At 49.9% G+C, this 233,174-nt stretch overlaps 1 protein-coding gene and 2 pseudogenes across 12 annotated transcripts; 1 reads left to right on the plus strand and 2 right to left on the minus strand.

Annotated features, from left to right (window-relative positions):
* Positions 1-853: 853 nt before the first annotated feature.
* MTSS1 (MTSS I-BAR domain containing 1) lies at positions 854-169,901 on the minus strand. Of its 12 annotated transcripts, XM_089336471.1 has the most exons (17): positions 169,154-169,733; positions 145,409-145,470; positions 141,397-141,470; positions 56,199-56,266; positions 38,155-38,239; positions 36,960-37,051; positions 34,446-34,520; positions 30,458-30,469; positions 16,408-16,565; positions 15,191-15,298; positions 13,853-13,950; positions 10,398-10,608; positions 8,107-8,226; positions 7,085-7,279; positions 5,945-6,118; positions 5,484-5,646; positions 854-3,729 (listed from the first exon to the last, which is right to left on the minus strand). In XM_089336471.1, the coding sequence occupies exons 5-17, from the start codon at positions 38,202-38,204 to the stop codon at positions 3,029-3,031; spliced, it is 2,157 nt and encodes a 718-aa protein (XP_089192597.1). In that variant the 5' UTR covers positions 38,205-38,239; positions 56,199-56,266; positions 141,397-141,470; positions 145,409-145,470; positions 169,154-169,733; the 3' UTR covers positions 854-3,028. The 12 variants fall into 12 exon arrangements, with proteins under 12 accessions (XP_089192597.1, XP_008254109.1, XP_089192600.1 ...); XM_008255887.5 differs by lacking the exon at positions 56,199-56,266 and having other exon boundaries at positions 169,154-169,792; XM_089336474.1 differs by lacking the exon at positions 30,458-30,469.
* LOC127490894 (U2 spliceosomal RNA) lies at positions 35,841-35,942 on the plus strand (annotated as a pseudogene).
* Positions 169,902-196,371: 26,470 nt separating the features above from the next.
* On the minus strand, positions 196,372-196,876 carry LOC138850100 (ADP-ribosylation factor-like protein 1 pseudogene; annotated as a pseudogene).
* Positions 196,877-233,174: the final 36,298 nt, after the last annotated feature.

Raw genomic sequence — 233,174 nt, forward strand, 5'->3', positions numbered from 1 at the left:
GGGCCTCCCATGTGGGCTCCGATTTGAGTACCGGCTGCTCCCCTTCCCATCCAGCTCCCTGCTGATGGCCTGGGAAAGCAGTAGAGAATGGCCCATGTCCTTGGGCCCCAGCACCCGTGTGGGAGACGAGGTAGAAGCTCCTGGCTTCAGCCTGGCCCAGCCCCAGCTGTTGTGGCCATTTGGGGAGTGAACCAGCAGATGGAAGCTCGCTTGCTCTCCTATCTCTGCCTTTCAATAAATAAATAGATACATACATACATACATAAACTACAACAGAACCAGATTCAAGATTCACTCTGAACATGGAGCTGAACACTCTTGGGTTCAAGGCTTTGTTAGCTGTAGTGGCTGGAAGGAGTATACAGAGCCAAGAAGAGAAATACTGAGAACTTAAGATAGCACTTTGATTTTTATAAAGGTTCCACCAGTGGAACTTTCGTGTTTATTAAAAGGACAACTCCCGAGGCAGCACAGAGTGAGCAAATAAACACTGGGGGTTATGGAGTTCTCTGGGGTTGAAGAGTCCAGTGTGGGGATGACACCTACAGCTCTGCTCCCCTCTAAGCTTGGATTGTTTCCAGACTCAAAAGTAAGATTATAGTGGAACTCTTGGTATGCTTCAAGTTGTCCTTTTAAAGGGGAAAGCAGTTTTTGAAATTCAGCCCAAATGGCTGTTCGTTCTTCCTAACTCATCAGAATTGTGTTCAACTCAGTTCAATCAAGTAGCGTTCTTAGGGCTCCGAAGTAGCCGTGACGGACGCCGTTAGACAGTTCCCAAATAAGTCTCCAGCTTCTGAGTTTTGACTAAGACCTCAAACTACTGAATTCTAATGAGACTTGAAATACAGGGCACTTTCTTTTTCTAGTGGTTCTTTATTTATGTAGGCTGAAGCAATTGTTACAATGTAGAAGGGAGACACAGTACACAATCGTTATTTATACAAGTTCAGAACAAAAAACTGCACAGGGAGAGGTCAACTCTCAGTACAAACTAGCAACTAAACCACAATAATTTACCTTTAGAAAGGATCTCTTTATTTTCAGCTGTGACACTGCTTTTACAATATGCAAAAACACAAACAGAACTACCCAAGGTGTTTCGTCACATTCTTTCTACATTGAATTTGGCAACATTTTATATTAAATTTATTCAGATTATACTAACGTTTAAAAACTAAACAAGTGAGAAGCTGTACCAAGGTACAGTTACATCCATTTATTCCAAAGGTTTAAAATACCACTTTTACCGATTGTAATTACCTTGCGGCGATTTCTGCTTCTGCAGAAACCACCTCCAGCATCATATGCACAATGCATCAGCTACTTTCAGTCATCAAGATTGGCGGGCTACACCACAGGCACTACTGTTGCTTATAGTCTGTAAAGGAGCTTGTTTTTCAAAGAAAAAAACGCTTAAATAGTTCCTAATAATCATGCCTTTGCTTTAAAGCCGGAACAGAAAATGCCCTTGAGCAATCACAGCAGGTTAAGCGTTACTATACAGAACGACGGCTGTACAGGTGCGTGCCTCTCGCGTCCAGTGAGTGATGTGGAAAGCACAAGATGATGTCAGTGACAATCAGAGCCAACAGAAACCGGCAGGGGGCATGCTCGCTTTCCAAACTCTCAGCTGCTCCACGCAGGGCCCCTTTAAACCTACAGATCTCTGTTGACTTGGGGATGGGCATTATAACAGATTTCCACTTAAAGAAGAAAAGACAACTCCATTCCAAAAAAAAAAAAAAATTACCTAGAGTACAGCAACAACAACCAAAACAACCCAGACGGGATCATGGGTGGATTCCCAGTGATGATAAATCAATCCTGTCTTCAGTGTGTAGTATGAAGCCAACTAACTGCCATCCCTTCAGAGGAAGGTACGAAAAACAAGCCCCCAGGTTCGTAAGCACACTGGCCAGTGGCCGGACTCCACGCTGGCTACCCTTGTTAAATCCGCTTGAGTTCTTTGTTCTTTTTTTTTCTTTTCTTTTTTTTTTTTTTTTTTTAATATTTGGGCTTTTCAATGCACCCAGCCTGCTGGGCACAGCTAAGTAAAGGCATTTACTCTATCTAAGAATTCCCTGCTCTCGTTTGTGTAAGTGTCTTCGTGGTTTTAAACTGCCTTACCCTTTTGGATGTGTGATTCCGTGAAAGTGAGTACAGCAGAGGAGGAACTGAAGTGGGGGGCGGGGGACTACGTGTACCCGGCGGCGCGGCATGCTGGGGACGAGGTGGGTGCTGTGTGCGGGGTGGGAGGAAGCGTGGCGGAACAGAGTCCTTAAACACCCTACAGAAACAAACACGGCAATCCAGTATGGCTTATTTGGATGCATTTACCATGAAAGCTACTAGAAAGTCAAGCTACGAGGCTACGGTTTAAATGGAACGGGATCGGCTATGTTGACAGTGTGCCCCTCCCACGGCCCTCCCCCCAATCCCAACAGGCTACCTTTTCCAGATTTGCTCCTGTCTGTGCTGCTCGTCATCGCTCCTCCTGCTCTTGCCATCCAGAACGGCGCATGGTAGGTGGGGACGCGTCCCCTTAGCCATTTTGTTTGTACATTAAAATAACTCGAGTTTGCTTCTAAGCTAGACTATTACAATGCATCTACAAAAGCTTACAGGGAAAAGAAAAAGAAGAAAGAGCCGAGTATATTAATCCTTTTCTGAAATTAACTACTTATTGGTTCCCCTGCCCCAACCACCCCTCCCCCGTATGCATTTAAAATTTTACAAAGACTTGTAAAAAAGTTAAATGGAATTTGGCACCTTCAGAAAAATCAAAAGGGAAACTAAGATTAAAATGTGCAGAAAGAAAACTGTCAATATTTACAAATTAAAAGATCAAGATTATGTCAGTTACATATGTTGCTTTTAATTCTTATCTAAAGATGTCGGGTACTTTCAAAAGAGCTGTATTCTGAGTTGCCTACAAAATATCTTGTTTGATTATAGATTGGAATGGATCAAGACAAATTAGGCTTGTATTCATGAAAGAGTTCACCCCTCCCTGCGAGCCTAAGAGCGCCTACGAGAAGCGGGGGGCCGAGCGATCGTTCGTCGTCGTCTTCTTCAGCTTCACGCCCCTGCGGATGGCGTTCAGCATATCTTCTCCTTGCGGAGTCTCTCTCGGGCTCAGCTCTGCAGGGTCACTCTCTGCGCCCTGGCCTGGGGAGACCGTGGCACTTGGGGGATCCCTCTCCTGGTCTTCGGCCTCGCTTTCCGGAATCGCCGGTCTGTGCTCCTCGGGGATACTGGGCTTTGGGCCTGGAAGTGGAGGGTTGACCGAGGCCTGGCCGCTCCACATGGAGGTGGGCGCATTGGGGCCACCCTGGGGGCCCTCGCCCGCGGATGGTGACTCGGGGCTGTGCTCCCCGCGCTCCTCCAGCCCATCTGGGGGTGCTGGCAGCACCCCCGGCAGGTCTGGGACAGTGGGGGTTTTGACAGGAATCACTGGTGTCTTGATGGGGATGGGCCCAGCTCCAATGGTGCCCCGGCGGACAGAAGGCTTGGTGGAAGGCGTCCGTCGGATGGTGGCTACCCCTGGGGTGACCATGGCAGGTCCGAGAGTGGTAGGGAGGCCGGCAGTGGAGGCGGGGCGCTTGGCTTGGAACATGCGTCGGTAGGACTGGCTGATGTCACTGTTTCTCGGAATCGTGGAGGATTTGTCGAACTCCTGCTGCTCAGCCTCCTGGTCGCCACTTCCGGAGAAATAATCGTAATCTGAAACTGATGGCAGGGCGGTCAGACACATCCAGGCACGGGCTTAGCTTTCTGATGCCTCGGTGGGAGAGGGGAGGGCACAACACACACACGCTCCTCCCCGGCCGCCCCAGCCCTCCGTGCTGTCCCCTCTCTGCTTTCCTTGTGAACGTGCCCTGAGCACCACCATGGAGTGAGGAAGGCTGTGGAAGTGCCAGACCTCCCAGTGGCTCTGGGCACAGAGGATGGCAGAGGACAGAGATTCTACAAACCTTCCAGTCCAGAGCTCAACGTGGAGAAAAATCCAGTCCCACGAGCACGGGCCCCATCATCTCCCTGATATGTAATTGAGGGCCAGAAAGGAATGGAGCAGGGGCCGACACTGTGGTGCGGCGGAGAGGGCTGCCTGAGATGCCAGCATCCCATGTGGGCAATGGTTCAGGTCCTGGCTGCCCGACTTCCCCAGCACCTCCCTGCTATGGCCTGGGAAAGCAGTGGAAGACGGCCCAAGTGCCTGGGCTCCTGCACTCACGCTGGGAAACCAGGATGAAGCTCCTGGCTTCAGCCTGGCCCAGCCCTGGCCATTGAGGCCATCTGGGGGGGGGGGGTGAGCCAGCAGATGGAAGTGTGCTCGCTCTCTCACTCTCTCTAACTCTGACTTTCAAGTATGTAAATAAATCTAAAACAAAAGAAAACAAAACCCAGAGCTACTGGCAGAGAATCCCTGAAGACAAGGGAGAAGGATGGGTTCCATCCGGGACCTGTGCTCATTTACTCCCAAGAAAATGGCCAAGCACTCATCTCCAGGTGACCCGGGGTGGGGGAAGCGCACATCAAACATTGTATTATGGTGTTGCTTCTCAACTGCAGAACTCTGGTGACCCTCTGCGGGGGGCGCTGGGGGCTGTCCTGGGCCTCACAGGGTGCCCGCTGGTGTCCTTGGCCTCCACCTTCCATGTGCAGCCCCTCCAGTCCTCCACATGTCACCAAGCAGCCCCCAGAGAACAAGGTCACCCTCTAGGGCGACTCACTGTCTTAAGAGCCTGTGGGGTAGACTCTAACAAACCTTAGGATCCGACTCCACCTCTAACTGACAAACTCCTGAGCGCCAATGTCCGTAGCTGTAAATGGGATGAACAAACTTATTCCCAGAGGCCAGCACTGTGGCACAGTGGGTTAAGCTGCTTCCTGCGATGCTGGCACACTGTGTCCTAGCTGCTCTGCTTCCGAGCCAGCTTCCTGCTATTGTGCCTGGGAAGGCAGTGGGGAAGGGCCAAGTGCCTGGGCCCCTGCCACCCACGTGGTACACCAGGATGGAGTTCTTGGCACCTGGTTTTGGCCTGGCCCAGACCTGGATGTGTGGCCATTTGGGGAGTGAACCAACGGACTAAAGATCTGTCAGTCTCTCTCCCTATGCCTCTCCTTGTCTTTCAGATAAAAAAAAAAATGTCCCATAAGGGTTGAGAAAGTTCAATGGGAAAGTACTTAGCACAAAGTGATGAGAAACAAAAATGGAGTCACTGCTGTCAACAGCCTACTTCCCAGTTCCAGCTGGTGGCCACCATATCACCCTGATGGTGACAAATGAGAGCAGCAGCGGAAGTCCATGCCCCTCTCTCCCACGACAGCTACCAGAAACCTCCAGGTCCGCTCTCCAGGTCCAGGTTCCCTGATGGTTCTGAAGCCCACCTGGGCTAAGCAGTCCCAACGCACAGGCTTTCCTGCCTCCTCACCGGGCACTGCCGGGAAAGCCTGGCCGCGAGCCCCAGGCCGCCTCGTACCTTGGGAGGGGATGGTGTCCTCGGAGCAGCACGGCGTGGTCGTCTGGGTGCTGTAGCCGCTGGAGCACTGCAGGGAGTCCCGGCTGCTCCTCTGGGTGTCCAGCTGGAGGCCGCGCGACAGGGCGAGGGCCAGCTCCTCGCAAGCTTCCATCTCCTCACCAGGCTGCGGTTACAGGAAGGGACACAGAGGAGCCCCCAGCCGTGAGACCCCTGGTGTGAGACTCCCGGAACCATCCGCCAACAGCCCTACCCTGCCCCCGGGAGCACCACGGGTCAATAGCCCAGGGTGCTCCTGCCTTGCTTGGGCCTGACCCAAAGTTCTAGAAAGTTCTACATGTCTGATTCCCCATTTAAGGCTTTCCCCAAGGGTCTTCTACAGGCTGTAGAGCAGAAAATGGACGAACGGCACCTAGGTCCCTGCAGCTGCCCCGGCCCCCCACCAGCAACAGAGAACACGTCACCCTGCTGGCAGCCGACACGGTCATGCGGCGCGGTCTCTGGGCCTCGTCCGCAGCCGCCGGCGGGCCGCCCGCACCGGCGGGCCCTCCTCCATTGGAGTCTGGCTCACGCTTCTCCTTGCGGCGCTGCAGCGTGTTCACCAGGGGCTGGTCGTAGGGGCCTGGCTTGGCCCAGTCCTGAGCAGAACAAGACGGTCAGCAGCCAGGGCCTCGGCCGCCCATGTCAGGGCGGCTTCTCGGAGGGATGCTCTCTCTGCGCGCGCTCACCCAGCTCCAAAGGCAGGAGGTGGAAGAACCCTTGGGGGCCCCCGGGGGACTTTTCCTCACTGCTGCCTGAAGATTAAGAGCCCTCAATAACCAGGCAGGCAGCAGGAGACTCCTAGTCACCAGCACCTCACACGGGCTGTGGCACCAGGCACAGGTCCTAGAGACCGGCTCCACCCTTCTGTCTAAGGAACCACAGGCCCCAGAGCCGGCTAAGGGATTCCCGTTACAGGAGTGGCCACCAGGGGGCACTAGAGCAATGTCAGCCACCCTCCCTGCGTTGAACCTCCACTCAGGGGAGTGGCCTTAAGGCCTCTGAAGAGGTGCACCAACAGAACCCGCCAGAAGATCGTTTTAAAACTGTCTATCAAAGTAAGTGCATTTTAATGCAAACAATCAAAACTGCAAGTCTGCATGCATAAAACAGGGTCTTCCAAGACCCATTTGGGGTTCCGGTTCTGCTACCGTGACCTGCTAACAGAAGTTTGTAGAACACGGTGGCAGAGGGCAGTACAGGTTCTCTGATGATGCGACCCCCTCGAGCGGCCCCCGGACTTCATCTCGCTGCAGAACCGGGCCTTTGAACTTGGACCCGACGCCCTTTGCAGTGCACACTGGGCCTGCTGCCTATCAGGGTTGACCAGAGCTCCCCACAGGAAGACTTCCCCCGTCCCACACTCCGTGGGCAACAGGTTCTGGAGCTGCTGGCTGCTGTTTGGTTGTCCCCAGTGGGAATTTATGGAGGGAGAGGCGTTATGGGGAAGAAGGCAGAGTGTGAGAGGTAGGGGGCGGGAGGGAGGGCTGGGGGAGGGCGGGGGAACAGAAGAGGGAGGAGCACAGGCTGTGAGGGGAGAGGTGGGAGGGAGGAGAGACACAAACCTTCCAGCTAGGGATCTGAGATGACGGGAACATGCCGGGCCCAATGGTGTGATAATGAGCGTAGTCTGGAAGGTGGACAGAGGTGACCCGGGGCAGCAGCCGGGAGGCGGGCAGGCAGGGAGGGAAAAGGCCTGCGCCCACGGGCCCCACATGGGACTCACTGGACAAACTACAGTGAGAAAACCCGTTAGACAACTGGAAACAAAACAAAATGAGGGAAGAAAAGGGAAAAAAAAATTAATACAACAGGATGAGTGCGGAGATATAAGATGGCGTTGACATTCGAGGGAGGGGAACCCTGAATATTTATACGTGGAACAAAGGTGCTCGGGGATGGGCTGGAATGCGAGAGGGGGAGCCAGGGTGCAGGGCAGGCGGGCACGGGGGTGCCGAGGAAATCCTTGATTGGAATTTTAGAGCGGTTTGGAAATTGCTCTGTGGCTCTCTTAGGGAGAGCCAACTTCAAAGCGTTCAGGAAAGTGGAATGAAAACAAAAAGTTTCTTTGGGCACCAAGCCCAGTGCATACATTTGTCATCATACTCATTTTCCACCAACATTCTTAAGACTCCTTGCTATTAAACGAACAAAAGCAATCGATTTGCTCATCTCGTGAGGCAAATTCAAAAATCCGGAAGCATCTTCAAATCAATCTGTTCATTCTAGGTTTCCAAAAATCAAGGAGATTGTTCGGGAACAGATTCGCAATCAAGGGTGGGCATGGGGGGGGGGGGTGCGATCTAAAAGGCAGAGGAGCGCACAGCCCGACACGGTGAGACGCCACAGCCGGTGGGCTGGCTGAGGTAGGGCAGCAGGTGGATGAGCACACAACGCCTGATCTGGGGGGGAGCCTTCACACCTCCAAGTTCCCCATACCCCTCCTCTCCCTCAGGAGGATGCACGGCCAGCGCTCCCCAGCCCTCCGTCCTGGCCCGCCCCCGCCCCCCAGTCCCCAGAAGGGCCCACGCTGGCTGCAGGTGCTGAGTGTCGGGAGCGGGGCCGCCCCGCGTGCGCGCGCGGTCACCTTCTCGGTGGACGCCCAGGCCCCCATGGTGGAGCCCGAGCTGACCGAGGTCGGGGAGCTGCACTCGCTCACTGACTGGCAGGTTTCCGAGGCTTCTGAGGAGGCCGAGCTGGACGAGTTCTGCAGTGGGGCAGGGGGCCGCACGGGCGCACCGGGAACAGAAGCCGAAGCACACACAGGGGAGGAAACAGACAGGCGCGGGGCGGGGCGGGGCAGGCAGAGAGAAAGACACCGACACGGGAGAGGGAAGATGAGAGAAGCAGAGTGTTAGGGTTATTGTCCCCCCGAGTCGCAGCCACACAGACGCTGTCAAGCCCTGGAGCAGCAGCGAGGACCCAGCCCGCGGGCGACACCACTGGGTCTGGCCCTGCCAGGGCAACCTCAGGCCAGCCGCAAAAATTCCGTAGATCCCGAGCGGGCTCGTTTTTAAGGTGCTCATTTTATATGGTCCCGTGAGTGATGTTAGCCATGTCCACGTGGCCCCGTGAGCGTGGGGACTCCCCAAGGAACAGATCCGTGCACGACTGTTGTCACCAAGCCTGGCCTGTGGCGGCCCTCGCGCACCTGCACGGGCTGGCCCTGGGCGTGGGCTCAAATTCTTGGACAGTCTGAAGGCTGGGTGCAAGTCCCGTGTCTGCTGCTTCCTGGGGAGGCACTGCACACGTCACGCTTGCTAAATCTCAGTGTTTTCTTCGTGTTTAGGATGGTTTCAGTGGGGATCAATGGGAGGGCACTAAAGCTCACTAAGTGGTGAATATGTGTTGTGTGGAGCTAACCTGACTATACATTGTTACAGTCGCCCCCCAGCACTGGTGATTTCCGTTCCTCTAACCTGAGAAGTTGGACTGGAAAGGAGGAGCAGGAGCCCGGCCTGCAGGTGCACAGCTTTTGGGCTTCTGCTCAGTGTTCCTACGGAGCCTGAGAGAACGGCTCTCAGGAAAGCCAGGACTTGAAGAGAGTAGACGGGAGCAGCTGAAACAAATTCCATCCCTTGGCCGCCGCTGAGCCGGGTGAGGGGGGAGGTGAGGGGGCCTGGCGCTCCCTTCCTCCACCCTTAAAATAGAGGGGATGTCACTGCCCCTCTCCTTTATAATTACAAGCAGCTATAGTGCTTTCTTTAAAAATCAATCAATAAATAAATGCATTCTCCACTCAGTTCTGCAGCATCCCCAGGCTTCTGGAAAACACCCTGGAGTCGCCAGCCCGGGCTCTCTTGGGCATGGACTTCTGGGATTTCAGGAAATCCCAGCAGGTCCCCTTCTGCTTCCCTGGGGATCACTAAGGCGGTCTGGCCACTGTCTTTGGGAGGAAGGGGTGCGGCGCACAATGTTAATTTGTCAAACCCAGACGTGGCCGCGCGTTAGAACAGGCTTTGAGGAACAGCAGGTTCCTGCTCTGCCGACCACTCCGCTCCGCTTGCGAGCTGCAGCAGGGAAGGTTTAGTGAGGTTTAGTGAAGCACACAGCAAGGCGGGCGGCGGGGTAGGGTCGCTTGAGACACCGTCAAAGCACCAGCTGGGACAAGCACGTGAAAACCAGGGAGTGTCGCCCGGCTCGAGGGCTTCCACGTGAAAGTGAGTCTCTAGCCAAGGAAGAGGCTGATGCCACAGTCCACCCAGGATGCCGAAAAATGCCAGAAGGAGCTCTGAGCCAGGAGATAACATGACGCCTTGGCTTTGCTTCCCCAGCAGGTGGCGCTGTGGGGCACAGTTCTTTACTTTCTCTATGTGGTGCTGCTTAATGGTTAAGCCCCAGGCCAACAACTCACAGTCCTAAGGGAGGACAGAGTGGTGTCACAGACACACCAGGAGGCATGACAGGTGCTTCGATGCCGGGCCCAGCTCCCGCTTTCTGCTACAGCTGGGAGTACGGGCGGGGCTGGACCTAGCACCATCCAACTCCACACCGCAAACTGCCACCAAACAGGGTCTGGTGATTTGGGTTCAGGCTCAACATGAATTGAGAGAGGGAAGCTGAGAGTATGAACCACTATGCAACGCTGGGACCCCAGCCGCTCGGGGAGATCCCGAGATGGGGGAGAGGGGACATCCCCACTGCGCCATTTCCCGTGAATGAGCGCCTAAGCCTGGCAGGGACGGGGCCACACCGGCCTCACTTGCGTGGGAGCTCCCCCATCAGCGCAGTCACAGCCACTACCACCACAGGGATGCACTGCAAACCCGACTTGCAGCACGGCCCTCTTTGGGGAAGAACACATTACACCTGAGGTTGTCTCAAGTTAGGAGACACGGGGCTGTCCAGGCCACAGTCCTTCGGCCAGGGCACACTTACCTGGTTGGGGGCCTCCGGCGGCATGGGGGATGGCGACTTGGACTGGAAGGCGTCCTGGGATATGAACCCTGAGTCATGGGAGGACACGCTGGACAGCCTCACGGGGGCCTGCTGCGCCAGGTTGGAGCTGCGGTAGCGGTAATGCGAGCTGGGCGAGTGCGAGTGGGAGCCGCTGGACCGGCTGTCGCTACTGTTGACACTGTTGAGGCTGCTGTGGGCGCCAAGCAGAGGGGCACCAGGGGAAAGACAGGAGGACAGTGGTGAGAAGGAGTGGACCGGACAATAGAGGGTGAAGGAGGAGGAACAATGCAGTCAGCTCTCGGCCTCAGAGAAGCAGCACAGACCAGAAAACACTGCATTTTCGGGCTAGTGAACCACAGGTTTGTTCGGATGAGCAAGAGAGAGCTGGAACTCAGGTCCCTGACGGTGCGGTGCGGCACCCTCAGGACTGCAGGTGGGATTGGAAAAAGTCAAGGGCTGCCCACTCTGCCATTTGCACCCACCGCTGAAGCAGGGGAGCAGCTGTCCGTGACATGAAGACAGATGGCACGGACCTGTCTGCTCATCTGCTTGCAAAACCATGACCCTGGAGCAAAACCCACCAAAGCTGGTCAGGGTGTCCCCCGATGGACGGAGTGGGTGCAATGACCGAGGTCAGCAAAGCCAACCACAGGGATGACCTCCCAAGGCGGCCATGCCCTGGGCGAGCCTGGCCAAGGCCACTGTAAAGAATCAGCCAATCCGCTCAGTGCGTCTCTGGGCGCCTGTTGGATCCGATGCCTCTGTGGCTTTACCATGACCCCAGGTGTTTCTCTGCTAAAACGTGGGCCTGGCACTAGGCACACCTGGTAAGGGGCCGGCAGCTTTGGGGCAACCAAAGGCAATCCACGGGAAGCTGTTTGCTTCCAGACAAGAGGAACCGTAGCAGGCTGTCGAAAAACAACTCGCACCCCGCCCCCGCCCCCGCCCCCCGGCTGTTCTGCCCGCACTCCAGCTCCACTTGTAAGACATGTGCTCCACACTCTGTATATAACTCGGCTTATGAAAACCAGAAAACTGAACAGAGTCCCAGAGCAGCAGCCGAAAGGAGAAATAAACAACCCAGTCTGGGACTGAAAGTTTGTGGTTTCTGCTTCTAACCCTTTGGGCATTGTGTTTTTGCAAATCGTGGCAGTTATAACATAGCCAAGGGCTGTGTGTCTGTTCTACATTACAACAACTTGCTGCACGTGTTCAAACGCACGGGAGGAAATCACTAACCGCCCCTCCCCCCCCATTCCGGGACAATCATCCTGATTTTTGCTTTTTCCCCCAAGTGGCCGGAAGAGGGCATCTGGGGACCGACAGTCGCTCCCAGCAACTCCACTCCAGCCAGCTCATAGCTGACACTAACGGGGCAACAGGGTTTTCTACTCAAACTAAGGCTATAAAGAAGAAAAAAACACCCCTGCTAGTAAGAGCAATTTTGGGGGCTACAAGGGGAAAAAAAAAAAGATTTGTCATCTACACCCAACACACATTAAGTCCATGAAAGGTGACGAGAAACTAACCCTCATCTTCAAGGCACAGGACATCAAACCATCTTCTTTTAAGGCAGAGTGACAGAGAGAGGGGGATAGAAAGGTCTTCCATCGGCTGGGTCACTCCCCAGATGGCCACAATGGCCGGGGCTGGGCCGGGCTGAACCAGCGCTCCAATATGGGATTTCACCAGCGTGGCAGCGCCAGCACCAAGAGGTAGCACCTGAAGGATCCTGCTCAGTATCTACTGCACAAGCCGGAGTGCGAGAGGAAACGTGCACTCTGTGTACAGACACCGCCATAAACAGACCTGGCGGCACCTCCCGCTCCTCCTCTCAGCGCCAATTCACAGGAAGCTTGTATTCATTAGGCTTCCAAAGGTCAAAGACAAATATTAGCAGGAATAGTATTCCAAGAAAGATGATACACGATGCTGTTTCCATCTATCAAGAAAGGGAGCTGTTGTGGGGGGGGGGTGTTAGGCTGTGCCGCTTTGCGCCCTGGTTGCTCTATTTCCAATCCATCTTCCTGTTAATATGCCAGGGCAGGCAGCGGAAGATGCCCAAGGACTTCAGCCCTGCCACCTACGTGGGAGCCCCAGATGAGTTGCAGGCTCCTAGCTTAAGCCTGGCCCAGCCCTGGCCATTGTGGCCATCTGGGAAGTAAACCAGCTGATGAAAGACCTCTTTCTCTCTTTCCGGGCTGGCACTGTGGCACAGCAAGTAAAAGCCCCGGCCATATGTGTGCCGGTTTGAGTCCCGGCTGCTCCACTTCTGATCCAGCTCCCCGCTAACGTGCCTGGGAAAGCAGCAGAGGGTGGCCTGAGTCCTTGGGACACTGTACCTCCATGGGAGACCCAGAAGAAGCTCCTGGCTCCTGGCTTCAGACTGGCTCAGCTCTGGCCATTGTGGCCATTTGGGGAGTGAACCAATGGATGGAAGACCATTCTCTCTCTCTCTCTGCCTCTACCTCTCTCTGTAAAGCTTTCAAATAAATAAAATAAATCTTAAAAAAAAAAAAAAGATGTATGTGTGTGTGTGGCTGTCACTCTGACTTTCAAATAAATAAATCTTAAAAAAAAAACTTTCCCAGTCAGCAAGCCAAGAATGTCTTTCTGAAAGAAAACTGCTAGACAGCAATTTTGCATTTGGTAGAAATATTCCAAATAATTCTGCCTGTGCTTTAGCAGGGAATAGGATTAGTTAACAGTGGTGGTGGCGGTCGTGGTAACGGTGGCTGACAAAGCAAGAACTTCATTTACTTTATGAAACGCAAGACAAAATTGGGGGGAAATGAGGACAATTGTTTTGGCAACAGTGAGATCAGCTCAGATAAGAACCCCCGTGTGCACCCTATATTAGTTCTTTCAGTTTTCACTGCTGAGCAGAAAAATCAAATGAGATCTTATAAAATGACAAAACCCCTAACAGTGCAACTGAGAGCAAGCAAGCTACATCCACCAGTTTATGGGCTAATGGGTTCTGTTTAGATTTACATATTTTATTTGAGAGGAGAGAGACACCTGCCATGCTCTGGTTCACTCCCCAAATGCCCAAAACAGTTGGGGTTGGGCCAGCTGGAAGCCAGGAGCCTTGAACTCAATCAAGTGCTTGAGCCATCACAGACTGCTCCTAGGGTGCCCACCAGGAAGCTGGATCAGAAGTGAAGACAGGACTTGAATCCAGACACCAGGATACGGGATGTGGGCATCCCAAGGAGCATCAGGACCACTGCACTGCTCCTAATGTAGGTTTCTTTCTGATCCAAAATTCATGCAGAAACCAAAGAATGGGATTGAGATGACCATGGCGTTCTTTGAGCTATCGATCATCTCACCATTTCCTGCTTAAAAGGAGCCATTCTAGGGGACAGAGATTGGCTCCGCGGCTCACAGCAGCATGGGAAAATCGCGCAGCAGAGCCTGGCTTCACTCACCTGCACACGCTGGACTTCCTGGACATGGTGGTGCTGGGCGAAGAGGGCGGCGTCTGATACGACCAGCTGTAATCGGAACCCTTCAAGTCCAAAATCACCTGCAGGGACAGAGCCAGCTGGGTGAGTGAGGTGCTGAGAGGGAAACAGGACTCCTGAAATCGTACCATAAAATATTCCAGAATATTCCAAATAATTCGAGTGCCCACCGTACCATCAAAAGGCTGCCACCGTGGTGGGCGGGAATCAAAGCAAAACTGCCAAGTTTTAAAAAAAATACTTTTTCAAATCTAAGAACCACACTCCCAATCTTTCAATGTCATAATCCCTTTATCCAAGACAAGTAAAACTCCTGATTTGCTGCGGGGGCGGGGAAGGAAAGGAAAACCATGAAATATCAGTTAAAAAGAGAGAGAGATGATCACAGTGGCTGATTAACAACTCAGAGGAACCATCACGCCCAAGGCCATAAGACTTCCGTCCTGTGGCAGCACAGGGGTGATGGTGGTTTCTGGGCCAGGGGATCTTGCATTTAACCACTGGAGACTCACTGGTCACTGTGCCCTGTCCAACAGGACTAGAACCCTGAAAACCCCACAGGATCAAGAGCAAGGCAGTCTGTTCACCAGGATTGCCGTGTCTGTCTGCCCGGCTTGACCAAGGGCCAGCTCCCGCTCACATACGGGCACTCAGGCATGCCTGTTTACCCCATGGATGCACGACACTCTGGCCTGGTAAGAGCAGCTCCACAGAACAGGAACGACAGGCTCCAAATATACCTTCTTCCCAAATGGAGGCGGCCAGAGTTGCACACAAGGGGCTAAAGCCAGCATGGGATTCGTCAACTGTCCCCCCAGATACGTCCCTTCCCTCTTGATGTCGTGGTAACATCACACAAAGCAAGTGAATAGAGCACTCTAAAAGTCATCTTTTCGTAAGACAAGAGAGATCCTCACGTGTTAGTTCACCGGAAGGGGAGAAATGGAGAAGCTGACGGTGCCAGCCAGAGCACACAGGCTCATGGTCCCATGAGGGTCTATTTCTAGAAGGCAGGGGGCTCTGGACCTTGATGGCTTGGTTCACACCCCAGCTGCACCACTCACTACCTAGATGAACCTGGTTGGGCGACTTCACCTCAGTGCCCCAGCATCCTCCTTATGTAAACGGTCCATAATATAATAGGGGAGATGGGGCTACGTAGAGGGCTTAGAAAAGTACCCAACACGCAGGGTACTGGCTGAGATGCTCACCGTATGCTGCAAAAGGTGAGGGGAAACATCGGGGCCTTGCCCATCTACCTGTGATTCGCTCCCCACTGAGTGCGTACCCCAGGACTCCTACCTGTTCGCTGGAGGACGGCAGTTTGTGGGGGTCCATGGTCAGGCTCTTGAGGTCTTCCGAAATAGTCTGAAGGTGGGTGATTTCCCCTAGCATTGAGATTTCTTCTTCCTGAAGGCAAGGAATTCAGAACATGTTATTATCACGACTGATTCACCTCGCTCTCTTGCCCCAGCCGGTTTTATTAGGCTCACTGTATAACCCCTTTAACTTTTCACAAAAGGCACCCAGCGGGTCTCTGCTGAAGGTACTAGAAAAATGGTTTTTTTGGAAAATAAAAATAAGCCAATCTCCCATCCCAGTGGCGTGATCTGTGCATGGGAGACAGTGGTGAGTGCACACATGGGCCTCGTGGTGGTGCCCACACTACCACTGCACACAGTGGTCTAACCGAACAGCCCCGTCCACGTGCTGACCCCACTCCGCAGTGGCTCGGCTTCAGTGGCTGACACGAGATGTTCTGTCCCGATCTCTGCACCAGTACTCACGCATGTGTGCTCCACAGGGGCTAACCAGCCCCCTTCTTGTTTTTTTTTTTTTTTTTTTTTTTTTTTTTTTTGCCACCAAGTGGCAAGTAAGACAGGGCAGGGAACTATGGAAGAAACCTTCCATTCACTCAGCAAAGGCCTGAGCTGGGACCATGGGCCTAGGCAAGCACGACCCAGGGAAAAAGTCTACACTCGGGGGAACAACTCGAAGGCAGGCCCCAGTCAGGGCAGTGAGCTGGGGCCTCCTAGCAGCTGCCGAAAGCTTGTGTTAGAAGCTGCATTGCAGTGTGCAAATAACTGAAGCTGCTCCCGCTCCCCGACACTCCTCCAGTGTTCGCCTCCCAGTCATGCCACGGTGCTCGGCTCCTCTAGCCAGTCTCAAAACCCCGCAGAGGGCACCGGGTCTCCACCCGAGTTCTGGATTTCACGGGTCTGGGTTAGGCTCGAGCACCTGCATCTCTAACGAGTTTCCAGGCCTGGGGACCCCACTTTGAGAACCGCTGCACTAGGCCTCGGTGACTTGGGGAGAAAAAGCCAAGTGGAACAGGTGCGCTAGGAACCATGAACAAGGAGCCGGCAGCACAGCCATCAGCTGCTTGGAGAATCCCGGGCCCAGCATCACGGTTCCCGGTGCACAGCGGACACTCGGTGTCTCCGTGTGGATAGGTCAGGCTGGAGGGGAAGCCTCCTCCACACGGCGGCTTAAGCCATCGGGAACCTTCCACCACTTACGATCACGGGCCGCAGCATGGAGATGAAGGTGCAGAAGCGGCCGCGCTCCTCGATCAAAGCTTTTCGCACCGCCTGCTTCTCCGTTTCTTCCAACAAGAGGTACTTGTCGTTGACGTCCTGGAGCGCGCTGTCCAGCTGGGGCTGGATATCACCCCTCCCTGCAAACACGACAGAGCCCAGGTGCGGCCGCTGAGCTGCCAGTCTGCACAACTGCCCGCGCTGCCCAGGTCCTGGCTGGAGCCAAAACCCCATTTCCAGGACTTAAAATGATTTATTGATACCCAAATAGGACTTCAGGTGGATGTTATTCTAGGACCAGACATTTCCAACTTCCAGTACCCAGAGGGCACACGGCTGGTTTATTCCTGACAAGGAACATTTCCTGGGCTGACTTCTTGCCTTGTGCAACCCCAAGGGCCTTCTGCCAACAGAGCAAAGCCCGAGAGCCACATCCAGACAGTATTCTTTCCGCCTGGAACACTCCAGAGGCTCAGGGACGGAGGAACAAGGTGAGGCCCTTAGGGACATTTCCAAAAATGGGCACAGCTGGCTTTGCTGGAGTCAACCTCAATCAAAGAGCCTCTGTGTGGGCAGAAGTTCCTGTCCCTGCAGACAAAGGGGCCCTGGAAATCCTTGGCAGCTGATAACTCCCTAGAGGAGGATCTGAGTGCTCCTCCTGGGGGGAGGGGAGGCCCAGTAACAACAGGACCCACAGTCAGATCTCTGCAGGTGCAGACCTGAGTCTGGCCACGCCCACAGACCCTGCATATGTGGGGCAACCATTCTAGAAGAGAAGACAGAGTGTTAACCCATTAACAACTGCAGAACAGTGTCCACAAATGGTGTTTGTAAATAAAGTTTTATGAGGACACAGCCATGTCCATTCATCGACACCCTGTCTACACCTGCTCTTGCTACATCAGCGGAGTAGAGTACGTATGACACAGACTCCACAGCTCCAAAACCAAGGCGATCTGGCCCTTTGTAGAAGCAGGCCCTGCGTTGGAGGGAGCAGCTACTGCTAATCTGACCCGTGGGTGGGGACAACAGGGTGACTGCAGGGGACCCCAGCTCTAGACACCTCCACACTGGGCTCCCCACGCCGTCACTGAGACCAGATACAGAATTTCTAAACTCCTGCAGGGCAGGGTTTTCCCAGCACCCCCTTCCACACAATGTCTTGTGCGTATACAGCAAATGCTTCGTAACTGTCTTTGATGGTTCTAAACACAGAATGTGGAGTCTGGAAAGGGGCCTAGGAGTTAGGCACTCCAAGCTGTGCTTGTTTCAGCAGAGGTCAGGCCATGGAGAAGTCGAGAAACTTCAAGGTCACAGAGGGAACGTATGGAACGGAACAGAGGCCACACAGCCCAATTGCCTTGACCATGAACTTCTTGTGCCCCTGCCCCGCTGTCTCCAGCTGATGGTGACTTCCTCCTCCTCCGAGGATGGGGCCTGAGCAGGTGCCCCCTAGCCCCCTGAAGAACAGAGGACATGAACTGCCACGCACTGTGTGGTGTGAAGAAAGAAAGGGTCGGGGGCAGTGCCCGGGGTGTGGGCGTGAGCGAGTATTCTCCGCTTCCTCCCACGAGCAGATGAGAACACTATCTGGGGCAAGTCGGCTGGTCGGGCTTGAAGAACATCGCAGTGGAAAAGGCAGACAGATTTTAGTAAGGAAGAGCCACTGTCTAGGCAGGGAACAAGCTCTAAGATAACACCTAAGAGGGAAATCATACACAAAGAACACTCTAGAAAATGCCTTGGACAGCCAGGGAATAGGGTGCACGCACCTCTGTGTCCGTGACTCCTCCAGTATAGACAAATGGCATGGATAACAACGGTATAGTCCATGCCGGCGTTTTACCCAGCAGTGACATTCTATGTACAATTTGAGCCGTTTCAGCGCATTTTCAAGGTGGCCTGCTCACCCAGTCTCCCCTCTAGTCGCCATCCACCTCCCAGGATTACTCTCTCCCATTTCTTCAATTTCTTCGCAAGGATGTAGAGAGAGCCGCCTCCCACCCCTGACCCCAGCATTAACTGTGCCACCTGAGCCACGGGTCTCACAAGTTTTTAGTGAACAGAACAGCTACAAAAGGACTCTCCCATTTCTTGGGGGACTTGCCAGGGGCAAATGACACCTGTCTCCTGAGGCCACGAGCTCACCGGGTGGAGGCTGGGCAACATTGTGGGGTTTTCTCTTTTTCTATTTTAAAACCCTGGCTGGGAGAACTGAAGGTGCGCATGCTGAATGTGTGCACGACGCAAAGCCGTGGGGAGCAGGGCTCTGGGACTGTGTGAACACCACTCCTTTGATGCCACCCACAGAACGGCGCGGCCACGTGGCCCTCAGCTGCTCTCCCACTTGCCTGCTTGATGGTCTAATAAAAAAACACTGGCGGCTGCAGACCCAATCAGCATGTTCCTAACTCTGGATTAAAGCAAGATTAAAACTCTTGCTTACCTGAACCTGCTTGGATATGCTCCAATTAGGATAGTAGTGGTTTTTCTTATAACATTTTAATTGTAAGAAATCATAAGTTTGTGTTTTTACTTCCTTATACAAATTATAAGGTACATGTCCCACCTGTCATTAATAACACTTTTTTTAATTTTAATTTTATTTTATTTTTTGACAGGCAGAGTTAGACAGTGAGAGAGAGAGAGGCAGAGAGAAAGGTCTTCCTTTTTCTGTTGGTTCACCCCCCAAGTGGCCTCTATGGCTGGCGCATTGTAGCCAGTGCGCTGCGCTGATCTGAAGCCAGGAACCAGGCGCTTCCTCCTGGTCTCCCATGCAGGTGCAGGGCCCAAGGACTTGGGCCATCCTCCACTGCCCTCCCGGGCCACAGCAGAGAGCTGGCCTGGAAAAGGGGCAACTGGGACAGAATCCAGCACCCCGACCGGGACTAGAACCCAGTGTGCCAGCGCCGCAGGCAGAGGATTAGCCTATTGAGCCGTGGCACCAGCCAACACTTTTTTTTTTTTAAGATTTATTTATTTGAGAGGCAGAGGCAGAGGCAGAGAGAGAGAGAGAGAGAGAGAGAAAGAGAAAAAGAGAGAAAGTCTCCCATCTGCTGGTTCACTCCCCAGATGGCAACAATGGCTGGAGCTGAGTGGATCCAAAGTCAGGAGTCAGGAGCCCCTTCCAGGTCTCCCACATGGGTACAGGGGACCAAGGACTTTCCCAGGCCATAGCAGAGAGCTGGATTGGAAGTGGAGCAGCTGGGACTCGAACTGGCACCCATATGGGATGCCGGCACTGCAGGCGGCGGCTTTACCCGGCGGCTTTACTTTATGCCACAGTGCCAGACCCGTAACACTGACTTTTAAAAATATATCTACATAGAAAAGCAAAATAAATGGAACTGAGTGTTATCTAATTTGATAAACACAAATTTAAGTCATTCTGTGATTCGAGCAAAATTATTTTAAATACATATGTTACATTAAAAATGTTCCAATTGCAGTATGCTAAAATAAGTATAAACTGTAATGATTACCATAATTATAGTAAAAAAATTTCCATTCAGGATATATCATAACCTGAAAATACAATGTTTATTTTTTAAATGCACTAACACAATATATAATTATATTTAAATAAGCAACTGGAAGAAATTGTTCCATGTCCCAGATAGATATAATGGTTTTAAGACATAGTAATCTTGAGTTCTCTATACATTTAGGGTTGTACTGGCACTGTTTTAGCACAGCCATCCCTAGCTACTCACTGGGGAGAGGGGTTGGTCCCAAGACCCCTGCAGATACCAAAATCCTTGGATGCTCCGGTCAATTAAAAAAATGATATTACATTTGCATATTATCTACACACATTCTCCTGTATACTTTAATACCTAACAAAATGTCAGTGTAGTTGTCTACTGAACAATGACAAGAAAAAATGTCCACATTCAGTACACACAGTTTGGCACCACAGTTAAGATGCCTCTTGGGAGCCCTGCCTTCCACCTGGGAATGCCTCGTCCAAGTCCCACCTCTGCTTCCAATTCCAGCTTCCCACAGATGCACACTCTGGGCAGCAGGTGATGGCTCAAGTCCTTGGGTCCCTGCCACCCCTGTGGGAGACCCAGATTGAGTTCCAGGCTCCTGGCTTCAGCCTGGCCCAGCTCTAGATGTTGTGAGCACTTGAGGCGTGAAACAGTGGATGAAAGAGATCTTGTTCTCTCTCTCCCTTTAAAATAAATAAGCAAAAGTTCAGACAAGTTTTTTTCAAGTGTTCCCAAGCCTTGGTTCGTTGAATCTGCTGATATGGAACCCAAGGATACAGAGAGCCGACGTACAAGACCCATCTGTTTTACTCCCGTCAGCTGTGTTAAGAGGGCCTTGTTCCCACACAGACTTAAGGCCGACCGTGCTGGTAGGTTCACCTCTGATACCCCCACACCCACTGAGGACTATGGTTTGGCCTTGGCTCCCCAAGGCTTCAATCTATTGAGATTTAATCCCCATTTTGAGATACAAAGAAGGCAGAAACTTAATCCAACTCTGGAATTTAGCGCTGGGCCCTCTGGGAGATGAGACTGGTTAGGGAGGGTTGTCAGGATGAAGCTCCCATTGGATCCTGGTGGTTGTAAATGGGGGCTCCACCTGAGGGGCTTCCTGTCTCTTGCCCAGTGATCCTCTGTACCACGCAGAGGCTCTGCCAGACGAGGGCCCCAGACCTTGCCTCTCCAGAACCATCAGCCAAAGTAAACCTCTTTCCTTCATCAATTTCACCCCACTCCCTCCTCCTCTCCTCCCTCCCTTTCCTCCTCCGGGGCCTGCACAGATGCATTCCTGCCTCCCCACCTGCCTGTCCACCCTACAGGCTCGGCTGGCTCTGCCCGAGTCAGGGAAGCCTTCCTCCACTCCCCTCTGATTTGATTTCAGAAACTCCTTATCCATAACCTTCCTAGCCCTCCCACAATTCCATCTCTGTGTCTCTAGTTACTGGACTGATGTCCGTCTCCCCTACGAGGCAGGAAGCAGACACCACGTACATTTTTTGCTCAGGACAGCATTTTCTTTTTTTTTCTTTCTTTTTTTTTTTGGACAGGCAGAGTGGACAGTGTGAGAGAGAGATAGAGAGAAAGGTCTTCCTTGTGCTGTTGGTTCACCCTCCAATGGCCACTGCGGCCGGCACACTGCGCTGATCCGATGGCAGGAGCCAGGTACTTATCCTGGTCTCCCATGGGGTGGAGGGCCCAAGCACTTGGGCCAGCCTCCACTGCACTCCCTGGCCACAGCAGAGAGCTGGCCTGGAAGAGGGGCAACCGGGACAGAATCCAGCGCCCCGACTAGGACTCGAACCCGGTGTGCCGGCGCTGCAAGGCGGAGGATTAGCCTAGTGAGCCACGGCGCCGGCTGAGGACAGCATTTCCTGACACCTGCCTAGAGATAGCAGGAACTCAAATATCTGCGAGTCAACGAGGCACTGAATTTGCTCGCTGGCCTCAATCTTCATGCCCTTAAACAGCCTAGAGCTTCAGAACCAGCAAATTCCAGCACCACCAAGCAGCCAAAGAAGGGAGGACTTGGATGCCTCAGATGAGCTTTCCAGACAAAATTCCTGGGCAAAAAAATTGCTTTTGGCATGGTCTGTGAAATCTAAATCATCCCTGGTCTTGAGAATCTTTTTTTTCCAGGTCTCCATTGTATTCACGCTGGGGACTTCTGATGCCAGGAGTCCCCCGGGGGAAATCTTAGGATGATTCTCTTTGCAGAAAATGCTCCGGAGGCCAAGCCCGGTGAATGGCCCCAGACAGCATCCTCAAAGAGGAAGGAATGCTCTTCTTAATTAAGCAGCGAGAACTGGCAGAGATTTCTGGAGTGAAATGAAGATCCCATATCAACTTCCCCAAAGTTACACTCCCCTTAATATTGGCATAAAGATTCAAGGCAGGAATCAATAACCCCAACGACAGGTGGGGAAACTGAGGCTCAGGAAGATGAAAACTGGCGCACGCAGGGCTGGGCTAGCTGGCGAAGGCGGCCACAGCCACCTCAATTCTTCTCGTTCTGAAGCCCATGTTCTGTGTGGTTCCTGCTCACAGGGAACACACAAATGGTGCAAACAAGCTGCCAGGAGCCCGATCCAAAAGGCCAGTCAGTGGGATGAGCATTCCCTGGCCCCCTCAGGCTCTGGACACACACGCCACAGCCCGCACAGGGCGCTCCCACGGCTGATGTGAGCGCAATGAGTTCATTCAGAGGAAGCACCTGGAACAGCGTCGCGCACGTGCTGTGTACCCAGGAAGCCTCAGGCGCCACCAGGCGCAGCCGCAGCCACTCTGGAGCCGGGGAAGCTATGCAGAGTGGGGTGGGCAGTTTGTTAGTTTAATCAGACTTTTAGGTCAAAGTCCACTTTGATGTAAGGAACAGAGGGACTGCAAAAGATCCCCTAACTCTCTCCCTAAAGCTGGGGGTCTGCACCATCCAGAGTTTTCCCTGGCCCCTGGGTGCGAGGGTTTGGATGTGTCCAGTCTGAGCCACGGAAAGCGGCCGCAGCGCTAGGCCAGGAGTGGGGAGCCGTTTCTCTCCAAGGGCCATTTGGGTATTTATAACATCATTGCTGGGCCATACACAAGTGCCAGTTTAAAAGGAGCCTGCCACAGATTCAGTGAGCTTTGAGTCCTGTCTGTGACTGCCTTGGCAGGGCCACGCCAAATGACTTTGCAGGCCTTATACGGCCCACGGGCCAGGCACTCCCCACCCTGCCCCAGACAACAAGCGCAGGTTAAGAAGAGATAACTCAGGGAGAGAACACTGTCGCCCGTTGAGCCAGGCTCAGCACCTGGAGTGTCCGAGAAGCCCCCATCTCCAGGGCGCTCCCTCCTCTTTGGTGAAAGCCACACTCCACGCCCTGCCGCCCAGTGCCTGCTTCAGGAATCTCAATACTCCTTCACCCCCTCCGTCTTTCACTCAGGTTCCTCCTCAATGGTTCTTGAATCCACCCACCTCCGTCCATCCTAAGCCTGACTACTGCCATCTCGTTTCCGGACAACAGCTTCTTGCTAACTGGGTCTTCAGCTACGGACACGGTCAACCCCAATTATGCACTGTCAGGGCAGAATCTTCTAGAAGCCAGTAAGTGTTCAAGGGCATCACCAGAGTCCCTCAATAGGGCAAACAAGGCCACGATCTGGTCTCCACTCCTCTCTGTTCCTGGGGGAAGAAGGACGAGCCACTCACGCAGTGGCCTTGGAATTAGCACGCGCTTCCCTCTTCCAGCGGCGTGGGAAAAGCCCTGCTTCTAGCCCGAGTTGACATCCTCGGCCGTAGCACTGGACACTTCACCTCCATCCTCCCCCAGAGAACTCCTCAAACCCCAAGGCAGTTGCCCGAATGTCTGTAGCTGTTGCTAAGCTCAGAAAATAGCCACACCTTGGCACGTAGAGTACTTGAACCAAAGTGCACTGGACATGCTCAGAGCCACGGCCTCACTGACCTTTTCCTGCCCTCGCCCCTCTTTCTCCCCCAGAGCCAGTCCGAGAAGCCCCATTCCTCTTCCCCAAGGCCAGCCATAAAGCTTACAGGGATCACCCGGCTCTTGCCCCACCCTTCTGTCTTGGAGCTGCCCTTCAGAAGTTCCTTGCCCTGACAGTCAGACACTCATTCTACAAGGGCCTCCCCCGAACCTGGCAGGAAGGAATGCGATGCTGTCAAGAGACCCCCTGAGGAATTTAACCCGACAAGCTTTGCAAGGTCGCCCCATTCCGGCTGTTAGCATCAGATCCTGCCCTCCCTGTCTGAGCACACTTCTGCACCCAGCTGGCCTTGCTCGTGGAACCTACAACTGACACCCTACAGACCTGAACCTACAGAGACACCCTCCCTTGTGCCTCTGAATCTTCATTTCCGAAGGCTCCCGTGTCACCGACGGACAGCGTTCCCTCGTTACCCTGCCTCTCGCCAGGTGTGGCCCTTACGAGGGAGAGGAAAGGTATCGTCCCTTTCTGTCCCTGCACCGGCCTCATCTGCACACCCCAGGAGAGCATGACTGTGCACTATGCATCCCCATAAGCGTCTAGCACCTGATAGGACGTCCACAGGCTCCGATCGCTGTTCAATCAATGACCCAGCAATGAATGCCAACTCCAGCCGCCAGCCACTCTGATTCTCTTTGTGCCTTCACACACACTCCCTCCTCCTGGAACCCACTGTCACCTCTCATTCCACCCACCCCATCTCTGATTTCAACTTTTAGGAGTGCGTGCAAACACAGCCGTCTCCTGGATCCCTCGGTCTCCTCCTTCTCTATACAGACACAGCGTTGTCTTCACAACGAAACAGACGCTTCTGTTGTCTTGTCACAGCTGTCTGTAAGCGGGCAGAATGCTGTGGAATAATAAAAATCCACAGACATCTGGTCCTGCCCCAGTCCCCACACAGAGCTTCAAAGACCCCTGGAATCTCTTGGAAGACAGGGGCCTCTTTAGTGGGAGAGGGGCCAGGTTAGATAGCTTCAGGATGGCTTAAGTACAGGGTTGCAAGTTTCAGCCTCAAGCCCTCACCTTCAGGGTGGAGAGAGGGGCTGCAGACCGAATTCAAGCCCCACCGGCAAAGGATCTCGTGCATCATTGCCTGCGCAGTGTCACAGGCACGAAAACTCTTCTTCACCAAGCTTCCCCGAGCGTCCTAGGGGGTGAATCTAGGCCGTGTGGGGTGGGTGGTGTGGCTGGGGAGGGTGTGAACTCTGCACCCACCCTCCACCCACCTTGCTATTCTGTCCATCTCTCCCCTGAGCTGCTGGTGCACAAGAAACCTGTAGTCCTAAGTACCAGTGGAGCTGTTCTAGGGAATCACCGAATTGGGGTCGGGGTGGGGTCATAGGAAATCCTGAATTTGAAGTTCAGGGGGCCTGGGGGCCCCATGGTAGCTCACGACTGAAGCTGGAGCAGGCTCATGGAACTGAGCCCTCACCCTGCAGGGTCGGCGCTAACTGGAAGTTAGGGTCAGAAAGGAATCGAATGGCAGAACACCCAACTGGTGTCGGAGAACCCATCTGAGAACATCAGTGCCTTTGCCGGCCTGGCAGAGACGAACTTGGCCTCCATAGCAGCGAGCAGAGTCTACACAGAGGAGGTCCCTCTCACCTGCCTCCTCAATGAATGTCTGAACACATGGACTAGTGAATGAAGGCTGGCATTGGCGGTAGCCAAGGAGAATGCTGACAAATGAGTCAAAGACCGGCACCAGATATGGATTAATTAGCCCTGCTATACCACGGATGCTTGTGGTTTTAACAGGAGAGAAGCAGAGACCGCCAGGCTGCCCTGTCGGTTGGTCACACCCAGCACCAGCCATTCACTTTTTCTGGAGACAGACACCATGGCATGCAAGGAATCGGTGTTCCACGCCAGTTGTCCTTTTCATTCTGTTTTGTTTTGGTTTTGGTCAAAATCAACACTGAGAAAAGCTTGGGTCCCGCAGTACCCGCCCTCCGTGGTAAACACCTCTCCCCTGGCCCCTGAATGCGGCCACTGGGAAGCCAGGTGGCCAGCACTCAAACAGGCATGCTGGGTCCATCCGCCGCAGCTCCTGGGACCAGCAGTGCCAGCAAGGCACGCAGCAAGCCCTGTCCCAGGGACCACCTCTGCCCTGGAGGAGAGGTCAGAGCTCCGGGCTTGTGCGGGTCTGTCGGTTTTTGCCTGGGATCCGCAGCTGGCAAGTAGAGCTAAGGAAGACACCAGCCTCTGAGGACTGCGAACTTGCGTCTGGAATGCAAGAGCCCTGTGCAGGAGACCTGGGGCTTAAACCACTCGGGGCAAGGAAGCTTCCTGACTGTCACAGCAGGTCAAAAACTCCCCCACTGGTGCTTGCCGCTCCCCGTTCTGTACTTACCCAGCAGCCCTTGCAGCCCCGAAGGATGCACCCTCCCTGTTCTTCACTCAACTGCCCTACCTCTGGGGGAGAGGGCCCCTAGGACTATCCCTCTCCAAAAACCACAGAGCGGCTTCTGTTCCTTGTGGTCCTGTGGGTGTGTCCCATGCTGGGTGTGGCCAGGGAATGCTCATGGTGGAAAAGATTCAACATCGAGCAGACTTTCCCAAAGGAAGGAAGGGGGGTGGGCAGTGTTGTGGTATCAATGCCGGCTGCTCCATCAGGGAGCCAGTTCATGTCCCCAGTGCTCCATTTTGATCCAGCTCCCTGCTAAGGTGCCTCGGAAGGCAGTGGAGGACGGCCCAAGTGCCTGAGCACCTGCCACCCGTGTGGGAGACCTGGATGGAGTTCCAGAGTCCTGGCCTTGGCCTGGCCCAGCCCTGGCCCAGCCCTTGGCCATTGTGGCCGTCTGCGGAGTGAAGCAGCAGATGGAAGAGCTCCCTGCCGCCTGCTGTCACTCTGTCTTTCAAATAAGTACACAAATCTTCACTTGTTAAAATTTTTAAAGATTTATTTGAAAGTCAGAGGGACAGGGACAGAGAGAGAGAGAGAGAGAAGAGGGAGAGAGAGAGAGAGAGACCTTTAGCAGACAGTCAGATAGGAAGTGGAGCAGCCGGGGCTTGAACCAGTACCCATATGGGATACCAGTGTTGCAGGCAGATTTACCTACTGGGCTACAATGCTGGTCCCAGCACATAATTTTTTTTTTTTTTTTTTTTTTTTTTGACAGGCAGAGCTAGACAGTGCGAGAGACAGAGAGAAAGGTCTTCCTTTTTCCGTTGGTTCACCCCCCAAGTGGCTGCTACGGCTAGTGCATTTGTGGCCGGCGCACTGCGCTGATCCGAAGCCAGGAGCCAGGTGCTTCTCCTGGTCTCCCATGCGGGTGAAGGGCCCAAGGACCTGCACCATCCTCCACTGCACTCCTGGGCCACAGCAGAGAGCTGGCCTGGAAGAGGGGCAACCGGGACAGAATCCGGCGCCCCGACCGGGACTAGAACCCTGTGTGCCGGCGCCGCAAGGCGGAGGATTAGCCTAGTGAACCACGGGCGCTGGTCTGCCAGTACATAAATCTTAAAGGAGGCCCAGAACCACTGGGAAGCAGGCAAGGTGGGCGGTACTAGGCGGAGTGGTGGGGTGTCACCGCAGTTCTCAGATGAGTGTCGTCCCCCCTTGGAAGGCAGACGCCAGGGCATCACATCAACTCCGCCCCAGGGCGCCCCCTGTGCCGGGCTACCTTTCACAGCTATTTCTAAATAATGATGGCATTTGACCCATCTTGGTGTGCGCTGTTCCCTGTGCCCCGAATACCACCTCCCTGTACACCAGCCGACCCTTGTCCTCCTCACTCTCAGGAGACCCCCTGAAAGGAGCCAAGAGCCACCATAAAAAAAATGGGGCTCCTGAAGACAAACCGTTCCAGAGACGGCCTTGGGAAATGGGGAGTAAACCGGTTCACAGAGAAAGCAGTCAGCTACTGACCAGAGATACACAGAACACCTGCCTTGTAGATAAGCCCCTTCCCTACACTTGCTCAAGGTTAACAAAGAAAGCTGCAAGGCATGTAGCAACCTATTCCTCTCTCCTAGAGACCCCCTCCCCTAATGTATCCCTTTGACCTAGTACTTTTCCACCGACATTACCACTTCAGACTGCCATACAAGGCCCGCTACTGAAAATTATCCAATGAACTTACGCCAGCCTATAATATGTTAATTTTGTGGTTTTGCCCTTTAAAAGCTGTGTGAGATAGCTGCTCGGGGCTCCTCTCACTTGCTTGCTGCTTGCAGCAGTAGGGGGCCCATTTGTACAAATGAAATAAAATTACCTCCTGTTCTATTGCATCGTCTGGTCCGGAGTCTGTGTTTCTGGGGTCATCACAAGAGGACACCGCTTTTGGGGTCCTACACCCCCACCCCCCAAGCTCAGCGAGGGCCCTTCCTCGCTGCCCTGCTCCACCGTGCGCTGCGTGCATCACAGGGCCGAGCACACCAGAGCGAAGTAGCTGCCAAGTCTAAGTTCCTCGGATGCAGCAATCCTCCTCCCAGGCTCCACACGTTTACCCTGGGCAGTGAATCCCTGCCCCCGGCCCCAGGCAGGCAGGGACCGCGGTTCAAGGTAAATCATGCTAACTCGCTCAAGGGAGAAAAAGGAGTGTACTTCAAAAAGTTTACGGAAAAGTGGAATTTCAAGACATGCTTATGTTGAAGAAAAACAATTTTGAAATCCATGCATAGTTTCTTCTTAACATACATTTTCCAAGAACTTTCTGAAAACCCCTGGTGCGTATGCACACATACACGTGTGTGTGTATATTTTTTCTTATTAAACCAAAATATTTTAACTATCATGAAACTTTGTTGAGATACAGATTTCCAAGCTTAAAAATTATTTAAAGCTTATTAAAAATATTAGCGAGGGCTTCAAACCATTCGGCTCTCCTTCTGCCTCTACACCTGTATTCACTGCCGTGGACATTCAAGGGAACTTCAAAACGACTGTGGAAACACAGAACTAAAAGAGCCAGACATAGAGGGTTCTTCAAAAAGCTCACGGAAATGTGGAGTGGCGAAAAATTATGCATGGTTTCGATTTTTTTTTTTTTTTTTTGCACCCAAATACACTTACCTTTGCATTCTCTTTTCCCTGAACTTTTGGAAGTCCCCTCTTGTCACTCACTGGGACTTGGCGCTACACACCAGCCCTGGTGAGTGAAAAAGTTAAAGGGGCTACAGTGATTCCTCTTGGGCGAAGGGGAGCAGACTCTCTGGAAGTTCCAAGGCCCAGAGTTTGTGGTTTCTTCATAGGTTCCGAACCTACCTCCCCTCATTTTAAACCAAGCGAATGCTCCATTTGCTCCGCTGGCTGACTTGTGCCAAGCTCTCATTGAGCTCAAGCATCAAGAGACCCTTCTAAGAGAGTCGTATTCTGTATGAGTCCATCCCTATGAAACGTCCACAGTAGGCAAATCCGGACAACAGACAGCAGATGGGGGGGCCGCCAGGGGCCAGCGGCTGGGGGATGACTGCTGCACGGGCATGGGCTGTCTTTGTAGGGTGATGAAAACGTGGTCAAGTGAGACAAGGGTGATGGCCGCGTAATGCTGTGAACGCACCAACAGCCACGGACACACACAGCTCCCATTAAAATGATGCATGCTCTTATGTGACTTTTATTGCAATAAGCAAAAAGTGCCTATGTGTTATCTTCCTTCCAAAAGTTTGCTAAAAACCGTTCCAAGTCACAGTGTTGGGAGCTGCAAAGCATCACTGTTCCGAAGGCAGGGGACAAGCGGGCCACCATCACCATGAGGGGACAGGAGGCCGGCCCGCATGCCCCGAGACCGTGAGCTCACCTGACCCCAACCCGACAGAGGAGGCCTGTGCGGACTGAATCGGATTCAGAAACCTCTCTGGAACCGTTCAGTAGACCCCACAGAGAAGAGCTGGGCACACTCAAGCGAGATAAACCACGCGGACACCTCATGGGCAGGCCTTCCCCAGACACAGCGACAGCAGCAAGACCGCGAAGCCGCGTGAAGCCGAGCAGCGTGATCACTCAACACTCGCTCAGGAGGAATCATCTGAGGACTGGAGATCGGACACTTTCGGAGGGAAACATTTCACAAACTCTGCTGCAATAAGTAATACTTCCGATTTTTTTTTAAAGGAATTTCCGATTTTGGAAAGAACGATATGATCATGGGTGGACACAGTTAAAGCTATTTTGCAAGCTTAAGATGACCAAATCTGATTTGGGTATTATTTTGAGGCATTATGTAGACTACACCTTGATATGACTTCTGTGGTATAAGAACACACATGCATACATGAATGCACTCATATCTATGTATGTAGTCATTTCCTGCACAAAGGAGGGCTTTGATCACTCTGTATTTCTTTTTCCCATGAGTCTAAGACTGAATCACGATGACCCAAAGGCTCATAGAATGTTGTGCTCACACTTTTAATGGCCAAACATCCAAGAAGGGCAATGATTAAAACACACACACACGATTTGTTTTAAAGGGATGCAAAATTAAACAGGCACAAGTGATTGATCTGAGCTGGTAGGAAAACCTGGGCAGCCAGCAAGGGGTCGGACAACCATGGAAAGCCCACGCAGGCCCACACCGTGACCAGCCACCAGAGACTCAGCACGGAAGACTTACCGAGAGCATCCACTGGCGGGGGCGCACGGTGAGAAAGGCAGGATACACAATTGACACAAAAAGGAAAACAGTCATGTCAAGCTGGTATTCGGGCAGCGGCAGTCCCACCTTCCCTTCACGGGTTAAGCGGTCCGTGGCTTGCCACCAGACTGTATGTGAAGGCCACTGTATCCACATCACCGAGAGCCGGCCTCCAAGGTCCACTCTCCCGCCTTCCTAACGGTCTTTCCTTCTTACCCATGCAGCCCTCTCCTACACAGCGATCATCCGCCCTTAGAGAATAGGGCAAGGATTTGTAAACGGAGGCAGGGACTACACACACAGAGCAGACCAGCTCAGACGCTAAAGCGATTTATCCTAACTCGGAAAATATCTAGGGAAAAGGCACAAGGAGGAAAACAATGTACAAAGTCCTCCATTTCTGGGTCTGTCTTATGTCCGGGTTGCGGGAACTCCAACTCCCAACATCTGGCTGAGCAGCAGGAGGGGGCGTAGGAGACACCGTCAGGACCTACATCATCTCCACAGCTTCCCGCTACCTTCGCTCTCCGGACCAGGTGACAGGGCTGCCACAGCCCTGCGCCGTGGACCAGACTCCTCTAAAGGCAGGGACCATGTCACCTCCCTGCCTCAGGTGTATTCCTAAGAGGCATCTAATGAGCCTGTCTCTAAGAAAAATACATGCACCCACTGCAGGAACATATCCCAGACTGCTTTCAAATGACCTTCAGATATATCCTAAGAACAGATAAAACATTTACAGTTGTTCCTTAGGGAATATTTCAGTACCTTCAGATGACAAACTAACCCCTTCTGTTACAAAAGAAGAGTCCAGTGAAGACGGAGACATAGGTGCTGTGTGCAGAGGGAGAAGTCAGGGAAATGAGCCACTCGCAAAAATCACCTCCCATCAAGGATAGTGCCAGAACCACGCCTACAGGTGCAAAGGCACCAGAGATTTGCAGAGACAGAAGAAGCTCGTAGATTCAACACCACAGTGTTTGTAAAAGGCCTGGCAGGAAACTGCTGCTCGGGAGTCTCCCACAGACGTGGGAAGAAGGAAGTGCTTATCTGGCTGAAAAATAACTCATTGAAAGCCTCTGTCCAACCTAAAACCTGATGTAAGGGCTGCCGGCACCTGTGAATGAGTGCATGTGCTAAGAGGCCAAGAACCACCACGGGAAGGAGATCCAACAGATGACTTAGGAGTTTTCTAGCATCAAGGAAAACTTCCGCTAACCAGACCCCTAAACACCGGAAAGCCTCAAGGAACCAGATTTCTCCCAGGCCCTGAGCTGTGGCGTTGCCATTCCACTCTCAGGTGGGAGAGCTCTCTACAACAAGAGTCAGAATGGTGGCTCTGGTATCTCCTAGAAGGCTATATTCACCCCAGAAATAGGCACATACGAGCTCTTCATCAGAAAATGCACTTAGACATTTTGGAAAGAAATTCTTTTATAAAAGAGATACAAAGTGTCTTCTGGTTCTACCTTGAAGTAAGGAGAAAAATCATCCACCACATTCTAAGTTCCTGATCTGACTGCTCTTGTAGACATTAGCACACCATCTAGAAAGCACATGGAGGGGCTGGTGTCAAGGTGCAGTGAATTAAGCCTTGACACTGGCATCCCATTTGAGTCCTAGCTGCTCCACTTCAGATCTAGCTCCCTGCTAACGCACCTGGGAAAGTTGCAGAAGATGGCTCAAGTATTTGGGATCTTGCCACCCAAGTGGGAGACCCGGAGGGAGCTCCAGGCCTATGGCCTGGCCATTTGGGGAGTGAACCAGTAGACAGAAGATATCTCTGACTCTCTCTGTCATTCTCTGTGTCACTCTGCCTTTCAAATAAATAAATCTTGAAAAAGAAAAGGGGTGGGGGACTTGATGCTGGAGGCTGCTGGGTCTGTGGCTATGGCTATGGCTAGTAGTCACTTTAGGACTCCATCCCCCAGGCTTCCAGCCCAAATATCTCAAAAAACCTCACAACCCAATGCCAATGACTCCCAAGTCCCAGGGCCACAGGTGGCATCTCTTCCCATTGGGCGCAGCCCAGCATCCTCTGTGTCCCCAACCCTTGTCCCCGGCACCTTGATGGGAGCTCATTATCCCCTGGCAGCCTGAGCCAGTGCTGAGCAGGCTCCATTGCCAGGGGACACTGCAATCAACCTACCAGGCTTCACCCAGAAGTGCACATTCTGCTAACTGGACGGTGCCACTGACTTTAGAAAGAGAGCTCTTCAAGAGCTCAGGGAAAAGAGCTGCTGTTGCCTTTCCACTCCAATCCTGTTCCAAGCCCAGGCGTCTCCCGGGACCACTTCCCCAGACCCTGCTGTCTCCCAGCAGCCAATCCGCCAGCCGCGGGGAGCTTAGCTCCCAGTCCTGCCCAGCACGCTTCCCGGATTTGCTGCAATATGGTGGCAATCGTATTCATAAACCTTCACCTCTAGATTCACTAACATGGCCTAGTACTTGTCAAACAGGTACTGCCAGCTGTCCTAATTAGACAGAATGCAAATCCGAGAAGCACCTGGCCAGAAAACTACACCCAAAACAAAGTCCAGGAGCCAATACGGATGGAAACCCTTGTGGTGCGCCAAAGTTCTTATCTTGCAATTTTTTTTTAAGCTTTGTGAGAATTGGCAGGCGGGGCAGCAGGGCCATTTTTTATTAATGTCAAAGATTAAAACCTGTCTTGGGGCCGGCATTGTGGTGCAGCAGGTTAAGCCGCCACCTGGGACGCCAGCCTCCCATACTGGAGCTCTGGGGCCAGTCCTGGCTGCTCTGCGTCTGATCCAGCTTCCTGCTAATGCACCTGAGAAGGCAGTGGAAGATGGCCCAAGTGCCTGAGCCCCTGCCACTCATGTAGGAGACCAGGACGGAGCGCAAGGCTCCTGGCTTTGACCTGGCCCAGACCCGACTGTTGCCAGATGAACCATTAGAAGGAAGATCTTTCTTACTGTGTCTGTCAGTCTCTCTCTCCCTCCATCCCCTTCTCTCTCTTTGCTGCTGCTGCTCTTTCAAATAAGTGAATAAATCTTTGAAAAAGAATACTTAAATAACTTTGCCCTGCCACCTTCTCCCTACCACTCTCCACCATTCTCTCTCCAAATGTATTTTCTTTCAATTCCAAATACAAGCAGCCTGTTTAGGAAAGGGAGAATCTGGCTTGGGGTGAGGGAATTCTCTCTCTGAAAAGGAAGTTGTTCCCAATTCACGCTACACATCACCCCCAGAGCATCCTGGCCAGAGGCCCACCTTAGCCATCGTGATGCAACAGAGTAGCAACCTGGTAGCAAGAAGGACAGTCTGGACGGAAGGTCACTTTCTCTGACAGTGTCCCTACATCTGAGGTCACAGTAAAATGTAACATGCCTGCCAACTGGATGTGACCCGACGCTTCTCTTCCAACTCCCAGCCCACTGTAGAGGATGCGACAATGCATTGATCTGCAAGGGATGACAACGAGGCGGGCAGGTGCAGGGTCATCCTGCAACCCTCCTCGGTGGTGCCTCACCAAGCTCCACCCGATGAGTCTGGCTCCCACTGCAGCCCTTTCCAACACTCGCACACACTTTAGTGAAGGGTTGTGGAGACTAGAGGCTGTGATCGCAGGAGGAGCAAATGGCATGACTTCCGGAATTATCACTGCCGAATATCTGCACAGAGGCTTTGCTGCATGGCCCCAAAGCGTCCAGGAAAGTTAGAGGTTTCATTCCTAAGCACGTTGGGCACGGAGACCATCAGAGTTTGAGGACAAGGGTAGGACGAGGAGTAGGCCAAGTGCTACTGTGGAAGGCCTCTGAGCTCCTATGTATTCTGCACTTGGCAAACCCTGATCCAGATCAATTCTCTGGCTCCCATCTGCTCTCCAGGGCCACCACACCCACGGAAGTATATGAACTCAACACTGCCTGCTTCAAAGACAGATCAAGCCACCTGCTCACTTTTTCTCAAGGTTCAATGTCAGGGGCAGGATTCTGGGAGTTACCTTTTTTCGCTTTCTTCTGCAGTTTCAGCGTATCTGAGGACTTCTTTTTTATCTCTTGGCGAGCTTTCTTATATTCTAAGAGAAAGCAGAATATTGAATAATTTTACCAGTGTGTTCAACGGAAAGTATTTTAGGGGCAACCATTATCACAGGAAGCATCAAGTAGGACATGCAGTAAACAGCTTTATCGGAATATGATATGCCCAAAAAAATCTCACGAGGACATTTCACCCACAAAGGGGCTATTAAAATGAAAAACAACAAATTGTGCTATGTTCTTTCCCTACAGTGCCAGCTTTGAGGAAAGACAGCATTTGGGAATGTGTTCATCAAAAGGAAACAAGTCAATTTCTCAGCTCAAGTGTTGGGAAGGATTTCCAGTGTTATCTAACTTTTCCAAGGTCCAAATCCATAGCACTTTGATTTAAGGGGAAAAAAAAGATGAGCCAGGCGGGGAAGATCTGGCTGGGCTAAGAGTTCCTCAGACTATGGCTGCAGAAAGCACAACACACGGGAGAAAACCGGGCAACCCAGCAGCCTCACGTTTACCATGAACCCTGTGGCAGACGCTGGGGACACGGAGGAGGGGAGGCCCATGTACACACACACACACACACACACACACACGCTGACCACTTCCTCCGTCCCCACCAGCCCGCTCCCGGAATTCCCCATCTCGGTTGCAGGCACTGTCACCTCTGACACCTCTTGGCTGTCCTCAGAGCTCACTAACTGCCAGCCCGAACCAGTTCCCCTGCTGCCATCCCTCAGGTCTCCCTCCCACCGTCCCTGAGCCCACGTACAGGCTCCAGCAAGGCCCTGTGGGCTCACCCTTTCTCTCTCCAGATCACGGCCCGCCTTCTCTTCACACCCTCCCTGCACGTTGTGGGATCCTCGGATCCACCTTTCTCTCTGCATCCTCACCCGCTGTACCCCCACGCTTAGGCACCAAATATAAGTGCGAGGTCCCAGGTGGGCCAGAAATTAGATATTTAAAAAGAACGTTTAAAAATACCTTTAAACAAAATACATGATTTAGGATGCCATTTTTTCTGTTAAAGATGAATTTATCATTTTAAAAATTTGAGGTAGTGGGTATAAAAGATTTTATATTAACTTTTTTTTTTTTTTTTTTTTTTTTGACAGGCAGAGTGGACAGTGAGAGAGAGAGACAGAGAGAGAAAGGTCTTCCTTTGCCGTTGGTTCACCCTCCAATGGCCGCCGCTGCAGCCGGCGCACCGCGCTGATCCTGGCAGGAGCCAGGAGCCAGGTGCTTTTTCCTGGTCTCCCATGGGGTGCAGGGCCCAAGCACCTGGGCCATCCTCCACTGCACTCCCTGGCCATAGCAGAGAGCTGGCCTGGAAGAGGGGCAACCGGGTATATTAACTTTTTTACATCGCTTCTCGGCCTTTTGGCTAAGATCAAGTGTAGTATCTGTGATCAATTTAATATTAACTTTTTTACATAACAGCTAAATAACTGGCTATTATACCCACATTTCCGAATCTCACTGTCAACAAGCCATCTTCATTTCTTGTTCTTTCATCATAATGGTTTGCTGAAGTTCTGCCCAAGACTGATTTCCAATGACAATGAAGACTTGACTATGGGCGCCTACAGTCTATGATTAACAAATGTTAAAGAATATGCACCAAAAACTGACATCCGCTTGTTCCTTTTCTGGCCCCGGTGTCTGCAGAGGCACGGGACACGGCAGGGGCTCAACAGCTGCAGGTGCAGGAGTGCAGGCAGGGACGGATGATTGCAGGGAACGTAGTACAACTTCCCAGCGGCTACCGACAGCTTCCGGAATGCGGCTGGACCAACCCCAGTTCCAGAACACTGTCTTTCTTGAAGCCTTTATTTCACTTTGCCCTCGAATAAGGTCACTGTGTCACTGTTGGTAGACACCGCACTCGTCTTTCTGTAGCTCTTACAATGTCTTGCATATGAAAATACCAGCATGACCTGAACACGGGATGGGAACCCAGCACGCAGCAGTCTTCCGGGCTTGTGCAAGGGGAACACGAAACGCTCCCACTGGATACAGCAGCCCTGTGATCTCCTCTGCTGGTGACCCCGATCTCATATAGTCAGGGTCCCCCACGACTAACTAAACCAGTTCACAGACAACACACAAGGAGAAGGGCCAGCTCCAAGTAGGCCACCCAGGGTGAGCTTATGTCACTGGATGTGTGGTTATCAAAATGTGCTCAAGTGCCTTCCGTGAGCACGTGGCATTTACACCTGCCATTGGCTTTCCCCTCGCATTCAAATGAACACAGTTACCGCGGCCAAGCAATCAGCCGCTTCATGCCACACACACAGCTCTCAGTCCTGCAAAGTTGCTTTGGACTCCTCATCCCCTGACTCTGACAGGCCTACACGAGAAGCAGGGACACGACAGGCCTTTAGCTGTTTCGGTGACACCAATAAACCCAGCAGAGGCAGCAGCCAGCGGCATCCACAGCTCTTCTTGGAGCACTATAAGGCGCCCGACCTCGGCCCCTGTACCTTTTGCATGGTCTTTATCCAGCTGGTTGGCCACTTTCTTCCATTCTTCCATCTGTTCTTGAAGTGGGTTTATCAGACAATCAATTAAAGCACTTTCGCCGAAAGAGAAAGAAAAGGAGAAATTAAACAGATACATTCCATTGTCAAGATGTACATTTGGTTGTCACAACAGACCTAAATCACAATCGCCCAAGCCAACACAGGCAGCATAATAAGAGGATGTTCATATCGAAAGCCCTTAGCCTTCTTCTCAGAACACTTTGCAATGAAATTAAGAAGTTACCAACGTGACTGGCTGGAGCGAGCCGGCTTCCCACGTCCCAGGATTTCCCAGCTATTGCATTCACAAGCCAAGGTGTGGGACCTCCGACCTCAACCCCCTGGCTGCACAGCAGGCAAAGACATTAGGCCTAATAGAGACCATGAGGCTCTGACAGGCACCCAGAACTTTAAGTCATGAACACACTAATTGGAGCCCGGAGAAAGGGAAGAATGAATAGGCCAGAAAGTTCTCCGGCCGCACTGTCTGCTTCTGGGTCGGAGAGGGGTGAAGGCCCCTCTGGGCGCAGCCCCCAGTTGGTGCAGCCTCCCTGTAGGGGCTGTGTGACCCTGCTGGAATGATGCTGATCACCTTGAAAGCGAGGTCCGCTTCCATCCAAACACTGGCGACTGCAAGTCCCCAGCCAGCCACTGCCACTTCTCCCCACCCTGAAGGCCTGGAAGCCAGGCCCGAAGCTGGCGGTGTGGAAGGCTCTGTGACCACCACTGCCTCCTCAGTAGGTCTGGGGGAAGCACACAGGCCTGGGGGCCAGCACAGCCTGGCGTATCTCACTCTGGGCACTCCCACAGGGTGGACGGGGCCCAGGAGTCCCAGCAGGATGCGCCAGCTGCTCAACTGCCCAAGGCAGAGAGACCCACACAGGGAGTACAGGGTGATCAGAGGGGAGTGGCAGGCTCGTTGAGGGCAGGGACCTGGCCGTCCCACTCTTGTTGCCTCTCTAGAGCCCACAGCAGCTTCCAGCACCCAGCAGGTGCCCAACAAGTGCTTATTCAGTGAATGAGCAGAGACGAGCAAAAGACGGGCCGTAGGGAGACAGGGGCTGGCCCACACGAGGTAGGTATGTCCTGTACACTGACTGCTTCCTTCATCTGGAATCAGCAAGGGTGTCGGGGATGGGGTGCAACAGGCTCTCACCTGGAAAACTGCCTCAGCTTGGCTTCTATGCTCCTGTGCCTCATGCACATCCTGGTGAGCGCAGACCCGATCTCCCTGGTTCCACCTAGGACAGTAACAGAGGCCGTGGTGAGGGAGGAGGAGCGAGCAGGGCTCCCTGAGATTTCTACAAGCAAGCCAGATTTCAGCCCGCTGTCCACCTAAGCCAGAGCCTTTCAAACATCTCATCGTGAACATGCACTCACACATATGCATACACACATGTACGGCGACATAGCTGTCTACACCAAAGCTAAGGTGACTCTTAACTGTGTGTCATACTCCAATAGTTTCTGTTTGGGGTGCTTTAGCAGTGCTGGTTGTGATCTGGAAATCAACCCGACAATCCATGGATAAGTCTTTTTTTTTTATTATTTTGACAGGTAGAGTTACAGACAGTGAGAGGGAGAGACAGAGAGAAAGGTCTTCCTTTCATTGGTTCACTCCCCAAATGACCTCTACGGCCGGCGCTGTGCCAATCTGAAGCCAGGAGCCAGGAGCTTCTTCCTGGTCTCCCATGCGGGTGCAGGGCCCAAGCACTTGGGCCATCCTCCACTACCCTCCCAGGCCACAGCAGAGAAGAGGAGCAACCGGGACCAGAACCCGGCGCCCATATGGGATGCCGGTGCCACAGGCAGAGGATTAACCAAGTGAGCCACGGCGCCGGCCCCAGGATGAGTCTTGACTTATACACAGTTTGAAAAATACTTCTCATGGAAGAGGATCAAAGAGGTGTCTGATATTTGGCGAAAAGCTGTCACTCCTGCCCACCTTTTCTGGAAAAACAATCTTGTTGCCATGATTTGCAGCAGCTAATTATCTCAAGATACATGTTCCAGAACACAGGCTGTTCGGAGAAAAGCAAGGCTACAGCAAAATGAAACGGCGTATTTTCCAAGGGGCCAGGGGACACGAGGGAGAGACAGGTCTTGGAGCTCAGCAGATACATGGGAAGTTGCGGCAGTTCGCTTCTTCTGAAATTCTTGTCATGCTTTTCCCAGCAGGCACACCCTTCTCTGAGATGATTTCTTGCAAGTTCGTCTCTTCCTCCCCCTCCCAGAGATGATGCTTTTACGGGAGGGTGGGGTGGGGTGGGGAATGAGAAGCACAGATGGTCACGTGGCGTGCAACTCTGGAAGCACCACTATGCAAACGAGCAAAACCCGGGTGCTTGTGAAATTGGGGGCACGCGGCAAACGAAGCACGCTCTCTAACAGATGAGGGAAAACCCGGAGGAATGTCTGGCAGGTCTGGCCAAGCCACGGTACCAAACTCCACTGCCTCTCAGGTTGTTCATATCTGTGGGCTCAGTCTTCCTCTGCTTGCCCTTCCAGAAATGCCAACTCGGTGTTTCGGTCCCACGTGTTTTCCATTTTATTCGGCAAAACAGGTTTCTACAACCAGATAACACTAAGAGCGACAGATAGTGCCTATTAGTATTTCTTCGTTTTATTTCAGTGTAAGCAGAGGAGTTTCAGGCAAAATGTTTCCATTCCCCACAACAGGGTCTCTCAGTTTGACTACTATGGGGATACTTCCAGAAGTTCATGGGAAGCTGGAATTCAAAGATGAGTGCATTTTGTTGCAAAAAGTCTTGAAATCTATGCAGTTTTTTCACAGTGCACACTTCCACGGACTTTTTGCACATGCGCACATACACACATTCAGTTCTGGACCAAACGACTGTTTGCTGTAGGGCTGTCCTGTGCATTGTGACATGCTTAGCTGCACCCTTGACCTCTACTCACTAAAGGCAGAAGCGGGGCTCCCTACTCCATCCCGCTTCCGGAACTGACACCCCAAGGTGTCTCCAGATATTAACCTGGCGGGCAAATCCCGTCTGCCTGCTGAGAACAAAACCTGAGCAGGAACTAAATGTTATCCAAGGCAGGTTTTGTCAGTGACCAGACATGTTTTGAAAGCGTCCTTGACCCCCTGGCTCCTGCCCACAACAGGACCACCTTCCTGTTTCCAGCGGCAGTGATTCACACTGCTGTACCACGGAGAGCCAGTAGGGGGCGCGATGCTGACATGCTCTACCGGCACACTCTGGCCTCTCCCTGGGTTTTTATTGCTAAGGTTTTATTGCTTCTAAGCAAGGATGAGGAACACTTTCTCCCTAAGGAAATATCTCCTATTTTTCCTGGGCCTTCATTTGATTAAAAGTTAATAACTTAGCCACCTAAGAAAATTGGCGTGCTCTCTCGCTGCTGTTGGGAATGTAAACTAGTACTTTCCTGGAGGAAAATTTGGTAAGCATTTTGCAAGAGAAGTCTTATTACAAATATGCGTGCTCTGTGACTCAGCAACTCTAATCCTAGAAATTTAACCTGAGAAAATAATAATGGATGGAAGAAAATCCCCATCGGTGAGGGCAGTCCTAAAACACTGTTTTACAACAGTGAAAAACTGGAGGTAAAATCCCATGATAGGGGCTTAGTTGAGTAAACCAAGAACACTGCCATGCAGTGGAATAACACGCAGTCACATAAAATGCTGGCAAACCATGTTTAAAGAACGACAAGGGGGTGGCGACATGGCGCAGCGGGGTTAAAGCAACAGCCTGGGACACCAGCATCCCATTTGGGAGTGCCAGCTCTAGTCCTGCCTGCTCTACTTCCAGTTCAGCTTCCTGCTAATGCACCTGAAAAGACAGCATTAGATGGCCCAAATCCCTGGGCCCCCACCACCCACGTGGGAGACCCGGATGGAATTCCAGGCTCCCGGCTTTGGCCTGGCCCAGCCTTGGCTTTTGTGGCCATTTGGGATGTGAGTCAGCAGATGGAAGATCTATTTCTTTCTCTCCACTTCTCTCTGTCATTCTACCTTTCAAATAAGTAATATTAAAATAAAAAAAAATAAGCCCTTGCTTGGAGCTCATGATATACCAGGTATCGGCACAAGTTCCCTGCACACATTAACTCATCCAGTCCTCCCGATATGCCCAGCTGTGTTGATATCATCATCCCCCTCAATTCATACCTTAAGTAATCTGTCCACATTCCACCACTAGTAAGTAGAACTGGAACCCTGGCTGAATATCCAGCATCTATGCATTTGTCCACTCAGCTACAGGGCACTCATTACAGACCAAGAGCTGGGAAGGAGCAGAGACAAGCCTAGAGCAAACACTACACCTAACTCCCTTCTCTACACATCCAATGAGTGTTAGGGTTTACAGCTGGTTTGCAAATTTTGGTTCTTAGCTTAGAACTAACTGGTACCATGGGGATGGAGCTGCACACCCTACTGACCTAGCACCAGTACTGAGAGCCCAGGGCAGCTCCATGGATCAGCCATGCTTCACTGGAGCTAAGAGGCTGCAGAACTGAAGGTCAGTTCCCCAGCTCCACGACTTCTGTTCCCTTCCCAGATCTTTTCCATAGATGGCATCCATCCCCAGGAAAGCCCAAAGCTCCCAGATGTCGTGACACGCGACACCACCGTGCCTCTGCAGGAAGCTCTACAGAGGAGAAGAAAAAGAGAACCACAGAGAAAAACGCCCCAACAGCAGTGTCTTGGTGCCCCGGTGGCGAGGGCGGGAGGCAGATGACATCCTGTGGATCCCAGGACTCTGCTGGAACCACTGCTGCACCCTGGGACACAGGCACCTAAAAATAGGTCAAACTGTAGAAGCGCTTAATCATATCTGAGGTTCTCTCCAACCCTTGCTAGAACTTAAAAAAAAAAAAAATCAGCAAGTTTGAACAGGAAACTAGTCTTCAGAAGAAACCAGCTTTAGCCACAGACAGGAAAGACATCTGCGAGAGCTCTGGTGTGATAGAACATCCACGGAATCCAGTGGCTGGCTCAGGCACTCGGCCACACGTGAGTGAGGACAAGATCCTACTCATTTCTGAACTTGCAGCACCCACAAAGAACTGCTGAATGAAGGAACCCACCGCTAGCATTTGGAGAGCAAATCACCACGTCTGTCCCATCCAAAGGCAAGAACAGGGTCTCGGTTTATCTTTTGCCTAATTCGTATATATGTATCTTCTGTGTACATCACAAAAAATTCCCAATAAACATGAGGTGCTTAGTCTTAGAAAAGGCCTATATGGAGTCAGGTCAGCGGGGACCAACAGTGACGCCTTCGCTTCCTATTGTTGCCATGATAAACGACTGCAGCACAGAGGCTTAAGGCAGTACAAATGTACTACCCTACAGTTCTGGAAAGCAGAATTCCACAACGGGACGCGCTGGGCTGCAATCAGGGCACGGGCAGGGCTGTGCTCTGTCTGGGGACTCCAGTGGAGGACCCGTGTCCTGGCCTCCTCCAGCTTCCAGGGGCTGCCTGCTTTCCTCGCCAGGCCCAGGGGCCCTTCCTCACACCTTCAAAGCCACAGACACACACACCTCTCTCTGCTGACCTCTGCTTCTGTGCAGACATCTTCTCTCTCTGGCTTCGGCTCTCCCACCTCCCTCTTATAAGAACCCTTGTGATGGGGCCGGCGCTGTGGTGCAGTGGGTTATAACGCCCAGAACTAAAGCATTGGCATCCAAAATGGGCGCTGGTTTGAGACCTGGCTGCTCCACTTCCCATCCAGCTCTCTGCTATGGCCCAGGAAAACAGCAGAAGATGGTCCAAGTCCTTGGGCCCCTGTACCAAGTGGGAGACCTGGAAGAAGCTCCAGGTTCCCGGCTTCGGATCGGTGCAGCTCTGGCCGTTGCAGCCAATTGGGGAGTGAACCAGCAAAAGGAAGACCTCACTCTCTCTCTCTCTGGCTCTCCTCTCTCTGTGTAACTCTTTCAAATAAATAAATAAATCTTTAAAAAAAAAAAAAAAAGAGCCCTTGTGATTCTGCTAGACCCACCCGGATCCTCCAGGATGATCTCTCTGTCTCGGATCCTTCTCCCAGATACCTCTGCAGAACCCCTTCCCTTTCAATAGTCGCAGGTTCTGGGGATATGAACGTGCACACGGCTGTGGTGCCCTTCTCTGCCCACCAAAGCTGAGGAGGAAGGCCGTGAACTTGGAGAGAGTGGAGAGGCCCTGGGTTGACGCTCCAGTATCCAGTTATGCACAGATTCAGTCTAACGATGCTAACTCCCACTGAGCAATAGCAGTTTAGGGATGGGACGAAGACATGGAAAGAAGGCTGATGGGGGTGATTCTGGGGGATTTCCTAATCTAAGAGAAACACACCAGAGAAACCCCACAGGACCCAGGCAGTCAGCCATGGATATGGTCAGAGGGCCAGCCACTTTTAAGATGAGGCTCCAGGGCTGGCGTTGTGGCTCGGCGGGTTAAGCAGCCGCTTGCGACACTGGCGTCCCATATCAGAGGGTCAGTTTCAGCCCCTAATGCATCTGGGAAAGCAGCAGAAGATGGCTCTAGTGTCATCGTGACAACCACATGGGAGACCCAGATGAAGCTCCTGGCTTCAGGCCCGACAGCCCTGACTGTTGTGGCCACCTCGGGAAGGAACCAGCAGGTGGAAGATGGCTTTCTGTCTCTCCTTCCCTCCGTCACTCTTTCAAATAAATAAAAACAAATTTTAAAAACAGATGAGGGGCTGGTGTTGTAACATAGCAGGTGAATCTACAACACTAGCATCCCATATGGGTGCCAGTTCACGTCCTGACTGCTCTACCTCTAATCTGGCTCCCTGCTTATGCCCTGGGAAAAGCAGCGGAAGATGGCCCAAATATTTGGGCCCCTGCCACCCACGGGGGGCAGGGAGGGCCTGGAAGAAGCTCCTGGCTCTTAGCTTCGGCCTGGCCCAGTGCTGGCCATTGGAGCCATCTGGGGAGTGAGCCAGTGGATGGAAGATCTTTCTCTCTCTCTCCGTCTCTTCTTTTTTAACTCTGACTTTCAAAACAAATTAATTAATTAAAAAAGAGAGAGAGAGAGAGAGAGAGAGAGGAGTTTCAGAAGACAGGAAGGGCTCCTGGTGACCTCTCTTACTGCCACCATAACCCTGCACTCCTTCCAGGCCTGGGCTCCTATTTTGCAAGAGCGAATATTTATTTTTAAAGCCACTTTGATTTGGTCTCTCGGCAGCTGAAAGAAGAGGAAAAGGAGCAATGGCCTCCCCTGCCTTCTCCCAGAACCAGGAACCAAGCCGCTGCTGAAAGCAATGTGCCTCAGCTACTCCAGGCTGCAGCTCAGAAAAGGACACATGTAGGCCCTCTTCCTTAACGAGCAGAGGCACTTACAATACAATCGCACAAAAATAGCACGATGATCTGAAAAGGAGACAATCAGAGAGAAACAGGCAGTAAAAAGATCCAGGGCCAAAGTACGCACACGAGGCCTTCTGCACACGCAGACACTGGGCCAATCCCTCCCGTGTTTCCTGAGTTGTGTATCGGCTTCCTGGCACCACCCTCACAAGGTCGCTCGAAGCAGCTGGCTCACAGCAGCCCAAACGTATTCCATAAGTCTGAATTCACGTCATCAGCAGAGTCAGGTGCCCCTGCCTCCTCCTGGCGTCTGACGGCTCTGAAGCCACACCCTCCAATCTCTGCCTCGGTGGCCACGGGGCCACTCCTGCGACACAGACAAAGGCATTCTCCCCTCTATGTGTACCTGGGCCCAAGCTCCCCCTCTTCACAGTGGAATGGGGGCCCCCCAGTCACGATCTACTGCTACCTTGACCGCGTCTGCAAAGACCATGGGCAGACAGTCCCATGCACAGGTGCCAAGGACTGGGAACTCAGCCTTCTACCTACCACAGGCACCTGCCATGCAGCTGGACAAGCAGGATTCGCACGCTGAGGAGGACGTGGCTCAGACCCCGAGGGGCTCACAGACGGGTAGGGGTGATATTTATACAACAGCACAGGGTGCACAGCTTTACTGCAACCTTATGAGGAAGGGGTGAGCGATCCCTCTTTATACAAAACAAAAACAGAAGCTCAGGAGGGTCCCCGGACTTGCTGGTGACCCACACAGGCAAGGTCCCAACCCTGCTTTTAACTAACACCAAGAGGATCCTCCCCACGATGGCAAGCAGGAGACATTCCCAACTGAGGACAAAGAGACAATTAAAGTCCCAAACAGAATATAAATTGTCCAATGTGTATCGGGGCGGGGTGGGGGGAGAGGGGACGAGGAAATCAGGAGAGCAAAGGCCACGGAGCCACTGCTCCGTCCCCCTAAACCTCACATTGCCGCTTGTGGAGAAAAAGCGGGATGGTGGCGGCCATCAGGTGGCATCACCCCGCCCCTCCCAGGGGCCTCATCTGCAGGGGCCTCCATCTCCCCTCGCAGCAGGGGACTAATAGGCAGTGTCCGGTCCGATCTCCAGGAAGGGCAGGTGGCAAGCGGGTACTGCAAGGGCCGGAGGAAGCGAGATTTAAGAACTGTTTGGTGGACGCTCACGGGGACAGTAAGTCACTGTGCCACTGAGCTGTCTCTTGGAGTGCTAACGCCGTGGGAAGGCTCATCAGGAGCCAGTCAGATGAGAACGCTCCCTGCAGGAGCGGCGAGGCGAGCCGGGTGGGGCTGCTCGTCCAGGGCTGGGGCTCTCCACTCAGCTCTGCTGGCATTCCAGGCAGGATCATGCTCGGCTGTGTGTCCCACGCACTGCAGATGTCTGCAGCAGCCCTGGCATCTACCCTCTAGGCGCCAGAGACACCCTCCAAGTCATGGCAGCCAGAAATGCCTCCAGACGCGCCCAAGGACCCCCCCGCTGGGAAGCGCCTGTCGGAGGAACACGTGTCCTTCTCCTACAAGGAGTTGCCAGTGTTGGGGCCGGGCCTGGGGGAGCCACATGGACACACTCAGCTGGAATGGCTGCTGCCCCACACTCAGAGAAGCCATGGAAAGCTATTAGGTTGTGCCTGCCCCCAGCTCACAAAGCACAGAGGTAACAGGCAGCTTCGTGTTCTCATAATGAAAAACGATTCCACTTGCCATTAAAGAAACATTAATTGAAAAACACACAACTGACATTTCCCCACTGTCAACAGCACCGGCTCCCTCCCGTACAGCTTCGGGGACATAGCAACTCAACTAAAGGCAGCTTATCTTCCAGTCCTAAATATTAGGATGATCCATGAAAGGGAGCCCGAGGGGCCCACACTAGGCAGGGTAGAAGGCAGCAAAGACCCAGCCTCTGCAGCTGACAAGCGCTCCTGCACGAGACCCATTAAGAACTCAGTGGGCGGGGGGGGGGGGGATAAGAAAGCAACCAGAGGGGCAGGCATTTGGCACAGTGGTTCAGACATCCCAAGGGTGTCTACGTCCATAACACGGGCTCTGGTTCTGATTCCAGCTTCCTGCTAAGATGCACCCTGGGAGACAGCTGGCGATGGCCTGGGTCCCCGCCTCCACATGGGAGATCTGAATGGAGTTCCTGGGTCCTGACCTTGGCCTGGTCCAGCCCTGGCTATTATAGGCTCTCGGTCTCTGAGCCTTTCAAATAAATATAAACAAAAAATTTAAAACAGAGCAACCCGTAACCTCTCAGTGGCCTAGGACTTCTCTTAGCACTGGCCAGTGAGGAACTGCCTGCCAGCCCCCAAAGTGTCTTGAGAATCTGTGAAGCCAGACACAAACAGGAACCGTGCAGCCCCAACCCCAGGGGGAGCCCTCTCCCCCTCACCCCCTCTCCCCAGGAGGAGGGACCCCTGACATACAGCTTGTTACACAGGTCAAACTGCTGACTGCACTCACCTGGTCACAAGTGTAAAAGATCAGAGAGAGACATAAATACACGGTTCCCAGGCTCTTAACTACCACGTACACCAAATATGAGAGGAGTCTTCCCTCCCCTCCTCCCCATGCCACACCGTGCTGGGAATCTCTTGCCAAAGCTGATCTGTTTCGGCCCCACTTCCCTCTCCCCGACGCCGACCTCCAAGAGTTCTGGGGCCTTCGGAGGTGTACCCCCATCTCTCGCCCTCCTTTCATACAGTTGGGTGGCTGCAGACCCCGAATGACCCGTGAGCCCCAGCATTCTCACCACAGCTAATCCGTGTCTGGGCACACACTCTTGCCACCCCACGAGTCAGCCGGAGGATGAGCAGCAGAACCAAAGGGTGAAGGGCTCAGCTCTGAAAAAAGTGGCTTCAAAGCCCAGCTCCCTCATTTGCTGGCCGTGTGGCCTTTGCTTAGACTCCAATGCTGATGGTTGAAAATAGGTATGCCAACTGCTGGTTGTTGTGTTTTTGTTTTTGTTTTCCATCTTTGTCACATAAATCACAACCAAACTACATCATCTAGGAATTCCAGTTTGGGCTACTTGTGAAATTTTTGTCTCCAACCTTACTACTGACTCATTCATACTTAATCTGTTGACAATCTGTGTGTGTGTGTGTGTGTGTGTGTGTGTATGAGAGAGAGAGAAGGAGAGAGAGAGCAATTTACATTTATCATCTCTAAGCATTCCACTTATTTTGAAAACAATTTTTTTTTTTTAAATTATGCTTTAGAAAGGCAGAATGACAGAGAAGAAACGGAGAAAGAGATCCTCCATCCGCTGGTTCACTCCCCAAATTGCCTCAATGGCTGGGGCTGGGCCGGGCTGAAACCAGGAGCCCGGAACTCTGTCCAGGTCTGTCACACGGATGGCAGGGGTCCAAGTACCTGGGCCATCACCTGCTGCTTTCCCAAACGTATTAGCAGGGAGCTGGATCTGAAGCAGAGTAGCCAGCAGCTTGATACTGGCTGCCAGCATTGCAAGTGGCAGATTAGGGGCCAGCACTGTGGCGCGGCAGGTGAAGCCCTCATCTATGCTGTTGGCGTCCCTTATGGGTACCAGTTCATGTCCCAGCTGCTCCACTTCTGATCTGGCTGCCTGCTGATGGCATGAGAAAAGCAGCAGAAAGTGGCCCAAGAGTTTGGGTCTCTGCCACTCACATGGAGACCTGTAAGAAGCTCTTGGCTCCTGGCTTTAGCCTGGCCCAGCGCTGGCCATTGCATCCATCTGGAGAGTCAGATGGAAGACTGCTCTCTGGCTGATTCTCTCTCTCTTTCAAAATAAATAAGTTTTTTTTTTTTTTAAGTGGCAGAATATCCCATTGCACCACAACGGCAGCACCAAAACAACAAATCTTGGTTTTCATACCCCTATTCCAAAGGTTTACGAACCTCGTGATTAAGTTAATTCATGACTGTAACTGAATACACAGCCCTGGGCCAGCGCACACAACCGAGTGTTGGTTAAGCCTACAACTCAGGTAGGAGAAGTGTGTGCACATAGCTGGGTCTTCAAAGAGCTTACAGGAATGTGTACGATGAAAACAAACTGTGCATGGATTTCAAAATGTTTTGCAGCAAAATAAACTTACCGTCTCGTTCTATTTTTCCACAAACCTTCAGCCATGCCCTTGAACTAGAGAGAAACTCCCCAGCTGTGAGCTTACTAAAGGCAGGTGTTGATATATTTTATAGAGAAAATAAGAACACTGCTTGTATCAGTGGGCCAATTAAGCAGAGCTTTTATGTAGCAATAACCAGCCAGGAACAACACGAAGGCAGAGGCCAGGGTAATTAATTCTGGCCAGGCCAAAGCGCCCCTCCATACGATGCCTCAGCCACTGAATAATAACCCTCAGCCCTCCCACGTCTAATATCGCCTTCTCCTCGGAGCCAGCGCATCAGTACACAGAAAGCAAATTAACAGCGCAGAAGGCCGGAAGTACTGCTTCTGCCTGAGCAACTCAGAAGACCAAAGGCCCAGAGGAGGGCTGGGGGACCTGCTGCTGGCAAGCTCCCACGTCCACAGAGTGGATTTGATGGAACTCCAAGCTGTGGTGCCCAGAGGCTCAGGGAAAGCCAACTCCAGACAGCCTCCACCCCTTTGTCCTTACCCCTTCCAAACAACCCAGCAGCTGCCCTTGGGTAATCAGCTTTCAAAGGTGTTCCTGGCCCTACACCTCCCTTGGCTGCTGGCTCTTGTATATTGCAAAGCTCAAAACAGCTGCTTCCCCAACTTCCTTCCAGCCAAGAACAAAAAAGGAAAACTCCTTAGGCCTGGAGCCAGCGCTCGGGCACTCAGGATCACTTCAGCAATGGTCAGTGGCAGGCCGTCACAGTTCAGTTTCAGCCTATGAGAAAGCAGCCTCTCTCTCGTCTTCCTCAAGCCCCCATTCTCACTGAGCCCGCAAGTCTTAAAATCTCAGGTGTCTTCACCTTCACGCTGGCTGGAGGACTGCTTGCGCCCTGCATCGCAGAAGTCGCCTCAGCGTGATCAGCTGCCACGCTGGCTGGGCTGGGCTGGCAGGGGCTGGCATCGCCATCTGCCGCCCTCGGGGATGCCTGGAGGCGGCACTCGCCACGCAGCACACAGCTCTGCACACACGTGAGAGCACAGGCGAGCGAGCAAGCGAGTGTCAGACTGGACCAGCACGCCGAGCGCCCTCCTTCTGCAGTCTCGCTGGCACATTTGGGACGGTCCAGCATCTTTGAAAGCGAGAGTAAACGTGTTTTAAAATGGTATGTGAGTGTGGGCCTGAATCGTAATAAAGAAAGGAGGGAGCACGATTCTTAGGCCTGGAGAAACGCACCAGAGATGCTCTAGCTCAGACAGACCCGGCTTTACCCACAGCTTCAGTCCAGCGGGCAAAGCTCTGGAGGCCGTTAGCTGGACAACTATCACCAGACCAACAAGCAATGAGCAGTAAGGAGCCCTCAGGTGCCAGACCTCAGCTGGGGGTGGGCACACCTGCCAGAAGTGCTCTAGACCCCCAGGGGGTCCCCACATTGGATGAGAGACAGGATAGCACTTCTGTACTCAAAGATCTGGGAAATGCTACCTTGGTCTCACTGCTATGTCACGTCGTAACACGGCCCCCTGGTGGAATGTCCATCTCATCTCACATTGAAAATGACAGGTGCTTGGGCCTGCGCCATGGTGCAGTAGGTTAATCCTCCGCCTGTGGTGCCGGCATCCCATAGGGGTGCCGGTTCTAGTCCCGGCTGCTCCTCTTCTAGTCCAGCTCTCTGCTGTGGCCTGGAAAAGTAGTGGAAGATGGCCCAGGTGTTTGAGTCCCTGCACCCGCATGGGAGACCCAGAGGAAGCTCCTGGCTCCTGGCTTTGGATCGGCGCAGCACTGGCCGTAGTGGCCATTTGGGGAGTGAACCAATGGAAGCAAGACCTTTCTCTCTGTCTCTCCCTCTCACTGTCTGTAGCTCTACTTCTCAAATACATAAAATCTTTAAAAAAAAAAAAAAATGGCAGGTGCTCACAGCAACCTTGGAGCTAAAAGTCCCGTAGAAAACACAGGGAGCCACAAGGCAGCAGTTCCTTGCTGTCTGGCGTCGCAGCCTGGCCTCGGTGAGCAGGTGAGCTGCTCGGGACTCCAGGCTCACTGTTGTTTCTCTTGTTCAGGGAACTCATCCGTGTTCATCAGCTGTGCCTTGGTGAGACAGCTGGTTCCTATCGGGGACTATCGCCTGCACTGAAGGTCAAAGTGGGCTCTCAGGATTTTTTTTTTTTTTTTTTTGACAGGCAGAGTGGACAGTGAGAGAGAGAGACAGAGAGAAAGGTCTTCCTTTGCCGTTGGTTCACCCTCCAATGGCCGCCGTGGCCGGCGCACTGCAGCCGGCGCACCGCGCTGATCCGATGGCAGGAGCCAGGAGCCAGGTGCTTTTCCTGGTCTCCCATGGGGTGCAGGGCCCAAGCACCTGGGCCATCCTCCACTGCACTCCCGGGCCACAGCAGAGAGCTGGCCTGGAAGAGGGGCAGCCGGGACAGAATCTGGCGCCCCAACCAGGACTAGAACCTGGTGTGCCGGCGCCGCTAGGCGGAGGATTAGCCTAGTGAGCCGCGGCGCCGGCAAGCTCTCAGAATATTAAGAACGTCAAACACACACTCAATGCTTCTTCCGGCTCCATCAGCACTTTATTTTTACCCTTAGGCATGGACAGAGGGACAACCAGGCGAAGGTGGCATTATCTGATGCCCTCTATTTGTTCAACTACAGAGAGGGGAAGGAGAAGTAACAGCTCCCGGTATTACAAGGTGCACAGAGATCGCAGGCCATCCTGTCTCTGTTCACTATACCCTGCTCACCCTGAAGTCACTGAACATCTTCCTGTTTCCCACATTAGCTCTGAAAACAACTTCAAACCCTCTGCAACGTTTGTGTGTGTGCCATAGAGATCACGAAATATCCTTACAAGAAACACAATCAGATTTCAAGGAAACAGACAAGAAATACGCATGCTGCTTCCACTCACAGAGATTCCATAGAACAAAAGTCAAACCCTTGTAAGAGATTTTCAAAAATAAACCCCGAGAGCCCCCAACAAGGGAAGCGCAACTTGCCTTCTACAACAAGGGCAATCCTGACACCCAGGGCCATCTTCAAGGAAGAGAAACGTGTGTGGGATTAACTGCTCCAAAAGAACTGTTCTAGGCAGCTGTTGTGCATGGCTGGGTAGCTACTGGACAGGCTGGCTGGTGTTTATGTGCAGCTAAGACTGGGCTTTCGGCAAATGTGGGGCAGGGTCGGCCGCGCGCTGCAGGACGGTGCCATCGGCCCCACGCTCGGGGTGGAAGCTACTGCACACTGTTCCCAGACGACAATCTTGCAGCCAATCTCCCACTTCTCTGTCTCTCCCGCTTCACAACTTTTCAAACAGCAGAGGAAACAAAACCACACACAATCCTACCACCATCTGGTGCCTTCCAACCAGCAAGCACGGGAGATGTTGGCGTGCGCAGCACTGGCAGCCATAGAGACCAATATTCCACTTTCTTTGTTGCTGTTTTAAAAGCAAAGCGAGAATAGTAATAGGGAAACACAGAAACATGGACACACTCCCACGGGGGGGAAAACCATGTCAGGAGCAAACATATTGCAATAGGATGTTTTCCTGCCTTCATTCCTGAAGGGAACGGGGCCTGGTTGCAAAGCCCTGGGGAGTAACACCCAGGAAATGCCGACTGGCTCGCCGACATCTGCCACCGTGAATTCCCACTGCGATGGTCTGCCTCTGCCACATGGGTACAGGAAGAGGCTCCCGTTGGAGCTGAGCTTGACTTGGGGCTGCCGACTCATGCCAGCAAAGCAGATGTGGCCTGATGCTTAAGCCGTGTGTGTTTCCTTCTTTCTCAGAATGTAACTGACACACAGTAGCCAAGTAGGGGCCGGCAGACAATTCAGAAGGTGGCCGGATGGGTATTTTGACCAGAATACAGAGTCAAGTGTTTGGGTGACCAGAGTAAAGAGCCGCCATACCCATTGCCCCCAAAAGTATGCCGCTACACTGGGACCCCACAGTGCGAGCCAGTGTGTGGCCTCGAGCCGGCCTCTTGCTCTGCTTCCACTGGTGACCAGATCTCCTGTGACACACGGCAACCCTTCCAGCTTCTCACCCCTAGACTCAGCTTGCACTCGTGTGTTACTGGCCCACTTTAAGCGGTTTCTGTACATCTCTGAACTACGCCATAGTATGCTGAGTTTATCATCGTTCAAGAAGCAATCTTGCTGTTTTCCAAGGTAGCAGGAATTGCTATCAGTGCTTGCAATGGGACAGACCCTTGCAGGATAAATCTCAAGCATTCCACATATAGCTATCCTAAAGTAGAGATCGTCATCCTCGTCCTACAGACTTGCCCAAGATCACACAGAATTCAAGAGTTGAATCCAGGGCTGATCCACGGTTAGGCCTGTCACTCCGTTCTTGGGGACATGTCACTGGTGCCAATACCTACCACTGAGAGAAATTGGTGGCATATGGGTAGTTATCAATTTTCTTCCTCCACCCCCATCCTTTAACGAAGGGAAAATAATAGCTTTCCACTCGGTTTTCTGTGTTCATCAGTCAGATCCAAACCTCATCTTGGCTACTTGCTTGCTAGACTATGTATGGACTGGCTAGTCTGCATTCAAGGCCCTGGGGCAAGGATGAACAGGCCAGGCTTCTGCATCGGTCACCCCCGCCTGCTTCCTGTGGTGGGGGCCACTGCTAATCACACAGACGACCCTTCCCCAAATCACCTTTCCAGCCACTCACTCCTCTGCAGCCCACCCCAGCAGGGAGCATCTGTGGTAGAGCCCCAGGGACAGCCTCACATCCAGCTTAGCTGAACCCAGGATGCCTTCGTTTTCTAGAAGCATGGACCCAAGCAGGCTTGGACACATCCGGTCCTGTTGTCACTAACAACAGGGTCGCTGGGTGACTTCATCATTGTGCACACATCACAAAGTGCACTCACACAAACGAGGCCATTAACCCTTAGGGGGCTGTGGACATACACACGGCTTGTTGTTGACCAATACGTCACTACGTGGCACACAGCTGTACTCTCTTCTCTTCCTCCTCCATTTCTATCTCAAAAGCCAAATGGTTTATTTGTTTTGTAAGATTTATTTTTCTTTTATTTGAAAGGCAGAGTTACAGTGGCAGGGGCGGGAGGCAGGAAGAGATATCTTTCATGCACTGGTTCACTCCCCAAATGGCTGAGGCTGGGCCAGGCCAAAGGCAGGAGCTGAAAGCTTCTTTCGGGTCTCCCACATGAGTGCAGAGGCCCAAGAACCTGGGCCATCCTCTGCTGCTTTCACAGGTGCAGTAGCAGGGAGTTGAATTGGGAGTGGAGCAGTTGGGTCTTGAACTGGCACTCATATATGGGATACTGGTGTCAAAGGCGGAGGCTTAACCTGCTACACCACAACGCCAGCTCCGCCAAATGGGTTTCTGAATGAAAGTCTGGATGGCTTCTGCACCAAGCAGAGGTAAAAGAACAACTCAATCTCTGACCTTGAAGCAGTAGAGAAAAGGCTGGCTTTCATGAACAAACAGAGCAGGGAGAAGGCTCCAGCAGGTTCACACAGCAGCACCAGGACTCAGCCAGAGTCCCTGAATCCCTACAAGCAAGGCAAGCCCAGTCCTCTAGCTGCTCTGTGTAAAACAAGGGCATAACCAGCTTTGGTTTCTAGCTCCCAAACTGAGCTTCAAGTCAAGCAGTAATAATATGCACATTTTTAAAACAGATTATTTATTTACTTGAAAGGTGAACTTATAAGAGGGTGAGACAGAAAGAGAGGTATTCCATCCACTGGTTCACTCCCCAGATGGTTGTAATGGCCAGGCCTTGGCCAGGCTGAAGCCAGGAAGAAGGAGCTTCATCCGGGTCTCCTGCAGGGATGGCAGGGGCCCAAACATGCGGGCCATCTTCTGCTGCTTTTCCCTATCAGCAGGGAACTAGATCAAAGTGGAGCAGCTGGTGCATGAACCAGTGCCCATATGGAATGTCGGCATCACATGCAGCGGCTTTACCTGCTTTGCCACAATGCGCCCCAGTAACATAGATTTTAAAACTACTCTCAGGCTGGGTGTTGAGGTACAGCAGTCAAGACAACCCTTAGGATGCCCGCATGCCTTGTGGGCATGCCTGGTTCAAGTCCTAACTCCTCTAATCCAGCTTCCTTAAAAATGTGAACCCTGGGAAGCAGCAGGTAATGGCTCAAACACATGGATCTCTGCCACCTATGTAGGAGAAGTGGGTTCCAGCCACCCACATGGGAGACCCAGATGGAGTTTGGGCTCCCAGCTTTGACCTGGCCCAGCCTTAGCTGTTGTGGGTATCTGAGAAATGAACCAGCAGATAGAAGATCTCTATTTCTCTGTCACTCTACCTTTCAAATACATAAAAATCCATACATTAAGCTTAGAAAAGAAAACCCGACTGTTCTTGGTCTTTCTATAAGCCTCATTACTACTCAGGCTGACTTAACCATTCAGAGTCCTTTGCTTTCAATGACAATTATATCAAGTCTGGTAAAACCGATCCCAGGTTAACAGTTACATTATTCATTTCTAGAGAAATGGGGTATAATTACTATTTTACAAAGAAATTTTTTCATTAAATAAGACCTTACAAAACTTGGTTGGGAAAATACAGAGTCCCAGGTGATCAGAAGCCACCGCTATGAGTGGCAGAGAAAATATGCAGCTTTTAAATTCTCCCAGCTTTGAGTTTCCATGAAAATGGGACACAATTCCCACCACCAGATGACCCCTTGAGGTTAAACTAAACTGGATCCCCCTAAGAGCTGGTCACACAATAGGATGCAAACTGTTTACTGGATGGTCTGGGTTACCCTTCCTCCTGCATCCTGTTCCTCCTCACACCCATTATAGCAACTGTTCTTCTCAAAGAATGCAAAAAAGGAATGCAAAAAAGGAAACCAGCCAGGAACAAATGGTTTAATCCTGACTGCTGGCTCTGTCATCAAAGGGGACAATGGGATTGCAAGACCAAGGGGTTGGCGATGGGTCCCATGGGTATGCAGGACCCAGCATAGCATGATGGCCCTCCTTGTTCTATTCAAAGTTACCGTCCAGCCTCTGAGGACAAACTGGGCCAGATGTGTTGCCACTGTGCTTAGGTAGGAGTTGCCGATGGCTGTTCATTCCGTGGGCCTGGTGTTCTTCCCTCTGCCCTGGGAAATGATGAGTGTCCTAGTCTCATCCCTCAAGGGTCAGTGCGAAACACGGTCTCCAGGTGAGTTCTTCACAGACACAGGGAAGCAAGCGGGTTTGCCTGCCGGTTTCATTGTGATCAGGTGATAACGGATGCCTAGAGGACTACACTGTGGGTGCTGTGGCGGTTCTGCTTTGATGGAAGACCCGTGGTGGTTCTGCTTTGATGGAAGACCCAAGACCTACATCTGCTAGCACTGTCTGCCACGAAGGCAGGAGGGCAGGATGCACCCCCTGTATTTGCAACCCTGAGTCCAACATCTCAAAAGCAAAAAAGACGCAACCGCTCAAATCGTAACGTGCATGAGGATCACCAGAGAGCTGTGCTCACACGCTGATTCTAACCGAGGAGGCCCGGTAGGGCCGGAGATTTGGCCCCTCAGGATGCCGACCTGAGTGGAAGGGGCTAGAGTATTTCAGCAGCCAGTATGCCTTCCCCACCTGCCCGAGGACACCACCACCACAGAGACTCCCTGCCAGGTGAAATCCAGGTGGACCAGATGTCCTGGACTTGGAGGCGCGATGTGGGAGAGCTGTGGGCCTGCTTGTCCTGCTGCAGCCCCACAGACCACCAAGCTTCCCTGCCCTCCCGTCAGTCTCCCCTCCAAAACCAGGCTCGGTTGACCAGGTGGCCTCCTACCACTGAGCGAAACTGCAGCTCTGATCCACCACAGAAAAGAGCATTAGGCAACAGATGTGGCAGAGTAGCTCAAAAAAAAAAAAAAAAAAAAAAAAAAAAAAAAAAAAAAAAAAGAGTGAGGGTCAGACAGAATCCCTTGGTTCCCACTGGCCCTCTCCATGCCTGGAATGGTTAAGGAGCCTTAGAGCGACTCAGCAGGAAAGATGGGCGCTGATGAAGCTTCTCTCCTCTGGAAGCAGCACAGAGGCCTGCGAGATGCAAATCAGGATGGGAGAAGGGCGGGAGGGAAGCAAGGAGAGCCTGAGGGGGCCGGGTGCCACCGGCTCATGGCCTGCTTCCCACTGCTCATACATGTGCCACACGTGGTGTACTGGGCTTACTGCTTCGAGGGCCTATGTCCTCCACTCGCTGGCGACCTTGCAGGCAGCGACTATGTCCGAGCCATTCATGCATTTTCAGTGTCTGGCAAAGATGCATGACCCAGAAAAAGGCTGAATAGGTATTTGCAGATAAAGAGATGGGGAAAAGCAAAAAAAGAAAGAAAGAAAGAAACAAGAAAGAAAAAATTGGACAGTATCCTATATGGAGAGCAGACAGATCCTTCTAACATTCTGGCTGCAGAGCTAAATCTGAGGTCCCCAGAGAGGGCGATGAGAGCGTCTTCAAACGTACTGGGCTCAGCGTGGATGCCCTCCGCCTGGTGGTGTGAAGACAAAGACAGGAGTTTTTTTGCACAGGAGTTGCAGCCCCTAAAGCTGGGAGCTCCAGGAGGCCGGCTGGGTTTGAGCTTCAAGGTCACCTATAGAAAGAGCACACCCAACTCCTCAATCTAATTAAAGATATCTCAATCAATGCTTGGTTATCCTGCCTGCCTTTCAAATAAAAATTAAACATTTAAGCATCATTACCAGTAGAATAACGGTTCTTCCACATAAGAATATGCACAAAAATAAGTCAAACAAAAAAAAATCAAGTCTTTTAAGATATGGGGCTGAAAGAGACCTCAAACTTCCTCATAAGGATGGAACAGGACCATTCGAATGTTCCCAATATTAACATATTTTTTTAGAAGATAATTACTAAGAATCTCAGGAAGCTTCGGGTCTCCTTCTATGCTATTAGAAAAGCCTTTGCAAGCAAATCTGTTGCCATGACGACAGTCACTTGGCAGAATGTAAAGAAGGACAAGGGACCCACCAAATGGCATTCTCAACACTAAGCCCTGCGATTCCTTAAAGCCACTTTCCAAAGAACCTTCAGCTTCGAGCAGTTACAGAATCTAAAAGTTGCCTGGGACCTGAGGCGCAGCCCTGTTTATGAGCATGGCCTCGGAACTTCTCTATCTGCCGTGTCCAGCGGTCATCGGGGCTCAGCCAAACATCCACAGGGCCGGAGAACGTGCTCACCTGCAGCCTGAGGAAGACGGCAGCCCTGCTCAGAACCCTTGGGGTGCTGCGAGCAGAGGTCCAGGAAGGAAAGGCGTTCTTACTGGAAGAGCCTGTCTCGTTCCAAGCACAAAGTCGAGGCTTGGGCAATGCCTGCCATGTATCCAATGAAGCTAAACAAAATGAAAACAAGTCTTAAATAGAGAGCTGGTTTCTAATTCCAGCCATTCACTGCCACCTGGAAATTCATGACTGTCACTGCTACTCCAAATAGAAACAGCACCAGGGACTCTGGTGCTATTCAGTGAGACAAGTGGAAGGCTGCAGAGGGAAAAATATATATAATCTTATGCCTTGCATCTACATGCTATATAAATAACACACGTGCACGTGTGCACCCACACGGAAACCCACGGGGCAGCCCTCCAGCACGTGACTCTTACCAACTCCCTCTGCAGATCAACACTAAACATGACTTCACCCAAGGCCCTGCCCATCCAGTGCTTTTTTATTTGTTATGATTATTACTATATTTGACAAAGAGAGAGAGAAAACACATACTTCCATCCACTGGCTCATTTTCCAAATGCCCAAAATTGGTGGGACTGGCCCAGGGCTAAAGCTGGGAGCCCGGAACTCAATGCAGGTCTCACATGAGGGGCAGGAACTCAATTCCTTGAGCTGTTAACCGCTGCCTCCCAGGGAGGGAGTTACTGGCAGCGAAGCTGGAGCCAGGAGCCAGGAGCCAGAGCTAGGCATGGAATCCAGGTATTCTAACATAAAATGTAGGCATCTTAATAGCAGGCTAAATGCCCATCCCTCAGTTGTCTTCTGAGACAGACGCCAGCGGATCTGTAACTCACAGGGGAATATATGGAGATGGAGATTTGGAGAGGAGGAAAGAGGTGAGCTGGAGGGATTGCTGGCTGAGTACTTTGCATCCCCAAAGTGGGCAGAAGTGCAAAGGAACCCCACACCCGGGTGCTCAGGTGTGCTGCTGTGAGGCGCCTCCCATTTCCAGCTGTGCTGAACACACTCCTCCACTGTCCACGGACAGCTCCACCACGGTGAGGGGTGAGGTTCCTTTATGACAGGTGCACGTGCTGACCTCCACTGTTGTCCGTGAGAGAATACCCCAGAGCCCTTGGCTCCCTCCAATTCACCATACCCCTCAGCTTGTCACCCACTTTGCCATTTCCCAGATGGCCTTGGGCCATCATTGGCACCCTTCAATAGTCACCATGGGCTGATGCAGCACTACCTGGGACCCCCACCCAGAAGTAAGTTCAAAGGCTCATCTTCCAAGGGCCATAACTATTTAAAGAAATAACCTGTTTTTTCAGATTCTACTCTACTCAGTAACTTCTAAATACTTTCTATCATCCCAAAAGACGACTTTGGAGAAGTAAAAGGATCCACACGAACTACAGGGCTCTCCTGGACATGAGCAAGGCCAGCGGCTCACGTGTGCAGAAAGACCTGACTGCTCACAGGTGCCCCCCAGAACACAGTGCACACATACACCAGGAAGGCTCCCACTGCCCACCGGGCTCCTGGAGCGCTACAATGCAGCCTGCGCTGTCCCACCACGGGCCGTCAGGAACCCAGCACTCATTTAGGTAAGAACACAGCAAAAGCATCTTAACAGTACTTAATCAGCAAATGTAATAGTGTGTGAGGCAGGAATCTGCCCCTGGAGGAATTAGTATCGATTTGGAAAGCTTCCTACAGAGGTGATGTTTTCCCAATTCAAACCAACAGTGACAATGGAGGAAGAGAGAAAGCACGAAGAACAGGTTCTGACTACAAGGCAGAAGACAAAGGGTTTGGGGCCGGGGATCAGGAATAAACACGACTCCATTATAGAGAATGGGGCTGGGGCGCCGCACCCCCCACCAACCATGAGACTGGTAGCAGCTATTCCAGATGACCGCACACACAGGAAATGGCACGGGCAGGGGGGGGTCATTAGGCGAGAAGAGCTTTGCATTCATGTAAGTGGAGAGACAGTCTGCAGCCCGGGAGGTGCTGGTTTATTTCAAGAGACGATTACACGTTATTACAAAGCTGAAGCGGATCTTTCATCTACAAATCTTGACATCAAGGATATTCAAACAAGAACACAGGAAAAGCCATGGTATTTTAATAACTTCAAGTTTAAAGAGAGACAGAGACAGAGCAGACAGATGGACGGACAGTTGGACAGGAGTAAACCGAAGAACAGTAGCAGGTTTCATCTCCAGGAACTATGAGGCCACCTGACGCACACTGAACTGTATTCAGCCTACAAACAAGCATGCAAAGGCAGATGAAGAACTGTTATGTTGAAAACAAAATGGAACAAACTCAATTTTCCTACTTTTTAAGTGTCCAAGCCTGAGCCCCATCATAAACAGGGTAACCATCACCCCACCATAAATGTTCTAAAAGACAGGCAGGCAAATCTACGCAGGCTGGGAATTGCTGTTCTCACAAAGCAGGGCTTGGTGCTATTACAAGACGCGAACTCCAGGGGGCGCTTCTCAGCTCCGATTCCTGACCACCCTGAAGCTTTGCTTGTGTACTTAGACCCAAGCCCCTGGCTACACCATGACTCCGGGCAGCCCCACAAGGACCATCCAGCAGATGAGGAGCTAGACTCAGAGAGCAAAGGAAGCTGGGAGCAGCAGAGGTGAAGATGGGCCACCTGGAGCTGCGAAGCCTTAGCTACCGCTCCGGTTCTCCCTCCAGCCAATGGTATACTGACGCTTTGGGGGACACCTGCTCTGCATCTCCACTTCCTCACCCAACAGCACCTGCTTCCTCATGCCAGGAGCACTGAATGGGTCGATCCAGGAGGAATGTGAGTCCCAGGCCCCGTGTGCGGGGAGCCGTATGATCACGCAGTTAACATTAAATCCACAGACCCTGCCGCTGTCTTCATGTACACCGCTCCACACAACACAAGACTCTCGGCTGGTCTGGTTCTAGACAAACCTCCCACCTCGCAGCAAAATACACCTGCATTTTTTTCAAACACCAGAACTGCAGCAGAAATGTAAGGACTGGGAGGAGTCAAGCCCCTCAGGACTGCCATGTGCAGCTCCACGAGTTGTTCACCGCACACTTCCAGGGGAGAGCCATTCTCAGACAACTCCTAGGCACCCCAAGCCGAGCTCTCTACCCCACCAAATCCAGGATGAGATCGGAGTGGAACTAGCGGCTTGGCCACTCCCACCTCCTTGCTTCCCTCTGTTGGCAAACTATAAAATGTACTACTCCACTCTCGGCAAAGAGACGCTTCCTGCCCCAGACAGTTGCAGCAAAGAATGGGGGCGACGGCCAAATGCTGCTGAAACCCAGTTCAAATGGAGAGCAGGTGCCGTCACCAATGGCCCAGCACAGCCATAAAACATCACACACTGTACTCTCGGGTGGTCCAGATCTGAGGAGGATACTGTGGCACCATTTTCCTCTCCTTTCTGGGTGGATGGGATGGGTGCACTTCCTTTTCTGATGCAGACAGGGGGCATTTATCTTTGTCCCTGCTATGGGCGGGGGAACCCATCTCTGATTTCCAAGCCAACAGCGCGGCCACAGCTGACCTCAGCTTACCAAACAGGTGCATGTTCCAGGAGGCTACTGATACCTCAGTTGCTTGGGAAATGGGTGACTTTTGGCTTTGCTTTGTTTATCCCCAAAGAAAACAATGGCATGAGCAGTAGTTAAGTTCTCACACTAGGCTACACCTTAACCCACTTAGAAATGGTTCAGACGATATATGTTACACTATGTGTTTCATCACTATTACAAATCAGAATTTTTTTAGACAAAACTTAATGATCTCATCACAGCTTTGGTTCCTGCCCTGAGGATGGTTCTGGAGGAGATCCAGAATGAGCCTCCTCCTTCAGCCAGATCAGCCTGGAGGTCTGAGAACTGGCCACTCAGAACCACAGCAGGAACAGCTGAGGTCAATGCCCTTTTCCTGGTCAGCACCCACATGCTAAGGCAGCCTGGGCTCTGGACATCAATCTTCAATCTTCGTCTCTCCCATCCCCCACCCTCTCCTTTGCTGCCCTCAGAGGTCCTCATGGCTCAGGGCCACATCTGCCTTGCCCTGAACCAACCATGAAATCTCACCAGCCAAGCATCAGCACATCTGATTTGCATAGGCCATGACCTGCTGTGGCATCGGAGTGGGCTTCGGCACTAACATGGAAGCCTGCCCTGCCACCAGGTGCCCAGCAGAGCCTACGCTGGTCTGCGTGCCACGTGCTGGGAACCTGCCGGACGTCAGGGCACCGGCCTGGGCATCTGCACGTTTCCTGCACACGCTTGCGGCTGCTGCTCCTGCTGTGTCTGTCCTGTGTGCCTGTTTTAGGCAGGAAAACACCTCGCCGGCTTTGCTTTACAGCTGAAGCGCAGCCCACCAATATGCTTCAGTACACTCTGACGTCCTGCCATACGTCAGTGCCGGGGACGGGGGATACAAACACAGACACCACTGGCGGTGCAGCCCTCCAAGTCCCAGGTCTCAGGGGAGATCAGGTGCTTAAGAAACATGCATTCTGTGTGCCGTGGGTATGATGGACAGGGGTCACAAATGTAAACGCAGGGTGGGATCCTCTGGGACCCCTAATGTCCTCTAATCACTTCCCCTCTGACTCTGAAGTGACTTCTGCTGCAGGCAGGGAGTTAGACGGGATCCAACCAGCTGCAGTTTCCGCCAGGCCTGCATTGCAGCTCTGTCCCCTTACCTGTCAATCACCTCCTTGCCCAGGATACACCTGTGTCTCGTCCCAGCCCAGGAAGGAGGAGACGCCATGATGGCCACGTGGAAGTTAAAACTCCACACGGAGGTGCCGTGAAACCCCATGAAGCCTCCCGCATGCTCAGCTGCACCCCACGTGTATATTCACTTAGGGCACCGCACCCTATCTCGTCGAGGACTGGCAGCGTGGGCGGGGCCCTCCTTTGGCTCTTGGCCAGGCTTGGGGATCCTTCTCGGGCCTCTTCCCCTCTCTCTCCTCAGGAGCAACTCTCCGGCCCACGCGTGGTGGGTGTCTCTCCATGTGGGGTGGCCCACGCTCACATGTGAATGTCTATTCACTCTCTCTTTTAAATAAATCCTGCTCTCACTTGTATTTAGGCCTCTGCTCTGAACTCTTATCTCTGTGGGGGCCAGAACCTGGAATATAGCTTAAGATACACAGGCCTATGACACAACTTAGAACCCTGTCGGACAGAATCGGGGTGGAGCTAAGCCTTTCACTGCTTGAGAAGAAGGCCCTCGGCTGTGCACCTCTTGATCGCTTTTTCAAAATTTCCAGCTCCTTTAGAAAAACAGAGTGATTAGGAAACCATCAGACGCAATCCATACCTAAGGACTGGCATCTCATCTGAGGACTGGCATCTCATCCGACCCCTGGCCTGCCACAAAGCCTCGTGTTTTTCCAGTCGGGGTTATGTAACAAGAAGCAACCCAGCAGCTGGAAGCACTCTTGGGTCACAGACTGGGGGGGGGGGGGGGGTCCACCTTTGCCACACAGGAGCGTGTCACACTTCAACTCCACGCCTAATGTTCTTCCCAGAACCCATTCCCAGAAAACTGATGGCAAGAAAATGGTTTTCAGGGAGGCCAAAAGTCTTTTTTTTTTAATCCAAAAGCCACGAGCTCCTTCCAAGGTTGGGCAGGGTCCCTGTCTCATTTCCATTCCCCGGAGATAAAGCACCCACAAAGGAGCTGATGGAGCCAGCTGGGTCTCCGGGTTTCCTGTTCAGGCCCAAAGGCCACTGACTTCTCCCACTTACCTTGGCCAATCGATCATAAAAGTTCTAAAATCCAATTATTCTTTTTTTAAGACTTATTTATTCAAAAGGCAGAGTGACAGAGAGAAGGAGAGACAGAGACCTCCCTTCCTCTGGTTCACTCCTCAGATGAGATGTCTACAACAGCCAAGACTAGGCCAGGCTGAAACTGGGAGCCTTGAGCTCCAGCAGGGTCTCATCCGCGGGTGGTAGGGACCCAAGTACCTGGGCCCCCTCCCCGCCTCCCAGGCGCATCAGCAGGAAGATGGACTGGCAACGTGGCGTAGGCAGGACGCAAAGCAGGCCCTCTGGTATGGGACGTGAGTGCCCCAAACGGCGGCTCGACCTGCTGCGCCACAGTGCCTGACCCTGCTTCTTCTACTGCTGAGAAGAGAACTGGGGGAGCTGGGAGAGTTCGAGAAAAACCACCTGGTACTTCACTCGGGCTCTCATCCAAGCTAGAAATCTTCAAAAGTGCCACATTTTAAGCAGCAAAACCCTATTTTGATTGGAGGTGTTTCAGGGAAACAAAAGGGAGACAGGAGGGCTGGGGGCAGACTGTGGCTCCCCAGCCCCCGGCCCAGGCCCTAGGGTACCCCCAAGGGCTCACCTGGCTGACCACACCACTCAATCAGCACGGGCCCACAGTACAGCGACTACAACTTCAGAGACCCAAGAAAGGTCCCTTGGCAAAATCTGCTGTCACGTGTCCTCCTCCTCCCTTGGAGCAGCAGCCTGTACTGGGCAGTGCATACCCTGTGCTGCTGCTATCGCGTGCTGGGCACGATGACTGCTCCCAGCAGAGGCAGGGCCACCAGGCACTGGCACTGTGCTCCTTCCAACCTGCTGGCCTGGCCCTGTAGCCCTCCTCCCGTCCTGATTCCTTACGTGGCTTACACAGGTTTTCTCAGTCTTGGGTAACACTTTCTGTAACAAAATTCTCAAACTGCCTTTGTCACAGAGAGGGTAAGCAACCTGACCCGGGTCACACAGCAAGCTGATGAAATTGCTGAATTTCAGACAGGGTCGTGTGCCTTTAGAGCCCCTGTGCCTTCCATCGGACCCCACTGCTTCTCTAAGCTCAATCCCCAAGGCTGCTGGCCAGGCCTCAGTGGAAGCCAAGAACTGGACACCGACCTCCACGTGCCCAGTCTTCACAAGCAAACGGCCACGCTGCCAAAACACATTCTTCTGTTTCATGACATCCTGGCCTCCGTCCATGGCAGCGAGAGCAGCTGCTGCATGGTTCCATCTTATCACCAGACGGATGTCCAGTGATGACGTCAACGGGGTGTCTGTGCACCAACCGTCTGCAATCCGCAATGGGCAAGACAGATGTTGGGGCAGCTGCAGGAGCAGACCAGGTGGGCCTCGGAAGCCAAGGCTGAAGACAGCCAGGAGGAACAGGAGCCCGAGGCCGTCCGTTCCATCCCAAAGGGACAGCAAGGATGGGGCTCCCGCCTGCGCCTTCCAGACCAGGACCCTGTGGGCAGCACGAGAAACACGGGGCAAGACGGGCCTCTCCCAGACATAGGGGCAGAGACAGGGAGAGAGAATGAATGCAGAAGCGCCCACTCGGAGGCAGGCGGCCACGGCGTGAATGCCTTTCGCTCACCCTCCGCCTCCGTGCCCGAACGCAGTGCGACTCCGGACACGACGGCAGGAAGATCTAAGCCTGAAGCGCTTTGCTCCGTAGGACGGGGACAGATGTTTACCAGCTCCGCCCTCCTAACGTTGTCTCGCGTTCAGTTAACGGGAGGTGAGCAATATTCACGCAGGGAGGATGTCGTTCGAACTTACAGGGTTAACAGTCTAGCAGAGTTAACAGACAGGCAGGCAGGACAGCCGTGTTCTTGTACAGCCGAGAGTCTCCACGCCAGAGTCCTCAGAAACCGCCCACTCCCGTGGTCTGGGTGACGGGCATCCTGGGAACTCCCAAATGCCCCTTCTCTCCTTTGCTTGCCACGTGGCTTCCGTGCACGCCGTTCCCGCCACGGCGGCGGTGTCACACTTCTCGCTGACTTCCGTGAACCTGCGAGACCTTCTGGTCTCACCCGGAATGCACAGCATTCCCCGAACTCTGTCCCCATCCCCACCGTCACAACATGCTGCCCTGGTCTCTCTACTCTGTCCCCTTCTCCAAGAGTAAGCTTCTGGCCAGCAGGGGCCCCTGCCCCTCGCCCAGCGCCTGGCATGAGGCAGCACTCAGAAAATCTGGAACACGGGCAGTTACCAGGGGAGAACGCATGTGACTGCACAAAACAGATCTGCTTGATCCTTTCAGACTTGTGAAGGAAAATAAGGGTTTTTTTTTGAGCTCGCTAGCTGGCTAGACAGCATGGAATTCACACTCCTGGAACTCAAGACCTGCAAGGTCACACGGCCGGACAGCTGCTTAATGCAGGAAACACGTGTCTGGGGCTGCTGTCACCCTGCAGGCGCTCGCCATGGAGGGTCACCGGCCACCGACTGTTCTGCAGCCGAAGGACAACCGGGCGCACACACACACACACACACACACACACACACACGACAGCGGGCTTTGTCCCTCCCACTGCTTTAACTTTCTTCAGCTCCTCATTGCCGAGTTAGGGCTTCAGGCTGGGCAGTTTTGTCCTTGCAAAGTGGAACGCAGCAGTCTTCTAAAAGGAAGAGTTTTTTAGAACTCTCTAGAAAGCCAGCGGCATCTGTGGAGGGCATCTGACCGACTCTGAACTCCCAAGGGTGCCTAAGCCAGGCCACGCCAGGCAGCAGCGGACTCACAATGCATTTCACAGCAGGCCTCTTACCAACACAAACCCAGTGTCCACCACACGCCTTGGCTTCCCAGGGCTCCAAGTCCTCCCTTCCCAAAGTCCCGTCAAGGGAAGAGCACAGGCCAGAGCCACCTAAAAAGCCATTAAGCCAACTGATTTCATTACTAGAGTAATAAAGCTAGCACACACATACACACACACGCAATCTGAGGATGGACGTCACAGCCCACTTGTTAATACAGCAATGACGCTCCAGGGAGGAAAAGCCAAAAAACCAAAAAACAGGAGAATTTTAAAACACTCTTTCTTCTTCCTGCATGAAAAATTAAACTAAACCGCAGCACGATGGAATTTCAATGCCTCCCGGCCTCTGACGGAGCCGACGAAACAGTATCCTAACGTTGCAGTGCAATTCCTTCCACTGTACAAGACGGTCTTCGCTCACAGGCCAGCCTCGCCCTCATTCCAGCCCCTTCCTGGCATCCCTCTGCCAAATCAAGAGCACAGAAGGCCAGAAAAACAGCCCAGTGTCGCCGAACACCTGGGATCCCTCGCTCCCCGCAAAGGCGACCTCTACCACTGCTGCCTTCCCACAGGTCCCTGTCTTCCCCAGTCCCCAACCCCAAGCCACACGGGGACGAAATCAACAGGGCCACTGAAATCCCCGTGACTCTGACCTTTAAATGTTTAACCAGGGATCTATTTTTTAAGGGCCAGCTAGAAAGGCAGGTGATTAGCTTTCAACATGAGTCACAATATTCCGCAGTGAAATATTTCAATTAAATATTTAATGGCCTCAGGTTTTGTTTGAGACACTGCTAATGACAGTGGCCTTGTAAGCCCCAGCTGGGGTCTCAGGCGTGAAGCAGGGGTCAGCCCCCCAGAAGGGCGAGTGACCCAGGGGGCAGGTGGTCTGGCAGCAAACACGGGGCCCTGTCTCTACACCCGCCAGGGGCAAGGCCCCGATTCCGTCAGCTTTCCAGAGGGCACCCTAGTAATCCTCAGGGAGTTGTAAACAGCCTCCAGTGGGGTCTGAGCTTTTGAAGTGGATGTGTTGGTTTGGGCTTGGTTTTGTTTCTCGTGGGTGATGTGTGTGTTACCATGAGCTGGTCTCACTGTCTCAGTTAGGAGGCCCCTGGCTGGCGAGGGGATAAAGGAATTGTGATATGTGTGTGCGCCTGCACACATATACACACACGAGGATACTAGCCAGCCCTGGAACACAGAGAAGGGCAGGCATTTGGCCTAGCAGTTGAGACGCTGCTTGGGACACCCGCACCTTATACTGAAATACTTGGATTGGAGGCCTGGTTCTGCTCCCAATTCCAGCTTCCTGCTAATGCAGACCCTGGGAGGCAGCAGCTGATGGCTCAAGTCACTGGGCCCCTGCCACTCATGTGGGAGACCTGGATTGAATCCCCGGCTCCCAGCTTTGGCCTGGCTGTTGCAGGCGTTTGGGAGTGGGGGGTGAACCAGCGGATGGGAGATTTCTTCCTCCCTCTCTCTTTCTCAACTAAAATAAATTTTTAAAAAGTGATCCTACCAAAAAAAAAAAAAAAAAAAAAAAAAAAGAAGAAAGAAAGAAATTATCAATTCCCAACTTGACTCTCACTGGGATTAAACATGACAATAGGTCTGATCTGATTTCATCATCATTTAAAAAAAATCATCTATTATTTTTCACTTTATGTTTCTGTGTGGGAGCAAACTGTTGAAATACTTACTTAAGGTATACTAAGCTGATCTTCTGTATATTAAGATAATCGAAAATGAATCTTGATGTGAATGGAAGGGGAGAGGGAGTGGGAAAGGGGAGGGTTGTGGGTGGGAGGGACGGCATGGGGGGGGAAGCCATTGTAACACATGAGTCGTACTTTGGAAATTTATATTCATTAAATAAAAGATAAAAAAAAAAAAAGTGATCCTACCATTTGCCATAACATGGATAAGCCTGGAGGACATCATGCTAAGAGGAAGAGGCCAGATGTGGAAAGAAAAAATACCACATGGCCTCATTTACATGCGGGGAATTTTAAGAATTAAAAAATATATATATACCAAGTACACAGCAGTAGTTTGGGGCAGGGGGCAGGGGTAGGAGAAGGAAACAAGGAGACACAGGCCAAAGATACAAAGCTGCAGACACACAAGATGCATCCATCTCATCGGTCTTGATCCACAACATGAGGGTGCAAAGTTAACACTCTTGTACTGTACCCAGCATTTCTGCTACAAGAGTAGATCTGAGATATCCCTATTACCCAAAATTACTCTCCCTCCAAAAAAAAAAAAAAAAAAAAAGACATTTGTGAGATGATGGATATTCTGGATTAGAGTAACCATTTCACTGTGTAGATCAAAATTCATGTCCACCTTAAATACTTACAATAATAATAAGAATAATAATACATATGTTAAAGTTGAAGTCCCCAGGGGTGGGAGGCTAAGGAAGGTCAGAGAGCAGACAATCCCACCCCTGTGTGAGTACAGACAATTCCACCCCCTTGCCTCCCAGGAAGGCGGGATGAAGCATCTAAGTGCTATCTAATCCCCAGAACCACTGCCCTTTTGTAGAGTCCAATAATTACACATTGCCTCCCTGCCCTGACTTGGCCATTGCACCCTATTGACAATGTTTCATGTCACCTTTTCACAGATGCATCTATTAAAATCGCCAGGCTGCCCTGGACATCTTCCCTGAAGGTTGACCAACCACCTGTGTGAGCAGTAACACGGAGAGACTTAAACCCGTGGGGAACGCGGCTGGACTCAATCCTGTCAGTGCCACATTTTCTTTTCTCCCAAGCATAATAAACTATTTGGCGCCCTGACCCTCCCCTGAAACAACTCGTGTGCATAACGAACGTTTACTGAGTTTACAAATTGGCCTGCAAGAGTGAAATTTATAAAACTGACCAGGTAGTTTAAGCATTTGGCTTTAAAAAAAAAAAAAAGTCCCTACAATACTGAAGTCCCTTCTCAAATAGGCGGTCACCTTGTTCTTCCCTGAGAAGACAGGAGAACTGATGCTGTCTTGTCAGTTCCTCAGAGCTCTCGACCACTGCTTCCAGAGCGTGGACTGCCATGTGCGAGGGAGAGGAGAGGTTTGCTTGCTATCTAACCAGCTCGTTAGCACACGGGCACAGAGCGGGAAGGCTGGCCACTGTACAGGACAAAGACCCGTACAGGACAAAAGAATGCACGAGCCATGCAATGGACAAGAAAGGAACACACACACACACACACACACACACGTGTCCTATTTTACACAGAGAACGAGCTCTAACCCGATGCCACCTGTTAGGATGGCGGGAGGGTGCTGTCTTTCTGAACAGGGCAGGGAGGTTTTCACTAGATTCTTGGCCCAGGCTGTGGAAGGAGGAAGAGTGGGAGGCATGGACCAGATGTTCAAAGACCAGGTGTGCAAAAGCAGTCTGGACTGTGGCGATGATGTCACAGAGAAAAAGGAAAGGAAGGGGTGGGATAGGAGGCCCCCAGGGAGCAGTCGCCCATTCAGCTTGACGGCACCAGAGCGATGAGAGGCAGAGCCACGCTAAGCAAATCTGACCCTGTAAGCCCAGGTCAGCTCTACCTGGGAGTCCCATTAATAGATATGGAAACCAGAAGGAGGCAATTTGGCTTGACCGAGTCTTATGGGCCGAGGGGACAGCCAAACACGCCCGTGCTGGGCCAGCCACGCTGATGGCACTGAAATAAACGTCTGTTCAGATGAATGGAAAGCTACAGCAGCAGGTTGGAAACTGAAGCCTGAAGCTAACTCAAAGCGGTGGGTTTGCCCAGAGCGAGGAGATGTGGGCACGGGAATGACGCGGCGTACACACAGAGCTGTTTGCTACACTCCACGTTAAAATGGCAGATGTCTGGCAAGTGCCTGCAAGTTTCCTGACACTCATTGTGCTTGCTTCGCAGACAAATGCTCTAGACGACCTGCCCACGTCTCCCCAGCTATAGATCTCAGCAGGCAGCTGTAACGGCAGCACGTGGCCCCAGATCCGTCTGGGTCCGGGTGCATAGATTTCTGATCCAAAAATGCAAATCTTTCCTTTCAGGCAAATGATTTTCTGGGCAGAGCTCTGGGTTGGGGAGCCAGAAGGGAGAGTGAATGAGAGGGCATTGTATAAACGCTTGTCATCCTTGTCTATCAGTGACAAACTCGTGTCCTGGCGCTACCTCTCGCTAGTTTGATGACCCAGGAGGCTCATCTGTAAAGTGGAAATCCTTCTGTGATTTGTAGGGGTCTGGAAAGGAGCATCTGAAAGAAAAAACCATAGGAGCACACACCATAAAACATAAAGCCCAGTGCAAGAGCAAGGGTTTCCTGGCAAGCAGCCGAACCTTCCCGATGTGCGCACGGATCCTGTGGGAATCGTCCTGGCTCACTCCTGCAGGCCCAGTTCCAGTGCAGAGAAACAGTGCATGGACGGGGACTCGAGCCTCACATGAGCTGACACTTCAGACAGACCAGCGCTTTCAGTTCTCCAATACAGGCGGCTTCCATGGCAGAGCTCAGCTGGGACAGTCCATCTGCCGGCGAGCCAACGCGACCCACAGAAGCAGCCCGGCCCCGGCTCTGGGAGAGACGGTCGGTGCAGGCAGCCACCCCCCCAACCCCCCCGACACAAACTGCAGCTTTGAGAATGCTTGTAAAAGAGGCTTAAATGCCCCAGCCGCAAGGGTGGCCACGCTGCCTTCTTTAGATGCATCTAGTTCCTTTTATTTCCTGACGAACAGACTTCTAGGCACTGGGGCAAAACGGGAGGGCCACACATCCATTTTCATGAGCAAGGTTTCCATCCGAGAAATCCTGACTTGGGGATTCTCTCCACGCAACGTCCCCATTGTCTCCCGCCTCACCTCCCAGAGTTGGCTCCAGAGTTGGTTTTCCACTGTCTGTGAATTTAGCTTAAGCAGAATGAGCACCTACCAAACGCAGCACGAAACTCTAGAGTCTAATGAAAACAGAAAGGAAGAGGCTACGATCCCATCCCAACTGGGACTCCATGGTCATGTCTTTCAACCACAGCACCACACTGAAAAGGATGGTGACGATAATGATCTTGAATGCAGGCACAAGACAAAATTGAGGCCACAGAGACTGCAGGGCTACGGGCCAGGAAGCTGCAGGTGTCTGGATGTAGGAATAGAATTATTTCTCACCACAATGAGGCACTCTAATGTTTCATGGGTTCTTCCCTTAGGAATGTTCTACACGCACAGAGCTGGGTTGGTCCAGCTCACTGACAGTTCTTTAGCCAGGACACCTGAGCTAACGAAACAATCCCATAATCAGTGTGGCCCCGGCAAAACGACCCTGAAAGGCAGGAAGTCTCCCAATTAGCAATCTCAGCCACAGCGCTGGGTGGCAGGGGGCAGGGTGGGACCCAGTGGGATACACTCAATGGAGCAGTCTGTTGTGAGGAGGTGGTGAAGTGAGAGAAAGGATCAAGACGCAGCAAAGAGCAGAGGGCCCCTGCCACTTTCATCTGGGACTCCTGGCCTCGGGTTTTCTCCTCTGGGCACCACCCCAGCCTCTGCTGCAGCAGCCAGGAGGGAAATGCAGGTTGTCCTCTCCACGCTGACGGTCAGAGTCTGATGCACGCCCACCCAGAGCTCAGAAATGGCTCCCAAGCAGCTCCCGGCACGGCAGCTGATGACTCAGCTCTTTGCTCCCGGGCCCTGCCCAGCCTGTGCATGACTGTTGGACTTGGGCCTGTCATGCAACATTGCTTCATTCCTACAGTCCCTTGCACACTCCCATTTACCAGGAAGCAGCAGTGTGGCTCATGCCAAAGTTTGCACAGAGAAAACCTCCCAGGGACTCAAAAGGTTGCCACCCAGATCCCTAAAGAGACAGTGAGGAGCCAGTGTTGTGGGGTACCAAGTAAAGCTGCCGCCTGTGACACCACCATCCTTACGGGTGTCAGTTCAAGACCCGGCTGCTCCACCTCCAATCCAGCTCCCTGCTAATATGCCTGGGAAAGCAGCAGAAGATGGCCCAAGTGTTTGGGTCCCTGCACCCATGTGGGAGACCCAGACGAAGCTCCTGGCTTCGACCTAGCGCAGCACTGGCCATTGTGGCCATCTGGGGAGTGAACCAGCAGATGAAGATTCTCTCACTCTGTCTCTCTGTGTAACTCTGTCTTTCAAATAAATAACTACATCTATAGGAGAGAGAAAGAGGGAGGGAGGGAGAGAGAGAGGCCATGCTTACCCTTTGGTAGAAACTGGCACCTCAGGCCTCTGACCCCAGGGTCTCCATGGCCTTATGAAGACCTGGAATCATACTAAACTGGTTCAGTTGTTATTTACAACAGGTGCAATTGTTACTCAGCTGGCACTCCAAGGATGAGGGTTGGCTACGAGAACCTGGGGTGTAATTGTTATATGGGCGCACTCTGGCTGAGTGTCACTGCATGCATTCAGCACTTGACATTTCACCTTGCCTACAGACCTGCGCGGCTGGCATCTGTACTTCTAAAAGCCACGGATTCAAGATTACAGAAGAAGAATGTATTTGGTGCCAGGATTCAAACCGGGACTGCCCAATCCCACATCCCTTGCTCTCAACTCCACCTCCATAACACAGAGCCATAGCCAAGCAAGAAGAGATGGCAAGAGACCAGGAATGTGGAACAGGACACCGGGAAGAATTCATGGAGAGGCCAGGATGGGATCAGAGACCGGGCAGTCCCGTGACATGGGGAGAAAGGTGTCCCCGGGGACCATCGAGCAGGGGTGACACGAGGAGGGGAAGCTCAGGGCAGGAGGGTGAAAGGTCTCGGGTGCCAGCCTGAGGTGTCTGATTTTCCATAACAGGAACTCGGGAAAGGCGCACAGGGAAGCAACATGAGCCGGGCTTTACAAAGAAAGCAGTGACATCGCCATTTCCTCTAAGGATTTCCTGCCGTTAGAAAAGCAGCCATGATGCAAATAAAAAAAGCACAGAGCAAGTCACTAATAGGACCAGAAGCTACAGGCATGGCATGGCGGGGAAGGGCACTTCCTGTCCCAGACCGCGAGCCTGAGCTCCCAACCTCAGCACCCTGGTCTTCTCGCTCCCAGCTCAACCCTCCCCCGGAATATGTCCCAATTAGCTCTTCTAAGGAAGCCACCGCCACAGGATGCTAAATCCAGTGACACAAACCAGCAGCAGGAGGCTTTCCTGGCCCGGAGCTGGCATTTATGACCCTTATTAGCAGGAAAGCGCCATCTCCTGCTTCCCACAGCCCACCTGTGGAACCTGGAGCCCCCACGTCTGTCCCTACAGAGGCCACAGCAGGAAGACAACAGGAAATCAGGGCCTGCTCACCTTCGAGGTCACCACCCTGGGGGTGGGAGCTTTGGGGACAAAGTCAACAGTGCCAACCCCACAGGGGGACTTCCTGGCCAGTGACACTTTCCCTGACACCTCAGCTCATCCAGAGCTTCTACTCCCTGAACGCCCACCACAGGCCAGAAACCGCAAGAAACTGTAAGAAGTACTTAATCCAAGTCCTTCTCCTCCTCCTCCTCACAACCACGCTCTGAGGCCGTTCTTTGGTTACCTGCACCCCTCTCTCTTTTAAAGACGGGGAAGCTGAGGCTATGGGAAGTCTGCCTTAGGCGGGTAGACGTGGGATTCAAACCGAGTGGCGTCTGCTCTATGACCTGTCCTTTCTCCGCTGCACCACCGCACACCCAGGAAGTAGCTCGCGCGGGTTTGACACAGCCCTGATCTGTCTACAGGCTATACCGGTCCCCCTTCACACCTGTGGTCGAACACAGTCCAAAATTATCACCACAGTCCCATAAGGAATTAAGAGATTCTGAGACACAGAGGTAGAGAGAGAGAGAGAGAGAGAGAGAGAGACACCACGTTCTCCTTATCTTTCTTACAATGTGTTGTTCTAACCAAGTACATTTTACTGTTACTTACTGTTCATTTCTTATTGTGCCTAACTTCTAAGTTAAACTGTAAGATATAATTTATAAAGTAAACTTTATCATAGGCATCGAATCATAATACACAACGGGTTCAGTACTCTGGTTTTCGGCAGCCACTGGAGGTCCTACAGATGAAGAGGGGAGAGGGGGGACCACTGTGGTTTTATTCACCACCAGGGGCCACGGGGCTCGGAGGGAAAAGTGCTAAGCTCACGTACAGGGTCACCCACCATGTATTGAGGCCTTGGGCACTAACAGACCACATATACAGCAGTGGTACCCTAGAGTATTTGCCTAGTGATGTGGCCACGTTCGCTTGTGTAAGTGCACTGTGACGTTCACACAGCGACGAGGCCCCTCAACAACACATTTCTCAGAAGGTGACCCCATCGTTCAGTGATGTGGGCCAGTACGGAGTATCCACAATGTACACACATTCGTTCATGTCACGCTTCCAACACCCTTGTGAGTGAGTAGGTACTAACGTCATTCCCACTGTACAGGTGAGACAACTGAGGCTCCAGGAGACAGAGGCACTTCAGGTTACACACTGGAGAGAGTCTAGGGCTAGGTGCCTACTTCAAGACGTGCCTGACTCTGTAGTCCACAATCTGGCCACTCAACAATGCCACAGCTGCATTTTGTCTAAGTACTTCCCTAAAACAGACCCCACACTCAAGTTCCTACATTCCCAGTAATGGCCCCTGTCCTTGGGGAGGGGTTGGGTAACTAGTGTTTCCTTCCCAACACATGAGGCCCACAGCCCTGACCTCAGCTCGCCTGAGCCAAGGTCTCTTCTGCCAGACACCACCCAAAACAAGGCCACTCCTGCCTCCGGGCAGAGCGAGGGGTCCGCAGAAATGAATCACCTGAATAACTGATTTCATCCTTTTCGACGCAAACTTGGACGAGCAAGTTACACACAGACGCCTCCCTCGGCAGCGCCTACCGCCCAGTGGCTTGTTGAGTCAGCATGCAGAGCGCCGACTCGGCGAGGACAGATGTGGGAAGAAGGCCAAGCTCGCTGCATCAGGCCCTGCTTGCTCCGTCCTGCCCCAGGCTTCCTGGAAACCCGGCCTCGTCTCCACAGAATACCACTCCTCTCCCGATATTGCTCAAAACTGCTCTCTCCAAGGCATTTAATAAGCATCCCAGGAATGATGACCAGGGAAAGGCCACCCTTCACTACCTACCCCCCCCCCCCCGGAAGCTGTCAGCCTCAGAAGTGACCTATTTACCAGAGAGGAGGCAGAATGCAAGGCCCCCACCCGAAACCCACCTGGAACACTTGGGTTAAATGGGGGTCACCATCAGACAGCTGGGCCGTGGCTATACAGGTGACTGTCCCCCAACAGGGCTAAAAGGGGATGGGTTGGAGCAGGTGCAGGGGGAACAGAGGAAGAGAAGGCCACTGTATGTAGCTCATTACTTCGATGGACAAAGCTTTCACATCTAACACCTCAGTTCTGAGAGCCGAGGGGATAAGAAATGACTGGCCATGGTTTGGAAACAGGGACAGTGAGATTCAGAGGAAGGAGTCATCTATCAGATGGTGGAGACACGTGAGAGTCAGCGTGGCCCAGGGGCCAGCAGCCAAGACCTGGGAGCCCTCCAGACCCTACTGTGTCCTGGCCCACACGTCCCCCAGGCCCAGGCCATCCACAGGCCTGCAGAGTTTGAGAAGGTCCGGGCCAGGGCACAGGCTCTGGAATCAGGAAAGTCTGGAGTTTGGTCCCAGCCACACAACCTCCTGCACCAAGTCACGTGGCCCCAGCCTGCCTGGACTGCTGATCTGTGAAGCAGTCCCTACAACAAGGCGGCTGCAAGAGTAGACCAAGTAATGCACACACAGCACGCACTGACGCAAATCTCTCTCACACACACACCACTCACTCACTCGCTGAGCAGCTGGTTCTGCTACCGACATTAAAAGCTTGCACCCAAATTGGCAAATTCTGCCTCTCATTCTATTTCATCATTCTGGAAACCTTGGGCCCTGGTGTTCCAGAAACTGCTGGGTATGTTGTAACATTCTGCCACCTACCAGTGTGTTCTTAAACACACATTATCACACCATATCATCATGGAGATAAAGCTACCAGAGATGGAGCCAGAGATGGACTGTGCTTTTTTCAAAAAAAAAAAAAAAAAAAAAAAAGACTAATGGTGGCAGGTGAACATTTCACGGGCCACCAAGGCTGAGTCCCCCCATACACACACACACACACACACACACACACACACACACACATCAAGTGCAAGGAACAAGCTGCTGTGGGAAGCCAGGGGATGGAGACAGCTTGGGTCTTCAGGAGTCTGATTCCAGGCAAGCAGCCATGGCTGGGAGGTCCTGAGGACAGCACAGACCAAAGGCCATTACCTTGACCCATCAGTCTCTCCAGTGACACAAAATGCCCTATGTTCCAGACACAGCAAACGCAGCAAGCTGATTTCACAACAGGGAAGCTGAAGGCCAGGTACTCACAGGAAGTAAAGAGAAGGTCTCTGCACAGGCCAGATCTGCCCTGGCCAGTGTGCCATGGCCCTCCTCGTCACCCTGCTGTCAGTCTACGTGCCACGCATGGCTGGTGGTCTCAGGTCCTGGGCAGCTTCCTCTTCAGACCAAGCTTGGCACGTTTGTCAAAAAGATGCCTTGAGCCCTGACTGCCCAGCTCACTCCCCAAGCCACCATTCAGGTTCTTGTCTTGTGAAGAGAGCCTGCTGGCTTCTCTCTACAGCTCAAGCCATTTCCAACGCCACTGTCCCATCCCACTGTGCCCCAGGTGGCTCCACAGCAAGCCAAGGCTTCCACAAAGGCCTGGCCCCTGCCCCCAGGGACATCTTCCGTTGCAGCCACCGAGGTCTGGGGCAGCTGGTGGCCGCGGTGGTCTGGTCTTGTCTTCAACAGAAAGCAAACAGGATGGGCTGAAAAAAGTAAGGAGCAAGTCTCCCCATCTTGCCTTTGACTGACACACACAGAACCACAAACGGTGCTTCAAAGTCAGGTGGATTTTGCTACAAATAGGAGTTTCTTCAACCAGGTAGCTGTTGTCATCTTAGGCATCAATGCCTGGATAACCCAAAAAATTCCGGGAAGGTGTGGCAAACAGCATTGTGACTGACATTTCTAAGTAACCCAAGAAGAACAGCCCCTACTCCTCCGTCAGTCAGACTCTCCTCTGACCACTGGCTGAACTGCATGGTACTGTCACTCACCTGGGTCTGACTCCAAGTCTTAAAGGAGAAACTAGGTCCACTCTCAATGGAAAAATCTGCCACAGCAAATGGTTTTCTAAATGTCTACTAATTCAATAATGCCTACTTTTTTAAAATCTGTATTTATTTATTATGAAAGAGTTATATAGAAAGAGGGAGAGACACAGAGAGAGAGAGACCCTCCATCCACTGGTTCACTCCCCAGATGGCCACGATGGCCAGGCCAAAGCCATGATTAGGAGTTTCATCGGGGTCTCCCTTGGAAAGCAGGGGCCCAAGCACTTGGGCCAAGTTCCACTGCTTTTCCCAGGCCATTAGCAGGGAGCTGGATTGGAAGTGGAGTAACCAGAACACCAACAGGCATCCACACGGGATGCTGGCGTAGCAGGTGGTGGTGTGATCAGCTATCCCGCAACGTCAGCCCTTAATACTGCCTACATTTCTGAGGCCGGTTCTAGAACAGGTTGTCAAAGGCCATTCTGATGGCATCGGTGGAGTCAGCCTCCAAAGGGAACTAAGACCATCACTTCTCTCCCTGTGATCCAGACCCAAATGTATGTGTGCGAAATGACAAAGCGGCAATGACCTTCTCTGGGGAGCTTCCTCTGAGATAAGAAGGGTAAAACACAGACCAGTCCTTAGTAAAATAAGAGACGAAAAAGCCCCAATTCCCCTTACGTTTGTTCACACTTCCCATCCTTATCCTCGCAAACCGCACCATATAAATATTTATGAAGTGTGGAGGTCTGGATCCTTCACCAAGGACACTGCCTTCTCTAAGGGGTTACGACAACTTGGAAATAAAAGGCACAGGTCTGAGTTTTGTGATCAGCAAATCTTCAGATTTTCTTGATCTAAATCCTTTTCCCTCCTGTTGCTGTAAAACAAACAACCAACAACATATGGTCTATGCCCTGGCATCAAACGTGTGCTGTTACAACAGCAGCATCACCTGGAAGTGGACAGAGACGCAGCAGCAGGGCCCACCCCAGCCTGCCTGCCCTCCCCAGGGGCCCAGGCCACTCCTAATCACACGAGCCTGAGAAGTGCTGTTCTGTAACACCACTTAGACAGTAAGTGGGGCCAGCACCATGGCGTAGCAGGTAAAGCTGCATCCTGCAGTGCTGGCATCTCATATGGGCACTGCTTTGAGTCCCGGCAACTCTACTTCCGATCCAGCTCTCCGCTATGGCCTGGGAAAGCAACAGAAGATGGCCCACGTCCTTGGGGCCCTGCACCCGCGTGGGAGACCTGGAAAAAGCTCTTGGCTCCTGGCTTCGGATGGGCTCAGCTCTGGCCACTGCAACCATCTGGGGAGTGAACCAGCAGATGGAAGACCTCTCTCTCTCTCTGTCTCTCTATAACTGCCTTTCAAATAAATAAATAAATCTTTTAAAAAATTTAAGACAGCAAGTAGATTTAAAAAAAAAAAAAACACACAAGTCCTAATATACTTTTTGTTTTGTGCTACACAAGGAACCATCTGCTGACTTTTTCCTCACCTACAAACAGGGCTTTTGGTAGAGTTCACATTAGAGCCCAGTTCAAAGCCTTGCAGCATCAAAGGTGCTCAGAGGTCCATTTATTTACCCTCCAACATCACTTCCTTCCTCTCCCTTTGTTCCCACAATTAAACCTCACTTTGGAATTGGAAAAAAAGAGAGGGAGAGAAGACTAACGAATAGCATTTGAGAGAAAAAGACAACACAGAGGAAACTCAAATTTCCCTTGGAAAACCAACAGCTAAAGTGAGCAGTGGGGCACGGGGAGGCCGCTTGCTGGCCACAGCCCAGCTCTCAGACACAAGTTCCACACGGAGTTCTGGAAATGTGGCCATCCGGGTTTTACAAGACTTGGGACTTCTTTGCTACAACACTCAGCTGCACATTTGTGAACTGAACTGCTTCGGACTTGACATCCTGCAATCTAACGTCCGAACACCTGTGTTCCTACCAAATCTCCCATGCCTGTCCATCCTGAGCAAGGGAAGTCCTTACGGCGATCTGGCCTCTGCCATCTGCCACCAAGTGGCTCAGGAGACCAGCTTAATCATCTATACATTTCTTCGTGGCATTGTAAGATCTGGTAGACAGCAGGTGCTCAATCACCACGGTTGCACGGATGTCCTGAGCTATTACCGTCTCTGACGCAACTCCCTACTTCAAGACAGAAGATCACGGCTCTCTGACTTCTAACTTATGAGGAGGCCATCAGGCTTTCCACCTGGTTGCTAAACAAAACAACGAGAAAGGCTGCCTCGTCTCAGTAGCCCCCCCTAGGCCCTGTTAGAGACACCACGCAAGTGGATGAGCCCGAGGAAGGTCCCGAACGCTGAGCTCCCTAAGGTTCAAAGACAAACAGGCAGGAAAGATGGGTAGGTTAGGAGCACGAAGTCCATGGCCTTGAGCCTCAGGCACAGGGTCCTGGGGTCCGTCCTCTCTGTTTTCCAAACATGGTTTGAGAATCTAAATTCTGGGAAATGAAATCACCGAGGGAGCTTATCTCAAAGAGCGTCCCGAGGGGGCAGGGAACATGACATGATCGTCATGACAACTGTGACAGGCGAAGCCTGGTTTGCCAGAGAGCCTCCGCTCCTTTAGCTCTGGTCACTGAGCCTCGTGGTCCTCCCGAGGAAGTGCCCCCAGCTGTCCACCGCAGATCAAGGCTCGTAAATCTTCCTGCACAGTGATCAGAAAGCGCCTGCCCCCACCATGGCCACTCGGGGTTGGCAGCTTAACCTTTGGGCACGAGGAGGTCTTTGCCCCACTGTGACCTTGCACAACGACCTTGGAGCCTTTGCAGAAGAACCAGCAGGGGCTGTGGCAGGCAGCCAGCAGCGACTCCCTCTGCCAATGTCATCATCCTTCAGGCCTGCCTTTCATCACTTGAAATTCAAAAGTGTAGAACTCCAAAGGAAGAGGGGGCCTTTCCTCTGGCATCTGTGGACCTGGCTAAGGGAGGAATTAATTTTCTACCTTTTGCTGTATGCGCTATACCTTACAGGTTCCCTTATTCGTTATCACAACAGACCAGGGAGTCAGCAAACCGCAGCCCTGCTCATGAAGGCCACAGAAGTAACCAGAAGCACCAGGCCCCAAGACTCTCACAACCACAGTAACCACATCTGCTCACACATTCCTCAAGAGCCAGCCAGTTCCTCCAAGCAAAGAGTTCACATTAAGATGGCCAGATTGGGGGCCGGCGCTGTGGCACAGCGGGTTAATGCCCTGGCCTGAAGCACCAGCATCCCACCCGGGCACTGGTTCTAGTCCCGGCTGCTCCTCTTCTGATCCAGCTCTCTGCTATGGCCTGGGAAAGCAGAAGATGGCCCAAGTCCTTGTGTCCCTGCACCCATGTGGGAGACTTAGAAGAAGTTCCTGGCTCCTAGCTTCAGATCAGCACAGCTCCGGTTGTTGCGGCCATCTAGGGAGTGAACCAGTGGATGGACAATCTCTCTCTGTTTCTACTTCTCTCTGTAACTCTTTCAAATAAATAAAATAAACCTTAAAAAAAAAAAAAAAGATGGCCAGATTGTTTCTTAATGGCTGCACACTTACATGTTGTACTTTATTTACTATTTATGTTCGTGAAGTCCTTTGCTTTTGTTTTTGATTTAAAATAATAATTTTTTTTATTTGAAAGGCAGAGTCACAGAGAAGGAGGGAGAGACACAAAGATCTTCCATCTGTTTGTTTACTCCCCAAACAGCCACAAGGCTGGGATTGGGTCAGGCCAAAGCCAGGAGCCTGGAACTCCATCTGGGTCTCCCACATGAGTACAGGGGCTCAAGCTCTTGGGGCCACCTTCTGCTGCTATCCCAGACACATTAACAGGGAGCTGGATAGGAAGTGGAGCAGCCGGGACTCAAACTGGCACCCATGGGGGGATGTCAGTGTCACAGATGGAGGCTTAATCTGTTGCACCATGACACTGTCCCCAAGATGGTCAGATTTTTAAATAATTTTATTAAGTCAAGGCTACTCTGTGAAAGGGAGTGAGGAGACAGGGATGAAGGAGGTGGCTGATGACACTGTGTATGGTCAAGGCCACAGAACACGTGGGATCAGGGGTGCGTCCCTGAGAAGGCCATCTCCCCCACAGGAAGCTGGAGGCACCGCACAGGGCTCAGGCGGGGGAGGGCTGCTGGTAGGCTCCGTTTCAGCTATGAGCAAGATGAACACTGAATGTTTGCAGAAATGCATGAGGGAGGGGGTTGGATCCCTTGGACGTGGTCCTGCTGCTGTTTCAAGTTGGAACCTGCAGGAAACAGGTGGTCACGTCCATGCACACCCTGGACAGGACGGGCATCTGGGTCTCAGATGTTTCACCCAAAGCCCCGTGTCTCTCAGCGTGAGGGTGCTCTGCCCCCAAAAGCTACAGGACTGCTTTTCATAGCTCTGTTGTGGATGTCTACACTTGCTCATTCCCTCGTTTTGTGCAAATGTTTAATGAACCCAGGTATGAAAGTTGCAATGGAAACATGAAAATAAATCGGGCTGAACTTGGCCTCTAAGAACACATCTGCTCAGAGAAGGCTTGCATACAGACCAGGAGATTAAAGAGGTTTGAGGTTTGACAGTTTGGGGTAGGAGGGTTAATTCTACCTGGGAGTAGGTCCAATGGCCCAAACGTCAAGGTATGTAAGAATCACCTGGGATATTTTCCTATGGGGTCTGGACTTTCATTCTGGGGACAGAAGACCCTGATTTCACTGATGGTATTGTCCTTTAAGTCACAGAATGTCATCATTCACCATAAATCTAATAACGATGGCGATCATAACTATTTTACCTTACGATGGAGCTCCAAGGAGATTTCAAATACCCGAGGTACCAGGAGTAGAGTTAGGATCTTGCCCTCCACTATCAAGGGCCCCTCTCTAACGGGCAGAGAGGACTCAGGGCAGACAGCACATTCAATGCTTGTAATCACATCTACTACCCTGAACTGGCCCCACTTAGAATTTATATGCTCCGGAGTGGGGCTTCAAAGGAACCCAAATCATCCAAAAATAAGCTTGGCACGAGAAGAGTCCCATCTGAAACAGGAAGGGGATCCCACTCAGACATTCCATTTCCAAATTTCCTTCCCCTCTAGGGCACTGACAGGAACCCGCAGGGCCTGTGATGGGATAAGCAGACACCTGCTCTCGCCATATTCACAGGGCCATGCTGTTCTCCCGGGAGCTCCAGGAGCACAGAATCGGGTCACAGAGCTAATCAGCACCAGTCAAGCATGAAGCTGAAATGCCTCCAAGGCGCTTCCCCTTTGGTAACCTAGCAGTCTTTAGAGTAACATCCATCACACACCTATTTCCTGCCACGAAGCCTGCGACACAGACCCTGAGACCAAACAGGTAGGCATTAGCACCACAATGTCACAAAGCAAACAATGAAAAACATCATTTTGAAAATATATAAGCCGTCCCCCACAAAGAATTTTAATTAACTGGGGAGGCAAATTGGAGTTCATCAAAATGCTGAAGTGGCAAGTACTTAAAATAAATCTTTTAAAAAAAATGTGTTATTTGAGGGGCAGAGTTAGACAGAGAGAGGGAGAGACAGAGAAAGCTCTTCCACCTGACGGTTCACTCCCCAAACGGCCACAATGGCTGGAGCTGGATGGAACCAGAGCCAGGAGCTTCTTCCAGGTTTCCCATGTGGGTGCAGGCACCCAAGCACTTGGGCCATCTTCTGCTGCTTTGCCAGGCCACTAGGAGAGAGCTGGATCAGACGTGGAGCAGCCAGGACTTGAACCAGGGCCCAGATGGGGTGCCGGCGCCGCAGCCAGAGGCTTAACCTACTACGCACAGCCAGTCCCTACATAACACATTTTAACAAGCAAAAAAAAAAAAAAAAGCACCTCTATGCTTCAAATGCATACGAGCTAGGTTAAAAAGGTGTTTGCAGGCCGAAGTCCTAGAACCTGCTCTAATGGAGACGTTAAAATTACATGAGGGAAGTGTCAACAGGTTCCTGGGAAGTGCAGCGAGAACGGCTTGTGTGAGATGTACAGTCTTCCTGAGAGCTTAGGTTTACTTATCGTGTGGTGCCGTGGCGGTTGTGATCATAAACTTGGAATCCGGGAAGCTAACCTACTCCGTGAAGGATGCCTGCTCACCGGCTGCTTCCTCGCTGACCAAATCCAACAGCAGTGCTGCGCAGGAGCCGCCACTCCCCTTTTACTGCTGCCCCCCCCCACCCGCCCAGGACTCCCAGCTGGTGGGGGGGGGGGGGGGGACAGCAAGTAGAGGGACCCAGCTGTCTTGACTTCCTGCGGCTGCTCTCTCCCGCTCCTGTCAATTTCGAGCCAAATGGGCAAGGTGAAGCCAAGACAGGTAGCGACTCTAGTTCAATAGGAAACCTACCATCTCTGATGTGATCCTTGTTTGATTATTTTAAGAAACCAGAGCGGAAAGGCCTCCAAAATGACGTGTACACACCCCTTAAACAATTTACTTTTAAGTTACAGTCACTCCTTTCCAACCTGGTGACCGGGGGCCATGGAAAAAAACCACACCCAACCACATCCACCAATAGGTCCACTTCCAGGCTCCTTCAAGGCCAGTTTCCCCACCTACCAAGTGGAGAATCCCCCATTTTAACCTCCACCGCCCCCGCCGCCCCCAGCTATGCTGAGGTGTCTCAGCCACACCTAAAACAACAGGAATGTTTTTAATAAGCTGTTTTCAAATCTTTCCAAAACACCTCAGGCTCTCAGCAAAACAACTCCTGGTTTCACTCTCAAATTTCATCAGTTTATGTAATATTTTATTTGATTACAAAGTTACAAATGCAAGTACAAGTGGCAAAAACAAGTCAGAGGGAAAAACACAACTCACCAATGAGCAATGAACTCATCTTGGGGAGCAGACATGGGACGGGATGGGGAAAGGGGTGCCTCAGACCAGCAGGCCAGTTGGGAGAACTCGTCTGTCTGTCTGTCTGTCTCTCTCCAGCAGGCCAGTTAGGAGAGCTTGTCTGTCTGTCTGTCTGTCTCTCTCTCTCTCTCACACACACACACACACACACACACACACACTCCCATGGGAAAAACAGCATGCATTTCGCTCCTGGCTTCAGCCTGGCCCAGCCCTGGTCATCTGGGGAGTGAACCAGCAAATGGCAGATCTCTCTTTCTCTCTGTAATTCTTTCAAATAAGTAAACACATCCTAAAAAAAAAAAAAAAAAGATAAAGGGTGATGATTGTGGTGAAGCTACCACTTGGGGCACCCCCTTCCCATATCAGGGTGTGAGTTCGAGTCCCAGCTACTCCACACTTCCCATCCAGCTTCCTGCTAATGAGCCTAGGAAAGCAGCAGATGATGGCTCAAGTACTTGGTTCAGGCAACTGGCCCAGCCTCAGCTATTTGGGGAGTGAACCAGCGGATGGAAGATATCTCTTTCTATCTCCGTCTCTGTCTCTCCTTGTCATTCTGCCTTTCAAATAAATAAATAAATCTTTTTAAAAAGAAAGACTGATGATACGTGACAAACAGGGGTTCAAAGAATGTGACTTTTTGGGTCACACGATGTGAACTTCAGTTCCTTTGTATATAATGTAATTATATAACATAATGTTAAAATGGTATTTCTTGGAAAGCTGCTGCAAGAATTAAACATACAGGCTGATACACAGTATCCCTGATTCAAAAATACAGACCATAAAACGTTCTGAAATCTGAAATTTGAGCACCGACATGCCACTCAAATTTTGAGGTTTTGAGATTTCAGAGAATGTAGGATTTTGGCTGCTCAACCAGTAAAGTCTAGGCAAATATTTGAAAATTCTGAAATCTGAAACACTTCTGTTCCCAAGCAGTTCAGATAAGGGACACACAAACTATCCAATAAGTGTGTGTTCTCGGCCTTATTCATCGTGGGCACACACCTCTCTGCCTCAGTGCCTAGAAACGTGTTTGAAAGTAAAAAGTGCTAAGGATGCGTGCGTGGTGGGTGTGTGGACGAACAGATGGATGGGAGAGACAGATGGCAAATGACACAATGGTGGAACCATGCACGCACTTTAGCTCAGTAACTTGCTGGGCTCAAGATGGACACATCCTAATTGTCCCAGTGAGAACGGAGAGACCAGAGCAGGGGTAACGGAGAGGAGCAAGCAGAAGAGAACGAAGGAACTGGCTCCCCGGGACACCCCTCCCTTCCTCACCACCCCCCCCCCCCCAGTTACTGAGAATAACACTACATTAGAAGGAGTGTGACTTTTTTTTTCAAGGCACAGAAAAATTTCCCAATAGCTAACTCCAGCAAAAATCTAAATTACCTTTAGTTTTCAATAAACAGCAAATCTCCAAGAGTTAGAAAAGGGAAATGATTCCAGAAAGACAACCGTGCGGTTTGGGTTTCATGCACTTAGCATTTCCTAAAATGCAGAGCTAACGGGAAAGATATTTTCAGTCTGAAAGAGGCAGGCGCAGACACGTTTCCAGTGGTGGAAGGGCAGGAAGGAGAAGCAGGCAGAGAAGGAGGCCCTGAGCTCAGCACATCGTCAGTGTTTTTTGATTTTTTTTTTAAATAAATCAATCACCAGAGAGAGCTTTCACTTACTGTACATTTTACAGAAGTTCAAAGTGCTAAGAAAGTACACCCAAAATCCAGGCAGGAGACACCAAACTACAGGAAGACAAACAGCTCCACTCCGAGTCACCTGCTCTCCAGCCCATTCCCACCTTCCTTCCAGCAACCCACGTTCATCCCCACAAGCCTTACACCGTGACGGCTCCAGACATCTCTGCAGCAACCTGCTCACTGACCTACCCAACTGGGAAGATAAATCTCCTGCGACTGACCTTTGTTTTTCTAAGCCTTGGTTTCCTTTTCTGTGAGATGGGGTGGAGGATAGTGTGCGATTGTTGCAGACAGTTGTGAAAAATAAATAAATATATGTGATATGCATGACAGACACAGCACAACCTACAAACAGGAACTCTTCTTCTCCACTATATCTTTAAGGAAAAAAAAAAGACTAAGAATCTTTAAAATTTATTTATTTACTTGAAAGGCAGAGTTACAGAGAGAGAGAGAGAATCTTCCATTCACTGGTTCACTCCTCAAATGATTGCAATGGCCGGAGCTAAACTGAACTAATTCCAGGAGTTTCTCCGGGTCTTCCCAGGCATTAGCAGGAGCTGGATCAGAAGTGGAACAACCGGGGCTCGAACCAGCACCCATATGGGATGTCAGCACTTTACCTGCTGCACCAACAGAGCTGGCCCAAATCTAACCATCTCTCTCTGATCAATAAAAACGGCAGAGTGGGAAAGAAACATGACCCTGGTAATACCTGGTGATAACAAAACACCCTCCCCTCTTATCGGGATGATTACCGGCCAGCACCTTCCACAAAGAACCATTTCTACACGCTGAGCAACAGCCTGAAAAATGCTGTGGCTCTCAGTATCTCCACCTGAGGACTCCATCCTATAGAAATAAGAAATGCAAACACACACACATACATACACACACACACACACACACACGGCAATGCTTAAAGTAGCATCATCATAAAACCAGGACACTAGAAAGCAACAGTGAAGAAAATGGCCAAATAAACAGTTTGGAGTCTGCAGCCATACAAAAAATGATTACAATCATTGAAAAATAAAAATTGGTATCTAAAACCTTGGAATTCCATGTTATAAATGTATTTAAGATAGAACATATTCACACAGTTAAATTATATACATATAAATGTGTGTGTGTACAGACTGAGTATCCCTAATCCAGAAATCCACAATGTTTTGAGCAACACCATAGTGCAAGTGTAAAATTCCACATCTGACATCATGATAGGGCACCGTCAGAACACAGGTGCACTGAACATATCATAGGAGACTTCCTTAAGGTTATGTGCGCAGTGTCTATCTGAAACATACTGGGGCTGGCACTGTGGTGCAGCAGGTTAATGCCCTGGCCTGAAGCGCCAGCATCCCATATGGGTGTCGGTTCAAGACCTGGCTGCTCCACTTCCCATCCAGCTCTCTGCTATGGCCTGGGAAAACAGTAGAAGATGGCCCAAGTCCTTGGGTCCCTGCACCCACATGGGAGACCCGGAAGAAGCTCCTGGCTTCAGATCAGCGCAGTTCTGGCCATTGCAGCCAATTGGGGAGTAAACCAGCAGATGGAAGACCTCTCTGTCTCTGCCTCTCCTCTCTATGTAATTCCGACTTTCAAATAAATAAATAAATCTTTAAAAAAAAAAAAAAAAAAGAAAGAAAGAAACATACCTGAATTTTGTCCTTAGACGAGATCTCTCATTCTGTATATGTTAACATTCCAAAATCCAGAATCTGAAACACTTGTGACCGCACGCTATTTCAGGTCAGGGAAACTCAATCTGTGGATATACTGACGCTAGAAGTCTAACAAAGTATGATGTTTGCTATCTCCAGATGGTGAAATTACAGAGCATTTTGTACATCGTAAGAGGATGGCTGCTCTGTGGTTTTGAAAGTCTGTATACAGAACTGACGTATATTTCAAAGCAGAAAACAAGTATTAAAGTGTTTGTGGAGAGTGTGCGTGAGAGGGAGAAGGTGGCACACGAAAGCTCCCCCATGTGCCCTGAGAACCACCGGGAAGCACACCTGGATGCGGAGACTGGAACACAGGGAGAAGGGGGCAGGGTCCCCAAGGCCAGCAGTTTGAGCTGTGTTAAGCCCATGCTCATTCCTGCAAGACCTGAGCATGTGAGCATTGCTCATGTTCATCATTTGCACACACACACACACACACACACACACCCAAAACCTCAAGGCAGGAGCAATGCCTGACTCCGCAGCATTTCCGTTTCCTTGGCAACCTTATCTCTTATCTTCTTTGATCTCCACTGCCGATAAGAAAGTCTCCCAGGTCTCTGAGATCCACAGGCAGTGAGACAGTAGCGGACCACAGCAGGGCACTCACTCGCTGTCATTCTAACTGATGAATTTGTTCCCAGAAACCTCACCCCACCACAGCTTCACAGACCAGACTCCGGAGAGGTTCACCATCTGAGCTCCGAATCGTGTGATTTTCACTTCACCAAAATTTAATTTTAGCTTCACATAAACATAATTAATCTTCTTCACTGAGCAAAAGGAAAAGGGAAATGATAAGATTCCAATTTTGCTAAATAGGATGAATGTCTAAATATTTACCTGCTCTTTCCACCTCGGGGCCCTTGAACCGCAGCAAGCAGGGGATTTTCCAGACCTAACTCTAGCAGGCTGGGGAGCAGCACTCCAGGGGCTGTCAGCAGAGCCTGACACCCTAGCACTGTAGGCACGGTACCACGTCAGGGGGAAGGGGGACCTCGGCTAGCTGCGTATCACTCAGCAGCTGTAGGAGGAATGGAAGCATCGTGGGCAATTTGTGTCCACCCCTTAGCTTATTTTTCTAAGAAAATACCAGGCTAGATAAATTAGATGAAGTCGGGTGTGGTGTGTACAGATTTATTCAACCATAAACCGTTACTGAGGGTCTATCATGAACTTGGCATTGGTATGTCTCTGGGCCCACGAGTGGGAAAGGCACACTTGATCCACAGACCCTCAAGTTAGTGGATCAAAATAGTTTTTTAGCATATAGAGCAAAATAGGCCAACACACACACACACACACACACACACACACACACAGTGGCTAGTCCCGTCTTCACAATAGCTGTCAACAAAAGTCTTTGAACTGAAATTGTTCCTCCTAAAAGAACACAAATGATCTGAGAACACTTGCAATAATAATAATGTGCTTTCACTGTATCACAAGCTTAGCACACACCTGTTTACCAATAGTTTTGTTTGTTTGTTTAGTACTTTTCCAGAATCTCATTATCTCGGCAAGGTTTTCAATTTGTAGGACAGAGCCCAATTTCCTGGTGATACATTATCTTGGAAGGATGTGGGGCCTGTGTACCAAAGCTGATGGGTGCACAGTGATATTTGCCAAGTAACACCTACCAGTCACCTGCACCCTCATCTCAGGCTTGGGATACAGGGAGCAAAAGCCAGTCTTGCCTCAAACAGCAGCCACCCTTAGCTACTGACCAGGGGCTGTTCCAACACCAGGTACAGAGTGGCGCCCCAAGGCCACAGGGGCTGCCATGGAGTGTGCAACACAAGGCTGAGCCATACCACAAAGCAACGCAGCATGTTTACCTCCCACCACGGGACCCAGCTCCGCAGCCCTCAAGTACTATGGGGTGCACACAGGGCCACTCTCAAGAAGCTTCTGGGGCCGGTGGCATGGCTCACTTGGTTAATCCTCCTGCGGCGCTGGCATCCCATATGGGTGCCGGGTTCTAGTCCCGGTTGCTCCTCTTCCAGGCCAGCTCTCTGCTGTGGCCTGGGAAGGCAGTGGAGGATGGCCCAAGTGCTTGGGCCCTGCACCCCATGGGAGACCAGGAGGAAGCACCTGGTTCCAGCCTTCGGATTGGCGCAGCGCCGGCCGTAGCAGCCATTTGGGGGGTGAACCAACAGAAGGAAGACCTTTCTCTCTGTCTCTCTCTCTCTCTAAGTCTGTCAAATAAAAAAAATAAAAAAATAAAAAAAAATAAATAAAAAGAATCTTCTCCAGCACTCAATCTCCCTGAGAAGGCCCTCAGGCCAGAACGCAACATGATTTAGTCAGGAATTGGCACACTGCAGCTAGCAGGCCAAATCTGGCCCACTGCCTGTTTCTCTAAATAAAGTTTTATTGAAATACAGTCAGGGGCCGGCGCCGCAGCTCACTAGGCTAATCCTCCACCTAGCGGCGCCGGCACACCGGGTTCTAGTCCTGGTCGGGGCGCTGGATTCTGTCCCGGTTGCCTCTCTTCCAGGCCAGCTCTCTGCTGTGGCCAGGGAGTGCAGTGGAGGATGGCCCAAGTCCTTGGGCCCTGCACCCCATGGGAGACCAGGATAAGTACCTGGCTCCTGCGTGGTGCACCGGCCGCAGCGCGCTGGCCACGTCAGCCATTGGAGGGTGAACCAACGGTAAAGGAAGACCTTTCTTTCTGTCTCACTGTCCACTCTCCCTGTCAAAATATATATATATATATATATATATACACACACACACACACAGTCAGGGGCCCCTCTATGTACCCTTTATCTATGGCTTCTTGTGTTTTACAACAGCAATGATGAACAGTCGCAAAAAAGAGAGCAGAGACACTTGAGGCACGTAACCCCCTCAGCACAGGAGGAAGCTGCTGGCACTAACGGCCCCCAGTGAGGAGCTGTGTTCAGGGCCTCTCCGCAGGGAGTTATCGTGAGAATCAGACAACCACGGGGAGCCTCAGCACCTGTGGCTGAGCAATCAGAGCGTGCACACCTGTTTCACAGGTTGTCGGGAGCAGCGCACAGGACAGCATCTGCAGAGAGCCCCGGCACGAGGCCTGGATGGCTCCAGGTGCTTAAGGCGGCAGCACTGTGCGAGTCACTGCAGTCCCCCTCTTTGGCCATGAAGGCCCCTGTCACCACGACCTGGGGAGAATCGTGGGGGCAGTGCTCCGTGAGGTTGCAATGTCTCTGTGTTGAGTCATAGAGGTGAAGTGTTGGGATTTGGTGTCCTTGTGCTTGGAGAAAAGCACTGAACTATTTCAGGTTGCAATCTGTTTTTTAAAAAGATGTATTTGTTTATTTATTTATTTGAGAAGCAGAGTTACGACAGAGAGAGGGAAAGACAGACAGAGACATCTGTTTGCTGGTTTACTTCCTAAATGGCCGCAACGGCCAGGGCTGCACTGATTCAAAGCCGGGAGCTTCCTCCAGGTCTCCCACATGGGTGCAGGGGCCCAAAGACTTGGGCCATCTTCTACTGCTTTCCCAGGCCATAGCAGAGAGCTGGATGGGAAGTGGAGCAGCCAGGACTCGAACCAGCGCCCATAAGGGATGCTGGTGCTGTCGGTGGAGGCAGAGGCTTAACCTACTACAGCACAGCGCCGGGCCCCTGGAATCTTTCAATAGTGTATTTAACAAAGCCTCCAGGATACGGAAAAGACCCAGAGCGCAGCCGCCCCCAATCTGTCTCCAAACATCGCGTGTTTAATCCTCGACACAGATTGGCACAGGGAATCCCCGGACAGTGGCAGAACCACACACAGACCAGCTAGTGCTCTGGAGAGCTCACGCTTTAAGGGGCTGTGAACTCTCGCCCCTATGGCTTCACGCTGATGGGACACCCATGCACGGGAGGTACGATGCCAGTGGGAACACACAGCTGTCTCAGCAAGAAATGGATTGTCGGAACCTGGGGCAGGGCAGGAGCCCAACCCAACCAAACCCTGAAGGTGTGCTAGGCCAGGGGCAGCCCGTGTATCTGTCCTCTCCCCGCATCTTCCCACTCTAGCTATGCAACTGCTTTGACATTTGCAACCTCAAGTCATGCACAGCCTTCCATCACCCAGATGTTAACACTACTATTCCAGGAGAGCCAAGGCAGCTATTGCTAAAAAACAAATCCCAGGATGTAGGCAGGAGAGAGTCTGAGTGCCTGTTTTACAGCTGGGTAAACTGAGGCCCGGAAAGGCATTTTGGCCCAGCAGCAAGGGCCAGAGCCATCTGACTTATCCGCCTCCCCAGAGCCATTCCTGTGGCTCGGTCATTAACACAGGTGCTCAGCTAACAGCTGTGTGTGGCTGAATTCAAATTCCAGGCCTGCCATCTCATTTCTGATAACAGCTAACCTCTCTGGATGCAAGATCATTCATCCGTGAAATGGAAACAAAAAACTCACCTCATAAGGCTGTGGGAGGTTCCACTGGGTTGTGTATTCAAAGCCCATGGAGCAGTGACTGGCACAAACCCACTGTCCATTAAATGTTGGCTTCTATTATTCACTGAATCAAATATACTTGACTTGCACCCAAATCTTTGGAGCATGTTTTGCCTTCTTGTCATTCACATAGCCATTCCCTGAACATGCACTATAGCAATTTTTAAAATTATGACCTAAGAAAGGCCACTTCCCAGGGTGTCAGTGTTAAAGTTCCAGGCAACAGCTTTTCTCAAAAAGACATCTGGCCTCAGCTGATAACATGCCACCAAGTAAGCCGACAGCACTGACAGTCACAAGGAGAAGTCTAAAAGGAGAACTCGAGCATGGATACACCCATAGGGAGAGCTTTTTTTTTTTTTTTTTTTAAGATTTTATTTATTTCATTTGAAAGGCAGATTTACAGGGCAGGGTTGGGGGAGTCTTCCACTGCTGGTTCACTCTCCAAATGGCCACAATGGCTGGGGCTGGGCCAGGCTGAAGCCAGGAGCTTCTTCTGGGTCTCCCATGTGAGTGCAGGACCCCAAGGACTTGGGCCATCTTCCACTGCCTTCTCAGGCACATTAGCAGGGAGCTAGACTGGAAGTGGAGCAGCCAGGACTCAACCGGTGCCCACATGGGATGCCGGCACTGCAGGGAGGTTTAACCCGCTGTACCACAGCGCCAGGCCCAAGGGTACTTCTTTAACACACAGCACAACCACGCTAACTGGAGTGGGCTGCTCTGCCTACCTCTAGCTACCAAATACTACAGTCCACATGGCCACTGTTGGCCACAGATTACAGACATGTTTGTCACATGATGTATTTCCCAGCTGTAGTAGAGTTTTGCCCTCTAAATAAAGGCTGGGAATGGCTCTCAGCTGTCAAGAACCCTACCCTGAAGCTACAGAGCAAATAAAGAATGGGAAAGGCGTCACAAGAACAGCAGGGGTTCCATCCGGGTCTCCAGCATGGACGCAGAGGCCCAAGCACTTGGGCCAACTTCCACTGCTTTCCCAGGAGCATTGTCAGGGAACTGGACTGGAAGAGAACACGTGGGGCTCGAACCAGCACTCCTCGCTCCAGAGTGGCCGGCCCCAACCGTTGCAGCCGTTTGGGAGTGAGTCAGCAGATGGAATATCTCTCTCTCTCCCTTCCTCCTCTGTCACTCTGTCTTTTAATAAATAAATAATTTTTTTAGTAAAAGGAGGAGGAAGAGAACAAGCAGGAGAACAGGGAGTTCAGCTGTCCCTAACCTGACCCAGCAGGAACTTGCTAAGTCATTGGAGGAACCCAGAGACAGGAAAATGCACTGAGCCTGGGTCACCCCAAGCCAGGATTAACCCGTGACTTCCTGCTTCTGGGTTAACCCTTTCTTAGCTCAGAGCTCTCACCCACGCTCTCCAGGAGGGAGAGCTCCCTCTGTGGTCCTCTCCCAGGCGCCCAGTGTCCTCAGAGGCAGGAGTGGGCCATCCCTCATCTGGCAGAGACCTACAATTCTACCCACATTCTACTCCTTAGAGAATTTTTCAATCCCCAACTTCAAAATGCAGTTCAGAGGCCACCTCTCTCCTTGAAGCATTTTTCCTGGCTGGTTTTTCCACTTCAGCCACTCCAGGTACTCCCTTCTCCAATCCTCCCCATCTTTCCACTCAGAATCATAAACTCTAAACATTGGATGGGATCCAGTGAACTCCTAGTCCAACCTCTTGGCCAGTACAGGGATTTCTTGTATACATTAAACAACCCAAGCCACAATTATTAAGCCGCCTGAGTTATCTCTCGGGTGACTGCACAGCAGGACGGAGCCCTTCTGTACTACTGTCTGTTGGAATCCTCACAGTACCTTCAAACGACATGCAGGAAAAACACCATTCCCTCTAAAACGTGAGTGTGTCACTTTATCGAGTGTGTCACTTAGCAGAGGCGACACAGCTCAGGCCCAGCAACTCCCTGCTAACATTACAGCAGAAAGGGACCCGAGAGATCCCATCATCTAGCTGGGCAGACAAGGAAGCCAAGACCCAGAACGCAGGCAAATTCTCTGAAGTCACGCTGTTGGCAAGCAGAGGGAGGCCTAGACTCTAGGTGCCCAGTGCAGGGTTCCTCCTCAAACCACCACCACCACCACCAGATGTCAGTTTGATCACGACAACTGACAGTCAACACCCAACTGAAGATAAAGACTGTCGTAGAAAGCAGCACACTTCTCCAACCAAGCCCCACATTTCAGAGAGAGACCTGGAAAGCTCCATGGACAACAGAGGTCCACCATCTTAAAACAAAATGATTGACTAGTAACTTGCATATTTAGTTCTTCTATTCTTTTTTACTCATTACAACTATGTTAGTCCATCACCGGGGGTCAGGTCTTAGGTGTCATCCCCTAAAAAGTCAAAACAGGTCTTCAAAACATTTACTTTGCATAAAAGCCTCCCCTTTTTCCCTCCTAGGATATGCAACCCCTGCGAGTTCCTATGAGGATACCGGGGGAGGCCTATGGTCAGGAAAGCCACCAGACATAACTTGTATCAAAGGCTGCTGAAACTCAGAAAAGTAACCCACTGATCCCCTCAATGCCCAACAACAAGCAGCCAGATATCCTGGCCGTGAGGAGAAAAGGCCTCTCTCCGACACAGAGCAGAAACTCCTGGGGTTATTTACATTCCAGAGCTCATTCCAGCGCTCCCGCAGGGCGGATGCTTCTAGAAATATCTTATTGCTACCCCACAAGAGAGTAATGAGGTGTGTCATCCTCACTAACCTAGCAGCTGCTAGGGGAGCAAATTCCGCACATCTCAACTGCAAAGACAGGAAGGACGGGCTCGAAGCATTCCTGAGGATGCATCTTTGCCAAAGGAATTATTAACCTGCTTGTCAATGTTTAACCCCCTTCTCCCACCTAGTTTGCATTTGCAAGAAACACATCGTTAGCAAAAAAGGAATTTGCTATCTCGGAAGCGCCACAGATTACATAACATGCCGTCTCCTGTCTCCTGCCACAGTCGCGGTCCCTTTTCATGGCAGGAACACTTGCTGTACATCCGAGCTGCAATGACACATCCACAGCGGCGAAGTTCTTCTCAGAGGACGGGAGGAGGGATGATAAATCCAAATTCTCGAGATTTCATTAGGTATAAACATTCAAACCGTACTAGGCTACGTGAGGCACACACATTCTTAGGCCGAGAGCACTGACGTAAGCCGACTCAATCATGACCAGAGGGGGATCTCGCCAGCCGGGGACCTTTCTGGTCTCGGCTGCCTCACCTCAAAAGGAGGCTGTAAGTCTCATCACTATTCTTCGCTAAGCGCAACGAGATGTACCGATGAGCAAAGGTGGTCCCCCGGGGGACCAGCCCTTTATAGTACACTTCCACTTCCTGCTGCCCTACCAAGTCTTCTCCACCTATGTGAGAAAAAGCAACCTGAGGCTCGAACAAGTTGAATAAGTTATTCAAGCCCACAAAGTTAGAAGGTGACCCAACAGGGCATTGGGTTCTAGCTTTCCAATGCTGTAACTTCTATCAACTTCGTGCTTCAAGATCCAGGTGGCTCCGCTGGTCCTAAAACCACTGCCCTCGTGACGTGCTCCTCTCTCCTCCCTTTCTTGCTCTCCAGCCCCATAAACAGCAGAGCAGCACGTGCCTTGGGAAATGGTGTGGCTCCGAGGGCGTGGTGAGAGCCGCAGCTGCCCTGGGGACCTGCACGGCACGGCCTGGTGCACAGACCAAGCATTTGGGTCTGAAAGGCGACGTGTCGGCCGTTGACTGCTGTGGTCTGGGTGTGCACCGCCCTCAGAGGAGATCAAGATCGTCCTAGTGGGATCCTGAGTCACTCTGCTGTTGTTGTTGACCAATTTATTTATTTGAAAGGCAGAGTTATAGACACACACACACACACGCACGCACACACAGAGAGAGAGAGAGAGAGAGAGAATGAATGAATGAATGAGTGAGAATCTTCTATCTGCAAGGTCCAATGCTGTGCCAGTTCGAAGCCAGGAGCTTCATCTGGGTCTCTCATGTGGGTGCAGGGGCCCAAGCACTTAGGCTATCTGTTGCTACTTTCCCAGGCATATTAGCAGGGAGTCAGATCAGAAGTGGAGCAGTCGGAACTCAAACCTGTGGTTACATGAGATGCCAGCGTCGCAGGTGGCAGCTTAACCCACTGTGCCACAACACTGGCCCCCTGAGTTGGTTTTCCTGAGAGTGGGTTGCTGTAAAAGCCCGAGTCTCACCCTGAAGCTCCCCCTAGCTTCCTATCCGTGATCTCCTGCTCCTAGCCTTGTTCCGACCATGTATGCCACCTGCCTTGAGGTCCTCACCAGAACCCAGTCCATACCCTTGACTCTCCAGAACTCTGAGCCAAATAAACCTCTTCCTTTGTAAAATTACCCCATCTCAGGCATTCCCGCACAGTCATGAGAAACAGACCAACATGCCAACATTGACACAGCAGACAACCAGACGGAGAATGGCACTCCTGCGTATCTTGGGCTTCAGTCGTCCTCTTGCAGAGCCTGGAGGTCCGAGGGATTCCCAAAAGCACAGAGTCAGGCCCTTCCTCATCTCAGAACAGGGAGGAGTCTCCCCAGTGGCCTGCACCCAGGTAAGAGGAATCGGAGTCCATGCAACTCAACCAGTAATGACCTGGCACCACGTGCGGAGCACAGACCTGCTTTGCAAAGTCAAAGATGAAGGGGAAAGCTTTCTGCCCTCAAAGAATACCCCACTGCTCGAGCAGGAGAGAGGCACTCCTGCAGTCACCTACGATTACAAACTGCAGAACACGCGCTGTGGTATCTGCACCTGTGGGAAACTTCGTAGGACCACTGACACCCAAGTTAGGCGGGCGGGACAGGAGGGCTTGGGAGAAAGGGACCATCTCAGCTGGTCCTTGAGGCATGACACAGGGATAAGAGAAACAGCCTCCCAAGAGGCAAACCACGGCCAAAGGCAATGGTGGAGCAAGCAGTCCGGTGCTGGGACAGCGTGCAGGAGCTGCAGTGCCACGTTTGTGACAAATGGGGAGATGCTGGGAGAAACTGTTCAGGAGGCTGAGCAGAGGCGAACGGAACCTTCCACCTTGGATGATATCGAGAAAGGAAGAACCAGTGAGGCTTGGGCATTGCATGCAGCCCTCTTAAACCCTTTTCCTCTGTAATCTAACATTCTCATCTCATTTACTTAAGAGAGAGACCCCCATTTTCCAGGAAGGGAAACTCAGACTTCAGCGAGGCAAACTTAACCTGCCCAAGGCTGTTCGACGTAAGTGCTGGAGCTGGAATTTGAACCCCAAATCAGCTAACCCTTTCTTTTAGGAAGAGAAAATCAGCCAGGCGAGACCTTCAAGGACAGACTCCACAGAGACTGGCTTGCAGAATAAAGTTCTTAAGTGAGCAAAGGAGTTTGAACCCCTTCGCAGGAGGAAAACAAGTAGGGGAAGTGTCAAGTCATTTGCACAAAGGGTGTGACTTGTGTAGAACTGCTTCCACAGGAACAAATCAGGGTCCTCCCCTCCCCTTTTTCTCCTAATGAAAAGGGAACCGCTCATCCAGAACCACCCCTGGAGTACGAGGGGTCACAGAAAATGTGCACTATGGAAACACGGCATCATGTTTGCACCAAAATAAACTTATCCTTAAATGTAATGTTTCCATGAGCTTTTTGAAGTACTCTGTTCTGTGACTGCAGGCAACGTGCAAGCAGAAGAAGGTGTTTAAACAACACCATGAAAATTCAACCACTCGAATACAGGATACAGGATGAATGATCCGGCTTCTTCTACAAGTAAATGTTGTTTCTACAAAGGAGGGAAGGCCAGTGTGCCTGGCGTTGTGGTACAGTGGGTAAAGTCACCACTGCCGTGCTGGGATCCCACATGGGCGCCAGTTGGAGTCCCAGCTGCTCCGCTTCTGATCCAGCTCCCTGCTGAAGCACCTGGAAAAGCAGAAGATAGCCCAAGTGTTTGGGCCCCTGCACCCAGGTGGAGACCTGGATGAAGCTTCTGGCTCCTGGCCCAGCCCTTGCCATTGCAGCTATTCGGGGAGTGAACCAGCGGATGATATCTCTGTCTCTTTCTGTAACTGTGACTTTCAAATAAATAACAATTAATTAAAAAAGAAGGGCTGTAATTAGATGCAGAGATTTAAGGGACATATCAATAAGATATACTGATAACAGGATTTTGTATTTTGAGTCAAACAAACCAACATGAAAAGTATTTATGTCAACTGAGAAAACTGCAAATGGACTAATGACACTGATCACTGGGCATTGTTCTCTCAGGTGTGCACACTGTGGCTATGCACTGGCTTTTTAAAAGCCCTCATCTGCTAGCAGTACCTGAATAAGAAATATATAGGAGGTCAGCACTGTGGTGTAGTGGGTAAGGCCTCCGCCTACAGAGCTGGCATCCCATATGGGCACCAGTTCAAACCTGGCTGCTGCATTTCTGATCCAGCTCTCTGCTTTGGCCTGGGAAAGCAGTGGAAGATGGCCCAAGTCCTTGGGCCCCTGCACCTGTGTGGGAGATTCGGAAGTAGTTCCTGGCTCCTGGCTTCAGATTGGCTCAGCTTCACCCACTGCAGCCATTTGAGGAGTGAACCAGTGAATGGAAAACTTCTCTCTCTCTCTCTCTCTCTCGCCTCTCTGTAACTCTGCCTTTCAAATAAATAAATAAATACATAAACCTTAAAAAAAAATACTGTAGCACTCAAGGGGTATGCAGGGTGGTAGGGGCTGGATAATGGGGAAAACAGGGCCCCATCATAGTATTCTGTCTCCTTGTGCATGTGCATAAACCTTCCATAATAAGGCTTTAAAAAGTGAAGTCACAAACATTGGAACAGAAAGATGTTTTTCTTTCTTCTAGCACATGTGTTGTTAGAGTCAGCAAAAAAAAGGGACTCTGGACTCTGGTTCCCTGGTTATTCAGTCACAGATGGACCGAGTGTGAACACGTTACTTTCCACTGCACTGAGCAAAAGCAGATGGCAAGACAGGAAGGCTCAACAGCAACACTAAGCCAGAGAGGGCTCTGGGGTCAGCCCAAGCCCACTGCACATACACTGGGGACCGGAGCAAGTTCATGGAGCCCTTTCCCAAGGTCAAATTTAACCAGGAGACAGGGGCCCTCTGAGGACACACAGGCCCCCAGGCATCTAAGTCCTCTCTCAAAGTGTGAGACTCAGCTCATACCCCCACCACCCCCTCCCCAGCAGGTGGGGGAAGAAGCCCACAGGGTAATCTCGTTTCCAGCTGTCAAGTTATAGCAAGCTTTATTTTTTTTTTTTAATTTTTTTTTTTTTTTTTTTTTGATAGGCAGAGTGGACAGTGAGAGAGAGAGACAGAGAGAGAAAGGTCTTCCTTTGCCGTTGGTTCACCCTCCAATGGCCGCTGCTGCAGCCGGCGCACCGCGCTGATCCGATGGCAGGAGCCAGGATCCAGGTGCTTTTCCTGGTCTCCCATGGGGTGCAGGGCCCAAGCACCTGGGCCATCCTCCACTGCACTCCCTGGCCACAGCAGAGAGCTGGCCTGGAAGAGGGGCAACCGGGACAGAATCCGGCGCCCCGACCGGGACTAGAACCCGGTATGCCGGCGCCGCTAGGTGGAGGATTAGCCTATTGAGCCACGGCGCCGGCTAAGTTATAGCAAGCTTTATAAAATAGCCCCTCTCCACCTGCTCGGGCCTGAAGTTCGTGCATTCCCAACATGCGCACATCGAAGCTAATTCCCGAGAATGACAGTATTTGGAGGTGGGGCCTGTGTGAGCTGATTGGGTCTTCAGGGTGCTGCCCTCCTGAAGGGGATTAGTGCTCTTCCAAGAAAGCTGCTCTCCCTCTCCACCAAGGGAGGCACAGCCCGAAAGCAGCCGTCCGCACACAAGGAAGAGGGTCCTTACCGGGAACCAGACTGGCCAGCACCTGGATCTTGAACTCCCCGGCCTACAGAACTGTTAGAAATAAGTTTCTGTTGTTGCAATCACCCAGTCTATTTGTTTGTTGTTACAGCAGTCTGAATAAATATAAAGATATTATCTTTGCATTATTTCAAATGAATCTAAACAAACCCCAGAGATGTGGAACTAAGATAAGCAGTTCTAAGAACGTTAGTACCAGTGAAGAACTTGAGCTACAACTAGAATCAACAGATGATCAGAGACAGAAGGGATAGTTTGCAATGAAAATTACCTTTCTGCCCTGTTTAGAATGGTTAATTCTGACATCAAGGGTCTTTTAAGTAAACAGTACCTCAATGGTATCAATCACCACAGTAATTTAAGAGCTCAGATTCTGTGTGTCTGAGCCATGGTTTATCAAGTTTCCCCCTAATCTAGTTTAGGGACTTGCATCTCAGGAATGCTCAGATATGTGGATAGCGTGCCTTTCGCTGACATTAGCAGGAAAATCACCCTTTAAATCAAATGAAATGAAAATAAATTCTTAAAAATTTAAAAACATACGGGGCCGGCACTGTGGCGCAGCAGGTTCAGCCGCCTCCTGCGACTCTGGCTTCCCACATGGGTGCCAGTTCAAGTCCTGGCTGCTCCAGCTTCCTGCTAATGGCCTGGGAAAACCAGCAGAAGATGGTGCAAGTGCTTGGGCCCCTGCCACTCATGTACGAGACCCAAATGAAGCTCCTGGCTTTGGCCTGACCCAGCGCTGGCCACTGAAGCTCTTTGGGGAGCGAACCAACAGATGTAAGATCTCCGTCTCTCCCTCTGTAACTCCTTCAAATAAATAAAACATTTTTTTAATCTAAAAATATAAAACAAAATCAAACACTCTGATTGCAACAGGTGAATGGCCTCTCTGGGCTTATTCCAGAAACACCACCTAAAAATCAGAGCTGCTCAGTTTGTTTCTTGGATTAAAAAAGCTGAGAGTTATGACTTGGCTCCCACTGGCATACTGGCTCCTACTGTATATTTAGGCTGCATTTTGTCCCACTGGTTGAATTTTAACATCCACAGAAACTCCTGGGAGGAAACAGACTCGGTACGATCATTATGGAATCAGGGTGTCCACATTCTTAAGTATAAATGTCTCCAAAAAGTTCATGGAAAATGCGTACTAGAAAAAAAAAGCATTTTAAAAAATTATTGTACCAAAATGAACTTATTTTTAATTCCATTTTCCAAGAACTTTGCGAAGTCCCCTTGCACTTGCCCTTGCCCTTGTCCGGGAGTCTTTTCCTAAGGACACGGATGAGACTACACCTGAGTCATTCCATGAGCTCCTGAATAACACACAACATAAGTGAAAGGAGTGGATATTTCTACAAGAAATCAACTTCAGGCAATGAGAGTTATTCTAATATGGAATTAGAGTCCCAAATAAATAGAAATAAACACACACACCATTGTAGGGAACAATGTCTGTCTCTCTCCCTGACTGTGAAAATCAGATCTCTGATTTATTTCCCAGGCAACTTCAACAACAAGTACTACTTCGAGACAGTCTCTGTTTTCACATCCTCCAAGCTACCACCTCCCAGAGATACAGCAGGTGGACTGTCCCTTCCAACCGGAGACTCCCGAAGTCACCCAACTGTGCAGCCACATCCCCAGACTTCAGGGTACTACACACACGTGTACGTTTCAGAAAGGAACTTCCAAGAGCCCTTCTCTGGCTCTGGGCTCAACTGTGGGACATGGAAAAAAAATCAGCAGGCTAAGGTTAGGTTTCAAAAAAGCAGAAACAATCATCTAAGCAATTTGGAACTGGGCTGTACCACACACAGGAGCCACAGAAAGGACCAAAAGAAAGTAAACAGGGGCTGGAGAGTGTATGGTTAGTGTAACTAGTGTATAGTTAGAACGTATATTTTGGTATTTAGAAAGAAACTCACACACACCCCTCCAGCCAGGGCCAAGGCAAGGCCAAGGCAGTGCCTCAGCGAGGCCTTCCCCATAACAGCACTGATCACCAATCCATGCCTCCAGTGGAAAAAGATAACTTAACCCTCATTCCCACTTGCCCAAAGTGACATGCTTCCCACTGCACACCAGATATGGGGCTCAGGCTAAGCGAAGACACCAAAGCAGCTGCTACATTTCTACAAAGCTTGTGCCAAATGTGTATGATATGCACAGCGAAGGAACCAGAACACGGTGCAGCTCCGCACTAGCCCCTCACCTCGTCCACCCCTCTCTTCCTCCTGGACGCCTCCTGTGATCCGCTGGCTCTGCTCTCTCCCAGGGAGCGGGTTCCAAGAGCAAAGAGATGAGGGACTGATGCCCCAAAGGCACGAACACTCATGCACACACTCCCACACAATTGTACATACACACAGTTAATTTAGATCATGCTCTACCCACTGACAGCAGTCAGGTCTTAGGCCCGAGGCTGTCTTCCATTCACACAGACGAACAAAACATTCAGTGAACAGTAAAATCCAGACCCAGCCGGGCAGCAAGATGCCAGAGGAAGTAGGGCGAGTTTGGCTATTAAAAAGTTCAGCACTCAGCACTCTCTCACTCGCTTTACCACCGCCCCCCCCCCCCGCCTTTGTCTTTCTCCCTCTCAAATAAATTTTAAATACTTTAAAAGTGGAGGAGTGATGCTTAGTCTAGTGGTTAAGATGCTGGGTGGGATGCCCACATCCCACACTGGAATATCTGGGTTCAGTTCCTGGCTCTGACTCCTGAGTTGAGCTTCCTTCTAAAGCTGGAAGTAGTTGGATTGAGATCCAATCCTTGGATTAAGATCCCGACTCCAGGCTTCAGCCCTAACCCTGGCCATTGCAGGCATTTAAGGAGTGAACCAGCCAATGGTTGCACATTCTCTGGCGCGTGCTTTCTCTCTCAAATAATAATTTCAGCATTTCATCCTTGGGGAAAAGATTTCAGTGACAAAACCTCACCAACACACTTGTATTTTAAAGAATAAAGTTCATTGTCTTTTTCCGAAATGAAAGATAAAAAGCCTGGGAACCATCAGCCATAAAACCCACTATCCAGAAACAACACCAAAATTATGTATGTTGGCTTATTCTCTTCCAAGCTTTCTCTTCCTGTAAACAGATGGACTTTTGCAAACAATGTATGCCTGCACAACCCCATCATTACAGCACACAGACAAAGAGCAAGCTTCGTGATGCATGTTTTCCACCAGAAACAGAAGCCGCAATTGTCTCGGGCTAATTCAAAAAGAAGCCAGCAGCTGGGAGTACTCTTTGACCATCACCCTTGAAACTGAGCAAGCCAGGGGCCGGGCCGGGAGGTGTGGATGCTGCTGGAGGAATGAAAACCTGAGCCTCCCAGGCCAGGTCGGGGGTGGCCAGGTTCCCTTCCCAGACCAGCCATTCCCTAGAAACACCATCCTGGGAAGCTAAGTCTGCCCCCACCCACCCCCCAAAAAAGATCTCCCTATTTACTAAAACCACCAAGGCTGCTCCAGCAAAGAGCTGGTTCACAGTTTGCACCACACACATTCAGAACCTGTCACGCTGTACTACAGGCGTCTCTTTGCACATCTGATTCCCGCCTCCCCACTGTGCGATCCATCAAGTCTGGGGCTGTGCTGCATTCCTCTTCACATCCTCTGTGGCCAGCACATAGTAGGTGGTCAAGAAATGTCTGCTGAACAGATGGGCTCCTCCTCACCCATCAAAACAGAAGACGTAGCCACCTTCATTTTCTTTGTATATTACAGAAAAAGGGAGCAGATCCTTCCCGATCTTGTCTGCAGGTTCTGTGCTTGAGTCTGAAGTCCACAGGAAAGGCCGCGGTAGTACTGTAGATGTATTTATCTTATTTGCTGACACTGTTAGAGTATTCCAGGAGCCCAGGTTCAATTTGGAAAACAGGTTCAAGGTCAATGGTGTAATAGCAGGTACCTACCAACAGCACTGGGGGAAGATCAGAACCCATCCATAGTTTATTTATTTACTTACTTATTTTTAAAATGTAAATTAAAGAGTTAGAGAGAGAGAGAGAGAGAGAGAGAAAGAGAGAGAGAGAGAATGAGAATATTCCATCCACTGGTTCACTCCCCAGATGGCCACAACAACTGGGCCAGGCTGAAGCCAGGAGCCAGGAGCTTCATCTGGGTCTCCCAAGTGGGTGCAGGGGCCCAAGCACTTGGGCTACCCTCGGCTACTTTCCCAAGCCATTATTAGCAGGGAGCTGGATTGGAGGTGGAACAGCATCCTTACAGGATGTCGGCACAGCAGGCAACAGCTTTTACCTGCTGTGCCACAGTGCCAGCCCCCTACAGTTTCTTGACATCCAATACAATCAGGTCTCCTCCATCAGAGATCCACGAATACCAGGTAATGCTCACTACTGTATTCCACAGCCTGCACAAAGGGTTCAATGAATACCTATGCGTGAATGAGAAAAGACATGGCAGGCCTCAGTCTGCCCCAGGAGGCTTCACTAATACAGTGGACTCGACCAAGGTCGCCCATCGTAAATACTGGGAGAGCCTTTCCAACTACTCACAGGCCAGGCTCTGCCCCACAGCTCCTGACGACGGCGTGTGGGCATGCCTGCGTTCACATAGCAGCTCACGTGCTTCTGATACACACACACACACAAACACACACACACACGTCGGAGAACCTGTGCTCCAGACAGGAAATTAAAGCTAGCATTATAGCACAAATACCGGCGGAGGGGCGGAGGGCAGAGCAGGTACCACTTTTCTATTTAAGCATCAGGTCTGCCCTCCCTGTCCTCAGCGTTCCCAACCCCGACAGCATCTGGTCATAAGACAAAGCAGGTGGAAACCTCCGACAACCACCTAATGGTCCCAGAGACTGCGATGCAGCTCTGAGCCACTCTGACCACTGTTTCTTGCACGCAGCAAGGGGTAGCTGCTCTCGTGGAGCCAGACGTTGGCATCAGAGGTTGGCCCGGTCCCCTCGCTGACCCTGCTCCAGGAGCCACCTGCCTGACGTCTTACACAGGAATGGGCCGTCTGTGGGGAACCCGCACGCCAGAAAAGTGTCTCCAGAAAGAAGTCGCACTGCAGCTCAGACAGAAACTCCCTTCTGCAAGTTTTCCCTTAGGCTGCAGGCTAAACCTCAAGCTAAGAGATGGATGCGCATTTGTGAGGAAGTTCACAGCCTGGGGGGGCTTCCCACCCAGGCCTTAGCAAAGACCCACCTACAGACTAGTCATGGACAGCTACCCCCCGAAGTCCTGGCCTCAGCTGATCCCCTCTCCAAAGTCTCCAAAGCCAGGGCCAGGAGAGAGGAGGCTGCGTAGAAAACCCAGCCTCACTCTGGCCCCCTCAGAGCCTGGAATCAGCCACCTGCCCCACCCAGCTCCCATCAAGGTCGGGGCAGGGCTGTGCCCACCTCCCCTAGGTCCCCCCTTCCTAAACAGATTTCATGCGTTTCTCTCTTCTCTTTCTTGGCTCCCCCACATAGGTGGCCCCTGTGCATCTACACGCAAAGGCTGCCGTCCTCTTCTTCCTCAGAGGAGGGTCCTCAGAGTGCTACCCTTTGTGGATTTGCCCCCCACCCACTCCAGTACCCTCTGTCAACAGCCGCCTATGTGTGCAGCAGTGCAGATGCCAACATGAATAAGACACAGTCCCATCCCTCCAGGAGGGCAGGGCCTCACCCGCACAGAAAACCAGGACAGAAAACAAGGAAACAGGCAACCCTGGGGGCATCATGGGAGCACAGGGGATGAGTGAGGATCATGGGGCCGTCTCGGGAGAGGGCACCCAGCTGGAGTCCACAGCCCAGGCTGAGTCAGCGCTGGCTGGACAGTGTCTACAAAGGGGAATGAATGCAAAGCAAGACACAGAAGTAGCCCATGCCGAGTCAGTAGGGAGAAATGTCACACACTTCAGCGTGACGAGCAGGTGGCAGGCAGGTGGGGAGCCCCAGGAGAGGGTGGCGGGGCTGGCAGGCAGAGGCCAGCGCCTGCAGGGCCACTCCCTCCAGCCCTTAGGGTGCCACCTAAGGCTCTGCTGGGCTTTCCCAGGAGTGTTACATGACACAGAACCACAGGCCCGAGCTCAACCTGTCATCATGGGACAACCGAGTCGATGGCCCTCATTAGAGTCGCCTGGGACCCAGGCGTGGCCATGGCCTTTGAGCAAAGCCTGTCTCTAGATAAAGGCTCCTCTGCCGTAAGTGCCAGAGGCTGGGTTCCCTCAGCAGCTCCCCACTGGTCTTTAATTTGGTAGCACCCAGGCATTCCGGTCTGAACCCAACCATTTCAGGTCGCAGAATGTCTCTCTAATTGCTGGGAGCGTGTAGACGGAGTGGAGGGGCACACAAGATTAGAGGCCACGCTCTGAAATTGAGCCCTTCATTTCCCCTTTGGTTCCGAAAAGGCACATGACCACTGGGCTGCAGTTTACCTAAAAGCAGACAGACTCCAACCCTGCTAACGCGGAATCGAAGGCCGCCTGTCAGCAGACCCATCTAGTCTTAAATCTGCACAATCGGCAAGAGAGCACTTCGCTCAGAGCTTTTGCTTACATGAAGCCATTAGTCACTTCTGCCTCCAAGCCCGCTTCCTTCCCTATGTAAACACCACCACCACCATCGTCCACAGCACACACTGAGCAATCACGCGTCTGGCACTGCTCACAGCAACCCTATCGAATAGACGACCCTACTTCACCAGTCCTGGGACCAGGCCCAGGGATATTCTTAGTGCGACATAAAACAGAGTTGTGAAGCTCAGCTGACACTGGTTGGTTGGAGGAAATGCATTTTTTTTTATCCCTATCGAACTGATAGCGACACTGAGTGTGGGGAGGATGCCTATCTGGCCCTAATGCAAATATTTGTTCCAGGTAATCTGCTGGGTAATCAGCAGTTAGACTATCTGAGTGTGTGTGTATCTGAGAAGCAGTGCTGCTTCCAACACTGAAAACACAAGTCTCGTAGTGTCGAAGCCATTTTCTTCTCTGGGATTCTTTAAAGATTTCTTTGCTTAATCCAATAATCTGCTCACTAACCAATTCTATTTTTCCATCAGTTTCTTTGATGAACATTGCCTTCTCCCCTTTTCCCATATCTACAGACCTCGGTTCAGAAATTTCCACCCAAAGGTCATTCATCCATTCAACCCCACCTTTGCCTCCTTCGTCGCCGTCCCCTGTCCCCATCCTCCTCCAGGAAACCTTCAGTGATTTCTCCGTGGCCATCTTCTCTCTCTTCGCTCCTTTCCCCCAGTCTCCGGCAGGGTCTTGGCCAGCTTGGCCTTAGAAAGCCTCACAAGGAAAGCCTGGCCCATGGAGACTAAGTTATTACCCTATCTGAGCCTCAGTGACTTTATGCATGAAACTTTGGAACCTATTTCACAGAGCTCTAGTGAGAATTTAGATGACACCTATCATATGCTCATTAATGCCAGCACACAGTAAATGCTCACTTAATATTAGCCATCATTATAGCCACATTGCATTGTAATGATGTTTATCTGTATGTACTCTCCACAATTTGATCCTCACAGCAGTAGCACGTCATATTCCCTAGCATACCCCAAGGGCCACAAGTGCTAAGGGGAAAAAAATGCTGTTGCATGGATGGAAAAATGAACGTATGACTGAGTGTGCAATACACGCAAGGCGTTCTGCTTGGGAATCCAAAGGCAAGGGAGTCATGCAGACTATCAACTCCAGCACAAATGCTGGCGATGGGCCGGCGCTGCAGCTCACTAAGCTAATCCTCTGCCTGAGGTGCCGGCACTCCGGTTCTAGTCCCGGTTGGGGCGCCAGTCCTGTCCCGGTTGCTCCTCTTCCAGTCCAGCTCTCTGCTGTGGCCCGGCAAGGCAGTGGAGGATGGCCCAAGTGCTTGGGCCCTGCACCTGCATGGGACATCAGGAGGAAGCACCTGACTCCTGGCTTCAGATCGGCGTAGCGCCAGCCGTAGCGGCCATTTAGGGGGTGACCCAACGGAAGGAAGACCTTTCTCTCTGTCTGTCTCTCTCTCTCTCTCTCTCTCTCACTGTCAACAACTCTACCTGTCAAATAAAAAAATTAAAAAAAAAAAAATGCTGGCGATGTCCTGGCAAAGTGCTGTGCAAGAACAATAGCAGGCAAAAGTAATCCTGGCAGGACAGTGCGCCCAAGAACAAACGAATGGAACAAAAACGAAGAAACAAAGACAGAGGGAAGGGATGGCACTAGCAAAGGCTAAGAGACTTAAGGTGCACGGCCTGTCTCGGAGCGCTCAGAGCCTGGGCACCACAGGCAGAGCTCCTGACTGGGACCCACAGGCCCCTGGAGGCTCAAAGGAAAAGTGGGCAGATAGTGGCCTTACAAAGAGTTTGTGCAAAACGAAATTCAAACATAAGTTGATTCTGGTGCAAAATGTCTTGAAGTCCACCCATATGATGGGCCTTCAAAAGGCTCATGGAAAATATCAATTAGGAAAAAACTATGTGCCAGCTTCAATTTTTCTACACCAAAATCAACTTATATTTAATTCCATCTTCCATGGACCTTTTGAAGTTCCCTCATACATATTTTTCTGTGGAGGAGAGCCACACAGCTTTCCTTAGTCCCTCGGAAGGGCCCGAGGTCTGAAAGATGAAAGGCCCCTGTGACACTGTCAGGGGGTGGGGACAGCAGAGGGCAAAGGAAGGGAGGGGGCGCTCACTGGTGCACAAGAGCCCAGCTGGCACAGGGCAGAAGGCCAACCTGCCGAGCGAGCTTTACCGTGTGGCAGTCGGAGGGAAGCAGGTGATGAGATAGGCGATCTGTCTGCAGCAGGAAGGCCAGCCGGGAGAGGAGGAGGAAGCCAGATCAGCTGCCCAGGAAGGGGAGATAAAGGCAGGGGGGATAAGAACAGGAGTGAAGGTGCCCATTTAGGAAGCAAGGAAAAGTTCAAAGGATCCCGAGGCCGAGGTCTGGTCTTGCTAGCTGGATGGAAAGCCGAGAAGAACAAAGTCACGGAGCAGGCCGGGAGAGAAGGAAGGGGAGTCTTGCCTTTGTCTCCTCCTCTCTTAGATGTCTGAGAGAGGGAGTTGAGGGCACGACCTCCACAGGAAGCCATCCCTGGGGGAGGCGGGGTCACAGAGGGCTGTGCACAGGCTGTGGCTCCTCTTGGGGCAACTCGGCGTGGTAATCTGCACATCGGCATGCTTACCTCTGCATCGCCCACCCCTCCTCCTCTGCCCGCTGCCCTCCCTCCTCTCTGACCAGGACGCAGTCTCCCAGGCCTTTCTGAAAGAGGGCCAAAAATAGAGAATGCCACGGAGGAGGAGGATGAAAAATGAACCAGCCAGTAAAGGAGAGCAGGAAGGAGCAGAGAGACAGGAGGCCGGGGCCCAGGGGAGGAGTGACCCCCAGGAGGGCGGTGGACAACAGCAAATGCGGGCAGGACAAGGCAAGGTGGAGGTGGAGAAGAGGTGAGCCCACTCTGCAATGTCATCAGGAAGACCACCAGCAAGAGAAAACAGCGAACCTCTCATTAGTTCAGACTTTAAAAAAAGAAAAAAAGCTGCTTTTACTGAGAGACAGAAACAGAAAGACCTGTCATCCGCTCCTCGTTCCCTCCCCAAGGAACCAGGAATGCAATCCAAGTCTCCCCCACAAAAGATCCAACTACTTGAGCCATCACCTGCCGCCTCCCAGGGGGCACATCAGCAGGAAGCTGGAATCTGGGGTGGAGCCAGGGCTCAAACCAGGCACACTGGTAGGGGATGCAGAACAGCCCTCCCAGTTTATTCCCACCACAGTGCTACACAAACAATAAGGCCCAAGATTACGCAGAGCCTGCATTTCTGTAGGAAGCACCAATGAACCCAACAGCTTCTTAGGAGATACCTAAGAAACACTCCAGATGTAGCCGAAGGAAGACACGCACAGGGAGCCAGAATCCTGCGTTTAACTCTCAACTCGTTTGTAGAAGAACGGGGAGCTGCTGTGTAACAGGCACAGTTGCAGTTTGGAATGGTGAGAAAGCTCTGGAGATGGGTGATGCTGATGATTGCAATGTAATCTTCAGAATGTCTATTTTACCACACTAAAAAAAAAAAAATGACAGTAACAACCACCGGGCAAGGTGGGTGTTGACAAGGGAGGAAACAGGCTCCAAAGCTTCCATAATTAGTGCAGCCACACAGCTTCCAAGCTCCCCACCAGCCCGCTCTAAAACCAAGATGCCAATGGCCCTGGGCCACGCAGTGCGTGTTCCCACAACGCTGCTGAAGGGGGACAGCAGGGCTCTGTTCTCGCTAGCTCTGTTTTCTCTCAGGCCCCATCCTGTCCGGTGTATTTTACTCCAGCCCCGAAGCTAAAAATGTCTTTGTAGAGAACAATGCCAGGGACCGGAAGGTGCCACCAGATGCTGCCTGCCACGCCTCCACACCTCAGCTCACGACCAAGGCAGGAATCCCTCCTCCCAGCTCCGTGTTTAAACTCCCCTTTCTTCTTCGTACCCCGTGTTGGGACTGGGACTCTGTGGTCACAAGCAGCCAAGACCTCCCTGGCAGCCATACAAGGTCACTGTCACATAGATGGGGGCACCCTTCACAGCCAGGCCAGACTCGGTGATAAGGAGGAAGGAATACAGAGGAAATCAGTACCTCTGAACGTGATGAATGGGTCCAGAAATCAGAAACGAGGGCACACAAGCAATCTACCTTGCAATGAAGATCTCAGCGTGTTTGGCAATCACTCAGAGCTAAGGGCCATTCTGAATACAGCCCCTGCACTCCGATCCCAAATCCATGCTGTGCTACATCCGCAAGATCTCACCCAGCAAATTCCACACAACCAATCAAGGTTTCCCGCACGTTGTTCCTGTGAAAGGTGAGAAACACGCCTTTCGGGCACGAGGGTAGTTCCCATACCTTTGCACCTTCCGTGACATCTCACGTGCCTCAGGCCACCGATCAGCGCCTTTGAATGAACACAAACCATGTATTCAGACATTCTGACTACATCTGGCTTTGAAATCCCAGGGACGAAGTAGGTTCCCTTTTGCCCTACTTGAATCGCAGAGCGAAAAAGAACCCTCCCAATAAGCACCAGCCAGCAGCAGAATAAGCCCCCACCACCTACACACCACGAGTGCAGTCCTTAGATCGTGATAACAGCGTGCAATTAAGAGACGCTTCCAACCCCACAGTTCGGGATCCTATTTTCTCTAAAAATACTTACTCATTTTCTAATTAAACAAACAATTAGTAGAAAGCACAGCCTGAGAAACTGCGTAGGTGTCACCATCTCACTGCGCTGATATATTGTGACAAACGACGCTAACCAAAGGGTGAAGAAAACGTGTCTGGTTCCTAATGTTTGCACAAACGGATGACCACACCGCCTCGTGTTTACAGTACAGCTCACTCCAAACTTGAAATGGACATGTTTCACGATAAGACACCCAAAAGGGAAAAACAGTTCCTTAGACAGAGGCCAGCAGCTGACTAGAGAACACATACGAGGTGGTGTACGTGTTTGGTTGTTTCTGAGATGCGACAGCAGCACAGAAGGTCCCAGGCTGAAGTCAGTGGAAGACAATGAGCTCCATGTTTTTGATTCTGTGTCTCTGTCTACACTCTCAGAGACACAAAGCGAGGCGAGGCCCTGTAACAGCTCATGGACGACAGTCTGCTGGCTCCATTTGACTACGCGAAGTTAACACTCTTTTGGTTTCGTACTGGTGAAATAAAATGGGTAGCTGTAACACTGAATCTCCCTACACTGTAAAAAGGCAGATGGTAAAAGCATCTTGCTCCTGCCCTGCTAATAGTATTCACATATCTCTGCAGGAGGATGTGTCTACAGGCACAGGCTATTTTTAAATTCATTCATTTAAAATTCTTATTCCATTCATTCACTCAATAAATATTTATTGAGCCCAGGTACTGTGGAAACAGAGATACGTACAGCCAAGTTTTACCCTCGTGGAGTTCACAGGTGTGGGGGGGAGGAAACAGACAAAGGAAGTCCATGCATCAAATAAAAATGTCATGGAACTATACGTGTGCCATACAATTCAGCAGAACAAGAGAAAGGGAGTGGGGGATGCAGGGAACAGGCAGTGAGGGTGGTCAGGGAAGGCCCTTCGGATGTCACACGTGAGCCGAGACCTCATGAATGTCTGCAGAACAGACTGCAGGTGGAGGAAACAGCACATAGGAAAGGAATCTGGCCAGGACACTTAAGCCCCACAAAGAAGGGGGACAAGGGGCAGCAGAGGAGAGCTGAGTCATGTTGGGGGCACCTGACACAGGCACGCAGGCCATGGTCAGGGACATCTGACTTTTGCTCCACTTGCAAAAGAGTCTTGGAAATCAATAAGGAACCAGTAACTAAAACACCAACGTGTGCAGAGCTCAGCAAACATGATGCACTTGGAATCAATCCCTTGAGAGACACGCCTAAAAGCAAGGAAGTGGGCACTGGTGTACCACCCAAGGGCTTTCACCGCATCACTTCACGTGGATGTTTATTTGGGGCACAATGAGGTTAAAGACAGGCAATAAAAAGAACGTCCAGCTCCTAATTACTAAGAAGCCAATTCATGCCATGGCTACCACAGCTCAAGAGAACTCCAGACTGCAGCGGTCAGGAGGGGACTTCAGCACCCTCCTCCTTCTCACGATTCCAAGTCATCTCTGTGGAGTGGCCTGGGATGCAGACCCCACCCATGCCAGAAGGTCTGGTCACCGAAAGGAAACACAGAACTACCACACTGAAATAAGGCCCCGGCACCCTGAATTTTCCATTATGCCGGCTGGTATGAAGCCATCAGATGATGGCTGAGACTTTCCAGAACACTTGCCTCTCTCTGCATCCCTACTGCCAATAGGCCCATCAGGCCTCAACTGTTCCAATCACCATCTTCCCAAACCGGCCTCTCTTCCACGTCCACCATGTCAGGCAGCCCAGGCTGCCTTAGATGTGAGTGCTTCTCTCCCCACAAAGCTTCCAGACTGCACCAATCATCTTTTTGTTGCTACAGTGAAATAAGTGCCACAGGCTACAGTTCTGGAGGTTCACAGTCCAAGATCAGGTGGGTCCCAGCAGTGGGGCTTCTGGGGATTTTGTTCTTGCTAGCAGAGTCGCAAGTTAGCAAGCAGAGAACATCACGTGGCAGGAGACAAGGAGCATGTGTGTCTGTGCCTGTCTATGTGGTCTCCTACAAAGCTACCAGGATTTAATAAGGGGGGCTCCACCCTGAAACCCAATCCTATCACCCCCTCCCCCAAAGAACAGCATAACTGGATTAGATTTCCACCCTTACTTCCATTAACGCTGACTTTAGGCAGGGTGTCAGCACTAAGCTAAGCCTCCACCTGCAGTGCCAGCATCCCATATGGGCACTGGTTCATATCCTGGGTGCTCCTCTTCCAATCCAGCTCCTTGCTGATGCACCTGGGACAGCAGAAGACAGCCCAAGACCTTGGGCCCCTGCACTCACATGGGAGGCCAGGAAGAAGCTCCTGGCTCCTGGCTTTGGATCAACTCAGATCTGGCCATTGCGTCCATTTGGAGTGTGAAACAGCAGATGGAAGATCTCTATTTCTGCCCCTGCCTCTCTCTGCCCATAATTCTACCTCTCGAATAAATAAATAAAAACTTAAAAAAGACTTCAGAGACCAAACCCTTGAGTTTGCGTATGTGTATTCAAACCATGGCCTGAACTCAAGATCCCTTCGCAAGTCCTCCCCCAGAATCAAATCTTTACCTTGACCTCCTAGACGTGTGCCAACCTCCCAACCTCCCATCTTTCATTGTTTCCAACCCTCCACCTCCACTCCACAGGTCCCATCAGGGCCAAGCTCCTCCTGCTGGGCTGCCCTCCTACGATCCTGTCCCAGCTCACCCATAGCTCAACAGCCAGAAGAGCCATGGTTCTTTTTTTTTTTTTTTTTTTTGACAAGCAGAGTGGATAGTGAGAGAGAGAGAGAGAGAGAGAGAGAGAGAGAAAGGTCTTCCTTTTGCCGTTGGTTCACCCTCCAATGGCCGCCACGGCTGGCGTGCTGCAGCCGGCGCACCACGCTGATCCAAAGGCAGGAGCCAGGTGCTTCTCCTGGTCTCCCATGGGGTGCAGGGCCCAAGCACTTGGGCCATCCTCCACTGCACTCCCGGGCCACAGCAGAGAGCTGGCCTGGAAGAGGAGCAACCGGGACAGAAGCCGGCGCCCCAACCAGGACTAGAACCCGGTGTGCCGGCGCCGCTAGGTGGAGGATTAGCCTAGTGAGCCGCAGCGCCGGACGAGCCATGGTTCTTTCACAGTCTTTCTTCACCAGTCCTGCCCTCACTGGCTAACTTCTCTTCTAGAACTCACAACACACACAACAGGGACCCCCAACAATTGCCATAAAGGAAAGACAGCTTTTCAGATGACCAAGGTGGAGAGAGAGTTTTCGGAGGCATCCCCATTCCCACTGGGTGGCCCAATCCTTTGGAGAAGGATTCCTAACAGTGACAAAACAGTTGGGATGTTCCAAGTACAAGTTTGAGAACAGCGGCTGTAGACACCTGACTTCAATCTAGGGGGCAGCTCTTAGCGGACACACGCCAGACATCTCTTTTATAACCACCACTTTCATGAAGAACACAGCAGGGTAGGTGCTGGGCCAAGCAGTCCAGATGCCTGTGTGTCATATCTGACTTCAATATTCCGCTCTAGCCCTCGATTCCTCTTCCTGCTAATATACATCATAGCAGGTAGCAGTCATAGCTCAGACAGCTAGGTCCATGCCACCAAAACGGGAGAGTTCAATTGAGTTCCTGGCTCCTGGCGTTGGCCTAGCCCAATGCAGGTCATTTCAGGCATTTGAAAAGTGAACTAGTGGAAAGAAGCTGTCTCTCAAATAATAATTTTAACCATAACAACAACAACAACAACAAAATGTAGCATCCTGCCCCCAAGAGATATGAGCCACGACCAACATTCATTCCCTTTGCAAAAATAACTTAGGACAAAGAGATTAAGAGTCGATGTTCATAAACAAAGCGTGCTCAGCAGTACTTGTACAGGACAGCGATAAGACAAACAAAAGTTTGGTTTCTGCTAGATTGAGTGACTGCAAGAAAATCCCTAGCCAGTGCAACACACACTACGGGGACCACCCTTCCATGCATGTTAAGAACCCTCTGCAGGCCTGGAGGGAAATCAAGCAGCCACAGCCACACGACAGCTTGAGAGACATCAACTGGAATACACACCGCATCATTATCTCCAGGAAAGCTAATTAATTAAGAACATCCTTTTTTTTCCAGCATGTGTGGAACAAGGTAATAAGATAGACCCAGACTATAAGGGGCCCTGAGGTAATATTAACACATCAATATTTTCATTCACTAAAAAATGTGCAGAAGTATGGAGGGCACCGAGGCCTTTCATTTACTGTGGAAGGAAGAGAATCAAGCTGAATTCTACTTCAGTTCTCTTTAGTTAAACGCAGAGAACCAAACCCATGCACTGGACTCAGGACCGACCAATGAAGAATGCCTTCGGGGTCTCCCCCAGCTTGACCGTGAAGTGACTTATGCCAGCCCCTGGCTTGGGGTGTGACGTGGGGCAGGTGAGCTGTGTTCCAAAGCGAACCTGGAGCACAGAGGGGTGGCCCGGGGTTCCCACGTAACCTAACCAGCCAGAGAGGAGCCCACACACACGTTCCCAGCGCAGGCTTCCCCGGAGAAAAACTACCCTTGAGGGTGCTGCACAGGAAGTGAAGAGGGGTGACCCAGATGTGAGCAAGCCAAGGAGACCGAGCACCAGGCGGTGGTTCCGAAATCGCACGTGCAAGTCCCCAGGCAGAGGAGAGCACAACTGGGCTGAGGGGAGCGGGGCTCCTCAGTCGCTGGCTGCTCTATTTTCGGCACGATGACTTCATGCCCGCACTGAGCCGCATCCGTTTCTGTGACTACAGAAAGACAGGAGACCCGGACTGACGGGAGTGGCATGCTTCTGCCTCGTGTCGGGACATTCTGAAGCGGGAACCATGGCAAGTCCAGCAGAGGACAATGTCTCTGTCTGTCTGTCTGTCTCTCTCTCTCTCTCTATATATATATATAGATATATAGATGTATAGATATGTAGATATCTCACTGTGTTTTGTGGAACCAACTGGCAAATCTACGTGAAAAACAGCACGTGATTGATGCTTGGGGTGTGCTGCCTCCTTCATTAACTCTAAATCCTCCTCCCCCTGTTTTGAATAAGAAAATGGCAAAAAATTCACAACACTCAAACACTCATATGAAGATTTTGTGAAGAAAGGAATGAAAAGGTGTTTATTAATGATTATTTAAGACAAATCGTAACTGAAGATGTGTAACAGGACTCTCACAAATGAGAAGTTATTCCTAACATGCATGGAAGACATAAAAGCTATATCAAGGGGCGGGGGCTATGGCATAGCAGGTAAAGCTGCCACCTGCGGTGCCGGCATCCCATGTGGGCACTGGTTCGAGTCCCGGCTGCTCCACTTCCGATCCAGCTCTCTGCTGTGGCCTAGGAAAGCAGTAGAAGATGGCCCAAGTCCTTGGGCCCCTGCACCTGCGTGGGAGACTTGGCTCCTGGCTTCGGACTGGCACAGCTCTGGTAATTGCAACCACCTGGGGAGTGAACCAGAGGATGGAAGACCTCTCTCTCTTTCTCTGCCTCTGCCTCTTAAATAAATAAATAAATCTTAAAAAAAAAAAAAAAAAAAAAAGCAAAAGCTATACCAACAATTAAGATCTTCACAGAAGATGACACTGCAGGAAAGTAGAGAGAAAAATGACGCAACATCAGCAAATCTCTTCTTCACTGGTTCATTTCGGCTTTGCCATCTAATTGTGACTTTTCTTTTCCAGAACCTTCTGCCTTTTTTTTTTTTTTAAGATTTATTTATTTCTTTGAAAGGCAGAGTTACAGAGAAGCAGACGCAGAGGCAGAGGCAGAGAAAGATCTTCCATCCACTGGTTCACTCCTCAAATGGCCACAACGGCCAGAGCTGTGCCGACCTGAAGCCAGGAGCCAGGAGCTTCTCCAGGGTCTCCTGCGGGGATGCAGACATCCAAGCACTTGACCCATCTTCCGCAGCTTTCCCAGGCCACAGCAGAGAGCTGGATAGGAAGTGGAGTGGCTGGGTCTTGAACTGGCGCCCACATGGGATGCTGGAACTGTAGACAGCGGCTTTACCCACTAAGTCACAGCTCCGGCCCCAGAACCATTTTCATCAAGTGGATGTTACTACCACCCAGACAGCTGCACCTCAAAACCTTGCGTAGGGGGCCAGTGTTATGGCGTAGCAAGTTAAGTCACCACTTGCAGGGCTGGCATCCATATGGGCATGGGTTCAAGTCTAGGCCACTCCACTTCTGATCCAGCTCCCTGCTAACAAACCTGGGAAAGCAGCAGAAGATGGCCCAAGTCCTTGGGCTCCTATACCCACATGGGAGACCTGAAAGAAGCTCCTGGCTCCTGGCTTCAGCACGGCCCAGGCCTGGCCATTGCAGCCATTTTAAGAAGTGAACCAGCAGATGGATGATCTCTCTCTCTCTTCCTCTCTCTAACTCTGCCTTTCAAATAAATAAATAAAACAAAAAATATAAAATAAAACCCTCGCCTGGACAAACATGAAGGTGAGGCCGCGATGCAGGCCTTGCACTGGCCTGCCACAGCTCTGCTGAACAGAAGAACAACCTGTTCAAATCTAAGCTTCGCCCATAGCAAAACTGGCATCAGCTCCATTACCACTGTCACCCTTCAGCTTCCGAGCCCACTCCTCGCCGAGACAGACCCAGCCGCCTCAGGTATTAAGAGTCTAAAGTTGTGGGGGGAAAAAGGCTCAGTTTCTTGACTTCTCTTTTAATCTAAAGTCGGGGGCTTCAGAACCTTGCTATAAAGTGAGCTTGATGACAACAGGCTGGTGGAGGGGGCAGATCGCTGTGCCCCCTCCAGAGCCAGGCCCACGGGCCCCAGTCCCTGTGACACAGCCAAATGCAGGCACCACACACACGCTGATGAAAAGCACTTGGCACGACACATCACGTCACGTCAGGTTCCCTTCACTGTACACATAATACAGTCGGTCAGATGAACACTCTCCTACTGCGCTCTCTATGGGATGCAAAGACAAAAAGCGACTATGGGACAATGCAAAGGGACTTGGGGCGGAACATGGAAGGAGAGGCAGTGGGAATCCTCTGGCTGAACCTCACAGCCTTCCTCCTCAGGGTCTGCATTTGCATAAGCTGTTAACTTTTCTCCAATCAGGATTCTTAACCCAGGGATATGTAAATGGGGGAGGGAGGGTGAGGGGTGAGGGCGAGACTTTTTTTTTTTTTTTAAGAGATCTGTGTTTACATCTTACCGAAGGCAGAGAAAAGACCAGACAGCCCTCTCGTCCCCATCTACTCCTCCCAATGTACTTCTCTTTAAATGAAAATCAGGAAAATGTCACAGGAAAACATTACTTGGTACCAGGTGAACAACCCTAACATGAAAAATCTGAAATGTAAAATGGCCTAAAATTCAAAACTTTCTGAGAACCAGCATGACCCACAACAAGTGGAAAATTTCACACCAGAAAACTTTGTTTCATACATAAAATTATTAAAAGTGCTATATATAATTACCTGCAGGCTATGTGTAGAAGGTATTTCTGAAATGTATGAATGGCATGCTTTGATGTGGGTCCTATCTGTGGGGAGCAATTCGGACTAGACTAAGTTACTGGAATTAAGACTTATTCTATGCATCTGCTCTCCCACAATATGGCGCTGGGAGAGAAGAAAACAGCTTTTACACAGCTGCCTCCAGTTCAACCAATAAACTGTAGGACTTGTTCCTGATTGGAGAGCAGCGTACTCGGCGTGTGGGCAGCCGAGTTAGGATTGGCGGAGGAGGACTATAAAGGAGGAGAGAGACGGCATGCACCAGGAACATCTAAGGGGAACATCTAAGGGGAACACCTGTGCAGCCCCCGAGAGAGCCGGCCGGCCGGCGGTGTGCCGCTCCCCCGCGGAAGTGGGGAATGTGGCCAGAGGGAACTGCCCTTCCACGGAGGTGGAAGGGATAGTAGCCAACCCGGGAAGAACCAGCAGCAAACCCGGGAAGGGCCGAGCAGACGAAAGAACAGCGCAGTCCTGTGTCGTTCCTCCACGAAGAGGGGGAGCGACACTATCCCCAAGATTTCTCATTATCTGGCAAATATTCCAAAATCCGATACAGGAAACACTTCTTGTCCCAAGCATTTCCAGTGAGAGAAATGCACTTGGTAAACACGTAAGGCTTTGTGGGCCACTGCAACACAGAAGCAGCCAGAGACAAACCCTAATGAATGGACTGTGTTCCAACAGAACGTTACAGATACACTGTTAAGTTTGGATTCATGTAGTTTTTACATGCCACCAAAAACTATTCTCTTCATTTGTTTTCAACTACCTGAAAACCATTCTGAGCTCTTGGGCCAGCAGCAGGCTGGCTCTGGTTTACAGGGTACAGTTTGCCTATCCCTAAATTACTGATGCTAGCTTGTTAGAAGATAGTGCATCTGGGTTTTTGTCCCCTTATTGAAGGAAGTTATTTAAAAGTTTGTGTGGCCAGCACTGTGACGCAGTAGGTCAACCCTCAGCTGGTATTCCATATAGATCCACTTCCGATCCAGCTCTCTGACTTGGGAAAGCAGTAGAAGATGGCCCAAGCCCCTGGGGCCCTGCACCCATGTGGGAGACCCGGAAGACACTCCTGGCTTCGGATCGGAATGGCTCCGGCCGTTGCAGCCATTTGGGGAGTGAACCAGTGGATGGAAGACCTTTCTCTCTGTCTCTCCCTCTCACTGTCTGTAACTCTACCTCTCAAACACAAATAATCTTTTTTTAAAAAAAATAAAAACTAAAAGTTTGCATAAATCAAGAAAGACTCGGGCCAGGGCATATTTTCCACAGAAAGCATCCACCTCTGGTGCGTGAATCCCGAGACAGTTTCAAGACTCCTTTAATTAGCACTTGGCAGAGGACCACAAACTTTAAAATGTGCCTGCTTCCTGCTCAGAGGTAAATGTTCCACTCCCTCCTCTTCAAAAACAAACAGGACACACGAAGAGCTATGTACACTTCTGCATCCTATCAGTAGGTAATCTCCGGATGCCTCTCAGTGTGCTCAGTACTGGTCACGCTGCCAGACACAAAGGACATCAGAATCTATCTTTTGATCCCCAAGAGCTTGTGTGCTCTAACGGCCTCAGTATGGAGGCGACGGATGGGGGCTGCTCCCTCTCAAACCATCATCGTAGTTTGATCCGCTTTGATCCACTGAATGCATTTAGAGATGAGCTTTGCTGACGGTTAGTACACATATTTAAGACAAGCAGGTCAGCATGGTCATATAGAACAATTCCAGACTCTCGAACCCTGGTTCTGTGAGTTAAGTCTACAATCCAGGTAAAGTAATCTCTCCCAATCCTCTACCCTGTGAGGACAGACATAAACACATCTTCTCAGATAACCCCAACGCTTGAGCGCAGCACCTGGTGGGCACTAAGTCACCCTCCCATTCAGCAAAGGTGTGATGTGTCCTGTGGAGGGCGGGGCTCCACAGTCCCCACCAGCTTGGAACTCACAGACCAACCAACTGGCTGCTTTTTTTTTTTTTTTCATTAAAAACATACACATGGGGCTGGCGCTGTGGCATAGTAGGTTAAGCACCTGCCTGCAGTGCCAACATCCTATATGGGCACTGGTTCAAGTCCCGGCTGTTCCACTTCTGATCCAGCTCCCTGCTGATGGCCTGGGAAAGCAGTAAAAGACAGCCCAAGTGCTTGGGCCCCTGCATCCGTGTGGGAGACCTGGAAGAAAGTTCTGGCCCCTGGCTTCAGATTGGCCCAGCTCCAGCATTGTGGGGAGTCAACTAGTAGATGGAAGACCTCTCTATCTCTCCCTCTCTAAATAAAAAAAAAAAAAAAAAAAAAATCCCATAGGCCCAGCACACTCCTAAACCTATGACCCACCTACCTTACTTTACTTTCTCCACTCTGCTAGTTCCACTTCAGCCTACACTTGCAGGGGCAGCTCAGGCTATGGGACCTTACAGACCCAGCTCCACACAGCATCTGCCATGCGTTGGCCATTCCACTCTGGAGTACATCTCCCAGAGACCTAGACGTCCAAAGATGTAAACGCTCCTGCCCGACACTATGCATAAGAAACTCTATGTCTAAAAAGGTGCGAGCTAGCTCCTGGTGTTGGCAAGGCAAGACCTGAACCCTCTAAGAGGGAAGGCGAGGCCTTCAGCAGGTGAGAAAGCCAAGCCTGGCGTCGGGAGCTCCTCTCGGGCTGGCTCTTCTTGCATGTAACAGAAGGTTTCATTTCAATCTCACAACCACTCTCACGTGGAGAACCTGACGGCAGACATCTTTGGATGTCTGAGGATTCGAGAAGGCCTTGGTTTCCGTAGAAACTTCCCTTGAGTTACATATCAGGGTGCAGGCATCTCTTCCATTCTGGAGAGTTAGCCCTACCAGGCCCAAATCCTTCCTGAGAGCCGCAAGAGTCCTTTCTAGATGCTGGCCTGGCCCTCTGACTGTGGACAGCTGCTCCTCATCCTTGCTTGACGAAGGAACCAACCACCATTTACTCACAATGGAAGACCTGCAGGTGGCACCGAAATTCACAGTATTCCATGCCTCCTTCTAACCTTCCAGCCTCAACTTGAACTTCAGAGGATGCCAAGTGAAGATTTACGGGCTACGGGAATCTCAAAATTTCACACACATTTGCAACAAAAGTCTAAAAGAAACAGCTTGGAAGGCTGCCTAGGTCTTCCACAGGAGAAATTGCATAGGACGCATTGTACGGGATTTAGCTAGGAGTAAAACCCAATAGCCACCTTCAAAAAGAGAACTACTCTCACAGACCCACTAGTTGGGGATTAATTAAAATCTCTCACAACTGCCAAGACATTCTTTACAGTTATTCGTTATTACCTTCTGTGGGACTTTTTTTAAAAGTATTAGGGTGAAACAGTAAGTTAGTTCTTGATCACCATTAACATGCAAAGCCCCGGCAAACACAGGAGAATTTCAGTTTTCAGTACACAAAGCGCAAAAGGAGAGCCCCCCACAGTGAGGTATTTCAATTCCTCACTGGGTCGGCCCAACCACCTGTGCAACAACAGGGCTTCTCCCAACTGCAGGTGTAGGGTGTGGATACTGAGAAGAACCCCAGGCCGCGGGTCAGGTGGCTCAGGAAGAGGAGCGGGTGAGTAGTCTCCTCGGGATGCGAACCTCCAGCCAGCTGCTACCTCCTCTCTCAGTTAAAAGCGGCAAAGAAGGAAGTCCTTGGCAGCTGAGCCCCAGGGCTGGGCCTGGTGGGCGGGAGCATCACCCCAAGGTAGAGGTGTAGAGGATTACAGGAAAAAAACCAAGGTTGTCTGTATGCCTCAGCGAGGGCACACAGCTTCCAGAACCCAATTATAACCTACTGCATTAACAGCATATAATATACCTATTACGCTAATGGTATATTATTAGAGAACTTCTATTATATTCCTGCCTTTGAAAGAACACCCAGGCCCTGACCACTCTTAATAGAGAACCTCAACAGCCCATTACCTGTGTCAGAACATCCACGGGCCAGGGAGTGCTTCTGCAGGTGTGAATGAAGGGTGCTCCCCTTCAGCGAGGGAAGGCTGCCAGGAGCCCGCACAGCCACGCCGCTCACTGCCTGCAGGCCCCTGCTACTCCGCCTCCATCCCGAGCAGAGGAAGGCTAAGCAAGGCCACAGAGCCCCTCACAGCCAGATGGGCGATTTCTGCAGACCACAGGAAGCCAGCTCCTTCATCACACGGAAGCAAATTAATAACCCATTCAAGTCCACGTGGGGATTGAGAGGCACAGCCTAGGGCAGAAAAGTCTCCTCGACGTGGGGCAGACGCCAGTCTCCCAGCGTTAGAAACAAAAAGAGGGATTACAACCCTCAGCTGCCTCCCATGGGAAAAGCAAAAGCAGGACCTTCGAAGGCTTCCACTAAGTAACCCCTCCTTCCACTAAGCCCCAGAGCAGCAGAGACGGACACTCGTGCCAAAACTCCTTGCTGTGGTGTAGACTGGAATAGCTGCTTTGGCAAGACAGGTGCTGGTCTTGTGCCACCCTCAGCTTTTTGTTTTGGTTTGGTTTTAGGTCTTTCCAAAACGTCCACCATGCAAATATACCCTTCCTAAATAGATTTCAATGACCCCAATGCTACAGGTAGCAAGACCACTGTTTAGTTTAAAACCTCTCTCTTTCTCAAAAGTGCTTTTTCCATAATGGTCAATTGTTATACTCTACACCACACCCACAGCCAGTGCCTGGCACGTTCTTATGTATTGATCAATAGTACCTGTCCTCATTAATCAGAGCTACTGTGCCCCAGGTGCTGCACGCTGCTCTTTACAAACACCCTCAATGACTCTGCCTGCGCTCCAACAGAGGTGCTGTCATCACGTCCAATTTATAGCTGAGACAACTGAGGCACACAAGAGAGCCTAGCAGCCTGCCAAAAGCCACACGGACAAGACAGTGCCGGCTGGGAGTCGGCCCAGGTGGAAGGGTTTTAAGTAGCACGCTGTGCAACTTCTCAACTCTACAAACAGGGCAGCATTTGCACCAGGAGAGCTTCCCTTCTTTTCTGTTTTAGGCTGAAACGGTTCTGTGGTGGTTTGCAAGCTGCCCGCCCAGTGTTTGCACTGTTCACCCACACGTGTGCCCAGCCCCATCTGCAGCTCTGTTTGCCCAGCATCGGCTCCCTGGGGTGACCCAGCCACTGGGGGCAGAGCAGCTGGAAGTCACAGGGAGCATGGCCTCCTTTTGGGCTTCCTCCTGATAATCTCACCGTGGGCGAGGCCACAGGTGTGAGGGACAGCGCAGTGACAGGGCCCCGCCCAGCAGAGTAAGCCCTGGGATTTGAACCTCACAGAACAGGAAAGCCCTGGCTGTGACCTCATTCCTGCAGGGTGAGAAGACAGCAGCCAGGAGGCCTAAGCGGCCACAGTGGCCCCAGGGAAGCAGAAAGAGGCATGCGGTCAGGAAGGGGAGCCCGGATGCTGGGCGGAGAGCAAAACGCAAAGGCTGCTGCGTGGGCCAGCGGCTAATGGCCGAGCCAGCACACGGCTGTTCCTTCTTCCAGGATAGGGAACAGGGGAGGAGAGATGGCCCAGGATGGACTTTTTTCCCGAAGGAAAGGAAAAGGCCCATGACTAGACACAGCCATGGGCAGTTAACATTCAAGCCAAATGTATTCCAGACATAATCAGAGGAACAAAGGGGCCTTCTGAGATCAAATCCTAACTGCATTCCTGCAGAAACTGGATCAGAAACTCAGGTAAGCATTCTGTTTCTCTCTCTCTCTCTCTCTCTCTCAACACTGACAAATGGTCACCCCGTCTTCCTTCTCCCACCAAGAATGCCCCAAGAGCATCTTGGTTCCTCTCCTGATGGTTTCTGAAGGAGTGAGTGACAAGAGGCTGACTGGCCAGGCCCCATTCTGGTTCCATGGGATTTAAGCCTGATGTTTAACATTATAGCATTTCCATCCAAAGTAAGCAAAACACAAACAAAACCCATCTCTTATACACATATGCAGTTGGTTAAAAAGGAAGTAGTCCATAATTAAAAAAAAAAAATAAATTAGAAACTGGAAGGGAAATCCTTGCTCCAGGAGCTGGGAGCAGAAGCAGAGCCTTCCAACAGCCCACACAACATTACAGAAACCACGGAGCACGTGCTCACCCTCTGACCTTCCTAGGGAGTTGCCAAGGGTGCTGGCTTTCGGGTACCCGGAGGAAGGGATGAGACCACAAAGGTCCACCTCCAGAAGACCACCCCAGCTGGAGACCAGAGGCAGCACAGCCCCCAGGGACAGATCCGGGCCACACAGCTAAGCAACATGGCCTTGCTGACACCAGGGACTGGCGGCTGTATCTGGGTCAACGCCCCTGACAGGGAACCCCCCAGGATATGGGGCAAACAGAATCATCAGAAACTTACTGAGACGGTCAATTGATGGCTGGGCAGGCACAGTCGGGACGGAGGCCATTCAACATGAAGGCTACAAGCAATGGAGCCCAGTGCACCTGCCTCCAGTGGCTACTACAGAAGCTACTGTGAGGACTGAGGACTGAGCCAGTACCCACACACACAGCGAGGGCCCAGCACGTGGGAGCTACACGCCTATGCCCATCACCAAATCAAGAGTGAGCTCTGGTTCCTAAGAGGGCGAAGAGAGGAACTAGGCCTCAAACACTAACAGTCTGAACAAATGGAATTTTCTATCGGACACACAGCACAATCACTTGTTTTCCAGCCACAGTCAAGACTGCAAATCAATCACAAGACTACAAACAGCCACAGAAAAGGACGAACCTCTCATTGTATTGTTTCCTAGACAAACAAACTGTGAACTATTTTGCATTCTCTATAGTGTCTTATTTTTTAGTATCTGATACGTCATTAAAAACAATCTCGACAAAGTCTTTGTTGAGTATCAGAATGAGACAGCTGGGTTACTGGCACAAGGAAATGCTCCATCTTGTCATTTTGCAAAAGGAATGCATCTCCATAATTAATGATGCTTTTGTCCACGCCAGAAGGAAAATCCAAAGGCTCAAGTATGCTTAAGTAAATTCCACCCAAGCCAACTGCAATGCGATTTTATAAATTATAGAGCAACAGAGAAGAACAGGACTTTGTGAGTTGTGAGCATAAAGGAAAGGATTTGACAACACAGCAGCCATGTTTCAAGGAAGAAATTGGGTTAGAAATATTACTTTTTGAAATGAAGGATAGATTTTTTTTCCTCTATTAAAAAAATTAGTAATCCAAACCTTTAACATCCTCAGAAGAAGGTAAACATCACAGTCCTTCAAAAGTCTGTAGAAAAGTAGACTCAAAAGATAGGCTTAGGGGCTTCTGCTTGTGGTGCCAGCAATCATATGGGTGCCAGTTCAAGATCCAGCTACTCCACTTCCTATCCAGCTCCCTGCTACTGGCCTGGGAAAGCAGCAGAAGATGGCCCAAGTGCTTGGGGCCCCACAGGAGGCTCCTGGCTTTGGTTAGGCCCAGCTCTGCCATTGTGGCCATTTGGGCAGTGAACGAGCAGATGGAGGACCTCTCTGTTTCTCCCTCTGTTTGTAACTCTGCTCCTCAAATAAATAGATTTTTTTAAAAAATAAAAAGATAAGTTTATCTTGGTCTCAAAAAAATTTGAAATTTTTTTCATAACATATTTCCATGAACTTTTTGAAGACACCGCATATGAATTTCAAAAAAAATTTTGTGCCAAAATGAACTTATCTTTTTTAAGGAAATTTTCACAAACTTTTTTTTCCCACAAGTCTGAGGGGCAAAGATACACAAGACAGAGTGCATTCTCATCCTCTTGTTCATTCCCAAATGCCTACAACAGCTGAGGCTGGGCCAGGGCTGTAGCCAGGAGCTGGAAATATAAGCCAGGTTTCCCATATGAGGAGCAGGGACCCAGCCGTCTCAGCCTTCACTGGAGGGAAGCTGGAGTCCGGAAACAAATGCAGGCCCTGCAGCGTGGGATGCCCATGTCTCAACCAACAGGCTACACACCTGCGCCTCCACAAACCTTTCAAGAAACCTCTTATTGGACCATTGCTACATGTATTCGAAAGATTCAGTAACTCTTTGTTCCCGAGTGTGCCGGAGAGAATGACCATCCGGTACAGACACCTGATAGACACGTCAGGGTGTGTGGGCAAGGGAAGGCGGAGAGGTCTGGGTAGGTGCGAAGCAGGGGAAGATGATACATTCAGTCCCCAAACCCCAAATTCATCTAGGTCACCATTACAAAATCCCCACACACCCCCAGCCTAATCAAATCATATAATAAATTAATACTATAGTTATGTGTTATCTTTACTATATTTATTTGTAACAATTACAAGCAAAATAATAAACTAGAATAACCATAGAATAGTCAGGAAGCCTACAGACTCAAAAAGAATTTTAAAATGTCAATAGAAGGCTTTTGGGGGACAAACAAGGACTGCCCTGACCTAGCTAAGGCAGAAGCAGAACGTGGTGGGAACAGGAAGGCCACACAGGAGGCACAGAAGTCTTGACCAGCATCTCATGGACAACCTGAGTCACCCAGGCCCACAGCAGTGCACGGGTGGCACAGGCCTGGAGCCACGTTCCTGACCCAGGCCCAGGCCCGGCAGAGCCCTCACCCCATCACAGGGGCAGCTTGCAATGCAAACTCCATGCGCTCTGTCTGTGTCCACTCCAGCACTGCTCGTACCTGCTTTCATTTTTAGAAAAAGAACAAAAAAAGGCCACGTGCTGCATACTGATACCCTGCAAAATGACAGGCTGGTGAAAAGGAAGTGGTTCTTTCAGTGAGATGTAGACAGGGGCGGGCATTTGGCACAGCACGCACCCCACATCCTATATCAAAGAGCTGGACTTCAGTACCAGTTCTCCTGCTTCCAAATCAGCCTCTTGCCACTGTGCATCCTGGGAAGGCAGCACATGCAGGCTCAAGGACTTGGGTCTCTGCTGCCCACACAGGACACCTGGATTGGCTTCTGGCCTCCTGGCTTCAGCTCAGCTCAACCATGGCTGTAGCAGGGCGTTTGTGGAGTGAACCACCAGATGAGCAATCGTGTGTGTGTGTGGTGTGTGTGTGTGTGTGTGTGTGTACTTTCAAAAACAATGAAAATAAAAAATAAGATTTTTTCACAAGTACGTGCACAGAGTTCTGTGAAAGCAAATTGGCAGAGTGGTGGTTTCGCAGGTGAAATAATACATGACAGTCAAATTTCTAAAAATCGTGACTTAGTTGTGAATAATTAAAAACCGAGCTTCAACGAACCAAGCTGACAGCAACTGCCTCAAAAAAAAAAAAAAAAAAGGCATAATGGCCGTTTCATCAAATTACGCAAAGAAGCACCTAAAACATCTAGCCTGCTGGCTCCCAACCAGGCGTGATCTGGCCCCATCCAGGGGACAAATGGCAATGTCTAGAGACAGTATTTGTTTTTCCCAGCTGGAAGGGAGTAGAGGCCAAAAATGCCGCTGAACACCACACAAGGCACAGGACAGCCCCTCGCAAGAGGGAATTATCTGGTCCCCAAAGGCAACAGTGCCAACCGAAGCCCTGCTCTACCTTCCTCAGTGGTTCTGCTGACCCCCGGGGTCGGAAGAAACAGGGACCTAAAGCATCACACAGACCAGACACAGCTCTGCCTGTGACGTCTGAACCAAGTCACTCAGCCTCCAAGCCAGGGTCCTCACTGGCCAGTGGGACTCCTACCACCGTCCTCATTGTGAGATCAATCAACAGAAGGGCTGGCTGAGGACCCGCAGGAAATGCTCAAACTGAGGCTGGGCAGAAAGCCCCACCTTGTGACAGGCCCCTCACTCTTTCCAAGTGTCACACACTCTCAGCATCCGCTTCCTGCAAATGCACCCGGAAACACAGAGCAATAGACGTCCATCTTACTAAGGGTGGAGGCATGAAACAGGAGTCTGCGCACCCGCGGGGGCACCTGGGGCTCGGGATGGGTCGCTGGCATCTCCCACACAGACATCCCTGCGAGTCCACCTGTAGCTGGTGACCAGGAGGGCACCCACCAGCCCAGGAGATCAGCTGGTGCATTTACACGGCTCATTATTCCCTCCAGTTCCAGAACACGCGGCACATCTTGCACTCGAGTTTAAATCGTATTATCCAAATGAAGCATCACTCTCACAACCGGCATCCGCCTTCAGCAAGCACAGATGGCGGTCACGTGCCTAAACGGCACATCTAGAGCTGCAATCCGGGCACGCGATCCCGGGCTCTGCGATCTGTTTCTCTGGGTGGGTCTGAGAGGCAGGGGTCAGGAAATACAGGATGGGCAGCGCGGGCGGAGGGCGGAAGGTCTTTTGTTTGCCAGGCAGCCCTGCTGGCAGCCCCTGCAGCATCACAGGGTCAGCGGTGAATGCCCTCATCAGCACTGCGTGCCTGTTACTCCCAGAGCGAGGGCTGTGGGTTAGCAGCACAGGAAGAGGGATCTTCACTCCTCCAGAATTCTTCTGTATTTTATCAGATACCTTTGGACATCTTTGGGAAACTGTATACTGCCCTACTTTGAGAATCACATTAAAAGGATGCACATTAAAGGCCTCTCCCTTCATAAAATAGTATGTTTTTCATCCTGCTCGCAATCAACATGCTTTTTCCCCCTTCTCCTTATTTTAAAGGGAAGAAGAAACCGCATTGTATTGAACTGTGAAATGCGCTCAACTGCGGCTCTAAAGGAAAGTACCACCCAGTGGCTAGATATTCGTTTCCATGGTAACCAGGGTCCCTGGGCCCTAGCACACACAGCAGGAAATGCTGCAGATTTCCATAGCAGTATCTTTTTTACTAGAAATAAGAGTTCCATGGCAATTGTAAACATTTAGGAATCAAAGGACCTGTGTGTGTGTGTGTGTGTGTGTGCACGCGCGCACGTGCACACGTGTGTCTCTAAGTCAATGGAGATGAACAGAAGCCTCCTTATTCTGACAGTTAATAAGTTTATGTCAAATGTAACAAATGAGACAAATGCCAGCAAACAAAGCTTTCCCAAACAGGAATGACCAGGGTAGACGGGGAAAACTGCTTTGGAAAACCAGATGACCAAGGATTCCTTGGAAATAAACAGAAATGTTCAATAGCAGCTACCAGGCTGAGAGCACAGAGCCGAGGCTTTGTTCACAGCCCACTCGCTTCCTACTTGAAGACCCTCAAAGGTGCCATCTAGAAGGCAAAATGAACAACTGGTTAATGAGGCGGCTTCCGGGGGAGGCCAGAGATAGAAGTCCAGGGCCAAGAGGCCCCAGCAAGTGACTTCAATCACCAAGACTCAGTTTCCCCATAAAATGAAAGGGCTGCACTAGATGGTAGGAATTACAAGGGGTGGAAAAAGAGAGACTCTGTACCTTTTTAAGAATGAAAGATTACAGTTATTTAAAAAAAAAAAAAAAAACCCTCCAGGTAATTCTCACTTTGAGCTTTCTAAAAATATGTCTACAGATTTTTTAAAATGTGTCAGGAGAATTCACTGCCAATTCTTGGCGACCTTAGACCTTCTGAATATTCTTTTTTCTCTGAGCTATTCCCCAGTAACACGTTTCCCCATAGCAGAGGACACGTGCACAGTTAAAGTGAGATTTTCAGTTCTAAGCAGTTTTCACATTTTGTGTGTCTTTTCAGGCTGAGACTTTATCAGAGGGAGCAGAGAGGAGGCATCCATGTTGTCTGGCAGAACAGGCCCATCCTAGGAAAATGCTGGTTTGACAACTTCAAGTGTCTTCAAGTTCACATTTACATTCCAAACGGTTATTTTTATCTGAGACGGGTAGGTCAGACCAAACCAGGTCCACAGCTCTACTGCAAATGCCATTTCACAAAAAAGCATCACACACAGAAAACGTCCTGCTTCATCTGTAGGAACTAAAATAATTGCATTCTTTTGTGCATGCTGATCGCATTTTCCCCAGAGCAACCCACCACGGGGTTTGTGCGTGTGGGGCGGGGGGCTGGGGTGGGATATTAGTTATTGTGCCAGAACCAAAAGCCAATCTATAGGGAACGATGGAGAAGATGGGAGGAGACGGGGAAAAGGATCAGGGCTTGGGTACAAAAGGCACGGCAGCCCTAGATGCCAGGAAGGCAGAACTGCTGAGGAAAGCACTTCATTACGTAAACCGCCCAGCGACACTAATGACCAGGCGGCACGCGGATCCACCCAGTCGCCCCTCAACACACCTCCCCTCGGGGCTCGGCCCTTTCTCCCCACCGCAGCCCCTTTCACCTCCACTGCAAAATCCACCAGCTCCGATCGAGGCCGGCACACATCACAATTCAAGCATCATCTGGGGAAATCCACCGAAGCTCAACAGGAAAACCCCACTGAACAGAGCGGGAGAAAAGGCTTGGCATCCCGCGCGCCTGCGGGGCTGGACTCCAATATCCTTCTCTAACCCTGCGCTAGGATTTTAGAATTCAGGTGACCTCCTGGACATCAAAGAATCAATTCATACAAGTAGGAACCAAGATACGATTTCACACAAGTAGGATTCCGGTTAGTTTCTTGGGCTAACGCGGGATCACTGCTCTTTCAAGTGTCATCTTGGGAAGACACAGTCAGAAGCGAAACACCACACGGGCAGGAACACTGGCTAAGCACAACAAACAGCCCGTGTCTGCTAACTGCTGCTACTCAACCCAAGATCAACAATAAAGGCTGCGTGCAGAGAGGGAACAGGCAGCTGTCAGCCATCAGTCTTAAGATCAAGAAAAGACCAGAGTGATCAGAAAGGAGGGGTTCTACTTTATCAGAGGAACGCTCAGCTCACCACTCCAAAGCTCCCAGGAGACTTGAGTGTGCATCAAAACAGACACAGCAACCACCTCCCAACTCCATCAACCAAAACCGGCGGAGGGGAGAGGAGGGAAGGGGAGGGGAGGGGAGGGGAGAGAGGAGGGGGAGGGGCGTCTCTTAAAAAAATCTATAAAATAAAAATACCAATAAATAAATGCATTCCTTTGCTATTTTCTAATCCTCATCTATATGATTATAAAATGGTAAAAATACACATGCCACCCTAGGATCCTGTTCTCAACACCACATGTGAGCTTTATAGAAAGTATGCCCCCTAAAACGACAAGCTTTGGAAAACTGAAAACAGAAAACCAGACTTTTACAGGGCATTAATATTCAAAGCAGAATGTGTACGACTTAATCTACTGTGTTAATGAGTTAAAATGACTCCAGGTATATCAGAGTGGAAAGGCATAAAAGTAACACAACCCAAAGAAGAATGCACTTTACGAGCTCCCAAGAAGGGTGGTTGATTACGGCAAGAATAACTCCAGCACCTCTGTACGGGAGCTTGGGAGTTGAAGACTGTACCTTTATGACTAGATCATAACTGCCAGAGTCTGTAGCCGTGTTTGTAGCTATATTGCCTATCACTATAAATAGCATCAACCATACAACATGTTTTATTCCTACTAAATATCAGATTGAGACTAACTTATTTAATATAAAAATATGTACACACACATACATATATGTGTGTATGCACATAAGCACTGGATGGTTTGAGGGCTGATAAAAGTTAACAAATCTACACTAATCTGCTCCCAGTTTTGGTACCACCAGAGCCCTTGAACTTGCCTCAGGTGTACCTGGAGGGGGCAACACGGCAAGGCTGACCTGGCTTTAAAGGAAGGCCTTCCTCATAAAACAACTTTCTCAAGCTTTTCCTCCATTGTGGCACCTGTGAACAGCCTCTCTGGGTACTTGGTTCCTATCCACCACCCTCCCATAAATCTTAATCCCACACATCCACACATGCCTATTTATGTCCTGCATGCATGTGTGCCTTGCATAAGTGGGAAAGTGTCCCCTTCCCAAAGTGCCTGGGACCAGCAGTGTTTCAGAGGTAGGGTTGTAGCTATATTGTAGCTATAATCCTGGCATATCCACATATACATACTGAAATATCCTGGGATGGAGTCCTCCGTCTGAACACGAAGTTCATTTATGTTTCATATATACTTTATACCGGTAATCTGAAGATACAGTCATACAATATTTTTAATAATTTTGTCCATTTAACAGCTTCACAACATGGTCACCGTCTACTTGTGTTGTCTGGTTTTGGATTAGGGATGCTTGACCTGTTATATAAAGGGTGAGATCCCCTCCCCTGTCAAGGAACCAATTTTCATGCCTAGAGGAACAGTTATTTTGCCTACTGATAAAGAAGTGAGGTCTCCTTATTGATCAGAACTGTAATTATTACCGACATGAACCTCTCCACCTAACCACCTCTGCTCCACACACGTGCCCAGCCCCTCCTTCTGCCCACTAACTCAGTGCCTTGGGAACAAGACCCCTACCTAAGTGATCTTAGCATGCCAGGGCCCTAGGAAGGTAGTAAGCCCTCAACGAAGTGTCCTGATGCAAAACAGCGTACATCAGATGGCTCATAAAATACTACATTCACTTTAAAGCAGAACAAGCCTTTCCTTGTAGAATAGCCACATTCTCTAGACTTCTACTTTCTAACACAGGAGCCACTAGCTCTGTGTGGCTGTTAAAATTAAAATTAATGCAATTAAAAAAAAAAACTATGAACGTGATCCTCAGACATTTTGTGTGTACGTGTGGCTGGAGGCTACTACATATATACAGCACATATATACACATACATATAGCACATATGTAGAATCTGTCCATCAGCGATATGGACAGACTTGCCCTGGGCCCAGGCCGAGACTGGATTAGTAGTCATCACTATGGCACACACAGTAGTAGACAGACTGCATTAGTAGTCATCACTATGGCACACACAGGACCACCCAGTCTCATCATAAGGCCTGCAGTTAAAAGCAAAACAAAACAGACAAGAAATAAGGTAGCAAAAGTAACTTGGCTTTGCCCAGCCAATTTCCCACTTTAACCAAACACAAACATTCGTTTTTGTTTCAGGAGTATCCTTTCTCCCAATACCCACCTGTACTACAGCAATGAGACACTTCTAAGCCTAACTTCCAGCAGGGCAAAATCTGCTGCAGGTTTCCTCACTGTAACTCATGAATCAAAATCAAGAGGTCAAGTTCAAAAAGTTGAAAATAAACTCAATAGGGATTTCCGAGCCATCTTCAATTCAGCACACCTAGATCCATATTTTAAAAGTAGAAGGGCCGGCATTGTGGCATAGCGGGTTAAGCCACCACCTACAATGCCGGCTTCCCACATGTCAATGCTGCTTCAAGTCCCAGCTGCTCTGCTTCCAATCCAGGTCCCTGCTAATGCACCTGGGAAAGCAGGGGGAGACCCAGAGCTCAGCTATCCCACCATGGCAGTGACGTAGAGGCTTCAGGTAAATGAACCCAGGCAGTTTTCCATAAACTTTGTATTTCAGCAGATGCTTTCTCATTTTTTTTCTATAATACTCCTATCGCCTGAAACCCTGTTTGCAGTAAAATCACCAACAACTTTAACACACTACCCTTGAATCCTGCAAGTCTTAAGGAAAAACCATAACAGAACTTGTTTCCCAAACATTCACAAATTCTCTTTCCCCGTGAGAATCCTAAAGACAAAAACTGAAAGGAGTAGCAGAGGCAGAACCGACCTAACACACAAAACCTGCTTATGGTCCACAGCCACGGGTTTGCAGGCTGCAGTTCTCTGCCTTTTTATCTTTAATCAAATGAATGCATTTGATCACATTCCTTTAAGGTGATAGCCGAAGGATCGTCGGCTCCAGATCTGCGAGAACAGCCTTTTTTATGAATTTTTTTTTTAGTTTAAAAGAGCTTGCTTGGTAGAAATCATAAGGCTCAAGTTACATGAAAGAGTTCTGGGCTTCAAAAGTCAACCAGAAGTTAAGGGTTAGTGATGTCTCAACTACACAACCTGGTTAAAATAAAACTTGAAAGTAAACACCACCAGACTGGCTGAAGCTTGGAAACTATTTCCCGGCACACACACACACACCACACAGAAGAGAGGATTCCCCCCCCCTCCCACTTCCCCAGCCAAGAACAGGGGAGCTGCCTTTCTCCCACCCGCCCCTTCCCCATGGCATCATCATGGAAGAGCAGGGTCTCTGTCAGCCACAGGGAGATCTGAAGTCCCAAATCCCACCAGAGACCTCAGGAGCGGGTTCCTCCAGATGCAAACCTTGAACTCCAAGTGGGATGGGGTTCAGACCCCCTGCCAGCACCTCCTGTTCCGAGAGGCAAAGGCCCAGGGCCCCATGAGTATGGACACTTGGGTGCACACATGGCGATTCATTCAGCAGAAGTTTGTTTATCCACACCCTGCTAAACACCTGCTGCTCCACATCTGGGCACTCGGATTCCTCAGAGGGAAGGGAGACACAGGCCCTGTGCTGCAGGCCGAGGTGTCTGCAGTCTAGTGCGGGTGCTGACAGCCCTGCGAGGAACGCCTGGCAGCGGCACAGGCCACACAGAGCCTGGGGACAGCCCCAGTGTCCTTCCTGTGGGAGGGACGAGGGTTTCACAGCTGCTGTGACTCTCAAACTGCTCTTGGGGGACAAGCAACGGAGCCTCAGCACAGAAAGGTGGCAGAGAGGACGTGGGCTATGTGTGGGAGCAGCACAGAGCAAGGGCTGAGCGCTTCAGGGAAAGCTGAGCATGCCCGTGTGGGTGGAGCTGCCGGCCGGCAGTGGAGATGACATGGGACAGGTGGGCTATGGCAGTGTTGCAAGAGACCTTAGGGACAGCACAGACAACCAGAGAACCAATGTCCTAGGAAGCCTTTAAACACTGAAGCTTCTGGGGCCAGTGCTGTGGTGCAGCAGGTAAAGCAGCCGTCTGCAATGCTGGCATCTCCTATGGGCGCCAGTTCAAGTCCTGGCTGCTCCACTTCCAATCCAGCTCCCTGCTAATGTGCCTGGGAAAGCAGTAGAAGATGGCCCAAGTCCTCATGGGACACCCAGAAGAAGCTCTTGGCTCCAGCCATTGCAGCCATTTGGGGAGTGAACCAGCAGATGGAAGCACGCGCTCGCTCACTCTCTCAATCTAACTCTGCCTTTCAAATTAATAAAAATAAATCTTTTTCAAAAAAAGCTTAAGCTTCCCAGTGCTAACCAGTTATTCTGACTCCACAGGTAACAGGAGGGCCCTGAAATCTGTACCTTGAAACAATTTGAGTGGCTATGATGCCTGGCACTTAACAAAACCGTCTACAAAAAACACGTGACTCATTACTAAAACAGCCTGCAAGGAGCTTCTTCACTGACACCCACCACCAACCCTGGCCATCGAGGCTCCCAGATCAAAGCGTGTGAGTGACGGGCCAGCACTCCACTCCATGGGGTCGTCAAAGCTCCTGCTCCCACCTGCCCTCCCAACCACACACTCCAAGTCCCAGGAGGACCTTCCTAAGAACTCAAACCAACCCAAATGTCCCTCTGTACATCTCACTTTCCTGACCCTCTCCCTCCATCTTTCCTCTGCGAAACTTTGCTTCCAACATTCCCTTCCTCCCCAAAGCAAAAATTGGAAGCTCTCAATGTGACAGAAAAAAGGACATTTAAGCTGTCCAGCTTCATCCATATTTAACAGGCCTAATGCACGATTTCCAATCACGGAGTGTACGAGCCAAAAAAAGGTTACTTGGGATTATCCAGAACCCTATGTTCTTTTACAGGTTGGGAAGTGAAAGCTCAGAGAAGTGAAATTTAATTTACTCAGGGTCACAAGGCTGGACAAGGCAGAAGGCAAACCCAGGCACCCCATTTAGTTGTTACTCCAAGGTGCTACAGAGATGCATTCAACATGAAGCAACTTTAAAAACAAATGTGGCCGGCGCCTCGGCTCACTAGGTTAATCCTCGGCCTTGCGGCGCCAGCACACCGGGTTCTAGTCCCGGTTGGGGCGCCGGATTCTGTCCCGGTTGCCCCTCTTCCAGGCCAGCCCTCTGCTGTGGCCAGGGAGTGCAGTGGAGGATGGCCCAGGTCCTTGGGCCCTGCACCCCATGGGAGACCAGGAGAAGTACCTGGCTCTTGCCATTGGATCAGTGCAGTGTGCCAGCCGCAGTGCGCCGGCCGCAGTGGCCATTGGAGGGTGAACCAACGGCAAAGGAAGACCTTTCTCTCTGTCTCTCTCTCTCTCACTGTCCACTCTGTCTGTCAAAAAAATAAATTAATTAAAAAAAAAAAAGCAAATGTGGGGCCGGTGCTGTGGCTTAGGGGTGAGGCTGCTACCTGCAGTGCCGGCATCCCGTATGGGCTGGTTCAAGCCCAAGCTGCTCCACGTCCAATCCAGCTCTGTGCAATGGCCTGGGAAAGCAGTAGAGGATGACCCAAGTCCTTGGGCCCCTGCACCCATGTGGGAGACCTGGAGGAAGCTCCAGGCTCCTGGCTTCAGATAGGCTCAGCTCTGGCCATTGTGGTGATTTGGGGAGTGAGCCAGTGGATGGAAGACCTCTCTCTGCCTCTCTCTCTCTCTCTCTCTCTCTGCCTCTGCCTCTTTGTAACTCTTTCAAATGGATAAATAAATCTTAAAAAAAAAAAAAAAAAAGCAAAAATAAGGTTATACTAAATTCAGGGGCTCCTTATATAAGGAAACATAATTTAATGCTTCAACACTAAGGTCTGGCCAAGCACCAGTGTCACCACTTTCTGTGTGACCTTGGTCAGTTTAGGTCAGCTCTCTGTCCCAATTTTATCACCCACAATGGAGATCACACGTACCTACTTCATAAGCTCTTAGGAGAGCAAAAAATATTAAATATAGTACTTCTCCCTGACCCACAATCCATGGTTTCCTTATCCAGTCAACTGTGGCCCAAAAATATTAGACGGAAAATTCCAGAAATAACTCACTTTTTAAATAATTTTTGTTCCAGTACATCATCATAACTGATTCATTATTGTTAAACTTATCAATGACACTAGACTCAATCCCTGGGAAGGGTGAAGGTGGACTTTACATACTTCGTTATTTCAAAGTTTTAAACCCAGAACATGTCCTGTGTTTTTAAATTTTAAGAAAAAAACTTAACAAAAATCATACCTGATACTGACATACAAGAAGCACATTTCCATCTCCATAAAATCTACCTTCTTGGGCCGGCGCCGCGGCTCACTAGGCTAATCCTCCGCCTAGCGGCGCCGGCACACCGGGTTCTAGTCCCGGTCGGGGCGCCGGATTCTGTCCCGGTTGCCCCTCTTCCAGGCCAGCCCTCTGCTGTGGCCAGGGAGTGCAGTGGAGGATGGCCCAGGTGCTTGGGCCCTGCACCCCATGGGAGACCAGGAAAAGCACCCGGCTCCTGGCTCCTGCCATCGGATCAGCGCGGTGCGCCGGTCGCAGCGCGCCAGCCGCGGCGGCCATTAGAGGGTGAACCAACGGCAAAAGGAAGACCTTTCTCTCTGTCTCTCTCTCACTGTCCACTCTGCCTGTCACAAAAAAAAAAAAAAAAAAAAAAAAATCTACCTTCTTTCTATCAACCACATATATATTTTTTTTTTTTTGACAGGCAGAATTAGACAGTGAGAGAGAGAGAGAGACAGAGAGAAAGGTCTTCCTTTTCCGTTGGTTCATCCTCCAATGGCCGCTGCAGCCAGTGCGCAGCGGCTGGTGCACTGCGCTGATCTGAAGCCAGGAGCCAGGTGCTTCTCCTGGTCTCCCATGAGGGTGCAGGGCCCAAGCACTTGGGCCATTCTCCACTGCACCTCCGGGCCACAGCAGAGAGCTGGCCTGGAAGAGGGGCAACCGGGACATAATCCGGTGCCCCAACCGGGACTAGAACCCGGGGTGCTGGCGCCGCAGGTGGAGGATTAGCCTAGTAAGCCACGGCACCAGCCCAACCACATACTTTTTTTTAGGTTATATTAGGGCATAGAGATTCTAAACATAAACTGTTCTAGCATCACTAAACATGACCTGAAATCAAATGGCTTCCCACCAAGATCTACCCTGGGAAGTCTCTTCCAAAGGTCAGGTTCCTACCACAGGAAACTGGAGACATAGGAGATACCTTTCCAGTCCATCTCATGGGACCCATCAAATAATTAAACATTAAAATATGGACACAGAAGCCAGCATTTGGCCTAGTGCTGAAGACATTGGTTGGGATGCCCACATCCAATATGGGAACATCTGGGTTCAACGCCCACCTCTTGTTCCTGATTCCAGCTCCCTGCTACTGTGCATCTGAGAAGACAACAGATGATGGCTCAAGTAATTAGGTCTCTACCACCCACAGCGGAGACCTGGATTCAGTTTCTGGCCAATAGCATTGTGACAACTGGAGAAGGAACTGGTAGACAGTCGCTCACTCTCTCTCTCTGCCTCTCAAATAAATTGTTAAAAATTAACTACATATAATAACAATATCAATCACAGAGCCTCAAAAATGCAACATCAGATATATAAATTCTTTAAAAATATAGAGCAGGTTTTTTTTAAGATTTATTTATTTATTTGAGAGACAGAGTTACAGAGAGGCAGAGGCAGAGAGAGAGAGAGAGAGAGAGAGAGAGGTCTTCCATCTGCTGGTTCACATATCTGCTGGCATCCCATAAGGGCACCGGTTCTAGTCCCAGCTGCTCCTGTTCCGATCCAGCTCTCTGCTGTGGCCTGGGAAAGCAGCAGAAGAGGGCCCAAGTCCTTGGGCCCTGCACCCTGGAAGAAGCTCCTGGCTTCTGGCTTCGGATCAGCTCACCTCTGGCTGTTGCAGTCATCTGCGAAGTGTACCAGTGGATGGAAGACCTATCTTTCTCTTTTTCAAATAAGTAAAATAACTTAAAAAATAAAATAATAAAGTAAAATAAAGGCCATATTCAGGTATCTATTCTAAGAAGATATAGATAGAAGAAGGAAATATAAAACAGACCCAGTAATTTTTTGTAAAATAATGGCAGAAATGGAGAGACAGAGATCCTCCATGTACTACGACAATCCTCAAATAGCCACAACAACCAGGTCTGGGCCAGACCAAAGCCAGGAGCCTGGAACTCCACCCAGGTCTCCCACATGAGTTGCAGGGGCCCGGGCCTGGAGCTCTGGCACAGCGAGTTAAAGCCCTGGCCTGAAGCACCGGCATCCCATATGGGCACCGGTTCTAGTCCCAGCTGCTCCTCTTCCAATCCAGCTCTCTGCTATGGCCTGGGAAAACAGTAGAAGATGGCCCAAGTCTTTGGGCCCCTGTATCCACGTGGGAGACTGGAAGCTCCTGGCTCCTGGCTTCAGATTGGTGCAGCTCTGGCCGTTGCAGCCATCTAGGGAGTGAACCAGTGGATGGAAGACTTCTCTGTCTCTACCTCTCTCTGTAACTCTTTCAAGTAAATAAATCTTAAAAAAAAAAAGGGGGGGGGGGGGGGGACTTGAGTCATCTTGCACTGCTTCCCCAGGTTCATTAGCCGGGAGCTGGATGGATGGAAAGTGGAGCAGCCGGGACACGAACCAGGCACTCCCATCTGGGTGTGGCCATCTCAAGCGCCATCTTAACCCACAGTGCCACAGGCCCAGCCTCAAGACTCAACATTAATAATGGCAAACACTGGCTTACCTGTTAAGTTCTTCTTTAGGGTCATATTTTCTAAAATGTCTATAACAGACACATCTAAACTACGTAATAATTTTTAAGAGGGTTTTGAAAAAGATGTCGGTTCAGGCCCACACCAAGCTGACAATCCGGAAGAACCAACCACGGAGCTGCCATCTCTGTCACATTCTCCCAGGGGACTTTCTGAAACTCCACTGGCATCTTGGCAATGAGGAAAAATATCCCCTCCCCTGGGGAAACTTCCGACTCCCCGAGCCGAGTTAATTGCTCACTTTCCCATATTCCCCTAGCACTTTATTCCACCATTACTACCGTACCAAACATTATTTCTGCAACGACATTCTGTGTTTACACACCTCATTTTCCCCACTCAATCCAAGCTCCACCAGGACAAGCAGAGTAATGTATTGATTTTTCCACTCCCCTGAGAGTGCATGCAAAGGCATCTGCATTTCCAAAATGAATCGGGGGGGGGGGGGTGTCGCTGCACATTCAAATGCTTAAATGAGGCACCTATGGCAATGCAGGTCACAGAAGCTCAACTCCCACGCGGCGACTCGGGGTAACCTCCCAACCCCCAAATTTCCCAACATCTCCACAACAATGAAGAGACTGAGAGCGCAGCTGTCGGGGCGACCAGGAGACCCAGAAAGGCAGGTGGCAGAAGAGAGTGGCTGCATTGTGGTCAAATGGCTGCGCCCTCCCTTTGAATGGAGGCTGGCCGCGCTCCCGGCAATGCACAGTGGTGGGTACGTGTCTTCACTCTTCTCATACCTTCCACAAGTTATGGATGTTCCTGGTATGATCTGCTATTCACTGACACCGTCAGATTTTCTCAAGACTTCCCCGTTTCCATGGATTGAATAAACATGCTTTAACACCCGTCACTGTGGGCTAGGCACTGTTTTGGGGGCGTGGCTCAGGCATGAGTAAGTCATGGTCTTGAGCTCAATCGGTGTGGAGTCAAGCGTGGGAGACATATCAACAGAGAGGACCCAACAGGAGACTGGCCTTAGCATATCAGGGTCCCTTGTTCGACGGGAACCCAGGAAAACGGTCCATCCATCAGCACTGCTGCTCCCCACCGCCCCGACAGGAAAAGCACAGGACAGCCCGTGCAGGGAGGGAGAAACAACATCCGAGAGCAAAGCTTCAGGCTCTCCGGGCGGGGAAAGTGACCGAGGGACACACGGGGCTCCCTATTGTTTCCCATTCCCCCTCTTGGTGCAGTATGAACTGGAAAACTAGTTCTACTGCTAGGATGTGGAATCCATAGTGTTCTGAAAAATGAAAAATGGGAGTCAGCTAAGCTCTGATAACTTAAGCCGCATCTCCATGGACACCATCCGTGGGGAAGGGCTTGCGTGCTGCATTCAGTTCACGCTGGAAGTCGGCCCTCCATCTGCTTACCACGTGTGTTGGTGGCCATGTCAGCCACTTTTTGAAAGGCGTCCAAGAAGGCAGCTGCCGCTACTACTGTTGTCCTAAAATGCAAACAGATAACAAAAGTATGAGCGATGTCTCACACTAGCAAACTAACGCCAGCTCTGGGGCTAAAACCTCTGCTGTGGACAAATGGAACCTTCTAGGAGAAACAACCAACTGGATAAAGACAACCACTGGCTTGATCATCCCACTTTGATCAACTCCTGTGATATCCAGTTCATCCCTGCTTGGTTACAACTGCTGGTAGTTCTTCCCAGCCCATTTCTCCCGACTAACGTAACATGACTACCAGGCAAAACCCTGCAAAGGAGAAAAGACAGCTATTTCAACCTCAAAAAAATCATCACAAAATAATGATTAATAATAAAATGAAATGAAATTAAAATAAAACAAAATTAAATTAATTTTGAGTAGAACCAGAATATATATGCATACGAATTGGGGGGATGATTCGATCTTGGAGAGACATCATGAAGTCCAAACAAGTCATTTGGGGATGGCAAAACGGAGGTCACTGAAATAAAGTGACCCGGGAGATGACTAGCTCACACCAGAGCTGCATCCCAGCACCAGGACTCACAGCCCAGGTTTGACCCTCTGCAAGGCAAGATCCCGGCAGTGTTGAGTTTTCTCCCTAAAACCTAATTATAACAAAACTGACATACTATTTCTCAACTTGGTATTTTATTTATTATTTGAGATAACTTTTTTTTTTTTGACAGGCAGAGTTACAGTGAGAGTGAGAGACAGAGAAAAAGGTCTTCCTTCTGTTGGTTCACTCCCCAAATGGCCACTACGGCCGGCGTGCTGTGCCAATCTGAAGCCAGGAGCCAGGTGCTTCTTCCTGGTCACCCATGCAGGTGCAGGGCCCAAGCACTTGGGCCATCCTCCACTGCCTTCCCCGAGCCACAGCAGAGAGCTGGACTGGAAAAGGGGCAACCGGGACTAAAATCTGGGGTGCTGGTGCTACAGGCGGAGGATTAGCCTAGTGAGCTGCGGTGCCGGCCGAGATAACATTTTTAAGTTACCTTACACTCAATGGATTTTTTTTTTTAAACTTTAGGACACTGTTGCATCTGGATCCTCCAAATTCCTAAAGGCTGAGAATGGAAAGAAATTACTACGAAGGGGCTTTGAAAAGTTCATAGAAAATGAAATTAAGGGGCCAGCATTGTGGCATAATGGGTAAAGCCACCGTGTGCAGTACCAGCATCACATATGGGTGCCGGATCAAGTCTTAGCTGCTCCACGTCCGATCCAGCTCCCTGCTAACGGCCTGAGAAAGAAGTGGAAGTTGGCCCAAGTCCTTGGGCCCTTGCACCCATGTGGGAGAATGGCCTGGGAAAGCAATGGAGGATGGCCCAAGTCCTCAGCCCTGACAACCATGTGGGAGATCCAGAGTAAGCTCCTGGCTCCAGGTTTCAGTCCGGCCCAGCTCTGGCTGTTATAGTTATTTGGGGAGTGAGCCAGCATGTGGAAGACTGTCTCTCCCTCTCTCTAACTCTGCCTTTTAAATAAATAAATAAATCTTAAAAAAGAAAATAGAATCAAAAGAAGCTCATTCTGGTACAAAATAAATTTGAAATCTATGCATGAGGGGTCTTCAAAAAGTACACAGGACATGTACATTATGAAAACACTACATGATTTCCAAACTGTTTTGGCACCAAAATACACTTACCCTTTAGTTCTATTTTCCATGAGCTTTCTGACATCTACTTATACACTCGTCTATTGTCCTAGGAATCACTGTGGATTCCTGACCCCTCGTGGGCACTGTCGGATGCCTCAAGCACCCTGTGGTCTACTGGGTTGCTAGAGTTATGATGACCCAAGGCCTCATGCAAGGAAGCGTTGCCAATGCCTGTGCCAGGGCACTGGGTCCCAAATAACCAACCCCAGAGCCAGCACACAGGGACTTCACAACTGCACTTACAGTTTCTGTGCATCTCATCTGTACCAGGCACTCTGAAGAATGCGGAACTGCTGAAGGAGTACAGTAAGGACTAGAAAGAAATCAAAATGGCGGGGGATGGGGGTGATCTTTGAACAGAAGCAACATTGGCCATGAAACAAAGGCTTCCTAGAAGGAGCCGGGGTGAGCGATAGTCCCGAACACCCCAACTCCAGAATGAGGCCTGGTATTTTTCCAGTAGCGCAGAAACATTCTGCTCAAATTTCTGAAAACAATGACATATACACACACACACAGAGAAGTGTGTCTATTTTTAAAGATTTCATATGAAATGCGAACCCTGGAAAAGTTCCGCTTATCAAACATGCTGGGATCTATAAATAGCTCATTCTGATTTGCAATTAATATCTGACACAATGGCGGGACTGATTCCCATTCACCTCTGCGCCAGTCATCCAAGTTTCATGAGCCAGCCGTAGCAGGGCCTGGCTTATTACGCGATCACCACGGTTCCACTGAAAACTAGGACAGTGGGCAATTTTAAGGAATTAAGAGCTTTTTAGATGACAGTCATACTTCACTGTCAGATGCAGCTACAAGACATCTCGGCCTTCTCTGAAGGGGCAGAGCAAACACACAACCCTCGGCAACACAAAGGAGTGATTCTGCTTAAACACGCCAAGATTTACGGCCTCTTCTGTAGTCTTAACTTGATCCTTCCTCAAATAAAGTCAATGCAACCACACGCGTGAAGCCCCTATCGTGCTGAAAGCCATGTCTCAGTTTGACAAAACAATAAAGAAGCCCGGAATATTGTTAAAAATACAAAATGTTCCTCGTACCAGTGGGGAAAGGGCTACTGTGTAAGTTTACTTTATGCGATGAGGACGGCCGATGAGTTCATTACTGTAAGCGTTCACATCCTCATTGGTGAAGGGGACGAGAACCATTTGCTCGGCCAGCCCTGAAAACCTGCCAATTAAAGGAGGCCAAACAAGGCAAAGTTGACAAAATGTGCCAAATGTTTGATGGCTGTCCTACAGAAGACCTCCGCCATGCATGTGGCTGTTTTTCCAGGAAAACACCTACCTTCTCTTCTCTCTGAACCACCCTTATCCACCCAAATCAACGAATGTCATCCCCCCACATCCTCTGTATGGGGATCACCAAAATAATTACTGCTTCGAATGCTCTATCCCTCATGGGCCACTGAGCACAAGACCCCTTCTCCCCGCCGAGGGTGGGGCTTCAGCTAGTAGATGCTGACACACTTTCTATTTCACATCCAATGGTCCTTTCTGAACAAACACACACCAGGCAACAACAGCTTCTGCGAGATCCGCAGGAGATCTGGTTTGTTTTCGAAGCAGCCTTATTGAGGCTTAATTTGCATACCCTAAAAGTGACCTTTTTTTAAGTGGAGGATTCAATGATCCTTAGCAAATGTAACATTGTGCGGCCATCCCCACAATGCAGTGCTTGAACACTCCCCCCTCCCACCTGCCCAGAAGGATCCCCCTTCCCCATCTGCAGTCAGTCTCCCCACCCAGCACACGTGGAATTACCCAACAGTTAACACTAGGTCTAAACTCTCTAAGCAGGGTAAGCAGGATGGACAAGGACTTAGACACTGGGGCCTGGTTATTTAAATTCAAATCCCTGTTCTGTCATTTCCTAGCTAGATGACTGCAGATAAATTATGTAGTTAATCTGTGCCTCAGTTTTCTCATCAGTAAAATGGGAATAAAAACTATACTCCCCTTCTAGGGCTGTGAGATTTAAACAAGTTAACACACGCCTGGCACAGAGTGAGCACTACATACCTGCTGCCCACCGTGACCTTACGCAGAATACCTCATTTGACTCTCAAAATCCTGGCAGAGCAGCCAGGTGATCCATTTTACATAATGGGGACCAGGGGCCAGGACATAGCTGATAAATGGTAATGCTCAAATCACCGGTCTCTCTCAGACTTGCCAAAGGAACCGCAGCCTGCATCTCCGTCAGCTCCACTCCCCTGAGGCTACTGCCCTTCCTTGCAGAACACATGCTTCTACTTACCGAAGCTGGGACTGCAGCTTTCCTGCTTTGTTTATGAAATCTTCCCAAACTGGATAGCTCCCCTACAACGAAACAAAGACACCCGTAAGTCACACTGCGACAGACATCCGATTACGACATCAACAGAACACCTGATTCCAGCTACACAGGGAACAACCTGTGTATGCTGTCTTCCTTTGCCATGTCTACGATAGGTTGCCCAGTTTACACACATGCATTGGCCCAGGAAGGAGCTTAGAATGTGCTTAGGCCCTGTAAACACGACAGACACGGAATGGCCCTAGTCTGGCAAGATCTAACATACAGACTTTCAAGCTGACAGATGGTGGGGCCAAATATAAGGAGTCTAGAACATTTAAGGCTGCATCCTGAATCCCTTGTTCATGCAAAACGGCCCTGGCTGTTCTCAGCCTTGTCCCAAACAGCAGGGAGGAGGGAAGCAGACTGACTGAGGCTCCTCCCCAGGACAGGTGGCAACCGAGAAGCACAAGTAGCCCATCAGAATGTCAAGGTTGGAAAGTTATCTAAATATAGCCACTCAGCTGCCGGCCAACACCCAACGTCGATGGACGGTACGGCGACAGGTGGTTCCCCGGCACACTTCAGCTGACGGGGAGCCACCACCCTCCCGCGGCACGGTATCCGCCACCTGCCCTTGATGCTCGTGAGGCTCTGGTTCTAACCTGCTGGCAGCTGGCACAGTTAAGACCAACAACCTTGCTTTCACGTGGATGTCTTCTCAAAGTCCAGTCCCCTATCTAATCCCATCCCTCCATGGGATCCTGTTTCATGCCCCACGCTCCCACCCAGCATCTCTCGCCTCCTCGTCTACGTATGGCACTTGGGCACATGCTCAAAACTGCATGTGCAATTCTGACCAAGGCAAACCAGACTTGGGCTGACACCTCCCTTCCTAAACACATGAAACGTACATCAAGATCAAATGGCCAACCCACCAGGGGTGACTCAAAATAAACCCAGAAAAGGGGAAACCATGGTTAGAGATAGGGTGTGGCAACAAATCATAAACAGAGAAGTGAGACCAAACACCTGGTGGTTATGGTTACAGAACAGAATGTAAATGTTAGGAAGCCTGACAAGGTAAAAATAACATGTGCCACCGCTTGATTTTGTTGATAAAAGGAGAAGGGGAAACCATGATGAGGTTAATCACCACATCTTTCATTACAGAAGTCCAATCAAAATGGTCTAAAGTGCAACGGAATGAAAATACATAATGCTATCACCTCCTTCATGCTTTTAATCTTTTTTTTCTTACCTTTATGGCAGTCTCTCAACCTCACCTCTAATGATATTTTGGGCTACATATTTCAGGGGGTGGGGACTAAATATCCTATGCATTGTGGGATGTTTAGCAGCACCCCTGGCCTCTACCCACAAGACAACAATGGCATCCACTCCCACCAGTTGGGATGAACAAAAATGTCTCCGGATACTGCCAGATGTGCCCCAGGAGACACAACCACCCCAGTTAAGAAACCACTGCTGGGGCCGGCACTGTGGAGTGGTGGGTAAAGCCTCAGCCTGCAGTGCTGGCATCCAATATGGGGGCCAATTCTAGTCCCAGCTGCTCCACTTCCGATCCAGCTCTCTGCTATGTCCTGGGAAAGCAGTAGAAGATGGCCCAAGTCCTTGTTCTCCTGCAACACATGGGAGACCCAGAAGAAGCTACTGGTTTCGGATCAAAGCCCAGCTCCGGCCGTTGCAGCTGTTTCAGGAGTGAACCAGTGGATGGAAGATCTCTTTCTCTGCCTCTGCCTCTCTAACTCTGCCTTTCAAATAAATAAAGAAATAAAGAAATGAAAGGAGGAGGGGAGGAAGGAACCCACTGCCTTCCAGGGTCAGAGAAACTGATACCTTTCAGTGAGGAAACAGCTGATGTGCAGCAATGCCTTCAATCTGACTTCAGTATCATTCTCTTCTGTTACATCAAAGTAAAACTAAATATATTCCTATTTGGACAGTGGTGTGCACACAAAGAATGCTTCTCAGAGGATCACCTAAGGACGCACATCTCTCGCTGTCCATTCTCTCTAGGAGCTAAGGTTTGGACCCATGCGTTGCTTTTGTCTTGGTGCTTTCCTCCCTTGCTGTGTGGGTTTGTTTTGTTTCCTTTTGTTGGATAACAGTCATCTATCATTTTAATGAATACAACGAAGTCACTACATAAAAATAAAAATGAGATCAAATTAGAGATTTGGGCAACAATAGTTCCATGAGTTTACAATCCACCCAAACCCTAGCGACAGCTTCACACACGCTAATAGATCCTATCAGTTCTAGTTACACATTTGCGCGCTGGAGACCTGCATGGCCCAGTGTGCAGGTCCCCGGATTCAGTCTGCTCCCATGGGACACTAAGCTGCACGAGGGCAGGGATGCTGGGTGACTGGCTCCTGGCAGAGGCCCTTTGGCTGCCATCCCCTAGCTGGTGACAACTAACACTCAGGCACAGGTCTTGTCACCACATGGCCTCCGACCTGTGTTTGTGCACCAGAGGTTTCTTCAACATAAGAGCAGAACTATACAAGTGTATTTGCTGACATTAAATGAGTCCTTGCAAGAGTGTGGACCACCATTCTAGGCCCATCAAGACTGTGCCACCCAGGGCTGGCTTTGTAACTTAATGGGTTACGGTGCCCACATCCCGTATGGGTGCAGGTTCAAGTCCTGGCTACTCCACTTTTGATCCAGCTCCCTGCTAATGTGCCTGGGAAAGCAGTGGGAGATGGCCCATGTGCTTGGGCCCCTACACCCATGTAGGAGACCTGGATGAAGCTCCTGGCCCGGCTGGCCCAGCCCTGGACATTGTAGCCATTTGAGAAGTGAACCAGCAGATGGAAGACCTCTCTCTCTCCCTCTTTACCCCCCTACCCCTCCCATAACCCAGCCTTTCAAATAAATAAATCTTTTTATTTTATGACACCCAATAAGTGTATCCTACATCTATATCCAAGCAACTGAAGACAGAGGGCTGAGGTCAGGGTCCTCTGGCCACTGGAGACCTGCCCAGGGGGCCTTTATTCTGCCGAGAGCCATTAGGGTATCTAACATCACTCATGAGCCATTCAAAGTTACTACATTAACATCAGCCTGCTATAGATTTATTGAATTTCGAGTCCCCCCTGTGGTTTCCTTAGCAAGGCCAGACCAAATGATGTTGCAGGCCTTATATGGCCCGTGGGCCAGACCCTCCTCAACCCTGCTTCAAAGCATAAAGTTTCCACCGACTAATTCCAGTCTTGCCTGGCTCTGCCCTCCCTTTCTGATCCACAGCCATGATGAGAACATGTTGGAAAAGCCATCTGAGGATGCTCAGAAACACTGCCCGATCTACCACTCGGCAAAGCAATCGCTCATCACACAAGGGAGAGGGTCCTGGGAGCCAGGGGCTCATCTCCCAAGCACCGACTCCCTCTATCCAGGAATCCACGGAGCAGCTCACTGAGATGACCAGTGGTTGTCAGGAAAAGGGTGAGGCACACCCACTTAGAGTATGCCAGAGTGAGCACCGAGTTCTGAGTTCTACTCAGAGCCTGGCCAGTGATGCACTGGGGGACGCCACTTGACCTCTGAGGGCCTGTTTCCCTACAGTGATAATAAAAACAAACAATCCCATTACCAACACCAACACCACCAATCACTGAGCACCGAGAGAATGCAAGAAAGGAAGAAGGAACACAAACCAGGGAGCCTGACCTCCTGGCATGACCCTTAGCTCTTTGCTACGCGACCTAGGGCAAGACACGGAGCCTCTGCGTGGGAATAAGTCACTGTTTAGGCTGGGGTGAGAACCAATGAGGTCATGCATAAAAAGTACTTGGTGCAATGCCTGGGACACAGCGAGTGCTCAATCAACACCTGCTCCATTGGACTCAAGCATTTACAAGCTCCTTAGACTAACCTCATTCAGGACATTCACTGGGAGACATGGTGAAAATTCTCGAAGTCAGACCACCATCCAGGCTGGAGCCCTCCCTCCTAGTGCCAGGCGCAGACCAGCCAAGGCAGGAAGCATTCTGAGCTAAGCACAGTAAAGGCAGACACGGGCCGGGCAGCTGAGTGTGCGGTGTCAGCCGATTTGTCTGCCGCTCCTCGGTAAATGGTGGGGTGGCGTTTTCAACCCCAAGACGAGTGTGCCTGAAAACCAGGGCTAAACCACTTTAAAAAGCACTTATCTGCCCCCGCGTGGAGCCTCATTTCATTCTTGACCGAATTAGCAACAAGAGGAGGGTCTCCTCTGTAGTCAAGGGGTAGGGCACACAGCTCCCCGCCCACGAACACCCACGCAGCCAGCACTGACTTAATGACACTTGACAGTCTATCAGAGTGGCAGGCCCACCTGGTTTAGGCAATGTATAATTTAATGGATTCTTTAAAAAAAAAAAAAAAATCAACTTCTAAGAACAGAAGACAAAAACCTCCTTGTTGAGAAGCGGGGTGGGGGAGTGTGTGTGAATGTTATTAAAACTTAAAGGCAAGGTGATTTTGGGTTGTTCCAGATTTTTTTTTTTTTTTTTTTTTTTTTTTGTCTCTTTCAAGGAAAAGAAAAGTTTCTACCCACCTGAAGGTAGTTTTACTACAAAAATTTAAAAGCTTGGAGGATACAAGAAAGGAAGGGGAACGCAATTGGAGAAAGATTAGAAAGTGAGAGAGAAAAAAGAGGTTCTGACCACAAGACTTAGTAAAGGAGACCCAACTTGAGTTTCCAAAAAGATGTGCAATCAAGATGCTGGATGAGCTTAGCACACTCCTGGAAGGCAACTCTAAGTCCTTAATCTTCCCATCTGCAGCCGCCAACAGTGAAGGGCCACAAGCCTTCGTTCTGAGGTCTCTGACTTTGTCCTGTCCCCAGGAATGCACACGTTCCCCCACCGCCGAGCTCACCAGTGAGCACACAATGGCTTCACAATTTCTCCGGACAGAACCAAGTCAAAGAAAACCAAAGTCTCCCTGAGCACTCAGGTCTAAGGGAAAGGACTCTTCCCCCAGGAACCCTGGAGACTTCTGAGGGAGGAGAGTGGGGATTTCTGGAACCCTGCACAACGTGTTGAACAGAGAACTCAGATCACACCGGGTTGGGAAGAAAAGTGCCCCTATTAAAGAAAAGAGAATAACACGTGAGACTGCTTACAAATGCAGAGAGGATACCCTTGACCCGCCGTGTGACAGCCTGACTCCCTGCAGCAGGAGGTAGGGTTCCCTGGAAAATCATCTAAGTGACACCGTGCAACCACCCAGGGGCTCCCACACGCTACACACCACACACACCCATTTCGCGCTACACACCACACACACCCATCTCGCGTCCGTCTGCTCTCCACACCTCCAGGGGAATTCAGCAGTGTCAGCAACTCCTACTCAACCCTCACTGCCCAGCTCAAATGTCGCCTCTTCCAGAACATTCTGTTGCACCTCCTTCCCACCTACCCTCCCACACGAGCTGCACACACACCCTCCTCCATTTCTCATGTCATGTCATTCACCATCTTTGAGCCTGTGGCCCTCCCTTTCAAACTGGGGGACATGGACAGAAATGGAGGCGGCGAGGAAAAGCGCTTCTGGGCAGAGGCTCAGCTGGCGCAGTGACAAGGAAGCAGAGACCCTGGGCAGCTCTTCTCAGGGACACCGTCATGTGCATTTACCCCAGAGAGGAGCCAGAAGCAGGCAGAGTGGACAAGGTGACCGTGGGCAGCCTTCAAGGGCAAGGTCTGGCAGTGAACCCCAAATGCCAAGAGCAGAAAAAAGATCAGGCAGCCGTTACTCAGGGAGCAAGTGGCGTGAATTCCAAACCAGCCAGGTGACAGGAGACCCTGGCCGATAGGTCCCTGACTGGGCAGCAGCCTGGTCCCTCCCGGAGGGAGACAAAAAAGGAAGTCATGCTCTTCCTTGTAGAAAGAAGACCTCCTGCTTCTCTTCCCCATCCCCACCCCCACGTACAGATGAGACCCCTCCTCTTCTCCCCACCTCATCCCCGACTCGCCCCCAGAGCCAGAGGCCAGGGCAAGCCACTGGCCCAGCCCAGGGCAGCAGAGCCAGCCAATAGCCATGCTGGCTGGGGGTTCTGTTTGGCTTTGTTTTGCTTTGTGTTAAACAGAGGCCCAGGATGGCATCCCACACACGCTGCGGAAGAATAAACTGTGTTAACTCATCGCACGGCTGGTTAACGGAGCGCCGTAAATAATGCAGCAACTGCCTCTCCCAGCCTGGCCCGCGGTGACAGTGGGACCTCGGGGGACAGCTGAGGGAACTGGACACCACCCTGCCACACAAGGAACTGTGTGGGAGGGAGAGCAGCAACGTGAGAGGAGCCAGAGAGCTGGGAGGACTCTAACGAGAACAGGGATGAGCTACTAGGTTCCAGTTCCAAGGCCTGTGTCCTGCCCAGAAGGTGCCAGACTGGATGGCTCCCCAGTGGTCACAGCTAAGGATGGCCCAAGCTATAGGACGTAGGATTGGACCTTCCCAAGGCCCTGCTGCCATCATCATTTAGCATCAGTTTTCTGCACAGTTGCTAGGTGCCAGGTATGCAAGCAGGCCCTCCTCAAGCTTCTACTTACATACCCATCCCCCGGGGGTCGTGTAAAATGCTGTTGTGATTTGCCCAGTCAGAGGTGGGGCCTGGGATTCTGCGTGTTTACCTATGCATTTTATTTTTTGCTTCTTTTATTTGAGAGGCAAAGAGACAGAGCTCCCATCTCCAAGTTCACTCCCCAAATGCTGTCAACAGTCGGGGCTGGGCCCAGCCAAAGTCAAGGGCCAGGCACTTGATCCAGGTGTCCCACCTGAGTGGTAAGGACCCAATTCCTCAAGCCATCACCTGCTGTCTCTTAGGGTGCACATTAGCAGGAAACTAGAAAACTGGAAGTGTAGCCAGGACTTGAACTCAGGGACTCCAACGCGGGATGTGGGCATCCCAAGTGGTGTCTTAACGGCCACACCCAGTGCCCACCCAGCCACGTGTTTCATGAGTGCTCCTGTTGCCGCTGCTGCCAGCCACACTGAGGGCACAGCCTGACTGGCAGCTTCATTACCTGCTCACAACAGTCTTTGAGGCAGGTGCTGGGGACACTAGAGCCCAAAGAGGTTGCCATGAAGTAGCTCAGGCTGGAATTTGAGGCCAGAAGTGTGACTGCAGTGCAGGTTACCCCGATTCTCGGAAGCAAAAGCAGTCAGACACATAATTCCAGTCTCCGGTCCCAACCGCCTCGGGGCTGCACAAAGTGGCTTGGACAGCACGCTGGGCCCCGCATTAGATCTGGGTTCTGTGGGAGTCCAGAAAAACCAGAGCAGGTGGCCAAACACATGTGCTGACAGCAACAGAGGCCCGGGGTGGGGACTACAAAGCCCCCCTAGAAATGGTCAGGAGCCTCGCTCACGAGTAAAAGAAAACAGAAAACAAAAAAACTCTGTGTAAAAAGAAACCCGACAGAAACACGCCGGAAATATTCACAGTTGCCATTACTCGTGCTACGATTACGGGTGATTTTGTCTCATGTCCAGGTGTTCTCTTGGACATTACTGCTGATCTTTTTTTTTTTTTTTTTAAGCTTTATGTATTTATCTGAAGGGTAGAATGACAGAGTGAGAGAGTGAAGGACAGAGGAAGGGTGGGAGGGAGGGAGGGAATCTTCCAGCCCCTGGTTCACTCCCCAAATGCCCGGCACAGGGCTGTGCCAGGAATTCCACCTGGGCCTCCCACATGGGATCTAAGCACTCAGGCCATCCAGTGCTGCCCCCAGGTACATTAGCAAGAAACTGGATGCGTGTGGAGCAGCTGGGACTCAAACTGGGCACTCCAACGTGCCATGCGGTGTCCCAAGCAGCAGCTTAAACCACTGGGCCAAATGCCCATCCCATAGTGACCTTCTCTGTAGCATCTTGGGCTGGTTATTGCCAACACGCCGCCTCCCCAGGTCTGCAGGAACCTTAAGCAGGGTGAGCATGAGGGATGCAGCCGACAGCACCACCCCTCTCTGTGTAGGCACAGCCCCTGCTGAGCTCAGACTCAGGGACACGAAAAGCAAACAAGCTTCGAGAAGAACCTGGCACCTCCTGCCCCAGCCAGAGCACAGTTAGACCCCTCGCTGCTTCAAGCACGAGGCAGAAATCCACTCGGCTTCCAGAAGTGGGTGTGCAGGATGATGGACAGGGCCTGTGAATGCCTGTCACAGCTCTGTCCCCCCAAACCACCCTTCCCCACCCCATCCTGCGAGATGAAGGGCTCCTAAGATCCTCAGATGAAAGGGCTGGGGTGAGCCCATCCATCATAAATACCATTCCTGGGCTTTTATTCTGATTGGGGCTTGCCTAATCCACTAATTACCCCTGTCCATCAAGCGGATGACAGCCTTGGGGATAATCAATGCTTGCTTCCTGGCCCGCCCACTCTCACCCACTTCCCAAGTGCACCAGTCATAAATGCGCCCATGAGAAAAGAAGATTTAACCACAAAAAAAAGCTCCCTCCTCACTTTTCCTCTGGTGGAGTGCTCCATTTGCAACATTCATACCTGGAGGAAGCCAGGGCTTAAAACTTTGCCTTTCTCCCGCCGTCCTAGGTTGGATGCCCACACTGCTTTGACACATGGGTGTGTCTCCACTTGAAATCGTACAAAGAACCAAGCCGACACGTCAACTGATCTTTGAGTCAACCGATCTTCGGAGCCAGCCCATTTTCTAAGGCCTCTGCCAGTAAGCATTCCTTGGCCCACCCTGAGCCGTCCAATAGGGTAGCCACTAGCCATATGAGGTTATTTAAACTGTCTCCATCACTCAGAAAGTTCAAAGGGACAGTGCTGGCCACTGTGGACCAGTTTCCAGGCACCCACAGTTCCAACGAGGCCTCTGGTTCTTTTTTTTTTTTTTGTAGGATGGGTATGCTCCATACTCCACATTTCTTTGAAATGGACCAAGCCCCTCCCACTCTGTACACCAAATCCATCTAGTTCGCCTCTCCCCTCTCCTCTGCTTTCCACAGCTGCCGTATTTCATTTATCAGTTCAGATGTTCCCTGCCACCAAAAAAAGAGGCAAAGAGACAGGAAGTCACTGCCTGCCTTGCCAAGCGCCTACCACACACAGCCATCTGTGAGTCCAAACTGACCCCACAGAACTAGGCACTTCACGGAGGATAAAGGGCTTGTCCAACAACCCTGGGAGGGCCGTGGGTAGAACATTTAACACTTTCCCCAAACCACGGGGAAATACGGCTCAGAAAGGGGAGGTAGCCAGTCCCGGGACAGGGAAGGCTTTGCCCTCATCCACAGTTTACTGCATCCACAGCTCTTAACTTCGCCCAGCTCTTTCTACAAGGAAATCATTCCGTGGGTTTTCACCCAAGACTGACTGATCCTCCATATCTGGAAACCTAGGAAGTCAGTGTTTAACAAGGGGGCCAGCGTGTGGCACAGCTGGGAAAGCCGCTGCCTGGGACACCAGCACCCACATCGGGATGCTGAATCCCTGCCTACCCCACTTCCAGTCCAGCTCACTAATGCGCCTAGGGAAGTAGCGGAGGACGGCCCAAGTGCCTGTGTCTCTGCCGCCCGTGTGGGAGACCTGGATGGAGTTCCAGGCTCCTGGCTTCGGCCTGGCCCGGACCTGGCCGTCACAGCCATTTGGGGAGTGAACCAGAGGATGGATGATCTTTCTGTCTCTCCTTCTCTCTCTAACTCTGCCTTTCAAGTAAGTGAAAAATAAATTGTTTTTTAAAAATTAGATTAAATTAAATAGCCGGCTCACTAAGGTTAATCCTCTGCCTGTGGTGCGGCATCCCATGTGGGCTCTGGGTTCTAGTCCCGGCTCTCCTCTTCCAGTCCAGCTCTCTGCTGTGGCCCGGGAAGGCAGTGGAGGATGGCCCAAGTGCTTGGGCCCCTGTACCCGCATGGGAGACCAGGAGGAAGCACCTGGCTCCTGGCTTCGGATCAGCATAGCTCCAGCCATAGTGGCCATTTGGGGAGTGAACCAATGGAAGGAAGACCTTTCTCTCTCTCTCTCTCTCTCTCTCTCTCTCTCTCACTATCTAACTCTATCTGTCAAGTAAATTTTTTTAAAAATTAGATTAAATTAAAACTCAATGTTTAAGACCTAACACAGGGGCTGGCTGCCTTTACCTAAGAATTCATAGGAAATGTCTGTGTGCATTTAAGCTTCCCCAGAACAATAAATATCCACCTCTTCTAACCTTTGTTCCAGTGTACAGAGGCCAAAGCTGTTGCTCCATTAGTTTGTTCCGTCTGCAAATATTCACATAAGCAAAATACTTGGAGCCCTGCACCCCCTACCCAGCCCCAAGCCCTACTCCCGTTACTCAGCAAATGCACCCCAGGACTCACTTCCCTTCCCTGGAAGGGCCCTCTCCGACTTGCCTGCACCCAACTCCGACACGGCATCTGCACTGCAGGGATCAGTGCCCCTCGGCTCCATCTCTCCGACACCCTGAAGAGACACGCAGGCAGCCAGGACCCAAGACGGAGCCACTCAACGACCTGAAGGTTATGCTCTACCCACTGACCAACCACAAACTCTCCCAGAGGGGCAGCTGATGAACCATCAAATCCCCCCCGGGACAGGCACTGGCCCTGCCACCTGGTGCACACCCGTGTGGTCTTCCATTAGCTCGAAACAGGTTTCCCCGTTGGGGCAAGGACAGTACCTCCTCCGTGAGCCCATCTCCCACCCCAGGCTACTAGGAACGGCACCCTGGTGGCGAGTGAAGAAGCAAGGGGCCACCAATGTCAAGGTGATAACTGTTTCTGTTGTCTGTGCAGCCCTGCCTTGTGTTATATTGGTGTCCTCTCATCGAATGTCACTCTCCTTGCCTGGACAGAGGGCCTGCTGGGCAACCATACTCGAGAGTCTAGAAGAACTGGTGTGGTCTGGTGGTTAACAGCATGACTGCAGGTCAGAGTGACCTTGGGCAAGGCACCTAATCACTGGGTGCCACCTTGTCTTCATCTATAAATGATGCTAATGGCAGTCCCCACCTTGAAGGATGGTTATGAGACCATGTGAAATAACCCAAGTGCTTAGAAGGGTGACTCACATGTAGAACTCAACACTGCTTTAGTGAGCCAATGAACGAGGCCAGTCACCCTGACTGGGGCGTTTAATGAGCACATACTACGCTCAGGCACTGAGAGAGTCGCAGCCCAGCAGAGATAAGAGGCCAGCATGTTGGCAGGGAAGCTGGTGAGGAACCCATCAATTGTACAGCCCTGGAGGACACCACACTCAAATACAGAGTACTAGAAGGCAGGGCTGGGTGAGCTGCCCCAAGTGGCAGATGCCTCACCTTGGTCTCAAAGGAGAAATGGGAATTTTCCTGGCAAAGAGGGAGGAAGGGAGGAAGCATACCTTGCAAAAGATAATCAGAAAGGGAAAGGAAGCCAAGGAGACGCTCTGCAGAGGCTCGGGGCTCTTTCTGTCTACCTGGAGGTATTCCAGGTGTGTGTGGCGCAGGGCCGGGGGCAGAGACATCACGGAGAGCCTTCCCACTCCATGGCTGCCGAGGAAGCTCTCGGCGGCTGGGGGGCCCGAGGGCCACCCCCACGTCCACCAACTCCTGGTGCGATCCCAGCGAGACCCACAGCGGATCAGCCAGCCACCTGCTGGAAGTATGGATTCTTGAGCCCCGTCCCAGATCCACATAAAGTCTCTGGGGCTGGGCCCTGGAAATCCGCATTGTGTCATGCTCCCCAGGGACATTCGTGTTGGCTAAGAATGACGTACAACAAGAACTGAGACTCAGCGCACGAGCTAAGATGTCACGGGTCTCTCTGAGCTCAGTTCCTCAGTCTCCTCAGTCCTCTTGTCTATGTCCAGCTCCTGCAGGAGTTACCCCTGGCAACCAGCACGCATACATGGGATGTGAACCCAGACACGACCCCCGGAATGCAGCTGGCAACGGGTCTCAAGAACCCTGAGAAGTGCAAACCTCAGGACCCAGGATGAATCCTTCAAGGGAAACCATCGATGTCCATCCACGTCTAGCTACAACACCAGGATATCCTCACTGCAGTGCTGCTCACAAGTACCGCAGAACTGGATGCCCAACACACGCGTGTAAGGACCTGGCTCCCCACCACAGGGCCCTTGCACGTATCCTCCCGTGCCTGGAACATTCTGCCCTCCACAGCCACACAGTTCCTAAGTCCTTTGCCCAAAGGTCACCTTCTCTGCAAGGCCCTCTCCAACCACTCCATTTAAAAACAGCAACACTGCCCCTGTTTTTCCCCACTGTGTAACCCTAACATACAAGACAACTGACTTACTCGGTTTGTTTGCCCCTGACCTGTGACCCCTAGAGTCCACTGGAACATCAAGGTCCAGGAGGGCTGACACCAGTGTTCACTCTGTTCACTGCTCTGCCCCCTGCACTTAGAACCTGAATACAAGAGTGCAGTCACTAAGACACACACAGGAGAAGGCAAGGACACTGGGCTGCGCCGTGAGAACAGAAATTGCTAACACAGTGCAGCCTGCGTGACCCTTTGTTTAAAATGTGTGAGCGCAACATAACCCACTTTGTAATCAAGTGGTTACGGGCAACTTTTATTTTTGACTTAATTGGAGTTTCGAGTTTTTCCTCCATTAACTTTATACTCCTTGCATAATCTTTGAGAAGTAATCCCTCATGAAATGCTCTCAAAACATCTGCTAGGTTTTTTTTTTTTTTTTAAGGAAAAAGCTGTCTCCTCCGTGAGTTAATTAGGGTGTTCCTAATTAAGGCCAGCACACATCAAAGAGGCCAGGTTCCAGGGGACGCGGCTCCGCAGAGGCCTCCAGGTCTCCTTGTGGTTGCAAGCCGACCTCGCTCCCTCCAGCAGTGGCTCAGGCCCAGGGCTCGGCCGTGGGCTACTCCTGGCGCTGCTCCCTGCTCCCTGCTTCCTACTGGGGTGCCTGCCGCAATTATTCAGGCCCAAGATCACATCCTGCTGTGGAGCTGGCTTTGAAGGTTTAGTAAACAGTCACTTCAAAACAAAGAGCGACCATTAAAGCAAACTCAAAGACTTCCTTAATGGCGAGAGCACCTCACAGCAGAGGGGCCCAGCCTCTGAACTAACACTGAGGTCTCCCAGGGAACTAATCCCCAACTATTTCCAGCCTCTGACTGCAAATACCTGCCCCGATCCTGTTCTGCACTCAGTCATGTGGGGTGCAGAGCCATTGCTGGGGCGACCCTTGACAGGAGGGGTTTCTCTGACCAAACAAACAAGGGTCGTGTGGTTGCCACGTAGGACCCCACTGCGCCCCACACACTTCCCTCCATGGCCAAGTTACAGGCACCTGCGGGTGAGCCAACCACCCCACCGTTTCGTGTCAATGGCTGAGTGGAAACAGGCAGGCCCAGGAGCCACCAGAAGCTGAGAGAGGAGCCTGGATCTCCGTGGGGTTTCTCTGGCTTATCCCAAGTCCTAAAGCAGGAGATAGAACAGCCACCAAAGAGACCAATGAAATACACCCATTATGGAATTTGAAAAGGAAATCCTAAGACAGCACACTGCGAGAGAAGAGCCCAGCCCGGTCCACGCCCTTATCCACCATGAATCCAGAGACGTGCTAACTTGCTGTAAGGGCAAATGGCTCAGTTCCCCTCTTCGTAAAACGGGAACAATCACAGTTAACCACCTCGCTGGGATGTCAGGAGACTAAATAACCCTCTTCAATGAGCGCTTCGCGTGGCAGACACACGAATACTCACTGAATCAGGAAAATAAAACTCAGTTCTCAGCTGGCAATCACCTAGACCAAACACGGCCAATTTTTTCCTCCCACCTCAAATGGAAACCAGAGGCCCTTCCCAGAGTCCCCAGGGAATCTTGGGCTGACTCCTGTCACGGCACAAGTCGCATTGGATTCTGGTTTCTTGCCCGCCTCTCTGACCCAGCAAGCAACCTCAGGTCAGCGGTGAGTCTGTCCGCAAGTGGGTCTCTAGAGCGGGCACGCTGCCCTACTTCTTGAACACATGTACTGTGTTCTCTCAAGTCACTTACACGGTGCAAGTGGAATGGCGCTGCACCCCTCTCTGCTGTGTTATCAAAGCAAAACACAGTTTGCTTGTATTTTCCAAGACAGGAGTGCTGCTACGGCGGGGTTCTCCACCAGGAATCACAGGGCGAGTAGCCACCATCCGATCCGCTTGGGACCGGAAGTGTTTCAGATCTCAGATTTTAGAATATGTGCCTAGACAGACTTGTCCTGTTGGGCACCCCTGATCCAAAAACCTGAAGTGTGGAAAGTGCTCCGAAGGCAGCAGCTTGCTGAGTCAGACTTCCCAGCATTTGGGATTAGGATGCACACCTTGCACTAGGACAGCGCAGACACACACAGGGCATTTATTCTGCGTAAACTCCACACTAGCATGTACTTTCTCAGGTAATACTCCAAAACGTTTAAGAGCAAGGTGTAATTCCCCCTCCTTATTCTACAGATAAGACTGGCCCAGAGGCATGGAGCTGGGAAGTGGCAGAGCCAGGCTTCAAAGCCAAGGCCAACTACTCTTTAAGGCGGATTGCGATAAACCCCTGGCAGAACCAGCAAGCGAGGGGATCCACCTTAGAGGGAAGTCACCAGACCACGAGGGAACTTTCTGGTGGGGTCTTGAAGGGTGAGAAAGACATCCCACAGGAAGCAATGGTGGGGACGGACAAAGCATGAGGGTGAGGCACACAGGATGTGTTTCAGGAAGCCAAGCAGTGCAAGATGTGGGGCACTGGACACGCAGCAGGCCAAGGAGGTGCGGTCAGATCTCAGGGACAGAAGTGCAGGTAGGAAGAGCCCCCAGGAAGCCGCTGCCACAGGGCAAGCCGGAGGCAAGCTGAGGAGGAAGCCCTAAGGACAGCTCCTACAGAGCAGCTCTTCTCTCCCTCTCCCCCAGCCTCTGTCTAAAGACTTTCCTTTTCCTTCAAGCATTAAAATGAATGCCCTGAGGACCCTATACAGGCCTCCCCTCTCCCTATAAACAGACTTGGGAGATCTGCAAATAGAGAAATGGAATGCAAACAGGCCCTCCAGGGCCAGACTGATGACTGCTGCAAATGAACTCAGAGGTGATTCACTCAGCAAGGGGACAACTGCCCTTCTTCAGTTCCTGTAAGTTCACAGCAAGCTCTAAACCCAGCTCTGCAAAGGGTAGGGTAGCGTTTCCCCTAAGACGTGGTAGAGGTCATTGCCACGTGGGTTTGAAGACAGCAAAAGACTTCGTTCCTAAATCTACAGGACAGAATGTAAAAGCACAGGTGTAAAGGCAGGGTGTGTGTGCCGGCCCTGAAAACCTTCCCAAGCAACAGCTCATTTCGCAATCCTCACAACGGCCTGAGAAGGCGGGTCCGCACTTCCTTAGACCCATTTTCCAGAAGGGGAAACCGAAGCTAGGAGAGATTAAGGAACTTGTGTGCAGGATTCGAAATGGGATCGCTTCCACACCCAGGTCTATGGGAGGGGTTTCCAGGCATGTAGAAGGCGGGCAGGAAGCTGTGTTACAAAACAAGCACACTATTTTTATGTAGATGTATGTTACAGATCTACACTTTCAACAGGGGAGCCCCGGGCCACAGGTGCTGTAAGGCCGGCAGCCACAAAACACACCAAACACCCCAAACAACGGAGTCAGGGGGCGGGTTTACTGTGGGGCGGGGGAAGCCCAACAGGCTTGGGGGAGAGGTCGAGAGGGTAAGAGAGAGGAGGAGAGCCTGAGAGAGAGAGATCAAGAGAGCACCCGTTGGGAACAGCTCCTGTTAAAACCTTTGCAGGGGGTGTGGTGTTGGGGGTGGGGGGTGGGCAAGGAAGTAGGAGCAGGGAATCCCACTAGGGTGGGGGTGGAGTGGACACCTGTGGTTGGGACATGTGGTCACCTGGCTTCCAGCAATGACGGGGTGGGGGTGGGGGAACTAGAGCCTAGGATGGTATTGGGGCATAGATGGCACCACAGACAAGACTGTGCCATTTTACTAACAGGTGTTGATTTACATTTTAAAAAACTACAGTGGATAAAATTAAATATTCCATTCCTTGGTCACATCAGCCACATCACACTTACTCAGCGGTCACAGGTGGCTAGGGGCTGATGCATTTTGACTATTTCCATCGCTGGGGAAAACTGTACTGAACAGAACTATTACAGAGCAACAGAAAACACAAAATATTTGAGGATGCTTTTGTTGCTGTGTATTTTTATTCTGCTACCTATTTGAAGTCTCACTGTAATTTGTTTTGAATCATTTGAATTGTGGCAAAATGCACATAAAACTTACCATCCACACCACACAGTTTGGCATACACTGCTGTACAATCAACTGAAGTTCCTTTTACCCAGGCTTAGGGTAAGATGGAGAGAACACTTTGAAGGGCTGGAACTAGGCGAGAAGAAGCCTTAGAGCTCCATGGCTCTCAGCCCTGGCTACGCACAAGATAGCCCCAAGCGCTTTCCAAAATCCTACCTCCCAGGCCGTCTCCAAAGCACTGAATCAGAACATCTGGGTGGTGGAGTCCAGGCATCAGGGTCCTTATGCTCCAGGGAACCCAAGGGGCAGGGCCCTTCCCCGTAGCCAGGCCCCTTCTACCCAAATAGGACGGAACACCTGCCCAGAACCTCCCCCTCTGGCCAGACCCACTCCTCCAGCCTCTGGAAACCTCTGCCGTGTGGCAGGTGCCAGTGAAGGGAGTCACAGACACCTGTCACCCACCCCCAGGGCTCAGGAGACTGCTGCCACCAAGCAGCAGATACTTTTCCCGCTGGCCAATTCTTGGAGGGGAAGAAAGCAAATAAAAGGCACACAGTTCAAAAGGCACTCGATTTTTTTTTTCGCCCACTTAAACCAGACAGGAAAAGAAAAAACACTTAGAAACTATGACCAAGGGCCTCTATGCCAAGAATCAGCACGGATGGAGTTCTCTTGGCGAGCCCATCGACTTCTCCAAACACAGACATGTAACGCCCCTCCTGACGCGACCCCGACTGCAGGCTGGCTACCGGGACATAATTAACCACAGAAAGCTTTCTACGAGAGAGTTCCAGGGCTGGGCACAAAGTGAGATCAAGGTAGGGAGTTCTTGGAGGAGCCAAATGAACTTTGGGTGAACCTGGTTAAGTCATAGGATCCTGGAGAGGGAGGGGGTGGTCCAGCTTGCACATTCACCAGGCATGGGGACCAAGGACTCCAGCCCCTATGACCAGTCACTAAGATGACTCCACGGGCTTTGTGTGGGGACAAGGGTGATGGCCCAAAGTTCTCTGTGTGCTCTGCACACCCAGGGGAACAAGAGAAAGGGGATGCCAACCTGTTGGTTGGAGAAGATTGGTAAAAAGAAGAAGGAAGCCACAATACGAGGATGCATCGTAATTACCCGATTTCCAGCTGGAAACTCACCCCGGCACCTCCAGTTCAAGTTCACGTCCCCATGCCAGCTCTGAGCTAGGAGCACAGGGACAGACCCAGCTCCTTCAGGTCAGTGAAACACTGTTGTCTAGAAATAAACCCACACCTTCCCCTCCCCTCGGCTAAGGAGCTCCAGCGTTAGGGTCAGATGGGTGTGACTACCACCATGGCCTTAGGTCACTGAATCGCTCCCAAGTCTAGTTTTCCCATCTGTAATGTGGGGCGGCTGTGAGGACGACAGGAAATGACGCACGCGAGGTCCTTAGCACAACTGCCTGGCACACTGCAGGGCCTCACCAAGTCCCTTCCTGGCCCCTGTTCACCGCGTGCAAGGAATACCGAGCACCTACCACAGGCCAAATGGCACTAGAGGGTAAAACAGGCACCTCCAAACCACTCAGCAGCTGATGGGAGGGAGGTGGGAAACGCAGAGAAGGCGTGGCCGGCTCTGCTTGGATTCCGTAGCAGGGACTCAGCTGAAACCTGCAGTCACCACAGATTCAGGGTCAAAGCTCCACAATCAAACACAGCGGCCTTCTCACTGCCCCGCCAATTCATTACCTTTGGTTGCCCCTCCCGTCGGCACCTCACAAGGCCCTATCGATGGTGCAGTCTGCACATCTGAGTTGAACAGTTCAAGGCTCCCTTTAAGGAGCGCCAAATACATCATGTCTGATGTTCTGGGCAGCTCAGTCTGTCCTTGGTTTTTGTTTTGGTTTGGGGAGTGATGTCTTTGTTTCTGTACAGGTGTGGGTTTCTGGGGAGAACTCAAAATGATCTCATTTTTCCATAGCCAATTTGTCTCTAGAAGGAATCTCGCCAGCTCTCGCCCATCCCCAAGAAGACAGAAAAGCCAAGATGAAAACCTTAAGATAAAGCATCTAACGGATCGACAGTTTCACCCTTTTCTCCCCCCAGGTATTTCAGCCACCTCCAATGAGCAAGCCTGATCAATGATCACTTCAGCTTTCTCCTTTCCACTACAGAGATGCAAGACGCAGAAGCAGGGATCAAAGGGCGACAGGCCAGCAGCTGGGAGAAGACACAGCACACTTAGGACGTATTCATATTTAAAAAAAAAAAAAAAAATCCACCGCTTGTCTGAAAGGCAAATATAACTGGAAATTCTGTGTTTTATCTCCCTGCAGCCAGTCCGGAGCCTGACGCCCAATAAATAGGAGCACTGTAGAATGAGTACATAGGACTCCAGCGGGAACAGGGTGACAGGCGAACCAGGCCAAATCCCAGCACAGCTTTCCTAGGAAAGACTCCCTTCCCTGTTCAGGCCATGGGAAATGCAGAATCTCAGAACAGAAGGACCTACAGCACCAAGCACCAAGAACTAAACAATTTGATTAAATAGGATATATACAGGGTTTTCCCATGGAAACGCTCAGCCCAAAAATGACTTCATAACAAGACTTGTAACTGAGACACCAAAAAGACTGATCCGTATGGAAGCAGCCCTGGACCCCTGCGTGGGCACCCACTCTAGGTGCTTCTCTGCTGCCTACTTTATGACATCTTTCCTTCTTCTCCCAGGGCCCCAAAACGAGGAAGCCATAAAACCCTGGCCAAACACGACCATTTGTTAAGAGAAAAACCAACACGGGGCCCATCTGTCCTTCCCAGGGGCTCCACTTGTCCTGCTTTATGTGGCTGACAGCCTGCACACAGAACAGCCCACCTCCCTCGGAGCCTGGAGCTCCTGGCTGCACCACATCCTGTGACCTTATCTGCCAACAGACCACTGCATAAGGAGCTCTCCAACACCAGGGCCTGACATGGTAGGCCCTCAACAAGCACCGAGGAAGAGAACATTTTTTAAGATGTATTTATTTATGGCCGGCACCGTGGCTCACTAGGCTAATCCTCCGCCTGCGGCGCTGGCACACCAGGTTCTAGTCCCGGTTGGGTCGCTGGATTCTGTCCTGGTTGCTCCTCTTCCAGTCCAGCTCTCTGCTGTGGCCCGGGAGTGCAGTGGAGGATGGCCCAAGTGCTTGGGCCCTGCATCTGCATGGGAGACCAGGAGGAAGCACCTGGCTCCTGGCTTCAGATCGGCACAGCGCGCCGGCTACAATGCATCGGCTGTAGCGGCTACTTGGAGGGTGAACCAATGGAAAAAGAAGACCTTTCACACTCACTCTCTCTCTCTCTCTCTCTCTAACTCTGCCTGTCAAAAAATAAATAAATAAATAAATATTATGTATTTATTTGAAAGTCAGAGTTATAGAGGAGAGGCAGAGGCAGAGAGAGAGGTCTTCCATCCACTGGTTCACTCCACAAATGACCACAATGCACAGGACTGGGCCAGACCAAAGCCAGAAGCCAGGAGCTTCATCTGAGTCTCCCATGTGAGCACAGGGGCCCAAGCACTTGGGCCATCTTCTGCTGCTTTTCCAGGTGCATTAGCAGAGAGCTAGATTGGAAGTGGAACAGCTGGGACTCAGTCGGCACCCGTATGGGACGTAGGCACTGTGGCAGTGGTTTTACCTGTTATGCCATAGCCCCTGCCCCAAAACTTTTCAACAAGAACCCAAGGCAGTGATAAGATACCAACCCTGCCGCCATTAGTCATTATCTAATTGCCCAGTTTACCCACATTCTCCCATCATTTGATAAGTGAGAGGACGGTATCACAAGTGCTTCCAACCACAGAAAGATGTCGATGGAATCCAGTAAGTCTTTTCAGCAGTTCTAATTTTAGGCAGAACTTAGGAGAGAGGATACTGGTGGTTGACAGAGGCAGGGGTGATGGGGAAGAACAGAACAAGGCCCCCATTCTGCTCAGCACAGGTGCAGGTAACAGGACACCCCTGTCTAAAGTGACACGTGGCACGGAGAACTCAGGTGCAGTGGGTTGAGTTTTTGCCCTGATCACATTATATAACCCCAAATACACTCTCCTAACCTCGCACAAAGTCCTCAGTTTGGCTTCTGACGTGCTGATGTTTGAGCAACATGGCTGGAGAAAATATTTGATTTTAGCAAAGCCTTTTAAATAATTAACTTGAGTTAAAAAAGAGAGAGACAGAGAGAGAAAAAACATCTACAGGGTGAGCAGCCCTCAAGTTGGACCAGCGAACTCTCCTTGTTCTTAAAAATTGCTCAAACATCACCAAATTTGAGGCTGGCTCATTCACTTCACAGCCACAATACCTCTCTACTGTTTGCAGGTTTTAACCCTTCCTTCCCAGGGACCAGACGGAAAGACCCAAGACTCCAGGAGCTCCCTAACACCGGAAGGCAGTCCACAACCACTGCCAGGCTCCCAGATGTTCTAGCCACGGGCCCCTCCCTCGGGCCACATGAACATCTTGTCTCCCCTGTGGTTTGGGGCCGTCTCCCATCAGAAAGTCTTGTCTGAGGATTTACGTGGCTAGAAAGAAGGGCCGCCACGAAGCCACGTTGCACACCACCACTCCTTAGCGACCACCACCACAGCAGGATGGACGGAAGGGAAAAACACCAGCTTTCCTCTCCCAAGGAACCAGTGAATTATTTAACAGCTCTTTCCTTTACATCGTGCTGGATCCCAACAGATGAAAAGTGAGGACTACTTCTCTCCCTGGGAAAAGGCCCAAGCACGCACCTCAGGCCGAGGAAGAGCCCCTGGAAGAAAGCCCTGAGTGTGCTCTCTGGCTATTCCACGTCCCAAGGTTCTTTGCTTTGGGAAGATGGATGGTGCCAGGCCTTGAAAGTCCTCCATTTTTGTTGTTTTCCTTTTCTCTCCAAAGAGGAAACTGACTCCCTTCCTGTGCTGTTGTTCATTTTGGAGACTCAAATGCTACTAATAAGAGCCATTTTCTCACCCAAATCCAGCATCACTCTAAGAAAATAACCTACAAATGTTACTGAAATGGCATTCTAAATGGTTCTCCAGCATTTTCACTGCTCCCTCAAAGCAAACAGAAAAGAGAGCAAACACCACCATTGGAGTTTCAAGAAGAAAAGGCGAGGATAAGCCGGTCATTAGAAAGTCTGCTGGCTTCAGAGAGTAAAAACTGACTTTTATTGCTGATGACTTCATAGCTCTGCACACTAAACACTACTTATCCGATGTGCCCCAATTTGAAAATTTTTTAATTCCCTCTTAAAATGCCTCTGCCCCTCTAATCCAGGAAGAAAATGCAATTTTAAAAAATACGCAATTGTCTTCTGCATAAACAATTTTTGGAAATTATACACCCCCTCCTCACTTTCTCCTTATCTCTCTGCTCCTGCTGAACCCAACATATAGGTTAGACTTCCCTTTTACCGCCAAAACAACACAAGCAAACAAAAATCTCTCGACCAAATGCCTTCCCAAAGGATGTTGAACAGACCCCCTAACTGAAAAGGGAAAGAACTCAGGATCCGCATACTGTAGACTCAGCACTGATGGGGCATTGAGTAAGCAGTCTTTATTTTTAACTGGCAGCTTGTGGGAGGGAGTGGTAAAACAGGCCACCCTGGCACCCAGGGGTCCCCGGGCACCGGATGGCAGGTGGAAGGCAGAAGAGCCTGCCCTTTGGGAAGGATCCCCTTCTGAAGAGCTTTGGATTCAAACCAGTGCATGAGAAGACGCCAAGCTGGATTCCGGATTAAAGAACAAAGAGAAAAAAAACTCCAAGTGTGGTCACTCTGGGACTGCAGTGAGCACACTGCTTAGATCCCTGGGTTCCTGGTCACCTCCGAGGGACTGGGAACATCAATTTATCCCCTCAAACAGACACACACACACACAAGCAGCTTTCCCAATCCATCTCAAATCCCTCCCCTGCAGGTCAGAAGCCACCATTGTGCCTCCCATCAAATCCTGTTTGACTATAAGGCGTGTGGAATTTAAGTTAACAATAAATACCCGGGCCTGAGGAAGGGGCCCAGATCTTTGTCTCTCAAGAGCACGTCAACAACTCAATGTGGATTGGGGGCAAAGGAATGAAAGGGGCCGTCTTTGAACAGGGACTAATCCATCTAATTCCAAGGGGCTGGATTAGAGGCATTCCTGGGCAAGCAGGGTCTGGCTGCAAGCTTAGGCTACGGGATGTCCATTTCTGACAAAAGGCATGGCAGGATCTGTGGAAGGATTTCAGAATGCACTAGCCCAGGATGGAGGCACCTTGGGAAAGTTCACCCTGGGTGAGGTGGCAGTTGTCCTAACCGGGGAGGCAGGCCGTGACAGCTGAGCATTCCTTCCTGCCTCCAGTCCATCTCGGAGGCCCAGAGCCTCTCCAAACCTTACACTTCATCAGACAAAAGCTCCTCCAGGCGCCAGGCAGCGGCTGAAGAGGGGCTGTCCACACCCACTGGCGGCCAGCCTTCCAAATCTGCCCACTCTTTGGACGTGGAGCTTTTAATTAAACACCACCTCCCCAGATCTGTTGAGGCAAACTGGGGCTGGGCTAGAGCCAAAGAGAAGCTCCCTAAATACACATGGAAAAAAAAAATTCCCCCACCCCACCGCCCTCAATTCCCACCTCCGGTTAGCTCCCAAGGCCGGTTTTATTTCCCTGGATAAGAAACACCCAGCCCTGGTCTATCTCCCTGCACCAGATAATCCACATCCGAGGATCGGGTTATCTCCAGTCCCACCCTTTGCAGGAAAAAGCCAGAGAGTCGTTCCCCGCCCCCAACACACACGCGCGCGCGTGCACACGCACACACAATCTTCACAACCCTTCCCAGAGAAAACCTGGAGTGGGGTGTGTGCGTCTCCAGGGGAGGGTGAGCCCGCGCCACACAGTTATTCAGGGGGTCCCCGATCTTGCCTTCGGCCAGGGAGCTCAGTTTAGGGGCCCCGGCCAGGTTGCCCTGGGAACTTCTGCCTGGCACCCCCAGGGAGGGCCAAGGGGAGGCATGCACAGCCTCACCAGCTCCGAACAAGCCCGATTCGTAACTAATTTGTGCAGACTGCCCGACTCCAGGTAGACCTGACAGCCAAGGAGGAAGAAAAGGGGGGCCTTGCCCCCGATTTCCCAGGCCGTGGGACTCCTTCCTACGGCCAGGTAGTCCCCATCCCGTGCCCGGGGGAATCAGGTGTCCGCCTCCGCCGGTCCGAGACACTCAGTCCAGGGACACACAATGGAAAAACTTGAAGCCGAGGCCTTGAAGCCCCCAGGGGAACGAGACGTGCCGCCCCCTGGGACAATGAGCCGGGAGGTGGCAGGGGGGAACAGGGCTCCCCGCGAGAAGCCGCCCGCCCGGTGACCCAGCCGGGCCCGCAGCAGCGACCCCGGGCGAGCAGGTGCCACTCGGGCCGCGGAGCTCCCGCAGGTGGCCGGCGGCCGCGGCGCAGGCACGGGCGCCGGCGGGAGGCGAGGTCTGCGCGCGGCGGTGGCCGCAGCCGCGCCCCCGGCGTCCTACCTTCATGTCGCTGATGATGGTCTGGAAGAGGCCTCCGAGCGCGCTGCATTCCTTCTCAATCACAGCCTCCATTTTCCCGGCGCCGGCTAGCAGAGGACACACTGGCGGGGCGGCTGCTCACCGCGGGGAACTGCGCCCTCCGAGCGACCCACCTCCACCTCGCGGCCGCTCCTGCAGAGGCGACGGAGCGCACGAGGCCGCCTGTTCTCGGCCCCAAATAATAACGAGAATCTTAAAACGCCAAAGCGCCCCGCGGGGAGACTCGCCTACATGCAGCGCTGGGCTCCCGGCCTTGAAAATGCCCGGAGCAGACTGACAATCAGGCCACCGCTGGTGCCCACGACGGAAACGGCAAAGCCCATCTTGGTGCAGAGAAAAGCGCCCGCTGACTCGGGGCCAGCGCCCTTTCAAAACGAAAGCGTTTTCAGATGGAATCAAAAATAGGTTTTGAAATTTAAAAAACAAAAGAGGGAGAAATCGCCCTCCCAACAGCCGCGCGCGGGTCCGCTCGGGGCGCCCGGATCTGTTGCTCGCAGCCGCGGCCGCCGCCTCCTTTTCACTCCTGCGCGCCCGGCCCCACGCTCGCTCTGGCTGGGCTCCCGGGGACGGTCGGAGGGGCGCGCGCGCGCTCGCGGCTGTGCGTCCGCCGCGCGGGGGCGCGAGGAGGACGCGCGCTCGTGGCCGTCGCGCGCGGGCGGGGCTGGGAGCGCGCGCGCGCGCGCCGCAGAGAGCGGGGCGGAGAGCAGGCGGGTGGCGCCGGGCGCGAAGCGTCCCTTCAGGCGCGCCTCAGCACCTTCCTCCCCGGGCGCCTGTTGCGGCGCGGAGAGGCGTGTCAGCCCTTCGCCGGCCGAAGGCCCACCATGGCTGCGGCCGCTCTCTGGGGACTGGCAGGGGGTGGCCCGCAGAGCCCTGCGCCCGGCGGGGCGGGAGAGCCGCAGCTGCGAGCGCAGCCTTCTGGGGAGAGGCCGGTCCTGCGATGTCCATTACGGCGCCGCCCGTGGCCAAACAGCTGAATCGGGAGCGTTCGGGGGCGTTTCCTGCAGTGGGCTGCGGAGTTCGATAAAGTTGCAGGATGCGGGGGCAGCGGATTGCTCTGCTGGTGCTAGCGGAATGGGAAGGGCGTTGGGGCTCCAGCCTCCGGTTCGTCAGGCTCCGGGGGTTGCCGTGTGCCTTGGAGGTCGCAGGGTCGTCAGGCCCGCGGTGGGACCGTGAAGAGCGCTCTTGGGAGGTTTCACCTGGGAAGAACGCGAGCGCGCCCGGGGTGGGTTTGGACCCTGGTGGTTCTTTTTCACACAGCTCGCTCGCCTGAACTGCCTCGCCAGGATCGCTCATTTAGATGAACGTCAGACGGGCGGCTTTTAAAAGATCTTAAAAGCCAAGCACGCACCTGGACTGTTTTTACATCCCCACCCCCACCCCACCCCACCCCACCCCGGAAGCGCGAACCATCACAAAAGAATAATCCTGCCGTTGTGGGGGGGGGGGAGTGGCTGAAGAAGCCGAATGCAGAATGCTATACACGTGGGGCTCATTCACTCGGTGACAAGACAAGGCCTAACTGAACACTGCACGGATTCCAGAGAGAGGTCCTCCAGGTCTACTCTGCCCAACTCTTAATTCTGAGCCCCCCCCCTTCTCCACTCGTCTCCCCCAAATCCCTAGGAAGGGTGTTCCTGCCGGAGACAGTCCCCAAAGACATTAGCGTGCACAGGCTCCTCTTCGCCTTGCCATAGCTGTGCTTGACACTGCTCTCTCAGTCATTGCCATAATTGTGAAATGGACCCTGTCGATAGTATCATGATCAAGATGACTGCTCGCAGAGCCGGACTGCCTGGGTTCAGACTCCGGTTTACAACCTACTCCACGGCCTTGAGAAGTTGCTTAATCCTTCCGGGCCTCAGATTGCTGTCAGTGGGTATCGTGATGGTCGCTATCTGATTGACCTGTTCTGAGTTTTATATGAGCCAGCATCTGAAAGACATAAAGTGGTATCTGGCACGGAATGAGTAAGCACTCAGTAAATCTTATCAATGGAAAGAGAGACCAGGCCAAGGCTCTTGTCCAGCCCTGGTCCAACTGTTAGCCATTACAAGCACAGAATGTCAGCATGCTGTCCCACTGACATGCTGAGGGCCTACTGTGTGCACTGTGGGCATTTTATTAAAAAAAAAAAATCTGTTGAAACAGATCATCATACTCGTCCTTGTGTTCACGTTGGAAGATTCCACCCCTGGTATTCTGACTCCTAGGCCTGAGGTATCCTTTCTACTCAAGCTCCAGCTTTCCTGATCCATGCCTTCATTTAAATGCCCTGAACTTCAGCAGTGTTGGCCAAACCATACCTTTCTTGTTGCCTCAGGCCTGAAAACTGGGCCTCTCAGGAGAAAGGGAAGCATTTAAAATCACCTTTAAAGGGAAACTGTTCTCTGAGGCTGGAAAGGCTCAGGGGCGAGACAACATTTCACATTTCATTTTATCAATTTTCATTTTATTTTATTCGAAAGAAAGATCTCCCATCTGCTGGGTCACTCCCCCAGATGCCTGCAACAGCCAGACCAGGCGGAAGCCAGGAGCCAGGAACTCAATCCAGGCCTTCCCCATGGTAATACGGACCCAATTAGTTGATCCATCACCTGCTGCCTCCCAGGGAAGGGGAGCCAGGACTCTAACCCTGGCACTCCAAGACGCCTGTCCCATACTTGGCATTTTTGCCAATGTTTGGGATGAGGCTGATGGAGGGAGGGATTTTTGAACAGGAGAATGACAAGATCATGTTGACGCCCTTTATATTACATTCTTTCCCCACTTGAGCATCTTTCTAACTTTCTCCTCCCTACAGAAAAACATCCAGCCATTCCAGGGAAGACTTTAAGAGCCCATTTCCAAGTATCTGCTTGCTGTTGTTAATGGCTCTTGGGAGGAAGAACCCAAAAGAATGAATCCATTAGAGGAATTTCATCCCCAGATCTTGGGTAGAGTGTGGGATCAAAGTGTGCACCATATCTACTAACCTCAGCTGGGTTATTTGATCCCCTGAGCCAGCCTCTATTTCCAGCGTTCCTGCCTCACTGGCTCTCCCAGTATTGAAACGGATGCCCTTGCCTTCAGTTAGGATCGCCGCAGGCATGGGAGTTCCCGTCCTTCCCAGGGGTGGTTCTCAACTCTGGCTATCCTGAAGGCCCTGTCTGGCCCTCACACTTGGCTGCTTATTGAAATCCCCTGGGGCAATCTTGAAACACCCAAGCCTGGGCACCACTCCCAGCTGGTCTGATTTAATTGGTCTGGGTTGTGGCCTAGGCATCTGGCCTTTGAAAATCTCCTTGGTGATTCTAATATACAGCCAAGTTCAAAACCCTGACCTGGGGGAACCTTAAAAGAAACTACCCATGGCCCCGATCCCACCCCTAAACCATTCATGTATAACCTTTGGAAGTTGTGTGCACAAAGTTTTTTTTAACATATGTCCTCCTATAAGGACAAACAGGCATCTGCATTCGTGTGTGTGTGAGTGTGTATTTTGTCATTGTTTAATGCACATCAATGGAATCACATTTTTCTGGGCCTTGCTGTTAACACTCCATTTCTGCGGACATCCCTTCAGGTCAACCAATATTCTAGGTCTTTTTTTCTTTGAATTGTTTCATTTGGATTCAATTTCAGACTTACAGAAACATTACAAGAATAGTGCGAAGATATCCCATTTAGCCTTCGTGAGATTCGCCAAAGGTTAACCCTTTATGATATTTGCTTCATGCTGGGGAGATTGCAGAGCTCCTCAGGTGACTGTAACCTGTGGTCAGATTGACGGCGAGGCCGCCCCCATGGCTGTGAGACTTAGGCACTGATTGTCAAAGTTCTGAACTTGGGATGGGCTTGCTGTATTAGAGGCAGCTGTGTGAGGTAGCCAAGCTGGAGGTTAGGAGTCAGGCTGCTGGATTTGAGTTCAACCTCCCTCACCCTCCCATGCCTCAATTTCTTCATGGGTAAAGTAAGGGCAGCAGAAATGCTAATTCATAGGACTGTGTGAGAACTGAATGGAGTTACTTAAACTAGCACCTGGCACACAGTAAGTGCTCACTAAAAGCTAGCTATGTATATATTGATCAGGATCAGGGTTCCTCCGTAAAATAAAATTGCCGTAAGATCACCCTGATGACCTATAAGCCGAATGCTTCATGATACCAGAGCCATTAAATCTCTTAGACAACTTGGAGAGTTGGCAGAACATAAAGGGCCTTCAATTTAGAAACCAGGCCCCTTTTGAAAATGAAATTAGCAAGAATCAACTAAAAATAGTTGCCACATTGACTCAACCTAAGAGATGCTTCATGTGTGTTTTGTAGATGGCATACCGGGAAATACCCAAGTGTAACCTCAGTGTCCAGAATGTGTCACTGCGCAGGAAACTGATGAAAGACGATGAACCGAGCAGGAGGCAGACTGGAGTAATATGGGATAGCAGGCTCCCAAACCCATGCCTGTGGGTGCCAGGCAGTGGATCTGTGGACGAAGCCAAGGGTAAGTTCAGAGGGCCTGGAGGGCCCAGAGAGACCTGGAATGCAGGTTCTCCCCTCAAGGGCCTGCTGCTCCCCTGGTTGGAGCAGGGTGGAAATGTAGGTGCTTACTTGCTGCACCTCCCAATCGTCTCAGAAGGCTGTACCTTTTGACCAGGACGTGAAGTTTTCTATTTTTAGGTTTCCCAACTTTCAAAATCTCCTCCTTTGCAAACCCTTTCGCGGTTTCTGAAAGTGGAGATGAGTAGGAGATGGATTTGAAGGGGAGACACGGAAGAGGGACAGCTGTAAGGCTTTGCATTTTACCTGCTGGCTCTAGGCCTCCAGGACTGCGTGTCTGCTTTGCACCAGGGTGGGGATGGTCCGTTGCAGTTGCTCAGACATTTCTTGAGCACCTACTTTGTGCCACGTCATGCTTGTCCCATGAGCATCTGATGGAGGTGGTTTTGTTTATAGGCTCCCACACTGTCTACACTGCTATTAATTGGATGCCTGTATGCATTGCCTTGATATTGAGAAAGGACTCTCAGGGGAGCACATATCCCTGTTATAATCACAGAAGAGATGCTCCAGGGTCTGACTGCTTCCACACTGGCAGGATTCTGCAGCTTAACTCCTTCTGTTCCATAGGAGCATAGTGAGGAAAAGGGACCTGTTGTAACATACGGGTTTTGGTTGGAATAGCAGCAAAAGATCATGTAAAGTATATCGTTTTCAGAAAGTCTTATGTTTATATATTGTAATTAGAAACATATCCAGTTATTTTAGCTCCATCAGAGGTATCTGAGTTTACTTAAAGGTGAAAAATATTACACACGGTGCAAAAATCTAATATTTTATGATATAAACATAAGAAAAGGGGACTCATAGTTGTCACAGAGGCAAATTCTCTAACCTGGAACCTGTCTGCTACTGCTATGTAGATACAATAGATCAAAGGTAACCAGAATAAATCCTTTCTCTTGTTTTTTTTTTTTTTAATATTTATTTATTTATTTGAAAGGGAGAGACAGAGAGAGATCTTTCATCCACTGGTTCACTCCGCAAATGGCCAGACTAGCCAGGGATGGGCCAGGCCAAAACCGGGAACCAGGAATGCCATACAGATGGCCAAGTACCTAGGCCATCCTCCACTGCTTTTCCAAGGTACATTAGCAGCCGGGACTTGAACTAGTGCTCCGATATGGGATGCGGGTATCGAAGGAGGCTTAACCTGCTATGCCACAACGATGGCCCCTGGAAACCTTTTCAGTGAATGCCAGAGCCAGCAAGAAAGGAGGGGCACCTGCAGCAGCAGGGGAACCAGAAAATCAGAGAAGGTGAGAAAGCTGATGCTTGAGTGACATCGGGAGAAGTCCCTGGTTTCAGTAGTCCAAGGGCCTGGGTGTTAACCCTCAAGAAGGGCCAGAAATAAGAGGTCCTGGAGCCATGTGAAGCAAGGAGATGCAACTCAGAGCCACCTACCAGGACGCAGCCAGGACAGGTGCACAGCTTCAAGGACAGGTGGACCTGAAGCCAGCTGCCCCATCTCCCCTGCAGGACAGTGGCCTCAGCCTAAGCTCAACATGGGGTCAGAACACATCCGGTGAGAACTGCTACGCAGAGGCCTTGGCCGTGGCTGCATTTTAAGGTTTAAATTGACCTCCTCTTGAATGGATCTAAAAGAGCAAAGATATAATTAATGTAAACATGTGTTACTGGTCTACAAGCAGACGGTAACCCAGAAGCACTAGAAGTGGCTCTGAGGGGACCCACTCTCGGTAAGTCCTCCTGGGACTCCACAGATAAAGTCCCCTGAGATGGGTGCACAGCTCAGTTATGAATCACGCCACCCAAGGAACCTGTGCCCCTCGTGCCTGGAAGTCAGCAGACACAGCCAACAGTGGCCTCCAACCCTCCAAACCGAAGACAGTCCAACAGTCTGACAGGAGTAAGTGGACTTAAACGGATTCAGATGTCAAAAGAGCAAACAACAACATGAGACGCTATGAGGAGAACAAGCACTGTGAAAAGAGATGCAAATAGAAAGTCTAAAATTGCGTTCTGGCCCAGCTCTGGCTGGGGTGGGCGTTTGGGGAGTGAACCAGCAGATGGAAGATGTCTGTGCTTCTCTGTTCCTCTCTTTGCCACTCTGCTTTTCTTACAAATGAATCTAAGAAAAAAATTTAAAAACCAGTCACTAAAATTACCAGATAGGGGCCGGTGCTGTGGCATAGCCAGCAAAGCCGCCACCTGCAGCACCAGCATCCCATACGGGCGCTGGTTCAAGTCTGGCTGCTCCACTTCCAATCCAGCTCCCTGCTAATGCACCTAGGAAAGCAGCGGAAGACTGCCCAAATGCTTGGGCCTCTACACCTACATGGGATACCTAGAAGAAGCTCCTGGCTCCTGGCTTCGGCCTGGCCCAGCCCTGGCTGTGGCAGCCATTTGGGGAGTGAACCAGCAGATGGAAGATCTCTCTCTCTGTCTCTACCTCTGACTCTCCTTCTCTGTAACTTTGACTTTCAAAAACTTAATCTTTTTTAAAAATTACCATATATACTAGAATATATGGACAGGTTAGACACATTGCTGAAAAGAGAATATTTGACAAGAAAGATCAGAAAAAGGTACATAGAAATAATGAAATAGACAACAGGAAAAAAGGAGATTAGGCGACAAGGAGGACATAGTAGAATAATGTGTATTGCCGGGTCTGGAGAGAACAGGGGGAGGAAGAGTGGATTCTGAGAGATATTGGCTGAGAATTTTCCAGAGCTGCTGAAATACATAAATCCTCAGTTTCAGGAAGCACAGTAAATTCTAAACAAGATAAACCAAATGAATGTGTTTTCTTCTACTGAATTCTCATACTGAAAGTTATAATTCACACTATATACTCATTTTATTCCAAGTGGCCAAAAAAAGAAAAAAACCCTTACAATACTTTAAAAAGTTAAAATTGTGTTTACTGGAATCCCCTGTTGCTAAAGAAATGGGGTGAAGTCATTTATTATCAGGATCCGGTGTCACAGACATGTGCAGAGGCTGAAGGCACAGCCTGCCAACGGCCGTTCAGAACACATCTAGCAATGTCATTGTGCTGACCACACCTTTCCTCTCAAAACTCTCTCTTGGGCTGTTTATTTGAAGTTTTGTGTCTGTACTGGCAGGAAACAGATGGCCCACTCAAACTGGGCAAAGGAGGAAGTTTGAGAAGGAGAGTATTTGCAAGGACGTGGGCAGGGTTTAGGGAAACCAGTGGATGGTGCAGCTGCAGCGGCCTGCATTGGTGAGAACCCATCCCCTCCCCTGGGCCTGCAGGGTAGGGAGAGGGGTGAGGGCTGGGAACCAGGGGCGTAGCTGCACAGAGAGAGCTGTGCGGGAGCAGCCCACCTGCAGTGCAGGGAGCAAGCTCCAGCAGGACAGTCCCAGTGTGTCCCCACGGTTCTTTCTTGGAAGGGTCCCAGCTGGGACGCTAAGTGGCTTCATGACTGGTACAAGGGTGCCTGCTGAAACAGGTCACAAGGAACAGCTTGTGGGGAACGGATTGGGGGGTTGGGGGAACAAGGAGAGATATGCGGCCCAAGCAAGTGGGCTTTATTAATAAGCTCTATTGGGATATAATTCACATAGCATCAAATGTGATTGCTAGGATATTCACGGTTACACAACCATCAGTACACCAATTTTAGAACAGTGCCGTCACCCCGTACAATCAGCCGCCACCCATTAGTCACTTCCCATTCCCCCAACCCCCAGTCCAGGCTCTAGCAACCACTAATGTACATTCTGTCTCTATAAGTTTGCCTATTCTGGACTCTTCGTATGAACAAATCATACCATACACAGCCTCTGTGTCTGGCTTCTTTCTCTTAGTAGAATGTCGTCAGTATGTACCCACATAGCCTCATGCACCAGTACTTTATTCCTTTTTATGGAGGAATAATATTCCACTATGTGGATATATCATATTTTGTTTATCCACTCATCAGTTGATAGCCACTTGACTTGTTTTCACTTTTTGGCTGTTACAAATAAAGATACCACGAACATGTATGTATAGGTTTCTGTGGGGATACGTGCTTTTAATTCTCTTGCACATATGCTCATGGTGGAATGACTGGGTCATATGGGAAACCCATGTGTAACCTGCACGTGAACTGTTCCAGCAGATATTGGGGGTTGGTTGGTTTGTTTACTTGAGAGGCAGAGAGACAGACAGAGCTCCCATCTGCTTGTTCACTCACCAAACGCCTGTGATGGCCAGGGCTGGGCCAGGGCCAATACCAAAGAGCCAGAAACTCGATCCAGGTCTCCCAGGTGGGTGGCAGGGACCCAACTCCTTAGGCTATCACCACTGCCTCCCAGAGTTTGTAGTAGGGGCAAGCTGGAGTCCAAGGTGGGTGTTGAACCCAAGTACTTCCGCGTTGGATATGGGTGTCTTAACTTCTATTTGTTTTTAATGAAATTCATAGTTATTTAACACATGAAATAACTATGACGGAGTCATTGTCAATCAATTCATAACAGTTGATACCATCCTCCCACATCAAAAGATTTGACTATTGTGTTGTCCCCAACTAGCCATTGGTAGCATGGTAATCCTCTTCATTACTTAGATTTGCTAAAATGCCAAATGGTTTATTGATCATCCAACAGCAATATTTAAAAGACTTTTAAAACTTTTTAAGGAAATGTTATTATGTAGATGCTTTTTATGTTAAGGCCCCAGGAAAATAAAATTCTGTAGCCACCTAACATTTTTGAATATACATCAGTCTCTTACAAGTTTGGCTAGTAGGAATCTGTCAATAACAGTCGGTTTAACTCTAGATTCACTGGCAAGGCCAAGATTCTGAATCTGTACTGGTAGCTTTGTGCTGCATTGCAGCTTAAGAAAAGAGAGTATTAAATAGTGCTGGAATTAGTTGGTCCTTTGGGCAAGATGTTGAGCACCAGTAGCTTAGACTCTGTAGTCTGTGCTGCCCACTTTACATATTCAAGTAACCAGAGTGGCTCAGGACTTTCCCTAGAAGCACTGCTACAGTGCTTACAATCCCAAACAAGCTTTCCTGGGCAAACAGCTGGTTTCCTTCTCTGTGGTCTTAAGGTCTCCTTTGAAACAGAAATAGGGCTGTGGGGGGCCCCTGTTTAGTGGAGCAGGTGCTAGGGTGCAATGCGTGTGGTTTCCATAGTCACAGAAACCCAAGTTCAAATCCTGGCGCGTGCGTGATTCAGCGGAGTCTGTCAGCAAAGCACTTCACCGAGCGCCGCCATCAATGCTAAATGAGAAATAGGCGTATAACGGTCGTTTATAAATCTCAAGGACTAGCGATAACGTGGTTACCAAGCCCCAGTTGCGACGGGCACCCAGAGGGCGGCGTTCCTTGAGCAGTGAGGGGGACTTACTTTGGGGTAACAGGGTTGAGTTTAGACCCCTGCGCTGGGAGATGGTCAGTCACTTGTTTCAAAGCAGAGCTGCCTTGTTTACTTTTAATAATGGATTTGTTTGCTTTAATCAGAACCAGCCCCAGCCCTCCTGTTTCCCGAGGTTGGTAAGCAGGTGGACACATAAATCAGGGCTTGGTAGCAATCCCGGCAACCACCAAGCAAACAGACTGTGGGCAGGCAACCATTTCATTCGCAGGGGGATGCTCGGTACCTGCGATCCTAGCCAGCAGCTTCACAGGTGGGTGCTGCCAACCATTACCCAGCTAGTGAGCACAACACCCGCTGGCCCCTGCTCTCTAAGGCAGCAGTGATGCTAAGTAGTTAGCGTCCTGGAGACGGAGGGAGAGGCGGTGACTCGCCCACTGAGCGGCAGTGAGTCACAGAGCCTGTCTGGGCCTCTGTGGAAAATGCCAGGGCCCTTCCAGGGGATCCCGGAGGTGTCTTCCCAGCGGCTGTGGTTGGCCTTCAGGTCCGAGTTTGGATTCTCTGGGTTCTTTGTCTGCTGTAGCTATGTAGATGCATTTGACTGTCTCTGCTATATGTGTGTTTATGTGTTTCAGAAACAGCTGGAAACTGAGCTGAGGGCAGGGCTGGGTGCTGTTTGCCCCAGGCAGTGACTCAAGGAGGCATTCAAGGTGAAAGAAAAAGGCTCTTCCCAGAGGGTTCCTAGGGCTTCACCCTGCCCCTGCTTGATGTGCAAATCCATAAATGCAATGGCTGGGGCCCCAGCCCTGGGCAAAGCTGGGTGACCTTGACCATTAGCACTTTCCCCTTAGCTTGTTCATATTTATTTTACCCTGACCCTGTTGGAGTAGGGGAGGCCTGCCCCCTCCCCACCTCCTGTAGATAGGCATGTATTTTCTGGAACACACTCAAACACAGTCATAAAACAAAAATCTATTTCCACAAAGTTGTTCCTCAGAATCTACATTTTTGCTGAATGGGAACTTAATAGTTCAAGTGGCAAGCCCTTCCCTTACTGGTCGTAACTATTTGAAATGTGTTCTTTATCTTGAGTTGGGCTCTTTCATCTCTTGAAGTGAAGTCTATGAAGGATCTATCATCTTTTTTATTTTTATTTTTTTAAAGATTGATAGATGAATTTGAAAGAGCAACAGAGAGAGAAAGAGAGTTCTCCCATTCTCTGGTTCACAACCCAGATGACCACAATAGCCAGGACTAGGCCAGGCTGAAGCCAGGAACGCCCCCTGACTCTCCCACATGGTTGGCCAGGGCCCAAAGTACTTGGGCCATCATGTGCTGCCTTCCCGGGGCATTAGCAGGGAGCTGGATCAGCAACAGAGCAGCCAGAACTCAGGACTGGGGACCGGACCCAGTATCACAAGCAGCGGCTTAATCAGCTGTGCACCCTCACCTTTCTTTAAGGAGTCCTGTGCACTTCCCCCTGTGGCTCCAGGAGCTCTGCACCTATGGATGTAATCAAAATATTCAGGAAAAGAACCGTAACTGTACTGAGCATGTGTGGACTCTTCACTCCTTAAGCAAGACATCTAACAGCTATTTACAAACCCGGAAATGGAGGTTATTTAGGCTACGTTTGGAGGTTGAAACAAATTATTTATATTGTGTTTGGTACTGCATTACATTATTACTTACATTGCATTAGGTATTATAAGTGATCTAGAAATTATTTAAAATATAAGGCAGATGGTCTGTAGCTTATATGCAAATACCATACCATTTTATGTAAGGAGTTTGAGTATTGGCAAATTGTGGCATCCTAGGGGGTGCCGGAACCAATTCCTCACGGGTAGCAAGGGATAACATGTTTAGCCATTGGGTCTTTATTAACTATTATCATTCTAGAAGGGATTCTCATCATAATTTAAAAACTGGATCATAAAAATTCAAATGTAGAAAAAGCGGTTCTACCAAGGGAGTCACTTATGAAAATGGAAAGATCTTTTATCAAGTAATTCCCCCCTGGGGTCTGTTAACTAGCAGTCTCCTGGCTCCTGCCCCCATCTGCAGAAAGCCCATTTGGATGCATTAGTGGCCCACCTCAGGGCGGGCAGGAAGGTGAGCTGTGAGCTGGGTAACCATTTGTCTCTCTCTCTTTTCCCAACTTGTTACTAATTCATTGTACCATTCATCGGGCTTCTCCCACCCGCCCCCGGAGGCCACTTGATCTGTTTGCGGGATGAGCTGGGAGTCAGGGCGGCCCCTCCAGATGGGATGTCTTTCAAAGCAGATTGTCCGGAGGGACACCGTCATTATGACAGGAATGGTTGGTTGAATAACTCACTTCAAAATTGCATGCCGCTTCAGGACCTCAGAGCTGATCAGCGAAGATTCCCAGTTGTAGCCTGGCTGAGAACAATGCCAAGAAAAATAAAATTTTTTTCGAAAAATAAAATATTTAAGAGTATATATATATTAATGGATGCCTGAAAATGCTGCTAATAATTTGCATAACTCTACAGAGTTTACAATGCATTTGCATGGCTGTAGTTATGGACCCCATGCTGACCAGGAGGGCCAGCTGTGAAAGGGCTGCCCTGGACTTCCTTTCCAGGAGGGCACACAATGAAGAAGCAGCAGAAATAGTACCAGGACTTCTAATTCCAACTCTGTCTTTTTTTTTTTTTTTTTTGAAAGGAGGAGTTACAGAGAGAAAGAGAGGCAGAAGGCAGAGAGAGAAGCCTTCCATACAATGGTTCACTCCCCAGATGGTTGCAACAGCTGGAGCTGAGCTGATCCAAAGCCAGGAGCCAGGAACTTCTCCTGGGTCTCCCACATGAGTGCAGGGGCCCAAGGACTTGGGCCATCTTCTACTGCTTTCCCAGGCCATAGCAGAGAGCTGGATTGGAAGAGGAGCAGCCGGGACTCGAACCAGCACCCATGTGGGATGCTTTCGCTGCAGGCTGCAGCTTTACCTGCTATGCCACAGTGCTGGCCCCCTCCAACTCTGTCTTAACCATGCAGTGCAACCCTCCCTAAAGCTGTGCAGCTGAAGTCCTGGTCCTTGTTTTACCCAGGGAAGGAGTGTAGAGGACCTGGGACTCTGCTCCATGCCTGATGAAACAGCTGGCATCTGGGAGAAAAGGCATAGGAGTCTGGGCAAGATCGCTACCGCAGAAGGCATGCAAGTCCTGGGATGCAAGCCAGCGTTATTTGGTGATGTTTTAAAACAACTCCTTTTCTTGTGGGGGTAAGGACCCCAGAATTATGTCATAGGAATTCAGAGTCCTGGCTGGGCTTTGAGAATCTCCCAGCTGGATTTTGTCTGGGTTCTTGTCTCCCTATCTATAATAATGCATCCAGGAGATGTAGCTAGAGGTGAACAGAAAGCAGGATTTATTGAAAGGCAAGGGGCAGGGGCAGCATTGTGGCACAGTGGGTTAAGTCACCTCTAACAACACAGGTATCCCATATGAGGGCCATTTCCAGTCCCAGCTGCTCCACTTCCAATCCAGCTCTCTGCGAATGCACCTGGGAGAGCATCCAACAATGGTCCAAGTGCTTGAGCTGCTGCTACCCTTGTGGGAGACTCAGATGAAGCACCTGGCTCATCCCGGCTGTTGCAGCCGTTTGAAGAGTGGACCAGCAGATGAATGATCTCCAGCTCTGTCTTTCCCTCTCTCTCTGTAACTCTGCCTTTCAAATAAATAAAATAAATCTTTAAGAAGGAAGGAAGGAAAGAAAGAAAGTGATAAAGAGGGGCCAGCGCTGTGGCATAGCAGGTAAAGCTGCAGCCTGCAGTGCCGGCATCCCACATGAGTGCTGGTTTGAGACCCGGCTGCTCCACTTCCGATCCAGCTCTCTGCTATGGCCTGGGAAAGCAGTAGAAGGTGACCCAAGTCCTTGGGCCCTGCACCCGCGAGGGAGACCTGGAGGAGGCTCCTGGCTCCTGGCTTCGGATCGGCACAACTCTGGCCGTTATGGCCAATTGGGGAGTGAACCAGTGGATGGAAGACAACCCCCATTTCTCCTCTCTGTGTAACTCTGACTTTCAGATAAATAAATAAATCTTTTTTTTTTAAGAAAGAGAAAGAAAAATAGGCAGGCAAAGGGATAGTACACACTCAGGCATGACTAGGGGCAGCCCAGTGAGGGAGAATTGCCCCACCCAGGCTAGGGTAGGGGTGGTGCTCAGGGCAAGGCCCTATTGATGATTCAAAAAATTCAGGGTTAGCAGTTTCATGGCTCCTGGTACTTGATGTAAAGTGAGGCTTAGCTGCATGGTGAGTGGCTGTGCTTAGATTTCAGCCATGCCAAACTGGCATGGAAGGTGATGGGATTTGGCTGGGTACGTGGCTCCTTGTCCCTTCTGTCTCCCTGCGTAGCCCACATCATATTCTTTGGACTATGAGAGAGACCTCTGTGGAATTTGTTGCTGGGGGTCTATGCATACTTGTGAACCACCAGTCCTTATGCGTGGTTTGATTGTCTCCACTGGGACTCAAGGTGGTATTGAATTCCATGTGTGCTATATGAAGAGGTGGAAACTGAATCCAGTAATGATACCTGGAGGTGAGGCCTTTGGGAGGTATCTAAGATTAAATGAGGACATGTGGGTAGGACTCTAATCTGGTGGGACTATGGTTTTCCAAGAAAATGAGGGACCTGAGCTCGGATATTGTGTCTCGTCCTGTGAGGCCCTGTACCACCTCTGGACTCTGCAGAGTCCCTACCCGCAAGAAGGACCTTCCTAGATATGGCCCCTTGACCTTGAACCTTTGGAATTACAAGATGAATAAGACTTTATTCTTTACAAGTGGTAAAAGGGGGTCCTCATATTAAAACAAAACAAAATATTGGGACCAGCTGTGACAAAGTGTTGAATTGTGCAGTACTTATACAGAAAACCCAAGGGCCGTGTGTGTGGAGGGGAACTGTATGAAGCAGGACAAGAACTTTCCAGCAAAAGAGAGGAAGGAGAGTGCCTGGGGAGATGACCTGGGAACCAGACTTGAGCGGTTAGGAGAAGGCTATCTGGGAGCAACACAGGACAGCAAGTGAGCTGGACATGAGGCTCTGCTTTATCTCGAATGTTCTTTCTCTTTCCTCTTTCGGCCCTCTCTTACCACCCTCTAGAAGCAGGATCTAGCTCTTCAGAAGATGAGACAGTGGAAGAAGTCTTGAGGTCTTTGTCTGCCTCACAAGAGAGGGGAAAGGGAGATTGACCCTGAGACTGGGCACCTGCATCCTTCCATTCATCTCCTAAGAAGTGCTACTCCAGTGGTTCTTCCCAGAACAAAGAACAGATGTTTCTAGATTTGTTCTCTCCGCCTGACACGGAGAAGTAGCTAGGAATTCCTAATTGGCAAGCTCAAAATATACTGGTTTTGATTCCACTTTACCTGGCATGTCACCATATGTGTGAGAACACTTCCTAGCTCAGATGTTTGTAGTCAATGCCATGCACTAAAACTCTCAACATAGGGGCAGGCACACTATGTTTGTTTCCAAAGAAAACAGGGCCAAATTTTGTTGAGCACTTAACTGGTGAGTCCAAGAGCTGCTGTGGGCTTCCAGACACAGTCCTTTCCTCAAAATCCCGCTTTCCGGGAATCGGATTGTCCTCATGGAACCATCTTCACTTCACAGTTGCTTTTACTCTCCTCACTGCATTGTATTTGGCTTTTGTTTAAGCACTGATACTTAGAAGGCATGGCTCATACATAAACAGGTTAGATTCCCAGGTGGCTTATCCACCTAAAACACCAGAAACCTGAACAGGACCCTGGAATCCATCCCAGTATTGTGATGATTAATTTTATGTGTCAACTTGGAAGGTGTTTTGGGCAAGATTAACAATAAATCCATGAACTTTGGGATTTCATCCGATCAGTTGAAGACCTACATAGAATAAAACACAGGCCTTCCCCAGCAAGGGGGAATCCGACAGCCGATGGCTGTCAGACTGCCTCTGTACATGGCTCTCCTGCTCTCAGCCTCCCAACCCACACTGCAGATTGGACTTGTTAGCCTCTAAGCCTCTGTAATGCCATGAGCCCATTCCTGTGATGAATTCTTCCCACCTACCGTCACGACCACGGGCATCAACAAGGACTTGGTTCCAGGACTCCCTGCAGACATCCAAATCCAATGATGCTTAAGTCCCTTCTACAAAATGACATGGTATTTATGTATAACCTACACACATCCTGCTGTATACTTTAAATCACTTCTAGAAAGCTTATAATAACCAATACAATAGAAATGCTAAAAATAGTTATGCTATATTGTTTAAGGAACAATGACAAGGAAAAAAGTCTGTACATGTTCAGTATGAACACAACTTTCCTCCAGTGTTTCCCATCAACAATTGGTTCATCCATAGATGTGGAACTCACAGATGGAGAGAACCAGCTGTGCGTATACACACACATCCTACTGCTTTTGTTTCTCTGGAGAACTCTAGTGAAGGTCTTTTTCTGTCTTCTATCTTTAGCCATCACGTTGCCATTTGCGATTCTGAAATAAGCTGTCAAATAAGTGTTCCCCTCCTTTAACTTGCTGATACTCTCGGTCTTGAAAAGTTGAGAACAAGGTAACTATGCAGTAGTTCAGTACATTATCCTGCATCTGCTGGGGGAACTAATAGACAGCCCAATACAATACCGTATGAAGGCTGCATGGAAACATACGGATATTTAAAAATTTAGTATTTGAGGGAAAAGTTATAGTCAAATATAATTATAACTGTATGAAATTTGAATTATGTAGACAAATTAGATAGGAATTAGATTGAAGTGGAAATAGTCATACTGGTTTGATAGAATTCCTTATTCATTTATATAACAATTATCCATTGAGTGCCTACTACATGCCAGGTACATTTCTGGCCTGTGAAATATGTGAAGAAACAAATGTGTGAGTTTCTTACTCTTTATAAACTTGTTTAATACCCACTGGGATAGCTATAATCAAAAGGTGGACAATAGTATGTATTGGCGAGGATGCAGAGAAATTGGAAATGCCATTTATTACCTGTGGGAATACAATGGCTCAGTCTCTTTGGAAAACTGCTTGGCATCTACTCAAGGGGTTAAGTAGAGAGATATATGATCTGACAATTCTAAGTCCAGATGTGTGCCCAAAAGAATTGAAAATATATGTCCACCCAAAAATTTACACATGAACATTCATAGCAGCTTTATTCACAACAGCCAGAGGGCCCATGAACTGCTGAGTGGATAAACACATTATGTTTATACAATGGAATTTTATTCAACCATAGAAAGGATCTAAGTGTAGGCATGTACCCCTTAAGGATGGGGATATGTTGTGAGAAATTCATCACTAGATGGTTTTGTCATTGTGTGAACATCATGGTGGACTCGATGTAACCAGGCAATAAATTATACAAGGTTACTTTGTAATATATTTGTGCAAGGGATCCGTCTGACCCTTGTTGTTATGTGGGACACAACTGTACAATCCATGCTGCAACATGGATGAAACTGGAAAGCATTCAGTGACCTGACAGGAGCCAGACGTAAAGGCCACAAACTCAGTTACTGCATGTATGTAAAATATCCAGAATTGGCAAATCCATAGAGACAGAAATGGATTGAAAATTGCCCAGAAGGGTCAGCATTATGGCCACATGGACTGAGTTACCACTTGAGAAACCAGCATCCCGTACTGGGCTCTGGTTCAAGGCCTTGCTGCTCTGCTTCCTGCTCAATGCACCTGGGAAGGCAGCAGATGATGGACCAAATGCTTGGGCCCCTGCCATTCAGATGGCTTGCATTGCAGCCATGTGGGGAGTAAACCAGCAGATAGAAGATCTCTCTCTCTCTCTCTCTCTCTCTTTGTCACTCTGCCTTTCAAAATAAAATAAATAAATAAATCCTTAAAAAAAATTTGCCCACAGGGGAGGTGAGCCGGGGGGGGGGGGGGAGTAGGAGGGGGGAAAAGGGAGTCACCACCCATGAGCATGAAGTTTCCTCTGGTGATGAGGATGGGCGACGAAAATATTCTGGAATTAGTGGTGATGGCTGTACAACTCGGTGACTCAAAGCCACTGAATTGTATACTGGTAAAGGATGAATTCTATGGTAGTGAATTCCACGGCAATAAAGCTGTTATTAAAAATTACCTAATGGTGTTGCAATGCTGCTTTTGTAAATAAAATGCATGAATAATATATTTTTTAAATGGCCTGCCTGTTTGTCAAGAAGTTTATGTCTGGTTCCTTAATAACTGTGATGTGCCTGAGCCTACTGCAGCTACATTGTGAGGTGCCCGTCCAGACAGTTGCCTGGCGTAGACCAGAGACACCACAAGAGAAAGGGGCGCCGGCGGTCACTTCTGAGCTGGAACTTCAGGATCACAATGAGCCGTTCATTGCTTCAGTCACCCCTGGACAGCCTTGCACAGCAAGTGCACGTTTAGGAATTGAAAGATTAATAAATCCGCATGGTAAACTAGACCTGAGATTAAACAATAGCAACAACAGTGGGTGCTATTTTTTGAACATTGAGTCTTCTCAACTGTGCTCTATTAGCCTCATTTAAAAGGGCAAGAAACTGAGACCAGGAGAAATGAAGTGATTAGCTCAAGGTCACAAAACTAGTGAAGGTGGAGATGGCATGTAGTCCTCCTGAGCTTGACTTTTTTTTTTTTTTTTTTAATTTTTTGACAGGCAGAGTGGACAGTGAGAGAGAGACAGAGAGAAAGGTCTTCCTTTGCCGTTGGTTCACCCTCCAATGTGGTCGGCGCATCGCACTGATCCAAAGCCAGGAGCCAAGGTGCTTTTCCTGGTCTCCCATGTGGGTGCAGGGCCCAAGGACTTGGGCCATCCTCCACTGCACTCCCGGGCCATAGCAGAGAGCTGGCCTGGAAGAGGGGCAACCGGGACAGAATCCGGTGCCCCGACCGGGACTAGAACCTGGTGTGCCGGCGCCGCAAGGTGGAGGATTAGCCTATTGAGCCACAGCGCCGGCCCTGAGCTTGACTTTTAATCCTGGTTGCATTTGACTCTGTAGACCTTCGTTGTGCTTGGCTACAACACAGGTGATGCTGTCTGCATGACAGTGGCACACTGATTCCCCATTTTAGCTTGTGGACCATAACCCCATGGAGTTGTGTTTTGAGATGGTCTCCATCAGTCTGAGGAAAGAGGCTAGATCAAAAATCAGGAGTATGGTCCAAGGCCAGACCCTGCTACCAACTGCACATCTAGCTTTTAAATGAGTTCATCTTGTTAGTGTTTCCATAACATGCAACTCTGCTCTTCGTCCCACATCTCAGTGCTTATATTATTACTTGTCAGGGCCAGCCTTCTCGGCCCTCGGGTCTGCAGAAGGAATAGCAACCACAGCCAGCACTGTGAGTAAAACTCACTGAAGAGTGCTCTATTCTGAGTGCTCCGTGTACATTATCTCCAAGAAGCCTCTTCTAACCCCAAGAGCTGGTTGCTATTAGCATCAGATTTTTGCAGTTGGGGAAACTGAGATGTGGCAGGGTTAAGTAACTTGTTCAAGATCACACTACACTGTTGATGTGATGGAACCAGGACTCTGTACAAGCAGTTCCACTCCAGAACCTGGACTGCTCAGTGCTACAACACTAGTCCCTTCAGTCTCAATTGTATGTGTGAGTACTTCAAAAAAATCCACAGGGGGCTTTGTGTTATAGCACAACTTACAATGCCAGCACCCCATATTTAAGCTCCAATTCAAGTCCTGGCTGCTTTGTTCCCACTCCAGCTCCCTGCTAAAGAACCTGGGAAAGCAGTAGACGATGGCCTAAGGGTTTGGGCCCCTGTTCCCTACTTGGGAGACCTGTATGCGATGCAGTTCCTGGTTCCTAGCTTTGCCCTGTCCCAGTCCTGACCATCCCAGACATTTGGGAAATGAACCAGCAGGAGGAAGACCTTGCTCTCTGGATCTCCTGCTCTCTTTGTAGCTCTGCTTTTCAAATACGTAAAATAAATATTTTTTAAAAATTCATGAAATACACATTTCCTATGACCTTTCTGAGTACTTTTTAAAAAATATATTTATTTGAAAGAGTTACACAGATAGTGAAGGAGAGGGAGAGGGAGAGGGAGAGGGAGAGGGAGAGGGAGAGGGGGAAAAAGAGTTTTCCCCCTGCTGGTTCACTCCCCAGTTGGCCTCAATAGCTGGAGCTGTGCCAATCCGGAGCCAGGAGCCAGGAGCTTCTTCTGGGTCTCTCACATGGGTTCAGGGGCCCAAAGATTTGGGCATCTTTGGGCCATTTTCTGTTGCTATCCCAGACCATAGTAGAGAGCTGGATCAGAAGTGGAGCATCTGGGACTTGAACCGACACCTATATGGGATGTTGACACTGCAGGCGGTGGCTTTACCTGCTATGCCACAGCACCACCCCCCTGAGTACTTCTTATATGCTTGCATTTCAAAATATTTTTGCACCAAAATGAATTGAGCTTTTAATTCCATTTCTTCATGAATTTTTTGAAGCACTCTTGTATATGGGCAGAGGCATGGATGCCTCATCAACCCTTAACTCCCAGTACCTACCCCAATGCCTGCTACACAGTATAGGCGAAACAGATATTAATGAATATCTGACTGAGTGAATGAATGAATGAGTATCTTCTTTCTCGTCTGTGCAGGGCCTAATATAATATCACACACACATGGGAAGTTAACACTACTCAATCTCCACAATTGAGTTCATTCAGTCTTTTCCTTAGGCCATGGTTGTTGCTGACAACCCGTGAGAAGGGCTTTGCTACACACAAACAGTCATTTGTTCGCTCTGCCCCATTACACTTTTGTTCATAGGTACCTGATGCCTAGTGGTATCTTTTGTTTGGTGCAGATGCCCTGCTTGGAAAAAAGAAAGAACGCTCCCCAGGTGCTAGGAAACAGAGGGGTCATTTGCTTCTTGCCCACCCAGATCTGTACCCATCATTTCCTCTCCTTTCCCTGTGGTTGGATTATGTTTATTGATTTCCCCAACAAATGGCCTTGCTGTGAATACTTCCAGAAAGCCATCACCTGCAGTCCCCTTCGCTTGCCCTCTCCCTGGAGTTCACCTAGTTCTCCTTGACACCATTTGCAGGCTCAGTGCTAAGTTTACGCCTCATGAACAGCCACTCTATGGAACCCAGTTCACACACTGAATGCCGTGGGATCCTGTTCGCTGCTGGCAGCTTTTTTTGGGTCGCTCATTTCCCCTGCATGGCACTAATAGCTTTTTCAGACCTCTCCTGGGACATGGACTATTTTGCATTTGTAAGCCACCTTTCTAGAAAGGGCCTCCAGGATTGCAGTGTCCTGCGACCACTTATTTTGTTGGAGACGACTGTGTCAAGGCCTCATTCATTAGGAAGTGAAAATGTGTGGCCAGCCGTGTGACATTGGGAATGTCCTTGCAGCAAGGGAAGTTTGCGCTGGACACCAGGGAGCCTGGTAGCATGAAATAATGGCAGGGGGCAGACAGAAGGTTTTGTGTTTCTCAGCATTGTTCTGCTAACATTTTAAAGTAGGGTGGGAGAATAAATAAGAGCACAGTTGTGTGGGGACAGGCTAAGAAAAGAGGACAGGAAGGAAGCATTGCATTTGAAGGCTGGAAGATGATGGTGCCATTCCAAAGCAGTGGCCGGGATCCACTCAGATCCCAAGCCATGATCCCGCCGCACTTTGATCCTGGTCATCAGGAGAGCAAGCAGACAGAAGCTTCCAGAATGCAAATTTGAGCCCCTACTCCATGTCCGGCACCCTTTCACTGTTTAATTCTCACAACATTGCTCTGAGAGTCATTGTTGACTTATTTTGTAGCTTGGGGAACTGGTGATGGAGGATATATCCCGGCTTGGTCAGTGCCGCAGGGCTCAGGGACTGAGTCACTCTCCAGAGTCAGGGCTGTCTGACACCAGAGCCGGGCCTTTGCCTCTATAGCACCTGCATGCTGACCGGGAAAGGTACTCAAGTCAGTGCCCATGGCAATGAGGACCTGCTACCCCGCCTCAGCCTAATAGTGGCTGAAGGTGGGCACCGAAAAAGGGAAAGTCCCCTGTGGAGAGGAAGATAGGGGACAGGAGCGACTAACCAGACATGAGTCATCCTGGGTGCTCACCCGGGAGGAACCCCAGGACGCCTGCGTGTTTGTTTGTTTCCATGACTCCCCACCCACCCCGGCAGAATTCATTTCCTCTGCGGTGCTGTCTTCTGCTTCCGTCCTTCCTTTCAGTGCTCAAATATTTGTTGTTTCCATGTGCAAGTATATAGTTACGCTGGGATTCTACCGCACAGAATAACACCCACCCACACAACATACACACACGCACACACTGTGGCTTCAACAAGGCAGAGCTTTATGTTCCTCTCAAGCAAAAGTTTACAGGTTGGCCATGCAGGAAAATATGGCAACTCCTTGGCATCATCAGGGACTTAGGCTCCTGTCTTTCAGTTCCTCCTTCTTAGCTTGTGGCTCCTTTCTTCAAAGTCACCTGCTGATCTGGTCCAAGATGGCTACTGGAGCCCTTCATGGGTTGGAAGGAGGAAGTAAAACCAGAGGGGAGGAAAAGAGATCCTTCCCTAATGCGGCAGCTCCTATTAAACATCCTTCCAAGGAATCCCAAATAATGCTCTCATCTGCCTAGGGTTTATTCATGTGCTCTTGTTTCGCTGCAGGGGTGATGGGAAATATAGCTGCATCTCGAAGGCTGCTGGGCAGCAAGGCACACATCCAAAAATCCGGACTTACCCGGTAGGTGTGTGGCCTACTGGTTGAGATGCTGCCTTGGAATGCCCACATCCCTTATTGGAATGCCTGGATTCAGTACCAGGTCTAACTCCTGACTCCACCTGCCCGCTAATGTGCACCCTGAGAAGCAGCAAATGATGGTTCAAGTCCTTGGGTCCCACCACCCACTTGAGAGACCCACATTGTGTTCCTGGCTCCCAAGTGTGGCCTGGCCTAGCCTCTTCAATTACGAGCAATTAGGTAATGAGCCAGCAGATGAGAACCCTCTCTCTCTGCCTCTTGAATATAAATAGATAAATGAAACTTGTTTAAAACTGGGGACTGCCTAGATGGAGATTAGCAAGCTATGGCTCGCAGGCCAGATAGTTTTGTAAATAAAGTTTTATGGGTACACAGACACATGCATTCATTTATATATTTTCTATGACTATTTTTTTTTGTGTGTGTGTTACAATAGCAGTTACTTGTGATGATATATGGCCTGCAAATCCTAAAGGATTTACTACCCAACACTTCATAGCAGAAGTTGGCCAGCTCTTGGAATAGACAAATAGTTGTGTGGGGTAGAGAGAGATTGAGTTCCATTCCAAGCTTCATAATCAACAGATAAAAGCAAAGGCTTTAGATTAAAACCCAGATTCCATTCCTCCTTGTCTTGCATCAGCCAGGATAAGTCGCTTAATTTTTCTTTTCTTTTCTTTCTTTCTTTCTTTCTTTCTTTCTTTCTTTCTTTCTTTCTTTCTTTCTTTTTTTTTTTTTGACAGGCAGAGTTAGACAGTGAGAAAGAGAGACAGAGAGAAAGGTCTTCCTTCCATTGGTTCACCCCACAGATGGCTGCTACGGCTGGTGCGCTGCACCTATCCGAAGGCAGGAGCCAGGTGCTTGCTTCCTCCTGGTCTCCCATGCGGGTGCAGGGCCCAAGTACTTGGGCCATCCTCCACTGCCTTCTCAGGCCACAGCAGAGAGCTGGACTGGAAAAGGAGCAATTGGGACAGAATCCGGCGCCCAGACCAGGACTAGAACCCGGGGTGCTGGCGCCGCAGGCGGAAGATTAGCCTAGTGAGCCGCGACACCGGCTTTAACTTTTCTAAGCTTCATTTTTCTTCATCCATAAAAATGGGGACAGCTTCCTGAGCTCATCCAGGGTTTCTCAGCCTTGGTGCTATTTGTATTGGGACTGGGTAATTCTTTGCTGGGGGTCCTTCCTGTGCATCATGGGGTGTTCGGCTTCATTCAAGGCCTCTACCTACTTGATGCCAGTAGCACCCCTATCACGTTATGACTATAACTGAACCCAGACACACTGCTCAGTGTTCCCTGGGGAGCAAAATCACCCCTACTTGAAAAGCGATGAGGTAGTGGTAAAGATTAAGAGAGATAATGTATGGAGTATATGTGTGTTTATTAAGTGTAATAACCATTATCATTATCTTCATTAGTGCTCAGAAAATACTAGTTGAAAGACTAAATATACTTGTAGAAGAACAGAAGCCTCACCAAAACTATTTCTGGTTTTAGACTGACAAACCCAGAAAAGGAATTCTTACTCATGAGAAACAAAATTTCTGTTAAATCCCACCTGTTGTAAATCCACTTATGTTTGGAATGTGGGCTGGGAAGTATGTTTCAGTGAGCTGTAGGGGACATGTGTTGTTTTGCTGTCTGTCTCTACACTGCCTAATTTAGTGTTGGGGGAAGCACTCACCCACCCTTTCAGCCATGGAGCTGACCTCTGGGTAGGTTCCAGTGACGTATCACAGGAGAAAGGTCAAGCCATCTGGGGAAACCCATTCTTTTGGCCACAGTGGTTAGCCTAGGAGTGGCAATAGGACTCAAGCTAAGGCCCAATCAGAAATATACAGGGTGCCCTTCTGCCGCTGGACTTGAACATGAGAGATCATAAGACCCTGACTATAACTGGAGAGGGGAATTGTGTCTGAGAGTAAGGCCCGCACATGACAGAGGACAGAATGGAGCAACACATGCAAAGAAACTGAGTTCTAGTGACTGAATTCCCGTATTCACTCTGCCCAATGTTAATGTTCTTGAACTGATACATTCCCTTTTTTCTTTCATCCTTTTGGGCTAGTTTTCCTGTCCCCCCCCCCTTTTTTAAAGATTTATTTATTTATTAATTGAAAGGCAAAGTTACAGTGGCAGAGGCAGAGAGAGAGAGAGAGAGAGAGTTCTTCCACCCGCTGGTTCACTCCCCAGATGGCTGCAATGGCCGGAGCTGTGCCAATCCAAAGCCAGGAACTAGGAGCTTCCTCTGGGTCTCCCAAGCAGGTGCAGGGGACCAAGGACTTGGACCACCTTCCACTGCTTTCCCAGGCTATAGCAGAGAGCTGGATTGGAAGTGAAGCAGCTGGATCTTGAACGGGTGCCCATATGAGACACTGGCACTGCAGGAGGTGGCTTTACCTGCTACACCACAGCGCATGGCCCTTTCCTGTCACTTGGAACCAGAAGATCCTCATTTGGCAATGTGATCCTGATTATATCAAGATTAAAACACTTTGTAGATATCTTTGTACATTTTCAAAAATAGATTTTGAGGGGCCAACACTGTGGTGTAGCGGGTAAAGTCACTGTCTGCAATGCCAGCATCCCACATGGGTACCAGTTTGAGTTCCAGCTGCTCCACTTCTGATCCAGCTCTCTGCTATGGCTTTGGAAAGCAGTAGAAGATGGCCCAAGCCCTTGGGCCCCTGCACCCACGTGGGAGACCTGGAAGAGGCTCCTGACTTTGAATGGGTACCGTTCCAGCTGTTATGGCCAACTGGGGAGTGAATCAGGAGATGGAAGACCTCTCTTTCTCTGCCTCTCCTCTCTCTGTGTAACTCTTTCAAATAAATAAATATTAAAAAATATAGATTTTGAATTAGTTGAAATTCTCTGGGTGACAACAGAAAACCCTTCAGTAAATGGCTGAAGAAATAAGGAAATCCATTGGTTTACTTTTGAAACTGTCTGGAAGTCCCGTGTGCTTCAGGCCTGGGCTCCGGCTCTGTTTCAACCATGACTCCTCTGTCCAAGCCTCCCTCGCTGTGTTGACTTTGCCTGCAGGCTGGTAGTGGTTCCAGGTCTCATGACATGTGCTCCCAGGAAAGAGAGGGGAACCATCTTCTCAGCTGAAACCACCAAGCGGGATTCTCAGCCTTCTTTTGGGTTAGATCATGTGCTCACCCTAAAACCAAGGCAGGGAGGAGGGGATCCCCCTGTTGGTAGCCAGGGTCTGAAGCTGCACCTGGGAGTTAGGTCAGTGGCAAGCAGAGCCTGGAAATACTACATAGTGGGGGAGGTGAATGAGAATTTGTTGAGAGCTTGGCTCATTGCATTTTTTTTTTTAACAGGCAGAGTGGACAGTGAGAGAGAGAGACAGAGAGAAAGGTCTTCCTTTGCCATTGGTTCACCCTCCAATGGCCGCCGTGGCCGGCGCGCTGCGGCAGGCACACCGCGCTGATGTGATGGCAGGAGCCAGGTACTTATCCTGGGCTCCCATGGGGTGCAGGGCCCAAGCACCTGGGCCATCCTCCACTGCACTCCCGGGCCACAGCAGAGAGCTGGCCTGGAAGAGGGGCAACCGGGACAGAATCCGGCGCCCCAACCAGGACTAGAACCCGGTGTGCCGGCGCCGCAAGGTGGAGGATTAGCCTAGTGAGCCGCGGTGCTGGCTGGCTCATTGCACTTTAAAACAAGAAAATAATATTAAACATCAATGACAATATGACACCTTCCAGTTTCTTCCATTGGTTTTCAGCATTCCCTCTTCTGGGCTCCTTCAGGCTGCGTTTGCTTATATCTTAGCGATATCACTGCTGGTAGAGGCGCTTGTCTAGCATCTCTTTTCCTTACTAAAGACAATGTGGACAGAGACTAATCCAGCATCTTTCATTTCCCTAAGTACAGCCTCGAAGTTGGGGCAGGGTGGGGGTGGGGCTCTCTCCGTATTTTTAAATCCCATTGAATTTGTTCCCTCCTGGAAGGCAAAGAGTTTCAAGCCCAGGTTGCTAGAAGACCTAAAGAAGGGGTTTGCATTGTAGTTCCCTGCCTGAAGTTGGGCTTCCTCCTGCACAGTGACTGCCTATGTGACCCTGGATGAGTTACTTGCTTCTGGAAACTTCAGTTTCCTCATCTGTGGAACTTACCTCACAGCACTGCTCAGAAAACTGAATGAGACTTCTGTGGACGTGCTGAGTGCAGAGGGAGGTACAGTGTCCATGGGGCTGGTTCCAGGAACCCCTGTGGGTACCAAACTCTGAGGATACTCAGCTCCTTCGATATAAATCGGGTAGTTTTGCTTTTCTTGAAAATAGGAGGGTGTTTTCCCCAAGAGTGTATTTAATAGGACTGGATCTCACTAACAATTGCATACAAAAAGAGCAATCATCTCAACACAAGAAGTCAAGGAAGGAATATTTCACATGATGCAGCACTTCAGGTGATTCTATCGCTTATCCCTGCAACCAGACTCTTACCTTGCTTGATTCCTACAGATGTGGCCATCAGCGTGGGAGATGCCAACACCATCCATGCGTAACCTTTAGTAGTGTGGAGCCCACTGCCTGTTTCCTGAGGGACTTCATTTCAGGGGTCCTGTCAGCTATTTAACGTTTCATCTAACCATTTCATGGCTTCCAGGCCGGTGCTTCTGGTTGCCACTTGGGACACTTGCCACTTTGATCCTTCGAGCAGGTGACCTGAGTGCATTTGCCATTCTGAGGTAGTCATGGCTGCACGTCCTGCCTCCTCTCACACACCACTCACAGGCCTTCCTCAGCTCTTCTTCCTCCAACATAGCAACTGTCTCTGATTTGGAAACTCCAGTCTGATCCCGGTCACAAGTGTCTGCTATACAAATGACTGCCCCTGTGTTTGAATAATAACATCTCCAGGATGGCCGGATGCTTGCTTCTTCTAAATCCCAGACTTGGAATGGAAGGTTTATTGTATGTCACTGTCTCTACATTAAGTCCTCTCGTAGGTATAGTAGTGATGGCTTTTCCCTAACCTGTAATCCCTACAACGTTGGGATTTTCCCTGCTCCATCAGTTCCCAAAATTAAAATCCCCCTTTCTTGAGTTCCAGAGAGATCGGGGAACATAGCCGGGGAAAGGTCGCTCACCATGAACAGCCTGTCTTCCCTAGGCCATCCTCACACACGGGCCTGGCCTCAGCGGAAGCTCCTGGTTCGCCCTCGTCACTGCCACTTCTGCTCTGCTTGGCCTCATCTTGTGACTCTGAGGAGGTTTCCATGTAGCCCTATTCCATTAGGAACTCCCAGCTGGGGAAGGCTAGGATTTCTTTAGAATTTGTAATTTTTTTAAAAATTTTTATTTGTAAGGCAGAGTCTCTCTCTTTCCTCTCTCTCTCTCTCTCTCTCTCTCTCTCTCTCTCTCACACACACACACACACACACACACACACACACACAGATCTTCTATATCCCGGTTCACTCCCCAAATGGCTTCAACAAGCCAGGGCTGAGCCAGGCAGAAATCCGGAGCCGGCACTCCATCTGGGTCTCCCATGCCGCAGGTAGGGACCTAAGTACTTGAGTCATCATTTGCTGCCCCAAGGGTGTACATTGGCAGGATGCTGGATTTGGATTGGAAGTGGAGGAGCCAGGACTGAAAACAGGCACTCCAGTGTCGGATGCAGGCATCTCAAGCAGTGGTTTAATTCACTGCACCACAATGTCCACTCCTTTCTAGGTTGTTTTTGAAAATCCCTTGTAACACATTTCCATCCCAACATGGAACAAAAAGGAGAATGTCTTCATTTTTCCACCCCCTCACTGTTTTTTTTGTTTGTTTGTTTGTTTGTTTTGTTTTGTTTTTTTTTAAAGGAGCTTGAGAGCCTAAAAAATCCGGGGTAAACATTCCCTTCCCAGGCTTACCTGGGCAGTGTGGTTCAAGTCCAGCAGTCACAGACAGAGCAGTGTAGACCACATGGACTTTCAAGCCAATGTGCAGACAGTAAGGGTGAGGCTTCAGTCGAAAACAGAAAAGGGCAATGCACCCAGGCTGCTGCAAACGTTCTGACTTGTGTCTGAAACCCAAGGCCAGGGACAGCAATTGCGTCTCTGTAAGTTATTGACTTCTCTCCCTTTGGCTGTTTTCAGTCTACTTTAATGGACTTGTTTTTCCTGGGTCACAGGCCATTGTTTAAGATGTCAGTTAGCGTGTTGGGAAGCCACTAGACTGAAAAACCTTCACAGCCTATGAAACCTCATGTTTCCAGACAGTGGTTAATGAGTGATGAGTGCATTTGTAGGTCAGAAGAGGGCCAGCTGTGTATCCCGTAGCCCTATCTATACCCAAGCCCCTGGCACAGCCTCTGACATATACTGGGATGCAGTCGTTATTTGAGGAGGAAGCTACTAAGATAGGCCAGTGCACAAACAGCAAATTCTTTTTCTTTTTAAAGATTTATTTATTTGTTATTTGAAAGAGTTACAGAGAGGCAGAGAGAGAGAGAGAGAGAGATGTCTTCCATCCCCTGGTTCATTCCCTACATGGCTGCAATGGCTGGAGCTGTGCTGATGGGAAGCCAGGAACCAGGAACAACTTCTGGGTCTCCCACGTGGGTGCAGGGGCACAAGGACTTGGGCCATATTCCACTGCCCTCCCAGGCCATAGCAGAGAGCTGGATGGGAAGGGGAGCAACTGAGACTTGAACCAGAGCCTATATGGGATGGTGGCACTGCAGGTGGCAGCTTTACCCGCTACGCCACAGCGCCAGCCTCCAAACAGCAAATTCTGACCAACTATGTTGCTAGCCTCTCAATGACTGAGAATTTCCAGGCTGGCCAGACACTTGTTTTGACATTTATGACTTGCACCTTTAGAAAGACCAAGAGGGAAGTGTTAGGGCCAGTTGGCCCTGATTTTCACCGAGGATAATGTCAGCTCAGGCAGAGTGGCCATGTCCTTGGGAGCATGAGTAACTGGACTGGACTCCAGACCCTACTCTCACTCTTGGTGGAATGGCCTCAGGCAGTTTCCAGCCTGTACCGCTGTATATGACAGCCCTATCTCAGGGATGAGGAACTTGTATTTCAGTTTGCATTCCCCAGTGTCTAGATCAGAGCTGGGTTAGTGTTCAAGAAAGGCAACTGAAATGAGTTGCTCAAGGCTACTTGACTGATCAGGTGCAGGATTGGAACCTCTGATTGTGCCATGGCCCTGGGCTGTCTGATACAGGAGACAGTGAACTAACTACACAGCCTGGTATATTGTCCAGACTCTATCTCTTGGGACACTGACCAGCACAATTTAGTTCTCCAGAATCCAATCACTTGTGGTGACCCTTGAAATCCAGTCTCCGAAGGCAAGGGTGGATTTGTGGCCACCTTAATCCAAGTATGAGCATCAGGAAGTGGAGCTGGAATTAGCCTGATGTCCTCAGCCTCCTTTAAAATTTCAAATTCCATTCTCTGTGTTTGGGGTTTGGCAGAAGTTTAAGAAGTTTCTAGATGCAGAGCAATGCCTCCACCACCAATCGTCCCTGCCTCTACCCCCTTGAAAGTTAGGGTCACCTGAAGGAGGCACCTGGGCCACCCCCAGCCCATCCTCATGGTAGTGACACTCTGGCCTAGTAATAAATATCCATTCTTGGCCTTTTTATCTCCCAGCTTCTCATCTTTAGATGCAGGCAGAGAAACATTCAGCTCATGTTGTCACTGTAGGTTGGCTACGAGGACAGCCTTTCCACTCCCCTGGTGTGGAACATTCTTGGTTTAGCTGTCATATTAGCCACCAACTTTTATTGAGCTCTTTTTAATAAAAAGGCCAGTCCGTGGGCTCAGGACTTTCCCCGGCCTCTCCATCCCCACAGTCACTGTGTGAAGGAAGTGATATTGTCCCCATTTTATAGATGAGGGAGCTGAGGTTCAGAGCCCTTGAGTAACCTGCAAGACCACCCCTCAGACTCACATCACAGGTAAATGAGCACGAGGCCTGCATTACTGACTCTTCTGCCATCCTCCCTTTTGCCTGGTTTGATAGGCTGGACACAGGACCTGGAGCTGGAGCTGTGTTCTCTGTGGACATGTCTGTCTTGCTACATTTACTGAGTGCCTAACACTACGGAAGGTAGCTTTTGAGGAGTGGTGTGCCTTGGCTGCTTTACTCCTTCAAGCAAATGTAAGAGGAGGTACCTTTGCCCCCACTGGCCCTGTGAGAAGGTCAAGCCCTTCACTCCAGGACAAGGTGGGATTCCAAGTGCAGGCCTATAAGACTCACAAAGTGAGCTTTAGAGCCTGCTCCAGGGTTCAGTTCACTCATTGGAATCTGGTGGTATAGGCAGAAAAGCAGATCCCTGGGCCACACATGGGACTAACAGGGTCAGAATCACTGGCAGTGGGGCCAGGAAATCTGCTTTTTCTGATAGGTACCCTGGGTAGTTCCTGTGTCCATTTCTGATGAAAACTCACTTCCATGGTCAAGTGCTGGCAATTGGGCTACGTTAACCTCTTAAACAGGTTGAGTCCTACATTTCTGATTTATGTACTTCTCTCTCTGTCTGTTACATTTTAGTAAAAAATTAACTTTAAAAGTCCCCTCTCATAGAGGACACAGTTTCTTCACTTTGAGCACTTTGCCAGCCTTGCTCACACATCATCACATTGTTCAGTTTTCAGCGTTAACTCACATGGGGCCCCCCAGTGCACCAGGCCTAAAAAACCAGGCTATGAGACTGTCCCAGAATCACCTCTCCCCTGCCTAATGCTATCACACAAAGGTTACCACAAGTTCTCATTTTCTTTTCTCTAGATAATTCCTCCAAAATAGATCACCCAAGTGCCTCCCTCTGAAAACTTCCACTGTGTTCTTTCAACCCTGAAACCCAGATCAGTGTGAAACAGTGCCTTGGGATCATCTATCTTAGCAAATTATCCAACTTTCCACCACCAAGTTGTGGGGTGGTCCCAGGGACCTCTCCTTTTTGTGTGAAACCCATCTGACTAGCTCCATCAGCTGTTCTCTGGCCCCCTAGGCCTCAGAGAGCGAATTTTCTCCTCTTTGGGGCTTCTCTTCTACCGTCTGGGGCCTCAATGGAACACACACATCACTCACGTACTGCTAGACATTTATTAAGCCCCCACAAGAACTGGGGACTCCTCAAGGGACAAGAATCTGCAAAGTAAATAGGAATGTGGGTCCTCTGTGTGTGAAGCACAAAGTGTGTTTCCAAGAATTTACTTTTGGTGAGTACTTCCGGGACTATCGCTTTTAACAGTAATAATCTTGATGAAGATCCTGATGATAAGAGGAAGAGCAGGTGGTGGCATTTTCTCAGAGCTCTCTCCACAGCAGGCTGTCTAGCAATCTTCTTAGATGTGTTTCTTCACTCCTACCATCCTGTGAGGTCGGCACTGTTACTCTGTCCCTATGATAGATGATGAACCTAGAGCAAGAGAGGCTGAGGGATTTTCTCAAGGCCACACCGATCACAAAGGCTGAATGCTGGAGCTGATCTGAAGTCGGATGCCAGGGGCAGACCTCTCAAACGACTGTGTTCTCTGAGTCCTCAACTTCTTCCGGTGAGAGGTGTCAGAAGTGAGTGGAAAGTGGCCTGCAACACAGTGAGAAACAAGAGCCCAGCGAGGATGTGATTTTACCTGGGATGGCCCTGGACACACGGGAATCTGCAAAGTGTGGGCTGTCGACAGGTGCTCCCAACTGTCCTGTCTAAAACACAGCCTATCCCCCAGGCATAGAACCATAGAGACTCAGGGTTAGGAGGGATCTTGTCGGTCTATAATCCAAACCCCATGAGATGCAGAATCCCTTTACAGCCAAGTGCTCATCTGTCTGGAATACTTCCTGGGACGAGGACCACATTACCTTATGGAGGCAGCATGTTCTATTTATTATAAAGCAGCGTAGTAGATATATTTATTTTACCAGCATCCCTACCTTCTTTTAGTAAAAACATTCCCAGTTTTCTTCCAGGGACTGCCTACCTCATTTCAGGGCTGCCAGTGTGGGAGTGGATAGATGACCCCAAATTAGTCCAATTACTCCATCTTTCAAGGGAATGGAAGTACAGAGCCAAGGGACATGAGGATAGAAAACTAACAAAGCAAAGAGAGAAGGCCCACAAAGGCCCCAGCAGCTCGGGGGCTCCCCGGCCTTCCTCAGCCAGCCCTGCAATTTGGTGAGCAACCACAGCCTTCCATTAAGCCCCGTAGTGGCTGCTTCTATAGCCTTCCCTAGTACCTGCCGTTGGTGTTTTTGTTTTATTGTGTCCCATGATCAAATCTGCTTCTTGATCAAGTTCTAAGTTTTGTGGACAGCCTTTTGGGGCGAGCTGGAGGTTGTCATCCACAGGCTCTCAGGCTCCTGTGTGAGCACCAGACACTTCCAGTTGCTTCAGCCTTCACGCACCAGGTGCGATCAGGAGACTCGGTCATCTGGCCCACTTCCTCTGGGCACACCCCTGGTTTGCTCTCTTTCTAGAGTGGGGCTCCCAGAATCCAACACAAGATTCCACAGGGAGCTGACCAAGGGGAGAAGGGCTCCCACGGCCCTCCTTGTCCCTCTTGTGCTCCTGGTAAATGCAGCCTGACATTCTTTGAGTGGCGTGTCAGCAACTCTGTTGCTCCTACAGCCTACTAAAATGCACACACACACTATGCTCATACACACATACACATGTGTTACACCTAAATCACATCTCCTTGATTCTGAGTTTTTTAAAGGCTTGTTTTATTTATTTGAGAGGCAGAGTTACAGAGAGACAGGAGAGAGAGAGAGAGAGAAAGAGAATCGATCTTTCATCAGCTGGTTTACTCCCCAAATGGCCACAATGGCTGGAGCTGGGCCGGGCCAAAGCCAGGAGCCTGGAACTCCATCCAGATTTCCCATATGGGTGGCAGGGACCCAATCACTTGGACCATCTGCTGTTCCCCAGGTGTATTTGCAGGAACTGGATCAGAAGTAGAACAGCCAGGACTCAAACCAGTGCCCACACGGGATGCCAGCATCTCAGGCAGTGGTTCAACTGGCTATGCCACAAAGCTGGCCCCAATTCTGAATTTCTAGGATTTGTTTTCAACCCAAAACCTGCATCCGACACATGTTAAATGCTCTGTAGTTTATAGACGCATGTTCAAAGGCGAGGCTGCTACTTGAGTATTGCCAAATAAGGTTCCTGGCCCCAAAAGCATTTATCCTGGAAACAGAAGCGCCCTTTGTGAGAACTGCACCTCCACCTCTTCATGATGAAATACAGCACTGCCGTCAACACGGGGATCCACAGGCTTAGGGGTCTGCACCCCCTGTGGCTCACCAGCTCTGCCTCTGGCATGTTCTCTGAAACATTGTTCAACGTACTGCACAGAGCCTAGATACCCCACAAGGAGGAACTAGGGTAAATAAATTCAGGCACCTCATATGATAGAATATCATGCTATTAAAGATCACACTGGAACAGAATAGTTAGTAATGTGAAAGGCCATTGATAGTATCCAACTTTTTGAAAATGCTATAAAACACATGTGAAAATACAATCACTTTGGTGTGTTTAAATGCAAAGAACAAAAGTAGGAAGGATGCAGACTAAACTGCTGACGTGGATCATCTCTTGGCGAAGGGAGTCTGACGATTTTGATTATTTTTGTCTTGCCTGTATTTTCAAGTATAATTATTCTATTGTACACGTTACTTTTATAACAAATTACTTTGAAAACTAAAGAAGAATTCCAACATTAACACCTTGCAGGAAGATTGAGAGTATAAACATTGAAACTAAAAATTGTTTTAAAATACTATATACTACAGAGCTGTTTTTTTTTATTTTTTTTTATTTTTTTTTTATTTTTTTATTTTTTTGAAAGAGTTACACAGAGAGGAGGAGAGGTAGAGAGAGAGGTCTTCCATCCGATGGTTCACTCCTCAATTGGCCGCAACAGCCAGAGCTGCACCGATCCGAAGCCAGGAGCCAGGGGCTTCCTCCGGGTCTCCCATATGGGTGCAGGGGCCCAAGGACTCGGGGCATCTTCTACTGCTATCCCAGACCATAGCAGAGAGCTGGATAGGAAGTGGAGCAGCTGGGACTAGAATCAGAACCCATATGGGATGCTGGGGCTTCAGGCCAGGGCTTTAACCCTCTGTGCCACAGCGCCGGCCCCTGGCACAGTGGTTTAACCACTGCTTGGGATGCCCACATCCCACATTAGAGTGTCTGATAATGTGTACCCTGGGAGGCAGCAGGTGATGGCTTACGTACTAGGGTCCCTAGCATCCACGTGGGAGACCTGTATTGAGTGCTGGGTTCTTGGCTTTGGCCTGGCTGTTGTGAGCATTTGGGGAGTGAACTAGCAGATAAGGATTTCCAAGTATCCCTTTCTTTCTGGCTCTTTAATAAAATGAAAATCAATTAAAATGTTTAACAAAGAAAAAAATTTTTTTTGACAGGCAGAGTGGAGAGTGAGAGAGAGAGAGACAGAGAGAAAGGTCTTCCTTTTGCCGTTCGTTCACCCTCCAATGGCTGCCACGGCCGGCGCGCTGCGACCGGTGCACCGCGCTGATCCGAAGCCAGGAGCCAGGTGCTTCTCCTGGTCTCCCATGGGGTGCAGGGCCCAAGGACTTGGGCCATCCTCCACTGCATTCCCTGGCCACAGTAGAGAGCTGGCCTGGAAGAGGGGCAACTGGGACAGAATCCGGCGCCCCGACCAGGCTAGAACCCGGTGTGCTGGTGCCGCAAGGCGGAGGATTAGCCTAGTGAGCCGCAGTGCCGGCCAACGAAGACAAATTTTAAAAATATATATTATTGACGAAGACAAATTTTAAAAATATATATTATCGGTACAATGTAATACTTTATCCATTTTAGTATTTTTTTTGAGTTCTAGTACCATTGGTTGAACTCTGTAATTAACACACAATTATTCTTAGGTGTTTAAATTTTAACTGAAATGTGATCCCTGTTAGGAATTTGGAAAACATTATGCTGAGTGAAATAAGCCAATCCCAAAGGGACAAATACCACTTGTTCTCCTTGATAGGTGGCAACTAACTGAGAACCAAAAAGGAAACCTGTTAAAGTGAAATGAACACTATGAGAAACGGTGACTTGATCAGCCCTCACCCTGACTGTTGATGAGCAACTTGATATATTATCCCTCTTAGTATTTTTTTTGTTTGTTCTACTTAATACTTTTGGTTGAATACTGTAATCAATACACAATTCTTCTTAAGTGCTGAAACTTAACTGAAAAGTGATCGCTGTTAAATATAAGAGTGGGAATAAGAGAGGGAAGAGATGTGCAATTTGGGACATGCTCAAGATGACTTACCTCAAACGGTAGAGTTAGAAACATACCAGGGGATTCCAATTCAATCCCATCAAGGTGGCATGTACCAATGCCATCTCACTAGTCCCAGTGATCAATATCTGTTCACAATTGATCATAATGATAGGACTAAGAACCAAAGGGATCACATAAACAAGAATAGTGTCTGCAAATACTAGCTGATAGAATAAAAAAGGGAGAGAATGATCCAACATGGGAAGTGAGATACACAGCAGACCCATAGAATGGCAGATGTCCTAAACAGCACTCTGGCCTCAGAATCAACCCTTAAGGCATGCGGATCCAGCTGAAAAGCCCATGAGACTATTTCAGGCATGGAAAGCCAAGACACTCTGGGGAAAAAAAAAAACTAAATGAAAGATCTCTGCGAGTGAGATCCCAGTGGAAAGAACGGGTCATCAAAGAAGGAGGTACCTTTCTCTGAAGGGAGGAGAGAACTTCCACTTTGACCATGGCCTTGTCTAAATATGATCAGAGTCAGTGAACTCAGGGGGCTTCCATAGCCTTGGCAGCTCATGACAAGAGCCTAGGTTGATTACTGAGGCCATAAACAAGAGTGTCAATTTGTTAAGTCAACAACAGGAGTCACTGTGCACTTACTCCTCATGTAGGATCTTTGTCCTTAGTGTGCTGTACATTGAGATTTAATGCTATAACGAGTACTCAAACAGTATTTTTCACTTTATGTTTCTGTGTGGGAGCAAACTGTTGAAATCTTTACTTAATGTATGCTAAACTGATCTTCTGTATATAAAGAGAAACGAAAATGAATCTTGATGTGAATGGAAGGGGAGAGGGAGTGGGAAAGGGGGTGCGGGTGGGAGGGACGTTATGGGGGGGGGAAGCCATTGTAATCCATAAGCTGTACTTTGGAAATTTATATTCATTAAATAAAAGTTTAAAAAATTAAAATATATATATATATATTATCATGGCCGGCGCTGCGGCTCACTGGGTTAATCCTCCGCCTTGCGGCGCCGGCACACCGGGTTCTAGTCCCGGTCGGGGCGCCGGATTCTGTCCTGGTTGCCCCTCTTCCAGGCCAGCTCTCTGCTGTGGCCAGGGAGTGCAGTGGAGGATGGCCCAAGTCCTTGGGCCCTGCACCCCATGGGAGACCAGGATAAGTACCTGGCTCCTGCCATCGGATCAGCGCGGTGCACCGGTCGCAGTGCGCCGGCCGTGGCAGCCATTGGAGGGTGAACGAACGGCAAAGGAAGACCTTTCTCTCTGTCTCTCTCTCTCACTGTCTACTCTGCCTGTCAATATACATACACACACACACACACACACACACACACATATATATATATATATTATCGGATAGTCAAAGAACACCTCTGGTCAAAATAGGATAAATAAGTTGTGGTGACCTAAAGTATTCTGAGTATATTTGAAATTTGCAAAGAGAGTAGATCCATAGCATGCTTACTGAAAAAACACAAAAAGGTAATTATGTTAGGAGATGCTCATTAGTTTATGGTAATCACAGCACATTGCACACTTCAATATATCCAATTTTTGTTTGTCAGTTCCACCCTGATAAAGCTAATAAATGATAAAGCTTCCATCTGAAGCTTCTCTTATTCTTTGATTCATATGCACATGAGTGAGTCAAATTAGTTTTGTATCAGTTAAATCACAGGATACTATGTGACATGGATCATCTGGGTCCTTCCCAAGTGCTAGCGGCTGCACACGCTTTAATTCACATAGACTGAGCGTTGTCTGCATTAGGAATCTCCAACTCAGTGCCTTCAGGGTCAGTGCCAGCACAAGAGGGAGCAAAGCAGGCAGGGTGAGCACTGTGTTGATTGGACAGCACACGCTTTGTGTTCCCACAACAGATCCTCCCATTTTTCAAGGGGAACCAGAAATCTAGATTTTTTTTTTTTTTTAAAAATCGGGAGATTTCTGATTTTTAAATGTTGCACATCAACCTAAATCTCTAAATACCGTTTAGGCCAAACACCATGTGGCAGCCACCTCAGGTCCCCAGTGGGCCAGTTGGTGGCTTCTTGGCCGTGGCATCTGAATGCTGGCTGAGGAGCAGCCTTGGAAAGGGGCAGCGGGAGGCGGACATGCAGAAGTGAGAAATGCTGCTGAGGTGGGGAGCAAGAAGCAGAAGCAGGCCTGGCAGTCGGGGGACTGTCCAGGGGGAGGGTAGCCAGAGAGAAGGGGGAGTTCCAGGGAGATCCTTGAGTTATGTGGAAGCGTGATCTGTGCATTTGCTTCCAATCATATTCCAAGTCCCAGAAGTCCTAAAGACAGGAGGCCATCACCAGGAAATCTCCCTTTTTGTATACTTCTGACAAAACAGCAACATAGCTTATCTGTGTGTATACACACACATGCAGGCATTTGCATATATGTACCCATGCATATATTAATTCAAGTTTCAAACCACTAAATAAACATTAACGCAATATAAAATGGTTTTATGGAAAAATGGCTCATGCACAAATTATTTCCTTTGTATACCCCTCTATAATTTTTATCTAAGCCATAGTCTTATTATTTAAACAATTTCCAATACAGTCATAGGCTCCACATCTGCCAATTATGTTAGCCGCAGAGTCAAAGTATTTGAAAAACAAATTGTGTTTTTATTGAACATGTCTGCACTTTGTTTCAGATTATTATTCCCTAAGCAATATGGTCTAACAACAATTTATGCAGCATTTGTACCATACAGGCATTATAAGTAATCCAGAGATGATTTAAAGTACTCTGGAGAATTGTGCAGATTATATGCAGACATAAGGTCATTCTATATATGGGACTTAAACACCCACAGACTTTGGATTCTGTGGGGGCTACTGAGAGCAATCCCTGAAGGTGCCAAGGGACACCTGCATACATTCACAACATTGGAGAGAGGCTGGGGTCTGTCATCGCCAGGCATGTGGGTTTTGTATGCAGCCTCTCACTTTCAGGCTCTGTGACCTTGAGCAGTCACTTAACCTTTGTGGGCCTCGCTTAGTATCTCTCCTGTGTAAAATGAGAGCATCTTGAAGATTCTATCAGGAACGAGCAGGGAAAGATCTCTGGAGCCAAAGCCTCATTACTCCCCAGGCTGCCCACAAGCCTGGTGGGCTATTGCCTACAGGAGCTGTCCTGCTCTCTGTAGCTTCAGGGCCTGTGCAGCAGCTGCTATCCTGGGTTGTACAATGGCTTCAACGAGTTTTGGGAAGGGAGAACACAAGGGCAGGTTTTTACCCCAGACCTTGGTTGTATTTAGGCGGGATTTGGAGACATAACTTGTCACACCTCCATCACAACGGCTCAGTCTAAGCTTTCTCTCTGCTCTCTTTGTCAACAGACTTGTCCTAAAAAAGGACATCTCACTGCCCTAAGGAAAATACCAGTGGGTAGCTTGGTGCCTACAAGATCAAGTCAGACTCCTAGAGCTGCATTTCCATGATCCCCTCAACCTTAGCCTTGTCTCCTGGCGTCTTCCTTCAGTCTCACTGTCCCTGCAGAGCCTGTGCTACAGCCTGAGTGAGCTTCTCACTGCTGTGCTGGCAGGCCATCCCCTCTCCTGACACCACACATTTCCAAATCCTGCTCCCTCTGCATGGCTTTTGTATGTACCTCTTTGCAACCTCTGATCATCTGTCCAACTATAGGAGCTTCAGCTGTACACCCACACTTGACATACTTCAAAAAGTTCATGAAAAATAGAATTATAAGACAAATTTGTTTTGATGTGAAAAATTTTTAAATAAATGCAGAGTTTACTCAAAATGTACATTTTCCTTGAACTTTTGAAGGCCTCTCATATGCATTTATCTCCTTTTGATTCCTTTTTTTTTTGGACAGGTAGAGTTAGTGAAAGAGAGAGAGAGAGAGAGAGAGAGAGAGAAAGGTCTTCCTTTTTCCGTTGGTTCAACCCCCAAATGGCCGCCACGGCCGGCTAGTTGGGTCCGGTACACTGCTCCCATCTGAAGGCAGGAGCCAGGTGCTTCTCCTGGTCTCCCACGTGGGTGCAGGGCCCAAGCACTTGGGCCATCCTCCACTGCCCTCCCGGGCCACAGCAAAGAGTTGGACTGGAAGAGGAGCAACGGGGACAGAATCCAGTGCCCCAACCGGCACTAGAACCCGGGGTGCCGGCGCCACAGGCAGAGGATTAGCCTAGTGAGCTGCGGTGCTGGCCCATTGATTCCATTTTCATGAACTGTCCGAAGTCCCCTGTGCCTGAGTGGTGTCACCCAGTCCACACACAGACTTCACTGTACCAGATGTGCCAATAAGAAGGTATCCATGAATGTCATTTTTTTTATTTTTTTTATTTTTGACAGAGTGGACAGTGAGAGAGAGAGACAGAGAGAAGGGTCTTCCTTTTGCCATTGGTTCACCCTCCAATGGCCGCCGCCACAGGCGCGCTGCGGCTGGTGCACCACACTGATCCGAAGCCAGGAGCCAGGTGCTTCTCCTGGTCTCCCGTGGGGTGCAGGGCCCAAGCACTTGGGCCATCCTCCACTGCATCCCAGGCCACAGCAGAGAGCTGGCCTGGAAGAGGGGCAACCGGGACAGAATCCGGTGCCCCGACCGGGACTAGAACCCTGTGTGCCGGCGCCGCAAGGTGGAGGATTAGCCTAGTGAGCCGCGGCGCCGGCCCATGAATGTCATTTTGATGGATGAATGAATGAATAAATGAAGGAATATTTGGATGAGTCCTTGAATGAGGGAATGCATGCATGCATAGGTAGGTCAATAAATGCATAGCTGAAAGGATGAATGGACAGCTGAAGAACTGAATGGGAGGATAAAGGAATCAACGTATGACCGTGCACGATGAATTCATGGTTTTAGCAAAGCCAGATTCAGTGGACAGGAGGGAAAGCAAAAATGGATGAAAGCATGTCCACTGTCACATTTGTCATTCAGCTTCAGGCCACTCTCCTCGTCCTGTGTGCTAACACTGAGGCTGGCAGCTGTGGGCCTTCAGAGTTACTGGCTGACTTTGCTGAGTGCTCACATCACACAGGGGATTTTCTCTGGACAAGTGAAGTTTGTTCAAGTGCTGTTTATTGTGCTAACTTAATAGGTTCTCATTGCATGCTTCCTGCTTTTGTAAATTTTTATCGCATACAAGCCAGAGCTAATGGTTCTAATTATGTAACTAGAAGCCTCAATTCCTTTTGAAAATCCTATAGCTTCCATACTCCTTGTTTACTTAGTGAAGTCAGTTTGAACTGCTTTCACACTTCCTTTGTCCTACCCTGACTCCTGCTCCCACCTCCCAGAAAACTAAGAATATCAGGGAGGATGGTACATGAAATGAGATGGCGGCTGGGGCACTAGACAGGGTAGGCACTCTTCCATTGCCTACTGCGTGGCAAGTGGCCAAACCTCCTGGAACCTTCATTTTCTTACTTGCAAGTTGGAGATGATAATAATTACATAAGAGTATGTGAGAGGTCCGAAGCTAATATGTGCAAGAATGATTATGATATTGAATAACGGAGCAAGATAGTGGATTTTAGTGACCCGACTGTGAGTTTAGAGATAATCACAATAAGAGTCTATAAAAGGCAGAAAGCTTAAAGATAGGATAGCAGAGAGCAAATGTAGATTGTAATTTTCATCAAGTGAACATTTAAATAACTCCCAATTTTTAATAACTGGATATATCTAGTAGTAAACAAATGGAATAAAAGTTATTAATAGCAAAAAGTTGGCATGTCTTAAAAATAAAAACTAGATGGAAATTTTGAAAGTCAAATTCCATCATTATATTCTAGATCAGAGGTGGGCAAGTTTTTCTATAAAGGGTCATATGGTGAATATTTTAAGCTTTATGTAAAAGTATCTATTCTGTCATAAGACAAAATTAGCCAGCCACAATCCATAAATAAATGGGCATTTTTGCCATGTTCCAATAAAACTGTCTTTTGCAAAACCAAGTGGCAGTTTAGATTTGGATTGTGATTGCATTACCAACTCCTGTTTTATTTTTTTAAAGACTTATGTATTTGAAAGAAAGAGTGATGGACAGAGGGAGAGACAGAGACAGAGATCTTGTATGCACTGTTCACTCTCAGATGGCCACAACAGCCAGGTCTTGGCCAGGCTGAAGCCAGGAGCCAAAAACTCCATGCAGGTTTCCCTTGTAGGTGGGCAGGGGGCCAAGTATTTGGGCCATCTTCTGCTAACTTCCCAGGCACATTAACAGGAATCTGGATTCAAAGTGGAACAGCCAGGACTAACCAGCACTCTGATACAGGGCTCTCAGCCCCCTGCACCCCAACATTGGCCCCCCAACTCCCATTTTAGATGAACTCAACTTTCCTATGCCAATGTGTGCTAGAGAAATTGTCCACTCTCTTTTCCATAGTTTTGTTAGATTATAAGAGAAGGTATTCATATTTACTGAGTAGTTACTGGATGCCAGATACTATGATATGCCAAGCGTATCACACGGATAATCTCATTTTATCATACGAAGGGAGTACTGGAATTATCTCCACTTTACATTTAAGGAACCGTAAGTGATTGGCCTGGGATCCAAATAAAGACTTTTCTTACTCCAAAGCTCAAACTCTGTTCAACCTTATAGGTTGAACCTTTGAGCACTGTGCTTCATCTGTTAATGTTTAATATAATTATTGATGTATTTAGAGTTAGGCCACTGATTTTAATATTTTCTTTTCTCTTTATTTTTTGTTCCTGTATTATTCTTTCCTGTCTTCTTTTGGTTTAAATCAATGTTTCTTCACCTTTCTTTTTCATTGTCATCCTCCTAATGAACCATTCAGACATTTTTCCCCCTGATCACATCCCCCTGAAGTTTTAATACCACAAGCTGCTGCATATCTGTTTATGTACTCTCTGTTTATCTGTGCTTTCTTTATGCAAGATTATTGTACTCCCAAGAACCAATTTACAATCCCTTTGATACAATATTACCCTGATCTAGAATGCACGCTTTAATTGAATACTTTTTAGATATCTGTCTTAATTTATATATTGGCTTTTTAAACTATACCTCTTTGTATTTTTTAGTGGTTGCTCTAAAGATTAAAATACACACCCTCAGCTTTCCCCAGTGTATTTAGAATTAATATTCTACCAGTTCATATAAAATGTAAGAACTTCATATTATATAGGTTCATTTTATCTACTTTTAAGATTGATTTATTTATTTGAAAGGCAGAGTTACAGAGAGAGAGAGAGAGAGAGAGAGAGAGGAAGGGAGAGAGAGGTCTTCTATCTGCTGATTCTCTACCCAGTTGGCTGCAATGGCCGGAGCTGGGCTGATCTGAAGCCAGGAGCCAGGAGCTTCCTCTGGGTCTCCCACATGGGTGCAGGGGCCCAAACACTTGGGCCATCCTCTGCTTTCCCAAGGAGCTGGATCAGAAATGGAGCAGCCAGGACTTGAACCAGCACCCATACGGGATGCTGGCACTGCAGGTGGCAGCTTCACCTGCTACGCCACAGTACCAGCCCCATATCCACCTATTTCTATTCTTCATGCCATAGGTGCTGTAGGTGGTACAGCTACTCAAGTTACAAACATAAGACAAAGTTTTAAGTTTTGTCTAAACAAACATATGTATTTCAAAGGAATAAGAGAAAAACTGATCTATTGTATTCACCCATAAATTCACATTTTCGGATACAACTTTTTCCTTCCTGAAGATGGAAGCTTCCATGGGGTGTGACTTCCCTTTGCCTTGACGACTTTCTTTCCTGCTTTCTTCCAGTGCAAGCACGCAGGCCAGCTGCACTGAAGGAATCTTCACTTGCTGGAATTCTGGGTTGATGGGTTTTTTGTTGGTTTCTTTTCTTCGATAGCTCCAATGTGTCATTTTGCTGTCTCCACTGCTTCATCATTTCTAATGAGAAGTTCAGAATCACTCAAATGATTGCTGCTCTTGTCAGTTTTCTCTGGCTTCTTGCAAGGTTTTTCACAGGTTTGACAAGCATTTCACAAGATGTACTTTTCTTCAGCAGAGATTTTTGAATCTGTAAATTTATATTTTCCACCAAATTTGGCATATTTGGCCAGTATTCCCACAGAACTTTTTTTCTCCCATACTTCCTCTCCCTGAGACTGCAGTTACATGCATAATCAAGCAGTGAGATATTCCCCCACAGGTCTCTGAAGCTGCTCATTTTTTTCAGTCTTTTTAATTTCTCCTCTCAGATTGGACAATTTTATTAATCTATTTCCACATTCATTAGCTTTTTCTACTGCCATTTCCATTCTGTTATTAAAGCCCATCCAGCCATTTTAAAATTTTAGAAATTCTATTTTTTTATTTTTCAGTTTTAAAATTTCCACTAGGGTTCTTGTTATTTTTCTCTTCTAAAATTTACTTTCTTTTCATTCATTACAAGTACATTTTCCTTTATATCCTTGAACACGATTATATGGTTCTCTTAAAATCCTTGTCTGTGGGGCCGGCATTGTGTTTTAGCAGGTAAAGCTGTCACCCATGATGCCACCCATATGGGCGCTGTTTCATGTCCTGGCTGTTCTGCTTCTAACCCAACTCTCTGCTAATGGCCTGGGAAAAGCAGCAGAAAATGGCCTAAGTGTTTGGTCTCCTGCCACCCACCTCTAGGGGACACCTGGATGAATCTCCTGGCTCCTAGCTTCAGCCTGACCCGATGCTGGCCATTGCAGCCATCTGGAGAGTGAACCTGCAGATGGAAGAACCCCCTCTCCCTGTCTCTACCTCTCTCCCTGTGACTCTGACTTTAAAATTAATCCATGTCTTAAAAAAAAATCCTTGCCCACTAATTCCTATTAATTGTCTTTTTTTTCTTGAAATAATCTTTAGACAGGACATCAGGAGATGATTGCCATTTCCTATAAGCTTTGCATATCAATTAATTTGGATAGTATACTGGACATTATGAATGACACTACAAATAATATTAATTTTATTATTTATTTATTTTACTTGAAAGCCAGAGTTAGAGAGAGAGAGAGAGAGAGAGAGAGAAAGAGAAGGAGAGAAAGACAGAGAGAGAGAGATAATGTTCCATCTGCTGGTTCACTCCCCAAATGGCTGTAATGGCCGGAGCTGAGCTGATCCGAAGTCAGGAGCCAGGAGCTTCTTCTGGGGCTTCCATATGGGTGTATCTTCTGCTGCTTTCCCAGGTGCATTATCAGGGAGCTGGATCATAAGTGGAGCAGCCAGCACTTGAATCGGTGCCCATATGGGATGCCAGCACTGCAAGCAGTGGCTTTACCTGCTATGCCACAGTGCCAGCCTGGAATAATATTAATTTTTGAACAAGAAATTAACTTGGCTGAACTTGAATTGCAAACTCTGTCTCCTATGAAGCTGGCAGCCACTCAATTTGTTTTTGTCTTAGCTGGGCTGTTACTTGCCACCGTCTACGGTGACCCTGAAGTCTATCCTCTGATTATTCAAGTCATAAACCTGGCAGGTATTCTATTGGAGATTTAGATGCCTTGTATGGTACAGGCAAAAAAGCAATAAAAATATGAGATTCACTCTATACTGTTTCCCTCTTCCAAGTGCTGTATCTCTTCCGTTAGCTACTTTGTTTTGTTCACTCTTCAGGGTTTTCTGGTAGTGTGTGTAGTTGCACATATGTTTAACATTCTTTCAGGGAACACACCAGAGATTTCAACGTGTATCCTTGACTTTCTACGGTTAATATAAAATGCACTTTCATATATAGCATTTTTACCACTGCTCAGAAAATGCAAGTATTTTAGAGTAGTTGAACTCCATTTCTCTCCCCTTGTTTGCACATTACTTTCTTTTAATTTTCATTTTGATTTTTCTGTTCTAGATGTTTAAACAATTATAGATTAAAAATAAGTGAACACCCATGTACTTACTTGCCTCTCAGCTCATGGAACACAATACAGTCTGCACGCGTCTCTCTCGTCTCATTCCCTTCCCCCCTAAATATGATGTGCATTGTTCCATGTGTGGTCTGCCTGTTGGGATAAATGATACAGGAAAGTGCAAAGCCATACAGAGGGGTCTTCAAAAAGTTCATGGAAAATACACATCATGGGGTCCAGCGTTGTGGCCCAGCAGGTCAAGCTGCTGTTTGTGACCCTGGCAGCATACTGCCCTGATTTGAGTCCTGGCTGTTCTATTTCCAATCCAGCTCCCTGCTAACGTGTCTGTGAAGGCAGGGATGATGGCCCATGTACTTGGGTTCCTGTCACCCATGTGGGAAACCAGGACTCCTGGCTTTGATCTGGCACAGACCTGGCTATTGTGGACATTTGGGGATTGAACCAGTGCATGGAAGATCTCAATCTTTGTCTCTCCCTCTCTTCCTATCTCTGTTACTCTTTGAGATAGATAGATCAATTGATCGATCGATTTTTTTTTTTTTTTTTTTTGGCCAGGCAGAGTTAGACAGTGAGAGAGAGAGAGGGACAGAGAGAGAGTTATAGACAGTGAGAGAGAGACAGAGAGAAAGGTTCTTCTTACCGTTGGTTCACCCCCTAAATGGCCGCTACGACCGCTGCGCTGATCCAAAGCCAGGAGCCAGGTGCTTCCTCCTGGTTGCCTATGCGGGTGCAGGGCCCAAGCACTTGGGCCATCCTTCACTGCCTTCCCGGGCCACAGCAGAGAGCTGGACTGGAAGAGGAGCAACCGGGACTAGAACCTGGCGCCCGTATGGGATGCCGGCGCCGCAGGCGGAGGATTAACTAAGTGAGCCACAGCGCCGGCCCAGCATAGTATTTAAATTCACACACGGGACACTCACATCTCATACTAGAGTGCCTGGGTTTGAGTCCTGGCTCTGCCCCCAATTCCTGTGAACGCACACTCTGGAAGGTAGCAGGGGATAGCTCAAGTACGTGGGTCCCTGCCACCCATGTGGGAAACCTGGATTGAGTTCCCGGCTCTTGGCTTTGACCTGGCCCAGCTCTAGCTGTTGCAGACATTGAGAGAGTGAACCAGCAGATGGATGAGCTGCCTGTTTCTCTCTCCTTCTCTAGTATGGGATGCTGGCACAGCAAGCAGCGACTTTATCCATTGTGCCACAATGCTGGCTCCTGGAACTTTACTGTTTTTTCAATTTTTTTGTACTTATATAAGGTGATCCAATTTCATACATGCAGATTTAGGAGCATAGTGATTCTTCCCTCCCTACCCTCCCTCCTGCCTGCACTCCTACTCCTTCCCTGCCTTTTATGTTTACAACACACACACACACACACACACACAATCATAGGAGGCATATACCAAAATGTTAAGGTTGTTATTTCTGTAATCAGCAGTGGGGAATCATTTTTTCTGCCAAGGGCCATTTGGATATTTTTTTCCTAAGATTTTTACTATTTATTTGAAAGAGAGAGTTACAGAGAGAGACAGAAAGGTCCTTCAAGAAAGGTCTTAGGTCGGCCGGCGCCGCTGCTCACTAGGCTAATCCTCTGCCTGCGGAGGTTCTAGTCCCGGTTGGGGCACCAGTTCTGTCCTGGTTGCTCCTCTTCCAGTCCAGCTCTCTGCTGTGGCCTGGGAAGGCAGTGGAGGATGGCCCAAGTGCTTGGACCCTGCACCCGCATGGGAGACCAGGAGGAAGCACCTGGCTCCTGGCTTTGGATCAGCACAGAGGCCGTAGCGGCCATTTAGGGGGTGAACCAACGGGGGGGTGAACCTTTCTCTCTCTCTCACTAACTCTGCCTGAAAAAAAAAAAAAGATCTTAAGTCACTCCCAAGATGGCCACAACGAATGGAGCTGAGCCAATCCGAAGCCAGGAGCTTCTTCCAGATCTCCCACTCAGGTACAAGGGCCCAAGCACTTGGACCATCTTCCACTGCTTTCCCAGGTGGTAACAGAGAGCTGGATTGGAAGAGGAACAGCCAGGACTTGAACCAGTGCCCATATGGGATGCTGATGCGGCAGGCAGAGGCTGACCTCACTATGTCACAGCGTTGGCCCCTCCATTTGGATATTTGTAACATCAATGGCAGGTCATACAAAATCATCAACTTAAAAATTAGCCTGGTACCAATTTATTGAATTTTGAGTCTCACTTATAGTTACTTTGGCAGGGCCAGACCAAATGATTTCATGGGCCAGATATTCCCTACCCAACATGGTGGGGATCGGAGGGCAATATTTTTTTTCTCTGTATATTTTGCTTTTTCAACAATAAATGTGTTTTTCCAAACACATTTTTTAAAAGATTTATTTATTTATTTGAATAATAAAAAGAGTTACCCAGAGAAAGGAGAAGCAGAGAGAAGTCTTCCATCCGATGGTTCACTCCCCAATTGGCCACACCGGCCGGAGCTGCTCCCATCCGAATGCAGGAGCCAGGAGCTTCTTCCGGGTCTCCCACACGGGTGCAGGGGCCCAAGGACTTGGGCCATCTTCTACTGCTGTCCCAGGCCATAGCAGAGTCGGATCAGAAGAGGAGCAGCCGGGATTCAAACCGGCACCCATATGGGATGCTGGTGCATCAGGCCAGGGCGTTAACCTGCCGCGCCACAGCGCCGGCCCCCCAACCACATATTGTAAGACAAAAGGAAAAGGAAGTTTTGCCATGCAGATCCTTTAAGCCAGAGCACTTGGACCTTGTTCATTTGCTGTGCATAGATTCCTGACTCCCCACTGTGCAGCAAGTGTGAATCAGACCGTGGGCTGGGGTGTGAGTGAGTAGGAATCCCCTTGGGCCAGTGAGGACTGCACAGTCACAGCTCAGGCAGGCTGCGCACACGATGCAGCCCCGTTGTGGCTTGCTTACTGCCTCTCCGGTACCAAGAACTCATCACCACGGTCACTCCACGCAGGATGATCATCAGTAGGCTGTCTTGGACTTGCTTGGGCCCAGGGCGGCTCGGAACAGGATGTTATGCAACGACTGGGAAAATCTTGAGGCTTCCTTTCTCAGAGCCGGTGGCTGCTGCCAGGAGAGTGAGGCTCATAGGAAAGAGAGAATTGGGCACAAATCCGCAGTAGCTGTCGTGGATCTTGTCCAAGTCCTGGGGTAGGTCGAGCTTAACGCTTGCAGACCTTCTCCGCCTGCCTCTCACTTTCGGAGTCTACATCCATCAAAGCCCAATTGTCCTGGGGCCTCATTTATGCAAAGCTCTACTCTTTGTGAAGTGGTAAGGGTGTATTAAGTGAAAATATTGCTTTGCATTCCCCTAATGCTTCAAGGCCTTTCTATCCAGGTGACCTTTTTTGAGGTCTACAACAGGAGACTACGGAAACCAGTGGGTGATCTCTGAGTTTCCTACCATCAGACTTACAAGAAGGTCAGATGTGTCAATTTTGATCTATTTCCCTCAGCTTTATGGTTTTACTACCAAAAGGAGCAGTTAATTTGGAACCTTTTTTATTTATCAGCCTTATACATTGAGAGCTTCAAATCCTGACTAATAGACCACCAGGGATGCATTTTGTATTTCTGGTGTGCTTCGTTATGTGCCTAGCACATACTAGATAATAAATGAAAGATGACAGTGAAATTGTGTCATGGTCTTGTCACCCTATCTGTAAAATACATGCTTCCTGTAGGACTGAAGATGATGGCATTATGACACTCTCAGCAAGTCTAGACAGCCTGTACTGATTAAAACATTTCACTCCTCATTTACAAAATACATCTTTTTAAAAACATCAAATAAATAAGTTTTAAGCAAATGCTATAATTAAAGAGCATTCACAGGGACTTAAATATGAACTAGTTCTATTCATATTGCAATCTGCCCTTCGTAACTTGAATCTTCACGATACCTTGTCTGTGCCTTTTTTTTTTAAAATTAATTAATTAATTAATTTATTTTTTGACAGGCAGAGTGGACAGTGAGAGAGAGAGACAGAGAGAAAGGTCTTCCTTTGCCGTTGGTTCACCCTCCAATGGCCGCTGCGGCCGGCGCGCTTCGGCCGGCGCACCGCGCTGATCCGATGGCAGGAGCCAGGAGCCAGGTGCTTTTCCTGGTCTCCCATGGGGTGCAGGGCCCAAGCACCTGGGCCATCCTCCACTGCACTCCCTGGCCACAGCAGAGAGCTGGCCTGGAAGAGGGGCAACCGGGACAGAATCCGGCGCCCCAACCGGGACTAGAACCTGGTGTGCCGGCGCCGCTAGGCGGAGGATTAGCCTAGTGAGCCGCGGCGCCGGCCTGTGCCTTTTTTTTTTTTTTAAAAAAAAAAAGATTATTTATTTAAGAGGCAGAGTTAGAGACAGAGGAAGAGACAGAAAGAGAGAGAGAGAGAGAGAGAGAGAGAGAGAGAGAGAGAAAGAGAGAGAGAACTTCCATTCACCTGGTTTACTCCCAAATGGCTTCAAATGGCCAGAACTGGGCCAATCCAAAGCCAGGAGCCAGAAGCTTCTTCCAGCTCTCCCATGTGGGTGCAGGGGCCCAAACACTTGGGCCATCTTCCACTGCTTTCCCAGATGCATCAGCAGGGAGCTGGATCCGAAGTGGAGCAGCCAGGACTCGAACTGGCGCCCACATGCGATGCTGGCACTACAGGCAGAGGCTTAGCCTACTGTGCCACAGTGTCAGCCCCTCCTTTCTTTTATATCCATAGAATGACAACCAGTTTTAATTGAGGGCTTACTATATACTTGTATTGTCCACTCTAGGCAACTCGTTTACTCTTCTTAGTAACTCCAAGAGTTTATATCTATCAACATCTCCCGTTAAAGACATGGGAACAAAGGCTTTTACAAGTAGTAAATGACCAGGCTGACACTATGGCATAGTAAGTAAAGTTGGCACCTGTGATGCCGGCATCCCTCACAGGCACTGGTTTGAGTCCTGGCTGCTCTGCTTCTGATTCAGCTCTCTGCTAATGTGCTTGGGAAAGCAGTGGAATGTGGCCCAAGTTCTTGGACTCCTGAACCCACGTGGGAGACCCAAATGAAGCTCAGCTCCTGGCTTTGGACTGGCTCAGCTCTGGCTGTTGATGGCATCTGGGGAGTGAACCAGCAGATGGAAGACCTTTCTCTCCCTCTCGCTGTAACTCTGCCTTTCAAACAAACAAACAAAAAATAAGTCTTTAAAAACAAATAACCTAAAAGACAAGAAGTAAATGTTTTTTTTAGAATGTCACAGAAATAGAAATCTGGTCTTCGAACTTGAATGATTCGTAATCATTTCTCTTCATTCCATACTTAGTTTATTACTGTAACTGTATGCATTTCTTTCACTTATTAAATTTTTATCAAAAGTAAAGTCCCAATGATTTGCCTTTAGTCTTATCCAAATACAACACATGCATTTGAATATTAACTGTTTGCAAGGCATTGTGTTAGATTCTGTTGAGTACAGAATATTGAACTAGGATTCTTTTTGACAGAACTTTCTAATCTAGGAATAGGCTGGGTATGGCATGATCACTATAAACATCAATTCATATAGAGAAAGCAAGGTAGAACTAATAATTGCTGACATTCTACTATGTGTCAGGAACTGCTGATGCGTTATTTATGTGATATCACTTAATTTTCTGATATAAAGAGAGAGGAGCAGAGGCCCAATTTCCTTAACACATGTAGGAAGTGAGAGAACCCAAGTGTGCTGGTCAGGGTTCTCGGGAGAAACAGAAACAATGGGAAATACACAGACACACAGAGAGAGACTTGTTAGGATGGATTGACTCACATGAATAGGGAGGCTGAGAAACGCCATGACGACCATCTTCAAGCTAGACCCATAGGACAGCTGGTGATGTATTACAAGTCCAAGCCTGAAGTCTAAGAGTCTCCTAAGAGAAGCCAATGATTTAAGTTCTAGTCCAAGTTCACAGGCCCAAGAACCAGGAGCACTGATGTCTGAGGGTGGAGAAGGTGGATGTCTTAGGTCACAGAGAAAAACGTTGCTCTTCCTCCTTGTGTTTAATCTCATCAGCCCCTTGATGAACCAGGTGACAGCTGCTCATTTTGGTGAGGGTGGATCTTCTTTACTCAGTTTACCAATCCCAGTGCTAATCTCTTCCAGAAACCTCTCCCAGACACATTCAGAAACTTGAGAGGTCTTCAAGAAGTTCATGGCAAGTATGTATTATGGAGAAACTATGTGTGAATTCCCATCTTTTCTTGCACAAAAATAAACATCTTTTAATTCTAGTTTACACGAACTTCCTGAAGTACCATCACACTGTTTTATCAACCAGCTGGCCATCCCTTGGCCCAGTCAAGTTGACATCTGAAATTAACCATCACATGCAGAAACCAGGGTTTGCCCCTTGGCCTTCAATGCTTACCACAGGAACAAGCAAGACATTCAGAGGAATGAAAACACACATTTTAGAGGATAATCAGAAGTATGAGTGAAGGAGAGGCAGCACCTGGAGTCATTGTTGAGCTGATGATGTGGGGAGCGAGGAGAGAGGGATTCTTAGGGGAGAGAAGAACAACAGGAGCCAAGGGAAGGACAGTTGGTGAATGCCTATTGAAGGGAACGTAGGATGTGTGCAAGAGTGAGGGGCTCGTCCTTGGGAAGCAGGCTGGAGCTCTGCTGAGCAGGATTTTCTCTTGACGGGTGATGGGGAAATCTTGAAGGTGTGTGGCAGGTCAGTGATGTAACCAGGGCTGCATTTTAGGAAGATTAACTTTATGAGCTTCAGGCTGACTCATCGCTGATATCACTCCTGTTCTCTTTGCCTTCAGATTGCCTTTTCTTAGCGTCTCTTTCTCCCAAGCAGTGAAAGGAAGGAACTTCCAAGGACAAAAGCAAAACAAAACACAGCACTGCTCAACATTCATCCCAGTCGGTCTCCTCTTGTAATTGCTTGTCTTTCTTCTTTCCTTAGAGTCTACAAGACACATTATTCCTTCCTTGGGGAAAATGGCTAAGGAATACACACACACACACACACACACACAAGCTACACTAGAAATAGAGAAGTACTAACTAAAATCAAATGAATCAGCACCAAATTAGAGCTGATTTTAAAAATTGATAGGACTCAGTGTTTGTGAGGATGTCGTAACACGACACTGACATGCGGCTCTTGGAGGGGTGTGAGCTGGTGAGCAATGTCCAAGAATTTCACTTGGAGGAATCCATTCAAAGGAAATTGTCAAGATGAAGACAGAGATTTATACCCAAAGCAGCTCACACAAAATAATTCAGATCAGTTAAAAATTTGAAGCAATCCTCATATTTGGCCTTAAAGGAAAGGAAAAATAATTTTGATTATATGCACACTAGCTGAAAACTCGACTTTTCCTCTCTCTTTTCAAATTGAGCATTGCAGGGAAAGCTAATGTTCTCATAGTTTTCCTGCATCAATTTCTTTCTTCTTCACCTTCCCAGAGATACTCCTTGCTTTGTGTTTGAAAAACATGCATTGAGAGTTTTACCAAAACACTTAACATACGTATACAGAAAATGCACATTATTATGTTGGGTGTTTTTTTCTGCTATGGAACTACATTTATGACTTTGCAACTTGTTTTCCTCACTTATGATTCATTTTTTTAATGATACGAGAAAATACTTGGTGGGATACCAAGTACCAAAAACAAGAGACAGTAGGACAGACAGTGATCTTAAAGGTATACAACCAAACTCCTGCTTCAGAAGGAAACTAAGAATGTCTAAAAGGTATTAGTATACCCTTGTGTGTGCGTGTGTGTGTGTGTGTGTGTCTGTGTTTCTGGGAGATTTAGAAAGTGCTTTTTTCTTCTTTATATTTTCTGCTTCCCCCCATATTTAACATACATTATGATTATAATCAGAATAGAGTTATGAAAAATACATACAATGAGTAAAGGCGCCCTTTACCAGTGAAATGCTAGCCTTCCCCTTTCGTCCACCCACCACTGAAATATTTTCCCATTTTATTCTCATGAAGAGGAGGAACTCCTCATCCCCCCAGTTTCTCTCCAGGTGTCTCACAGGTGGTGGCAGAGATTGGTCAGCTTTTTACCTGGAACAGCTTTAGCATCTTTGTTGTAAGAATCTCAAGTAACCATGTTCTTGCACAGCGAATAGAACATTCTGAACTAGAAACCATCACATTGAATGCTACAGTATAATAGTGCTTAGCATGTAACCAACCTCCTAAGTAGCTTCAGAGAACAGGTTGTCCCGTCTCCAGTCAAGGCAGACAGGGCTTGCACCAGGAAGAAGCACATCTGTTTGCCCATGTACCTCTACTTTCTTCTTTTTTAAAAGATTTAATTATTTGAAAGGCACAGTTACAAAGAGGTAGAGGCAGAGAGAGAGAAGTCTTCCATTCCATTGGTTCACTCCCCAAAACGCTACAACAGCCGGAGCCGGACCAATGCAAAGCCATGAGCCAGGAGCTTTGTCCAGGTCTTCTATGTGGACTTGGGCCATCTTCTACTGCTTTTCCAGGCCACAGCAGAGAGCTGGATCTGGAGTGGAGCAGCCAGGACTCGAACCGGCACCCATGTCAGGTGCCGGCACTGCAGGCGGCAGCTTTACCTGCTACTTCTTTTTTGCCATCTCTCCTTTGGGGATGTCATCGGGACTCTATACCTGAATCCTGTTTGTGTTCCTAGCATCCAGGACAAAGTGCAGCCTCTGGTAGGCACTCAAGACATATCTGTACAAGAGCTGTAAAATGGAAGTTGGAAGAAGAGAAAGAAAGTCCTAGAAACTATTATCATTCCAAGAGACTCATAGGCAGGGGTGCAGCTTAAGTTTAATATGCCACCTGTAAGATGGGTAAAAGCAAGGTTTTGAAGGCAGAATAGTGACCTCCAAAAGGAGTAAGTGTTCACTCACCCATTCATTCTTCGCTTGGTAAACAGCTGGAGTGCCTACGACGTGTCAGCGCTGTGCCAGAGCTGGGGTAGAGCTGTGAGCAGGAAGTGCGGTCCTCGCTGCCATTATGGAGCAGTTGAGGGGCGGGCAAGGCTGGGGAGACAGGGAATAAGCAAGCACACAAATAATACTGTAGACCGCGACAGTGATTAGAGCACAAACCAAACAAGGGTGATGTGACAGTGCCTGGAACAGGTAGCTGGGGGTGGGGGTCTGACTCGGGGCTCAGCTGCTCGCTTCATCTCAGTACAGACTGCTGAATCCCAGTACCCCATTCTTCCCCTGCTGGCCTCGGTCAGCCTCGACGGTACCGTCTCAGACTGTACCATCCATTCTTCTTCTTCCTTTCTTCCTTTCCTCCCTCCCACTTGAGCGTTCTCTGTGGTCAGAGGCTGAGCTTGGTGCTGAGACTGCAAGAATGGCACAGCACAGCTCCTGCCCTCTGGAGCTTACCAACAGGCAAGGTGATACCCAAGGACAGAGTGACAGAGAGCCCTCCAAGGGCCAGAGGCTAGGACGGGGTGGGGACAGTTTTCACGGGATCCTTGGCGTACGAGTTTACAGTTTTACAAAATTAAAACAAACGAGGGTGTCCAGGATTCATGCTGATTCTTGAAGGAACTAGAAAAGCATCCAATGGTGGGGAGAGGGGCAGCCTGCCCTTTGCGACTTTCCCCGGGCTGAGCATGGCTGTTCTTGGAGCTGCTGCAGGCCTTGATCCTTCCTTGGCCTCAATCAAAACCTTTACCAAAGTGGAGGGGTTGCTCAGGGCCACAGCTGGGCCATGGCCCAGAGCCACCCGTGGTCACGCAGGGCTCCTCCCAGAGGGGATAGAAAAGGCCCTACCATGGCTCTTGGAAAAAGGCAGGGGCTGCTCATGTTGGTGACATCATCAAAAGTTAACAGAAATGGTTAAATGCAGTATGCATGCACTGCTCCTCCATGGCTGTTTGGACCCCAGAGCTGGGCTGGGAGGGGGTGTGTGTGTCTGGGCAAGTGGGAGGCAGGAGGTGGACGCTGGTTTCAGTAAATTCAGGCCTTGGGGTTGGAGAGCCTGGTGCATCTTCTGTCAGCTGTGGGTTGGGCTGTTGTTTTTCTCGCTGCCCAGGGCATCACTGTGGGTCTCTGGATTGGCTCTGCAGCTCTTACCAGGCAGACAGACCCCATGTGTGCCTCCCTGCACTCTGAGGATGGAGCTCCGGCCTGGGAGCTGCTGCCTTTGCATCTGACAGAGTGTGCATGAAAATGGTTCTCACGGGCCCAAGGACTTTGGGTTCCCAAGGGCATGAGAAACAGCCCACTATATTTTGGGGTTTTTTTCCTCTTTAGGAATGCAGTCATCCCTCCAAACCTGCCGTATGGGTGCCTGCAGATCCAACTGTCCTTGGCCCAAAACTATTTGAAAAGGAAAATTGTGAACATAACATACAGTTTTCTTTGTTGCTATCCCCTAAACAATGCAACAACTATTTACATAGCATTTACCTTGTGGGAGGTATCATAAGTAGTGTAGAGGTAACTTAAAATGTGCAGGAGGAGGTGAGGGGGTTATATGCAAATACTATGGTATTTTTTGTAGGGGACTTGAGCATCCATGGATTTTGGTATCCATGAAGGGCTCTTGGATCCAATACCTCATGGATACCAAGTGATGACTGTAATGGAATAATAATTTTTTTCAAGATTAAAAAATGTATTTGAAAGGCAGAATAACACAGAAGGAGACAGACAGAAGCACACACATACACATACACCCATACAGATCTTCTATTTGCTGATTCACTCCCTAAATGGCTACACCTGCCAGGGCTGGGCCAGGCCAGGAGCCTGGAACTGCATCCCAGTCTCCTACTTGGGTGGCAGGCACCCAGGTACTTGGACCATCATCTGATGCTTTCCCAGGCACATTAGCAGGGAGCTGGATCAGAAGCAGAGCAGCTGTGACTTGAGCCATGGCTCTGATATGGCATGCTGTTGTTACAGGCCAGGGTTTAACCTGCTCTGTCACAATGCTGGCCCCATGGTTTCTTCTTATTATTAAGGCATACTTTTTAAAAAATAGAATATACCATTAAATGAAAATAAGAAAAACAAAATGTCTGTTATGTACCCTGGTCTTGGTTTCCAAATGTCATCATCCATGGAAAGCAATTGGTTCTCTTGGAGAAATGGCTGGTTTCACGGCTGCAGCATAGAAAGTAAAAGATAAGCCTAGAACATCTTATTGTGTTAGAAAGAAAGTGTATTCACCTCCCAAAATCATGGAGTATGACAAAAAGTTGCAGGAAGAGCCAGTACTGTGGTGTAGTGGGCTAAGCTTCTGCCAGTAGCACCAGCATCCCATATGAGCACTGGTCCTAATCCTGGCTGCTCCACTTCTGATCCAACTCCCTGCTAATGTGTTTAGAAGGCAGTGGAAGATGGCCCAAGTTCTTGGGCCCCTGCACCCACATAGGAGACAAGAAGTAGCTCCTGGCTTTGGATTGGATCAGCTCCGGCTATTGCGGCCATTTGGGGAGTGAACCAGCAGATGGAAGACCTCTCTCTTCTTCTACCTTTCTCTATCTATAACTCTGCCTCTTAAATAAATAAATAAAACCTTAAAAGGGGAAAGGCATAGGAGCCAGCTTACATGGGCTCCTACTGGCCAGACCAAGGACAATTTTGAACATCAAAAGGATGAAGGTTTAAAACCCACTGAATAAATAAGACTCTGTCAGTCTATTTTGATAATAAATACTCTTTCTTACCATTAATAAGCATAGAAAGAATGATTTCATTAGGAAAAGTCACCACTTTGCAACTCTACTTATAGAAAAAATTTAATTCAAGCAAGAATCATTAATAGATTCTAAATAGTAGGTGGGAAAGAAATCTGGTAACGAGTAGGAAATGTAAATAGCATCAAAGTACCTGTTCCTTTAGGAGAAATAGATATGAGACTGTGGAAAAAGCACCAGTGATAACTAAGTAATAGAAATTAATGTCACTGCCAAGGGACAAACAGACTCCACGGGTCTCGAGTTGTGATTCCTTGAGAAGAATATGACATCACTTATATAATATTCTAGTCAAAAATGTATAAACTGAGTCAAATTATGAGAAATCTTCAGACAACCCAAACTGATGGGCAGTCTATAAACAGGCCTCGCGTTCTCAGAAACAGTCATTGTTATCAAAGACAAAAAGGCCGAGAACTGTTCCAGATGAAGAAGGCAAAAGGGTGTGATGGCTCACTGTGATGCACTGCGCTGACCTGGATTCTGGACAAGGGAGAAAAATCGGCTCCTCAGACGACAGGATGGGGATAATGATTACGTTCAACGTAAACTGCAGCTGAGACAAAAGTATGGCATGCGTATTACATTTCTAGAATCTGTGACTTGTTCTGTGGCCGAAGAAGAGAACTTCGTTGTCTTAGGAAATACATAGCGAAATATTGAGGGGTAAAAGTGCACGGCATAGGTAGCCTGCTCTCCAGTGCTTCGTGAGAAATAACTATGCAAGCACAAATAAGACAGGGACTAGAACTCGTGTTTGTGACAGAAAGAACACAAATGAAACAATGAGCTCAAAACTGGTGGTCCGGCTGCAGAGCTGTGTGTACTACCCATGAAGTTTTCCTATAAGCTAGAAATTATCTCAAAATAATACATTTGAAAAAGAACCCAAAATAAACATGGGGATTATTTTTATAGTTTTTTTTTTCTTGTAAGTTGTTAAAACTCAGCTGTGAGAAAAGAACACCTGCAGTTTTTTCTTAACCTCAGGTGTCCTTGTGACTATCAAGCCAGGATTGTTTTTGAAGCAAAAATGGAATCTGAACAAAGCAAAGTGCTGTGAGTTAAGCAAAGTCTCGTCTCACAAATGGCTCTTTTCTGTCCACACATACTTAAACACAATTTACAGTTGATAGCGACTATTAACAGTATTGATCATTACTCTATATTTTTCAATTACGTAAAATTGCCTTCACATATTAACTCAACAGGCGCCAACTTGAAGCAACCTACCTTTTTTTTCCCCCCACCATTTACAGGGCTTCTGAGAATTTGCTTGCAGATGGATCTCTGAGGACAACCAGGAATTTGTCCTGTGATAAATTCTACGAGTGTAACATCCAGCAATTCTAAAGTGAATGAAAGGACAAGCATATAGTTTGTATTTTTAATTATTTTAAAGATTTATTTTCCACAAGCAGAATGATGGGGGGTGGGGAGGAAAAATCTTCCAATCACTGGTTCACTCCCCAAAATGGCCGGGGCTAATCCAGGCCAAAGCCAGAAGGCTGGCGCTCCATCAGAGTCTCCCATTTAAGTAGCAGGGTCCCGAGCACTTGGGCCATCTTCTTCTGCTGTCCAGGTGCATTAGCAGAGAGCTGGATTGGAAGTGGAGCAGCTGGGACTTGAATCAGCACTCCAGTACGCGATACTGGCATTGCAGGAGGCAGCTTAGCACACTGTGCCACAATGCCAGCCCCCTCCACAATTATTTTTAAGCATTTTAAAATTTATTATTTAAAAGATTGTGGGGGCCAACCTCATGATGTAGAGGGTAAAGCTGCCACCTGAGATGCAGACATTCCATATGGGTGCTGATTCCTCTATTGGCTGCTCCATTTCCAAGCCAGCTCCTTGCTAATGTGCCTGGAAAAGTAGTGGAAGATGCCCTAGATTCATGGCCCCCTGCACTCATGTGGGAGACTGGATGAAGCTCCTGGCTTCAGCCTGGTCTAACCCTGGCCATTGTGGCCATCTGGGGAGTGCACCAGCAGATGGATGGTCTTTCTCCCTGTCTTTTTTTTTTTTTTTTTTTTTTTTTTTTTTTTTTGACAGGCAGAGTGGACAGTGAGAGAGAGACAGAGAGAAAGATCTTCCTTTTCTGTTGGTTCACCCCTCAATGGCCGCCGCAGCCAGCGCACTGCAGCCGGCGCACCGCGCTGATCCAAAGCCAGGAGCCAGGTGCCTCTCCTGGTCTCCCATGCGGGTGCAGGGCCCAAGGACCTGGGCCATCCTCCACTGCACTCCCGGGCCATAGCAGAGAGCCGGGCTGGAAGAGGAGCAACTGGGACAGAATCCGGCGCCCTGACCGGGACTAGAACCCGGTGTGCCGGCGCCGTAGGCAGAGGATTAGCCTAGTGAGCCGCAGTGCCGGCTCTCCCTGTCTTTCTCTCTCTCTGAAACTCTGATTTATAAATAAATATCTTTTAAAAATTTGTTTGAAAGGCAGGGGAGAGAGAGAGAGGGGCAGAGTTTCCATGTGTTGGTTCATTCCCCAAATACCCATATGAGCAGGGCTGAAGCCAAGAGGTGGGAACTCAATCTGGGTCTCCCACGTGGGTGGCAGGAACCCAGTTATCTGAATCTTCAGTACTGCCTTCCGGGGTACACAGGAGCATGAAGCTGGCGCCAGGAGCCAGAACTGGGAATCCAACTCGCGTATTCTTATATAGTATGTGGGCCTCCTAGCTCTAGGCCGGCTGCTTCCCCTCTCACCCCCCGCCCTGGGGGAAACTACAGTTTTGACATGTGTCCAAAACTTTCAAATGGCCTCCCAAAAGTTTATAGCAATGTGTCACCCCAGCGATTGTAGGCCAGAGCCTCTACTTTCCTTTCCTTTGCATACAATTACATTAATTTTTCATCTTTTGATCTTTGCCAGAAGCAATAGTCTCTCCTTTGTGGTTCTCACTTGCAATTTCTTTGACTATCAATGAGGATGAACTTGACTACTTGTGTTTCTTTTTGCAGTTATGGCTAATAATAGGCTTCATCAAATCTAAGGACACATTAGTTGTAAGATATGTTGCCATTATTTTAGATACCATTAAAGGAAGAAAAATGTATTGTGGTTTCTGAGATGTTGAAAAGGTACATTCAGAATTTGTGAAATCAGTACTTTTTTACAAAATGCCTCAGGTCTGACAGCTCAGATTCGAGTTAGGACATGAGGCCAGCCTAGGGCCCTGAGCAACTGGGCGAGTTGAATAACCTCAGGGTGACTTGCAAAGTCTTTTGAGATTTTTCATAATGTAAGAGTCATTATTAAAACAAAGACAGTAATAGCTTTCCCGACCGACTAGTTTCTCACTTTTACTGATGTTTACTAAACACTAATGTTCTGTGTCATCCAGTGTCTGCCCACAAAACGTCTACAATTTACTGGGGAGACAAAAAGTTTGGTCTGCCTGGGGAAACCAGGTTAGGCTAAGGGAGGCGGGATGGAGGGAGAGGGAACAGGTGAGACAGAACTAGACATTGTGGGTTTATTCATTCAGCAAATATTTATCCATCCTCTACTGTGTGTCTGAGACCATGCCAGGTGCTGAGGTTGAGTGAGTATACTTGAACCACATGTGTGGAAGGAGTACCCAGGGCAGTGGGGACTGTGAGGTAAAGGGATGGGATATAAGTGGTGTGTTTGGGGGACGGGCAGTGGCCTATAGGATGTGAGAAGCTTCAGAAGATGAGATGGGCTATCATTAACCCCATTTCACTGATGGGGAGACCTGATGGCTCAGAGGCTATGCAATGATCTAGGGTCCCACCACTCATGTGTGTTGCACTGTGTTGGGCTGACCTGTTTATGTATCTGACTCTCCACACCTGCTCTTAAGATGAACTCTTTAAGAGGTCTTAGGACCTAAGTACCAACATAATGCGGTTCCTCCATGGATGTTGCCATACGTGTTTGTTGAATGAGCAAAGGAGTGAGTGACTTACACAGAAGCGATGAATGACAGGTCCCTTTCTGCAGCCCACAGGCTGGGAGAGTCCAGGCTCTCAGTATTGCCTACATCATCTCTGTCCAGGTGTTTCCTAGAGGCCCATCCTGTCGAGTCCCAGGCCCTGCCTTGCCCAGAGTGAGCAAAGAAGTGGCTTTTCTGGTCTAATCGCTCTACAGTAGAACCCCTGCTTGGCCTCTGAGGAGGCAACCTGAGTAGGAAGGGCAGGCAGCGTCTCTTACGTCCTCAGATGGACACAGGCAGGTCTGTTCCTGGAACTGCCATTTCCTACTGAGGTTTCCCTGGGGCAGCAACTCTGGGACGGTGACTCAAGGGAGCTGGCCAGGCTGATTTTAGGCAGATCTGGTTTCCCAGGTGCTCTGCTTAATGAGAGGGATAAGCCAGGGGTTTATGGACTGGAGCAGGCTACACCACTGGAAGGATTAGCATGTGGTAGCGTTACGACTCTCATGGGAAAGGAGTTCTGATAGGGACCTTCACAATCACATCTTCAGTTGTCTGCCTCCATTTCACGGGGGGACAGCCAAGCCTGGAGAGGGGAAGTGACTTGGCTAACGTCACCCAAGACGCAGGAGAAGTGGCATAATGGTCAATAGCCTGAGAAATAGCTCAGCTCCGCCAGTTCTCATGTGGGAGTAGCCTGCGCAAGTGAATTAACTTCTCCAAGCGTGAGACTCTTCCTGTGCAGAGTGGAATAGTGGAAATTACTTTAAGGGCTGTTGCAAGTCTCTGGCGAGGAAACAAATGGCGAGGAAACAATGTCAAAGGTGGAAGAGAGATGTTAACTATTATTGATTTATTTTCATTCTAATTTATAATTACTATACATTTATTGGCAGAGCTGGCCAGGATTTAAGACCTCTTTGAGTTTGGCTTGAACCATCTAAGCTTACTATAGTCTCATTCATTCATCACATATCGAATGGACGATTTTTATGTGCTAAGCAAAATGCTAGCTACTGTATATGTGGGGGAGGGGTGGGAATGGGCAGGTGATAAGCAGGAGGTACAAAATGAAACAAACATAGTTGGTGCAATCAAGGTGAGTACAGCCTGGCCAGGGTGGGGGAGGGGGGTCAGAGGCGAAAATGGAAGAAAGGAGAGCATCTAGGAATCTGGGAAGACCCCATCCAGTCCAAAACCTTCTAAAGCCCCACAGAAGGACAAAACCCCAGCACACACCACCTGTAGCTCTGATGGCAGATACCTTATCCCCTGACCCAGGCACAGGGCAACCTAAGAGTTCCATTGTGTGAACGGAGAGAACTCAGGACTACCCCTCTCGGGGATCTGGCTCTGCACTGGCCCTATCTCTCTCTTCCCGAACAGAAATGTGCCTCATTGTGCAGGGCAGCAGATATCAGACCACCTCTTGCCTCTGCTCTCGTGAGACGTGAGATAATGCTCGTGCCTGGGGTGGGCGTCCAGCCACCAGCAGTGTCAAAGACACAGAGGCCGCTGGAAATGGACACCCAGTGAGTTTTCTAAAAGCAGCCATGAAAACTGACTCAAAATCAAGAGAAGATGGCAGGAAAAAGAATTGAGCGGGGCTGTGGCCAAGCACTTTCATCTAATTTAGTCTTCACCACAGTCGCATTTACAGAGAAGACCCCTAAACTCAGAAAGGGTAGGAAACTTGGTTCACCTCCCAGATGGCTGCTACAGCCAGCGTGCTGCGCCAATCCGAAGCCAGGAGCCAGGTGCTTCCTCCTGGTCTCCCATGCGGGTGCAGGGTGCAGGGCCCTTGGGCCATCCTCCACTGCCTTCCCAGGCCACAGCAGAGAGCTGGACTGGAAGAGGAGCAACTGGGACAGAATCCGGCGCCCCAACCGGGACTAGAACCCGGTGTGCCAGCGCCGCAGGTGGAGGATTAGCCTAGTGAGCCGCGGTGCCGGCCAAAACTTCTGGCACTTCTAGTGCTGACTCTGTTCCCCCCGCATCCTTGTACTGCACCTCCAGCTTTATGTGGGGCTCCTTCCCATCTACCCCCAGAGCCTTTCCCAGACATGTTGGCCTCAGCTCACTGGGACACTTCCTTAAGCCTGCCCCAAGAAAGTAAACTTTCTTTGCGAAGAAGCAAAATACAGTCCCCCTGTGCTGGAGGCTTCTCAGGAAGGGTGCTCAGCTCCTTGCAGGATCTCTAACGCATATTTGAGGGGCTCTGCTTGCTTCCCTTTTAGTGGGAGATCATAGAGGAAATTGAAGGGTTAACTTGTAGAATCCAGAGACGCTTCATTACCGATCTCCTGTCGGAGAAAAAGTGAGATGGCTGGTGTTGTGGTGTGGCAGGTTAGCTTCCACCTGTGACACCAGTATCCCATATCAGTGTTGGGAGCCCCAGCTGCTCCACTTCTGATCCCACGCCCTGTTACTGCACCTGGGAAAGCAATGGAAGATGATGGCCCAAGTGCTTGGGCCCCGGCACCTATATGGGAGACCCAGAAGAATCTCTGGGCTCCTGGCTTCAGTCTGGCCCAGCCCTGCCATTGTGGCCATTTGGTGACTGGACCAGCAGATGGGAGATCTCTTTTCCCTCTCTCTCTGTAGCTCTGCCTTTCAAGTAAATTAAAAATAAATCTTTAAAAAGAAAAAGTAAAATATGGCCAAAACAGATTTCCTAATAACC

This window comes from Oryctolagus cuniculus, chromosome 6 (assembly GCF_051225735.1).
Source record: "Oryctolagus cuniculus isolate XC-2025 breed Fujian yellow rabbit chromosome 6, ASM5122573v1, whole genome shotgun sequence".
NCBI lineage: Eukaryota > Metazoa > Chordata > Mammalia > Lagomorpha > Leporidae > Oryctolagus > Oryctolagus cuniculus.

What these genes read in the sequence shown, in the direction of transcription:
- MTSS1 (XM_008255887.5), bottom strand. Translation starts at nt 169,225, where the DNA reads ATGGAGGCTGTGATTGAGAAGGAATGCAGCGCGCTCGGAGGCCTCTTC. An exon ending in AAGCTGCAGTCCCAGCTTCG is followed by an intron (nt 141,471 to 145,408) that starts GTAAGTAGAAGC and finishes TTTGCATTTTAG; the next exon opens with GACAACAGTAGTAGCGGCAG. An exon ending in AGGAAGTCCAGCGTGTGCAG is followed by an intron (nt 10,609 to 13,852) that starts GTGAGTGAAGCC and finishes TGGCGCCCACAG; the next exon opens with CAGCCTCAACAGTGTCAACA.